The sequence below is a fragment of the Acinonyx jubatus genome, chromosome E4 (genome assembly GCF_027475565.1).
Source record: "Acinonyx jubatus isolate Ajub_Pintada_27869175 chromosome E4, VMU_Ajub_asm_v1.0, whole genome shotgun sequence".
NCBI lineage: Eukaryota > Metazoa > Chordata > Mammalia > Carnivora > Felidae > Acinonyx > Acinonyx jubatus.
This window is the reverse complement of record NC_069395.1, coordinates 55593380-55881737: the sequence shown is the minus strand read 5'-3', so window position 1 is coordinate 55881737 and position 288358 is coordinate 55593380. Positions and strand designations below refer to the sequence as shown.

The following is a 288358-nucleotide window of genomic DNA, read 5'->3' as shown; positions in this document are numbered from 1 at the left end:
GTGACAGTTTCTCAGTCTTTTTTTTTTTTTTTTAATTGAAGTGTAGCTGACACACGATGTTACATCAGTTTCAGTGAGTCTTTCGTTTTTTGTTTGTTTGTTTAATGATCTTGACGGTCCTTGGGAGTACCAGCAAGGGATCCTGTAGAACGTCCTCCCTTCTGAGTTTGTCTGATGTCTTTCCCGTGAATAGACTGAGGGTTATGTGTCTTGGGGAAGACGACAGGGGCAAAGTGCCCTTCTTATCATATTGTATGATGAGTACGTGGTAACCACGTGACATTACTGTGATATGAACCTCCAATCCGGGGTCAATGTCGGATCTGCCAGGTTTCTCCTGTGTCAAGTTACTTTTCCCTTTTCCCTATTCAATTCTGTTCTTTGGAAGTGAATCACTGAGCCTCGATCCTTCTCCGGGTGTGTCTGGGTGGGGAGGGGAGTCAGTCTTCATATCTTGGAGGGGGAGCATCTAGCTACATTATTTGAGATTTTTCTGTAACCAAGATTTGACTCTTCTTCCCCATATTTTTTATTCAATCATTTATCTTACCAATAGGTACTCATCAATAAATATACTCATGTATATTTATTTTATACTTGGGGTTAGAATCCAATACTATTATTTATTTTGGTGATCAAATTGCTCCCACTTTAACCTTTGGGAGCTCCTTTAGGTTGGTGTCTGTGTCCTTTCGACCTGTCCCCATCTGTTTGTTTGTCGAGCGCTTCCTTTTTGGGACTGTGAGATGCTCCAAGCTCATCTTCTGTCTTACCTGCCCCAGCTCTCTAGCGTCTGTCATTTCTCCAAGGAGCCTTGGTTTCTCTTACTCAAAAATGGTATTTAGAAATCAAGGAGATGGTCAGCTTTTAACTCCTTTATTGGTAAGACAAGGAAGATGGGATGCATAAGAGGGACTAACTTACCCAGAATCTGTCACTGAGCTAGTGGCATGCAGGGATTAGAATCTGGGTCCGACCCCTGGTTCGATGGTCTTTACTCCAGTCTTTGTCATACTTCAGTGCCTTCTCAGCGAACTTGTGTCCTCTTTGAAGGTAGGAAGGGCATTTTCTATTCTTGATGAGATCTCTAGGGTGCCTCCTATAGAGTCAAGTACAGAGCAGTCAAGAAATGCACCAATCAACCTTCTGCAGCGTCCCCATTCGGCCTCACTCCTGTCTGCCGAGGTCAGAACCTCAATAGCACTTGCCCTAGACCACTGCCATTGCCACCAATACAGTGGTTTCCTTTTTCTCTAATCCATTCTACTCACTGTTGCAAGATCAAGGACAGAAGGGCAGCATTTTCGTCATCTCTTACCCCACGCCAGTGTATGGAATAAAATTAAGCTTCACAACATTCTAACCCATTCTCTTGTGCATTTCACACAAATCTTGAACAGTCCCCTAAGAACCTCTTTGCAAATATTATTGCACGACATACTGCCCGGAGAAGAGGGTCCCTCCAATACAGCCTTTCTCAGGCTTTCAGCTTTACTATTGACAGTTCTGTCTCTTTCTTTCCCTGACTTTACAGTTTCCTTCCCTGTCCCAGAATAAACCCCTCCTTCTCTCATGGCTTTTAACCAGTGCTCCCGGGTCTGATTTTTCTGGAATAATGCTCCATTGATTATCATCTTTGCGATTTAGGTTTCTAGTCTCTCCTTTTCTACTGGCTCGTTCCATTGAACGTGTTTATAGGCTAAATTCATTCCCATCCTAAAATAATTTTACAAACCTTCCCTTGCCCTTTCTTCTTTACACCATGCTATTTTTTCCCTGCCATTCACTCTCATATTAATCAAGAGAGAAGTCTCCACTCATAGCTTTGACATTTCTACCTACTCTTGGCTGATTGACTTCTCCTACCTGGATCCAGATTCCCCACTCTAACCACATACAGTATTCCTGCACCGTCAAGAATGGTCTCTTTACAGTGTTTGATTATTCCTTCAGTCATGGTCACAGGAGGAAACAGCACATTGGGGACTTTAATTTTAAGGAAGCCAATTTTAGTGAAGCGCAGTAACCCTATGGGGAGGCTAAGGGAGCCAGCAGTGGGTGGTGAGGCAGCCAGGGACTAGGCAGAGCAGGAAGGCAAGGCCTAGAGCCATAAGCGAGAGGAGCGTTATCCGAAACAGACAAATGCTGTAGCAATCTGCTAGGAACTGGGGCCTCAGTAGAGGAAAATCAGCCTCTGCCGAAGCCATTGGTCAGAAGGGAGGGAGAAGAGAAGAAATTCCTTACTTTCCTCTTCTCTCACCTTTTGATGTCCTGTATGTGTCTCCCGTCAGTGAACCCACACCTCGCCCAAACAGAGGGCAAGAAAGCCCAAGTAATGCAGTTTGTAGAGGTCAGTTTTCTAGGGGGTAGAGAGCAGGGCAGAGAAAAGTGGATAAGGGATTTGGGGGTGGAGGAAGCAAAAGGAATAACCAGCACAGTTACATTGGGGAAGATTTTTCTGCTCGCTTCTTCAAAGTTTTTCCACTGAGATCTATAATGCTGTCTCCTGGTTTCTTTCAATGATGCGTTTATTTGAGAGAATAATGTGCACCTGCTATGTCGAGAGCACCGTGCTAGATACTGGAGATCCGGTGGTGAAAAGGCCGGTGTTGTCCCTTCCTTCAGGAATCTTATGTTCTCACCATTCCTTTTCAATCTACTCCACCAGCTCGCTCTTCCCCTTCTCCCTGTCGTGTAATGTTGGCGTTCCTCAAAATCTTCTCCTGGGGTCTCCTCTCTCTCTGGAGTGAGATTCACCCCAGGCTTTTGGTTCTCTTGTGTATGCATGCAAGGAGTTACCAATCTATATTCTAAATTCAGCCCCTTTGGCTTATTAACAAAGAATGCTAGGCCTTTTCTGTACTGGCTGCAACCTTTGTACTCATGTCCTAGCTTTCTCTTACACTCTCTATGCTCCTCCCACCCACGAAGGAATCCCAGTGTTTTTGTTCTGATTTGACTTAATCTATTTTGTTTGCTGACGTATCTCAAGTGCCCATGGTAGCATCTGATACATAATAGGCACCCCAAAAATAGTTATTGAATAGCAACTGAACTGCTTCCGCGAAATCAGATTACTCTCAACTCCCCAAACATACGACCTTGCTTATTTCTATACCTTGGTTCACATAAGCTTTCTTGCCTCATCTCTACCTTTCGTAAGTCAATCTTTCTTCAAGACCCAATTCACATACCATTTCTTCTCTGATCCCCCCTAGATACCACCTGATGAGAATTAACCCTTTCATCTTCTCTACTTCCATTTCCTCTTGTCTATGTTTCGGTTTCGGCACTACTGTTATGCCATACATTTTACTTAGATGTATATATTTCTTTTCTTCCCTACTTTATTGAGGTATACTTGCCACATAAAAATTGTCTATATTGGAGGTGTCCAAGGTGATGTTTTGATATGTATATACATTGTAAAATGATTACACGATCAAGGTAATTAACATAGCCATCACCTTACAGAGTTGTGATTTTTTTTTAATAGCAAGAGCACTTAAGATCACCTCTTAGCAAATTTCAAGCACACAATACAATATTAACTACAGTCCCCACACCGTACATTAGACCTTCAGAATGTATTTATCTTGCATAACTGAAACTTTGAACGCTTTGATCAATAGATGTGTGTATTTCTTATCTCCTCCCCCAACATCACTAAAATTACCTAGGATACTTATTCCTTCTCCATCTTTCCACAAAGCCTGTCGAAAGCGTTTTGTTAAATTTAAGAAGGTAAGAATTAAGCTTTTGCCCAAATATATAAATGAGCCTCTCTCAGTCATTGAAAAGATTTAATATCTGTCTCTATGCATTGTTAATGTGTGTAAAAATTCCAGGGGCCTCCTTTGCAGGAAAAGGAGGGCAGAATGCATCTTTCTTTTGCAAAGAGTCATCAGAAGGTACAGCTGAGGAGCAAATGTCAGGCAGCACCAACAGGAGGTGCAGCTGATCAGACCTCAACTAGAATGGCCTTCTGAATCTTCAACACTGTGATGCCATAAAAGCCTATCTGTGCTCTGAAATTTACATGACCCAGCCCCAGCAAACTCAGTTCTGTTGATGGAAGCCACACTGATCCAGCTCCATATTATTATGAAAACTGACTTTTGCAGGGAAAAAAAAATGATCCGAGAGTAGTTATATACAGAGATCCTCATTAAAGTTCTGATTCATTTAAAAGTAGTACAAGTGATCAGCTCAATCTATCTGGAGATAATTGAGGTTGGTTTGTAATGATTCAACTGGCCCTGTTTTTGACTCTATCACACCCCAAATGTTGGAGATCTACCGTCAGATCAGGCTGGGCTTGGGGAACCCCTTCTGTCTTCTTTCTTTACTTCTCTGCTAACGTGGTAAGGATCATGCTTCCATTTCTCTCTCTGATTTTTGCTCTTGGCTCCTGATCTACAGTGGGTGACCATAAAGGCTAGGACACAAGTGTAGCTATAAGGAACATCCGCAGGCAAATTAACTCCTCTGACTTCTACAGCGTGAAAATCCCCTACCTCCGTCAGCTTGCAATAAGCTAGAAATGAGAACCGTAACCTCCCACGAACAACTGTAAACTTCCAGTTGACAAAATTGGTCGATAAAGAAGCGAAGATAGTGTGATTTAACACTGGCCAGCTGTTTGCCAAGCCCGCTCACTTTTCTTCCTGGGCGGGCAGTTGGAGTACGTTTTCCAGCCTCTACTAAATCTGGGTCTTACGACTGGCTTTTAACCGGTGGATTCTGAGCGGAAGTAATGTATACTATTTCAGTGTCTGGCAATCAAAATTTCCCATGCTTCCACCTCCATGATTTTTTTCCTTGCACAGCTTGACGGAGATGAACATGGAAACTTGGGAACCACATGTGAAAGACAACAGAGCCATAAAACAAAAGGATTCTGGGTCTTTGAATCCCCCTTTTTTGAGACTTTCCACAGTAAGTTTCTATCTCTGCTGGGGTTAGAGAAACGATGTTATCTTAACTAAAAAGAACTAAAGTCAAGGAAGGTGTTAAGATAAAGGAGGGTGGAATGAATGGTGTAGAGACTATACTACAGGGTGATATATATTGAATCTTATTCTGCATTAGTTGACATGGTTGGAGTAGCTGCTCATGCTAAATTCCTCCAGAAAGCAAAACAGCTTACTGGTAATAAAGTATAAATCAATTCTTTATTAATTTGCTTTAGGCTTGATCACTCTTGGCCAGCAACGTAGGAAGGACAATTCAACGGCATAAACACACAGCCGTGAGCCTAAAGCCTAGGCAATGTAATCTAAATACACATCCAGGAAAGAAATGTTCCTCTAAAGAAAACAATTTCCAGAAATACTTTGCGGTCTCCATTAATTTCAATCTTTTTCAATGTGAAAATCAGTTTAACTCCTTAAAATCATTTTGATTCAAACATGTCCATTCCAGGAAAAGTATTTTCTCTTCATTTGCTTAAGTAAATCTTTTTTTTTTTTTTTTTTGGGAAAAGTTATCCCAAAGCTCAAAGCGTTACATTGCCTCAAACTTTAAGTCAAGCCCCTTTCCAGGAGGCAGAAAAATTCTTAAAATTTTCAGATAATAGATTTTTCCAGACTCTATGCAGGAAGGATGTCCAAAATTTATGGTGGATCTGAGTCACATATTGTACACAGCATTCTTTTAGTTGAATTCTTTTTTTCAAAAATGATGCGATTTCATTTTGGACATGATACTCATTTGAGTTATCATTCTTCCCTTCACAAAGACATCTAGAACTCACTATTGCAAAAAACTGGCAGAGAGATATTCTAGTTGCATTATAATATGTGACATAAAAGTGGGAACTTTACCGAGTAGTTTCAGATGAAATCTACTGAAATCAATTTCCTCCATGAGATAAAATGTAAAAATAAATATGGATTATTGGCCAAAATTTTTGATCTCGCCTTCTGGGATAGTGGGTCCATTTGCTGAGTTATGCTGAGTAGCCTGGCATGCACAATACTGGTTTATAATCTTTCCACTGTCAGAATCAGCTCCAGACCACTAGACAAAGCTACTCGCCAAGGCTTTCATGTGAACAATTCCCAAGTGTGCTTTATATAGCATGGCCAAGAAAATGTGGTGACCACTCTCCGGAGGACTGGCCTAATTCCTTCATGAAAGGCCTTCCTTATGATCAAATCATCAAATAGTGATTAGTTTTGAGTAGCTCAAATGTATTTACTAACTTCCTCCTTTATACCTAATTGAAAATACAGACCAATTGGGCAACAAATTGACATTTGTGCCAACGCATGTTGTAATAAAAGGAAGGAAACTGACATGTGCTCACGGAGTACTAGGTGCCATTCTCAATGTTCACCCCTTATGTTAATTAATTTGAACAATAAAGAGAAAATTCTAGGGTCACATGTGTAATGATTTAGGGTTTTAGCTTAGCTTTAGAAAGGATGCTAAAGCAAGTACTTTAATCTTATTCCTTACTAGGGCCGCCAGGATTTCTATAAAAATGTGTAGAAAATTTGGTGCCATGAAAGAACTGTTTTTGCAACAGATATTAATTGGTTCTTCAGGATCATCTGGAATTTGCTGACCAAATACTGCTTCTATATTATTCTTATTATTCTTATTCTTATTCTTATTTATTCTTATCTTATTCTTATTCTTATTCTTATTCTTATTCTTATTCTTATTCATGGTAGTGGTAGTATCACTTACTTTTACTCAGTGCTTTCTGTAACCAGGCACTGGACTAAGTGCATTGCTTTCTTGTTTCATTTATCTCTTTCAACAGCCTTTCGGGGTAGATCTGATTTTTGTTCCCATATACTAAGTTACTTGTCCAAGATTATATAACTTCTAAGTGGGAGGTCTTAAAATCCAATCTAGGCAGCCTTGGGGTATCAACATAGCGTGAGATTCGGTGACTATTTGATCTTCTAGAAAGTATCTTCATACTGGTAAAATCAGAGCTTTGGAAATTCTTTTCACAGTAGGAAATTAAGTAGCTTAGTGATGTCTGGTTGACTTTTATGAAAAATAAATATGGTCAGATGCAAGTAGTCCAGGGAAGTTTGATTCTTTTGCTTTGTTTTATAAAAAACACAAAATAGAATTTCTTTTCTTTCTTTTTTTTTCTTTTCTTTTCTTAAGATATATAGATTTAAAATATTAAATAATTTACAGTTCTAGTAAATTGATGGACAGTATAATCTGTAAATGTATCTAATACAAAAATATAGAAAAGCTCGATAAAATATAGCATATTTCAAATGTTCTTTTGAAGTCATAGCTGAGAATGGACAATCTACAGGTGTCAGAATCAGAGGGAAGACTGAAGACCGTTGGGGGGTCAGGGGGAGAAACAGTAGAATGTGTGTGCATAGAGTGTGTCTCTAATTATACTAGGGACATACTTTTAAGTTTATTTATTTATTTGAGAGAGAGTACGCAAGCACGGGAGGGGCAGAGAGAGAGAATCCCAAGCAGGCTCTGCACTATCAACATGGAGCCCAACATGGGGCTTAATCTCAGGAACCGTGAGATCGTGACATGAGCTGAAATCAGGAGTCAGACACTTAACCGACTGAGCCACCCCAGGCGCCCCAGGACAAAATTTCTATTGGCCTTACAGAGATGGATGCTGATGCCTTGGAACCACATAAAATGGGAGTTAAAACAAAGACCATCTGAACAGATCTAGAATCTAAAAAGGCTTGCATCTTTAATTAAGGGATAGAATGAAAAAAAAGTTATCCTAGATGTACAGACATGGTAAGGAAGCTTACCAGAGAATAGAGTCTCTCCTGATAATTTGTAAATACGTTACTTTCTCTGGCAGGTGGTTGAGATTTGAACTGGTATGACCTACTTGATCTAGAAAACCCTAGTCCTAGAAAATAATAGTAAAATTGGTCTATGGGTGGTGACATTCCCTGGTCACTTGGCAGATGCAAACATAAAAGTTCTCTGGAATTTCATCCACGGGTACAAAGGGTTCTCATAGAAAAGAAAACCTATCCCATGTAAGGATGCATTCCTACTAAAAACTACAAAACAGTTGGGGCGCCTGGGTGGCTCGGTCGGTTGAGCGTCTGACTTTGGCTCAGGTCATGATCTCGTGGTCTGTGGGTTCGAGCCCTGCGTCGGGCTTTGTGCTGACAGCTCGGAGCCTGGAGTCTGCTTCAGATTCTGTGTCTCCCTCTCTCTCTGCCCCTCACCCGCTCATGCTCTGTCTCTCTCTCTGTCAAAAATAAATAAACATTAAAAAAAAATTTAAGAAAAAACTACAAAACAAAGAAACAGTCTGACATGAGCAAAAGTTAGCAACTATGACAAACAGCAAGCTTGGAATCCCTGAAAATTTGAGGTAAGTGGATAATAATATGACTTATAAAATGACTATGCTAAAAGCATGCAAAAATGAGTAAAACTCAAATAAATGAATAAAACATGAAAGAAGCTGACATTTGGAAAAAGTCACGAAAAAATTTTTAAAAGTTATTGAAGTTCAAAACTCGGCAGGCAGTTTAAACAGTAGACAAGGAGTATCTGAAGAGAAATTAGGAACATGAGAAATAATTTTTCCAAAATGTAGCACAGATCGATGATAAATGACACACACACAAAAATATATATATGTAAAAGAAATGGATAGACATAAAGATAGAATGAGAAGGCCTAGCATTTATTTGATTGCAGTGCTGGAGGACCAAGAGAATGGTGGAAAGTAAACATAAAGACAGAGTATTTCAAAATTTTCTAGAATAAATGAACGTAAATAATCCTCACATCTGAGTTTCACAGCTTTCAACAGAGAAATAAAAATAAATCATACCTGCACATGTTGTAATGAATGTGCAGAGCATCAAAGACAAAGACCAAATCTTTGAGGCAAGCAGAGAGCAAAGGCAGATCACCTACAAAGCAACAGTGACAGAGGTGAGAAAAGTCTATCCATGGCAACTCTAGAGGTTGAAAGAAAATGCAGCAAGATTTTTAAAGTGCCTAACTAAAAGTCTATAAAGTAGCTAAATTATTCACAACTAAAAGCAAAATAAAACGTTTTCAGTAAGAAACAGAGGATTTATCATTCAGAGACTATCACTAAAAAAATGTCTAAGACATTGCAGTCATGGCACAGAACTGACAAAGGGGGAGTGGAGTAACTCAGAGATGTGTCCAAGCACTTACGGAGACTTGACATGGATCAGAGGTGGCTGTCCAAAGCAGTGGGGGAAAAGTTAAAGTATTCTGTCAATGGAAGTTATAAAATTGGTTGCCTCTGTATAAAATTAAAACTAAAATAGTATCTCTCTCTCTCTCTATACCTTATATACTTGTATATAAAGTACATATACCTTCTATCATACACAAAAATAGATTCCAAAACGTGATTTTTTTTTTTAATTTTTAAAATTTAACTTAATTTGGGGGTGCCTGGGTGGCTCAGTTTGTTGAGCCTCCGACTCTTGATTTTGGATCAGGTCATGATCCCACTGGATTCAAGCCCTGTGTCAGGCTCTGCTCTGAGCAGGGAGCCGCTTAAGATTCTCTCTCTCTCTCTCTCTCTCTCTCTCTCCCTCTGCCCCTTTGCCCTGCTTGCACGTGCTCTCTCTCTCAAAATAAATAAATATGTATATTAAAAAATTATTTTATTTTATTTTATTTTGAGACAGTGAGAGCATGAGCAGGGAAGAGGGGCAGAGGGAGAGAGAGAGAATCTCAAGCAGGTTCCATGCTCAGCATAGAGCCCAATGTGGGGTTCGATCCCCACCACCCTGGGATCGTGACCTGAGCTGAAATCAAGAGTCGGATGTGCAGGGGCACCTGGGTGGCTCAGTTGGTTAAGGATCTGACCTCGGCCTAGGTTATGACCTCGCTGTTCTCAAATTTGAAACCTGCGTCGGGCTCCGTGCTGACAGCTCAGAGCCTGGAGCCTGTTTCAGATTCTGTGTCTCCCTCTGTCTCTCTGCTTCTCCACCACTTGCGCTCTGTCTCTGTTTCTTTCAAAAATAAAGAAACATTTAAAAATACTAAAAAAAAAAAAGTTGGACGTTCAACCAACTAAGCCACCCAGACACCCCAAAACATGAAATCTTTAAAACTTTTCAGATGAAACTATGGCTTTGATGAGAAAAAAACCCTTACAAAACAAGATTTTAAGAGGGAAAAATCATAAAGGAAAAGATGGATAGACTTAACTACATTAAAATGAAAAGATCAAATGTGATACAGTTGGGGAGAAGTTATTGGCAACGTATATAATGAATTCCGTACTCAGGATAGGCTAGGTGATGATATAACAATAGCTCCAAAATTCCAGTGGCTTAAAACAATAAAGGTTTATCTCTCGGTCATCTTGCCTGTACACTATCAGTCAGCAAGGAATGCTACTCACTGTAGTTACACAGACACCCAGGCCGCAGGAGCACCCGCATCTTGACCGTTGCCAAGAACCATGCCAAAGAGAGAGAGAGAAATTTCTGGAAGTTTATACTGGCAGTTAAATGCTCTAACCTAGAAGTGACCCATACGACTTCTATTTGGAATTCATTTAGCAGAACTAGTTGGATGGTTCCACCCATTTCCAAGGAGGCCAGGAAATTCAATTTTCTGTGTGCCCAGAAAGGAGCAGAACTATTTATCAGTAAGTAGCACTATTGATTATAACAATGATGAAGGATTTGTATGCAGTATATATAAACAGTGAATGTAGATATAAAAGGGAGGATGACTCCTTTTTTTTTTTTATTTTTTAGAAAGAGAGAGAGTGTGTGAATCGGGGACAGGGGCAGAGGAAGAGAGAGGGAAAATCTTAAGCATGCTCCACACTGAGCGTGGAGCCTGACACGGGGCTCGATCCCATGATCCTGGGATCGTGATTTGAGCCAAAATCAAGAGTCGGACACTCAACCGACTGAGCCACCCAGGTGCCCCAGGAAAGATAAAAAAAGAAAAATGAGTGACAAGGATGAACGAACAGTTCACCGGAGAAAGAAACTCAGATGGCCGTTAAACAGATGAAAAAATGCCCAACATGAGTGGGAATGAGAAAAATTCCAAACTACAAAGAAGCAGATAATGTTTAACGCCCACTAGAATGACAAAATGTAATATCTGATAACACCAAGCGATGGCAAATATGTGGAGAACTTGAAATGCCTGCACACAGCTGTGGGACTCTACCAGAGTTCAATGACTCTGTGGAATAATTGCAACATTTAAGCTAAACATGTCAATACTCAGGAAGCCTACTTCTTGAAGTCCATCCTTGAGAAGCTCACACATGTAAGTGCAAGGAGACGTGCACAGGGATGGATGTCTCAGCTCAATTTGTAAATCAACATAGTGAAAACAACCTAACAGTCCTACATTAGGGAAATCTGAGCGATGAAACTCACATGTGCCACCGAATCTAAAAACTCGAGTCCCAATAAGATAGAGTTTTACACTTATGTAGAAGAATTCATTCAGACAAAATTATAAACATGGGAACACATTGGGATATCTATGTGAAACACACGGGGACGGGGACGTATCTATTTATGTGTAAGAACATCTGTTACATACACGTATCTTACACATACAGGAATGATAAGTGTCATGTGTGAAACAATTGTTACTTTGGAAGAAGAAGAAGAGGGAAAGATGAAGGGATTTCGACATCATCTGGAATGGTTTACATTTTTAAAAATAAAAGAATTATCTGAGGCAAATACCGCAAAATATTAACACGTTTTGTATTACCAATAGTGTATAGGTGAATACAGTGTGTTCTGAACCTTCAATGTATTTCTTAAGTGTCTCATAACTAGAAACTAAAAAAAAGAAAAAATAAATACATGCATTTCCAATCAAGGTGGAGATTTAAAGTCACACTGTAAGCTTCTCCTCTACCCCAAAGATTTAGCGACGATAGATTTGTGTATGTATACATTTAAAAGGCACAGCTCTTCTTAAAACAATATAACAATGTCAAAATATATTTATATATTATGTATTTCACATATTTCTATATTATACTTATTTATATATTATATATTTAATTTATATATTATGTATTTATACAACATATATATGTATGCAATATATTATATATTAATATTATCTGTATATTATATAAATTACATATACATAAATATATTTAACAAATGTTAAATAGATTTGCTGAGAGGTAATAAGAAGCCAAACCACAATTAGGGGAGGAAAGCAAGGACTGGGACACCTGGGTGGTTCAGTTGGCTAAGCGTCAGGTCACAATCTCATGGTTTGTGAGTTCAAGTCCCACATCGGGCTCTGTGCTGACAGCTCAGAGCCTGGAGCCTGCTTCGGATTCTGTGTCTCCCTCTCTCTCTGCCCCTCCCCTGCTCATGCTCTCTCTTAAAAATAAACACACGGTACCAAAAAAAAAAAAAATTAATAAAAATAAAAGAAAGAAGGCAAGGGCCTGCCAGACTCTGGGACTAGAAGCAGCTTCCCCCAAATGTGACTCCTGTGAACAAGTGTCCCACACACATCAAAGGATAAGGGCTAGGCTCACCGTGAGAAACAAGAGACTGACTTCCAGCTAAGATCAGCTTACAAACTAAAATTCTAAAGCATGTGAAAAAAACCCTAATATTCAACAGCCAGCGTATTCAGTATTCATGTGATGACTTCATGCTCAACTAAATGGATAGAGCAATCTACAGATGACTTTGAAATAACGTATTTAAGATTCTCAGATACAAAAAAAAGAAGTCATAATCTTGTAAGACAGAACAATTTATCATGAAATAAAGACCAACAGATAGGACTCAAGGGTAGATGGATAGAAAAAAGAAGAAAAGTGAATTTTTGGAATTGAGACTATAATAGAACAAATACCAGAACCATGAGTGAGTCTCTGACATGAAGGCATAAAAGAAAACTAGTAAAAGGGAAGACAGTACTCAGGAGATCCTCTGAATGTAGCACAAGGATGTCAGGAGACAAAATTTGAAAGAGAAGTTAGGATAAATAAAGGATAGATTTAGATGCTTCCTTAAGAAAACTTCTGAAAGTAGATAGTAGAGAAAATCTGGAGAAACTGTATTTAAAGTGATACTTGTTGAGAACTCTTTAGCTTCGATAAAACAGAGGAGTCCCCAGACTTGAAGTGAACACCGAATGCTGCCTAAGAGAAACAGAAATAAATTCACCCCTAGGCACGCTGTCATCAAACTTCAGACCATCAAAAAATAAAAGAATTCTAACAGAGCGGAGGGACAATTTATCTACAGAGATAGGAAAGAAAATCTAACAAGTTTCTCATTTGCAACACTCCCCACCCCAGCCCCAGGCAACCACCTATCTGCCGTCTCTAGTCTGAGCATTTCTCCTAAGTGTATCCAAACTCTATGTGGTCTTTGCTGATTGGCTTCCTTCACTTAGCACAATGTTTTTAAGGTTCATCAACATTGTACCGTGTGTCAACACTTCCTTTGCTTTTATTGCTGAATAATATTCCATCGTATGGATATGCCACATTTTGTTTATCCATTCATTCATTGGGTGATGGACACTTATGGTATTTCCACTCTTTAGCCATCACAAGTCACACTGCTATAGACAATCATGTTCGAGCTTCTGTATGTACATACATTTTCATTTTTCTAGGGTATATACCTAGGGATGAAATTGCTGGGTCAAATGGTAATTAATATTTTGAGGAACTGAACACAATTCTCCCAAGTGGCTGCACCGTTTTACACCCCTTCCATTCCCCTTAGCACACCCTTGCCCAAACCATACTCAGAGGAAGCTTGAGCCCAAGTATCAAGGTCTCAAGTCCCAGCGATTCAGACCTTAAACTGAAAAGCTAGGCCCCCCAGGGTGCTTAGACCTTCAGGCCTGCTGTCAATGGGAGTGTGGAGAACAGAGAACCAATCTGTAAGGACAGCATGGAACGGGGCATTGTGGAGTGGAATCCTGGACCTACCTATTCCCTAGCTCGGGCAAGACATTTGATTCCTCCCTTTGTCCAATGGTAAGAGAGTCATTTACCATTTAGGATTCCACTTATGATTACACGACCTACTTTCAAGGGCTCAATATTATATTTAGCACTTATTCAGTACTCAATAGCTATTTTGGCTCCCTCTGGAGAGGAAGGAGGGAAATTGGAGAGATAGGAAAATGGGGACAAGGAAGAAAGCAATGAAGGGGAAGAGGGAAATAGACAGCAAAGGGAAGCTGGGTGCTCAGGTGGATGACGCCAGGGAGCTGAGCTGAGAGTGAACAAAGAAGATTTGACATCAACACTCTCTTTTAAAAAGTGCATTGTTGGGGCGCCTGGGTGGCTCAGTTGGTTAAGCGTCTGACTTCGGCTCAGGTCACGATCTCACAGTCCGTGAGTTCGAGCCCCGCGTCGGGCTCTGGGCTGATGGCTCAGAGCCTGGAGCCTGCTTCCGATTCTGTGTCTCCCTCTCTCTCTGCCCCTCCCCTGTTCATGCTCTGTCTCTCTCTGTCTCAAAAATAAATAAAAAACATTAAAAAAAAAATTTTTTTTTTTAAAGTGCATTGTCTCCCTCCTGCTTCCGACCCTGCTTCAAATCCGAAGCGTACAACATTGAGTGAGAAAAAGTCAGGGGATGTAAAGAGTAAAAGATATGAGTCAGTGAGCAGGGGAAAATATGAAGAAAGAGGAAGAAAGAAAAGACATAAGTAGGAAAGTGTAGAGGAAAATGAGGGACAATAAATAAAAGAACAGAAACAGCATTAAATATCTTGGTAGTAATTCAGGCTAGCAGGCAAAGGACCACCAACCATCTCGATTAATTTCAAAAGCAAGCAGATCTTAGTCCTATTAGTTTTGACCTTTAAGTTTTGTTGGTTTCGTTCTTTCTTTCTTTCTTTCTTTCTTTTTTTTTTTTTTTTTTTAGTTTTATGAGTAGGCTGAATCATGACAAATGCCTAATTTAAAATTGATTTAACTGCCAATCGCCTCTCCTGTGAGAATCAGCTGCCAACTCAGCTCTAAAATAAAAATACTTGGACTAATCCATTCAGCAAACGAAAAATATATCTCCTTCTTTCTGGTACATTGGAGGCAAAATCAGTGAGTTCTGTTAAAGAGAAAAGAGCGTACAAAGGGAGAAGCCTCTGGTAAGAGATGGCGGGGTTGGGGTGTCCACTGTCAGAGGCACAGAGGGGACTCGAGGTAGCGATTCTTGATTGAAAACAGGGTTCAAGCATTCAGCCAAGTAGGCTTTTTAGGGGTCACATGTCTTTGACACTATTCCACATCAAACATTTTATTTTCAGGACACAGTGACCGGAAAGGTTTCTCATTCCAATCAGTGTAAGAACAACATGGCGTACCCCTGCCCTACTCCCACGCTAGCAACCTCCTGGGAACAACTTACAAGATAAGACATCTTTGCAACAAAGCGCGATCAGCTCTCTCCTTTCGGTCACTTCATTCTTCCCGCTTCAGTCAGGCTCTTCAGAGGAGAGCAAATGCCTTATTAGGAGAGACCTTGACCCCATGCGTAGCAAATACAAAAAGGCAAAGTTATGTTAACAAACTCTGTGAGTCAGTGTTTTCTTCAGCCCCCTCTCTTTGTGCCTAATTGTTGGCAGGCCAGTAAAGCTTAGAGCCCGTGGCATAGGAAGAAAGAGGTTTAGGAAGCCTGTGAGTTTATGCTATCTGGGAGGGACTTCTGGACAGGGAAACATGGATTCCTGGCTCCAAAGGATTTGAATCCCCTGGCTGCTTTGGGAAAGTGTCCTGTTTGTGTTGGGGATGTCCCAGGGCAGGCTTTCTTCACAGAAACTGAGAGCTGTTGCCTTAGGCTTCAGTGCCTTTCCCAGGCTTGTTAAGTGCCATTCACTCAAGCCTTCATTCAGTAGGTATGTCTGAAACACTTCTGATGTGGAGCTGGGGAAAATGTGGGTTAAGGGCAGGCAGCATCCCAGGAGTTGTCCTGGGAGATGAAAAGGTCACTGACTCCGACCTTAAATGGGCAGAATTGTGCTACTGGGGGTGGTAACAGAGATATTAAGTAGACTCAGGAAGTTTGGGGTCTGTGTCCCCTATCTTCCCTTTTGTCATATGACCTTGGGCACCTTTGTAACTTCTCTGAGTTTCAGGTGCGGATAATGGTACTGACCTCACAAGGCTATTATGAGCCTTCAAAAAGATGTTTTACCTAGCATATGATTGCCTCCTTGCTCATTATAACTGTTACGAATGTTTTAAGAGTCTAATGCTAAGGCACAGCCCTTCCTTCCTTCAGATCCATAAATTAAAATAAAGAAACACAGCCATTATCGTAGGAGATCATTCCATATATACCAAATATCTCCAGAGACTCCTGGGGTGATGGAGTAGAGCCCAAGTCACCTTGGCCAAAAGGTCTCAGTCTTTGAGGGCCTAAAAGTGACTTATGTTCATCAAAAACCCCTTTGCCCCCGCTGGATTGCCAAGAGCTTTGTGAATACAGACTGATCCCAAGAGACACTGACGTCCATTATCTGTGAGAGGAGCCCTCTGTCTCCACCCAGCCCGTCCTGCCAAATCCAAGACCTTTCCAGGCTCGCTGAGGGCTGAGCTTTGCCATACCTCAGAGTTGAAAGGAGCTTCGGAGGTCATCGATCTCAGCCTTGCTCTCTCCCATGAGCCAAACCATGCAGCTGAGTAAGACGCTTAGGTCAGCTCATGATATTTCCTCCCCAAGTCTCGTGTTTGTTTCTTGGTTCAGAGTTTCAGGGCCCCAGGCTTTCACGGAATGGGCCAGGTGACTTTTGAAGGGCCAACTGTGAATGATCATTCAGTCAGGGGAAAGCCCCGTGGCTGCATCTGGGGGCTCCCTGCTGTTGGAAGTGGCTGAGCATCTCTGAGTCGGCTCCGGGTTGCCATGAGAGAGTCAAGCATCGACCACCTGGGCGGTACCCACTGCGTTTACCACCCGGGCGGTATTAAGACGTGTGCCTTTGCTTTGCGTGCAGTCTTTGGAGGTGCAGTGCTATGCAGAAGTCCGGGCGGAGTGGTAGCGGGCACAGCAACCAAAAGTCCAATGTGGGGTGACCGGAGGTCAAGGAGTGAGGCCTCCAGACCCTCTCCAAAGTCGGGACGCAGAAGGGTGAAGGGACTTTCCACATACTAACAAGGATAGTAATCATAACCAGCTACCCCCAGAAGTAAAGGGTTAAGCGGTGTTGTTCATTGTCACATGATGCTGGGAAAGAGTTGAGCAGCAACCTCAGGGGTGGGGAGGGGGGAGGAGGCACATCTTGCCTGCACATGTGGCCTCCACCACCAACACTTCAAAGTGCCTCCTCAGACCGACATAACATTCTGACGCCGACTGTAAATGCCCTTGACACGCAGAGTGGAAAATATCAAACACTCCACCAGTCCCCCAAATGCAGTGTCTCTGCACTGGGAAAGGCCTTAATGAGCCGGCAGTGAAGGGGGGAGGTTGGGAGGGAGGACTCCAAGCCAGGGAGAGGGGAAGGGGGTGTAACGGGTGGTTCTGATTTAAGGCTTGTACTGATGCACGCTGGCGGGTGCACTTGGGCTCAGACCACTGCGTATCTAAATGCCCTAGGACCTTGCAGAACAGCCCCGAACATCAATTCCAGGCCTTGCTGAGTCAAGACCCTACTAAGACTGTTTCCCCTTGCACATTCCAGAGCATCTGACTCTTAAGGGAAGAATTTCCCGGCCCACAGAGCTGTGATTTTTCTGCAAAGGAATGTCCACACATTTCCCCTCCACTCTCCTTGGCGATATTTTGTGCTGCCGTCCTCTCCCTGGTACGTTTTCCTTATGAGAAAAGTCAGCAGCTAAAAGGTCTCTTTCAAGGGCACCTGCATTTCTGTGAACAGAGGGTCTTTCCCTGGGGATCTGTGATTATCCCCTCCCAGGAAGCCCTCTGCAAAACAAGTCAGTCAGCCGAAGAGTCCAGACAATGTGGAGGAAAAGGCTGGAGACCTCCTTAATATTTCATCTTCTCTTAGATGTATCGTGGGACGCTTGTGCTGGAATGGTTCATCCATTCATCCTTTAATTCACTCGCGATTTTTGAAACATCGGAGTACATAAAATACGTAAAACGTATTTCCTACCCTTTGAAGGTATCACCGCATCAGAGGGGAAAAAGTAATCACAAATGAGTGCGCAGGGTGCTACCACGGAGACCTGTTACACAGTGAACACAGGGCAGAAAGTGACGATGTCAGCTTTAGGCATTTGGAAGCCTTCCCTGAGGGGACAGGATATAAGCTGGGCTTTGACAAATGGGTGGGATTTCACCAGGCCAAAGAGATAGCCAGTGCAAAAACACGGGAGGGAGCGACTCTTGGTGAACTTGGGGAAGGACAAGTTCAATGTGGTTGGATGCAGGGTGGCAGCCGTGGTGGATTGGCCGGGAAGCTTCAATATTAAGGGCTCTTGGGCCAGGCTGGTGCCTTCCTTACAAGCCTGATGGATTCTATGCAGAGCCCTGATGCTATCACAGCCGCATTGTCAAAGGGCTGATCCAGGGGCGGGGGAAGAGATGAGCTGGAAATGAGGAAGACAGCAGTCTCGCCTGTGTGCGACACGGTCTGTCCGTCTTAAGAGCGTTGTTTGCTCATCAGGGGCGCGTGGGTGGCTCAGTTGGTTGAGCGTTCAGAGGACGCTCCCAGGTCGGCCAAACTCTATTCTTCCCAGGTCTGCTGAGCTCTCTTGGCTCTGCTGCTCCCAACTCCTTGGAGGCTTAGCATTGAAAAGGCCAGTGCTCTCAAGACATTCTTCTCCTGGCTTTTGCCCCTGTGTTAGTCTTTCCAGATCATGCGTTCCAGGAGCGAGAACTTCGGGAAGTCATCAAAACCACTGGTCCATTATAGCGCTACACCCCAGAGGAAATATGGAGGATGAAGTCCTGTCCCCTGGAGAGAGCAAACACATTCTTATATAAACACGGAGCAAATGTGAAACTTTAGCCAGAAAAATAGACTCACTTAAAATATATTCTGTGACTAAGCTTGTATCAAACAGGCCCAAAGGGACTTGTCAGGAGTTTTCTTGCAAATTACATTTACATGGTTTTAGATGGTGTTTGGGTGGTTAAAATTCTTCTAGTATAATAACATGGGAACGTAAGATAAGTGAATAATAAAAAAGGTAACTGAATCTCCTGTGTTAAGTCCTAAAGTTTTTACAGGTATAGTCTTCGGGGAACGAGGAGGATTTACCGCATGAACAGGAAGCGTTCTGGAAAGATAGAGGCAGTGGTCAGTGGTTTCTTGCAAAGCTTTAATTATCACCACTGGAGACAAGAGCCCAGAATGAACTGATTTGCCTCATGAACACATCAGATTTTATATATTTAAAAAACAACTGGTGGGAACCGCTGTAAAAATAGTTATGTCTTGTTTCTACCCTCACAGAAAGACTGGATGGCCAAAGTCATTGCTTTGTTTGCAATATTGGCTCCGATGAACAGTTTTTAGTTAAGACTCTGTAATTTATTACTGGGAACTCGTATAGCCTGGCCTGGCCTGGATGCCCTGGCCGCACCGACACGCTCTTTTGCTCTATCCGTCTGTCTCACCAGCGGCATCTCTCATGGACTGGTTTTCCAGGGGCTTGCGGAACACCAGGCAGTGCACAGTGACCTTTTCCTGCGTCGTGTCACTTTATTTCATCTGACAGTAACGCCACGAGAGAAATCCTACTATTAGCCTTGTTTTGCATGTGAGGAAACCGAAGGCTCCGGGAGATCAAGTTAACCTGGAACTCCCAAGGAGTGGAAATGAGATTTCCATCCAGATCTGACTCGCTATGCTCCGTAGCACACCGCTATCGCTCAGGGAGGCTAAAAGCTGTTACCGGAGTCTGGCGGCAGGGACGGCGAATCAGTGCAGGTTTAACACAATCAGGTGGCCCCGGATGAATGAGGGACAGGCTCACAGGGGTTCCAAAATAGTAACTGCCTTCTCTTTGGGGTGGGCTTCGCTTCTGAGCCTCCGGGGTGCCAGAGGAAGGGGGGCACGGCTCTCCCTGGACCCAGAGTTGAGTCTCCACAAACGGGGCGTGCCGTAGGGCCAAACACAAAAACCAACTCAGCAAGGCCAAGGCCTGAAAGCAATTACGCCGGGCCTAAAACTCAATGGGCTGCAAGTAAAACAGAATTTAATGGTGTGTATTTAATTTCTAAAGCCCCCCTGCTTTTACGACAAGAGCTAGCTTATGTATATACGTTTATATAAATCCTGCGTTTGCGCAAGGGAGTTGTATTACCAAGATGTTATCCCTCCAAGAGGCCACTTCTCTGTGAGTTGGTCACACAGGCAAGCTGTGCTCAAGCACGTGGCACCTTTCTTATTTCACATGGTCCACGCGGACCCACGGAGCTCCTTAAGGCCTAGCTTGCTCCCCGCCAACGAGACTAGGGAAGATCCACTGCCCATTTCGCTCTCCCACCTGCCACTTCTGACCCGAGCGGGAGGAAAATAAATCAGATGCTGGATTTTGGTGCGCATCCAGCCTTGAGAGGATCCCAAGCAAATGTCGTGCTTCTTCCAGTACCTTCGCTAGACGGTACCTCTGGTACTGGTTTCAAAGCCAGCGGGAAATAATGCCCAGTCTGCAAGGAAAGAAAGGTGGCAGGAGATCTTGTTCCTCACACTGTTCCGACAGAGACGCTGAGTCCCGCAGGTCCCTTGAAATGGCGTGACGCTGGTGTTTTAGATTGGAACAGAAGATTGGGACATAAGACGAGATTCTCTGGATGCCTTCGAGGTACCTCCCCGGTCCCTGCACGTGCGTCCCCTGCGCCTATGTCCTCTGCCAGTGAGTGGTCCCACCACACACCCAGGCGCCCACGTTAGGATCTCGGATTCTCCTTGCTGCCTCCTCTCCGCGGAAGCCCTGGTGTTCTCCTCCTCATTGTCTCAGTTCTCGGGCTTCTTCTTTTCACAGCCGTTGTCGACCAGCCAAATCCTCTTTACTAATCTTGTCCCCTCCCATCCATCCTCCACACTGCTGCCACAGCGACTCTTGTAAGCAAGGAATACGAATAATTATCAGCGGGGCACCCGGCTGGCTCAGTCGGTAGAGTGTGCCACTCTTGATCTCAGCGTTGTGAAGTTCAAGCCCCATGTTGGGCGTAGAGGTTGCGTAAAAGTAAAATCTTTGGGCACCTGGGTGGCTCCACGGTTAAGCGGCTGACTTCAGCTCAGGTCATGGTCTCGTGGTCCGTGAGTTCTAGCCCCGAGTCGGGCTCTGTGCTGACAGCTCAGAGCCTGGAACCTGCTTCGGATTCTGGGTCTCCCTCCCTCTCTGCCCCCCTCCACCCCGCTCACACTCTGTCTCTTTCTCTCAAAAATAAGTCAAACATTTTTTAAAAAGTAAAATCTTAAAGAACACCACAAAAATCAAATTTAGAGAAAAGAATTATCATCGTAACATTTTAATTAATTATTTTTAGTTTTTAAAAAAAAAATTTTTTTTTCAACGTTTATTTATTTTTGGGACAGAGAGAGACAGAGCATGAACGGGGGAGGGGCAGAGAGAGAGGGAGACACAGAATCGGAAACAGGCTCCAGGCTCTGGGCCATCAGCCCAGAGCCTGAGGCGGGGCTCGAACTCACGGATCGGGAGATCGTGACCTGGCTGAAGTCGGACGCTTAACCGACTGCGCCACCCAGGCATCCTAGTTTTTTTTTTTTTTTTAATGCTTATTTATTTTTGAGAGAGAGAGAGAGAGAGAGAGCGAGAGAGCATGAACAAGGGAGGGGCAGAGAGAGAGGGAGACACAGAATCCGGAAAAAGGCTCCAGGCTCCGAGCTGTCAGCACAGGGCCCAATGGGGGTGGGGCTCGAACCCACGAACTGTGAGATCATGACCTGAGCCGAAGTCGGACGCTTAACCGACTGAGCCACCGGGGCGCCCTGTCATCACACTTTAATGTGTGCTCACTAGCGCCAGGCACTGTGCTAACAGCTCTGCCTCCATCCTTTTCTTTGCTCTCATAACATTGTGTCCCTGCTCCGAGGTCTTTCCATTACCAACCGGATAAACTTGTAACTCTTTCATCCGGTGTCATGATCCGACCCCCTCCCCACGTGACTCACCTGCTGCCACTGTGACCCCTCTCGCTTGAGCCTACTGGGGCCCCCTAATTGCCTCCCCCACGCTCTTGTATCTTCTTGCTTCCAGCCATGCTGCCCCTTCTTCCACATTACCCCCCCCACACTGTTAACTTCTTGTACCTCACGAACTGGATCACTTTCTTAGACGAGATCGTTTCTCTGTGCCCCTTCGCTTCCTCATAACCAAACCTATGTGCACCTCGGGGAACAGTAAGGTAAGTATCCTACGAGCTAACACATGGCAACGGAACTTTCTTGTTACTATCTCTCAGTGCCTTCAGCAGACTGTGGACTCCATATTCAAACAATGGACGTCAAAACAAATGCTTTAGATCAACCATTCCAAAACCCAGAGCACAACTTTTGTCACCGGTCATCAGTATTGAACTGACCCAGCCTAAGAAGTCTGTATAAAAGAAAACACAGTCCCTCTGCTGACACTGTTCAGCCAGATTCTCTTGAGAGCCAGGATCTTTCAATGGTTTGTCCCTCATTTCTTCCCAGTTTCTAGAACAGAGCCTGGAATATTTTAGACACTGGAATAGTTGTTGGAAATTTTTATTGGTACAAAGAGACAGTTTTATGGCTGCAATCAAACATTTGGATGTGTACACTTCTTCCCGAGGTACAGTTTTCCTCTTCCATGATAATGAGAGCATGAACATTTCTGAAAAGCCATCTGACGATACGTACCAAGAACTCTAAAAGAATTCATCCTCTTTTGGCCGTGGCTGTAAGCCAACTGTCCACTACCCAGTATTTTTCTGCATCTTTACTAACCAAAATCTTTTATTACTGAGATGGAAACGTGTCCAGCTAACCCTCGACATCTCCAAGCCTTCTTCGAAATGAAGTGTGGCCATGTGACCAATTTCTTATCACTAACGAGATGTAAGTAAAATTTTCCACGTGGGGTTTCTGGGGAGCCTTGGAATTGGGGCAGACACTGGCTACATCGCTTTTGGTGTCCTCTCCTTCCCAGAGCCTAAAACTCAGATGGGATGGCTGCCTGGACTCGTTCAACCAGAAAGGATTTATTACAGGGTATTGGAAGCCTACGGAATTTCTAAGAGAGCCAAGGAAGCGAACTTGGGGGTACTAGCCAAGGACAGTCCATCCAGGAGAAATGATATTTGGGGGGCATGCCTCTCTGCCATTGCCTTACTGCTCAGCACTTGACCCCTGTGACAGCACAATGGAGCTCCCCCCGAGAACCCACGCCCCCCCCCCCCCACCATGCTCCCCAGAAGATGCCTTCTTTCTCCACCTGCCACCCTGGCTCATTTCCGTCTCCAAATCTTGCATTGGTTTTCTCCTTGCTGGAACTCAAATCACCTTGGAAACCGGACCTCTAAGGGGGTCTGGAAAATATCGCTCTATTTCCCATTTTACCCAGCCTCTGAAGTACAGGAAGACACATGAAAAGGGGGCTGGAGTGGCTGTTGAGAGAACCCGTATGAAGTAGGTGTCATTCTGTCGGCTCAGTTTCACCTGTGGCTGTTTGTGTCAAGGCTGTCATTGTACACAATTAGCAGGGACATGGTGCCGTGGGATGTGTACTGGGCTGTGTTTCATGTGTGCGATGCTGAGGAAGAAAAATCTATAGAGTGTAGGAAACAGAGGTTACAGATCAATCATTAGCATTTAGGGGATCTCAAAAATAACCGCAAACACCTGCAAACTATAGTCGATTCACTAGCTCTGGGTAATCCCCGCAGCCTCCTGACTGGCTTCAGGCTGTCGCCCCGTCCCTTTCAGCCTCCATCTACATGATGGCTAAAGTAACCCTGTTAAAGCCTAAGGCACATCAGTAACAACAACAACAACAGCAACAAAACTAATGGGGAATTTCGATCCTTCTTTCTCAATCCCCATGCAAGTTGCTTAAACATTCTGGGGACACGTGGGTGGCTCAATCCATTAAGCGTCCAACTTCTGCTTAGGTCGTGATCTCGCGGTTCATGAGTTTGAGCCCCGTATCGGGCTCTGTGCTGTCAGCGCAGAGCCTTCTCCGGATCTTCTGTCTCCTTCTCTCTCTGTCCCTCCCCTGCTCTCTCTCCCTCTCTCAAAAATAAATAAAACATGAAAAAAATAAACCTTCCATTAAACAAAAAATCCCTTAAGGCACGTCAAGGGGCTCTTCCGCTCAAAACTTCCCGATGACACCCCCCATGAGATGAGGAGAAAAGCCACAATCCCTCTGTCAGTCACTCTGCCCCTTTGTTCCCCCAGTGGCCCAGGCCCACGCTCCCTCAGGTCTTGCTCCACTGCTGTCTTCACCTGGCATCCTGTGTGCTCAGGTAGCCGTGTGGCCTCTCCCCAGATGTCATCTTCCTGGCGAGGCCTTCACCAGCTACCCTACTCGGAATCACAGATCGCAATTACCCTTCCGTCAACTTCCCGTCACTCTTCCTCTTTCTTTTCTCCTTGATGCTTCTTTCCGATGTGCCGTATTTTCAACAAAATTTATCTTGTTTATAGACTGTCCTTTCCCACCGCCTAAAGCGTCAGCTTTTTCTTCATGTCTGTCTTCACAGAAACCAGAGTAGTGCCTGGCACATGATAGGAGCTTCAGAAACATTGGTTAACCGACTACATGAATGAATGAACTGATTAAGTGAAGGAATTATCAGATGGATGAAAAAACAAAGGAACTTTCCCATGGAGGGATGGAATGCAACAGGACTTCCAAGGAGACAGAAAAGGGAACTTTCCAAAGCCCCTTTCCTTCCAGGTTCCCTTGGGCTCAGGACAGTTGACGCGCTCTCTGTCAGCCACCCCTCTGTGGAGAAGTCCCGGGGCGGACAGTTGTGGCGGGGAAGGAACCCTGGCCTGGGAGCCTGGCAGCAGGCTCCAGCCCTGCCCCCGCCTCCAGCTTTGGGACTTTGGAAAAACCCTTCCCAGTCATTTGTCCCCTTGATTTTTTTTTTAAAAGTTTATTTATTTATTTTGAGAGAAATAGAAAGACAGAGACAGCGTGGGTGGGGGAGGAGCATAGAGAGGGAGAGAGAGAATCCCAAGCAGGCTCCCACTGTCAGCCCCAAAAGCACCACTGACGAGGGGCTCGAACCCACAAACCACGAGATCATGACCTGAGCCGAAATCAAGAGTCAGAAGCTCGGTTGGTTACACTCGATTTTACCAGCGTCTCCACTTAGGCTGCTGGGCCCTGACTTTCTTCCGTGAGGGGTTGGCAATGAAGGGACAATTCATTGACAAGGCATTTAAACTCTGTGGGTGTAACTCCAAGGGCACAGGAGCTATATTTTCAGCCTCTGAATTTCCTCCAGAAGGGCTTGTAGCAACAGACGTTCCCCCCACCCCGCTCTGTGGAGCAGGTCCATTGGGCTCTGGCCTGTGTCGGCTCATGTTAACACTCAGAGCTCGTGAGGGTGTCTGCACCCGCCTCTGTGGGACCCCGTGTCCCATCTGCCACAGCAATCTTGTGCTTTAGTCTTCAGTTCTACTCTAAATATACAAGCTCTCTCTGAACATTTCACGGGAGTGTCTTGAAGGAATCCAGGGACATTTTTCTTCAACCTGCCTGAAATTTGTTTTGGCAGAAGTTCTGAAGGCTGCTGTCTTGAGAGATCGGGCTTTTGTTAAGTTATAGGTGTAATTTCAGGGAGGTTAAATAACTCGGGCCAAACTTGGAGTGTCCTCCCATCAACTCTGCCCTTGAATCTCTACCCTTCCTGCAAGGTCCTACTCCAGTGCCATCTTGTCCGTGAAGCCTTCCCACATCATCACCCTAAAAGGGGGCTCTCTTCCTCCCAAGGCTGTATGGTGGCAGAACAGGCCAGGGGGATCCAGACAGATAAGGATTTGAACACCGGACTTTGTTCATGGGTCACCCTGACCCAGTTCTCTAAACTCCTTGAGCCTTAGATTCCTCAACTATAAGTGGTGGGAGTAAAAATAATGGCAGCTAACATTTACTGCGTGCTTGCTGCTGGGCACCATGTTTCATACTTTGCATTACCTGTTTTATTCAATCTTCTTAAGACCCCTGTGGGACAAGGCATTTTACTACCTGCTGTCTTTATATATAAGGAAATGGAAGGTCAAGTAGAATGATACTTTATACCTCACTGGGTAAGGAAGATGAAATTTAGGGGTGCCTGGGTGGCTCAGTCGGCTAAAAGGGTCCAACACGTGATTTTGGCTCAGGTCATGATCTCATGGTTCATGAGATGGAGCCCTGTGTGGGGCTATGCACTGATATCATGGGTCCTGATTGAGATTCTCTCTCCCTCTCTCCCAACCCTTCCCCTGCTCATGCATTCTCTGTCTCTCTGTCTCTCTCAATAAATAAAGAAATACTTTAAAAATAAATACTTAAAAAAATACTTAAAATAAAATAAATAAAATTTAATAATTATTTATTTATTATAATAAATAAATAAAATAATATAAATAAATACTTATTTTATATAAAAATACGAACCTTGAATTATTTTAGACTGTATTTGTATACAGGTTCAGGGAATTCTTGAGGACATTGTTACTCTTGTTTTATAGTTGCCACAATCCATATATTTATTTTTTTAAGTATTTATTTTATTTTATTTATTATAATAAATAAATAAATAAATAATTTAATAAATAAAATATAAAATTATACACTGAACCTGTATACAAATACAGTCTAAAATAATTCCTGGCACATAATAGCTATTACTATTATCATTTATCATTAATATTCAAATCTATGTTTCTCTGTAGTTGGAAGTTTCCTGAGGAGTCAAACAGGCCTTTTTTCATCTTTGTACGTGTTTGTGGCCTCATCCTATACCTTGTATGTTACAACATTGCTTCTTAAAGCGCATCCAACAAGCCACCTGCTCTAGAAGGCCCTGAAATCTTGTCAAAGGGAAGGTGCCGGAGCACTTCCCCAAACTGAATGGATCCTGATCTCTGGCAGTGGCCCAGGATTTGTGTCTCAACAAGCTGCTCAGGTGAGTTCCGTGGACACTGAGGTTCAAGGACCACTCTGGTAGGGGCACCAAATGTCTACAAGTGTAATAAACAGATGGGTGGATGATGAAACCAGTTTACGGAAGTGTGCATTTTTAAAAAGTAATGGAAAGGAAAAAAATACCAGTAGTGCTAATAATTTTAGGTTCAGAAGACGCTGGTCTTCCTCTTTGGCATAGGGTTTTGAATCTCAGTGGCTCATTTGGCTTGTCTTTGCCCCGAGTGCTGCTTCAGTCCATTTCTTTGTAGGTGGGGTTAGTCATCTATTTAGGCAGGGAACTCACTGGGCTTTGGGCATTTCCTGAGAATGAGCTGTCTCCAGCGGACTCGTCAACAACATACACTCCTACACACCCTGGGTGCCTGCCCGTTAGTATCGTCCCAAAGCTCTACTGAGATGAGCTAGGTTCATGGAATCCATAAGACATGCAAATAGCTACAAACTTCAAAAAATACTCTAATAGTTTTTCATTGGGATATAAATCTTTTTTGGCCTCAACATTTTACCAAAGAAAAAAGATGTTGAGTCACATGAATCACATACAGAGATATTTTGGATTTCTTTTCATACCGACTAGCTCCCTTTTTTTTAAGAGCATTTCTGGGGGTGCCTGGGTGGCTCGGTCGGTTAAGCGTCCAACTTCGTCTCAGGTCATGAACTCATGGTTCCTGGGTTCGAGCCCCATGTCGGGCTCGGTGCTGACATCTCAGAGTCTGGAGCCTGCTTTGGATTCTCCCTGTCTCTCTGCTCCTGCCCTGCTCATACTCTGTCTCTCTCTTTCTAAAAAATAAATGTAAAACATTAAAAAGAAAAAAAACATTTCTGAAGGCACTGCTAAACAAAAGATGGTTTTTCTTAAAGACTTGTCACACCAACGTTTCAGTAGAAATGCTACCCCTTTAAAACAAAGGGGAGGAAAGACATAATCGTGATGTGGTCAGCCGAGCAATAAATTAAATTCACCTGGTAGAGTTGGTCTTCAAGTCTGAGGAATGTAAAAGAACACGTTTCTAGTGAATGAAGAAAAAAAAATCCGCAGAAAGAGAGAGACCAGTTCTGAAACATGAAAAGAGAGGCTGCAGTTCCAAACCCTGACTCCAGCGTAATGCGCATGTCCGGGTTAAGAGTCATACTCCCTGGGTAATTTCCATACCAAATGTGCAGCTTTTTACAAGCCAAAACAAAAGCTGTCAAGCCCAACAAAGCCTAAACTAGTTTAATCCCTCCCCGCCCCCCCGCAACAGAAAAGGAAGATTATAACAACCTAGAATCGAATCCGGTTTTCATTAAAAGTTACTAAATTTTAAATTTTGGGGGGAGTCGGGTTGTGTCACTAGACACTAAAATGGCTTCTTCTAGGACGTAATAAATTGCAATTTGCCAAAAAGCTCAAAGCCCACAGTTCTATAGGGTTTCTGTGGTCTCAGCTCTAGCACATTTCTTATCCCTCTAGGCGTCAATTTCTTCATCGGTAAAACTAGAAACCGAACCCTGCCTCTTTCCAAGGGGTGAGGGTGGGTGAGGATTCTATGTGATTAGTGTCCGTAAAGTGCCTGGTTTACTAAAATGCCAGTTATTATAATGGCACGCGCTTCAGCTTGGGGACTAAGATTTCTACCTCTATTGGAATGGAGACGTGACGCTTGCGACTTCGATTATAATGAGATGTTACATTGTGTCGCCCTGGCAGGGGAGCTGAAGCCAAAGGAGAAACTGAAGAACGTGGAAGTAAAGCCAGTTAGCTGAACAGCAGGCAGTGTCTGATGTACATGAGCTGGATGAATCTTAAGGGAGAGGGTACTTTTAGACATGCCTCATGTCATCAAGACGTTTCTACACCAATAATAAATCATTGTCATGTACTTAGGCAATAGCACCAAGCGCAACACCAGACCTCTCTGGGCGCTGGTTTTTAGGAATAAAGGCCATCTGTTAGCTGCTTTCCCTCGGAGGAATACCCAACACTGGGTCTGAGTTTTTATGTTTGTGCAGATGACATTGTGATAGTGAGAGAGTGTGCGTACTAATTTCTGCTTTCTGTTTGGCAGAAAGACCCCCGAGAAGATAAAACTGCTTTCATAAAGACACGCGATTGAAAAAGAGCCCTCCACCTCTCCACGCTGAACTTCAAACTCTGTTCAGGAGGGCACACACGCTTCGCCTTGGCTTCGAGGACACGGTAGCCCTACTTCCCTTTGGTTGCATTTGCAAGAGTAATAATTCATAAATTTCAACCAATTCCATGGTTTTTCCTATCTCTGACTCTCTGGATATGGTTCGGGGTATTTTACTTTTCGACTTCGATGTAAATGTGTTGCAGGTGTGAAGTCTCCTGCTGGGCGGGATTAGAAAGCAGTATGGCCATGAAGGTTCTGGGGAACCACGCCTATGGTTTTCCATTACAAGCAGGAGAACCAAGCGGGGACCAAATCTGAGATCTGAGAGAGAAGAGCCTGTGCTCCAGGAAGCTGCCCCAGCATCCGAGAAGGATGCATCGGGGGTAGTTGGGGAAGCTTGGGGATCAGAGAGATGTCTGCCCTGAAAGGAGCCCAGTCCATGGGGAAAGTTTTATGTAAGGAGAATGAGTGGGGGTGGGGGTGGGGTTGACATAATGACTAGTCAGGATGAGAGAGCTGAGCTGGAAGAGTCTTCTGGAAGCTGAGAGGTCATCGACACCATGCTCATTCTTAAAAAAATTTTTTTAAACTTTGTTTTAGAGAGAGAAAGAGCACGAGCAGGGGAGAGAGGCAGACAGAGAGAGAGGGAGAGAGATAGAGATAGAGAGAGAGATAGAGAGAGAGAGAGAGAGAGAGAATCCCAAACAATCTCCATGCTCATTGTGGAACCTGACAAGGGGCTTCATCCCATGACCCTGGGATCATGACCTGAGCTGACATCACGAGTCTGATGCTCAACTGACTGAGCCACCCAGCAAACCCCCACCCCCATGCCATTATTTTAAAACAAACAAAAAGAGAGCTCATAAAGAAATGGTGGCCCTATAACACATGGACAGAAAGTAAATGAAATAAAAGAAAAATAAGCTTTGGGGCTCCAGTTTTAGTCATCAAGTTTCCTTTTCTCAGAAATGATGGATATGTTTCTAGAAAAACATACATTAGGGAAATGATCAGAAATGCTTCTAACAGAAGATGCTCCTCACTGTGTTGCTCCTATTAGTAAAATAACAGAAGCATATTAAACAGTGAACAATGGGAGAATTTTAAGTAGTTTAGCACATATTGATATAATGAAATTTTAGACATCTATTAAATAACAAGTTTCTAAAGAATGTTATATGGCATACAAATATCGTCATGTTGTACAATATTGTATGTAAGTGAAAAAGTAAGACATAAAACTGTGTATACAATTGGCTTTCATTGTGTGAAAGAAACACAGGGTATAAAAAGAAAAAAAAATGGTTGGAAGTAAATACACCATAAAAGAAATGATGATACCCTATCTCGGGGTGATACGCTTATGAAAGATTTTTCTTTGTTTACATTTTTTAAAAAAATACTTGAAAAGACAACAAACACATATTCTTTCAGGAACCTGAGAAGCAGGACTTGAAGAAAGACGATGTGACAGACCCACATAGAAAGATAGCCTTTGGGTGCGGAAACCAATTTTCCTGCTCAAAACTACTTATACGCACTACACCTGGACAATTCCAATTTAGCCTCCTGCAGCACGGCCACCGTGGTCACCTCGATTCAACCTTACAGGAATCCCCCAAGCCCGCACCCCTCAGCTTGCCTCAGGAATGCGCATGTCTGAGCCATTTCCCTCTGGCCATGTGGGGAACATCATTCGCGTATACCCAGAGTTGTAAGCAGTCCAAATCCTGACATTTTCTGTGGGTAAAAAGGAAGGGAAGGAGCTACGTGATGGCATGCATAGAATCACATATCCTCTCTTGTGCCATTACATTTTACCCGCTTTCTGAAGGCCCAAGCCCTTCAACACATTGCTCCTTTCTTCCTCTCAAGAATTTGCCCCAAATCTGATACGTGTAGAAGATATCTCTCTGGCTCCCTTCCTTCAGCGGTCTCCCCTTCAGCATTCGAATATGTGGCAGGACAAGAAAATTGGTTTGCTTTACCACTTTTCTTTTCATTCTCTGCATTAAACTGTCTCTGGTTATTGTTTATCTGGCTCTGAGATGTTCTTCTGCCCGAAAATGAACTTTTGCCCAAACTGCAGATAGGAATATGAATTGGTACAATTTGGGGGATCACAAACAAACACGTATACACTCTTTTTTAGAAAAGGGTTGTTTATTTATTATGAGAGCAAGAGAATGGGGGAGGGGCAGAGAGAAAGAGAGAATCCCGAGCAAGCTCCACACTTGTGGAGCCTGACACAGGGCTCATTCTCACGACCATGAGATCACAACCTGAGCCAGTAGCAAGAGTTGGTCGTTCAACCAACTGAGCCACCCAGGCGCCCCCATATATACTCTTAATCATAAACACATATTCGCATGGGCACATATAGATTTACCTACCATATGTCAAGACTCTTGAGCTCATACTCTTTAACTTCAAAACTTCTGGGAATTTATTTGAACTAATCAGTAATGATTCATGAATAATAGTTTTTATCAGATTATTATTTATCATTGAGGAAAAGCCAGAAAGAACCTACACATTTAAAAATTAGAGATTAGTTAAATGAATAATAGAGTCACAAAATGGTAGACTATGCAATTGTTAACAATAAGAATATTTAGCGCCCTGAAAATACTTATGATGTATTTGTAAGTACAGAAGCCAGAGTAGAGAATATTGTGACCTCAATTTTGTAGAAAGAAAAGACAAGATAAAAAAGAGCAACAAAAAGCCTATACAACAACCTACAACTGTAGTGTCTCTGCTGACATTTCTGTGCCCTTTTACACTTTCCTAATTTTCCAAATGTTACACACAGAACATAGTATTACTTTTATAATCAGACAAAAAGAAGCTATTCAATATTTCTTCCCATTTAAATACTATTGTTCTCACATGAAACTTGGTTTAAGTAACCACGTTGAACATCATCCTTAATGATGTTGAACAATGTTGAACGACGTCCTTGGCGTTTTTTGGGTCAAACTCCAAAGCTCGGAGAAAAGGTAAGGAAACCAACATTTGTTGAGAATATACTATCTGCCAGACATTTTCCCAAGACCTGTTGTTGACTTTAGCCATTCTGACAGGGTTGAAGTGATACCTCATTGTAGTTTTGATTTGCATTTCTGTGGTGATCAGTGATATTGAACATCTTCCCATGTGTCTGTTGGCCATCTGTATGTCATTGGAAAAATGTCTATTCATGTCATCTGCCCATTTTTAATTAGATTATTTGTTTCTTGGGTGTTGAGTTTTATAAGTTCTTTATATATTTCGGATACTAACCTTTATAGGATTTCATCTTTTTGAAGAGAGTTGATAGTTTAGTTTTGACTTATAAAATCCTTTGTCCCTCTTAAAGCTGGGTTTTACAAGGAAAGGAAGACTTGATTGTTTAAAAAAAATTTTTTTTAATGTTTATTTATTTTTGAGGGAGAGAGAGTGTGAGCAGGTGAGGGGCAGAGAGTGGGAGACACAGAATCCGAAGCACAGAGTCTGACGAGGGGCACGAACTCACGAACCACGAGATCATGACCTGAGTCAAAGTCAGGCACTTAATCGACTGAACCACCCAGGCGCCCCAGAAGACCTGGTTTTTATAAATTACTTCCTCTGTCAATTCAAAAACCTGGATTCTTCCCAGCAGTTGAGTTAAAAGGAAGTTTTCATATAGAATTCTTTCTTCTAGTGACCATAGAAGTGGAGTTTAATATTTAGGGACTGTGTACCTCATTTTCTGGGGAGTTTCATTTATTAGGAATGCATCATTAGTCAGCTTATTGGGGAATGTTTCCAAGACAGTGTGGCCGAATAATATCTTACCCCCAGCTGGACGGGAGTAAAACAGTCTTAACAATTATATGGTGGAAAAGTAATGCAAGCTTTATTTAGGCACAACACTTGGGCCTTGACAACTCGCAGAATTAAGGGACCCAGGGAAGGTCTGGAACTTCTGTACGTGAACATGGAGGCCATCATTAGAATTGACACCTGGGTTTGGTATCCAAACGCCGCAAGGAAAGAACGATTACAGACCACAATAGGACAAGATGGATTCTCTCTGCATACCGCTCTTCACCCAACACTTTTATCATTGCCAAGAAGAAAATTATAAATCACTCCTGATCATTCTTCATATGTTCCCCAGATTGTAGTTCATTTTCGTGAGCCTCAACTTACTGCACTTTGCTGGACTGTAAGCCCAGAGTGTGATATTGAAACCAGGCCCGTCTCTTTCAGAGTTCAACGCTGTGTAGTCCAACTCCGTGGCTGTGCCGGGGAGCCAGGTCTGTGCATGGGCCCTTTCACCAAAACTCATCCTCAAAACTCCCTGGATCCTGAAGCAAGATGATATCCTGTGTGACCCCTGCGTGGCTCATGATCAGTTTAGGGGAACCCTCAAGACATCCACTCACCCCTGCCTCGTTCTGCCTACTTCAGAATCCACACACGCTGTGGCTATGTGACAGGGGTATCATAAAGCTGGGTGGGACCAGGAAAATCTGTTGTCCTGACAACCTAAGGATGCTTTTACCTCTTAGCGCAAGTGCGAAAGGGTAATGCAGGTGGCGGAGTAGACATGGACCATTAGCTTCTTTCTTCCGAGGGGAAGCGATCACTAGTCGTGGTCTTTTGTCCACAGTGAACTTGAATGATAGGCGGTAGGAGCCCTTCGAAGAATAAAAGCATTTTTACGCCTGGAGAAGAGAAGAGTGGGAAAAACAGGCAATATTTTAAAAGTCTCTTAAGTTTGAAGTGGAGACACAAGGGAGACAGGATCAAAGAGGTCCTTCTATGACCCTGGTGATGCCTATTATTGGTGATAATTCAAATGCTTGATCGCCTCACTCTATTAAAAGAAGGCTGCGGTTCGGATGTGTCTCCAGAAATTACAGGTATAAAACAAAGTTGGAGAGTTGCAAACGGACCTGACTTTGTAAAAGGCAGCAACAGCACTTGAAATTTAAACAGCAGTCATGGCAATTATTTCACAAAAATAATTTGTCAGGGGAAGCAGAAAGAAATCTAACTGAAAAAGAATAAGGTGCCACATAGTTTTTTTACAAAAAACATTTAAGAATGCCTTTCGGGATATCATAATAAGCATCAGGAATATGATACAGGGACTGGGCATGATAGGCGGAAGCAGGAAAATAAGTAAATAATTATTCAATGGGCCAGCTTCTACGGTGGTGGGGGGGTGGTGAGTAGGGAAGAGCCAACTGATAGTGTTCACAGAGAGACCTCCATGTTCTTGAAACTTCTTGCCGCCCCCAAAAAACCATATCCATATGGGGGTAGATTTCAACCAGGACCTAGTCTTTGTATGACCCTTACTTCAGGCAGGAAGTTCTGAAATGCACCTCCTATCAAACCTTGCACGCTTCACTTCCCGAACTTTCTCCTGTTTATCTTCGTTCCCGGCTGCCAGGGCCAGATAAAGTTTCGCACCGCTGAGCGCAGGTGCCAATCTTGATATAGCATGTATAGATCAAGTATGGGTCATTAAGTCAGAAGTTGCTAATTGTCACTGATGCATTAGCAAACCAACAAAAGCATTTACCAAGCACCCTCTGCATGTAAGGCTTAATACCATAAATATACAAATGAATTTAAGACACTATCAAGGAATCAAGGAAACGATGAGCTCTACGTAGAGCCGACACTGAACATTAGCTCTTGGTAGGTGTTGTTAACTTTTCATGGAGATAAACATAAATGTCAGGAACAGGAAGAACCACCAAGTTCAGTAAAGGGGCACTAAATCACCAGGGACTAGAGCGGTCACTACACCTTCAGGAAATATGGAGATGTGAGGGAGGAAGGGACCTAACAAACACACATTGATTGGTAACATATTATGGGTCTCAGGCTCCTTGCATTTATTCTCTCATTTTTAATCCTGTCACCAATTGTCCGAGGTAGACTCTGTCCTTAAGTGTACGGATGAAAGCATGAAAGCCTGAAGCTGCTTAAAAATTTGCAAAGGTCACAAAACTAGTGCACGGAAGAGACGGATTTTGAACCCACAGCCAGTTGAGTTCATAATCTTATACTCTTCGCTTCACTGGGAAGGATATCTGGATTTGATAGGCTGAGAAGAGGCCAGAGAACAAGTTCCACCCAGTTTGGCCTGTATTTTCAAAATATGTGCCGGCATAGATAGTTGAAGTTAGTTCTGAGGTTGATAGCTCTCTTAGTAAAGTGGTGCAGAGAGAAATACGGCAGCGAAACACATAGAGGTGAATGCCACCATTGGGTTTTCGTTAACATTTGGTTTTACATTCCCCCAGAAGCAGACCCAGAGACAAAGATTCAAATGCAAAGAGTGTATAAGGGCAAGCAGGAGATACTGATGGAAAAGTGCGGGAATAAGGCAAGGAAGAGAATGCACATAATGGGCGGGCATATTAAACCAGAACACCACCATGGATGACTGGAACTTAATCTTGTGGGGTATCATAGTTTTAAAAAATTGTTTTAATGTTTATTTACTTTTGACAGAGAGAGAGAGAGAGAGAGCATGAGCAGGGGAGGGGCAGAGAAAGAGAGAGACATAGAATCCGAAGCAGGCTCCAGTCTCTGAGCTGTCAGCACAGAGCCCGACGCGGGGTTCGAACTCACGGACCTCGAGATCATGACCTGAGCCGAAGTCGGACGCTCAACTGACTGAGCCACCCAGGTGCCCCTCGTGGGGTATCATCTGAAAAACATCACATAACACAAATCTCAGAAGCATCTACCCAAGGAGTCAGAGGGCTGGAGGATTTAGACACGTGTTTTGACCAGTCGCCGGCTAAGAGCTGTGGCAGAGGGGTGGTAGAGTGGGGGTAGTTAATTCCATGGTACTTCTTGTCTACTATGGGCACAAACAGAGCCCCATCTGAGGCTTGGGGGGGAGCCCCAAGGGAAAGTCACGCAAACACAAGAAACTGGCTGTCTTGAGGGACATAGGTAAGGCCCGAGGGATATGAACAGAGCACGGAGAGCACATGCTATAACTATCAGCATCTTTGATGTAGGGTTTGTGATATTCTTTATTAGCCCACCCCTTTTGATGTGTATGATTATGTAGACCATTGTCTCTCAAACTTCAAAGTGCATGAAAATCACTTGAGCGGTTTGTCAACCGAGCAGGTTCTGGGACCTCCCCCATTGAAATTAAGATCCATGGTTCAGATATGGAGTCCAGAAATTTGTGTCATTAGTAAGTATCCTTGGTGATTCTGACAAACATGGTCTGTGGATCACACAGTGAGAAACAGTGCTGGAATCTCCATGCACTACATGGAAAACAGATAAGCAAGGGGGAGGCCATGTGATACAGTGAAAAGAGGTTGGTATTCGGATCAAGATATCCTTGGATATAAATGCTGGTTCCATTACTTAGTGACCTTAGAAGAATAATCTCATCTATTTGTTTCTTTTTACCTCTAGGATGAAGAGAAAAACACCCACCTAGACTGTTTCCTGTGAGAGTTAAATGAGCTAACCTCATTATGAGCTAGCCTCAATATGTGGCTTATGTTAAGGACTCAGCGTTAATTCTCTTTCTTTTGCGTGTTTGTTTCTCAGAAGATTGAAATCTGTTGATGAAGTGATGCCAGTGGCATTTAATAATTAATGCTGTTTGATGAATCATACTTGATGAGGAGAAAACGTGATGATAAAGTAATGCACACTTTGGCTTTAAATTTTCCCCAAACTTTCTCATCGCACCTAAGTTGGGTTACTTGTTGTGTTGGAATGACATCACATAATGAGTACCATGGGGCTAGAAATAGAAGTGTCCACATGCCAAGAAACAGATCAGGTTGTTCTTCCTCCAGACTCTCATCCTTAGACACTGACCTTCCATACTTAGAAACTATTTGGTTGATTGGCTCTTTGTGTTCCTAGAGAAGATATTTTCAATATATGAGGAAAAAAAAGGGAAGGTGCCAAGGGAAAGATTAGGGACAAAATAGACTATGATTTTGAAGAGACCATATGTATTTATTGTCACGATGTCATCATGCCCAAACTGAGTGGCAATGAGGATGCATTTGGGACTGTAACGGTAAGACCACAGCATAACTCGCAAGAGATAAGGATCGGAGCACAAGGCAACATGCTTCGTACTTAATAGGTCCTTGAGTGTTCACTGAATTCAACGACATCATTCATGACAGAGTCACCTTCGTGCTTCTCCGGGTTCTCTAGGGAGTTCACTCCCTGGGCCTCATCTTTCTCTTAGTCACCTAGTTTGGCTTAAACGGTAACCAAATCTGTCTGGCTTCGAGTAAATGGCTTCTTCCTGGTCCTTAGAAATATAAAGGACAGTGTACCAATGCATGAAGATTTGTTAGCTGCTCCGCAGGTCAATTGACTTAATCTCATAAACAAGACATGCCCAGGATAAGAGTGAAGATTTTGAAAGAAAAACTTTCTTATAGATGTGAGTCCTGATATGGACCACAGAGGTCTTTTACCGTAGAGTGCGCCACTGTTCACGAACATGGTGCAAGAACATGTGTTTCTTCAAGCTCAGAAACGTGAGATACGCAGTCCACCATCTTAACATGAGCAGAGGAACTGACGCTGCTGGGCATGCGGCCTACAGCACAAGCCACCCTAGTACACTGCACTCCCAAAGCAGTCACTTGCCCCCTGCTTACACAGGAAAGCTAGAGTGGTCTGTTGGTAGAAGGATGGGATGGAGGGCCGAAGCCTGGTTTTAGTCCGTGTCTGTCCTCCTCTGACTAAGGGACCAAGGTCAAGCCACATCTCTACACTGTCATTTTCTCTAATGTCAGAGGAAGGAGTTGGATTAAATGATGGTTAATCTCTCCTCCTCCCCGGAGGTGATTTTGCGAACGAAAAAAATCAGGGTAACCAGTAATAAGTACACCTGACTCTCATTATTTGCGTTAGGTATGTCCTCCAAGTAGCTGGGAACATTGAATTAGCAAATGGCGATCCACGGACCCCGGGGAAATATAGGGTTAGGTTCCGCCGGGCCTCTGCTCATCATTTTTATCAACTGATCAATAGGTAACCTGGTTTTATGTGTTTTCTATTTAAAGACACGTATATATCGTTGATTTATTAACATTGAGGTCACAGCCAACAGCACCGTTCAAGCACGGTAACCGGTGCTTGAACAAAACTTTTCTAACGTGCGTATCTTGTCCGTAAGGTGCCTCACAGGGTTCTTGTGCTTAGGAGCAGCACACAGCATCTCAGCACTTCATTCGGGGACCAATTTCAAATAGATGAAATCACCAACAAAAAAGTACAAAGTGCTAAAAAAACATGGCATTGAAAAGCCCGTGGAAAGGACACTTATTTCCAGTATAAGAGCTGAAACGGGACGGCACAGCACCGCCTTGTCTGACCTCAGCTGGGACTATGGGCATAAGGCTAGTCAAATTTTTTGCTGCTCTGCACGTGTCTGGAAATGACTACGAAAAGCACCACAGATACATATTTGGAAGTTACAAAGAAATTTTAGTGAGTGTCCAAATTTGTAAACGCAGAATCCATGAATAATGAGAATCAACTGTACGTGAAAAAATAAAAGCAAATTATTTTGTTATTTCATAGTCTCTTGCTTCTAAAAACAGCAGACTTTCTTCAAACCCTTAACTTAAAGCAGTGTCACAATCCCCTGCGTGTTGGGTAAAATTACAAGTCTATCTCCCAGATGGGGCAATGTGGGCGCGAAGCAGCTCTCCAAATGGCCCGAGCAATTCTACCGAGCCAGGATAATTCAGGAGTGTGAAACTAATCCTGCGTTGGGCGCACTGGGGCTGTCCTGTTCCTGCCCAGTGACAGACAGAAGTGATGCTCCCCCTTTCAGTACCTGCTAGCTAAGTCCTGGACTGAGGCTCTGTAGTGCGTGCCTAAAAATTGTTCTGGGACACACCTTCTGGAATTCTAGCAAGCGACTCTAACTACCGCCCTGTCACTTTGGCCTGTAAGAGTTTTACCTGAGGATTAACCGGTCGTTCTTTCACCATAATTTTTTTCTTCTGGAAATGGCATCACTGACATTTTACCCCTCCCCAGTACACAGCCTCAGCTCCCTAGTCTCATACCGAGGACTTTCTGGCCTCACCCAAGAATGATACCATTCGTTTTCCGGAGGGCAAGTATAACTTTCTATGCATCGTTTTATTTTTTATTTATTTTTTTTCAACGTTTATTTATTTTTGGGACAGAGAGAGACAGAGCATGAACGGGGGAGGGGCAGAGAGAGAGGGAGACACAGAATCGGAAACAGGCTCCAGGCTCTGAGCCATCAGCCCAGAGCCTGACGCGGGGCTCGAACTCATGGACCGCGAGATCGTGACCTGGCTGAAGTCGGACGCTTAACCGACTGCGCCACCCAGGCGCCCCCTATGCATCGTTTTAAATGTCTTATTTATTTTTGAGAGAGCACAAGCACAAGCTGAGAGAGAAAGGGGCAGAGGATCTGAAGCGGACTCTGTGCCAACAGCAGCAAGCCCCATGCGGGGCTTGAACTCACGAACCCGCAAGCTCAGGACCTGAGTCCGGACAATCAACTGACTGAGCCACCCGGCTGCCCCCTTCTATTCATTTTTAAAAATTCTGCTCTCTGCCTCACAGTGTGTGTAGCAGTGCCTGGTGCATAGAGCTCGCTGTGAACACACAGGTGAAATGGAATTCTACTCCATGGTGAAAATTTCCCCAACGTTTCCAACCACTTGTAATTGGAGGGAAACAACCCTGTGGAGTCTCTTTGGACCTGCTAAGCACCCCATCTCCCTTAATCTTCAACGGCCCTGCAAAAGTATTCTTTGTCCCACGTTATAAAAGGAGAAACAGGTCCAAATGCATTTATGTAACTTGTCTAAAGTTACAAAGCTAGTAAATGCAGATTTACTATGACCGCAGTTGAAAGCCTGTTTTTCCCTGTGAGCGATGGCTTTGTTTATTTGTATCACTAATGTGTTATATCTCCCCAGCTGAAGCTTCACAGATAATTTCAGTTGAAAAAGAAATTCTGCTGCTGATTGCCGAGGACTTGAGCGGTGGACAAAAAGAACTGTGGGAGATCATAGGGATCGGGCAGTATTCGGGTTAAAAAGAATGGCCACTTACCAGCTCCTCTATGAGATTGACATAAAAGTTTCTCTGCCAAGAAGCAAGAATGTAGTCATGCACTGGGAGAACAATTTGCTGATGTTTATATTTTAAGAAAACGGAGGTTAACGAAAAGAATGTATCACAGGTTGAAGACAAACTACCATCTCAGAAAAGCTGAAACATAATTCACAAAATGGCCTTTATTTCACATTCATCAGCTTTGAACTAACTACACACCTTCTCTATTATCTCACAAGAAGATAAGTAATTGGCCGCCTCTTCTCTCCATTAGAAGCTGCTGGACACTATTGGTCTGTCTGGAATTGAGCAGATAATACCACCTCCATTGTATAGATGATGTTCAAAAAACTAAGTTTTTCTCCAAAAGATTCTTGTGCACCAATTATGGGCTGAACATTGCAACTAGCAGGTAACTCTGGATTTGGTGACTTCTTAAGATCCCTCTCAATCAATAGTCTATTCTTTTCTGTGACTAGTCTAAAGACGATCAGATTCTCCCAAAATTTATGAACCCATCTAAGGTCATTGGAAGAATCTATAAACCCATGAAGGGGAGACTTTTTTCTTTCGTTTGACCTCTGCTAAAACTATATTTCCAGCATTGTTGGGGCTAAGATTCTTCCCTTTAAGATCTACTTGTAACAGCATATTGATTGAGCATTATGAAACCCTTATAAGGGGTTTAGGAGCTCATTTTACCCGTTCCTAGTCCTCTTTGTAACACCCATACTTACATTTAACACCTCCAGTGATGAGGATTGCTCCTCTGCCTGTCCCATTTTAAGAAACTCTTCCTGGTATTTATTTAAAAACTGTCTTCCAGTGACCTTTACCTATAAGTCATAACCCTTTGTTATTGAACCTGGAAGTATAGGTCCAGATAGTTTTGAAAAATGACTCTATGGTATAATCATAAGCCCAGGGCAATACTAGTTTATAAGCATTTCTCTGGTTTCCAATCTGGTTTAGGACGTGTCCCAGACTTTTCATTGTATGATGAGATTTTACTAGAACAGTTGCCTTAGAATAATTTGTGATTAGCTGGGTGGGCTTCCTCCCTCTTTGTTCTTCCAGCTCTACCACGGTCTCATCTAGCCGTGGGTAAGGATGTACTCGCCGTGCACAGGGCTCTTATTCTCATCTGTGGCTAAATCTGAAAGACGACCAGTGATAAATCGTCTCTTCTCCTGATCCTTAGCACCTCCCTTTCAGAAACAGCTTGCTGATGAAATGAAGCCTGCTCAGACACGGGCCCTTGGGTGCTGCTGTCTCCTTCCAGTCTCAGATAGTTCTGGGAACAGTCAACACTCTACTGGTGCACAACTCAGTTGTACCGTGACGGGTGGCTACAAAATACCTGAAACCACCAGGTCACAGTCAGCAGGGGGACTGTGCATGAGAAACATGGTAATTTATAGTTTAGGTACATGTGGAATAAATGAAGGGAATAGAGGCAGAACAGCCCTGTCTGCGAAGCAGGACGAGAGTGGTTTGAACAGTTTAGGTACTGTTGTTTTATCATTTATTGTACAGTGTAAAATCTACAACTGTTTATTTTATTGCGTGACAATGTTCTTTTATTTTGCAATAAAGACTTTTAGCAGCAATACATTTTTTAAAAAAGGAAGCCTGTGTGTAGTTGAAGGATAAGAAGTGAATTTTGATGGCTCAAGAAAGTTAACGATGAACTTGTGCAAAATGTGTCTTACTTAACATTTACCCTCCGCCATGGGGCCTCAGGGGTGTAGCTGACTGCATGGAAACCAGAAGGCCAAGTCTGCTGGAGAGGCATCAGCAGTTACTTCAGAAGGTAGTATATAGTTTATAAAGACTGTGCTCTCTTTACAACCACAGAAAGTCCCCTTCATATCATTCCGAGAGATACAACTTTTCATTTAGATCCAATGTGGCTATTCTATGTCACTTTCACTCTATTTTTTTTTTTTTTTTTTTTTGAGAGAGAGAGAGAGCACAAGCAAGGGAGCGGCAGAGGGAGAGGGAGAGAGAATCTCAATCAGGCTCCATGCCCAGTGAGGAGCCCAACACAGGGCTTGATCTCACGACCCCGAGCTCATGACCTGAGCTGAAATCAAGAGTTGGACACTTAACCGACTGAGCCACCCAGGCACCCCGACTCGTGTTTTATTCCGAGATTTTTTGTTCCTGAGTTCATACTCAAGCAACAGCTGTTAGCATGTGGCATCGTGAACAACAGAAGAAATTCACAGTAAAATGTGGAGTATTGTGCCAGTGTCATCAGATTCTACAAATAAAAAAATTAGCTCATCCCAATTATGCTTCTTTTTCCCTCGGTTCAATGTAATCAAAGCCAACCTTGTAGAAATTCATTCTTTTGACAGTGTAACATTTGACATTATTGTGAATGGCAGAGAGTTAGCTAAAATGTTTGACATTGAAGATAAAATTACGTTTTGACAATGAGTACACAGCACAAATTTTGGTGAACCACAATGTTCTTAATAAATTAAGAAGCTCGTGAAGCAGAGAATTGGATATGATGCACAACATACTTCATAATTACATCCAAATAAGCTGTGATATTCTACCAAATGATATAGAAACTGTAGTGGTCAGGGGTGCCTGGGTCACTCAGTTGGTTAAGTGCCCGACTCTTGGTTTTGGCTCAGGTCTTGATCTCACGGTTCATGAGTTCAAGCCCTGCATCATGCTTGGAGTCTGCATGGGATTCTCTCTCTTCCTCTCTCTCTCTGCCCCTCCTATGCTCTCTCTCTCTCTCTCTCTCTCTCTCTGAAAATAAATAAATAAACTTTAAAAAAGTCTGTTAAAAAAAAAGAAACTGTAGTGGTGAAACTGTAAAACTGTGTTTTTAAGTATACAGAGTAACTAAATTCCATAATTTTTTGACAACGCTGATTTTAAATTTTAAGGAGGTACTGTGGCATGGCAATATGTCTTTTCTTTCTTTGCTATTTGAAATCAGCTTTTAAAAATGAGCTTTTGAAGAACTACTTTGTAAAGTTACCCAAGTGTCCTGCAGTAAAAAAAAATACATATATATGTACATATATATGTAAGATTATTATATATATATTATATATATATAAGATTTCTATAAACTGGAATTGAACTTTTCAAAATAAGTTGGAAATATTTAAGTCAAGTATTTGATGAATGGAACAGAAAAGTTCCATATACAAAGCATTTGAAACTTTGTATATATCGTATTTACTGAACCGCTTTGAATATTTATGTTGAATATATTGAAAACAAACTTGCGAAGAGAAAGGCATTGACATGTATCCCTACAAAAACAAACAAGAAACTGATTGAATTAAATGGTGAGCGTTCAAGTAGTTTACATAATAATTTTTTAGATCTGCAGGCACTAAAAACATTAATGGTAGTCAGCAAGGATTTGCTTCGTGCCAGCTACTGAGCAAAGCACGTCATACGCTTTGTCTTTAATATTCCCAAGTATGAAGGAACAGTAATAGTAAAAAGGAACAGTAATAACAATGTTATTATCCTGGGTTGTTTTTTTTTTTTTTTTGATGTGATTTTTGTTTGCTTTTTGTCTTTGTTTTTAGATGAAGAGTCTGAGCTGAAAAGAAAAAAACCACGTGAATTTATCCCAGATTATGGAGCCGCTGGCAAAGCCAAGGAGCTGACGCATTTCTCTGTGACTCCAGATCTGTGTCACAGCCATAACACCGCAGCGTAGCTTCGCCAGCCAGTAATTGCTCGGTCCTTTGAAACCTATGCTTCACCCCTGACACTGTTACCAAACCTTAGTTTGCATTGTGTGTACTATAAAAAAAAGTACTCAAAGGTTTCCCAGGATTTATTTTCCAAATCCAAAAGTATATGGCCACATTAAACTTTTTATTGATTTGTGTTTAATTAAATGTGCTATCCCCTCCTGGTTAGAATCGCAATTCGCTTTTGGGAAGACAATAAAAGTTTCGTTGTTGTTGTTGTTGTTGTTTTTAACTCTTTCAATTTACAAATGAGGAATCTGGAACCCACAATGCTTCATGACATCCTCAAAGATACAATGCAAGCTGAAGGCAGAGCTGGGTCCAGAAGCCTTGAAGTTTAGCTCTCTCCCCTGGTACATTTCGCGACTTCAGACGGACCTTTCCGCCTCCCCAGGAAAGTTTAGCATGAGTCTGAGTCGTCGCTCATAGCCACAGAGAACCCAACAGTGGTTTTGCAGGTGTGGAAAGATCTTATGGTCTCTGGCTGTTCAGAGACCAGAAAATTGTAGGGAAGTCAAGAATGGCCACTCTAGCAAGAAAGAAACACTCTTGAGAGAGCGCGGACTGGAGGAAAATAGGCACACTGACGTTGCTTATACTTTTATTAAAGTCCATTGTTTCTGAGAGAACGTGGTCATTTGCAGGAAGCAAAGAGTGTAGGTCTGAAAGTCTTCCCTGACTCACTTCCAGAGAAATGAAGAACAGGACCCGTGTGGCTCCCAGCCACCCATGCTAACAAGAGGTCTCCTCAAAGGCCCTTTCCCTGGGTGTTCAGTTGATATCATCAGCCTAAAGTGTCTCCAACTGGAACTGGCTGCTCCCAGAAATCTGTCAGCTGAGTGTTTGGAAGAAACTGAGAAATCCTTGAAAAACATGAAGGGATCAAAAGTACTTATTAAAGTATTTTCAAAAGAGCTCTGGGTTTAATAAGAAGCGAATGAGATCAGATAGAGAGGAATCTGGAGACTGGTTCTGGTGTGGAAAACTCCTTGTGGCAAAGACCAGAAGAAAGGAACATACCAACGGGAACAGAGCTTATTTGGAAGCAGGGTGTTAGTGTGCAAGTAAATTGCTCTGCCCTTGAACCTGGAGGAGTGTGCAGAAGTAAGCAATTACTTAAACAGACACATCTTTCCTGAGAGATCTGATCCAAGGAAAATAGTGAATTACAACAAAAATTGTAAGGAAAAGAGAGGAAACACCCAGTCTTCTCTCTTAACTGAGAGCCTTTTCATGTCTCCAGAAGACTTGCAACCTAGAGTCCGGACTTTATTTATGCATTAGTCAGTTGTTGGCACTCTAACGAGTTTCATTAAAAGAAAGTTCTAGAAAAAAATATGGATTTTCTTCTCTCACCAGCCAGCCAGCCAGCCAACCAGCCAACGAACCAACCAGACAAAACTACCTTCTATACACTTTTAGAGTAAAATGTAATTTAAACGCACGTTATTATGTAGAACAATTGTCCATGGAAAAGAACATCCATTCACTTAATAAACTCCAAATCATTGACTAGGCCAGAAACAGCCAATGCCCAGGGCTACACAAACACTGACGCATCAGAACTAGAGTAGATTTCTTCCATAGAAAATTAGAACCCTGTGAGTCTCAGCTCTCTGCACTCTTAGTGAAATTTGGAAAAAAGGCCAATTTGTAGGGCGATATTTATCTCTAAGGGATTGACCAAACTGATGCCGGCAATCTTCTCTTTTAAATTTCAGGTGTATAATTAATGAATATGGTCAACTATAACACTAAAAATTAAAAATACAGAGAAACACCTAAAACCCGATGTCCCCAGGATATGATGAGAGAGATACTTCATTCACAGCATGTAAGATCTTAAAGCGACATAATCACCTGGGCAAAAATGGCAGTATTTGCAAAAACTTGAATTTAAAAAGTTCATTCTCTTTGACGTAGTCATTCCAGTTTAGAAATGTAATCTAAGGAAACTACATACACACACAGTCTTAGCTACAGAATTCTTCACTGTAGCTTTGTTTTATTTTTATTTATTTTTTAAATGTTTATCTTTATTTTTGAGGCAGAGAAAGACAGAGCATAAGCGGGGGAGGGGCAGAGAGAGAGCGAGACACAGAATCAGAAGCAGGCTCCAGGCTCTGAGTTGTCAGCACAGAGCCCGACATGGGGCTCAAACTTGTCAACTGCAAGATCATGACCTGAGTCGGACGCTCAACCAACTGAGCCACCCAGGTGCCCCTGTAGCTTTGTTTTAAAAAGAAAAATAGGGGCTCCTGGGTGGCTCAGTCGGTTAGGCATCTGACTTCGGCTCAGGTCATGATCTTGAGGTTTGTGAGTTCGAGCCCCACGTCAGTGAGGCTCTGTGCTGACAGCTCAGAGTCTGCAGCCTGTTTCGGATTCTGTGTCTCCCTCTCTCTCTGCCCCTGCCCTGCTCATGCTCTGTCTCTCTGTCTCAAAAATAAAGAAACATTTAAAAAATTAAAAGAAAAAAAAACAAGAAATATAAAATTCAATAAAAGGGGATTGAGTAAGGAAACTATGGTGTATTCATTTGACAGCCATTGTTTGCAGCCATTAAATAACGGAATTTATGTATGTCATGAAATATATAAAAATAAATATATTTATATTTATATCACTAAAAGGTAAGCTAGAAGATAATATCACTGTATCCAAAATTGGTAAACAATATTAAGTATATACATGCATATACTGAAATTTGAATGAAACGTATTTAAGTATTTATGGCAGTTATCTCTGGGTGGTAGAATTACAAGGGCTTTTTAATTGTTTTCCTCTATACTTCTATTTTCTAGATATTTGTATTTATAGCTGATATGTCTGATGCAGTATCCAACCTTCCCTTAAGAGCAAACAGCTGCTCTTTGGACACAGGTGACCTTCTGATTGGTCCAGGGGCAATTCTCTGACCCAACCATATCTCATCCTTGGGTTGGTTGGAGAACCTTGAGATGGCTTCATCTTTGAAAGGTGATGAGAGAAGGAAAAAGGAAGAGAGAGAGAGAGAAGAGAGAGAGAGACAGAGAGAGAGAGAGAGAGAGGGAGAGAGAAATTAGGAGAGATAGTTGGTCCCTAAAGCTGCCTCCATTCTCATTTTTAATTGTTTCCTAATGCCAATCAAAGAAAATATGCACCTTATAATCAACCTCCTTTTCTAAAGATGGCTGATGTGTTTCTTGCAAACAGCTACAAAAACACAACAATACCAGAAAAACGAATCTATCATAATTAAGAGAAAAGTTAAATTGCATTTTGAAATAAATCTGTAGCAGGATAATACGTTTTTATGCTTTGTCAATTATAAAAAGATAACTAGACACACTTTTATATTCTTGGCGTTCTGTCGAGCAAAGTGTCATTTTCTCAGAGAGTTAAAGTTACTTGCTATGTGTGCTTCTCTGTTTTTATAATTCTGAGCAAATGACAATGTTGCTTTCCTTGAAACCTGGATAAGATTTTCCTCGTACATGTAAGTCTTCATCTTAGAGAAGTTCACTCCATATTCCACCTTCAATGCAGTTTTCCTTATTTATTAGTCCTTATTGGTCAGCATACCTTTCTGAGAATACACTTTTAGGAATGTTACTGGTCCTCAGTCCACTGTGTTTTGGAAACTCTGAGAATCCACCTGTCCTGCAAGCAGGGAATAATATATTAGAAGAGATTATTGAGTGGATGGATGGGTGGATGGATGGATGGATGGACAGATGGAAGAGACTGCAATATTAATCAAATGTGTTTTTAATGTCTAGGATATGCTTAGCACTGGGCCAGTCTCTGAGAAGCCATGTCAGTAAGAATCACGAATTCCATCTTTGAGAAGCTTAAAAGAATGTTATGTTGGACTGCAAGTCATTGTTAAGATCCTCCCTAAGAGCAATCTATCTTTATGAGTGGTTCATGCCCCGAAGGCAGGTTGGATCACTCTAAGATATGTGAAGCTCTGGAAAAATTTATCTGTATAAATATAGATAACACCTGGAGTCCCCCAAATTAGTGTGTCAGCCCCATTCTGGAGGCCCGATCTCATGTGCTCCCACCAAAGAAATTCCACACCAGCCAGTGGGAGTGATCCACTTGCCATTTCAGCCTCTTGAGGCCCTGGGATGGCCCCATGGGTGACAAGTCTCAGAGCTTCTCACAGCCCCTGGTTGAACCTACAAACGGGATAGCAGGTTGACTGAGATCTATGTGGGTTTCTATCTGGGCGGGGAAAGTCTTGCCTGGAGCATTGTGGGCTCCACCTGTTCATAGGCAGTAGAAGGGGACTGGAAAATGTTGAGGGAGACGCTTCAAAGCACAGACCTCCATAAGACATGGGGCTTGAGGCAGGAATCCTTGTTTGCCAAGACTAATGGTGGTTCTAAAAGTAGGCATTTCTTTTTTTCCAAATGCCCTTCCCCTGGACTCACTGTTATTCATTTTGTCACAAATGCCCACGGTGTCCAAGGCACTAAACATAATAAGTAATCATCTTGGTAATGGAAAATTCCACCTCCTTACCTAGAGTCTGACAAGCCATCATTGAATTTCCAAACAGCTTACCATCAATGACAGAAGTCTAAATACATACATACTTATAATTACCTTCCAAGGCTCCAAGCGCATTAAGGGAGAGAAATATGAACTCTTGCCCCTATATTCATACTTTAATATTTTCTTCTGTTGCCTGATCATCTGGTTTGTGTGGGTCATGAAGCTGATGAGCTGGATGGCTTTCTCCTTCTAAATGAAGAGCCGTCAACCAAATTAGAAGCACTGAAGTAAAAGCCAAGTAGTAAAGGCCACAGGCAGGAGTTAGAGCTGTTTGGACATGGAGGACAGAAGTGGGACGTGGGGGAAAGTGTGGACTCTTGTGCACCCGTGTCCCAGACACAAAGAGAAACCACCAACAAATGCCGAAAGGGTCCTTTTCCTGAAATACCCGGGGACATGGGGTAACTCAAGCAGTGTAGCTATAGGGCACAGGAGATGAAATGGAGTATATATTCCATTGAAGGGCCATTCTCCTCCTTTGCCGGGGAGCAAAGCAGAACTTTTTTACAGGGAGGATCCATGAGCGGAAGTTCCATCTTGTGACTTAGCCACTTTGCAGGCACCGGCAGATGGTACCCTCTGCACAGGTATCAGTGTCCCCGGAGTAAACACTGGCAGAGACGACAGTTTCAAGGAATTTGCAAGACATTTTGAGGACATCAGCTATTCCTAAGTGGGCTCCAGAGCAGAAAAACACAGCAGGTGCAGCATGGTTACTGTGGCTGACAGACATCAGCTTTTAATTATGCACAAGTTAATATAGTGTTTAATACCGATCAAAAGTCTTCCTCCACTTCCCAGGAAAACGTTTCTTAGAAAAGTGAAAAGAACTTGTTGTGCCTCTTTGAACAGATCGCTCGATCCTTTGGAGACTCATTTTCCTTATCACAGAGAGAGTATGAGGACTAAATACACCCTGAAAGGCTGCTATGTCTTTTGTGTTACTAGTTACGTGTTCATTCTTTTCTGAGGGTCAACAGTTATCACTGTGTTCTTTGGGTACATGTGAGGGTACAGTATCCTAGTTTTTAAAAAATGTGGGCTTCTTTTCTGGATCCTTCTTCTGGTTGCCAGTTACAGTGGTGAGTAACTATGTGCAAATGCACGCTCTCCACTGAAAGTTGTAAAAGGCAGAAAACTCATTTCTTCAGCGCCCTTGAAAAGCTACAAGACACTAATGCATGTCTGTGTGCCAGCAGTTTAGAAATGAAAATCTCCACATTCCTTGTGCCTGGTCTCATTAATTCTCCCCACCCCATTGGTGTTAAGGTTTTATAAATAAGCAAGACAGGATTGATTTGTTCCATTTCAGCAAACTGTAAAAGAAAACAGTCAAGAAATCACTCCCATCATCATCCCCCACTGCCTCCCCAGTGTGTTACTCTCTAAAACTGGGCAAAAGCCTTTCCCAATTAGGTGAAAGATGATTTCATTTCAGTAATCTTTGGAGAAGTTATTTCTGGTTTGTGCAAACATGCCAAAATAATGCAGCAGGCCTCATAAAGAGTCCACCTTGATTTCTCTCTGGCTGTGGGAAAACTCAAGATGCAGGAAGACCTGATTACCATATTATGAGGATTTATGGTGTTTAGCTGCACCTATGTGGATGTAGCCTAGAGGAATAGAAGAAACATGGAGGGAAGAATCAGAACACCTCGGGGTGTTGCGGGGGGTGGGGGGGAGGCGCTTAAAGGTGTCTGGTTCTGGGTTTACAAACGTTTTTAGTAACATCCTGGAAATTCCAGGCAAAGGTTGCCTTTTGGCTACGGATAGGGAGAGGGGCAAGAATCTGCAGCCAGAGCAGATCTACTTTTGCAGATTTCACAGTTGAGGCTTCCATAGATGATCAGTTTCACCCACCAATATAATCTAAAAACCTGTTGTTACATTGGTGGTTTGAATTCTCCCTCCGACTTCTCAGCCGATTCGTTCTGTCACCTCAACAGTTCCAGTGACGGGGGCCCCAAAGCACCGATCTTTGGACAGATGTTCCCTAAATTCCCTTTTAGCTCTATTAATCCATACCAATGTATGAATATAAACAGGAAATGCAATGGTGTGGACATAAATTGAAGCCGTTTGTCTAACATGACTCATCAACTCTACGTAGCTACTCTTCTTCCTATAGCTACTGAGGGCAAAAACAATTTCAAATTTATTTTGTTTTAACATATTTTTTAAAACATGTGAAACTACACCCCCCCCCCCCATCCTGCCTTTTGACACAGGGTGTTGCTTTTTCTCTTCAAGAGGGAAAACATTCACATCAGGATTGATTTAAATTTTTCCCCCTTTTAAATCATAAACAGTCCTGGTACAAGAAACAGTAGCTGTTATTGATTAAAAGTTCATTTGCCTTGCCTGGGCTGATGATTGATACTTGGAGGGGTGGAGGGGTGTTGGATTTTTGGCTGGGAGATTGGAAGTGGGGCAATTTTGTCACATTACCTGTTCTTTATACGAGTGTTAGTGTTGGAGGAAATTTAGGTCTGGGGAAAGAGCTTTTTTTTCTCCCAAAAAGTTGGTCCAACTTTTTGTTTTATTTTGTTTCTTGCTACGCTGTGTTCATCAGCTTTAAGTAGCAGTAGTGCATACGAGCTTGCGAGAGCCTCTCTAAATGGGCTTTTAATGGTCTGTTGAATAAAGCAGCTACCAGTTCAGGAAATGCATGCATTTTATAGGTGCAGATTTTCAAAGCTTCTATTTGTGAGTGCCAGTTGAGAGGTGCCTTTGTATATGTTCTTCACAGACCCAGTACAGCAATAAAGACCACTTCTGGAAGCATTAAAAAACAAGGAATAAATTTTCTTGTCCCACTTATACTTCTAATGTCAAGAATAATAATTTTTGTGGTTAAAGAAAAAAAAGTATCTTTCCTTTAGGAAAGTTATTTGAGCCCATCAGAAAATCATAATTTCATAGGAGCGTGGCAATTGAATTCATTGAATGCATTTGCCTGTGATATTTGTAATCAAGGCATGGGCTTTTCAAGAAAGTAAGAAGTGATTAGCAGTTATAACAGAATTCTTAGTGTTTAGTTTTCTAATTTGTATGTGTTATTAACATTATCTCTCTTTTAGTTTTTAACTGAAGCCAACATACACCATATCCTTGAACTTGTCAGTTAGTAGAACATCTGGAAGTAATAGTGATCTTTGCACAACACCGTTTAATATTGATGTATTAAATTTAAAATAACAGAATATATAATATGACACCAGGTTTTATTAGATAGCAATAAAGGCAACAAGTAGCTGTAACCAAACATTTTTTTTTAATGTGGTGGGAAACCTTAGAATTGAAAGATACTCCATTAAATTTATTTTTCTGAAAAATTGGAAAGACTGTTATTTTTCATATTTAATGGCACAGCACCTTGGCTGAAACTGAAAAAATGGTATTTTGTGTAAGCATAGTTTGAGAACCAGTATCATAAATAGAGATGCATGGAAATTCTGAGGTTTCTAGAGATCTTATATATCACAAGTTGGACTTTTTCAAAGTTGATTTAAAATCCTCAGGACCGTCTAAGTCTGAAACCAAAGGGAAAAAAGCAAATTAAGAAAATGCTGATAAATTTGACTACTGCAAAATGTAGTCCTTTTAGTCTGCTACGTAAAACTAAAATTAAGAATATTTAAAAGGCAAAAAAAACTGGAAAACATATTTGCAGCATATATTATAATGTATTACAAAACTGAAAATCATGCGAGTTTGTACAATTCCGCAAGTGACCAACTAATACTCGGGAAGGTAGAAAACAGTGGTCAGAAAATACTAAACAATTTCCAAAATAAGAAATACATAAAACAATATGCATAGCAAAAATGACCCAACGTTATTATTATCTTTTGACGCTTATTTATTTATATTTGAGAGAGAGAGAGGAAAAGCAGGAGAGGGGCAGAGAGAGAGGGGATGCAAAATCCAAAGCAGGATCCAGGTTCTGTGCTGTCTGCGCAGAGCCCAATGCAGGGCTTGAACCGGAACTGGGTGATCACAACCTTAGCCGAAGTCAGACGCTTAACTCACTGAGCCACCGAGGCGCCTCCAAATTACTCAGTTACTGCTAATCAGAGGAATCCATATTAAAACAATGAAATAACATTTATTTCTATCAATCAGTGGATTTAGAAAAATGGATGCAGTCAGACCCTGCTATGTATGTTAGTATAATTTTTCGAAAAATAATGCAGTAACATCTATCAAAAGCTTTAAATTTTTTTATACTTTTAATATAATCAACATTTCCACTTCCACACATGGGTTACCATCTCCCAGTTTTTCCTTTATGTTAAGGCTTTTGTAGGACAGTCTGTGTATCATTATTTAAAATTGGAAAGATGGAAATAATCTCTAATTCTAAAGGACAGGTTAAGTAAATCACGGGATAACATACTATCATACTATCATAACTAACATATCATACTATCAGGCCTTTAATTATTGTGTTATAAATGTTTCCTTATTGATATTAGTAGGTATTCATCATTTTAATGGGAAAAAAGCAAGTATCAAAGATACAGTACGCCATGATTTTATTTCTGTTAGATTATATGTGCGCAGGAAATGGCTGGAAGTTCATATATCACAGTGTCTATTTGTCATTCTATCTGGGTGGGTGGAATTATGTGTGTTTATTCTGTTTGTGTTTTAGTCTACGCAATTTTTTTTCTATAATGATGATGTGTGTCAGATTGAGGGAGAAAAAAAATGTATTTTCCATCCTGCAGAAGCTATCTAAGGAGACCAAATGACATATCTAGCTTAAGACATGTTATTACCTCCAACAATCGTCTTTCTTTCTCTAAAAATAATCTCTCTTATGGATTCTTCCTCTTTAGAACACTTTTCACCCGTTTTATTCATGGGTCATCTCAGCTGGTGACGACTTTCATATTTCTCCAAGGGAACGTATAGTTTGTTTCTATGCAATAAACTCTTCCAATCACCAGTAATGAAATCAAATCACTCTAAATTAGGGTCTTTGGGAGGGAAAGGCCAAGTCAATGAATAGCTTTGTATGATTTGAATGAATCCCTGAAGAAATAAATCAGACTCTTGGCTTTTATCTTAGTCCCAGCCTTTGGAACAAGAATGTTAACTCAGCCAGCTTAAGGCTTAGGAAAACAAAACAAAACAAAACAAAACAAAACAAAAAAAAAAAAAAAAGAAAGAAAAGAAAATGTTTAGGAAAACCAAAAAAGAAAACAAAACAAAACTTAAAAGTCTCAGTGTCCATAAAAGGATAAAGATACTCATTTGATCCCATTTTTTGAGCATCTACCCAAAAGAGCTTAGTATGGACTAAATATGTTTAAAATGAACATCAGGAACAAACTTAGAAGGGAAAAAAGGAGAAATAATGTCTGGATTTTAGAATTGAGAGACCCGAAGGGGTGAAACGCCAGGGGTTCACAGCTCAGCCCTGCATCTTACAAACTGTGAGAATATAAAGAATCCACTTAATCCTTCTGCAGGGAGGTAATACCAAAGTAAGGATGTTATGATTGTTAAGTGAAATGAAATACATCGTGCAGTAAACAATTAGTAAATAGTAATTTATAGTAAATTATATAGTAATTTATATAGTAAATTAATAGTAAATTATATAGTAAATTATATAGTAAATTAGTTTCCTTCATTCCCAGGAGAAGAGAAGAGGGCAGAGGAGGAGAAAGCAGGAAATCTCCCTCACCTCCAACCCTCATCTCCAGAATTTCAGGCACAGCCCTAGCAGTCTGGTGGGGGAAATAGATATGTGTATATATATATATGTGTGTGTGTGTGTGTGTGTGTGTGTGTGTGTATCTTTGGAGGGAGGAATGGTGGGAACGAGGGGATATTTGAAGACAATTTAAACATCCATCTGAGGATCGGAACAGCAGCAACAACAACAAAATCGATAGTCGTAAAAAACAGTAACAACTGAGATAAGACAGTGTCCCAGGCAGTGGTGGGCCCGGAACACATAGATCACTATTTTTGAGACTCATCAGGTTCTGTCCCTGCCCTGCCTCCTCCTGGATCATGCCGAGGCATCTCAGGTATGCTGCTTAGTGCTTACCCTGGTTTTGCTATTTGCCATTTGTCAGTTGCTACTTGCCAAATGAGAAAACAATTGTTTTCCTCTCTTTACCCAGAACAATGCTATACAAACACAGAACGTGATCTTTAAAAATGCTTTGAGCTTTAGAGAAGGTAACACTTACACCCAAAATATTATTGGTGTTGCTGTTGTCGTGTGCAGCGTGGTTGAAGGTGTTCAACCTTGGAACTTGGTATTCATCTTGGAACTCTGAAGCTGGAGAAAATTCCACCTCGCTTCCAGCCTAAGCGGGAAATAGTCTGGAGGAGAGGTGAAATTTTAGGAGCTCTTGAACCATGGTGAATGTGGAGGAAATTTGATTTAAAAAATAGTTTACGAAGGGCACGGTGGGGGCTGGTGATCGGGAAAATCGGAATGGACATGTGGTATGTACCTCGCACTGAGTGTGGTTTGAGAGAGTTGGTGTGAATTAGGAATATCATGAATGTGAAATACATCCACCACAAGGTCTGCTATTGTGGGTTTGAGTTTGGAATCCTGAAGTGTTTCTTTAGGATCAAAGCTTTGGCAGAGGGAGGTGGGCATGGGGACAGGTTCCAGTCTGGCCAGAAGCAAAAGCTCTACATTTTCCTCAGGAGACATGTAGTCTGAGAAAATACATTTGGTTGCTCTGAGTGTACGTGTTCACATTTATTTTGGAGTCCTTTTTGAAATTTCTGAAGTGAAAATGCCTGTACTCTGAAACAGGGCAATCATGACAGCTGTTAATTCTCTGACTCTCTGTCTCTGTCTCACACACACACACACACACACACACACACACACACACACTAACCAGTATTTACTCTTTGATGTTTTATTAGTGCCACTACTTTTGGGGGCACACAGTGAATTGGAAAGAGTCCTCCTGAGGTCCATTTGAAGCTCTCTGCCCAAACTCTCTGGAGGAAAGGAAGAGCCATGCCCCAGTGAATCTCAGCACATTTTTTTCTACCATAAGTCAGGTTAGTTTTATTTGAGGTCAAAACGGCAATTGAAGTAGGAAATATGCTCCTGGTATTTGGAGAAGGAGAAGGGGATCTGGGCAGACCCAGGCCGCTCTGGCCCGGGTGTCTTACTGTGTCCCAGGGCAGAGGTAGCACTGCCACTCCACTGCGTCACATGAAGAACACCCAATTGGGAAGGACAGCCCTGAGCGTTTGGGCCAGATGTTCACAGCATCTTGCACCTTCCCAGGAAATTGATTTTGGGATAAAGGCGGAGCAGATGACTGGCAAAGGCTCCCGTGATGGAAATTGAAAATGTCAGGGAACAAAAGACATAGGAAATAAGAGTTCCCTTTGGATGTGGCTCTCTTAGCAACATCCTGTTCCCAGCCATGAGCCCACCGCTCGGCCGGAGGGAATGAAATCCCAAAGGGAATTTGGCCCCATTTCCTCTGACCTCTTGAGGTGGCAGTGGAGAAGGATGGCTCCCCATTCCCCATTTCCCAGTCTCCCTTTTCTCCCTCCAAATGGATGACTTTAGGGGGAGCAAAGTCTCTCCTCGCCCACCAAGTGGCATAGAAGCCAATTCTTAGAGTAAGGTATTAGATGTTATTTATATCTGTAGCTCTACTCCCTAGCAATAAGTACTCAATAAATGTTTGTTCATTGTGTGTGTGTGTGTGTGTGGTGACGGTGGGGGGTGGGGGCGCGGTGATGGTTAAGATTTCTGGAGCACCTCCCCTGGGTCAGGGTGCCAGGCCCAGGGACATAGTTTTATGTGAGCTATCTCACTCACCTCTTCTACCGGTTCGACGAAGTAGGTCAGCAGAACTTCTCAGAAAATGGAGGCACGTGGAAATTAATATCATATTTGAGCTGTGAGGGGTTGGTGTTTGAATCGCGAACTGTCCACTCCAAAGAATGATCTCCTTCCATACCGTGGTGATGATTATATCCTCTCAGGCAATGCGTAGGCAGCACCATACTTGCAAGGTGTGAAGTTGGACAACATCCGCTATTGTATCACTGTAGAAAAAGGTTCTCCAAACTCCAATTGTTCCCACATGTTGGCTGATAGACCAAATCGCTTCTAAGTTCTTTTCTGAAGGAATCCCTTGGACTCAAAATCAGGGCAGAGTCATGTTAAAGATTACTGAAATGGAGTCTTTGAATGTACTTCTAGCATTTCCCCTCACTGGATGTGATACTACGTGAATCAGGTTGCCCTTCAGAGCTTCAGTTTGTTCAGCAAACAGGAATATGTCCCATCACCCGTACTCTCACCACAGAGAATGGTCTTAACTCAAGGATTTAATTAGATAGGCTTCGTGAGAGAATTTGAAATCCGCCAGATTGTTAAGGTCAGAGACACTGTCTTTTATCTTTGTAAACCCCAAAACACCTGGGAAAGTGCTCGACAGGTTTGTGAAATGGGTGAACTGGTATAGCTTTACATTCAAATACAAGACTTCCATGTTTCTGGTTCAATTTAGATAGTTGTCATGGCAATCAGCGGTCTCTTCCTTTCCAGTGGCCTAGGGGAGGTGGCGGTAACTTAGAGGGCACTGGTTGTCTGGTGAACCTAAGGAGAGGGTTTGAGATAGTTAGAGTCGAGCCATCTGAAGGTGCACGGCTTCAGCAAAAAACCTAGAACCTAAGACTAACGTGGGTAGCAGGCTGCCCACCTTCAAGGACACATATGTACTTGAACAACAAACATATCAATGATGACCAATGTTGACCGATCACAACCAGATCCTCCGAATGTTACAGAAAGAAGAGTTCTTGAATGATACCAGAGAAGTGGGAGATTTCCTCTGTGGTTATCAACATGTCAAAGACCTGGATTTTGATTTTCTACCATCCTGACTGGAACATATTAAATTAGATTTAAAGAAACAAATGTGTGTGACACTTAATTGCCATGGCATTAGGAATTAAAGTTCATACTTGTTAGAAAGGCCATAACATAACTTTTGACCTAAGAGTTGGTTATGTAGCCCATATAAAATGTGTGTAAGTGACTTACCACCACATGAAGACGCTTCCTAATTAATAAATGTTGGTGTACGAAGCCTTTTGGGAAGCTCTGGTAGAAAACACTCCCATAGATCATTCAGAAGCTTCTTAATTTTTTTTTTATGTTTATTTATTTTTGAGAGAGAGAGAGAGCATGTGTGTGGGAGGGGCAGAGAGAGAGAGAGGAGACAAGAGTCCGAAGCAGGCTCCAGGCTCTGAGCTGTCAGCACAGAGCCCTATGTGGGGATTGAACCCACGACCGTAAGATCATGACATGAGCCCAAGTCGGACACTCAACCGACTGAGCCACCCAGGCACCCCCAGAAGCTCCTTTAAATCCTGTTTATATTCATGTTATTGTTTAGGCTTTATGCATGTAAATTGACCTGAGCCACACAACAACCCCACAAGGTAGATGATAATATTACCATTTTACAGATCATGGAAGACGAGCGACAAAGACAATAATCCAATAATCAACCTTCTATATTTACAAGTGGTCCAGAAAAGCTGTGTGTGTTCCCACGGACTAACAGTTATTGATTCTGAATGCACAGCTCATGTGACAGGTGTCTTGGCAAACAGGAAATGGATGACAGAGCCTTCTAATAACTGTAATTTTAAGAGGCAGATCAAGAAGACATGAGTATTGGATGGGGAGCAGATGGCTTTCATATTTCTTTACTATGTAGTACGCAGTGAAGAGAATGCAGAGTCCACTTGGGTGATGGAAAACCAAAGTTTCCTGGCATGTCTAACACTTACGACTCTCCTCTTCTGCTTAGGGAAAACACAAAACACATCACAAGCACTAATTGAACAAGCACTCTTGAGGTCTGATCATCAAATTATCTTCAAGAGGTTGGAGAGAGAGAGAGAGAGAGTGAGAGAGAGAGAGCATAAAAAAAGAAAGAAAAAAAGTATTAGAACAAAGACCAACAGCAATATTTTGTTCTTTGTTCCCATAGTCTCACCATAGCTGAATCAAGTTGCATGCATATATTAACTCTGAAAGATGTGAAGGATAACCTTCTTGATTCTGACAGCTGGTGTTGCACAGCAACTGGGGTCATGGATTCCACAGCCTTACTGGATATATTGTCAAAATGTTTTGGTTAAGGAGACTAAAAAATCAACAGCTCTGCCTTCAAGCCTTGTCTACCCTAAAATACTTCGCAACAAAATGAAGTAATACATCCATCAAATCATGTGATTTTTCAGTCAGCTTCTCCTGTCCATTCTGCACACTTTTCTTCCTCCCTTGATTGTTGCCACAGCATCAGAACCACCCACCCCTGCAGCTTCATTTAGGGCAGCCTCCACTGGGCCTAGGTATTTTGATTACAACCACAGATTGACTGACCTCCCATCCTCCCATTTTCCTTCCAGGGACGCTTGTGGTTTAAGCTAAATACCATGCCGCTCTAACCACTTAAAACAGAGCCACTGATTAAGACACAGCTATAACAATTGGATGCAAAGCTCCTGTTCTGAGAGTGACCAACATCCTGTGCCCTGACAAACAGCCAGTCCAAACACACTGGAGGCTAAATGGAGCTTTGGTGGAAGAGTGGTTAATTGTGTGTTGGTTCCCATGGACAGAGTCCATGTTTCCATGTGTCATTTCCAGACTATCCAAGAGGAATTATAGGAGAGGCCAGATGAAAGGCTTGGTATGAGTGATAAATAGGGGCGAGAAAAGTGGAGACTAGTTGGGTTAGATGAACTCCTGAGAAGGTTATTCGTGGACATTAAAGCTGGGCATTGTGCCCTACATGGCTTGGATGTAAGCTGTCCTTGCTTGGATGCCTGAAGTCCTATCTTCATAGGTTCAATGTTAGGTTCCAATTCCTCATCACAAAGCTTTATTTGATCTATTTTGGTTTCTATTTGACTACAGATGTTTATTGAGCACCTTCTATGTGCCAGATACTAAATGCCAGAAATAAGAAATGAACAAGACAGATAAGGTCTCTGCCTGGTTTGCATCCCATTGGTGGAAACAGAAAATGGACAAGTAAACAAGGTTACTTGGGATCATAGTAAGTGCTATGAGGAAAAATAAAGGAATTAAACAGGGAGAGATGCAAAAGAGTAACTGGGATACTAGAAATCCCCTTTAAATTAGGTGTTCAAGAAATGCCTTCCATAGTGGAAAGTGGAGGAAATCGTGAGAAGAGACGGAGCCAGTGACAGGAAGATCTGGGGGCGGGAGATCACAGAAAGCATTCGGAGGGAGGGGGGAGAACTACACGAGACAGTCGTAAGGTAGGAACTTAGGGTTTGTGTGTCCTAAAGGAAGCCATGTGACTGAAGCATCCTGAAGAGAGAAGAGAGAAGACCAGAGGAGGTTGGGGAGGCCAAGAGAAGCTACATCATGAAGGACTATAGGCCATGGGAAAGAGTTAAGATTTTACTCCAAACACATTTTGCTTTCTTCACTTCAACTCAGTGGTCCATTCTCCTAAGTTTGCATTGACGGTTTGATCGCTACATTAGGGATATCCAATCCTAATCTTTGGCCAATACCAAATTGAATTTTAAGTATATAGCATTGAACTGTAAGTATATAGATTGGAAACCATTCACTAATGGCTCTTTCCATTAAGCTTTTTATGGCAAGGATCTGTTCTCTCATTTGGCATGTCCCACTCAATAGCTTCTCATAATTTACCATTCTGCTTTGGCAGAAAATAGACATTAATTCGAGAGAATGGCTTTTGGAGATAGATTTTACTTTTGTCAGTTATCGATGATGGAAAAACTATAAAGGATGTCTTTCTGAAAGGGGGCAGGTGATACCTCTCTTAGCCTGTTGTTAGATCTAAACGAACAATTTTATGTGAGAGAAAAAAATTGAGATTCCAACTCAAACTTTCTAAGTTTTAAGTCTAAGTTTACTAAGAAACTGTGTGTTAAGTAAGGCTATGCACCTGCAGTGAAATACTGAGTAAAATCAAAGACTCAAGCCTGGAACTAGTTTTCCCAAAAATGTACACTGAACAGTTTCTGCCACATGATTTTACAGGAGTATCCATAATCTGCCATTTCCCAGGCATCTGGGATCATGAATATTCAGACAGGTAGAGTGCTGAATACTTTATTGAATGATGACATCTGGCACTCCTGGATTAAGTGATGCTTCTAGTCCTAGGAGAAATAACGTAGGTTACTACTAAGCATACTCGTTTTTATATAGAGTTCACTTATTAATGAAAAAATACATTCTCTATCAGTTCAATGAATTTTTTCTAGGCAATAACCTTGTACAGGATGTGCTAAGGTCTAGAGAAATACGAAGTTCCATATTTACAACCTTGTACCTGATATTCACTAGTTGTTTTTTTTTTTTTTTAGGAAGTTTTGTTTTTAAGCCCCAGGTACTATTCAAGATACTGAGTCTACTTGTGTCTCTGAGAAATTTTATGACCTTGTTTGATAAGCTGCAATAAACCTACTTTAATAAAAATCTGAAACTCTAGGATCTAAGTGTTAAATTGGCCCCAAGGAAATTTCTGGAAATGTATGGGGCCATGGTGAACTGTAGACCCCAGCTCAAGACTGTTTGACCAAGGACCCTTGGGGATTATTAATGTGTGTGAAAATCTTTTATACATTTTGTCTTTCCATTTCTAAGGCACAACAACTACAGGCATAGATTGTAGGCAAAGTATATTTACATTTCTTAAATCCGTGTTTCCAATTCCAAACTATGCATTCAGATCCTGTTGGTGGTGGCGAAAGGAATCCCTAGACTTGGACATTCCTTGCTTTAAAGTGTAGGGTATTGTATATTTCCCCAATATTTGTGCCTTACTGCTCCTTTGAGAACACAGATTCTCTGCATTGATGCTTCATTTCTTCACTAGCAACCCCCACATCAGATCTTAATGGTCATGGTGCCCACTATACATAAGTCTTTTCTCTAAAAATATCAAATCGTCCAGAACTGATAGCTTTCATGGAAAGTCCATTACTTTGTTACTTCTGGCAGGCACATGTGTTTTCCTTTGGCTGGCCAGGCTAGTGGTGTTTCCAGCAGCGTGGATAACTGGCGACCCCGTGTAGTTCCTTCTCTTAAGCCTGTCAAAGTCTTGTCTGACACAGGTAAACTGGACATGACTGTATAAACATACCAGGGCATTTGGTGACACCTCTAAACTGTGACACCTTGCCAGAAAGTCTCCCTAGCATGTCAGTGAGTGGTTAAAGCTTTCTGGGTCCAGTACAGTGCTTCACCACAAGATAAGATTTCTGCAAGCAGAACTTTGTCTTCAAGGTTTACATTTTGCTTAAAACTTAAGCTCCAAAAACTTCAGGTCAAATTCCATTGCCATTGATTTTCCCCTTGCCATTCAGGGTTGGACAGTCCCCAAGGGTTCCTTCTGGAACCTTGAGCCCATTACTTTCCAGTTGCGTTTCTGCCCTTTTCACTTCTCAGCTGTAAGTGTGTTTATCCTGACTCATATACTACCTTTCCCTTCCAGAACACGTTTAAATAAAATTGTAAATAGGGATCCAAGTTGCTTTTTCATTTCACATTCCACGGAATTAGTGAGAGGGAGAGTGGCTTTGGCACTCTCCATACTCTTGTATAGAACACCCTCCATACTCTTGTATAGAACTGCCCTCGGGGGAGGACTCATTGGCTTTCCACGTTCTGCTGAAGCTGATGGTCAAAGCATGGGAAAGTTAGACATTTGCCCTGTAAAATAATCCTCCAGTACTTGTTGTGCTGTCCTCTCATTTCTATCAGGATAATCATTCTATTTAAAATACATCTTTGTGGGGAGCCTGCGCGGCTCAGTTGGTTACGCGTCCAACTCTTGATCGCAGCTCAAGTCGTGATCTCATGGTTGGTGAGTTCCGGCCCCACATTGGACTCTGCGCTTACAGCATGCAGCCTGCTTGTAAGTCTCTCTCCCTCTCTCTGCCCCTACCCACTCGTGCTCTCACTCTCACTCTCAAAATAAATAAATAAACGTTAAAAAATTAAAAAAATATATATACTCCGTTGTTTTCCTCCAGAGGAAAACTCTCATAAAGTAACGACCACAGTTTTCACTCAGCACCTTGCCTCTCCTCTTGGTGGACTCTCAATTAGTGTGTGTTGAATTGAATTGAAAACCAGTTACATGAACTGGTTAGGTTTAACCTGGTCTTAGAACACAGCCTGATTAGTTGATAGCTCTTCTCCTTAAATTTTCTATTTTCGGGTACTCTTTGTATTTTTCAAGTCTGAAACTTTTAAACACAAGGGCCTAAAGAATTTCATCCATAGCCACAGTGGCTGAAGTGTTTTAATTCCAAGGTAAAAATATGTACTGCCTCATCTGTAGCCTGCATATAGATTTATGTTTGGATCTTCAAGATAAATTTGCCTTCTAAAAGATCACCTAGGATAATGGAAGAGAAGCTTCCATCTATCTTTACTAAAAATAAAACCTCCGGTCTTAATGGAACACAAGATGTCTCCCTTGCACGAGATATAATGCAGCTGGGGTAGAATTCTCTGATGGGTTTTTAGCGAAAAATGCCCTAGTCTCCTTCTCATTCCCTGAAGCACTGGGTAGCTGCCAACTCATTCAGAATCTGTAGGCATCTGGTAAAGCTCTGGTTTGATTGCCTCGGTCAGGTTGGATAGAAGTAGACCCAGACATTGCTCTTCTAGACATGGCTTCTCTGTTATTGCCTTGAAGTTTATCCACTCTGTAAGCTCAATCACCTTGAAAATTACCCTTAGTTTTCCATCACTCACATTACCTTAGTCAGTTTCTTAGCTACTTGGATTTTGTGTGGAATACTTATCAAATTAAATCACACCGATGGGCCCTGGGATCCATGAACTATAAATACATTTATAGTTAATCATCCGACTAAATTCTTTCCCGAGATGAAAAAAAAATATATATCAAAAAGGCCATCTTCTAGGAGTTTCCAGATTGTAAAAATGCAGATCTTGTCTGCGTTGTGATATGCCTCTAACAGGGATCTGTCTAGCCTCAAGTGGGAGAAAGAGCTTTAGAGAAAAGTGGTAGCCCTTGGTTATCAAAAGGTTAAGTGTGACTTTGGTGCCTTTGGGGGGGGGGGTATTCTTTTTTTTTTTTTTTGTCAGGATTAAGCATAAGCAGAGGTAATTTTGGAGTTAATCAGATTTCAAAGCATGTAGAATTTTTAAGTCTGCATATGTATATACCATAACAATGCTTTATTAATAGATTCTTGATCATACCACTTATTAGTGGAAGTGTCTTCATGGATAAGTGGACAAAGATTGATTTGAATCGATTTGTTTATTCACAAAAAGAGAAAGGCTTCATGTTTTCATATCTTTTATCTGTGAACAACTTTCAGACCCTTAAAATGGTCTATGAACATGTCCAACTCAATACCTTTCAACTTGGAAAACTCAAAAAATATGTGAGAACTTATAAATGATGACAGAGCCCAAGTGAGGGTTTTAAAATAAGTAAATGATGCATAAAATTACAGAATTGTACAAATGTTGTATAAGAAGACATACCATTGCCCAAATACCATCCACCTATACACACTCCTCACAGAATCTCCTGCGGGCTCTCAGAAAGTAGTAAGACAAGCTTTGTGCTGGAGAAACACACAAGAGACACAGGAGGTGATGATGGTCCCAGACACCAGGTGGAAGTCTAAAAGGTAGATGAGCTTCAGAGCTTCAGAACTTTCTTTTAACAGAGGTTCTCAGAATAACAGAAACTTAGATGGCTTTCCTACATCCCCAGGGCTCCCAGTGGATTCTCTTTCACAGCTGCCTGATACTGGTCATGTTGAGCAGGAGCCCCAGCTTTAGAATAACAGAATAGTAGTAGACAGGTGTCACTTAGCCATATGTTATCTCCTGTCTTATTCTTTTATCGTGTGGTGTATTATTATTCCTGTGTTATTGTGGTCACAGCAGCTAGAATATGTGGTTTGTGGGCAAGGATGAGAAAACACCACTTTTAGGGCTAAAAGTGAAATATATTATCTCATGTAACCAAATGCTGAAGCCAGGGGTTTGAATTCTATCAGCCTCCCTCCCCTCCACCTTTTACTCTCTCCTTTTCTGTCTTTGCTTCTTTTCCTGCATGCCAGTCCTGTGCTAGCTCTAAACATGGCTTCTGCAGCTCCCAGGCTCGCATCTCAGCTTTGACATCAGAGCAGAATTGAATCAAATGGTAATTTCTGTATTTGTAGTAAAAACACAACGCCATGTTCAATTCCCCCTAAGAGTGGTTGCATCTTAAAAAACATCAGTCCATAGATTAAATGTCAACACAGAGTTCCTGTATTTTAAAACATGAAAGAGATTTTTTTCAGTTAACTTGTCCAAATAAAATATGAATGTCAGTAATAATATAGGAATCAGGCAAATGAAAACCTCATATACTTCAGGTGAGAATGTAAAGTGTCACAACCACTTGGGGGACCTGGATTTGCAGTTTCTTAAAAAGTTAAACATATATTTATCATAAAATCTCATTTTTTCACCCCTAGGCATTTGTCCAAGAAACATGAAAGCATGTGTTCATAGAAATATAGGTATACCAATAATCCTAGAAATCTTATATGTAACAGTGTAAAACTGGAAAAAGCCCAAATGTTCCTCAACAGGCGGATGGATAAACAAATTGTGGTATAGCCATACAATGGGATACTACTAAGGAATAAAAAGGAATGAACTGTTGATTCATACTACAACATAGATGAATCACAAAATAATTATACTCAGTGAAGGAAATCAGACAGAAGAAAAGTACATATTGTATGATTCTACCTATTTAAAGGGAGAGAAAGCAAACTCATCTATAGTGACAGAAAACAGATCAATGTTTGCCTGGAGGGAGTAGGAGTGTGGAATAAAGAAGAGCAGAAGGGAGAGATTATAATGGAGCTTAAGAAAATATTTGGTAGTGGGGCACCTGAGTACCTCAGTCGGTTGAGCATCCGACTTCGGCTCGGGTCAAGGTCTTGTGGTTGGTGAGTTCAAGCCCCACGTCGGGCTCTGTGCTGGCAGCTCAGAGCCTGGAGCCTGCTTGGGATTCTGTGTGTGTGTGTGTCTCTCTCTGTCCCTCCCCCGCTTGCTCTCTCCCTGTCTCTTTCAAAAATAAGTAAACATTGTAAAAAAAAAAAAAAGGAAATACTTGGTAGTGATGGGCATGTTCGTTATCTTCATTGCAGTGATGGTTTTATGTTGCTTATATTTGAAAATATTTCAGATCATACATTTTAAGTATATACATTTATTGCAGGTCAATTAAACTAAAATAAAGCTGTTAAAATTTTTGTAGAAGTCAACTAAAGTAACACTTCAGGGAAAAAAGTATAGTAATAAAGGCTTACAGTAGAAATGAAGGAAGGCCTCAACTCAACAATCAAGGCTTCCACAATAAGAAACTAGAAATGAATATAACAAATAAAGCGCAAAACAAGCAGAAGAAAGAATATAATTAGGAAAAACATTAATGAAATTGAAAAGATAAACACAATAAAGTTAATAAAAAACCAAAAGCTTGTTGCTTGAAAAGACCAATAAAATTCGTAAACTTCTAGCTAGATTGATCAAGGAAAAAAAAATGGTCAAATGTCTATTAAGGTAATTGAACCAGACATTGTAAACCTTCTCCCAAAACCTTCATGCCCAGATGTCTTTACAATTGAATTCTATCAAGTAGCTATGGAATAAATAATATAACTTCTAGAAAAAAATCTCCAAAAAAAGAAAGGAAGAGGAAGGAACACTTCCTAACTCACTTTTATGGGTCAACATTACCCTGATACCAAAACCAAAAGACATTTCAAAAAAAAAAAAAGGGGGAAACTACAGATCTATATCCCTTGTGAACATTGATGTGAAAATCTTTGACAAAATTTTAACAAGTGGAATTCAGTAATAAAATTAATATGTCATGATCAAAGTAGTTTCTTCTCAGGAATTCAAGGTTTGCTCAACATTCAAAAATTAATAAAGGTAATTCACCATATCAACAAACTAAAAAGAAAAAAAGCATATAATTGTATCTCTCGATGAAGAAAACTCTTCTCAACATTCAACATCTTTCTTTATTGATTAAAAAAATCTCAACAAAGTGGGAATGGAAGAGCATGTCCTTCAAATAATAAGGGGTCTCTAAGGAGAACCTTCAGCTAACATCATGCTTAATGGTAAAAGTATGGTAAATGCTTTTTCCCTAAGACCAATAACAAAACAAAAGTGTCTACTGTCATCACTTGCCCTCAACATTGTACTGTAGATTCTAAAACTACAGGGCTTCTTAACATCGGCACTACTGGCATTTTGGGCCTAATAACCCTTTGTTGGCTCAATATCTTGTACATTGTAGGATGTTTAGCAGCACTCCTTGCCTCTTACCCAAGAGACATCACTAGCATGTTCTCCAGTTTTGTCAACCAGAATGTCTCCAGACATTGCCATATGTCCTCTGAGGTGGGAACAAAATTCATCCCACTTGGAGAATCATAATTCTAGACAAGTGTATATGGAACAGGAAGGAAGGAAGGAAGGAAGGAAGGAAGGAAGGAAGGAGGAAAAAAAGAAAGAAAACAGATTGGAAAGAAAGAAGTAAAACTGTATTTATTAGAAGCCAACACATGATTGTTTATGAAGAAAATACTCAGAAATTGCCAAAAAAGAGGTAAAAGATACTAGTGAATGAGCTTGGTAAAGCTGTGAAATACAAAGTCAATATAAAAAATCAATTTTATTTCTGTATATTAGAAATATATAATTAAAAAGTGATACTTAAAATCATTATTACAATAACATTAAAAGCCTTAAATACTTAAGGATAAATTTAAGAAAATATGTGCAAGATTTGTATATTGGGAGCTACAGAACTAAAAGTTAAAAAGTTAAAAACTAAAGTTAAGGGGTGCCTGGGTGGCTTGGTCGGTTAGGCATCCGACTTCGGCTCAGGTCATGATCTCATGGTCCATGAGTTCGAGCCCTGCGTCGGGCTCTGTGCTGACAGCTCAGAGCCTGGAGCCTGTTTCAGATTCTGTGTCTCCCTCTCTCTCTACCCCTCCCCTGTTCATGCTCTGTCTCTGTCTCAAAAATAAATAAATGTTAAAAAAAAAATTAAAAAAAAAACCCTAAAGTTAAAAGGACCTAAATAAATAGGAGATCTACCATTTTCATGGATCAGAAGACTTGTTAATAAATGTCAATTCTTCCCAAATTGATCTAAAAAATCAACTGCAAACCCAGTCAAAATAGCTTTCTTTTTTTCTTTGGCATAAATTTAAAAGCTAATTCTAACATGTATACAGAAATTCAGAGGACCTAAAATAGCTCCCCAATAAATATTTTATTTTATTTTTTATTTTTTTTTAACGTTTATTTATTTTTGAGACAGAGAGAGACAGAGCATGAACGGGGGAGGGCCAGAGAGAGAGGGAAACACAGAATCTGAAAGAGGCTCCAGGCTCTGAGCTGTCAGCACAGAGCCCCATGCGGGGCTCGAACTCACAGACAGCGAGATCATGATCTGAGCCTAAGTCGGAAGCCCAACCGACCGAGCCACCCAGGCACTGCCCCAATAAATAATTTAAATAGAAAAATCAAGTTGGAGGACTTATACTCCCTGTTTTTAATCCTATAAAGCTATATTAATCAAAATATAATGGTGTTGGCAAAAGGATAGACATATAGATCAATAAGACAGAATTGAGAACCCAGAAAATAGAAACACACACATATTTGTTCAATGTTTTATGATAACGGTGCCAAGGTATTTCAATGGGTAAAGTATATTTTTAATAAAAAAATAGTGCTAGAACAATTAGATATTAACCTTTAAAAAGATGAAACTTGACCCTTACTTTTGCCATACAGAAAGATTAACTCAAAATTGATTGTAGACTTCACGGTACTAAAACTAAGATCCTTTTGGAGGAACATAGAAGCAAATATTTGTGACCTTCAGCTAAATGAAGACATCCTAGATTGGACAAAAAAAATCTGCAAATGATACAAAACAATTGATACAGTGGAGTCCAACAAAACTAACTTTGCTCATTAAAAATAGTATTACAGAAATGAAATGGAAAGCCACAGACTAGGGGGAAATATTGCCAAAACACGTAACTGACAAAGAATCTATGCAAAATAAAAAAGAACATGTACATCTCAGTACCGAAAAGACGGACAACATAAAAATATAAGTAAAACATTTTAAAGCCCATGCACCAGAGTAGATATGTAGATGACAAATAAGCACAGAAAAATGTGCTCAAGATCATCAGGGTAACATAAATAAAACCATAATAAGATATCAACACATACGCATTAGTATGGCAAAAATTTAAAAAACTGACCATACCAAATGTTGGCAAGGATATGTACACAAGCAATTGGTGCTCATATACATTGCCAGATATCCCACGCATTCCACTCTATGTTTTTGCTCAAGAGAAATAAAAACAAAAGTCCACTACAAAACTTGTACTCAAATGTTTACTGCAGTTTATTTATAAGAGCCCCAAACTGGAAACAACTCAGATTTCTATCAACTAGAAATATTTTTAATCAGACCTAATTTTGAAAAACAAACAAACACATTCAGACCTGATTGGAAAGCCTGTAATCACATGTTTTTCTCAACTTTTAGAGTCATAGCCAGATGTCTTCATTGTCAATTAAAAAGTTCTGATTTTTACTAAAACTTAGAAGACACTCTTCTAGGATCCATTAGTACCTCTCTTATAAAGGGAAGAAGAATGAGGCTCCATGAGTTTCATTCTTAGTAACTGCCGTGCACACAGCATAATGCTAAAAGCAACTTTAAGAAGGGCCTCCAGAGCTCTTATGAGCTGCCAATTGGGTATATTACAACCAAGATCAAGAGGAGAATAAGGAACAGTAAAGGAGGCTTAAAAAAAAAAATCTAAGGCCTTCTATGTCAGACCAGACTTCCCAAGGTCCTGGCACCAAGTGCCATTTATGAGGCCATTCAGGGCACTGGAAACGAGAATGTCCTTAGAGGGGACAACCAAAGTCAAAATCCTGTAAGCCATACCCCTTGTGTGGAGACAGTCACTGGAAGATCTGAATGCTCTCGGGGACCTCAATCTGCGAGGGCTCAGATAACCAGTGTCCCTGACAGGAACGAATGGGGCCCCAGCTCTTCATGTTAGCTCCCCTGAACCAACCAAACCCAGAGCCTTTGGTAATTCTGGAAATAGAAGGAACACTGGTTGATTTCCTTCTTGACACTGGAGCCACATTTTCTGTCCTCCTTTGCACTCCCGGCCAACCAACCAAATGCAGCTCAACAATTAGAGGCATCTCCAGAAGACTTGTGACTAAATTTTTCTCTTAGCCACCAGGGTGCATATGGGGAGACATTTTTTTTCCACATTCTTTTTTTTTTGATAATGCCAGAGAGCCCCACTCCCTTGCTACGAAAAGACATTATGACTGAATTAGGGACTATAGAACCACTAGCTCCAGGATGGATAAACAATTGCCTAAATATATAGTAATCTGGACACTGAAGATCAATCTTTCCTTGAAGGAAAATTACGTATGCCTCATGGAGTTGTTCCTATGCAAACTGGATGGCCAAAGGAAGATTCGAGGATTGAGAACCAAAAACTAGTTCAAAAGCTTACTTATTCTAAGCAACAATAGCACAAGATCCAAATAAATATGGAAGAGGGAGGAAAAGCTACAGTTAAATTTAAAAAATAAATGACCAGATAGGTCAGAGACTTTTTGAATGGCTACAATGCATCTTTCCTTCCCATGGTGTGACCACCTCCCTAGGAGGCATTGCATTTGGAATATTAATGCTCGCTGGTCTAATATTCTTTTTGTGTGTCACTCGTAGAAGTTGTTGCATATGCCAGAAAAATAAGAAAATTTTGCTAGCCCAGACATTCCAAATACCCTCCCATTATTTCGGACCTCTGGATCGACCTCTGACCCTGCCCTGACTGGCATACCCCTGTCAAAGCCCCCTTGCAGCAGGAAGCAGTTAAGATCAGTCTTCCTCCCAATTCCTAATGGCAGTTAGGAGTCACGTGTTCAAAGGGAGGCGGGGGAATGTAACAGGAAAAGATGGGATTCAGTAGGCAGAGAGGGAAAGGTTAGGACTTGAGGTCCTAGGTGGGAAAACACACACACACACACACATTTTGGAACAACGCGGGGAGATTCTGACAACAGTGAACCCCTTCAGGGGTAAGATTCCTCTTAAGAAACAAATGTCTGTGCCTTGGTCCCAAATAACCTATAAGTGAAAATGGAATCAACTTAGAAAAGAAGAGGAGGGGTTGTGAGAAGTAAGGGAGATGATATATTTTCAGAAATACATAAAAGCTGTACTGTCTAGTTAACAATAGGTTTACAACCTATTGGAAATATTTACAATCCCCCACCCCCACCCCATGGAGTCCCAAACCCTTAGACACTTCATTCCCTGGTACTTCTTCCCCTCTCCATTTTGTAGGCTTATTTTTTCACGGGCTCTGCAATGAGCATGTGCCAAAGAACTGAAGTCTCTGTGTCACCTCAGGGAATGTACTTTTGTTCCAATCAGACTACTTTTTGGCCTTACGTGGGCCTAGGCGACTTCCAGGTAAGGCTGTAACCTCTGTAATACTCAGCCAATGAGGAATTAGGGGACGGACTTCACGCTAGGAGACAAATTGCCTGCTGTAACTGCCATCAGAAACCTGCTCTTGCAAAGACGTTGATTAAAGCCTTACTTCACTGTGGGGGTGGGGAGAAGCCTCCAAATAAATGCAAACTCCGTTTAGTTTATTTTCATTTTTTTTAATCGAAGTGTAGTTGACATATAATATTAGATTAGTTTCAGGTGTACAACATCACGATTCAACAGTTATATACAGCATGAAATGCTCACCACAATAGTATATTATAGTATTACTGACTGTATTCCTTATGCTGGACTTTTCATCCCCGTGACTTACTGATTTTATAACTGAAAGCTTGTCCTTCTTTTTAAATTTTTTTTTAATGTTCATTTATTTTTGAGACAGAGAGACACAGCATGAGCAGGGAAGGGGCAGAGAGAGAGGGAGACACAGAATGTGAAGCAGGCTCCAGGCTCTGAGCTGTCAGCACAGAGCCCGATGCAGGGCTCGAACTCACGGACCGCGAGGTCATGACCTGAGCCAAAGTCGGACGCTTAACCGACTGAGCCACCCAGGCGCCCTGGAAGCTTGTCCTTCTTAATCGTCTTCACCATTTCGCCCATTCCACCTCCCTTCCCCCTTGACAACCTTACCAGTTTTTTTCTGTATATTAATGAATCTGTTTCTCTATTTTATAACCTTTCTTCCCCATTTTTCTTTCTACATGTCTTGAAAGAAGGGAACCTTTCCAAGGGGACACTCACTCCCTGGGCTCTGCAGAGAAACCCCAGCTTATATGACAAGGTTTGAGTCACCACTACCCCATGTCCTGGCTGGTGCACCACAGTTCAGCAGCATTTTCTGGAATCATTTTGATGAGAAGCCAATTAGAAAAAAAAAAAAAAAAACCATGAGAACCATTTGGGAAGCAAACTTTTCCTTTGATGTGTGTTAGTATGAAAACCCAGTATCTGGCATGGGCAATGTTCAATCTTTGAACACACACACACACACACACACACACACACACATACACACACTTCTCTTAGTACAAAGTTGTCACTTGAGCAAAAATCTTTTATTTTTAGCTCATCCAAAGATGAGAAGCTATTTGGCACAGACTTAATAAAACCTTCATATAAAAGTGCCAGAACTTCCATATAGAGTGTAACTTGAGGAGTTATCTTGATCCTCAGAGAGCCATCCAGCTTTCCAGAAGGAGGCCAGTAAAAAGTGGGGAAGGGTAAGGCTAAATTGAGAATGCTGAAGGGGAAGTCGGTGCTTGTAAATATGCCTTCAAATTTTACTTCAGAGTTCGGTCTTTACATATGTCCAAGATTGGGCTCAAGACTGGGCTGCTGGTGTCACAGTGAAATCTTGAGATCTCTGGAACTCCTTTTTTCAGAAGTAGGTATATTTGGGCTACAAGGAGAGGAAAGCTAGTAATACACGTGAAAAAGTGATAGAGCATATTAACTTAATACACTGTATTCATTAAATCTAATAAAAGCATTGATAATTCAAATCCTTCAATAATCCCGAGTGTTCATTTTATTGGTAAATCCCTACCGTTTTCCATGTAGTCTTTCAGAAGAAAGTGTTGTAAGTTTTTCTTCTTTAAGTTAAAAAGTGTCCAGGGGTGCCTGGGTGGCTCGGTGGGTTAAGCGTCAGAGTTCAGCTCAGGTCATGATCTCCCTGTTGGGGGTTTGAGCCCCATATCGGGCTCTGTGCTGACAGCTCGGATCCTGGGGCCTCCTTCGGATTCTGTCTCCCTCCCTCTCTGCCCCTCCCCCCTCATCCTGTCTCTCTTCTCTCAAAAGTAAATAAACATTAAAAACAATGGTTTTAAAAAGCGTCCAACAGAAGGGAGAAAGGAAAAAAACAGATTTCTGGGAAAAACTGACACACACTTGGAAAACTTACTTATGAACAATTAAGAATTGGATCCATTCCTATGAAAGTGGAACAAAAATATCAACCAATCCACGTGGGCTACTCGGCCTAAAATGTGCTCTAAACAGCAACATGTATTCCCTGTGTTTCCCTTCGTGCCCTACCTGCAGTCTGGAGAGAGACCCATACACTCTACGTTGGAAAAGTCCTTTGCATTCCACACAACCTTCGTTCAAATTCCCTTTGAAGAAGAAAAGTCACAACTGAAGAGCGATCCCGGCCCTAACCTCTCCTCAAAAGGTAAGTGGTCTCCTAGTAGCCTGCAGACCAGCAGGGCCTGATCCAGTCGATACCTTGGTTATTCGGCGTCCCTCGGAGAGGAGAAGATAGTCTGGAAATCAGACCTTGTGTGTTGTTGTAAGACAGAGCCTGAGGCTGAGTATGTCACACAGTACCAAGGACAGAAGGCGCAGTACAAAATGAGCTTGAAGGGGCAATTGGACTTTCAATTGCCTGGTGAGAAATGACTAATTAAAATGAAAAAAAAAAAAAAAAAAGAGGAAAGTGTTCTCAGATTGCATATACAGTAGGCCCCGGAACAAGGTTTGAGCTGGGCAGGCCCACTTATATGCAGACTTATTTTCAATAAATACAGTACAGTACAGGACTGTAAATATATTTTTTCTTGCTTATCTTCTTCATAAGTCTTTTCAGTAGCTTATTTTATTGTAAGGATACAGTATATAATACGTGCACCATACAAAATATGGGTTAATCGACTGTTTATTAGGCTATTAGTACAGTCAAGTTTGGGGGGAGTCAAAAGTTGTATGTGGATTTTTGACTGCATGGGGGGTCAGCAGCCCTAACTGCCTCATTGTTCCAGGGTCAGCTGGGAAGTATACTCACCTACCAGGGAGATTCAATTGCTACTAAGGCCTAATAGGTAATGATGGATAGCCAGGGTGTATCCTTCCTCAGAAGCAGGAATAAACTGAAATGTAGTCTTGTTGAAGCCAAGTTGAGAGATGGCTTACTGTTCCTGCTTCAACAGGCATGTCTCAAATCTCATCATTAGGGGGCAGGAGGCTATGAATATTTTGATTTCTAGCAAGTCTCATATGTGAATTATCCCTCACCTCCTTATCGCCATAAAACTCTGGCTAGCTAGACTTTGGAGCACACACAAAATATACCTTTTAAAATGTGTGCTTTGGGGCGTCTGGGTGGCTCAGTCACATGATGGCCTGACTCTTGATGTCAGCTCAGGTCAGGATCCCACGGTTCGTGAGTTCAAGCCCCACGTCAGGCTCCACGCTGTCACTGTTGGCACTGAGCTTGGGATTCTCTCACTCTCCCTCTCTCTTTGCCCCTCCCCTGCTTGCACTCTCTCTTACTCTCAAAATAAATAAACTTTTAAAAAAATGTGTGTTTTGTTCCAATTTAAATGTGCTTAAATAACACTAACTGATCTTGGTAGAAAAGCTTTGAATTAGAGAAATATCTGAATTAAATTTATTTTAGAAGTGGAGTTTTTATAACTTTTCTATACTTAACATATTTGAAGTTAGGCTAACAATATGTTGCTAAAGTGGCACTCAAGGGACCAATTTAGTGAATGCAGAAAACGATTTTAATTATGCATGCCAAATATTTATATTTAGATTGCAGCTGTAAATTGTTTGGAAGTCTTTTTCACTTAAATAGCTTAAAAATTGTATTTGCAATCTTTATAAAAGCCAAAGATTTATTTAACAAGCTCTTCCTTCTCACCCCATGAAACTTAAACTATGTAAGTTCCTGTCCAATGAGTCATCAATTATAAATGAAGGTATTCTAAAATTTCCTTAAATAACAACTCTAAGGATTATGCTCCGTGTGCTTTAATTAAGTCTTGTACCTTGACTGTGCAAAGCTGAAGCCTACATTAAATATCCTCTGTCACGGTCATTTCCTATAAAAATTTAAAACTTGCCTATCTTCATCATTCCTAGTCCCCTTTCCCACTGCTACTTTTCTCTTTAACATTTATCACTATCTAACATACCATACCGTTTGTTTTTCTTGTTTGTTTATTGTTTGTCTCCCACCCTTGACTATAAGCTCCATGAGGACAGATTCCTTGCTTGTTCACTGCTATATCCCTAACACCTAGTGAGAGGTGCCAGGAACATAATATGTACTCAACAAATCATTAAACAAATGAATAAGTGAGATGTGTCTGAGTTTTGACATCTTTTCATACGGAACTACAGACATTTATTTATTAGGCACATATCAGGTTTACTACTCGCCGTGTTCCACTGAACGACAGGAGAGAATTCTGCCATAAACAAGCCACGTCTTTTCCCTCACCAAGGATGTTGCCTGTGTGAGTAAACAAAAACCCAAGACCATTACAGAAGAGGGGAAAGTGGCTGACCATACCCGAAGGTGGAGATTGTTGAGGAATATTTCCATGTTAACCTTAATATGCGTTAAATCTTAAAGGAAGAGTATGACAGCATTCCACATAGAGGCAATTACAAATTAAAACATCTTTCTCGGGAGACATCACTAGAAATAGTCGGGGGTTATGTAGCTTTTCAAATTTTATTCAATCAACTGCCCCACTACAAGCCTAAAATTTGGTCATCCCACCCTTCATCTTATCCCCTTATTTAGTTAGCTTGATCGTTTCTTCCCCAAACCAGTCCCCCATAATGCAATTAATTACCTTCTCCAGTTAACTGTGAGCATGTATGCATGAGTGTGCACACAGCACACACATTCATGCACAGAATCCAAGGGTTTTTGTGTTAAATTCTATGACATTTTTAACACACCAAAATAGCAGATAGATTTCTCTCTGCAAATCTGAAAGTTTGATTTTTCTTTTTTTTTAAAAACTTTTTTATTACTTTGGAGAAGATGATAAGCTTCCCCCTCGCTCTTTGGTTTCCAATGTGATAAAACTTCCCTAAACTGAAAAGGTACCACACTGCTTTAAATTATAAGAAGAAACCTTGAGGTACCTGGGTGGCTCAGTTGGTTAGGCGTCTGACTTCGGCTCAGGTAATGATCTCACAGTTTGTGAGTTTGAGCCCCATGTCAGGCTCTGTGCTGACAGCTCAGAGCCTGGAGCCTGCTTCCAATTCTGTCTCCCTCTCTCTCTGACCCTCCCCCACTTACACTCTGTCTCTGTCTGTCTCTCTCTCAAGAATAAATAAACATTAAAAAAATTTTTTTTTAAATAATAAGAAGAAACCAGAAAGACAACAGATAGATGACTTTCCTCTAATCTGAATTGTCTTGGAAAAACAAAGGTGATACAAGGAACTTCACAACCAACCTATGCCTGCTGATGGACCCTGTTCGGCTAGCCATGATAATAGGTCCCAGCCTCTGGCCAGGAACTTTGCCTAGCCTATGAAAATCAAAGTCATGGATCTTGTGTGCCTTTCATGAGTATTAAACACTGTGATCATGTTTCATAAAAAACGTTTTGAAGGGAATTTTCTAGGTAACCAGAAAGCAACCATTTATTTGCTAAAAATAAGAACATGGCATAATTTCTAATTCCAGACCAGATTTCACTGGCCCAGATCCTCTCCATAGAGATTTGGAATGATACCAATTCTGTGTTTTCTTGATTGTCGGGACTTCGGGGAGCTTCTCTGCCACGGGTCACTCGAAAAAGATGAAAGAGGAAAATATTTGAGGTTCACACTTTATAATGAAAACTTTTAATGTTTGCTTAAATTGTGGAACTGAGTGAATGATACTATTATCCCTGTCCTACACCAAACAAAAGAACACCCTGTGAGGGCTAAAAATTTGAGCCAATAATCTAGGACTTTTACAAGTGTATATAAGAATAGGAAAAAAAAAAAGGCAGCAGCTATTCACCTTTATTAAAATAATGGAAGAGGGTCACTTGGGTGGCTCAGTTGGTTAGGGGTCCAACTCTTGATCTCAGCTCAGGTCTTGATCTCGGGGTTGTGAGTTCAAGACCCACCCTGGGCTGTGCATTGGGTATGGAGCCTACATTCAAAAAAAATAATGGAAGAATTAATTCTGGCTGAAAATAATAGACTCAAAAATGGACTATCTCAGGCAGATTTCTGTGTTCTGTGAGATTCCCTAAAGTCACAGGAACTGCTGAGTGGTCAATCAATGCCAGTTCCACACCCTCTGAGCTTTCTCAATAAAAGGGAGGAGTAATGTTCCAAGTTATTTTGTGTGCCCTTGGGTCTGAATAAGTTTGGAACTAAGAATAATCTTTATGGATATAATATATCTCAAATGTATGAGTGGCAATCTGTGTTTGTTTGTTTTTTAAATTTTTTAAAAATGTTTTATTTATTTTTGAGACAGAGAGAGACAGAGCATGAGTGGCGGAGGGGCAGAGCGAGAGGGAGACACAGAATCCGAAGCAGCTCCTGGCTCTGAGATGTCAGCACAGAGCCCGACGCGGGGCTCAGGCTCGTTAACCGTGAGATCATGACCTGAGCCGAAGTCGGACGCCCAGCCGACTGAGCCACCCAGGCGCCCGTGTTTGTTTTGTTTTTTAAACTCTGTGTATGCATAACATACACACAAAACCCAAAGGAGTTTTCATTATCTCCTTGTTCATTTCCCCTTAACACTAGGCTGAAATTGATGGCTTACATGAAGCAGTGGGTATCATGGAAGTTGGTGGGACAGATGTCTGTTTCTTCAAACCCTACATCTTGCCTAACACATAGTGAGAAGCTGTTTAGTATGTGATGAGATGCTCTGAGACGATCATATGGGACTGAGGTGCTTCCAAATATGCTAGCAGTTATACAAGTGTGAGAGTTGCAGGGTAGACCATATAAATAATCATTCCACTCTTGCCTGGAGCCAATTGAAGAGTAGTCATTCTATCAGATATCTTGCTTTTGTATCTAGCATCCATTCAACCACCTTTGTTCACAGAATTTCACATGGAATGAGTCTATCAGTAGGGCTTGAGAAAAAGAGCAAGGGAGAGAAAAAGAAATTATCTTTGTTGCTGGATATAAATCTGGAGCCAACTAGACTTGGAGCTATGTGCAAACTTGTCATCTCATGGAGCCTAATAGTGAAGCCACTCCTCAAAAGGTAAAACTGAAAAATGCAGAGCAATGTAGGTCAACTGGCATCTGTCGAGTCCTTGGGGACAGCTGTATCTAAAGCTTGGTTCTACCCCTACTTTTTCGTTTAGGAGAACCAAAAACTTCCCACTATTCCCTCCCCCAACCTTTTTTTTTCTTTTTTTCTTTCTTTCCTTTTTTTTTTTTGGCTTACGCCAAATATAGTTAGGTTTTCCATCATTGCACAAGAAGGAGCTGATACAGATGGAGAATAACTAAATTGTCAAGATCTATTCCAAAATTAAAGTTCCCAATGTTCTGAGGATAATTACATTATAAACTGGGTGTGGTGTGTTTCACAGGCAAAATTGAAATCTGAAATAAAAGTAATCTAAAACATCAATTAAACTGGAGGATACATTTTTTGCATAATTTCTTATTGCCTTTTCCCAATGTACCCCATTTTTCTGAAAGCTTTTTATCTCCTAAAATGCATTTGTTAAGCTTGTTTGCAAATTTATTTATTTAAATTCAAGTTAGTTTACATACAGTGTGGTATTGGTTTCAGGAGTAGAACCTAGTGATTCATCACTCACATATAACACCCCGTGCTCATCCCAACACGTGCTCTCCTTAACACCCATCACCCATTTATCCCACCCACCCCCACCCACCTCCCATCCAGCAACTCTCAGTTTGTTCTCTGTATTTGAGTCTTATACGGTTTAACTCCCTCCCTGTGTTTATCTTATTGTTACTTCCCTTCCCCTATGTTCATCTGTTTTTCTTATATTCCACATAGGAGTGAAATCATATGATATTTGTCTTTCTCTGACTGACTAATTTCGTTTAGCATAATACACTCTAGTTCCATCCACTCTGTTGCACATGGCAAGATTTCATTCTTTTTGGTTGTTGTGCCAAATGACATGTTACATAAAAGGTTAGTGTCCCAAATCTATAGAGAACTTATCAAACTCAACATCCCCCAAAACAAATAATACAGTGAAGAAATGGGCAGGATACATCAATAGATATTTTCCCAAAGAGGATATATTTTTAAAACCCTACAGGTGTTCCACTATTGGCACTATTTTGTAAAATAGATGGATGGATAAATAGGTAGATAGATAGAGATTACGGAGGTGTGAGGTGGTGCTACTGTTTCTGTGATGTTTGTAGCCCTTGGAGAGATGATTTCATATGGTATAAATCTCCTTTTCTTTATAAAACATGGAGTATTGTCTTGAAGCCACTGGACTTGAGGGTATTGCGAATGCTTTCATTCTCATGATGTCTAAATCACATGTTTCTCCTTTCTAGATTATAGTGGCATACTGTAATAGTACAACCTCTTAATAAGAGGTGCTAAGTATCACTTTGGCTGATAGATTGCTTTAGCATTTATGGGTACACTGAAATTTAGAACTACACAGAGAAAATCTGTAGTGGGTGGTGACCTTTCAGGGGTAGTGTTGAAATCTGGTTCATGATTAAAGCAGGGTGTGGTTAAGAAGGTCAGGGATGGAAAAATTCTCTTTTGGCAACTTGGTAGAGATGTGGGGTTAAACTGTTGAGACAACCACAAAAATCTGTTGCCAGAAGAGAAAAATAAAAACTCTAACGGCAGCTTTAAGCTACGCCAGGCTCTGTGTTAAGTGCTTTCTGTGTGATCTCATTCAATTCTAAAAGCGATGTAGATTTCATATTACTCTGCACATGTTACAGATGAGGAAGTGAAAGCAGAGAGGTTAAATAATTTGTCCAAAGTTTCACAGATAACCAGTGGTGAAGGCTAGGTTTGAATGCAGGTCTATCCAACTCCTAGCCTCATGCTCCTACCAACTAAAGGATAGCTCATTCCCACAGGCACTTTGCTGATCTTGAGCAGATCTATAAACCCTTCTCTGCTCCCTCGTGTACACAGGATTTTGTTTTACTCCGATAATTCTCATATCAAAATTTCCTGTTGGAAAGCAACATGCATGAAATATTGACTCACAACCATGGAAAGGTGTTTCATTTTCCCTAGAAATTTCCTTCTCTGTTCCTCAGTCTGGATTACCACAAAAATTTTTTTTGCACCTGCCTTTGAATTAAAGTAAAATAAACACCATTTAGTTTTTTAAAGCATAAAATCTCAGTGTTCTTTCCTAACTCTGTCAAGGAGTTGAATATTTTCAGAGCCTCTAAAATTTAAAGAATACAGAAATAGGATCTGTCCTGGCTTAGCATGCATCTTTAGATGTGTTTTGGAAATCACTGTCTGTTTCTCAAAGTCTGCTGATAAGATCACTATTTAAGAGGAGTAACTTTCTAGAAGAAATTCACCCTCATAGCTACTGTGGGATGGGTTAAATGATGCTTGACCCTGTCTGAGGAATGGCAAATGCACATGTTTGTAAGAGTCTCGTACAGGATACTTGGGGATCTAATTTTATCTCTAACAGACACACATTCTTAATCTAGGCAAATACTGGTTAATATTGAGGTGTCCAGAAAGAAGTCAGCAGCCTGGGCAAATGGAATGAATTTAATTAAGATTTCATATTGATTCGTGTCGATTGATTTCTTTTTCCATTATTGTTTAAATTTTTAAAGCACCTCTAAACACTGGGTTTTTTTTTTTTTTAGATTAAGACTTGAGGATATGGAAGTTTACCACTTCTCAGAATTAAAAAGAAAGTTAACAACCATAGTCATTTTGAGCGAGATAGGCTTACTGTTGCTGACCATTCAGTTATCATGCACGAGTCACTTATCTTTCCATTCACACATGTCCATTTATATTAAAATTTTTTTTTAACATTTATTCATTTTTGAGAGACAGAGAGAGACAGAGTGTGAGCGGGGGAGGAACAGAGAGAGAGGGAGACATAGAATCTGAAGCAGCTCCAGGCTCTGAGCTGTCAGCACAGAGCCCGACGTGGGGCTCCAACTCACAGACTGTGAGATCATGACCTGAGCTGAAATTTGGCGCTCAGCCAACTGAGCCACCCAGGTGCCCCCATTAATGCCCGTTTAGAGCCTAGCAGTAGTTTCCTAAAACTAGTATATGCTTTGAACCTAAGACTTTTGGAAACAAACTTCTCTCAAACATCTAAATACCTAGAACAAAAGTAAGAGGCAGCTTTTAAAGACTTGAAAATAAAGGTAGTTGCAAGGTATTTGAGGAAGGGTAGCTCTGATGTTGGACAAAGTAGAATCAGTTCTAGTAATTCCCAACCAGGTGAATAGCATACAGCCCACTTCTAAGAACATGTGACTGGAGAACATTCCCTAACTGGCCAAAGCTGCCATGCTGGTAGGCAAGAGTACTTCATTTATCATCCAACTATGGTCATATTATGTAAAGCTGTACCAGCCCAGAGGGCTATCACCATGCCCTGCACGAAGGCCATGGGAAATCTGGCATGGTTGCCATGATAATCCTCCTGGCAGAACAATAGAAATCTTATCACTATTGTTAAATAGTGCTGGAGTCTGGGTTGCCTTTATTCCCAGGAGTCGTTTTCACGTTTCTTAGAGAGGCTCCTTTAAAACTTTTAAAAAGAGGTTTAAGGGGTTAGATTTAAGAAGAGAAATAGTTGATGAGGGATTAATCGCATTAGTTTGAGACCATACTCTGACATACTTGATACAAAATCCAGTCTTCAGGAGAAAGATATAGCTGGGAACATAGGGCACAGAGGAGTCAGACCTATCCTGAAAGTGTTTAAACCAAGGGCGAAAGCTTTTAGTCTCATCACTCCATTCCTCTTAAAAAATGAAAAGAGAGAGAGAAAGGGATAGGAAAATGTGATGTACTAAACCCATGTGCCAGGAAGTGACCAGCTTTACGATAATAGATTATTCTATTCTAGGCAGCCTTCTCAGAAACTGAGAACAACAGTATCTGACCCGTGGCAGGCACACAAAACGACTGCCCGGCTCTCTGCAGTGAATCATCCACCATTCACTCAACAAGTAGATGCTTCAGTATTGTTTATTGGTGGATCATTAATTACATTTCCAACAGGATTTTCAAATGAAAAGTCTGGACAGAAGTCATTGATTGAGGCTTCTTTTAGGGAAAGGAACGATGGAAAAAAAATCCAAACAAATAAAGCAGAGAAATTGGAGTTCCCGTTAGATGACCTTAAACATATGGATCCAGAGTTTAGTCAACGCATTTGGGAAAGAAAAAGCAAAAGGAGAATCTGCTGTAGAATTTTGTTTTTTGCAGTCTAGACCTTTTCAGGCACCACAAAAGAGCTTCCTCTTATCCATGCTTGGTGCAAATCAGCATCATATTAATGGACCGAGTTGCCCCCCTTTGGTGTGGATAGCTCTGCAGGACTTGGAAAAGGAGTATAAACAGGAGGGGCTGTGACATGCCAGGAGCTGAGCAGAATCCTTTGTAAATATATATTTACATGCAGAATTTCTGTTGAAGACACAGGGCTATTTGGGATAAAGGAGGAGGAGTTGGGCCTCTACCTCAAACTCAAAACAAGATCTCTTTCAAACTCCAAAAATATTTGGCTCAACATGCTCTTTCTTAAACACTCTGGATTTTGAGATTGGGTCTGCCAGGCCATCAACAACAGTGATTAAGTATCTACTGGGTACAGTTTACTAATGAGTTCAGGATTCTAGGAGGAGTTAGAAAGAAAGCAAATATCTTGTCCTTGTCCCTTGAGAGCTTATGGCCCAATAAAAAAAGGACTACCACATAATTGCTTACAAGAAATGCTACACTAGAGCAGGTTTTCAGCCAAATTGCTAAAAAACATTTCCAAAGCTATTTGGTCAGCATGCATGTTGGCAGAATCTTTCCTTTCAAGGATCCCTCCCTGCCTGCTCTGTGTCTTCCACTGACTCTTACATGGCACAGTCGGGCGCCATGTGCTCCAGGACGCCACCCATAGGACGTACCCATGCACTGGCAGAGCAGGGCCAAAAGCTGATGTGTCCCTTACTGGATATTCATGATATCTTCCTGGCTGGGAGATGTCATTACTGCACCACCATTATAAGGACTTTCTGGCTGGAGGAAGTCAAATGAAGTTGCTATTAACTTCTAACTGAGCCTGGAACCCAATACAGCATTGCTGATAATTGTGCTTTCTAATTATTTGCACATGACCACAGCCATGTCAGTGTGCAGATGGAATAGAAGATTTTCGGCACCAATTTTTTTTTCCTCTCTTGTTTTTAACACCCAATTTGTTTGCTGGTTACTTTAGTCAAGTTAACTTGGACTAAGGAGAATAGAGAAGGCCGTGACTATGCAGAAAAAGAAAACTTGTGACTCACGGCACGTGTCCCAGAATCTTACATTTGGGTGGGACATCATAATTATTTGAACCAGACTCTTCTATCTTCAGTTGGGGTCCACTCCAGACCATTGAAGCTTCTCTCCTTACAATAGATATGCATATATCTTTACACATTTTTGTGTATGTATATATCTGTGTGTGTGTGTGTGTGTGTGTGTGTGTGTGTGTGTGTGTGGTACATGTATATACAATTGGGGTGGACAATTACATTAAATAGTGTGTGCACTCTGAATGTATATACAGTTGTGGTAGATTGTTGGTAGCTCCTAATGAAGGCTGCCTCCCCCTCTTGTATTCATGCTTGTGGATAGGCCCCACCCACATTGATTCTAGGCTCATTGAGGCAAAATCAAGCAGGATGCAGACAGAGGCTTGATAACCACTGGCACTTCGGGACTTATTATCTTGGGATGTTTGCTGTTGGAGCCCTGAGCCACAGTGTAAAGCAGTCTAGTCCGCCAGGGAGACCCCCGGAGAGAGAAAGATGCCTAGTCAGCTCTCTTTGTAGCAGTGATCATGTTGAGGGCTGCCCCCCCGCCCCCGTGTGAGTAAAGAAGTACTCTTAAACAGCTCAGCCCCTGTCTAGCCAAGGCCGGTAAACCCACAGAATCCGAATCAGAAGAACAATAAAATACTGTTGTTTGAAGCTACTAAGTTTGGGTAAGTGGTTCCTTAAACAGTAACAGTTAACTGAAACAAACATGTGTGTCTGTATATGACTTCTAAAGAAATCCTCCAACTTTGCTCTTACATTTTGCTCTTATTTTTTTAATTATAGAATATTTAATAAGTAAGACAAAGTAAAGAAACTTGGCTTGCACATTTTAACGGAATTAACACATAATTGTAAAGCAAACGCTGATGTAAAGACTACAGGGCAAGAAACAGAACACTGCTAGCACCTAGACCCACCTGTATGCTCTTCCCTCCTCTGAACTGCTTCCCACAGGAACCACGGTCTTGATATTTGTGACATCAATTGCCAAGCTTTTCTTTATAGTTGTGCCACCAATGCATACATTCTTAAACATTCCCATTCATTTTGCCTGTGTTGAACTTTCTGTGAATGGAGTCACTCTGCATGCATTCTTTTATGACTTATTTCATTTGCTGGACTTACATTTGTGATTTTCAGCCGTGTTGGTACACGCAGCTATAGTTAATTCATTGCTACTGCTGCATACCAGTCCACTGTGTGAACATAACACAGTGTATTTATCCATTCCGCTCAAGTGAGCATGTGAGTTGTTTCTATGGGCAACTGCTGTTATGGACATGCTGCCGTGAACATCTTGATATTTGCATCCTGGTGTGTGAGTTTCTCTATGGCAGCAATTCTCAAAGGGAGATCCGGGGACCCCCGGGGTCCTCAGGATGCTTACGGGGGTCCTTGAGTATGAAACGATTTTCATGATAATACTGAGACTTTATTTTTCCTTTCCACTCTCAGTCTCTCATGACTGTAGAGTGGAATTTTCCAGAGGCTATATCACGTGCAATATAGTGCCAAACCAAAAGCAGAAGCAGATATGAGAATCCGGCTGTTTTCTAGTAACCCAGACACTACATTCTAAAATGTAAAACAATGTCACTCTTCTCCCTAAGATTTTCTTGGAAATAATTATTTTGACAAAAATAAATGTTTTTAGGTTAGCATTTATTTTTAATGTTATTTTAACGATGTTATTATTTATTATTTATTTATTTATTCTCAAATGTTTATTTTGAGAGAGAGCAGAGGAGGGGCAGAGAGGGAGGGAGAGAGAGAATCCCAACCAGACTCCATGCTGTCAGTGCAAAGCCCAACACGGGGCCCAAACCCGTGAGACCGTGACCTGAGCCGAAACCAAGAGTTGAACGTCTAACCGACTGAGCCACCCAGGTGCCCCACAATGTTGTTATTTGTAAATGAATTAATACATAATTTGCATTTTTCTAAGTTTTAATTTTACAGTATATACCTATAGATAAAACTGACATAAACAAAGCTCTTAATAGTTTTTAAGAGTATAAAAGAGTCCTGAGACCAAAACATTGGACACCACTGCTCTGGGTCATATGGTATAAATATCTTAAAATGTAATAGAAAATGCCAAACTGCTTTCTAAAGATGTGTGTTTTTTCTCCCTCACCAGCAGCATATGAGGGTCTCCACCGCTTCATGTACTTATCAACAATTGGGTTTTGCCAGATTTCTGTTTTCAAATCTGGGAGAGCATCAATGTATCTCATTATAGTTTGGTTGTACGTTTTTTGATTATTAGTAAGATGGTGTCCCTTTTCATAGGTATATTGGCCATTCAGACTTCCTTCTTATAGACTGCATGTTCAAGTCTTTTTTTTTTTTTTTTAAGATTTTATTTTTAAGTAATTTCTCCACACAGCATGGGGCTTGAACTCACAACTCTGAGATCAAGAGTCATACATACCCTCTACCAACTGAGCCAGCCAGGCGCTCCTGCATGGTCAAGTCTTTTGTCCACTTTCTCTATTCAAGTTGTCTTTTTCTTACTGATACATTAAAACTTCGTATACTCTCCACTTTCTTTGCCAATTATACATGCTGCAAGTGTGTGGGAAAAGCACATTATCTATCATCTTCTTGGTCTTTCTATGGTTTTTTGATGAACAGAAACATTTAACTTAACAGAGTCAAATTTACCAATATTTTACTTTATGGTTATCTTAAGAAATTCCTCTCCATCCTGGAGTTATTTTTGTTTATGTTCTTAAAAGCCTTAGAGTTTTTACTTTTAGATTTGGCTTTACCCCAAATTTATTTTTATGTGCGGCCTAATGTAAGAATCCACCTTCATTTATTTCCCACAGGGAAATCTAATTGTCCTACTATCATTTATTGAGAATTTCTTTCCCCCACTAATCTCTCATGCCACCTTTGTCATATATAAGGTGCCAATCTCCGACTGTATCTGTTTCTGAGTCTCTTTGTTCTGTTTCACTGATCTATTTATCTACCCCTGTGCAAAATCACACTGTCCTTTTTTTAATGTTTATTTATTTTCAGAGAGAGAGAAAGGGAGAGAGCAGGGGAGGGGCAGAGAGAGAGGAAGAGAGAGAGAGAGAATCCCAAGCAGGGTCTGTGCTCTCAGAGCCCAGTGTGGGGTTTGATCCCACAAACAATGAGATCATGATCTGAACCAAACTCAAGAGTCAGATGCTTAACTCACTGAGCCGCCCATGTGCCCCAAAACCACACTGCCTTAATTACTGCTGTTATGATAAATCAGGATGTATGGTAAAGCAGGTTCCTCCCACATTCTTATTATTCAGAAATGTCTTCTTGATCCCCCCTTGTATTTTAATCATATACTACTTCCTTCAACCAGCAATCATGCAAAGTGTGGGGAGCAGGGCATTGGGTATAACAGTAGACAAACATCTGTTGGTAACAGATAAGTACAAAAGTGAGCAAGAAGGGCCCATAAAGATTCTGCCCATTTTTAGTCTAATAAATATGTCAATGACTTCTCTTAAGAATAAATGTTACCTATTAATAATGAAAATGAATTGGGGTTGGAAATTCCTTTTTGTTAATCTCACTTGAATCACTGAGCTGAATATGAAATGCTAATAAAGTTTGAGCAAAGGAAGAGACCAAGGTGACCTTCATTTTTGTAAATGTGGTTAGATCCTTTATTGATAGATAGAACCTACAGAGCTATGACAGTAGGACTATTGGGTAATAGTGCTTGCATGAATGAAGGAACTTGTCATTTTCTTGAGTCAGATCCTGCAACTTAAAAAGAACCTCTGAATATACTCTTAAAAAATTTACTCATTAAGATAAAATGGTCAGGCCACTTCCCATTAAAAAAGTAACTTCCCTGGGGCACCTGGGTGGCTCAGTTGGTTAAGCATCCGTCTTCAGCTCAGGTCACAATATCACAGTTCGTGAGTTCGAGCCCCACGTTGGGCTCTGTGCTGACAGCTCAGAGCCTGGAGCCTGCTTCAGATTCTCTCCCTCTCTCTCTGCCCCTCCCCCACTTTCTCTCTGTCTCTCTCCCTCTCAAAAATAAATTAAAAAAATAATTTAAAAATAAAAATTAAACAGCAATTAAAAATTAAAATTAAAAACTTAATTAAAAATTAAAACAAAATGACTTCCCTCACTTTACTTGTCCACCACACCAAGTTGTCATCTTCTTTTACAAATATTCACCTAAGAATCTATTTCCTCACTAACTTCATTCTTTATCATGTGAAATTTGGCTTCCACCCCCTCTATTTCTCCAGCCACTGTTGTCTCAAAGGCTAAAGGTCTCGAAGCTGTCACATTGAAAGCTTTATCCTTGATGATAGAATCCTTTATCACGAATGATAACTGCTGAGTTCAAGCCCCGCGTCGGGCTCTGTGCTGTCAGCTTGGAGGCTGGAGCCTGCTTCAGATTCTGTGTCTCCCTTGCTCTCTCTGCCCCTCCCCTGCTCACTCTCTGTCTCTCTGTCTCAGTCTCTCTGTCTCTCTTACCAAAATAAATAAACATTTAAAAAATTAAAAAAAAAAAAGAATGGTAACTACTGCGGTTCCTGGGTGGCTTAGCCAGTTGAACATCTGACTCCCAATCTCAGTTCAGTTCGTGATCCCAGGGTCCTGGGATTGAGCACCGCATCAGGCTTCACCCTGAACATGGAGTCTGCTTAAGATTCTCCCTCTCTCTCTCTCTCCCTCTTCTCTTCTCCCCCACCTGCACATGCTCTCTCTTTCTAAAAAAAGAAAAAAAAGAATAATAACTACTTATAACTCTATTATCAACCCCCCTTTTTTATGAATATTTTGTCTTTGCTGAGGAACGATGGCTAATAATCACCGAGCATAGCTTAAATGACAACATCTACGTGGGACCTTCCCTGATCACACTCTCTGGGAATGATCTCACTTTCCCTAGAATGCCTATGCATTTGCCTGAGACATACTGTACTAAGCTGTAATACATACTACACTGGTATCCAGAAAAACTCCGTAAGTTAGTCTGTGAAAATTGCCAGCACCAACTAAGATCGGAAAAGTCTACATTATGTCTCCTTACGCAGAGTGATAACGTATGTTAAAGGTTCTGCTAAGTCCCATAGTAAAGAAAGGTAAGTTTAGTCCAGTATTTCTTGGATGCTTTTGGCATGAAAGCCTTTTTACTTGTAATACTGGTAGCATCTCAGAAGACACGAACGATGTGTCAGACATGGTTTAAGAAATGATACTCAACTGTTTATTTGACTCTTATGCTGTGTCGAATTTTAGTTGCTCACATACACACCTTTTCTTCCTCTCTAGAATAGAAATGCCAGCAAAACTGGGACTTTGTCCTGTATACTTTGGTGTTCTCATGAAACCATGCTTCCTTCCCTAGGGCTATGAGAAAAAAGTCCAGATATAGACAAAGCTATCAACTTGTAGTCCTGAACAGTATGGAAAGATTACTATTCTGAATCTGAGGGATTTCATTTGTAAACCATTAAGAATTTCTAGCTTAAGGTCATAGTGAAAAGTTGAAGTATCAAATTTGAGTTGAAACCGAAAATAACGAGAGCCCAAACATGGTATTAAGTTATGTCAAGATGGCTCAAGGAAAGAAAACATGGCATCATCAAGTTACATTCCTTGGGTGTATAGCATGTGGCTATGCAGTAATGTGTCCAGATGAGTGTGCTGTACAAAATGCCCTGTTGATCATGTGTATGAGATTCCCTTGGGAGAGTTTGTTAAAATGCAGGTCCTTGGGCCCTGGACTATTTGGGATGAGGATCCCTGGGTATCCGCAAATTTATTTTAATAAAATTCCTAAATCATTTTATGCACATTGAAGTTTGAGAACAACTGCTCTAAGTGCATAAGATTTGGCATGTTCAAAGGAAACACTTCTCACTTTACATTTCAAGAGAGCAGTTGCCTTAGGAAACAACATATTTATTCCAATGACGTTGCCGTTTCTCAGGCCAAACATTTTTTGTGACTACGCCTTTTGTGTTGCCATAACGGCCTCTAAAACATTCCTTGGTATCTACTCAGTGCTATAAATCTGTACTTTTAAAGAGTGTATTTGAATGTTAGCAACAGTTACAACCATTTAGAAGCATGTGAATGAGGTAAATGACCAAGCAGGGTAATATGATTGGGGTCCTAAACATGATGTGATTATGAGCAAATTAAACTAGTTTTCTTGGATGGCTCTCCTAAGATACGAAGATGAGCAGGTATCAAAAAACCTATGCATATTTTCACAATCACTATATTTATTTGCAATGAAATCGTTAAAATATTGCGTTTGGCTTGTGGAAACAAATGTTCTATTTCCAAACAATCCTGAAAACACATTTACGCATTACTGTTGTACCAGAAACATGTACACATGAACGGTAAGTCAACATGATGCCTCAAATTTCACCTCGTGGATGGCTTTTTAGCACAGATGTTTTCAGATCGACTTTTAAGAGGATGAAATCAAGACAGCTAAAAGCCAGACAGGAAGGGAACCACGAAGGTTGCATTCTCAAATTCTGAATAATGCTTTTACTGCCTATTGCTTGATTAGGTGTAAACCCATTATTTTATTTTATTATTTTAATTTAATTTAATTTAATTTAATTTAATTTAATTTAATTTAATTTTTTTCAATATATGAAGTTTATTGTCAAATTGGTTTCCATACAACACCCAGTGCTCATCCCAAAAGGTGCCCTCCTCAATACCCATCACCCGCCCTCCCCTCCCTCCCACCCCCCATCAACCCTCAGTTTGTTCTCAGTTTTTGAGGGTCTCTTATGCTTTGGCTCTCTTCCACTCTAACCTCTTTTTTTTTTTCCTTTCCCTCCCCCATGGGTTTCTGTTAAGTTTCTCAGGATCCACATAAGAGTAAAACCATATGGTATCTGTCTTTGTCTGTATGGCTTATTTCACTTAGCATCACACTCTCCAGTTCCATCCATGTTGCTACAAAGGGCCATGTTTCATTCTTTCTCATTGCCACGTAGTACTCCATTGTATATATAAACCACAATTTTTTTATCCATTCATCAGTTGATAGACATTTAGGCTCTTTCCATAATTTGGCTATTGTTGAGAGTGCTGCTATAAACATTGGGGTACAAGGGCCCCTATGCATCAGTACTCCTGTATCCCTTGGGTAAATTCCTAGCAGTGCTATTGCTGGGTCATAGGGTAGGTCTATTTTTAATTTTCTGAGGAACCTCCACACTGTTTTCCAGAGTGGCTGCACCAATTTGCATTCCCACCAACAGTGCAGGAGGGTTCCCGTTTCTCCACATCCTCTCTAGCATCTATAGTCTCCTGATTTGTTCATTTTGGCCACTCTGACTGGCGTGAGGTGATATCTGAGTGTGGCTTTGATTTGTATTTCCCTGATGAGGAGCGACGTGGAGCATCTTTTCATGTGCCTGTTGGCCATCCGGATGTCTTCTTTAGAGAAGTGTCTATTCATGTTTTCTGCCCATTTATTCACTGGGTTATTTGTTTTTCAGGTGTGGAGTTTGGTGAGCTCTTTATAGATTTTGGATACTAGCCCTTTGTCCGATACGTCATTTGCAAATATCTTTTCCCATTCCGTTGGTTGCCTTTTAGTTTTGTTGGTTGTTTCCTTTGCTGTGCAGAAGCTTTTTATCTTCATAAGGTCGCAGTAGTTCATTTTTGCTTTTAATTCCCTTGCCTTTGGGGATGTGTCAAGTAAGAAATTGCTACGGCTGAGGTCAGAGAGGTCTTTTCCTGCTTTCTCCTCTAGGTAAACCCATTATTTTAAACACTACTTTTTTGTCCTGATTTCTGTTTTGACCCCAAATTTCTGTTCTGCCTTAGGTGCTTCGTATCTGAGTCCTGTTGCCGCCAATAGGGTTAGATGTTTGAGCAACTCGCCACAGAATCACATTTTCCTGGCCCCAAGGAGAAAATAGCAATGGTCAGTCATCAGCAGATTAGGATACTTTGTTAGATTTATAGATTAAATGTCATTGCACCTTTCAAGGCATTTTGCATTCTTTTTTTTTTTAATTTTTTAAATCTTTATTCACTTTTGAGAGACAGAGAGAGACAGAGCATGAGCTGGGGAGGGGCACAGAGAGAGGGGAGACACAGAATCAGAAGCAGCCTCCAGGCTCTGAGCTGTCAGCACAGAGCCTGACGTGGGGCTTGAACCCACGAACCGTGAGATCCCGACCGGAGCCTAAGTCGGAAGCTCAACCGTTCAACCGACTGAGCCACTCAGGTGCCCCAAGGCATTTTGCATTCTAACCAAGTTTATAAAACAATCACAACAATTAAGATAACAATTAAAATTAAAAACACAGTTACAAAAACAATTAAAAAATCTCAAAACAGTTTACCCCAGCTTAATGTACTTTAAAAAAATCTTACTGAGAATCACTTACGTTTCCTAAGCCCTAGTTTTGTCCTCTGTAAAACTGATTTCAGAGAGTTCTCGGAAGAACTGAATAATACAAGCTTAGCATAGTGTGTAATACACTCAGTTCTCCAATGTGTTAGCTGTTACCACTATTGTCATGTAAACAACTGGCACTGTACTTAGCATATGTGGTTAATAAATGGGAGCTAATTAATATTGTTATTTAAAAAAACTTACTGACGAAATAGGAAGACACATTAATCACAAATTTGACTTAATGACCGTATGTCTCTTGAGTGGAAAACAATTCCAAGATTCCCTTGGGAGAGTTTGTTAAAATGCAGGTCCTTGGGCCCTGCTGCAGATCCATTGGACTATTTGGGATGAGGATCCCTGGGTATCCACAAATGTATTGTAATAAAATTCCTAAATCATTTTATGCACAGTGAAGTTTTATGCACATTGAAGCTTTTTTTTTGAGAGAGAGAGAGTGAGGGGGGCAAGTGAGTGAGGGACAGAGAGAGAGAGAGAGAAGTGGGATTCATGTTGATCTGAAGTGGGGTTTGTGCTCACCGAAAGCAGGGCTAGAGTTCACCCAATGGGACTCAAACTCACCAACCATGCGATCATGACCTGAGCTGAAGTCAGATGCTTAACCACTGAGCCATCCAGGCACTCATATTCTAACTAAATTTTAACTAAATATTATTACTAAAAGCATGGATTCCTATGTTGAGCCTGACTTAAAAAAAATTTTTTTAATGTTTATTTGTTTTTGACAGAGGGAGAGAGACAGAACATGAGCAGGGGAGGGGCAGAGAGAGAGGAAGACACAGAACTTGAAGCAGGCTCCAGGCTCCATGCTGTCAGCACAAAGCCCAAGGCGGGGCTCAAACTCACGAACTGTTAGATCACGACCTGAGCCGAAGTCGGACACTCAACCGACTGAGCCACCCAGGAGCCCCAAGCCTGACTTTCTGATTGAGATTTGGCCATATATGAAAAATGTCAATAAATGTTGAAATTTGCTAAGACTTTAGTCAAAGTACTTTCCCACCAAGGAAAAGACACTCATGGAATTAAACTGAGGCCTTATTTGTTTAAATGTGTGCATAAGCTAAAGACTATTCAATTTATTCATAACTAGTAAAAATAACCTAAGGTGAGGAAAGATGACCTAGGCATCTGATATTCTAAGCTAGGCCTGCTTTTTAAATTCAAAAGTTGAAAGTCAGAAATAGCTTAGTAAACTTCCTATTTCTACTCCCCCCCACCCCCAATATTGTGTGCCCTGCCGCAGTGCTTGGCTTTTACCACAGCAAGGGCGGAGACAAAAACCCTGCCAAAATATCATGAGATAGGTGGCTCTCAGGGGTACTTCTCGTCAAGCAGAAAGTGCCAGAAATCTTGTAGAAAGTCTAATACAAATTTTCTTTTGCAGACTCTAGAGGTTTGCATCTGGATACACATCTGCATTTTCTGGCGGCTGGGCCAAACTGAAACATTCAGTTTATCCATTGCTAATAAACATGTCAGCAGTTTCTTTGCTCTCACATCTGTTGTGAAAAATGTTATCTTTCCTGAAGTGTATTTATTTTGTCTTTAATACCAGCTTTCATGGATTACAAAATAGAGATATGCCTTCACTTAACAAATTCAATAGCATATGCTGGAAAGTGCCCCCTAAGAGTGATGAGATAAATTAAAGATGTATATTCTTTCTTGGGTCCTGAAAAGGAAATGGATGTAAAGAATAGCGACAACTCTCGGGAAGGCCATGCCAATGGAAACAACATGCCTCTTAATCAGGTTCATCTCAAAATCTATTCAAGACGCTCTGCGCATCACAGGAATTCAACAAAAAGTTTTAAAAATCTATTATCAGTTGTTTCATTATGAAGGCTGTCTTCAGTCAGGCTGATGACTTCCTTTCCCAAGGAAACACCTCCATGCTCTTGCTTCTCATTTTACATTGGCCAGAATGCCTGTGCTGCCCACTTTACTAAGACTGGGGCTGCTAGAAGAGCAAATGAGGATTTGTTTATTAAGATGCTTTGGAAAGAAAACCGTAAGCTATTATATAAATGGTCAGTGGTGGCCAATATTTCTTCCCCTGGCTCTTTTTTCATTTTATTTCATAGTCAAAGGTCCACTTTTCAAGGGTACATTTCACCCTCAGCGACTCTATCTCCTTCACCAATATCTTCCCTCACCAATATTCCACCCTCTCAAAATAATTAAGCAAAGGTGATCTCTCACACAGGTGAGGAAGGGCATGTATGTAATTTAAAGAAGCAAGTAGGAAAATCCTGATATCAAGTACATAGTAAATGTGATTAGGGCTGTCAGAGATGTAATTCTGTCTTCCTCAGATTCTTCCTCTGAAATTATGGGTAATGTACACTGAAATCCAAAGCCTTTCCACCCAATTGGCCACTAGCCAATTTCTGCTAAAGTCAAGTGGGGGGACTTTAGCCCCCCACTTAGTCAAGTGGGGGGGACTTGCTAAAGTCAAGTGGGGGGCCACTAGCCAATTTCTGCTAAAGTCAAGTGGAAGTCCCCAACCCCACCATTCTGCCCCTTTAGCTCTCTAAGATAAGCCAGCAAATGATGTACTCATATACAAAGTTCTTTGCTAAGGGTTTGGGTCAATATCTGAAAGAAATGTGTCATTCAAGGACAGTGATTTGTTAAACAAAACAGCAAACATGCAAATAGAATTTAAAAGGCCAAAAGGTTGTTTTCTAAAAGTCAAATCAAATCAGTTCACTTCTGTCAAGGTTAGTCAAGGAAGAAAATAGAAGTCACGAATAAGTAATATTAAGTATAGAAAAGGAGACATGAGCAGAGAAGCATCTCAGTTGAAAATGACAACAAGAAAAAAAAATCATTAAAAGCTAAATGATGATAGGGGCGCCTGGGTGGCTCAGTGGGTTAAGCGTCCGACTTCAGCTCAGGTCATAGCACTGTTTGCGAGGCTCTGTGCTGACAGCTCAGCCTGCTTCAGATTCTGTGTCTCCCTCTCTTTCTGCCCCTCCCCTGCTCACGCTCTGTCTCTCTCTCTCTCTCTCTCTCAAAAATAAACATTAAAAAAAGACATTAAGAATTTTTTAAAAAAATCTAAATGATGATAAATTTGAGAAGTTCGATGAGATGCATGCATTATTAGAAAAATACAACTTAACAAAAGTAACTTAGAAAAAATAAAAATCCTAACTAATCTTTTACTACTAAAGAAATTGAATCCATGGTTAGGAATCTGCCTACAAATAAATCACCAGGCAAAAATATTTTACAAATAAGAGTATCAAATATTCAAGAAACAGGTAATTTCAGTCTTTACACAAAACTTTTTCAGAAAGGAAAAAAAAATAAAGGAAAAAATGCCCAACTCATTTTTTGAAGCAAGTTGCAAGCAAGGCACTCTTGAAACACATGTTAAAAGGACTCATCCTATCAGCTCTCTTATTCTTAATATAAAAGCACTAATAATTAAGTAAGTATGATATTGGTGCTGGAATAAACACAGCACAGTGGAATCAAGTAGAAACCAAGATAAATTCATCCAAATATGGAAACCTAATATGTAACAGAATTGTTATTGCAGATTACTTTGAAAAAAGATGAGACTTTTCAGGAAATGGTACTAGTCTTCTACTAAACAGTGACCAGTAAACAGAAGCTGGTATTTAGTTATTCATAAAAAAACTGCAATAAGATTCCAGTTTTTAAAACATACTTACACAAAATCCATATAGATAAATAGTGAAATTTTATGGGAAGAAAAGACTATATTTATTAACTCAGGTTAGGGAAGCAATTTTTAAAATACAAAAAAAATGCAAATCATTGAAAATAGACTTGGCTACATTAAAATTAGGAATCATTAAAAAATTAAGGTACTCAAAAACACCATTAGAAAACTAAAAAGGCAAGTCACAAAGTGGCAGGAGTTTATAATAAATTATAAACAAAATCATGGAATCTAGAATATGTATAGAACTCCTATAAATAAATGTTAAAAGCACAGATAATCCAATTTTTTAAACTTGTCAAAATACATGAAAAATATATCAGAGGAGGACACAGAAAATGGTCCATATGCTTATTTAAAAATGCTTTTAATTTCATAGATGCAAAAATCCCCAACAAAATATTAACAAATGGAATACATTAACAAATCATTTACCATGATCAAGTGGAATTTATTCCAGGGATACAAAAGTGGTTCAATATTCACAAATCAATGTGATATATCACATTAACAAGAGAAAGGATAAAAATTATATTATCATTTCAATAAATGCAGAAAAAGCACTTGACAAAATACCACATTCATTCATGATAAAAATTCTCAGGTTCATAGGAAAGATACTTCAACATAATAAAATGAAAAACCCACAGCAAACATCATACTCAGCGGTGAAACACTAAGAGATTTTCCCCTAAGAACAGGAACAAGAAAAGGATGTCCACTGTCACCACTATTATTCAACATAGTACTGGAAGTCCTCAACACAGCAGACAACAGAAAGAAATAAAAGGCATCCAACTCAGTGAGGAAGAAGTAAAATTTTCATTATTTGCACAAGACAGGACACTATATAGAGGGAACTCTAAAGACCACCAAGCAAATACTAGATCTGATAAATGAATTCAGAAAAGTTTCAGAATACAAAATTAATATAGAGAAACCTGTTGCACTTCTATGTACCAATAATGAACTAGCAGAAAGAGGAATTAAGAAACATCCCCATTTATAATTGTACCAATAAGAATAAAATACCTAGGAATAAACTTAGCCAAGGAGGTAAAAGGCTTATATTCAGAAAACTATAAAACATTGATGAAAAAAATTGAAGATGACACAAACAAATGGAAAGATACGGGGTGTCTGGGTGGCTCAGTCGGTTTTGCGTCCCACTTCGGCTCAGGTCATGATCTCGCGGTTTGTGAATTCCAGGCCCGCGTCGGGCTCTGTGCTGATAGTTCAGAGCTGGGAGCCTGCTTCAGATTCTGTGTCTCCCTCTCTCTCTGCCTTCCCCTGGTTGTGCTCTGTCTCTCTCTATCTCTCAAAAATGAATAAATGTAAAAAAAAAAAAGGAAAAACAATTCAAATGGAAAGGTACTCCATGCTCATGGATTGGGAGAATCAATTAAATGCCCCTACTACCCAAAGCAATCTACAGATTTAATGAAATCTCTAACAAAATACCAACAGCATTTTTCACAGAACTAGAGCAAATAATCATAAAATTTGTATGGAACCACAAAAGACCCTGAATAGCCAAAGCAATCTTGAAAAATAAGGACAAAACTGGAGATATCACAATCCCATATTTCAAAATATACTACAAAGCTGTAGTAATCAAAACAGCTGTAGTAATCAAAATAGAATTGTACGGGCACAAAAATAGACACACAGATCAATGGAACAGAACAGAGATAGCAGAAATAAATCCACAATTATATGGTCAATTAATCTACAACAAAGGAGGCAAAAATATACAATGGGGAAAGAGCAGTTTCTTTAACAAATGGTGTTGGGAAAATTGGACAGTTACATGCAAAAGAATAGTGGACCACTTTCTTACACCATAAGCTCAAAATGGATTAAACACCTAAATCTGAGATTTGACACCATAAAATTCCTAGAAGAAAACATAGGCAGTAATTTCTTTGACATCAGCTGTAGAAACATTTTTCTAGATATGTCTTCTTTGGCAAGGGACACAAAAGCAAAATTAAACTCTTGGGACTACACCAAAATAAAAAGCTTTGCACAGTGAAGGAAGCAGTCAACAAAACAAAAAGATAACCTACTGAATGGGAGAAGTTATTTGCAAATGGTATCTCTGATAAGGGGTTCATACCCAAAATACATAAAGAAATACAACTCAACACACACACACACAAAACAAATACTCCATTTTAAAATGGGCAGAGAACATGAATGGACATTTTTCCAAAGAAGATACACAGATGGCCAATGACACATGAAAAGATGCTCAACATCACTCACTGTCAAGAGAAATGCAAATCAAAAAGACAATGAGACATCACTTCACATCTGTCAGAAAGGCTAACATCAAAAACACAAGAAACAGCAAGTGTTGGCAAGGATATGGAATAAAAGGAACCCTTGGGCATTGTTGGTGGGAATGCAAGCTGGGGCAGCCACTGTGGAAAACAGTATGGAGGTTCCTCAAAAAATGAAAAATAGAACTACTTTGTGATTCAGGTATCACATTACTGGGTATTTACCCTAAAAATAAAACAAAAAACAAAAAACAAAAAACACTAATTCAAAGGGATACATGTACCTTTATGTTTATAGCAGCATTATTTACAATAGCCAAGATAGAGAAACAACCCAAGTGTTCATTGATTGACGAATGGATAAAGAAGTGATAACGAACTATAGAAATGATCCCTGAAAATATAGTCTTTTGTAGCAACATGGAAGGAACTGCAAAGTGTTATGCTAAGTGAAATAAGTCATACAGAGAAAGACAGATACCATATGTTTTCACTCTTATGTGGATCCTGAGAAACTTAACAGAAGACCATGGGGGAGGGGAAGAGGAAAAAAAAAGTTACAGAGAGGGAAGGAGGCAAACCATAAGAGATTCTTAAAAACTGAGAATAAACTGAGGGTTGATGGGCGGGTGGGAGGGAGGGGAAAGTGGGTGATGAGCATTGAGGAGGGCAACTGTTGGGATGAGCACTGGGTGTTGTATGGAAGCCAATTTGACAATAAATGTAATATTAAAAAAATAATAAAATAAAATAAAAACCTGGTTACTTAGAGAAAATAATATAAATACTTATATTTGACAAATTATTTTTACCCAGAGAATATGAAGAACATTTTTACTACTCAATAATAAGAGTACAAGAATCCCAAGAGGTGGGCAAATGATGTAAACTTATACTTTAAAAAAGGAAAAAAAAAAAGAAGAGTGATATACATATATGCAATGAAATATTATTCAGCCATAAAAAAAGAATGAACTTTTACCATTTGCAACAATATGGATAGAGCTAGAGAGTATAATGCTATCTGAAATAAGTCAGTCAGTGAAAGAAAAATACCATATGATTTCACTCACACATGGAATTTAAGAAACAAAACAAATGGATAAAGGAAAAGAGAGAGAGAGACAAACCAAGAAATCGACTTTTAACTATAGAGAACAAACTGATGGTTACCAGAAGGGAGGTGGCGGGGGGGGGGGATGAGTGAAATAGGTGATGGGGATTAAGGAGCACACTTGTCATGAAGAGCACTGGGTGATGTATGGAATTGTTGAATCACTATATTGTACACCTGAAACTAATATAATACAATATAATAATCATGCTGGAATTAAATTTTTTAAAATAAATAATAAAAAATAACTAGAATTAAAAAAAAACACACAATGACATATCACCTGACACCTATCAAAATCAAAACCACAAGAAATAACAAGTGTTGGCGAGGATGTGGAGAAAAAAGAACACTAGTGCACTGTTGGTGGGAATGCAAGTTGGTGCAGCCACTGTGGAAAAGAGTATGGAGGTTCCCCAAAAAGTGAAAAATTGAATTACCATATGATCCATTAATTCCAGTGCCTGTTATTTACCCAAAGAAAATGAAAATACTAATTCAAAAAGATATATGTGCCCCTATGTTTACTGCAGTATTAGTGACAATAGCCAAAATATGGGGGCAACCCTGGTGTCCATTGACAGATGAATGGATAAAGAAGATGTGGTATAATAAAATCAAGAATGAAAGAGGAGAGATTACAACCAACACAGCAGAAATAAAAACAATAATGAGAATATGATGAGCAATTATACACCAATAAAATGGGCAATCTGGAAGAAATAGACAAATTCCTAGAAACATATAAACTACCAACACTGAAACAGAAAGAAATAGAAAATTTGAACAGAACCATAACCAGTAAAGAAATCAAATCAGTTATCAAAAATCTCCCAAAAAACAAGAGTCCAGGGCCAGATGTCTTTCCAGGAGAATTCTACCGAACATTTAAGGAAGAGTTAACACCTATTCTCATGAAGATGTTCCAAAAAAATAGAAATGAAAGGAAAACTTCCAAACTCTTTCTATGAAGCCAGCATTACCTTGATTCCAAAACCAAAGACCCTACTAAAAAGGAAAACTTATAGACCAATTTCCCTGATGAACATGGCTGCAAAAATCTTCAACAAGATACTGGCCAACTGGATCCAACAATACATTAAAAAAATTATTGACCACGACCAAGTGCAATATATACCTGGGATGCAGAGCTGGTTCAATATTCTCAAAACAATCAATGTGATTCATCACATCAGTAGAAGAAAGCACAAGAACCACATGATCCTCTCAATAGATGCAGAGAAAGCATTTGACAAAATACAGCATCCTTTCTTGATAAAAACCCTCAAGAAAGTAGGCATAGAAGGATCATACCTTGAGATTATAAAAGCCATATTATGAAAGACCCAATGCTAACTAATATCATCCTCAATGGAGAAAAACTGAGAACTTTTTCCCTAAGGTCAGGAACAAGACAGGGATGTCTACTCTCGCCACTGTTATTCAACATAGTATTGGAAGTCTTAGCCTCTGCAATCAATAACACAAAGAAATAAAAGACATCCAAATCGACCAGGAGGAGGTCAAACTTTCACTTTTTGCAGATGACACGACACTCTGTATGGAAAACCCAAAAGATTCCACCAAAAAATTGCTAGAACTGATCCATGAATTCAGCAAAGTCTCAGGATATAAAATCAATGCACAGAAATCAGGTGCATTCCTATACGCCAACAACGAAGCAACAAAGAGAGAAATCAAGGAATTGATCCCATTTACAATTGCAACAGAACCCATAAAATACCTAGGGATAAATCTAACCAAAGAAGTGAAAAATCTATACACTGAAAAATATAGAAAGCTTATGAAATAAATTGAAGAAGACACCAAAAAAGGAAAAATATTCCATGCTCCTGGATAGGAAGAACAAATATTGCTAAAATGTCAACACTACCCAAAGCAATCTACATATTTAATGCGATACCTATCAAAATAACACCAGCATTCTTCACAAAGCTAGAACAAACGATCCTAAAATTTGTATGGAACCAGAAAAGGCCCCAAATAGCCAAAGCAATCTTGAGAAAGAAAGCCAGAGCTGGAGGCATCACAATCCCGGACTTCAAGCTGTATTACAAAGCTGTAATCATCGAGACACTATGGTACTGCCACAAAAACAGACTCTCGGATCAATGGAACAGAATAGAGAACCCAGAAATTGACCCACAAACATATGCCCAACTGATCTTTGACAAAGCAGGAAAGAATCACCAATGGAATAAAGACGGTCTCTTCAGCAAGTGGTGCTGGGAAAACTGGACAGCGACATGCAGAAAAATGAACCTGGACCACTTCCTTACACCATACACAAGAATACACTCAAAACGGACGAAAGACCTAAATGTAAGACAGGAAGCCATGAAAATCCTCGAGGAGAAAGCAGGTAAAAACCTCTTTGACCTTGGCTGTGGCAACTTCTTACTCAACACGTCTCTAGAGGCAAGGGAAACAAAAGCAAAAACGAACTACTGGGACCTCATCAAAATAAGAAGCTTCTGCACAGTGAAGGAAACAATCAGGAAAACTAAAAAGCAACTGACAGAGTGGGAGAAGATATCAGATAAAGGGTTAGTATCCAAAAGCTATAAAGAACTTATCAAACTCAACACCCAAAAAACAGATAATCCAGTGAAGTAATGGGCAAAAGACATGAATGGACGCTTCTCCAAAGAAGACATCCCAATGGCCAACCGACACATGAAAAGATGCTCAACATCACTCATCACCAGGGAAATAAAAACCAAAACCACAATGAGATACCAGCTCACACCTGCCAGAATGGCTAACATTAACAACTCAGGCAACAACAGATGTTGGCGAGGATGCGGAGAAAGAGGATCTCTTTTGCACTGCTGGTGGGAATGCAAACTCGTGCAGCCACCCTGGAAAACACTATGGAGGTTCCTCAAAAATGAAAACTAGAACTACCCTATGACCCAGCAATTGCACTACTAGGTATTTATCCAAGGGATACAGGTGTGCTGTTTTCAAGGGGCACATGCACTCCAATATGTAGAGCAGCACTATCAACAATAGCCAAAGTATGAAAAGCGCCCAAATGTCCATCGATGGATGAATGGATAAAGAAGATGTGGTATATATATATATATATATATATATATATATATATATATATACACAATGGAGTATTACTCAGCAATCAAAAAGAATGAAATCTTGCCATTTGCAACTACGTGGATGGAACTAGAGCATATTATGCTAAGTGAAATTAGTCATTTAGAGAAAGACAATATCATATGACTTCACTCATATGAGGACTTTGAGATACAAAACATATGAACATAAGGGAAGGGGAGCAAAACTAATATAAAAAGAGGGAGGGGGACAAAACATAAGAGATGCTTAAATATGGAGAACAAACAGAGGGTTACTGGAGGGGATGTAGGAGGGGGGATGGGCTAATAGGTAAGGGGCATTAAGGAGTCTACTCCTGAAATCATTATTGCCCTATATGCTAACTAACTTGGGTGTAAATTTAAAAAATAAATTAAATAAAATGGAAAAATAAAAAAAAAGAAGATGTGGTATATATACACAATGAAATATTATTCAGCCACAAAAAAGAATGAAATCTTGCCATTTGTGGCAACATAGATGGATCTAGAGGGTTTAATGCTAAGTGAAATAAGCCAGTCAGAGAAAGGCAAATACCATATGATTTCATTTACATGTGGAATTTAAGAAAGAAATCAAATGAACAAAGGAAAAAAGGAGACAAACAAAAGAAACAGACTCTTTAAATATAGAAAAATATAGAAAACTCTTTAAATATAGAAAACAAACTGGTGGTTGCCAGAAAGGAGGCAGGTGGGTGAATGGGTGAAACAGGTGATGGGAATTAAGAGTACACTTATTGTGAGGAGCGCTGAGTAATTTATAGAATTGTTGAATCATATTGTACACCTGAAACTAATATAGCACTGTATGTTAATTATACTTGAAAAAAAGTTTAAACAAATGCTTGCAATTTCATTACTGACTAGGGAAATGCATATTTCCTAAAACCATAAATGAGATAAAGTTTTACACACACGCACAAATCAGCAGAACAAACAAAAAGTTGGACTAAGCCAAGTATTGGTGAAAATTTAAAACAATAGGAATATTAAATTGATACAAGAATTTTAGGAAATACCATTATTTAGTTACTTTGAAAATACTCATAGACTGTGACCTAGTAATTTTCCTCTTAATTTTATAACCTACAGAAATGTTTTAATAAATAAATGAGGAGATATGCATAAATGTGTTCATAAGAGCAGTGTATGTGATAGCAAGTAACTGAAATAATCCAAATGTCTTTCAATCAATAGTAGAAAGAATGAATAAATGATGGTATAGTTACATAATGGAATTCCTTTAAGCAAAAATTAATTAAGTACCACGTATCGATAAGGATTAATTCAAAAAATAGTAAGCCAGAAAAGCAAGTCACAGAGGCTATATATTTATGAATCCATGTTTGTAACCTTCAATAAAAGCAAAACTAAACACCTTTTAGGGGCATGTGCATAAGTGATAAAATTAGAAAGAAAAACAATGGGATAATAAACATTTTGAAGGGATTAAATAAAAAGGCAGATGCAATCCGAAGGAACCCACAAAAGCTTCAATGATATTGACAATATTCTATTTCTTGAGGTTAATGGTAGGCACACATTAATATTAGTATAATTACTTAAATGCATGCAATGTGTATATTCAAGAGTTATAGGAATGAATTAGGTTAATTGACATATATAATTTTGTGTCTATTTATTGCAAATGTAATAAATACAGAAGGTAAGAGAAGAGAAAATAAATGTCAAGAATTTAAGATGTATTAATAGAAAGAAGACATCAAGCTCAGGGGAACCTAGCCGAGTACTATGCACAGGGACTAGATAAATAAAAAAAACATGCCAATCTAGAGACCAAGGGCAGTAAAGGTGACAAGAAGAAGTCCAAGATTTTTTAGGCTCCTTGGAGAGTAATTTTGATCTGAGGCCAGAAAATGTGCTGGATATGGAGCCAGAACAGAAATACCTAAAGAGAGAGAGCTAAAGAAGACAACTGGCCATAGACCAGGGGTAGAGTGAATGAGTAAGGTAACCAAGCCTTAATTCCAGGAGAAACGGGCATCATTTAAGGAAATTTGGAGCTCTTCCATTGGGAGAGCTGCATCAGAACTCTGTTGCTCTTTAAGAATCCACCACAAATATTCCTATTCATAAGGGATCATATTTTATGTGTATGCAGACGCGGAGTGCATAAAACATGTTCTCAAGATGGCCTTTATAGGGATGAAGTGAATGGAATAAGGCATGTTATGTGAGCTTCTTCCTCCGGAAGTAGGAAGATAATCCTTTGTAACGGTTTCAAGGACAGCAGAGGTGGACTCCCCAAAGAGGGGAAAAAATGACTAAATCACAATGAGAGTGTCTACATTTAGTGTTTATTTTCAGTGAATAGATACAGGACCTTGGGAAGTCACACCCATCACTCTGTGCTCCAATTTCCTCATCTGTAAAGTAACTGGGCCTCTGCTTTCTTTGACATTTTCTAGTTATAACATTGCACAAATGCTAAGATTCATAAACTCAATGATCCAATTCTAACTACGGTTGCTCTGTTCAGACCATTTTCTAGAAGCTAAAAGAGAGAAGTGTCCACAGAGACTTTTACTTCCCCCAACTTTCCATTTCCCAATTTAGCTTGGCAGTATCTGCTCTCTACAGGAAAGCCATGGCTGGCAGCTTGCAGGGCAATCACCTCCTTGCTTTGAAGTCCTGTCTACCTCTATACCATCATGGGACATTAAACACTTCATTCCTAAAATTTATTTGTGGAGTGGGAACACTGGTGGCTCAGCCTGGAGTGGCCCTTCATTTAGAAAGTGCCTTTCAAAGTTAAAGGCAATAGAGGCCTTTTTGGTTTCAGTATAGAATGCTTTAAAGTGAGGATATCACTTTTTCCCCCCTCTTTTACCACATGGAATTTTTGTCTTTATGGCCTTCAAAAATCAATTTTTATCTTAAAAGCAAATATTTCTCCTGCTCTTAAAATGCTAACATTTGAAAACCAATATATACTGGCAAATAATGTGGGAAATAGACATGCAGAACACTTAATGATGATTGAATACATAAAATATTTTTCTTCTGTTGTTATGTGACAGCTGGATGAGTTTCAACTTCCTGCTCACTGCACAGGCTCTAAGCTTCCAATTCTGAGATTTTTCCTTTTCTTCCTCCTCTCTACCTCCCCATCCCCTTCTTGCCTCCTCCTTCCTCTTTGGGAAAACACAAATGGTTTTGATTACATAATAGCTGCAAACTTTATATCTCCCACTTCAATTGTTACACATCATAAACAGAAGAGTGAACTTCAGACTCCATTAAGACAAAGGTTGGTCTGGATTGTTGGGAGGCCTTTCATGTTGGTATGGTTAAAAAAAAGTTTCTGTAGGAAAAATAAATGCACTGGGCCTAGATACTGACCATGCTCTGACTACAAACCACTCAGCCTAAAGGGTGACAAGACCCCAATTCTAGTCAAGGAAAAAGTGAAGCCTGGAGCCCAGGACTAACACAGCCCCTGCAAGATTCAGTCAACCCCCACAGTTTTAATATGTGAGTGCCAATAAATGCCCAAATGTTAAGCAAGGATAGGCAGAGCCCATGTAAAAATACTATGTAGTGTGCACACCCTTTTGATTCCGAATCTCTCTTCTCTAATCTGGAGTTTTCTTTTGCATTTTCTTTTACAAATAAAGCTCTATTGCCATCATAATGCCCAGGTAAATAACTAGAAGCACGAGCAAGGCAGCACATTTTATTCCAACTGCAAATATTCATTGAGCACATACCACATGTGAGGCACAGTTCTAGATTCCTGGGCGCCCTCAATGAACAAAACAGACCAATGTCTACTGAAAGGGAGAAAGTCACTTTTATAAAAAAGCAGTATCAAGAAGTATATTTTACATTCTTTTAGAAGGCGATAAGTATTGTGGAACAGTAGAACAAGAAGGAGGTACATGGGAATACTGGCTGAGGTGGAGGGTTGTGATTTTAAATAGGATGGTCAGTGAGGCTATGTTAAAAAAGGATGCGATCAGATGTGATATTCTGAATCTTGGGAGAAGGGGCACTAATGAAGTTTCCAATTTGGAAAAAAAATGATTCTGGGTAATGACCTGTTCTTCCTGTTTCTTTGGTAAATTATTTATGCTGTTTGGAGATGTGACTTTAAATGATTATACCTTACTTTGCAGTACATTTAATTCATTGTAATACAATAATTTTCATTGAGGCCCTGTTATGTAATAGGCACTGTTTTAAGCACTGGGTTTACATCATTAAGAAGGAAGGCAGGATCTCTGTGCTCTTGGAGTCTCCATTCTAGATAGGAGAGCCAACAAGGATACATAAAAGACCTAGATGATTTCAGATTGCAGTCAGGGTTATGCAGAAATAAATAGGTCAATAGCATATAGGTAGAGAGATAGGGTGGTCAGGACCAGAATCTCTGACTTTGATCTGGGATCTAAATGAGAAGATTATGGTGGACATGTGAAGGGATTTCTCAGCATAAACAACAAGCACAAAATCTCTGAGAAGAGGATGCTTTTGACTTCTTCTAGGAACAGTATGAAGGCCAGTGTGACTAGAGTAAGAAGGAGAGTGGCAAGAGATAATATCAGAAAAGTAGACACTGTCATGAGTGGAACTGTGTTTCTCAAGATGATTTTGAAGTCCTAATCCTCAGTTCCTGGGAATGTGACTTATTTGGAAATAGACTTTATGCAGATGATTTGTTAACATGAGGTCATTGTGGTGGGCCCTAATCCAATATGACCGTGTTCTTATAAAAAAGGTAAATTTGGACATGGAAACTGACACACACACAGAGAACACCATGTGCAGGTGAAGGCAGAAGTTGGCATAATGCATTTACAAGTCAAAGAACGCCAAAGATTGCCAACGAACCACAGAAGTTAGGAGTCATGGAACATATTCTCCCTCATAGCTGCCAGAATGGACCAATCCTGCTGACATTTTAATTTTAGACTTCGAGTTTCCAGAACTGTCCAGTAATAAATTTCTTTTGTTTAAGCCATCCAGTTTGTGGTACTTTTCTACAACTGCCCTAGGAAACTAATACAGACAGGGACAGATGCCCTAGACACTTAGATTTTAGTCAAGGTGCAATGAGAAGACACTAAAAGGCTTTAAGCATGATCAAAAGAACATCTTAAAAAAGATTGTATTGATTCTGCCATTTGGTCATGGCAGTGCAACCAAGGAGAGCTTGATGATCTGCCCAAAAGAAGCACAATCAAACTTTACACAGCCATTAGAGAATGACCATCATATACAGGATAGTTTTCTCAATTTTTCAGCACTGACATTTAGTGTTATTGATCTTTATAAAGCCATTTTTTGGATAAAAGTTTTCAAATGATAATCTGCATATTTTCAAATGCTGAATGAAATCAATTATGTGGTATATAATTTAACCCCTCTTATGATTCAGAAATATACATTTCAGTTCACAAAATACTTATTGTTTTGAATGTGAATCGATGTGTGAGACATTAAGATATAAAAATAAACATGACTGTGCTCTTGATGAATTTATAGTCTGATGGAGAAAACAGATACATGAGAGAATATCAATCTTTGACAGTGAGTAGCAAGGAAGGGTATATAGAGAGCTCTAAAGCAGCATGCTGAAGGATCCAATGATGTTTTTTGGAGGGGATGATGTTTGAGCCAAGCATGGAAAGTAAATAACAAGTGGTCAAATGACCAAAGGAAGGGGATATGCTCAGGAAAAAGGAAGAGTCCAGCAAATCCACATGGTTTCCAGCTAACCATCAGCAGGTGAGCAACCCTAGAAATAACAGTGGTGGTAGAAATGTGAGGACAGAGAGGAACCTGGTCATGGAGGCCCTTGTATGACAGCCAAGGGCCTTCTTATTGTGTAGGCAACAAGGATCCACTGGGGAGATGCAAATAAGGGATAAGATGATCACCTCAGCAGATGTATCATTCAGAGCTCATTAGTTACAAGCAAATTTGAAATTGATCCCAACTGCAAGGAAGTTTGTAGCAGAACTTTAGAGGCTTAGATGATTGAAGGAAAAGGCAAAGAAACAGGTCTTACTACAAGGTACAACACCAATCTCCTGTACATCCTTGGGCAGAAGGGTAATTCCAGAGCAACCACAAGATAGAGATGGCAGGGTGGTAATGGACACCTTCCTCAGGGATGAAATATTTACAGTTTTGTGCCTTGAGAAAAAAGTTGATTTATCAAATAAAACCCATATGTATAAAATGCCAAATAGTTTTGCAGAAATTGTATTATAATAAGAAGAAAAAAGATCATCTCCACACTGATTTCTACTCCAAAGAACTACTTTCAACTTTTTCAGCTATTTTTTTAATCTAAAACATATCTCTGTATTTCTAAGTTAAAAGGAAAAGACTTACACTGCTAATCAAATTTAACAAAAAGAGAGCATATTGTCTGCCACGTGGAGAATGAGTTGAGGGCAGTAGTGGAAATGGACGTAGAGAGATGAGCTGGGACACTATTACTTTAGTACAAAAATGGTTGTGCTTTGTTTCTATGATCTGAATAACTGAAATGTATGCATTAAATTGCCAAAGATGTATGTTATTTATTCTGAATATAACCATAAAAGGAGTATGATGGGATACAATGCTTACTTAACATAAATCAGAGGAATTATCTGTAGCCAAATGTAATGCAGGAAAAGTATGAATATATATATTTGGGGGTTGAAAGAAAACTCTTGTGGGGAAAAATATTGGGGATATATGGGTTTGCTTGTATCTCTATCCTGCTTACCAGCAGAAATATAAGCTCAGTCACATCTCCCATTTACTGACTGAGCCAGCTTCTGAGATTCATAGGAACAATTCTCTTGATTTCAGGCCAGATTTAAAATAATCCACTTTTTTCCTGAGATGGCTTCGATATTAAGCAAACGGATCCCACTATGTCTTTTGCACTTAGTCAGGTTCTTTGCTATCACAATTTTTTCCCCTTCTGTTCTGCCCTGAAGGGAGAGAGAGAAGTTGGTGTTTGGTCTCACAATATGGAGTGGCATGCCCTTCAATCTCCTCCTAGCAGTTTTCTAGGTGAGAGATTTGCCCTCTATATCACCTTTCCTCCTGGGTCTTATTTTGTAACTCTGTCAACCATCCTTATAAGCCTAAATCCCGTCTTATCAGCTCATGTACTTACAGAATGGAGCTCATGTTTCAAAACCTAAAAATAGTCTGAACATACATGGAAGAACTTCAAGTAAAGTTGTAGTGTTAAGAGTCTTGCATAGAAAGAGTCCTATGCCTGAATGCTGAACAATTTCACCCCATCAGCCAGTGTCAACAAGGGGTAACTAGGGCATTTGGAAACTTTCTGCGCTCCATGATGCCTGTGATTGACCACAGCAGTAGGTTTTCAAACTTTGGCGTGCACCAGAAGAACCTCAGGGGGCTTGTTAAATACATGACATTTGTGTTTCTGAGGTCTGAGTTCCATATGATGGGTCATCAAGTTCTTTATGGAAGATAATAACTTAAACATGGTGTTTAGCTTTTTTTATATATACTGAGGTCATAAAATGGTAGGCAGAAACTTGGAAGAGAAGACTGAGAGAAGGAAGAGAGAAAAATTTCCATCAAGGGAACTAGACACCTGTGGCCCATCATGAGATAAGAACCAGAGGAGATGGGAACTCATGTACAAATTTGAATCCAAGGACACTCCCAATCAGGTTATGGATATTCTGTAATTCTGTAGAAATTATAAGAACTCAAGGAGTGGTGGCCTGACTTTTTGGTGGGGGGCTGCTGGGGGTTCCACAACTCTTCCCAGTACCTATTTAACAAGTTTCCCTTTTCTAAAAAGTCTGTTGCAAGAGGTGAGGGTAATGAATGAGAATCACTTGTTCTTTTTGAGAGTCATTGTTGTAGTGAGTCTCTGTGTTTAAAAGATGATGTCAAATCTAGGATATACACTGGAATGGAAAAGGGTTTAGAGTCCATATGGATTGTTCAACTCCCCTCAGCACCTGCTATATTGCTTTTAAATATCATCTGTCTCCAGATCTGCACTTCCTACTGAGGTGGAATCATGGGTATAGTATTTACCCTCCCCTATGGAACAACCAAAAAACCAGGTAAAGCATACAAAACAATGATTTTCAATACAGTGATTACTAGACAACAGAGGACAATGAATCCTGAGAAACAGAAAATGAAAAAGGTGAACCCTACAATTATCTCAGATTTCCACCTTGTAGAAGTTGCCAGACCATAGCACACAGACAGAGAATCCAGATAGAGTCCTGGAGACTCCCTGAGTTGAGGAGAAAGAGCTGAGAGTCCAGGGAGACCAAAGCAGCTCTTGGTCACAAGACAGTGAAACAAACAACACAGAGCTACACAGAGAAAGAACTCCAAAGAAGGTCAAAGTGCCATCCTTGAGTACTCATTGGAATACTGATCAGTGTCTGCATGCAGGAAAACCATTTGAGCCAAGGAAGGAACTACCTGAAAAGTTTAGTGGCAATAGTACCTATCAATCACATAGGGCCAGGAAGAGAATCTGTTCTCATCACTCTAGAAAACTTCATAATTTGCAGTGAATTGGGAAGAGACTTAGAAGAGATTTGCTTCAGTAGCGGGGATAATTAGTCCTACATGAAACACCCTGGTCCTATTTAACAAATCTTAAAAGTGGTACCCTCAAACATCAAACTATTTATAAGTAAATTAACTGCATCCCAAAAGAAAGTTAAGATTATTATGGAAATACAAAAATATCTAATACCCCAAAATATAAAATTCAAAATGTCTGGTCCCTAATCAAAAAATTACCAGGCATAACGAGAAGCAGGAAAATACAATCCATAATGAGAAGAGAAGGCAGTCTATTGAAATTGACACAGAACTGACACAGATATTTGAATTAACTGAAAAGGATATAAAAATGGTTATTGTAGCTGCATTCCATATGTTCAAAAAGTTATGTAGAAACATAAAAGAAAATTTTTAAAAAGCAAATCAAGCTTCTAGTGATGAAAACAGAGTCTGAGATGAAAAATGCACGAATACAATTAACAGCAGATAAGATCTTGCAGAAGGAAAGATAAGTAAACTTGAAAATATAGTAATAGAAACTGTCCAAGATAAAACACACAGAAAAAAAAAAGCATAGATAAAGTAGTATCAGCGAGCTGTGGGACAACTTCAGCCTAATATAGGCATATCTGAAACAAGGATGGGAGGGGACAGAAACAGTTCTGGAAGAAATCATGGCCATTTAAAAGAAAATGGTGAAAACTGTAAACCTGAAGGTCCAAGAAGCTCAATTAATTCCAAGCACAAGAAATGTGAAGAAAACTATACCCATGGAGTCCAGTCATAATCTTTACAGAAAGATTTTTAACTACAAATTCAATGTCTTCATAAGATTTAGAGCTAATCAGATTATCTATTTCTTCCCAAAAGAGCTTTTTGGTAGTTTGTCTCTTTCAAGGAATTGGTCCATTTCATTTAAGTTGTTGATTTGGTGAATTCTATGAAACATTAAAGGAAGAAATAATACCAATTCTGCACAAACTCTTATAGAAAATTGAAGAGGAGAGAATATTTCCCAAATTATTATTTGGTTCCAGTATTTCTTGAATACCAAATCAGAAAAAGACATTATAAGCAAAGGAAATGATAGGCTAATATCATTTATGAACAAAGATTAAAAAAAATTCAAAATATTATTTTATCCAAGTAAATACAGTACTAAAGAAGGGTAATATCATTAACAAGTGGAGTTTGTTTCATGAATGCAAGGTTGGTTTTACACATAAAATCAAACAATGTAATTCATATTAAATTATAGAAAAATCAAACAATCATCTCAGCTGCCGGAAAAGCACTTGACAAAATCCAATTCATTCCTGATCAAAACTCTCAGCACACTAGTAACAGAAGAGAAATCTCTCAATTTAATGAAGAACATCTATGAAGCCCTATAGCTAACATCATCCTTAATGATGAAAGACTAAGTTCGAGAATAAGGCAAAAATTCCTGTTCAATCATGCCTATTCATCATTACACTGGAGGTTCTAGCCAAAAAAATAAGTAAAAGGCATCTAGACAAGAAAGGAAATATAAAACTATATTCACAGATAACATATTCTCTATGTAGACAATCCGACGAAATCTATGAAAAGCTACTAGAATTAATAAGTGAGTTTAGAGATATTTTGGATACAAACCAATATAAAACTCACTATTATTTCTATGTACTATAGAAACAAAAAATCATAAATTGAAATTTAAAAAAATATGCAATTTATAATAGCATAATAAAATATGAAATCCTTAGGGATAAAACTGACAAAAGATTTATGAAACCTGCACACTAAGAATTATAAAACATTGCTGAGAGAAATAAAGGAAGGCTCAAATAAATGAAGAAATACATTGTGTTTGTGGGCAGAGATATTCAATATAGTCAAGATGTCAATTCTTCTCAAATTGGTCTATAGATTCAACAGATTCAGAATCCCAGATTTTTTTTTAAAGGACAAGTTGGTTGTGAAATTCATATGGAATTACAAAGAACATAAAATAACCAATACATCTTTGGAAGAGAAGAATAAAGTCTTTACACCAAAGACTTACTTTACAGCTAGATGAATCATGACAGCATGGTATTGGCATAAAGATAGAAAAATAGATCAATGGAAAAGAATAGAATCCAGAAGTACATCCACATATTTATAGACAAGTGATTTTCTATGAAGATGCCAAGACAATACTGTAGAGAGAGGATACTATTCAACAAGTGCTGCTAGAGCAACTGGATACCCAAATGCCAAGCATGCCTGTGACCCACACAGGCATATGTATAAACTTAAAAAGAATCATAGACCTAAATGTGAATTCAAAAACCATTGAAATCTCTGAAGAAAAAAATTTCTTAGGACACCAAAAGCATGAGCCATCAAAAGAACAACAACAACAAAAAAAACTGATAAACTGTAGCCCATTAAAATTAAATATTTCTACTCTTTGAAAGACAGTGTTAAAAACATGCAAAGACATACCACCAACTAGGAGAAAATATTTGCAAATCATAAGTCTCATAAAAAACTTGTATCTAGAGCCTGTAAAGTACACTTAAAATTAAGTAATGAGAAAACAAACAACCCCATAAAAAAGGAGCAAAAGATTTGGGCAGGTAATTTACCAAAATATACATCCAACATTTAAGTACATGAAGAGATGCTCAACATCATTAGTCATGAAATTCAAATTAACATCGTATCACTACACACCTATTAGAATGGCTAAGACTAAAAAGAGTGAGCATAGCAAGGTTTGGTGAGGATGTGGAGGAACTGGGAACTACCGATGGATATACAAAACATGGAATCATTTCAGATGAGTTTAGAAGCTTGTTAAAAAGTTAAACATATACCTATGATTATCCAGCCATTCTACTCGTTAGTAGAAATGAGAGCATATATTATACAGAGTCTTGTACACAAATATTTAGAGCAGCTTTGTTTGTAATAGTCAAAATTAGGAGACAACCCAAATGTCCATCAGGAGAAAGGACAAACAATATATGTTGTAGCCATACAATGGAATAATACTCAGAAATAAAAAGGAATGAACTTGATAAATGCAACAGTAAGGAGGAATCTCAAAACAACTATGCTGAACGAAAGAACCCAGACAATAAGAAGAATGTGTGCAGTATAATTCTATTTGTATAAAACTCCAGAAAAACTAAACTAACCTGTAGTCATAGAAAAAAAGCCCACTGAGTTGCCAGGGAAAGAGGGAGCAGGGGGAGGAGGGACTATAAAGAGGCATTCACTCCTGTGAATGATTGATATATTTGATTCAACTCTCTTGATTATGTTCATGATTTTGTGCATATATACTTATGTCAAAACCTATCAAATGATGCACTTTAAATATATGCAGCATGTTATACATCAATAATATCTCAATAAAGCTATTAAAAATATCAGCTATCTCTTTCAATTCTGTTTACCTGTCTTTTTCACTGCCTCAAGTGGATCCTTAATTAAACCTTTGCTTTATGTTCACTAATTTCTCTCAGAGACTTACTTTTTGTTAGAAATTCTAAAAAAAGAATGACCCTAGCCTATAAAGGCCTTAGGAATGTTACCAGTGTCACTTAGTTGTTGGTTCAGACTATTTCTATAGCCTAGCTTTTATGTTTTGTAAAGGCTAAGCAAAGAGCTGTTAATCACTACAGAAATTATGGTGGAAGTATAACTTCTAGAACTTCTTTCTAGGAGCATAAGAGTCACCAAATTATACCAACTCTGTGCCTGGAAGACAAGAAGCTTTCTATGTATTACTTTCATTCACTCATTTATTCTTCCAAACAAGAGATAATTATTGAGTTCCTACTATATTCTAGACACTGTGATTACTATTTGAAGGCCTACTACATAATAGGCACTGAGTTGGAATTTGGTCCTTTATAAACATTATTTCATGCAGGTGTTTATTATCGCCAATTTACAGATTAGCAATGTGAGGATCAGAGAGGTTAAATACTTGCTCGATTTTACTTAGGCAGAACACAAAAAAATACTGGAAAAGTGATTTTTGTTTACACAAATATAAAATTTAAAAATTTCTTCCTCTTAGTCATCTACAGGTCTTTTTCTGGCTATCTAGTTTGGGGAAAAAAGAGCATTTATCAATTACATATTCAAATATATACACACACATACACACACATGCACACATACACAGTTTTTGGAAAGCCTTTGCAATATTCTTTCTACTTCTGTGACTTCATTCCCAGGCCTATTCTCATTCATTTTAGACTCTGTAGTTTCAAGGTTGTTCTAGCCTCAAACCTTCTCCTGTGAGGTGAGGAGCCCAAGGATATACAGGAGATTGGTTAGCAAATGTCAATAATGTATTTCAAAAGGATTGGGATACATAAATTGAAAGTTGTTATTCTTCCTGTAATAGAAGAATTGGTTGAAATGTTTAATTTCCTTTAATGAAATGTTTTAGTACCTTTCATTGGTAAAATGGGTTACTGCCAAAGAAATCTAAACAACTAGTGGTTTGGTGTATGGTAATGGCTTCTACAATAACACCTGAACAGCATGAAGTGTAGGTATTTTTCAAAGTAAAGTAGGACTGGAAGCAAAGGGGTCATGCACCTTGTAGTAAGGTGAGACATCAGTTATGCCCCATGGGCTGTTCAAAGGGGCACAGCAGATGTAAAGAAGGGGAAGCTGGAATAGAGCCACATAACACATGCCTTCATTTCATTCATGGAGCAGACGGAGCACAGAGCAGATGGCCCCTTACTTTGATGAATGATCAGAAAGGAGGCCCACGGATGCCATAGAGAAAAGGAACATACAAAAATGCTTTTAGGGACCATGTGTCAAGGAGAATGCCAGATGGGATGGTTAGCTCTCTCTTTTCACCCTCATATCCAAATCCATTAAGAAATCACAATTGGAAAGGATGATCAACAAAGAGACAAACAGTAACAAATGGTTAATGGCACAGGATTAATATTTTCTTCATCAAGCTTCCATTTCAGGCACACAGAACTACATTCTTTCTTTTCCGAGTATTTGTCCCCATTTCTTTTCTCTGAAAAGCCCTGCTCCTTAAACTGAGCCTTTCTATTCTTAAGTACTGTGCTCAAATTCCACATCTCTTTAGTTTTCTCAGCCCATAATGATTGTTCCTTCCTTAATTTCCAAATTACTGTTTGTATCAGCCATTGTTACTTTAATTAATAATAAATTCAGTATATTACTTTTTATATATATAAAGTACCCTCTGGCTATAGGCAACTTGAGCTCTGAAATCATTTTAAAATTCATTGGACTTCTGCCTAGCACAGTGTCTAGAATATAGCAGATACTGTGACCATTTTCCTTGTGCCAATCAGGGTCATTTGTATGTATCTTGTCATATCTTATATTTAAAAATACTACACAGTCTCTGGGCATTGGCAGCAGCATGGTCCAGTGAATGTTCCTGGGGCTGGGCAAGCACCCAGCCATTTCTCAGTGAGACCCTCCCCCAGAGGGTCAAAATGGTTCAAAGCCACAGTCCCCCAGAAGTGAGGGGTTGGGAAACACAGTTGCATCTGAGGTAAAACTCAGGAGGGAAGTGCCACCTGGCCACCTGATAGCTTGGTCATGGACAGTGTAAAGGCAGGCAATGGACAGAAGAGGGAAACAAAGAAGGGGTGCATGATTGCTGGTCAGGGAGACTAGAGTTCCAGGATACTAGAGACTGGGCAGCTGGGTGATGCCATTTTCACCCCTCCTATGCATGCGCATTCACACCTACATGCGCCACAATGATCCACTCCAGTAAGCTAAGCAGTGGCATCTAGTGGAGAATGGAGTCATTACACTAAGCTCCACCCAACTGGGCCAAATTTGTTATTCAGGAACACCACAAGTCACTCCACCTGCATAGTTTACGGACTATAAAGTGCTTCATTGTTTCACTACTAGGGGAAACTGATGTAATTTCAATCGTATTTCAGTCTGTTCACTGGTCCATCTATTCATTTTTTTTCTTTTTTCTTTTCTTATTCTTGAATAAAGAAAGAGAAAAATATTTTTATTTTCCATTTTTATTAAAAACATTTTTAAAATTTTTTCTACTATAGTTTTTACTTTTTTGTAAAATATTCAAATTCTATTTTACTCCCATCATTTCATTTTATTGTATTTCGTTGTATTCATTTTTTCAAATTTTCAAACATTTTCCTTTTTTTGTCTTTTTCTTTCCTTTTGTTTTTTTCTTTGCTTATCTTTCCCTTTTTTCTCTAATCAAGCTCCTTTCAACAACCAGACCAAAACATACCTAGGATCTAGCATCATTTATTTGATTTGTGTGTGTGTTGTTTTTAATTTTTTAATTTTAATTTTAATTTTACCTTATTAATTCCTTTTCTTCCTTCAAAATTACAAAACAAAAAAATTCACTTCAAAAGAAAGAACAGGAAGAAATGCCAGCCAAGGACTTAATCAACATAAATACACGCAAGATGTCTGAACCAGAATTTAGAATCATAGTAATAAGAATACTAGCTGGGGTTGAAAATATATTAGAATACCTTTCTGCATAGATAAAAGAAGTAAAAGCTAATCAGGAAGAAATAAAAAGTGTGATAACTGAGCTGCAATCTCAAATGGATGTCATGGCAGAAAGGATGGATGAAGCAGAGCAGCAAATCAGCTATATAGAGGACAAACTTATGGAGAATAATGAAGCAGAAAAAAAGAGAGAGACTGAGGCAAAAGAGCACGATTTAAGAATTAGAGAAATCACTGACTTAAAAAAGGAACATCAGAATCACAGGGGTCCCAGAAGATGAAGAGAGACAAAAAGGGCTAGAAGTTTTATGTCAGCAAATCACAGCGGAAAACTTACATAACCTGGGGAAAGACACAGACATCAAAATCTAAGAAGCAAAGAGGACTCCCATTAGATTCAACAAAAACCGACCATCAACAAGGCATATCATAGTCACATTCACAAAATACTCAGGCAAGGAGCGAATCATGAAAGCAGCAAGGGAAAAAAGTCCTTAACCTACAAAGGAGGAAAGATCAGGTTTGCAGCAGACCTATCCACGGAAACTTGGCAGGCCAGAAAGGAGTGGCATGTTGCATTCAATGTGTTTTAATGGAAAAATATGCAGCCAAGATTTTTTTTTAATAATTCTTTAACCAACAAGGCTGTCATTCAAAATAGAAGGAGAGATAAAAAGTTTCCCAGACAAACAAAAATTAAAGGAGTTCATGACAACTAAACCAGCCCTACAAGAAATTTTAAGGTGGACTCTCTGGGGGAGAAAAGATGGGGGAAAAAAAGAAAGGAAAAAGAAAAAAAAGACCAAAAGCAACAAAGACTAGAAAGGACCAGAGAACACCACCAGAAATTCCAACTCTAAAGGGAAAATAATGGCAATAAATTCATATCTTTCAGTACTCACTCTAAATGTCAATGAACTCAATACTCCAGTCAAAAGACATAGGGTGACAAAATGGATAAGAAAACAAGATCCATCTCTATGCTGTTTACAAGAGACCCACTTTAGACCTAGAGACACCTTCAGATTGAAAGTAAGGGGATGGAGAACCATCTATTATGCTAATGGTTGATAAAAGAAAGCCAGAGTACCCATACTTATATCAGACAATCTACATTTTAAAATAAATCCTGCAGCAAGAGATGAAGAAGGGCATTATATTAATTAATTATGTTAATTACAACCTAATAATTGTAAACATTTATGCTCCAAATATTGCAGCAAACAAATATATGAATCAATTAATCATAAACATAAAGAAACTCATTGATAATAATACCATAATACTAGGGAACATCAACTCACCACTTAAAGCAAAAGACAGATCCTCTAAACAGAAAATCAACAAGGAAACAATGGCTTTGAATGATACACTGGACCATATGGAATTAACAGAAATATTCACAACATTTCATCCTAAAGCAGAGGAATACTCATTCTACTCCAGTGCATATGGAAACATTCTCCAGAATAGACCACATACTGGGACACAAATCATCCCTCAACAAGGACAAAAAGTTTGAGATCATACCATGTACATATTCAGACCACAAAGTTATGAAACTCGAAATCAACCACAAGAAAAAATGTGGAAAGATAACAAATACTTGAAGACTAAACACCATCCTACTAAAGAATGAATGGGCTAACCAAGAAGTTAAAGAGGAAATTAAAAAGTACATGGAAGCCAATGAAAACAATAACACCACAGCCCAAAACCTGTGGGACGCAGCAATGGCGGTCATAAGAGGGAAGTATATAGCAATCCAGGCCTTCCTAAAGAAGGAAGAAAGGTCTCAAATATACAACCTAAACTTACACCTAAAAGAGCTGGAAAAGAACAGCAAATAAAACCCAAAACCAGCAGATGGCTGGAAATAATAAAGATTAGAGCAGAAATTAATGCTATCGAAACCAAACCAAACCAAAACAAAAACAAAACAAAACAAAACAAAACAAAGCAAAACCAAAAAACCCAACAGTAGAACAGATCAATGAAACCAGAAGTTGGTTCTTTGAAAGAATTAACAAAATTGATAAACACCAAGCCAGTTTGATCAAAAAGAAAAAGACCCAAATAAATAAAATCAAGAATGAAAGAGGAGAGATCACAACCAACATAGCAGAAATAAAAACAATAATAAGAGAATATTATGAGCATTTATATGCCAAAAATGGGCAATCTGGAAGAAATAGACAAATTCCTAGAAACATATAAACTACCAAAACTGAAACAGGAAGAAATAGAAAATTTGAACAGAACCATGACCAGTAACGAAAATTGATTAGTAATCAAAAATCTCCCAAAAAACAAGCCCAGGGCCAGACAGCTTTCCAGGGGAATTCTACCAAACATTTAAGGAAGAGTTAACACCTATTCTCATGAAGATGTTCCAAAACAAACAAACAAACAAACAAACAAAGAAATGGAAGGAAAACTTTCAAACTCTTTCTATAAAGCCAGCACTACTATGATTCCAAAACCAAAGACCCTACTAAAAAGGAAAACTATAGACCAACTTCCCTGATGAATATGGCTCCAAAAATCCTCAACAAGATACTGGCCAACTGGATCCAACAATACATTAAAAAAATTATTGACCACGACCAAGTGCAATATATACCTGGGATGCAGAGCTGGTTCAATATTCTCAAAGCAATCAATGTGATTCATCACATCAGTAGAAGAAAGCACAAGAACCACATGATCCTCTCAATAGATGCAGAGAAAGCATTTGACAAAATACAGCATCCTTTCTTGATAAAAACCCTCAAGAAAGTAGGCATAGAAGGATCATACCTTGAGATTATAAAAGCCATATTATGAAAGACCCAATGCTAATATCATCCTCAATGGAGAAAAACTGAGAACTTTTTCCCTAAGGTCAGGAACAAGACAGGGATGTCTACTCTCGCCACTGTTATTCAACATAGTATTGGAAGTCTTAGCCTCTGCAATCAATAACACAAAGAAATAAAAGGCATCCAAATCGACCAGGAGGAGGTCAAACTTTCACTTTTTGCAGATGACACGACACTCTGTATGGAAAACCCAAAAGATTCCACCAAAAAATTGCTAGAACTGATCCATGAATTCAGCAAAGTCTCAGGATATAAAATCAATGCACAGAAATCAGGTGCATTCCTATACACCAACAACGAAGCAACAAAGAGAGAAATCAAGGAATTGATAGAAAGCTTATGAAATAAATTGAAGAAGACACCAAAAAAGGAAAAATATTCCATGCTCCTGGATAGGAAGAACAAATATTGCTAAAATGTCAACACTACCCAAAGCAATCTACATATTTAATGCGATACCTATCAAAATAACACCAGCATTCTTCACAAAGCTAGAACAAACGATCCTAAAATTTGTATGGAACCAGAAAAGGCCCCAAATAGCCAAAGCAATCTTGAGAAAGAAAGCCAGAGCTGGAGGCATCACAATCCCGGACTTCAAGCTGTATTACAAAGCTGTAATCATCGAGACACTATGGTACTGCCACAAAAACAGACTCTCGGATCAATGGAACAGAATAGAGAACCCAGAAATTGACCCACAAACATATGCCCAACTGATCTTTGACAAAGCAGGAAAGAATCACCAATGGAATAAAGACGGTCTCTTCAGCAAGTGGTGCTGGGAAAACTGGACAGCGACATGCAGAAAAATGAACCTGGACCACTTCCTTACACCATACACAAGAATACACTCAAAACGGACGAAAGACCTAAATGTAAGACAGGAAGCCATGAAAATCCTTGAGGAGAAAGCAGGTAAAAACCTCTTTGACCTTGGCTATGGCAACTTCTTACTCAACACGTCTCTAGAGGCAAGGGAAACAAAAGCAAAAACGAACTACTGGGACCTCATCAAAATAAGAAGCTTCTGCACAGTGAAGGAAACAATCAGGAAAACTAAAAAGCAACTGACAGAGTGGGAGAAGATGTCAGATAAAGGGTTAGTATCCAAAATCTATAAAGAACTTATCAAACTCAACACCCAAAAAACAGATAATCCAGTGAAGTAATGGGCAAAAGACATGAATGGACACTTCTCCAAAGAAGACATCCAATGGCCAACCGACACATGAAAAGATGCTCAACATCACTCATCACCAGGGAAATAAAAACCAAAACCACAATGAGATACCAGCTCACACCTGCCAGAATGGCTAACATTAACAACTCAGGCAACAACAGATGTTGGCGAGGATGCGGAGAAAGAGGATCTCTTTTGCACTGCTGGTGGGAATGCAAACTGGTGCAGCCACCCTGGAAAACACTATGGAGGTTCCTCAAAAATGAAAACTAGAACTACCCTATGACCCAGCAATTGCACTACTAGGTATTTATCCAAGGGATACAGGTGTGCTGTTTTCAAGGGGCACATGCACTCCAATATGTAGAGCAGCACTATCAACAATAGCCAAAGTATGGAAAGCGCCCAAATGTCCATCGATGGATGAATGGATAAAGAAGATGTGGTATATATATATATATATATATATACATACATACAATGGAGTATTACTCAGCAATCAAAAAGAATGAAATCTTGCCATTTGCAACTACGTGGATGGAACTAGAGCATATTATGCTAAGTGAAATTAGTCAGTTAGAGAAAGACAATATCATATGACTTCACTCATATGAAGACTTTAAGATACAAAACAGATGAACATAAGGGAAGGGAAGCAAAACTAATATAAAAAGAGGGAGGGGGACAAAACATAAGAGATGCTTAAATATGGAGAACAAACAGAGGGTTACTGGAGGGGATGTAGGAGGGGGGATGGGCTAATAGGTAAGGGGCATTAAGGAGTCTACTCCCGAAATCATTATTGCCCTATATGCTAACTAACTTGGGTGTAAATTTTAAAAATAAGTAAATTATTGATATTTAAAAAATAAAAATTAAAAGTACTGCACGGCAGTGAAACCATCAATAAAATGAAAAGACAACCTACTAAATGGGAGAAAATATTTGCAAATCCTATATCTAGTAAGGGTCTAATATCCAAAATATTTACACTCAATAGCAAAAGAAAAAATTACAAAATGAGCAGAAGATCTAAATAGACATTTTTCCAAAGAAGACATACAAGTGGTCAACAGGTACATGAAAAGATGCTCAACATCATCATTCATTAGAGAAATGCATAATGCATATCCAAACTACAATGAGATATCACATCACACCCATTAGAATGGCTGTTATGGAAAACACAGTGTTGGTGAGGATGTGGAGAAAAAGGAATCCTCGTGTACTGTCGGTGGGAATGTAAATTGGTGTAGCCACTATGTAAAACAGTATAAACGTCCCTCAAAAATTTACAAATAGAAGTATCATATGACCCAGCAATTCCACTTTGCGGTATTTATCTGAAAAAAACAAAAGCACTAATTTTAATAGATATACAGTCCTCAATGCTCATTGCAACATTGCTTACAATAGTTAAGACATGGAAACACCTAAGTGTCCATTAATGGATGAACGGATGAAGAAGATTTTATTCAGTCATAGAAAAGAAATCTTGATATTTGTAACAACATGGAGGGAACTCAACAGCATTACACTACATAAAATAGAGAAAGACAAATACCATATGATCTCCTTTATATGTGGAACATAAAAAACAAACAAACAAATAAACAACAACAAGCTAACAGATATAGAGAACATATTCTGGTTGCCAGATGTAAGGTGTGAAGAATGGGAGAAATGAATGAAGGTGGTCAAAAGGTTAAAAAAATGGGTACAGGTTTATGATATTGGCAATGTCTATAAAATAGAATTCAATGAGACTACTCATGAAGATGATTGTTTTGATTCTGAAAGATGATCAAGAAAAAGTGCATTATTACATTATGATTCAATTAAAATTTTTTTAACGTTTACTTATTTTTAAGACAGAGAGACAGGGCACGAATGGGGGAGGGGCAGAGAGAGAGGGAAACACAGAATCCGAAGAAGGCTTCAGGCTCTGAGCTGTCAGCACAGAGCCTGACAGGGGTCTCAAACTCACAAACTGTGAGACCATGTCCTGAGAAGAAGTCGGATGCTCAACTGACTGAGCCAACCAGGTGGCCCATGATTCAATTTTTAAAAATACATATATGTGTGTGTGTGCATAAAACAAATATGAAAGTCTACACCCCAAAATATGGTCATTTGTTATCTCTGAATGATAGAACTACAGGGATTTATTTCATGCTTTTCAGTAAGCTATAGGCATTTTATAGAGAAAATATATTACTTTTGTAATCACAGGAACACTTGTGAAACTGGCAAATAAAAAATTTAATCCATAGAAACCCCTAAATCTTTATAAAAAACATCATGGTATTAAACTATTAGACAACAGAAAGCTACTTCATGTTGCAAAGCAAATTTTTAACTCCTGAGAGTACACTGAACTTTGAGAAGCAATGCCCTTGGAGAAAAGTGTCTGCACTATTTGGAGATTGTCACTACATACACAGTAGGTATTCGATGTCCAATCACCACGGCCCCATACAAAGACGAGAATATATTTATACAACCTGATGGGAATAAATAGCTCCAAGAAAGCAAGTGGCAGTTTGGGGCCCTCCTATTATTCTTGATAATGTCCTTTTATTCATTAGGACTTTGTTGGTTGCTAGTGACAGAAACCAACTCTAACTGGCTTGTGCAAAAACCAGAATTCCTTCATTCACAAAGGTCTGGAGCATATCTGAGCAATTCATAGACCTGAAAGAAGACATACAAGAATCAGAGCCTTGGGGTCTTTAGCAAGAGACTCAAAGCCACAAAATTCCTTCTGGCTCTGTATGACAATTGCCTCCACTTGGCTTCATTCAGTCAGGACATCCTCTCCACATATCTGCCAGCAGCCCTAGGTTCCTATCTTCCTGTCTTGGATACCTCAGAAAATATATTATTCCTAGGAAAAAAATTGTGATTGAGCTTTCTTGGATCATGTGCCCACCCTTGATCCAATCACTGAGATAATTGGATGTACACCTGAGCAACCCAACTTTCAACCATGTGGTCAGGGACAAGGTTTGTAATGCAGAGGAGGAACAGAAAGTTTACTTTAAAAAACCCCACAAAAATAACTTCACAGTCTAGTAAGAATGTGGCCTGTATTGTGGAATGATGGGTAAAAGAGTCCACATTTTGAAGGAATTATAAAATTGTTGAAATGAAGGAAGAATTTTTACTTCTATAGGCCTTTATCAAAACACAAGGAATAATGCATCACTCACTAGGATGCCACTTTCATTTTGAAGGCTATCAAATTTTCCATGATTCTGTGAGGCAAGTGAGTTTCAATCTTTTTTGAGCCCCTGGAATTCATGCCTCTTAAGAAAGAAGATGGAGTAATTCTGTTAGTGATGCCTGACAACTGTTGGTTATTAGGATGGCTCCAGAAAGAAAGATATTAATTACCCTGAAGATGCTGGAAGTCCTATGGAACTGACCCATGGGTCACACGAAGAGCATTAAGGAAGCAAGTATCACAAATGCATCATTCCCTTGGAGTTGTCACACAGATTTCATGTCTACTGGCGGAAGTGTAAAAGGTATATAGAAAGCAGTCTTATTTTTCTTTGTTCTCATTCCCTGAGGGATTTTTTTTTGCCACCATCATATTAAAAGATGAGAAAAATTCTAGAGAAAGTGTAAATTGCTTCAAAAATATTAAGATAGTTCTACTGTTTGTAAAATTTCTTTTTGCAAAGATAAAAACCATGCCAGATTTACTAAAGACCATTGTTGAGATTAAAATATTTGTGGTGCGTCATTGAAATTTTTATCTGAAAAATAAACATTTGACCATGTTATTAGCATCTAAGAATATACAAAAGTCATTGAAAAAACAATTAAGAAATTCTGTCTTGCATTCCATTGGAGATTCATTCTGCTTTGGAGATGTACCAGAGCTAAAGCGTAGAGCCCCTCCAATGTCGGTTACCTTGCTTCTTGGCTTTAGATAGAAACCTGTAGCTCAAACAAAAGAATTCTATCTTTAATTATTCTACAAGCAGAAGTTTGTCAGCTGAAATAGAGTCCTAGCTTTTATATACATGCTCAAAGCAAAAACGGGAGGTGGGGAGAAATGGTCTGTTATGGGCTCACTCTTATCTGAATGGATCTCCTAGGAATGGATTACTTTGAGTTCAGCTTTCCCTCTCTGGGGTCTCCTAGAGGCTTTTCTCCCTGACCCCCTTCATTCTCTCAGTACCCAGAGTTTCTCAATATTCAGAATTTTCAACTCTTTTAGTTTCTGAGAAAGTTTAGTGTCTACCTACTACCTGCATCTTTTCCCTTAGGGTCTGTGCATCATGAGGCAGAAGTAGGGTTAAATAACTACCCCATTTGTCAAATAATGATCCACCCTTGAGACTCTCCATTGCTTTAAATCATAGTCTACAATGGGCCACAAGTAAAAGGCTAATTTTTCTTTACTAGTCAAGATGAATGTCTCATTTAAGAAAAGTATCCATGCTAACAGTCTCAAAAATCAGATGTCATGATTCAACACTAGCAATAGAAGGAATAAAAAGGGTTATAATCCTTAGGCTTTGATTTTTAAAAAATCTCCAAATTCCATGGAGTATCCTTCAAATTATTAAAAAATACCTTTTAAGGAAGTCAAACTCAAATGAGCTATTTCTGTACTCCTCATTCCTTTACTGGAAAAAAAAATGTATCTTTCCCATAATGTGAACAAAACTCCCTCTGGAGTTTCCCCCCTCACTTTATTGAAGTATACATGAATCATAATTGCACAACTTAATGAATTTTCTCAGAATAAACATGCCTATGTAATGGGGAACCAGATCAAAAACAAGAAACCATCACAACCCCAAGAAACCCCCTTGTGCTTCATTCCAGTTACTATATCCCCCCACCATCATATGTCTTTTTAGCCTACTTTTGAAACTTATATCACTGTTCAATATATATTCTCCGTGCCTTGCTTCTTTCAGTCAACATAATGTTACATGAGATTCATTCATGTTGATGCATATAACTGTAGTTTGATTGCTGTCATTGCTATTTAGTACTTCATTATATATATAGAACACAATTTACTCATCCATTCTGTATTGATGGACACTTGGTTTATTTATAATTTGGGCTTGAATAGTTCTACTAAGACGTTTTGTACAGGTCTTTTGGTCATCAAATAAATGCACTTCTAGTGGCATAAACCTAAGGGTGGAATTGCCAGGTCGTGAGATATACACATGTCCATTTTAAATACATGGTATCAGTTTCCTAACTTTGCTTTACCAATTTACAAGTCCCACCAGCATTGTATGAGAATTTCATTTTCTTTGTCAATACATTCTGGTGGCTGTATAATGGGCTCATATTGAGGTTTTGATTTGCATTTCCCTGTACGACTATTAATTTTGAGTACCTTTTGATATGTTTATTGACCATTTGAGTCTCTTTTCAACATGGCTGTTCAAACCTTTTGCCCATGTTTAATTAGGTATTCTGTCTTTTTAATTTATAGGTATTTATTATATATCCTGGGTGAGTCTTTTGACAGATACATGTTCTCCATTCTGTGATTTGTCTTTTCATTTTCTTATTTAAAAATAAATTTTAATGTTTTTATTTTTGAGACAGAGAGAGACAGAGCATGAGCAGGGGAGGGGCAGAGAGGTGGAGACACAGAATCTGAAGCAGGCTCCAGGCTCGGAACTGTTAGCACAAAGCCCGATGCAGGGCTCAAACTCACGGAGTGTGAGATCATGACCTGAGCTGAAGTCGGATGCTTAACCGACTGAGCCACCCAGGTGCCCCTGTCTTTTCACTTTCTTGATGGTAACTCTTGATGAACAGAATTTTTCATTTTAGCCATCATCATTGGTTTTTGATCCTGTTCTAAGCTTTAGTTTCTACTTAGGATGATAAAATTTGTAACGAATGAATGCTCCAGATGTATAGTATATATTCAAAACTGCATCTGAGTCTTTAAATGCAAGATCTTCCTGGACTTCCCAAAAGTGACAAAAATCTTCATGCTATGAGTCTCTCCCTGACCTGAAAGCAGGTCAGGCTCTTACAAAGGACAAAGCCAGTTGAGGGTCAAAGAGTCATCTCAAGTTACTAGAGTCACAATGTAACCTCAGATCCAGCCAATGCAAATCTTCACTAAGAATTCAAAATACACATAGGAAGTCTCCAATTTTCCCACAGAAAAGTTTCTTGGGCAGAAAAGGGAGAGGAGGTTTATATCCAACCATACATACTTAGAGGAAAAAACATCCAAAGTTCTAAATCAAGGAGAAACTCTATCTTCTCTCAAGATCAATAATATTCCCAGAAATGCCCCTATTCTACATTCTTGGATTTTAGTTGTTTTTCCCTACTTGGATTGTCTGAGCCAGCCTTAAATTCCACAATAATCCCCATTTTCTACCTAATTTAAATAGTTTTCTCTTCCTTTATCTAAGCATGTGTAGCTAATATAAATTTGGACAAATGCTAGAGATAAAAAACACAAAAACAAGTGCAGTTCATTAGTGGAAGAATGAGATAAAATCATGGGTAAGATTTTTCTCTGTTTCATGAACATTCTGTAATGCCCCCTGGCAAACCCTAGGATATCTTGCCACTTGGTCTGGAAGATTGGTCTATGACAACGAGCCACAGTGCCTTCCCTCAATAAAGCTAAGTCCCTTTCAATGTCCTGAAAAACTGTAAAGAAAGATCGAAGTTAGTGAACAAACCTGTTACAATTTTCCTAAGAAGCAGAGTCTGAGGTAGTGTATAGGAAGTTCATCAGGGAATGCTTTTGGGATCAGCACTTGTGACAGAAGGACAGGAAACAACAGCAGATGGAGATGTTAGACTGCAGTGCTATCACAACAAAGGACTCATCTGAACTCAGCAGCAGCTCTGAAATTGGAAAGTTCCTTCAGTGCTGTCCAACTTGAGACTAGAGCAGGACCTTTATACTCATTGGACAAAGGGCTGCCCTGGAAAAGGAGTATGATTGTGGATGAAGGAATTCCAAGAAAGAACAGACAGATAAAGGTTTTCAGTTAGCAGCATTCTCAGCAGCTAGGAGAAGTCCTTCCCACCTAAAAGGGCACATTGGGAGGTGGAGGATCAGCCACATACCAAAGCATCCATTACAAATATTTTTCACATATATACAAAAAGTTTTCCAAGAAAATTCTTAATATCCCAAATTATGAGGACACATTTCTTTATCACAAAATGGCAAAAAAAAAAAAATTGTCAAGTTGACAACTAGGCATCTTGCCAATTTTCTTAGAACTTGTCTCTTTCTTCTTTGGGTATCTTAATCTTCACAATTTCTCCCAGTTTTCTCTGCAAGCCCCCAAGGGAAGCTTTTACATGTGTGAGGAACAATTAGGCTCATACATCTTGACAGTCTCCTTGTCAAGGCATTCTCTACTTGCCTGTCTGGACAGTCCCCTGCCTTATTGGGCAAAGTATTCATCATCTAAACTGATGAACATTTGAGTCTCAGAGTGCTGGACCCACACTGTAAGATGAGGGACAGAGAGAATTCTTCTATGCTATTCTGGATTACAATTTGTTACTGTGCCCCATAGTAGTTGTGCTTGTGCCCAGAGTCCTTTCAAATCTTTCTGAAAAACAAATCCTATAGCTTTGGCCTATCTGTCTACAAGAAAACTAAACTCCAGTTCATGAAGCCAGATAAGGAAGATATGCCATTCTCCCTGTCACTCTTGCCCACTTTAATTTTGGCTCTTACATCTCTTCTCTCTGCCTCATTATACATACTAATTCATGCAAACATCCTTACAGAGATCACAGATCCATCATCACCACAAGCCTTTGTTATGGCAGCCCTAACAAATACATAGTTTTTAAGTAAAAAAAAAAACTTTTTTAGCATAAAAAACAAAAACCAGTATTTATTTACATTCCATTTACTTTCAAAAGGATGAGGAAGCTGGAGGAAATATAAAGGAAGTAGCCTTGTTCTACTTAATCCATTTGTGTTTTTCATAAAACAACAATGATCTGACTCACAATTACAGTGTAAGGAGAACCAAAAAGTTTACTCAGCTCAATTTTCTATCTCCAGCCAAGACTGAAATTATACTACAGGCAAATGAAAAGCAACTCCACTTATAGGTAAACACCAGCTAATATATATGATATAATAGAACCAGCTTTAGTTAAATCTGTTATAACATCCAAAGAACCTGCAATAAAAGACACAGCCATCATAATATAGGACATTAAGAATCTTTGTACAACAATAAAAACCAGATTTTACACAAGAGAAGTCACAACTATTAAGCTATGAAGTCAACAGCATCACAGTAGCAGTACCCAGTATCTTTCTTACTCAAGTATATACACTATTTTTAAGACTTGGCTATAACAAAGACATCAGAAACTAAAATGTATGCACAATTATTTTATTAACACCATGGGTGACAATAAATAAAAAAATAAAAATACCCATAAATTCTGTAACAATTACAAACACACACATTAACAATACCACCATATATTTGTCTAAACTTTTAACGAATTTGTACACTTTAAAAATAGCACTGAGTTTTTAAAAAATACTGATAATGGCTGCCTTCTGTGTGTGTGTGTGTGTGTGTGTGCGTGCTTGCGTGTATTTCTTTTGTTTTTCAGTCTTTTGATGGAAGGCCAAGGCCTTTATTTTGAATTAGTACCCACTGACTGCAATTTAAACTTTTCTCTCTTGCATTAACCACACCACAAACCACACAAAGTATTATGTATAACTTTTACTTCTGATCTCTTTCAAGTAAAGAGAAAACTTAAAGATACATATAAAGTAACTTGCATGATATATATCTTTGGATTATTTTTAATCCTTTGTATATTTAATGTGTGCCTCTTAAAAGCAGCATGCAGTTGTGTGTGCTTTTAATACAAATCTGATTATTTTAGTCTTTTAAATAGACTATTTAGTCCATTTATATTTAATGCAATTACCGGTACACTTGAGTTTAAACCTACCATTTTATTGTTTTCTTTTTATTGTTATTAGTTATACATGCTTCCATTATTTTTAGTGGTTACTCTGGTACTAGGCTGTGTCAAGACTGATACAAATGAATACTTTTGTTATTTCCCACAAACGCAAGTATTTCTTTCTTTCTTTCCTTTCTTTCCTTCTTCCTTTTTCTTTTCTTTCTTTCTTTCTTTCTTTCTTTCTTTCTTTCTTTCTTTCTTTCTTTCCTTCCTTCCTTCCTTCCTTCCTTCCTTCTTTCTTTTTCTTTCTTTCTTTCTTTCTTTCTTTCTTTCTTTCTTTCTTTCTTTCTTTCTAATCTTTATTTATTTTTGAGGGAGGGAGAAAGAGAGAGAGAGAGAATGCAGGGGAGGGGCAGAAAGAGAGGGAGAGAGAGAATCCCAAGCAGGCTCTGCACTATCAGCATGGCTCAACTGGAGCAGCACTCCATCCTACGAACCATGAGATCATGACCTGAGCCAAACCAAGAGTTGGATGTTTAACTGACTGAACCACTCAGGTGCCCCCAAATGCAAGTACTTTAGAACTTTAACTACTTTGCCTCTGTCCATTCTTTGTGCTTTTAATGTCATGTGTTTTGATTTATATGTATCCCTTAACCTCAGGAGACATCATCATCATCATTATTCTTAAAATTTATTTAAATCTTTCCATTTCTTTTTATTCCATTTTAACTTTATTTCTTCCTGCATTTCCATGCTTCCATCTAGGATCATTTTTCTTCTGCCTGAAGAATTCCCATTAGAATTACCTTTAGTGAACTTCTGCCAATAATGAAGACTCAGTATTTCATTGCTTAGAAATGTCTTTATTTTCTCTTAATTTTGAAAGATAATTTTACCAGGTACAAAACTTGAGGTAGGAAATTCTCTCTCTCAGCTATTTGAATATGGTTTCCACTATACTGCCTTCCATCGTCTCTCCTGAGAAGTTGCTATTGTTTCTTTTTGAAATTGAAATCTTTTATCTGATTGCTTTTAAAAATTCTCTTCTTTTTGGCTTTTAGTTGTTTTATTATGATTTTCCCTGGCGTGCTTCTCTGCATATATTCCTACCTGGCATGCACAGTACTTCTCTAATCTATGGCTTGATGTTTTTCAACAGTTTGGGGAAATTACCAGCCATTATTTCTTCAAATATTGCTTATACTCCACACGCTCTTTCTTCTTATCTAGGACTGAAATTACACATTTGTTAGACTTTCTTACTATGTGCTATATGACTCTTCTAATCTGTATTTTCCTTTGTCTTTCTATATTTTCTCCAGGCTTTTTTTGGTCACTTATCTTCCAATTTATTAATTCTATTTTAAAATGCTATCTATAATCTGCTTTGAAACTCTACCAATTTTTAAACTCTGTTATTGTGGGTTTTATTTTAAGATTTCAATTCAGTTACATTTACAGACTCCAGTTCTCTGCTGAAACTTTTCACCGTGTCCTCCGTTTTCTTGAAAATACTAATCATAGCAATTTAAAAGTCCAGTTCTGATAACTCGAATAAATGGTTTTCCTATAGGTCTTTTTCATTTTTTTTTCTCTGAGTATTGTTTTTTCTCTGCACTTTTACTCATTTGGTCTTGCCTATTGGAATATCTGATTATATTTTATGTAATACTAGATTGTGTATAATATTTTAAAGATAGTATGAAGCTTTTAATGATGTTATTTCCCTGCCTAGAGCATTTACTTTGCTTCTAGTGGAATACGAGCCTAAGCAGATCACTCCACTCTAATCTGGGATTAGACTGACTTTAGGGTGTTAGTCTCTATAGGGGCTGATGCTGTTCATTTTTACTCCAGGTTTGTAGCCCTTTAAGGGTCCCAACTGAAAGCTTGGTTATTTACCAGATCCTTAACACCTTCACAGACTCCAATATCTAATTTTTGTCCCTTCAGTCCCATAAACCTGCAAAAGCTTCCCTCAGTTTCTTAATTTTTTGGCTGCTTCTGAAATGGGAAATATCTTAATGGGAAAACCGCACCAAATATTAGGCTCATGTCTATTATTTGAAGATCTCAAACCCTCAATTTCTAGTCCCAGTGTCATCAAACATTTTTAAGTTCATCCCACTGTTCAAATTATTGTTGAAATGTTGATCAGATACAAACTATTCTGGCATGACTGGAAGTGAAAGTTAACTACTCCTCTAAAGATTATCACCCTAACATGTTATATCTGGATTGAACTGAACACTTTTTTGACAGTGTTTAACTCATGAACACTAAACAATGACAACCTTCAAATTAATACTTAGGAATAACACTTGGGAAATGGTCTTTTTAATATATTATTTATTTTTTTAACATTTATTCATTTTTTGAGAGAGCATGAGTGGGGGAGGGGCAGAGAAAGAGGGAGACACAGAAGCAGAAGCAAGCTTCAGGCTCTGAACTGATAGCACAGAGCCTGATGTGGGGCTCGAACTCACAAACCACGAGATCATGACCTGAGCCGAAGTCAAAGTCAGATGCTTAACTGACTGAGCCACTCAGGCGCCCCTGGAAATGATCTTCTTAAAGGAACATTAAATATATGTGATTTGTTATTCAGACTGCTAATGGACTTTTAAATTTAAGCTCTTCACATAGCCTACTCTTTCAAATAATGCAATGATAAACATCTTTGGATGTACACTTTTGTGTCATGATTTCTTGATTATTTCCTGAGTAGACTTCTGAAGGCATAATTTCTTGGTCAGAGTTGTAGACATTTTAAAGCACTGCCACATTTTTGCCCTATCATCTCCAGAAAAATCTAGCTATTTACATGCTAATAATTAGTCTTAATTTTATGTGTGTATCTTTAACTTTGTGGGTTTTTTTAATTTAAGAAGTATCAGGAAAATATTTGTATCCTGGAAAATATTTTTCTCCACCCATCATCCAGTCATAAAATTTATAAAAGGAATTTTTATTTTATTCTTCACACACGGCAAAAAATCTCTTTGAGCTTGGTTCAAAATATATTAAATTTCATCCATAAAGATCTTTTATTCCTAGCAACATGTTTGAGTTTATATCAAAGAGGGAGTTCCCATGAAATTCATGTTGTAATGCTTCAATAATTGCTGAAGTAGAGCTCTGGTGAGAAAAGTCTAACAAACAGAAGAGTAACTCAAAATTGTGCCCAAGGTGTGACACTTCCAACATATGTGGGTGGCATAAGAGTGTTTCTGCATCTTCTGTTGCCACCCGTTCATAAAACACCATTTGGACATGTTTAATAGAAGCCAGCATATGGTTCAGCTGAGGGAGGGAAAAGGCTCAAAAAGGTCGAGTTCTGTATGTCGGAGTGACAGGACCAAATGCTTTGTGGCTATCTCTTTAAGAAGCTACAGGAATACGGGGTGGCCTAGGGCGCCTCAACCAGGGAGGCTCACTTCAAATTACCAGCCACGTCTATTATGAAGTGTTGAAAAGAGAAAGAAAAACAAATAATAACGTTACAAAATAAAGTTTATTTTATCAAAATTAAAACTGCTTCCTTCTCTCCACTGGAGAGTAACCTTGAGATGGAACAGTCTGAGGATTACATTGCTGTAATCCCTTAGCAGTTAGTTCCACAGCGGGAGGCGCCTGCTACAGACAAAATTATAGGGTTAGGAATGTGCACAGTTCTGTGACCTGATTGGCTGACTATGCCTCAGGGCTTTTGAATCAAATATTTATACATCTAAATGAGAGCAAAGAAAGGAAAATGGTTCATAAAGAGAGTCCCAGGGCATGTATTATTGAAATAACAGATGGAAATATTATATTTTTGAAACATTCTTTCTATAAAGAAGTCTTATGAAGCGTGTTTTGGTAGGATACGCTGAGCCAAAAGCGGAGGAGGGAGACAGAGCGAGGGGAAAAAAAAAAGTTTTATTTTCAAATATTTGGTGTCAGCAGTATACAAAGTTCGTGCTTCCCCAAAAAAGGCATGTCTCAAAAGGCACGCAGCACAATGTGTCTGCAGTTTCTATTTTACATAATGGTACCAGGGGAGGAATAAATACCTCAGAAAACACTTGATTGTCACCGCCTAGTTTGTGTGTCCAGTCGCCTGAGTGTTGGCCCCTGACGTCTTTGCAGATGGCGTATGGCCTCGTCACTGAATTTTTCATGTTTCCTAAAATGATTGAAAGCTAAGCTAAGATCCAAGGCATCCTCTCAGAAAAGCTATTGGCCACCTCATACTTGCTGAAATTTTGGTAACAAATAGGTTAAGATTGCAGATTTTCTGCCACGTGGGCAACGTTGTTGGACCATTTAGTCAGGGTTTACGGAATAAAAATGCAGGCAGGCCGTACAAGGCAAAAAGCAAGCAAGCAGGCAGGCAGGCAGAAGGCCAAATGAAAAATTCATCACACTTGCTTTATTTTCCTCTACAAGGGAGCCTGTACCCGTGACAGGATCAATAGTTCAGATTTATTCTGTTGTCTTTCCAGGAAAAATACCCCACTACTAAGCAATCAATGTGACGTGTTCATGGTCAGTCCAATTTCTCCGCCATTTAGCTCTGACGACATGGTTCAGTTATTTTGCAGGTCTCAGCTATTAATTGGATCTGCTATAAGATGATGTGATTTATTACATGGCAACTGGCAGTTACTCTGGCCAAGGAAAGGAAAAGAATCACAGGAACACAATTATTTTAACCTTGAATCTAGACACGATCTGTATCTACACACACACACACACACACACACACACACACACACACACACAATTAGCCTGGGAGAAGAAGTAATAGTTACGATGCAATAAATAAGGGACGTTCACTCTCACTGAAGTCCAAGCTATTGATATTTGCTGATCAGGTGCTCTAGGTATTAGTAAGAGTTTGAGGATTTAGTTTTTGTATACAGGTTCTGAGCACCAAACAACCATTGGTTGGCAAAGGTTAAAAAACCAATAACCTATGACTTCTGCAAAATCAGAGCGAACAATCAGATGGTCACCTCTGTCGAAAGAAAGAAGCGAGGAAGAGAAAAAGGGACAGCAACTCGCTCCCACCCACCGGTGGGGCCACCTCAGAGCAAAGCAGAAAATGTTTTAGTACTGGCTCCTTGGGTGACAGCATCTGCTCAGGGAGTTGGCTCAGAAGGCCTCAGAAGCTCAGGGCCGTAGCCAGCAGCAGTAAGGACTCTTGGCAGAGCTGCTTCCTGTACCTCTTTTGATCACAGGGCTCAAGCTTGGAGAGGTTTTCACCAGTCTTGTGGTTTCCTGGTCGTGCGTCAGTACATTCTGGCTGAAACACTTCACTTCCTTCAGGCCAGCCCCTCCACCAATGGCTCCCGGCTCCACAGCGCATTCTCTCCAGCTTTGAACTAGACTCCAAGGACACTGCTGGCTGCAGCAAGAATCCTAAACGAGAGGCTTGCAGCCGGGATACCAGCACTGCTCTTCTCGTGACGAGGAAGTAGCAAGGGGGAAAAAATAGATCCAATGGAATCACACCAAAAGTCCACTGAAGCAGTGAGGCACAGAATATCACGCGTGGTTCCCATGCAATCTCTTTTCAAAGGAAGTCTGCAATAGAATTACTTGGGCAACTGGTTAAAATACAGAGATTTCCGATCTAATCTCAGGCCTTCTAAACCAGAATCTCTGGGTGGGGACGGGTAATCTGTTTTTTAAGAAGCTCCTTGTAATTCTGAAGTTTTGTCACTATCTAGTGTAATATGCCGAATTTCATAAATTAGGAAACTTCAGGCCCAGAAAAACGGGGTCACTTTGCTAAGGTAAAACAGGTAACTTGATTCTCACATACTGCTCTTTCCACTGTACCACACTGTTCCCCACTCTTTGTTTTTATGGTTCTGTTTTGGGCTTGGGTGTCAGGCTCCTAACCATGGACTGTTTCCATGTGCTTTGTGGCCCTGAGTATTTCTCCAAAGAGGACTCATTCTGCTTCCACAGGGCCCCTTTCAAATCGCACTACCCTCAATTCAGGTAGTACTGGAAAAATATGTAAGTTCTAAACAACTATCAAAAGAGGTAGTGCTTTTGTTCAAAAATTGAAAAATTTCATTCAGAAGTTTCAGGGATATATACAGAACAAAGTTTCTGCTGCCTGATTTGGGGGAGTGGTGCAGAGTAGGAAGAGTTGAAAGGAAGACCAAAGAATTTCCTAATGAAAATGGTTTATTTCCCTCTGGAACTGAATGGTATCAGAAACATTAAATTTTGCAATGGATCAGAAGCATCATAAGCTGAAAATAGTACCAGGAACAACATAGGTTTTTATCATTCACATGTTACCCACTAGAGTTTAGATTGTGCCGAGAGTCAGGGACTATCTCAGAAAAGTCATAGTTCCATGTGATTAAATACTTAATTGTAAATGCATGGATGATGTTTTATAGAGTGCAAGAATAAAATTGTGTTGCGTAATACAACTTTTGGAATCAGTATATCTGAATCAAAATCCCAGATCTACCACTGACTACCTGTGTGGACTTGAGGAAGTTATTTAATTTTTTTTGAGGCTTAATTTTGTTATCTATAAGATGAAGCCTGACAGGGCTCTTAAGAATATTAAAGCATGGGATGGGGAAGGAATCAGTGATGGGGTGCTGAAGTTATTCAAGAAAATAAAAGGCAAAGCAAAAAAAATGTAATATGAACGAAGATTATCCAAGGGGAAATACATCTAGACTAATAAGACCAAAAGAGTAACAAACTAAAATTATTTGTAGGATAGTTAACCTAAAGTCTCCGGCTGAGTGTTTTTACCAAATCTCAAGTTCTGTGGCCAGAGGAAAAACTCTACCCAACCCCAGGAGTATGTAAAGATTGTTGAGCATGGCTTGAATGTATGCAATGGATAAACTCCATGAAATTAAGGATTTTAGCTGTTTTGTTCACTTCTGTGCCCAGTGTTTAGTTGTAGAATGAATTAATGGATTGGTAGGATCTAATAAGGGCCAAAAGCCTGGACACCTCAACAAGGGAAGAGGCTGATGAATCTGTAGTGAATATTTATCACAGGGTTTGATCCCACAACCCTGGGATCATGATCTGAGCCAAAATCATGAGTCGACACTCAATTGACTGAGCCACCCAGGCATCCCAGAGAAGTTCTAATATTAGTAACAAATTTCTCAATAAATAAGGTATTACTATTATCTCAAATTAGATGACATGTTAAGGTAGCTAGAAGTTTGCCTTAAACACTTCTAAAATATTGCTACAATATAATGGAGACTTGGAGGATAAGTGTTGGAAATAGAGAGCAATTTAATAAATCCTTCTTGTATTGAGTTGAAGCCCAAAGCCATTACAGAAATTAAGAAATTAAGAAAGAAAGAAAGAAAGAAAGAAAGAAAGAAAGAAAGAAAGAAAGAAAGAAAGAAAGAAAAAGAGAGAGAGAGAGGGAGGGAGGGAGGGAGGGAGGGAGGGAAGGAAGGAAGGAAGGAAGGAAGGAAGGAAGGAAGGAAAAGATAAGTAGCAAAAAGAGCACAGGATCAAATATTTAAACCAAAATATAAGTAAGCAGAAACCTGTGGTTATTTTGTAGCTTACTTTCTCTTAAAATACCCTTTGCATAACAAGGTCAAGTTAGTGACTATAAAATGAATCAAACTGTCATAAAGAACAAGCAGAGCTCCTACTTCACAGCTCTCTGCTGTATGTCCAGCGCCTTGGTCAGTGGAAATGATGTGGCATGCTGGGTATGAGCTCAGGCCTGGGTCAGAGAGATGAGGATTTGTCCCTCCCTATTTCTGTGACTTCAAGCAAGCCATTTAGACTGACTGGACCTTGGTTATTTTTGTTTTTCTGCAAAAGAGAGATAAGAATACACATCTCACAAGAGTTTCATAAAGTTTGATCCAGAATCTGGTATGTTCTAAAGGCTCAACAAATGGTAACCGCCATTTTCATGATCATCGTCGTTAATGTTTTTGAGATATTGAAATAACTCAGACGTATCATTTAGAAATGTGCTACATGAGGGGCGCCTGGGTGGCTCAGTCGGTTGAGCGTCTGACTTTGGCTCAGGTCATGATCTCATGGTTTGTGAGTTCGGGCCCCGCATCGGGCTCTGTGCTGACAGCTCAGAGCCTGGAGCCTGCTTCTGATTCTGTGTCTCCCTCTCTCTCTGCCCCCCTGCCCCACACATGCTCTGTTTCTCTCTGCCTCTCAAAAATAAAGAAAACTAATTAAAAAAAAAAATTAAAAAAAAAAAAAGAAATGTGCTACATGATTTGGTGTGGAAAATGGATCCAGGAAATACAGTCATTGCTGGGCCCCCTGGGAGAAAGACCTAAAAGTTCTATTCCCCAGCAGCAGTTAGGATGGCTATATTTAGCTTTTATATATAACCTCACAGTCACAAACTACATGCAAGTTTTACTATACACCAATTAACTTTCTGGTTACACACAATAGATTTTACCTTTTGCTGATGGAGCAACAAAGCAAAGAAAAAGGAAATACTTGGCCTGGGATCCTAAGATGAGCCATAATTATCATAACTCCCCAAATCCCAGCCCTGGGTTCAGCCAAACAAACTAGGGTTTCCATGAGGTTTAACAGTGAGTCAACCCTGGAGATATTTGGGACAATTTTAAAACAATCCAAGTCGACTTCATATTTTTTACATTGTACAAAAGAGTGAACTGAAACAGAGGAACAGGGAATACAAGACAGTGTAGTAAAGGAAGCAAGGAGTCTTTTAGGTTCTGCTGTAAAAACAAAGTAGATTTGATTCATGAGCTATAGGAAGATTATTCTGCCAACAGAGAACCAAAAGAGTGAGGTCAGTTTCAGAGAAAAATGATTAACATGGTCTGTGTGGTTACTAAGGTGGTTGCATGGAGACCTAAATTTTTTTTAAATAAAATAAGAAATATTGAGTCAAATTCTGAGAGGCTGGAGAATAGAGTAGAAAGAACATAGATGTAGCAATAAGGAGACCTGGCTCTGTTCATCTGGAATTTCACTGCTTTATGGAACCACAGAGTTGCTCTAGAGGAGGTATCTAACCTACCCCTACAGAATGCTTAAAAGGACACAATGAAAGTTTTTTCTAAAGAAGTATTTTAAAAACCACCCACATTATCTATCTCCCCACCCCCGCCAACCAAAAAAAAAAAAAAAAACAGAAAAGAAAACCTGGAAAAATGTAACCCTAAATCCCATTCTCTTTTACCCACAAATAAACGTTTATTAACAGTGGTATTAGATACTACAAAATATTCAAAGGCCTATAAAACATGGATTCTACAGTTGGAAAATTCAGTTAGAGGGTAAAACATAAAAGGATATAATTATATACAGATAAATGAAGACATAATTTGATAAATTACTAAAAGATTTCTATAGAAGACTGCTATAGAAATCCATTCAAGTTGATGAGAGGCTGCTGAAAGCTGGAATAATCAAGGGAAGCAAAATAAAAGGAAGTTGGATTTGAGTTCAGACATGAAGGATTTAAACTGTTAAAGTGGAAGTGTGGTTTTATATTATACTGTAGAGTTAGAAATTTACCTTATGGAGATGGGGGAGAATTATCTAAAATTTTTTTACATAGTAATGAATCTTTCGGAAGGATCATCTAGCAAAAGTGGTTAGGAGGGAGATAGTAATAAAGGAGACTCATTAGAAAACATTTGTGATAGTTCAAATGTAATAAAAAAAAGTAATATAGTGATGGTTGTGGGAAATAAAATGAGACAAAGTATGTGAGAGATGTTTTGAGAGATTTCTTGAAAAAAATCTACAAAATCTGACAATTGATTAGGTGGAGAAAGTAAAGATCAGTATAAAAAACTAGGCAAGAGTGACTGTGGTTTTAAGCCTAAATTTAGAAAAACATGGTACCATTTATAGACTGAAGATATCAAAGGGGAATGTTTTGGCAAATCTTGAGAATAAAATATTCAGTAAAATATTCAGTAACAGTGCTCAGGGAGTGGTAATAACTGCAGAAATCAATACTGGCAGTTATGTTCAGAGATGTCATAAGAAATCAGGGGAATCTAGAGGAAATGGGAGACTAGGAACCAAATAATTTAATGCCATATTTGACAAATCCCAATTGTCTGTAAATATACCTACCTTGTGGACAGGGCATCATCTACTGTGACATAAGCAGCATATCAACTTCACATGGCCTTAGAAAAATGAATAGTATAATTCGCTTAGATGTTACCAAAACCCAGGTACCCTAATGTCATTCAGGGTGTATGTGGAATATGTCAACAGAATAACTTTTGTTACAGTACATTCTAAGAATGATGATTTATTGCCCTAATAACTGACAAATACCTTAATAATTATGGTAGGCAGAATAATGGTCCCCCAAAGATGTCTATGTCCTAATCCCTGGAACCTACAATATGTGACCTTACATTGCACAAGAACCTTTGCAGAGGTGATAATGTGAAGAATCTTGACAGGGGGAGATTACTCTGGATTATACCAGGTGGTCTTTTTTTTTTAGTCCTTTTTTAGTAGAAGAGGCATGCAGGAGAGTCAGAGTTAGAAACAGATTTGAAGATGTTGTGTTTCTAAATTTGATGATGGAGAAAGTGGCCATAAGCCAAAGAATGCAGGTAACCTCTAAAAGCTGGAAAGGGCAAAGAAACAGATTCTCCCCTAGAGCCTCTAAAAGGAATGCAGCCCTGTCAACATTCTGATATTAGCCTAGTGAGGGACTAGTGATATTAGTCCTAGTGAGGGACTTGTGAGGGACCTCTGATATTAGTCCTAGTGAGGGACTCTTGCTGAACTTGTGACCTACAGGTGTAAGATAATGAATTTGCATGTTTAAAGTCACTAAGTTAGTGGCAACTTGTTACGGAAGCAATAGGAAATTCATACAATAATATTACACATATATTCTGAGTGATACATGCTCACTGTAGAAAATTTAAAAGATTTTTTTAATGTTTGATATAAACATCAAACTTCCCCAGCCATGACAGAACAACTAGTACCTGCCTTGCCTTCCTGTCATAAACTGCTAGGAAACTTGACAAAATATAAGAAATATAAAAAGCAATACTTTTTCAGACACAGGGCTGTACTCACTACAAGAAATAAGGAAAATAAAATGAGCTCTGCAATCCCTTAGCTTTCTTCCTGAAAACACTTTTGAGACCACATTTGAATTCCAATTTTTTAGAATGGAGAGAGACCTTTCTCAACACCCACAGCATGGAGTAGAGACTCAAGAAAGATTGCACCTTAGTTGCAGGACTAGACTAACTCAAGACTTCCACTAAAGAAGCTTAAAAAAAAAAAAAAGGCTGGGTGCGCCTGGGTGGCTCAGTCAGTTCAGCCTCTGACTCATGATTTTGGCTCAGGTCATGATCTCACCATTCATGAGATCAAGCCTCACGTCAGGCTCTGCACTGAGAGTGCAGTGCCTGCTTGGGATTCTCTCTTTCCCCCTCTCTGTCTGCCCCTCCCCTGCTCATGCTCTCTCTCTTCCTCTCTTTCCCTCTCTCCGATTAAATAAATAAACGTTTTATGTTTAAAGCTTGAAAGAATTAAGCTGAATCACAATCTAAATCTAACTAGCACTCAAAACAAAATGCAACATCCTTTAAAAAAAAGAAAACAAAATGCACAGATTCATCAAAGTAATAGTCACCATGTCCAGCAACCAATCAAAAAAGGACTAGAGAAGCAAAGAGGTTTGGAAATATAACCCGTAAGTCAAAGAAAAATGAATCAATAGAAACAGATGTAGAAATAATGGAGATTGTAGAATTAGCAGACAAGAATATTAAAACAGCTCTTATAAATATAACGGTGAATTTGAATTAAAACATAAGGACAAAAAAAGTAGAACCTGTAAAAGAATCAGATTGAACTGTAGAGATGAAGTTCGTCTCTAGAGTTTCACTCGATGGGAATAACCTCAGATTAGACATTTGATAAGAAAAGATCAGTGAGGAGTGCCCGGGGGGCTCAGGTGGCTGAGTGTGCAATCAGTTCAGGTTGTGATCTTTCAGTCGTGAGATGGATTCCCACATCAGGCTCCACACTCAGGACAGAGCTGCTTAAGATTTTCTCTCTCTCTCTCCTTCTGTCCCTCTCCCCCACTCATGCTTTCTCTCTCTCTAAAAAAAATTTAAAAATTAAGATCAATGAACTTGAAAACCTATCAAGAGAGACTGTTTAGATTCTAGAACACCAGGAAAAAAGGGCTTAAGAAAAAGAGAAGACTTAGTGACTTGTGGGACAACATCATCTCCTTAACATACATATATAAATGGATTCCCATGGAAAAACTATTTGAAGACATAAAAGCAGAAATTTTCCCAAACTTGATAAAAGGTATAACCCATATGTCCAAGAAGCCTACATAGTCAATAAGCAAAAGAAAAACCATAGGAAAGTATATCATTATTAAGCAGTCAGAGAAAAAGCCCCATTACATACAGGGGAATAAATATAAGAATGACTAATGACTTTTCACTAGAAATAAAAAAGCAAGGAGACAATGGAACAGTAACTTTGAAGTGACTAATATAAAATATGTTCATCTAGAATTTGATAGTTGAGAAAAAACAAATTTCAAGCATGGGGGTAAATGAAAACCTTTAAATATAAACAAAAGCTGAGAGAAGTTGTCACTAGCAAACATCTACTAAAAGAAATATTGAAGGATGCACTTCAGGCTAAAGGAAACCAGATGGAAACTTGGATATATATAAAAAAAAACCTTTTTTAAAGCTGGAAATGGCATACATAGATAAATATACAAGATCTTCATTTACTTGCCATTTACTTTGTTTTTTAAAAATCAACTGTTGAGAATAATAACAACGTACTTGAAGACTTATAATATATGTAGCAATACAATCTATGACAATATTAGCATAAAGTGTAGGGCACAGCAAATGGAAGTATATGTACCATGGTAAGGATGTTGTTTTACACATGAAGTAGTATAATGTTATTTAAAGGCAAACCTTAAGAAGTTAAAGACATATGGGCACAGTTTCCATTCAGATCATGGTCTAATGGTTTCAGGAGTTGAAGCCCTGTGTCAGGCTCTGCACTGTCAGTGCAGAGCCTGCTTGGGATTTTCTCTCCCTCTCCCTCTCTCTGCTTCTCCCCCACTGACACTGTCTCTGTCTCTCTCAAAAATGAATAACACAAAAACAAAAAAAGAAGTTAAAGATGTACACTGTAAACCTTTGAGTAATCACTTAAGAGAAAAAAAGAGATATAGCTTGCTGTCTCAGTTAAAAGACAGAAATTACACTGGATAAAAAAACAAGACAGAACTATATACTGCCTAAAATAAATGCATTTTAAATATAAAGACAGAAATAGGCTAAGAATAAAAGAATGGGGAAAGATACACCAGGCAAACACTACCATAAGAAAGGTGATGTGGCTATTCGAATATCAAAGTATATTTCAGAACAAGAAATATTAGCAGAAATTTAAAGACCATTTCATAATGATAAAGGGGTAAGTTCATCAAAAAGATGTATTCCTAAATGTGGATACAGTCAATAACAGAGCTTCAAAAACAAAAACTCATAAACATCAAAGGAGAAATAGAAAAATCCAAAATTATAATAGGATGCAAAAGCACAGCTCTCCCAGCAATAAAACAAGTTGACAGAAAATCAGTCTGTAAGGTTTAAACGCTATCAAACAACTTGAAACCAATTTGACATATACCAACAATGGCAGGATAGACGTTTTTTTCAAGTATAAACGGAACATTTTCCAAGATAGACCACATACTAGGCTATAAGACAAGTCTAGAAAAATTAAAAGGACTGAAGTCATACAGTATATAGCTTCTGATCTCAAGAAAATTAAAAAAGAAATTAATAACAAGATATATGAAAATTCACTATATTTGAAAATTAAACAACATACTTCTCAATAACCAATGAATTAAAGAAGAAAATTAGAAAGCAAGTAAGATAAAATTTCAACTCTATGAAAATGGAAACACAAGCATATCAAAGTTTGTGGGATTCAGCTAAATCAGTGCTTGGAGATAAATTTACAGCTATAATGCCTATCTTGGAAAAAAAGAATGTCTGCCATTGGTAATCTAAGCTTTCATTTTAAGAAGGTAGAAAAAAGATGATACTATTAAGCATAACAGAAATATAAAGAAGGAAATTATAAAGAGCAAAAATCAGTAAAATTGAGAAGATAAATTCAATAGATAAAAATAAATAATAAGTCTAAGGGCTACTTCTTTAAAACATCAATGAAAATTATAAACACTTAGCTAGTTTGATCAAGAAGACAAAGATTTTCACTAATCGTAATAGGAAAAAAAAAGATGAACTTGACTTAATCAACATTTTTTAAAAAATCAACTTCTGCTCTTCTAATGACATCACATGGAAATTAAAATGAAAACCACAAATGGGGGAGGGTGTCTGTAATACATATATCTGGTAATACTATACCAGGTAATATGTAATAGATATATTTGGTGTGTAGCCGAGTTTACATATATAGAAATATTTATCTGTCACTCTTGCAATTATATAAGAAAACAACCCATTTTTCAAAAATGGGTAAAAAAAATTTGAACATACCTTTTGGAAAAGAAAATATAAAAATGGCCAGTTAGGGGAAAAGGTTTTCTACATCATCACTGATCAAGGGAACACAAAGTATTGCTACACATGCATTTAGAATGGCGACAAAATTTAAACTATCAATATCCGCTCTTTTTTATGAATGAAAAGCAATGGATACTCTCATATACTGATGGTGGAGTGTGAAATGGCATACACCCTTTTGGAAAACTGTTCAGCAATTTGTCTGACAGTACACTTACCATTTGACCCAGTGATTTCATTTTTAGATATTTATCAGCAAAAATTGAAAACATATGTCCACAAAAAGTCTTATATATAACTGCTCAAAACAGCTTTATTTATAATGACCCCAAACTAGAAACAACCTAAAGGTCCAGTAAGAGGTAACTGGATAAGCAGATTATGAGTACTACTCCACCAGAAAAATAAAAGGGGAATGAACTACTGACACGAGCAACAACATGAAGTTTCAGTGACATTATGCTGAGTGAAGAAAGCCAGAGACAAGAGTACATCCTCTTCTATTGTACGTACATTTTATTGTACTGCCATATATTCCATTATATGAAACCCAGAATAGGCGAAAGTCATTTATAGTGACAGAAATCAGGTCAGTAGGTGCGTGAGATTTGTTGACAACAAATAGCCACAAGGAACCTTTTTGGGCTGATTTTGTGCATCTTAGCCCGGATGATGGTTACATGGGTTTATATAATTGCCGATGCTTATTAATTTTTCATTTAAATTATGTGCATCTTATTCTATGTAGTTTATATTTCAACAGCATTCATTTTAAAAGAAAAATATATAAAAATCATCTATAAACCTTCCACTCGATTTTTTACAAATGCTTCTAATTTGCCCCCAAATTTTACTCATAGTTAAGATTCTATGCATTGCATGATACCATTTTCTCTACTTCTATCTACCACTTAATAGTCAATTCACCATGTCACTAATTATTATTTGTAGCATTAAATAACTTATTGATCCCCGCTATGTTAGTTTAATAAAACAGTATCTTATGGTTTAGATTTTCATGTTTTCACTTTATAAATAACATTCCAGTGCTCATCTCTGCACATTAATATTGTCCACATTTGCATCATTCTTTTGGGAAAGATTTCTAGAAAAGAAATACTGGGTTAGGTTAAAAGACAAAGGAAGGAGATATTTTAATATGTGGCTCCTATTATTCTGGAATCTGACTTGTAAGAATTATACTTAGAAACTTAGCCATATTAAGAAGCCTAGCCTGAGATTCTTTTGTTTGAAAGATACATTTTAGTTAATTAGCCGCTTAGGAACTAGGGCAAGACCTCAAGGAAGAGTTAACAAAAGAGAGTCGCAAAATGCCCACGGAAGGTTTGTTCTGTTGCTGGTAAACCCTTTGCTTTGTTTTGCTGAGTCCCATTAGGATTCATCTATGAACATCCGTGGCAGGAGCTAGAGGGGACATGAATCGTTCCACTGACTCCTCATGGTTCGCTCTCCTTAGTCCTTCAGCTTTCTTTCAGATGTCTCCTTATCAGAGAGGTCTTCCCTAGCCTCTCTATGTAATTTAATGACCTCCCTGGCATCTACACACACACACACACACACACACACACACACACACACACACTCACACACACACACACACACACACACATTTTCTTCTCAGCCTGATGCATTTTTTCTTAACGGCACTTACCATCATCTGACACCTACCACACACAGAGTAGGGAAAGCAGGGATTTTTGTTTTGTTCATCATCATTATTATTATTATATTATTATATTATTATATTATATTATTATATCATCATTATTATTACCTCGAATGTACCTGTTCACAGGAGGCAAGCGACTGCCTCACCATAGGTCCTCAACTATTTGTTGAATGCAAGCTTGAACGAATTGAGGAACTGTAAGTTGCTGACAGAAAATCCTAGAGGAAAATAAAAATAATACAAGATTGTTGTTGTGTTTGAGGAGAAACCAAACCAAAACAAAGCAAACAACTATTGGGGAAGAATTAAAATGTGTACTGGAAATGTTTGTTAGCCAAGCGTTATATTTAAATTGTTTTGTAAGTTTACGATGAAAACCCAAGACCTGCCTCCCACTCTTGACAAAATCTCTAGTGGATTTAGGGGGCAAATGTGAAATAGGCTGAGTTCTACAGCAAGTCTGACAAGGGAAATGCAGAGTCAAACAGCAAAGCACTTATAAAATAAATTTTTTAAAGGCACTTGTGGATTCTTCAGTTCTTAATCATAGATAAAGTTGTAAAGAATGATTCACCACCTGGGGCACCTGGGTGGCTCAGTCGGTTAAGCTTCTGACTTTGGCTCAAGTCATAATCTCATGGTTCATGGGTTGGAGCCCTGTGTGAAGCTCCACAAGACACAGATTCTGTGCCTCCCTCTCTTTCTCTGCCCTTCCCCCACTTGTGCCCGCTCTCTCTCAAAAATAAATAAACATTAAAAAAAGGATTCATCACTCATGATTATGAGTACATGATTTTTCATTTATACACATTATAGGTATAATTACTATACTTTTCAGAGTCACACAAGAGATATAAGAAGAAAATGAATTTTATCATGGCAGACACTAGAACAATATAAATAACCAAAGCCACTGAAGGTAATTGAATGATAAGTTAAGGTATTAAAATTTATAAACCATTCAAGTACTAAGTCCATAAACTCTTGAAAGGCATATTGGAAATAGCAGGCTAAGCTCATGATTAATGAAGACAATTTGACATGATCATATTTTCTATTTGAAAGTTTTATACTAAAATCAATGTAGTTCCTTCTTTATCCTGACTAGGTAAGACTGAGAACACCATAAAATGAGTATCTTCACAGGAAGGCATTTTCCCATCAGCATAATAACACATTTTACAGATTCCTAGATTACGGTAGTAGTAAAAATTCTAGTTGATTGCTTATTAGTTCAAGGTTTCTGTCCAATGAAATTGATAGTTACTATATCTTCTTTTTTAAATTCTTTTAACAGTTTATTTATTTTTGAGAGAGACAGGGAGAGTGAGCAGGGGAGGGGCAGAGAGAGAGGGAGAGAGAGAATCCCAAGCAGGCTCTGCAAGAGATCATGACCTGAGCAGAAACCAAGAGTCAGATGCTTTTTTTTTTTTTAACATTTATTCATTTTTGACAGTGAGAGAGACAGTGCATAGCAGGGGAGGGGCAGAGAGAGGGAGATACAGAATCCGCAGCAGGCTCCAGGCTCTGAGCTGTCAGCACAGGGCCCGACATGGGGCTCAAACTCACAAACTGCGAGCTCGTGACCTGAGCTGAAGTCGGACGCTTAACCGACTGAGCCACCCAGGTGCCCCTAGATGCTTTTTTAAAAAAATGTTTATTTATTTTTGAGAAAGAGAGAGACAGACTGTGAGCAGGGGAGGAGCAGAGAGAGAGGGAGACACAGAATCTGAAGCAGGCTCCAAGGCTCCAAGCTGTCAGCACAGAGAGCCAGGTGGGGTTTGAACCGATGAACCGTGAGATCATGACCTGAGCTGAAGTTGGATGCTTAACCGACTGAGCCTAGGGTCAGATGCTTAACCGACTGAGCCACCCAGGTGCCCCAGTATCTTCTTGATTCTACGATGCCTTTGACAGTCATATACACTATTAATTTAACAACAACTGTGGACACAAGAATAAGTAAACAAATGTAGTAAATATTCACATTAAATATGAGATGCATTCCAACTATGAGAAAGGTCAATTTAGGGCAAAGTGCATCTTATCATTGTGGAAATACTGTGCTATGAAAATAGAAGATTTGAATTCAGCACGTTCATTGCTTCCTGGTTTTGAAACCCGTATTTTGAAAACTGAATCTTTTTGGCTCAATTGTCTGACTCTAGAAGACCATTCTCTTCTTCCTTGTGAGGCAAAGGAAAGGAGGACTGAGGAGGGGAAGAGTAGGCCAGATGATCTTTGAAGGAACCCTACAGCTCTAAGGTTGTGGTTCTATGTTTCTTGACAATACAATTACTAGAAGGAAGAAGATTCTAATGTGACTAATTCATGCAAACACTTGTGTTGATTTTCATTCTGATCCAAATCTTGATCACACTTCTTACAGAATTTCTACCTTTGTAGCCCCTGATTTTAAGAGGGCCCCTGAAGTTGTTGATTTTAGAGGTCGGTAAGTCATTCTTTCTACATAAAATCTTCGACGACAAGCTCCAATAGCCAAAGTAGACACAGCTTCCAATGAGCAGGACGGCAGCCCCACTTCTAATAAGTTAATCCAATGGTTTTTGTCATGAGCAAAACAAGAAATCATGTTTTTAATCATACTAAAAGGTCTCTGCATCTTGTTAACATCTGGAGTTCAATCACTTCTGTGCTAAAAACTGGGGAATGCTTCAGCAGGGCATAAATCTTGCCCCTCATTGTACATGCGATCCAGATGCTGGAGGAGAATTAACATTCGTTTGTAACACATCTGGTGTCGGCAGCTTTGAGTAAACTCTAATAGAAAGAGTGCGGAACTAACGTGGCATTACACCTTCCCTCGGGCCAGGGGTTCTAGACTGAAGGTAAAAGCCTGCAGGTGTCCCTTGGGGCTTAGCAATAAACTGCACTAATCAGCTCTGGCATTGTGTTAAGTGCAGGGTGTTTTGAATTTTCCACAGAAATTTCACAGCCCAGTAATTCTACATTCCAACTGTCTGCTTTTGACAACTCTTTAGATGTGCCACCATCTTGAAACTCCAAATAAAGGGAAGGCCCAGAATCACTGTCAGGGTTAGGCTATCCCAAAAGATGGGAAAGGGCAGATTGCGACCAGAGCAGTTGTGAACCAGTAACAGGATGCGGCTAACTGTAGGTATCAGAGGTGGCTTCAGTTCTGTCAAGAAAGGCAGTCCCTGGAAGAGTTGAAAGAGCATTGAACTTGAATTGGGACATCTGAGCTTAAGTCCCACCTCAGTATGTGTGCAGAAGTCCAAAATTACCTGGGTCACGGTTTCTCACAAGGATATCTGAGAGCCAAATAAGATGATGGCTTTTTGTAACAAATGGCTCAAGTACTAAATTCTTAGGATAGCATTTTAATTCACTTTGTAGTATAGCTTTCCTTTCCAAACTCCTTTATCCTCCATATACACTTGGTATTTAAATTACCACAAGTATCTTGCTTTTCAAAAGCCTATTGCATTCTTTTGTGCTTTGGAGACTTTATCCAGGCTACCCCTATGGGTTTTCTTTGCCTCAGTTCTTTTGCCGACCTGTGATTTCCCACTAAGCCCTACGTCTTCTTCTCCACACTCACACGTGTCTCTATGATAGCACTTTGTGCGGAACATCATATATTGTCCACTGTTTTTTTTTTTTTTTTGTGCCTATCTCCTTGGCTACACTTTGATCCTGCTTCATGAGAATCTGGGAAAGAAAAGGTGATATCTATTGGAAGTACTTAAATAACTCTGCAGGATACATTTCATTTGTTGCAGATGGCCTCTGATTACATCACACTTCCAGGAGAAAAGTATTTATGATAGTCAAATGATAGGGCATAGAAATGCTACTGGGTAATTGGAGGGTTTATGTTAGGATTTAAAAGAACATCTAGTTAACCATGGAAGTGCTTGTATGATAGCATTGTGCTCTGTTGGGGGCCAGGCTCTGAGGTCAGGGAAGTAGGATGTTTGCCCCACAGGAGCATCTAGAGAAAGATCAGATTCACATTCCCCCATTCACACTCTGCCCGGCTCTTGTGCTCATTGAGGGAAATTGTGGGTGAAGCCTCCCACCCTATTCTAAGTGTTCTTTAAGTTGGTGCAGCATGTATGGTTGAATTTTATGAGTTAAATGTGCATATGACGTGCTTTCACAAATCATATGTTTTGAATTTGATATTTGTAACTATAAGTAGAATGCCAGAAGAAGCTACTTTCTAATTTAGACTTGAAAACTGCCATACCACCAAGTGAATCATATAGCCTAAAAGAGATAAGACATGAACATTGATACACATTTATAATCTCATTACAAGAAAAAATGTGAACTAAAACAGTAAGATTGACAAGAGTACTGATGCCTTAAAGAGACAGATCTCTAGCAGTGATAAGATCCTGAGAACTGCCCTTTGCTTTTGAATAGCATGTATATTTCCCCCAGTACTTTTTTTTAAAATTTTTTTTTCAACGTTTATTTATTTTTGGGACAGAGAGAGACAGAGCATGAACAGGGGAGGGGCAGAGAGAGAGGGAGACACAGAATCAGAAACAGGCTCCAGGCTCTGAGCCATCAGCCCAGAGCCCGACGCGGGGCTCGAACTCACAGACCATGAGATCGTGACCTGGCTGAAGTCGGACGCTTAACCGACTGCGCCACCCAGGCGCCCCCCCACCCAGTACTTTTGTATGTGAGTCATTCATGCATTTGTGTTCTCTGCCCACCTGTAAAGTAATGCTCTAGATCAAGCCTAGGGAAGAAGGAAAACCAAAAAATGATTACATCCATCTAAAAATAGCCAGACAGGAATCATCAGCTGTTCAAAAGAAAAGTTTTCTAAGTATACTTATAAATGCTTATTGTAGAAATACTTAGATTGAACAAGACATCTTCAATTCAGGTTGGATTGATAAGTAATAGAAGACAAAACCATCGATGTGCTGAAGACACACATACACACAGACACGCTGACCGAATTCACAACCGATACGACTTTAAGAAACACTAAAGAACATATTTTAAGCTGAAGGAAAATAAGAACAGTTACAAGTGCAAGAAGCAACCAACAGTTGTGGAAAGGGTAAATATGTACATAAATATAAAAGAATATTAACTGTTTAAAATAACAATAATGATAATTTCTTGTGAGGCTTACGACATGTAGAAGCACAGGACAATAGCAAAACAGTATAGGCAACAATGGAGATATACTGTTTTAAATTTCTTGCATTGTTGAAAAAGCAGTAAGTAGATTTTTTAAGTGAACTCTTTCATCCCCATCATGTGTTTAAACCATCCCCCCACCACCTCCCTTCTGGTAACCATCAATTTGTTCTCTATAGTTAGGAGTCAATTTCTTGGTTTCTCTCTCTCCCTCTCTTTTTTCCTTTGGTCATTTGTCACATTTTTAAATTCTACATATGAGTGAAATCACATGGTATTTGTCTTTCTCTGACTGACTTACATTACTTAGCATTATACTCTCTAGCCCCATCCATATTGTTGCAAATGACAAGATTTCATCCCTTTTAATGGCTGAATAATACTCCAATGTGTGTGTGTGTGTGTGTGTGTGTGAGAGAGAGAGAGAGAGAGAGAGAGAGAGAGAGAGAGAGAGAGTTCTTCTTTATCCATTAATCACTTGATGGCCACTTGGGCTGCTTCCATAATTTGGCTACTGTAAATAATGCTGCTATAAACATAGAAGTGCATGTATCCCTTTGAATTAGTGTTTTGTATTTTGGGAGTAAATATTCAGTAGTGCAATAACTTTGTGAGGAACCTCCATACTATTTTCCAGAGTGGCTGCATCACTTTGCATTCCCACCAACAGTGCACAAAGGTTTCTTTTTCTCCAAATCCTCGCCAACACCTGTTATTTCTTGTGTTTTTTATTTTAGCCATTCTGACAGGTGTGAGGTAATATCTCATTGTAGTTTTGATTTTCATTTCCTCAATGATGAGTGATGTTGAGCATCTTTTGATGTGTCTGGTGGCCATCTGGAGGTCTTCTTTGGAGAAATGTCTGTTCATTTCTTCTAACCATTTTTTAATTGGGTTATTTGTTTCTTGGGTGTTGAGTTGTATCAGTTCCTTATATATTTTGGATATTAACTCCTTATTGGATGTGTGATTTGCAAATATCTTCTTCCATTCTGCAGGTTGACTTTTAGTTTTGTTGATTCTTTTGCTGTGCAGAAGCTTTTTATTTTGATGCAGTTCAATAGTTTATTTTTGCTTTTCTTTCCCTTGCCTGAGGAGGCATATCTAGAAAAAAATACTAGTATGGCTGATGTCAGAGACATTACTGTCTGTGTTCTCTTCTAGGATTTTCACAGCTTCAGGTCTCACATTTAGGTCTTAAATCCATTTCTAACTTATTTCATGTATGGTGTAAGAAAGTGGTCCAGTTTTATTCTCTTACATGTAGCTGACCAGTTTTCCCAAGACCATTTGTTGAAGAGACCGTCATTTTCCCATTGCATATTCTTTCCTCCTTTGTTGAAAATTAATTGACTATGTAACTGTGGGTTTGTTTCTATGTTTTCTATTCTGTTCCATTGATCTATGTGTCTATTTTGTGCCAGTACCATTCTGTGTTAATTACTATCGCTTTATAATATAACTTGGAGTCTGGAATTGTGATGCCTCCACTTTTGCTATTCAAAGACTTTGCTTTTTCAAGATTGCTTTGGCAATTTGGGATCTTTTATGGTTCTATACACATTTTAGGATTGTTTGGTCTACCTCTGTGAAAATGTGCTATTGCTATTTTGATACAAATTGCATTAAATGTGAGGATTGCTTTGGGGAGTACAGACGTTTTAACAATATTGGTTCTTCAACCCATGAGCATGCAATGTCTTTCCATTTCTTCGTGTCATCTTAAATTTCTTTCATCAGTGTTTTATACTTTTTCAGAGTACAGATCTTTCACCTCCTTGGTTAAATTTATTCCTAGGTATTTTATTACTTTTGGTGCAGTTGTAAAAGGGATTGTTTTCTTAATTTCTCTTTTTGTGGCTTATTAGTGTGTAGAAAGGCAACAGATTTGTGTACAATGATTTTATATCTTGCAACTTTACTGAATTCATTTATCAGTTCTAGTAGTTTTCTGGTGGAGTCTTCAGGGTTTTCTATATATAGTACCATGTCATCTGCAAATAATAAAAGTTTTATTTCTTCCTTACCAATTTGGACGCCTTTTATTTCTTTTTGTTGTCTGATTGCTGTGGCTAGGACTTCCAGTACTATGTTGAATAAAAGTGGTCAGAATGGATATCCTTGTCTTGTTCCTAATCTTAGGGGAAAAGCTTTTAGTTTTTCACTGTTTAAGATGATGTTAGCTGTGGGTTTTCATATACAGCCTTTATTACGTTGAGGCATGCTCCCTCTAGACCTACTTTGTTGAAGGTTTTTATCATGAATGGATATCATACTTTGTCAAATGTTTCTTCTCCATCTGTTGAAATGATCATGTTTCTTAAAATCCTTTCTCTTACTGACATGATGTATCACGTTGATTGATATGCAAATACTGGACCACCCTTGCATCTTGGGAAAAAATCCCACTTGCTCCTGGTGAATGATTTTTTAAATGTATTGTTGAATTCACTTTGTTTTTTGTTAAAGATATCTGCATCTATGTTCATCAAAGATATTGGCCTGCAATTCTTTTTTTGTGGTGTCTACCTGACTTTGATACCAGGGTAATACTGGGCTCATAGAATGAATATGGAGGTTTTCCTTCCTTTCCTATTTTTTTTGGAATAGTTTGAGAAGAATAGCTATTAACTCTCCTTTAAATGTTGGGTAGGATTTGCCTGTGAAGCTATCTGGTCCAGGACTTTATTTGTTGGGAGTTTTTCATTTGCTGATTCAATTTCATTGCTGGTAATCGTTCTGTTCAAATATTGTTTCTTCCCAAAGCAGTAAACGATGTATTAAGATAGACCATACTAAGTTGTGCCTTGTAGTTTTCAGGGTAACCACCAAAACAAGGACATTAAAACCTGTAACAAAAGTCTAACAGAGGGATAAAAAGGAGTATTTTTTTAATTGATTTTTATAAAGGAAGGCAGGAAAGGAATAATTTTAAAAAAATAGAAAAAGGGGAAAATAGAAAACAAATAGCAAGGTGGTAGACCAAAAGCTAGGATTTCCAGACTGGACTTTTAAAAAAATACAATTACAGCTGCTTATAAGAAACACACCAGAAACATAAAAATACTCAATGCTTCAAAAAACAGAAAAAAGACCATCCAAGCAAGCGTTAACCAAAAAGGAGTTGGTATGACTATACTGATATCAAAGTAGACTTTAAGGTGAGAAGAATTAAGAGAGATAAAGAGGTATACTTCATAACATTAAAAGGGTCAATTCATCATAAGAACACAGAAACCTGCCTAATCCCCAGCAAGTTTGATTTAAATAAACAAAGAAAAGGGAGATGGAGGGAGAAGGAGAAGGTAGGAATGGGGACGGGGGGAGGGAGGAGTTAGAGCTGGCAGGGGAAGGGACAGACCAGGGGGAGAGGAGAAAGGGGGGAGTGAGAAGGAGGGAGAGGGAGAGAGAGAGAACAAGTGCCCAATATCAAGATAATATGGGGGAAGTCATCACAAGCATTAGGATGAGAAGTATTAGAAATGACTTTGCACCAATAATTTAACAACTTAAATGGACAAATGTCTTAAAAAACATAGCTTAGTAAAGCTTATGATCAGGCAGACGAGAACCTTCTTGGTCATGCTATGCTCAGTCCATCAGAGCTGCATGAGCTGAATGCAGCTTACATTTTTCCTGCCTACAGGCCCACTGGGACCCGCACAGACCCTGCTGTGCCCAGGCTGCCTTGATGTACATTCTGATTCACCTGGGACTGAGAGATTTCCCAAGACACAGGACCTTTAGTACTAAAACCAGGAAAGTCCCAAACAAACCAAGATGATTTCATCAGCCAGTGCCCTCCCTCTGGTGGAAGGGCTTAGCTCAGGAGCTGTCCATGTCTCTCCTGGCATCCTCAAGGGCTGAGCACATCAGTATCTCATAGCACACCTATGACCAGCTCTTAGCACACCCATATCCTGTGGTGCAGCTTTGGGGAAGCTGACATATGATAACACCTTTAGAGAATTTCCCACCTAATTCACATCATGAAATGGCTTAATCATTGTTAATTGTCAGTAGTGATGGTATTCTCTGTATGAACTCAAAATATCAACATCTAACCCCTCACCCATGCATACATGTGTCTTCTATAGGGAACTTTATGTTCATATTCCCAGTTATCTACAGCTACTCTTGCCAAGCTTGCATCCTCTACCTGTTCTAAAAAGTCTTCCTTCAGACAATAATTACTGTTCTTAAATGTGAACACAAACAGCTGTAATCCTATGCACCATCTAATCACTCTTGCATTAAATCAGTTAAGGGAAGATAATGGTGGAAGTCTCATATTCCCCTTTTTCTGCAGGTTGCATTTTTTTAATGAAGGAAAAAAACCCAACAACTCCTACACAGACCTTTCATTTCAGTTTACCCTGTGATCTTTTTCTGCCCTTATTCATTTGATGTTTTCCCTTAGACAAGAAATTCAATAGTTAACTGCAGGGTGATTGCATGAGAAATAATTTGGCAAACATTCATTAAATAAGAGCTTAAAGCATTTGGCCCTCAATTCAATGATAGGTTTCTTCGCATTAAACAAGGGTAGCACAGGAAAGGAGGGCTGGAGACTGGGTTTAATCCTCTGGGCACTAGGTCATTTAAACTTCAAGAGTCAAAAACCAAAAGATATGAACAGTCACCCTCACTGGGGGAATTGTATCTGTTTCTGGACATAAGGCCAGGATTCATTTGAACATAAGCAACACTCACTTGCCTCTTTTGCTTCCCCTACCTATTAAATCCCTTGAGTGATCAGCAAAGCTTGATTTGCTTCGGAGCAGCTGAGGCAAGGTCACACCCTAGTCATCTCTCAATCTCCCAATGCGTAATTCAATATAGGCTCTCAAACTTGGAATTGACTTGAAGTGTTTCAAATAAATCGGGACTCCCTCACTGCTTCTTAGCTGGGGCTCCAGAGATTTAAGCTGTCACCAGCCAAAGGAAGAACCTAGGTGTCACTGAAGACTGTTTCCTTAAGATAAAGGGCCATTTAATTCTGGAAATCACCAAAAGACGACACAGAAATTAAGCAGAAACATTGTCTTGAGCCTGAAAGGAAAAAACCTCTACGCTATTATACCTCATTTTCTGGGTGAACGTTTTTCAGTAAAACAGTGGGAAGAGGCACCAGGGACAGCTGGGTTGTTGGAGACTTCCATACGAATATGAGTTTCTCAAAAATGACACAGATTCTCTTTAATCCAAAAAGGGGGAGACAAAATAAAAATGACCTGTTTACAAAAACATAAATAACTAAAGGTATATAGGGTATCCTCCTACCTTGAGAAAATTAGCTTGTATGGCAATATTTTAAACTGTGGCTGTTTTTTTTTTTTAATGAAAGGCCAAAAACACATAAAAATTCCTCTCTGAATACACATCCCTGGTTAAACAGTAAAATGTTGTTTAAGGAGCCTTTAGATAAATTTATAGATAATGGATTGAATGTAAGTAAAGTCTGGAAAAAGTGGATTATGTGCCACTTTAAATTTCCTTTGGTCTGATGCAAGTACAGTAAAGTTGTGTTCTCTTCACTGGTTAATTTTTGCCTGGTGTACTTTTGTCTCTCAGTTTCAGACTTATGTCATTTGGTTTTATTTTGTAAATTGCCTATCATTAAAAGACTTTTTTCTAATGTTTATTTATGTCCTGAGAGAGAGAGAGAGAGAGAGAGAGAGAGAGGGAGTGCATGAGTGGGGAGAGGCAGAAAGAGAGGAGAGAGAGAGAATCCCAAGCAGTCTCCACATCCAGTGCAGATCCCACCGTGGGGCTCAGTCTCAGGAACTGTGAGATCATGACCTGAACCCAAATCAAGAGTTGGATGCTCAATCAATTGAGTCACCCAGGCACCCCTAGAAGGCTCTTCTTTTTGAACTCATTTCCTTTTTGTATTTATATATTATAGATAAGCTCAGCTTTTTGATGCTAATTTATTTTGTTTCATTAATTATGAAATGTTTCTCTTCCTCCTTTCCTAACTTCCATGGGCTACATCACATTTCTCTTAATTTTTATTATATACTTTATTATTTTGCCCATTGCCCTTTTTTATTTTTCCTTAAATACAGTTTGCTTTAAAAAGGGGAGGAAGAATTAGAATTTGTATTTGTTCCCAAATGAGATCAGTACTCCTAAAAATCCAAAATCCTCCCACGAGAGTAAGAAGTCAGTGTTATCTAGATTTCGATCTATGTTTAAAAAAAGAACAATAATTATGGGCACCTGGGTGGCTCAGTTGGTTAAGCGTCTGACTCCTGATTTTGGCTCAGGTCATGATCTCACAGTTTGTGGACTAAGCCCTGCGACAGACTCTGTGCTGGGCATGAAGCCTGCTTGGGATTCTCTCCCTCTGCTCCCTGTGCCCCTCCTCCTGCTTGTGGGCTCTCTCCCTCTCAAAATAAATAAAGTTTAAAAAAAAGCAATCATTATTGTTAACAAAATATCGGAATGACCAATGCATTTTACTGATGCTTACAGGTGCTTCTTGCATTCTGCTCTTAATGAGAAGACAGAATAGAATAGGAGCTAAGCGAGAACTCAGGCTCTACCATCAGCCTGACTAGATGCAAATCTACACCCCTGGTTTTCTATTTGTGTGACCTTGAGAAAACTGTTTCATTTCTCATCTGTAATATAGGGATAATAATGGCACCTACTTCATCAAGTTTTTTGTGAGGATTGAATTCTATTAGATATTTAAAACACTACAAATAATGCCTGGAACATGGCGATATTCATTAGCGTGGAGTATGTTTTTCTTGCTGGAATATATTTTTCATATTTCTTTCAGCAAAGGTATGATGAAAAAAAATTCTGAGCCTTTACCTGTTTGAAATAACTCTGTTTTGTCCCCATTCTTAAATATTTTTTTGGAATGAGTAATACAAATGACACAAAATTCAACAGGCACAGAAGGATCTGTTGTGAAAAGGAGATATGCATTCTACCTGTTTCTCCACCCAGTCAAGATCCTTAGTTGTCCTTACAGAAATACCCTATGTAACTACAGATCTGTGTATGTATACATGCACACGTGTGAGTCTGTGTATATGCATATGTACACATACATAGTATTGTCATACTTTTTAACACTAAATTACAATGTGCTACCCCTTCTCTTCAAACTTAAAAATGTCATTTCAGAGATAATGGTGTATCTAAACCTTACTCCTTTTAAGGGATCATATTATTCCATTGTATTTGTGTGCCTAACATTGACTTAGCCCCATATTAAACATTTAGATGGTTTAAAAACTCTTGCTGTTATAAACAATACTGAAACAAATATCCTCAGAAATACACACATTTAAGTGTGCTTGTAGGGTAACTTTCTACAAGCAGAGACATGAAGACAAAGCCCTCTATGCATTTATAATTTTGATATTTCTCTCTCTCTCTCAAAATAAATAAATAAAACTTAAAAAAGAAACTATAAATAAAATGGGAATGATAGTTATGTTTTATAATGCATGGAAGTATGTTTCTCAAACATTATCTGACTTACTGGGGTAGGTCTACCAAATCTTTAAAAAATTGAAAATTCCAATGACATATAAACTGTTCCAAGGAATATTTTCTATTGAAGTCACAGAGAAGACATAAATGCTCATTACCACTACTTTCATTTCACATTGTCTTGGAGATATCAGCCAACATAATTCTTTTTTATTATTATTATGATGATGAAATTTATTGTCAAATTGGTTTCCACACAACACCCAGTGCTCATCCCAACCGGTGCCCTCAATACCCATCACCCACCCACCCCTCCCTCTCACCCCCCATAAACCCTCAGTTTGTTCTCAGTTTTTAGGAGTCTCTTATGTTTTGTCAGCCAACATAATTCAATAAGAAAAATAAACTAGGGTGTAAAAAGGAAAGAAAGTAAAATTATCGTCATTTGCAGATGATATGATTATATACCTGGAAAAAACAAAGGGATTAATTTTAAAAAGTGTAACATCAATAAGAGAGCTCTGCAAGGTGACTGGGTAAAAGAAGCTATGTACAATGTCAGCCCATATACATATGAACGATTTCCAGTTAGATTATCTACAGGAGAAAAGATTCCACTTACAAAAGCAAAAACAACAACAAAACCTAGGAATATACTTAAGCAGAAATAAATAAGATCAATATTAAGGAAGTTTAAAACTTCTCTTGAAAATCACAAGACACACTCAGACACACACACACACACACACACACACACACACACACACATGCACATATACACACTTACACATGAAGAAAAGCATAGAATGTGCTTGGAAAGAAATACCCAAAAATATTTAAAGAGTCAAAGCCACCCACGTTAATTCATAAATTTGATACATCTGTTTAGGTGTGGGACTAGACTACATGACTCTAAAGATCACCTAGAAAAATAAACAAATAAAAATAGCCAGAAATTTTCTGAAAAATTAAAGCAAGAGAACTATAACTACCAGATTTTGATACAAATCATAAATCTAATAAAAATTTAAAATTTGCTATTTGCACATGAATAGACAGACAAGCCTATAAAAAAGAAAATCCAGAAATAGATGCAAACATACACAGCTATATATATGTAAAGATCCAAGAAACATTTCAAAATGGCATTGAAAATATGAATTATATAAAAATTTGTGATGGGAAAGCTGGATAGCCACCTGAAAAACATAAATTTGGAATCATAACTCTTACCAGAATAAATTTAAAATTTAAAATTTAAAATTTAAAACCAGAATAAAACTTGAGTGTATGATTTTAACCTTAAAAGTAGCAGAAGAAACCATGAAAAAAAAACTTTATTCCCTTAAGTGAGAAAAGCTTTTGTAAGTACAAACAAAATCCAGAAGCCATACGAAATTGATAAATTTGGCTATATAAAGATTTATTTATAAAACATTTTGTATGGCAAGAATCACAATAATCAAGTCAAGATCAAACAAAAAATTGAGAGAAATCGTTTGCATAAGAAACAAAAAACTAAATTATCTAATATATAAAGAATCTCTACTAATCAATCAGGAAAAAAGCCAAAAACACCAACATTCCATTAGCCTAATGAGCACAGAGTGTGAACAGACAGATCACAGAAAAGAAAAATACAGACAACTCTTAAATACATGACAAAATGCTCAAGGGTTGCTACTTTAAAGCACATTATAATAGCATTTTTTTAAATCTAAAAGATTGGCAAAATTCAGAAAGTATGATACCTCTGTTTTGACTAGAGTTCAGGGAAACAAACACTCATCAAAATGCATCTCTCATCTATGTGCATCGAAATCAATAATACCTGTTTGCAGGGTTATTTTGACCATACTTACCAAGATTACAAATACACAAACCCTTTATCTGGCAATTCTACTTTTAAGGCTCCATCTTACAGATTTACTCACACATGTAATAAAGATTACTCACTGCAACTTTGTATGGAAAAGCAAAATATGATAACCACCAAAATACTCATCAGTTGAGTATTCCTTATGGGGCGCCCCGGTGGCCCAGTCGGTTAAGCGTTCAACTTCAGATCAGGTCATGATCTCACAGTTTGTGGGTTTGAGCCCCGCGCTGGAGCTCTGTGCTGACAGCTCAGAGCCGGAGCTGGAGCCTGCTTCGGATTCTATGTCTCCCTCTCTCTCTGCCCCTCCCCTGCTTGCGCTCTGTCTCTCTTTCTCTCTCTCTCAAAAATAAAATAAAAACATTAAAAAAAAAAGAGTATTCCTTATATGAATTGTAGTATATACATATAATCATATATGATAAATAGTAAATAAAGAAAAAGAAAAGGGGTGCCTGGGTGGTTCAGTCAGTTAAGCTGCCGACTCTTGATTGGCTCAGGTCACTATCTCAGAGTTTGTGAGATTGAGACCCGAGTGGGGCTCTGCGCTGATGGCTCATGGGAGTCTGCTTGGGATTCTCTCCTTCTCTCTTTGCCCTTCCCCTGCTCACGCATACTCTCTCTCTCTCTCTCTCTCTCTCTCTCTCTCTCTCTCTCTCTCAAAATAAAATAAATGAACATTAAAAAAAAAAAAAGAAGGAAAGGAGTTTTATGTACAGATACGGATGATCTCCAAGGTATGTTTTTAAAACGCAAAAAAAGGATATAGAATTTTGAGTGCGATATGCAAACATTTAAGTAAAAGTTAACTGACAGATTGAGAGGAGCATAAAATATGCATCTTAATTCTGGCCGCTACAGTCCACATTTCAGTAGGACCAGACTACTTAGCACTCTCCACATACACCTTTTTGGCTGGAGCCACCAGACTCTTGGTTACATTTTTCCCTGTGTAGAATATCCTTCATCCTTATTTTTGTTTCTCAGAATTCAACCCATCCTTAGATTCTCCTGTAAATTAATCTTTCGCCTCTTTTCTTTCAACATTACCATGTGAACCTGGGTTTTTTCCCTAATAAATGGCAGTAAAATCTATTAAATCTACACAACGCTGGAAGAAGAGAGGGAGGGAAAAGGAACAGCTACTAAATACATGTCTGCCAGACACTTTAATGCCCTACGTCATTTAATTTTATAACAACCATAAAACTGAGGTTTTATTCCAGTTACAAATGCTGAAACTAGCTCGAGGAGATTAAAGAATGTTCCTAATGTCGCACATTAATAATTGGACATGCAGAGGTTTGAACTCAGGTATCTAGGATCCCAAAGGTTTCTCTTTTCCACAATAGAGCCTTATACTTATGGGACTTTTGCCACTTTTCTTGAGGACCTAAACTTTTGAGATCATCTAATTCAACACTCTTGATTTACAAATGAGGAAAAGAAAGCTGGAGAGGTTAAGTGCTTTGCAAACTAGTTTGTTAGTGTCATCGGGGTTGGATAGAAGGTCTATAAAAACACATGTATGTAATTAGGAGTAGGGATGTAAGGTCAACTTGATACTTTACACTTTTATAGCGGAATTTAGAATTAACAGGATAATTGATGGACTTTAAAATTAAAATGTTGTCACATATCATGGGCTGTGAAGGTTCAGGAATGAAAGAATAAACATCTGAGAATGAGTATCCATCTGTGAAAATTAAAGTCTGCCTATGACATTTATAAAAATGCTTTAGTGTAATTAACTCTTTGCCGAGCATCTTTCCTGTGCAAAATGAGTTCTTGACATTCTGATGCAAAGTCCATGTGCCCGACGATAAAATCCTGAGGTCTCCAGTACTTACTCGCCTCCTCCCTCCAATATCTGGCTCCCATCCCACAGCCTCTACCACTCTGGCTCAGGAAGTAGGCAATTTCCTGCCCTAGCCGAGCCGGATATTAAGACCTCTTTGTTCCTTATCTCTGAGAAATAACACCTCTCTGTAATATTCCAAATGGCTGGCTGACTCATGGTCATACCTACCTAAAAGACTCTCGACTATTCTTTAACATTAGCATTGACCGAGGGAGAGCTATTTGCCCACATTCTAACTGCAAATGTTGTGGGGTGATATGGAGCACACTGGATTATTGCAGTGTGTAGACTGTCTGATTTTAGGATAAAGGAGATGTTTAAAAGAACAGTAAGGTTAGAGGATCTTCCTTTCTCCCCCTCCGCTGCCCCCAAATCATTCACAAACAAAACTACAATTTTATGGCAATTTGCATTTATGGAATAATCCTCTCTCATATGAGACATCTTGAGTAAATCCATTCATATCGATATGGACAAAACTGAAACTTCTAGGCTGCGTAACATGGGCGATTTGAGTATTCTCCTTGGAAGCAATACATACAGAGATAACAACTGCTGACAACTTCTTGGTACATCCCAATGTAGAAAGACACGGCGTATCGATCTATACACATAGGCTGTGTTCTCTACTTGCCTGATGGTTAGTAATACCATCTGCACATCCACAGCCTGTCCAGTTTCCAGGCTTCTTCCATTTGGTGGAATGTTCTTAATACAATATTCCTATTCAACACTTCAAAGCCCTTTCAAAACATTTCACTTTTCATGTAATGCATGCCCTACATTCCAGCTTCTTCTTTTTGGAGCTCTGATACCAGGACAAGCTAAAAAAATAGTTCATCGTGATAACCAACCACAGAAAATACAATTCAGAAGTAAAAAGGTGTGGAGGACAATCTACTCTCTCTGTCTTCATTAGCAGGGTTAAAGAAATCAAAAAATGTTTGGAAGCTAAGAAATCTTAAAGATCACTTAGGCTCACTTTATAATTTTATAATTGTGGAAACTAGGCAGGATTTTAAGTAGTGGTATGAAAAAGGTTCCAGGTAAAGGGAACCACATCTGCCTGGGCTACCAGGAGACTCTGACTAGATGGGCCAATCAGGAGGGAACAGGACGTAAGATTAAATAAGAAGGGCTGAACAAATTTACAAGGGATCTTGAAATTTCCATTTCCAAATATCCAATTTGGGGATCATTTTTCTACTTTCTTGGAAATTTAGCCATTGAATCATGTAGCTTAGCTTTGGAAAGGAACACAGGATCTCAGCTTTTATTTCTTTTCTTCATTATATTTAGTTGCATTTCTTGCTTAATTTAAAAATCTTTGCCATCCACTAGACTGTAATCTTTATAGTATCTGGCACAGTAGGCGGGCATATAGTAAGTACTCCCAAATTATGTTGAATAAATGAGGTCATCTGAATTGACCTTCTACCTAGAGATGACATCTTTTTTATAGTTTTCTGAACGGTTGACTCCCTAACTGTGGTCTCTATGAATATCCTGGGTGATGAAGCCTGGCCATCACCAAGGTATCCCATGCCCTTGTCGAGATGCCATTATTGAGAAGAACCAATTTCTTTTGAAAGGAAGGGGACAGACTTTCGATTAGCAGGATATTGTAGGTCAAAGGACATGCATATATTGAACACTTAAGTTTCTGGCAGGCACTAGACCTTAAGTAAGATACAAGGAAATGAAATACATGAAGGCCTTTTAGCACTTCGAAAAAGCCTTATGGAATTAGACATTCCTATTCCCATTTTCCATATAAAATAACTGAGGCTGACCTTTGAGTACTTAACTCCAGACAACATAGCAGTGAAACTGATCTGAAACCAGGTCTGGCTTGGAAGTTCAGACTCTTCGTAACTTGCTACACTGCCTCTACTGTATAAAACAAAATTGTCACCTTCAAATTAGTCACAATACAGCCGGAGAGACAGATTTGTAAACACCCACCGTAATGTCTCTCGCAAGTGGGTAAAATGCACGAAACACCTAAAATGGAAGCTATTAGTTTGGCCTGGATTTTTGGAAATGTCAAGAAGGGTTTCACTAAAGAGATGGCTTCTGACCTGAGCTGTGAAGGTGACTGTCAGGAGGAATCAACCTGACTCATCGGGACGTCTCCCAGAAGAAGGAGTCAAAGAACACAGCACAGATGGAAGATTTTCTCATGGGACATACGATGTTCCAGCCAGGCTGAGGACATACCCAAGTCAATGTGTAATATCTTGGGTGAAGTTTTTATAAGGTTTTGTTTACTTGCTACATAAGTACCCCCCTTAAATCCATCCACTCATGAGCAAACTCGTGAGCGCTTGTGTACATGCCCAGACACACACACACACACACACACACACCCCACCACCATCACCACCATGACCACATACATTCCATAGTCCTGCCTGGACAAACTGTCTCAGTGCCCTTCCTACTAAACTCATTGCTTCTGAGCGTTAATAAACAATGCACTCAGTTTATGTGATAAGAGCACAAACAAAGGAATTTTAAACGGTAGACATGGTTAACTGACTTCAATTTTACAGACATTTGTCTAGCACCAAAATCTAAGATAGGGAGTAAATACAGACGAGGCAGCAGTAGATGAAATTTCCTGAACCTAAGTTCATAATAGAAATTGATGAATGCCTGCTGCAATTTGCCTTTAATGCAGATGAAACCAGTCTCTCATGGAAACAGATACCTTCCTGTATGTTTAGTGTATGTAAAAAAAAAAAAAAAAAGACTGGCTTTAAGGCAGCCACACAGACCAACTCACTCTCTTGCTTAGAGGAGACTAAACCGGGAACTTAAAACTCCAGTTTATTCATCCACAGAACGCTACCCAATACCAATGGGCTAGAGCAAATCAAACTTGCTAGTATTAGGCAACAACAGGTATTCTGAGTAAGCAGTTAATTTGTGGTTATTGCTTAGTTGTTAATAGGTAAGGTGAGAGTGATAACCTTTCAATGAAAGCACTCCTACTCCAGAGCAACGTCCCTGGTCCCTCAATAAACTTGGGAGTCTTTGGCAGCAAAACATTAAATTGTAAGCTTCCTCCACCCAACACAAATCCATACAGCAGCCAATGCAGCACGAAGTGATAGTATATCCAAGATGGGCTGGATGGACACCCATTTCATAGCTCAGCAATGACACTGAGGCAGAGAGCGGCATATGTCAGGGACTTTGGCACATCCTACTACCAGGTTAAGAAAAATATTGAAAAATGATGGTGGGAAGTGATATGAAAAGTGTGTGGAAAGAAGACTAATTTGAGAGTGGACCTGATTTCCTTAGTCTTGAACTTGATATGCCTCAAATTCCCAACACGCCATCGTTTGTACAACTGGATAGTCTTACTGAGGTCATAGAAGATGATGTGGAAGCGATATTAAATCCTTACAATGAGTCCTATGAGAGCAAGTGCTACTGCTGAAGAGAATTCAGAGTTTTCCGATGCAAAGAGCTTTAAATGGGCTCAAAGGAGCCAAATATACTTCTGGAAAAAAGGTCCTAGAAATAGGAAGCACAGCAGTGAACTGTTACAGAAAACGCCGAAAGCCCTGACCTATAATGAAGTGAATTAGGAAGAAAAGAGAAAAGACACATCTTTAGAAAAACTCAGTTTTATCTGGATTCACAGAAAGAAGTAAGAATATTAACCCAGGAAGAGAAGTTGAGGAGGAGACTAAGCCTCGAAACAGGTTGTCATGTGACTTTTCTTAGGCAAAATCACCTTGCAACTTTAAAACTAGAAGGAGTATCAGAGATTATCGACCTCCACCCAATTACTATACAGTTGGGGAAACGGAGGGCCCAGAAGTAGTGACTGACTCAAGGCTGAGCAGCTAGTAACTCATCAACCAGGACTCGAGGTCTTCTTTCACACATCTGTCCCCTGGTTGGGGTCAGAAGGCTCTGAACATAGCAACTAGCCACTGTATAATAAAACGATTCTGTAAGTTCTCTACACTCAGTTTTCTCAACTGCTCTGATTCATGGAATTATTAGAATAAAATGAAGATGTGGAATGTAGCAGTCATTGTAAAAGGCAAATAGCACTCTTCAAAAATGAAGAATTCCAACCAGATGCTATCCCCTGGGAGGTTAGGGATGGGAATTAGCTTTGTATTTTTCCCAGGTTCTAACACACACTACATGAATAACAGTGAAATGAACTGAAATACTTCCATTTTAATAAAGTCAAAATAACTTAAGACTGTGTACAACAGGGAAGCCATCTAGTAGGTCTACTTCTAAGAAGCTGTATTCTATTTTCAAAAGAATAAATATACCCTTTGGAAAAAAGCAGTACTGCTCTGCAACATAGTCTTAGATCTAGCAAGAATTTAGACATATAGAGGTTGTTGGAAAAAATAATTTTGATTACCTTTGCAAATTTCAGAACACAACAAATAATTCCTAATTACTATGAAACTTATTTTCCTTATTCCTTAGTTCCCTATTTCAGTAGGGAAAAACCCTCCTGCAACTAACCTTTCCTCTATTAACAAACAAAATAAATTTAATTTAAAAATTTATACAGGACCACTCAGTTAATAATTCCATGCAATGACATTACTTTAAAATATTATCAGCATTTATGAACCAACTTACTTAAACTTTTCAGTTTAAACTTACAATTCAGTTTAAGCTTAGCATTTGAATTTTCTAAAAATAGAATTGCCCCATTGATAAAACTTGACATTCCATTTACTGCGGAGTTTTAAGTGGAAGAACATGTATCAGATATTTGAATTCATAAAATGTTGGTCTTTAAAAATTCACTGTTTCTTAAACAATGTCCCTGTATTTTCTTAAACATCTTTTTTTAAGTTTTTATTTAGGGGCACCTGGGTGGCTCAGTTGGTTAAGCGTCTGACTTCGGCTTAGGTCATGATCTCACAGGTTGTGAGTTCAAGCCCTGCATCGAGCTTTCTGCTGCCAGCACAGAGCCTGCTTCAGATCCTCTGTCTTCCTCTCTCTCTCTCTGCCCCTACCCCACTTGCTCGCACGCTCTCTCTCTCTCAAATAAAAAAATCCAGTTAGTTAATACAGAGTGTGATGTTAGTTTCAGATGTGTAATACGGAATACTACAGTACTTTGAAACTTCCACACAATACTACCCAGTGCTCATCACAGCAAGTGCACTCCTTAATCCCCATCGCCTATTTTACCCAGCCCCCCATTTCCTCCCCTCTGGTAGCCATCGGTTTGTTCTCTATAGTTAAGAGTCTGTTTCTTGATTTGCCTCTGCCTCTCTCTCTCTCTCTCTCTCTCTCTCTCCTTTCCTTTGCTCATTTGTTTTGTTTCTTAAATTCCACATGAGTGAAATCATATGGCACTAGTCTTTCTCTGGCTTATTTCACTTAGCATAATATTCTCTAGCTCCATCCATGTTGTTGTAAATGTCAAGATTTCATTATTTTTTATGGCTGAATAACATTCCATTGTATATATATACCACATCTTCCTTATCCATTCATCAGTAGGTGGACACTTGGGCTGTTTCCATAATTTGGCTACCATAGATAATGCTGCTATAAACATTGGGGTGCATGTATCCCTTTGACTTAGTATCTTTGTATTATTTGGGTAATTATCTAGTAGTGCAATTGCTCGATTGTAGGGTAGTTCTATTTTTAGTTTTTTGAGGAACCTCCATACTGTTTTCCAGAGTGGCTGCACCGGTTTGCGTTCCCACCAACAGTGCAGGAGGGTTTCCCTTTTCTCCACATCTCACCGACACCTGTTGTTTCTTGTGTTGTTGATTTTAGCCATTGTGACGTGTGAAGTGATATCTCATTGTAGGTTTGATCTGTAGTTCCCTGATAATCTGTGATACTGAACATCTTTTCATAGGTCTGTTGGTCACCTGTATGTATTCTTTGGAAAATGTTCTTAAATATCTTTGCTGTTAAGTAGGGTATCAAATTTCCTATGTTAATATTTATTTATTCTTTTGCATCTTCTCCGGAGGACATTCATCATTCAGCACATAAAAATGATCTCATTTCAGGGGCACCTGGGTGGCTCAGTTGGCTAAGTGTCCGACTTTGGCTCAGGTCATGATCTCACGGTTCATGGGTTCAAGCCCCACATCCAGGACCTGTGCTGACAATTTGGAACCTGGAGCCCGATTCAGATTCTGTGTCTGTCTGTCTCTCTCTCCCTTTCTCTCTCAAAAATAAATAAATAAACATTAAAAAAATGATCTCATTTCAGATACGGCTTAATTTCAATGGGTACATTTTTTGAAATTCAATTAACTTTCTGCCATTACTGTCAGAAAAAATGACCTGAATCGCCTCATGTGATTTTTTACCTCTCAGCTCTGGAGTACAGCAATATTAGTTATCTTCATCATCAGAAAGCTCAGGACTAAATTCTACCAAGTGAACTGGCATTGTTGCTGAGGAAATAAAATACCTAAGAAAAATGAAGTTGGTTCTCAAATTTGGTTTCTCTCACTGAAGCAATTCCAGATAGTGTTTTTTAACGTACACAGCTTTCACTGCCATCAAGACTCTCGGGGTCTTGGGGCCCCTGGGTGGCTCAGTCAGTTAAGTGTTTGACTTTAGCTCAGGTCATGATCTCATGGTTCGTGGGTTCGAGCCCCACATCAGGCTCTGTGCTGACAGCTCAGAGGCTGGAGCTTGCTTCAGATTCTGTGTCTCCCTCTCTCTCTCTGCCCCTTCCCTGCTGGCACTCTGTCTCTCTCTCTCTCAAAAAAAAATTGACATTAAAAAAAATTAAGACTCTCAGGTTCTTAAATTCCTGTCAACATTTTTCAATTTGCAGAGATAGCAAAGTGCCCTCAGAGCACTTTGACCCAGAGACATAGTCGCCATCATCACATCTTGTGACACCAGTCTGGTGTCACCATGAAGTCTGGTTTGTCAAAATGCAGTCTTAGATGGACTTTGCTAACCCATGACAGATAGCAATATTTTAATGTCCATTAACAGCTTCCTGAAGTTTAGAAAAAACATCTTATTTCACTCACATGAGAAGCTCCACAAGACAAAACAAACAAACAAACAAACAAATGACTACAGGATAAAAGAAGACATCCATAGAATTTGGCCTGAGCAAACTATAACTACAGGGACTTGCTTAGCCAATAGTCTCTAGATCAGGGTGAGACAAGGAAACCAGAAGAATGGGAGCATCAATGTGTGAGCTGCATATTGTCCAGGGAGGTATGAGATGCTTATCCAAAGTCCGGACAAGGTAGATCAAGTAAATTAATTGGCTCCAGAAGTAATTCAATGAGGATCCATAGAATGCTGTAAGCAGGATCAAGTATTACTTCTGGAGGCTATATGGAGTGCAGACCATAGGCTTTGGACTCAGACACATCTGGGTTCAAATTCTGCCTACACCACTTCCTAGCTGACATACCTTGCAAAAGTTACTTGACCTCTCTGAATCTCAATTTCTTCATCTGGAAAGTGGGGATAACACTGACCACTACCCTAGCAGGCTGCTACTGGCTTAGGGAGGCACATAAGTGTGAATGCTTAACAGTCTCTGGCTCACAGCAAGAAATTGAAAAAAGAAATTGAGGAGATCAGAGATGTAACCAAAAAATTTTACTAAAGATTATGTAGACTTGGGGCACCTGGGTGGCTCAGTCAGTTAAGCGTCCGGCTTTGGTCAGGTCATGATCTCACAGTTCATGGGTTCAATCCCCGCATCAGGCTCTGTGCTGACAGCTCAGAGCCTGCTTCAGAACCTCTGTCCCCCCACCCTCTCAAAAATAAGTAAACATTAACAAAAAAAAGATTATGTGGACTAAACAGAAAGGAGCAACGTCCTATCAGTGCAAGTGAGAGGGCATGACAAGTTCAGAAGCTCCATTTAAATCTTCTCGTGTTCTAAGTAAAATGCTGATTACTAGTACCATATAGGCCAAATTCAGGACTAGAATAAAAGGTAGATTTCACTAATAATAGGAGATGATTTATTATAGGTAAAGGATACCTAGATATATTTTCATGATATAATTGAGAAGTTTACCACCTAAAGAGGACAAAGAGAGCTAAAAGCACAATAGTTATCAGAATATTACTTGCTAGTAATTACTAATAGTTTGAAGATGTCCCCTAAGAATTCCTTCCTTTGTCCAGATAAGTGAGAAATGACACAATAGCATTCCTCTGATATTGTTGCCCATTTTGTACTAAAACCATTTGTTCAAGAGCTAAAAAACTTGATTACAATTTTGAGGTATACATAAAACAAGTTCATATTTTTATCCTCAAAGAGGCTAAAAACAATCCTGTGCTTCAAAAAAATAGCTTGATATTTGGGGAACATAGCTATTTCCATTTATCAGGGCAGGCTGCTATAATCTTGCATGTCCAGAGAGGGGTAATACAACCGAAGTGTGGAACATACATAGTTGGGATAAAATGTGTTCTATGTTAACATCTTTAGTATCTAAAAACAAGTAAAGAACAACAAAAGAAGATTTTTTAAAAATCTACAGAAAAAGTTTGATATAATCTTTGTGGCTGGTGAAGAAACTCAGAAAACAGAAAACAAATGGATCTATCAATCCCTCCCACCTCCCTTACCCATCTCGGTCTTCCCCTTTAGCAGGCACGGCATAAAATAATTTTCAGAGAAACATGAGATTTTTCTTTATCAAAGAGGGGCAGAGGTTATAAAAAGGTTGAGAAACACCTTTAGAAACCCACCAGCTGGAGAACTATTTAAACATCACTAGGGACAACATACTCTCCCCGTGAGGCATGCTACAGGAAGGAGATGAATTGAAGCCTTTAATCTCCTCTGTGGTAAATGAAGCCCCCCAAATCAGATTATAAACATTGGGATACGAGCTCACGTGGTTCCACCAAAGATTTTATTGCAGTGGCTGTGTCCGACCTTTGCTGTTATGTGTTCTCTTAGGAATATATTTAAGTCAGAGGAACAAGATCCTGGAATGAGGATTCACTTCTTTACACACTGCTAATCCTATACTCCTTTGAAAAGGAAAATGGAAAAATAAATATTACTTTTACAAATGTCAATTCTGAATGGATTTAACATATTGCTTTTGAAAATGACCTTTCATTTGAGTGAGACTTACACTGATAAACACAATTTTTCTGTAAGAACAAAGTCCTTCTTGCTCACACTAAGAGTCTGATTGCCCTCTGCCATGAAGCATTTGACTTCAGTACCTTCCATCCGTTGAGTTCTCTGTTCACCATGTTCTTAACCCTATTTCTTTAATGTGGCTCCTCGTTAAGGTTAGATTTCTGAGTTGAAATAATATTTTACACAAAAGAAAAAAAATCACCTCTTTTTGGGTAGTGATGAGCAGTTAAAGATGATTTGCACAGCTCTGAACAACCATAGTTACAGCAAGTTCTGGTATCGGACCCACTGCTGAATTTCTGAATGTTTCAGGGAAGTTTGTTATTAATGACAGTTCGCGGTTAGAGTACATATTTATAGTGTTAAAATTATCAGCTGATACTTGAGCTTACATTAACAGAACAACAGCAGTGTTCACATTATGAAGTGAATGAGCACACTAGGGATGACCGAATTGTGCCAATGCTAGGTTGTGGGTGACGTCAAGTGGGTTATGACACCTTGGGTCTTGCTCAGGGCCCAGGAGATAATGTAGTTAGAATAAGGCCAAGGGGACAGGAAATAAAGAGCTCAGATTGCAGAGATCCGTGGAGATGGTCTGTAGAGTTGTGTAAGAGAAATGCCTAAGCCGCCCGATAAACGTGTTCCATCTCCCCGCATGAAGGATGCTTAAAGACAGTGTTTACCGGCTGAACCCACAGAGCAGGGCTGCCATGCAGATAAAGAGCTGGACAAGACAGCTGAGCTCATCAGGGAAGGACTGAAATAAGGTTATAAAATCAGTGTTGAAAAACAAAGCTTTTGGATCATCTGTAGCAGCTGGGTCGATCCTCCCCCTCATACCCAGATGGGCAACTCCAAACTCTTTTGCTGTGTGCAGATGTTTTATCCCAGTGGACAGCCTTTGGACTAGACAACAACTGCATAAAGTAGGCTTCACTCCTGGGATGCTTCAGTGGGCAGTGGGTCCCCACCATCAAACTCAGAAGACCTCTTTGAAAACCAACTGTCTAACTGTGGGCAATTTGAAGAAGCCATTGCATTTATAAGACTGACCTCTGGATATTTTTGTGACTTCATTGCCTTGCAAGCCCAAACAGTTCATTATGAGCCAATTTTCTAGTGGATGAACAAAGGAAATAGACATCAAGTATTAGATGCCATTGGTGATTGGATACAGAGGAAGGAAGAAATTATGACATGGAGCTATACCACTAGCACTTCTCTTAAATGGAGGATTAATTTCAAAGGACTCACTATGGCTAGTTTGGTGAAGGAAACAAAATCACAGTAGAATCTCCTAAGGCATTAGAATCTCCTAAGACTCAATTATTTGCTTCAGAATAGTGACTTCAGGGAATCAATCTCGGGCTTAATGATAATTTCTACATTTTCTTTGGAACCTAATGAATCATTTCTGGCATTTGAGTCTCCACATAATACAAAAGGGACCTAACAATTTGGAGATGAGAGAAACAAACATTCTGTATATTGGTTTGCTCTCAATTAACACAGGCTGGATAAATTTGACCGTCTTTTCAGGATTTTGGTGTCAACATCTGTATCACTGATATGACTAAGACTAATATTCCATTTTCTCAATCCCTTATGATGCCTTGATTTCAAAAATGTAAGTTCTATTTAACATCTGAGTATCCATTATACCCAAGAGACAATAATCGCATATAAACATAAGTTAGCCTCAAAAGGGAGTGGAACTAATCACTGGGGTACAGTTTCTTAACAGCAGATACATATTTGTACAAGGATGGAGGCAAAATTTGGTGCTAATTCTGTGCATTTTTTCCTGGTAGCTTTCATCCGACTAAAAATTGGTCGAGATCATTGTTTTACAGTTTGGGTTATAGATTCTATTTCTATACAGCACCAGTTGCCTATCGCTTCTGAGATAAGGGAGCTTAGAGTTTATTATATTCCAGAGAGACAATACTTGATAGGATTTGAAGTCACCTCTGGTGATTTTAGTTTGAAAAACTGTTTCTACTGGAGGAACTGGCTGCAAATCTGCCAGTAGATGAAGCTGACTTATCGCTTGGAAATTCAGGAGAGGGCAAGGGGAAAGTCTTAGAAAAAATTAAGGGTAAAAGAAAATCTTAAAATATTAAACACCAGTTAAAAAAGTGAAAACATGAGTAGCAGAGTATAGTTCTTAACATAAACAATTGAAGCGAATTCAAATTCTAAACACACTTAGGACTAAAAACAGTTTTTAACTACTTTTTGCCAATGCCAAACCTCTTAAGACACTAATTGGCCTATTTTAGGCTGAAGATAGACAGACAGATCATGGATTTCAGATCATCTAAAATTCAAAGTCATAGCCTTATTTTACTAGTAGCTTTTGAATAGAACAGGCAATTTTAGTAGAAGAAATATTTTTGTTTTATTTTGTCTTGTTTTTGAGAGAAAGAGAGAGATACAGAGAGACAGAGAGAGCCCCAGTACTATAAGTTTAAAAATGTGAATGATCTGAAATAGTAGGAGCCAATATAAAATAACAATCATCAGAGGGGTGCCAGGGTGGCTCAGTTGGTAAAGCGTCCAACTCTTGATTTTGGCTCAGGTCATGATCTCACAGTTGGTGGGACCGAGCCCTACATCGGGCTCTGCCTCAACAGCACAAAACCTGCTTGAGATTCTCTCTCTCCCTCTCTCTCTGTCCCTCTCCTACTCACACACACACACACACACACACACACACACACACACACACGCTCTCTTTCTCTCTCTCAAAAAAAAATATTTAAGTAAAAAAAAAAGTCATCAGAGCAATAAAGGGAATTTAATGAAGTGAAGTTTGCCTACCTATTTCCAAGCAAGCCAAAAGCCAGAATTCACTGTTTGAAATACCAAATATATCATTGGGAGCCACCAACATTGGAAAGGAAGGACCATCTTGTTGAATAACATAAGCCTAGACCCCTTTACAGTAGACACTTGGTAAGTATTTGTTACATGAATTGCATATGAAGATTCCAGAAACTCCGCAGTCTTAGACCAACTAGCACTGGCCTCCCTGCCAGCACAAAACCTATAGCGCTTTTAAGAGTTATGTCTCGGTTCTGAGATGAATCCACAGGACAGAGCGCTCTTAGCAATATTAAAAAGGGACTAATTTTTCAGAGCTGAGTACGAAGGACGTGATGACATGGAGAACAGAGGGAACAGAGAGGGAGGACTTTATAAATAAAGTATATACATATGTCACGTTTGTTGGAACACCTAGACCAGCTTATAGCTACAACCAGTATCTGACTGGTAAAGGGAGTAGCAGTGTATTCATTCTTATAAAGACCTGTAGCCGATCCTATCATACATCAGCAAGGCAAGGCTTCCATGATTTAATAAATGCCTAAACATGGATTTTTCTTACATGTATATGCATGCTCGGTAAGGTGCGGCATGCATAAATCAGAATCCAATGCAAAATTCTACTCACAAATGACAGATTTGCAACAGTCTGACCTTAACCTTCAGTTAATAAAAGCACTTTTGTGTTCGAAATACACCTATTCATGATATGCAACTCATTTTATCTTGTTTCCATACGGATGGGACCGGCAAAGGGGGAAACAATGACAAATCTGTCTCGACTGGAAGTGTTCTATCAACCCTCCCTCCTCTCCACTCCATCTCCTGCTCCCTGGCCCCCAGCCGTGGGGCCAAGAGAAGGAGCGGCATTAGGAGGCTAATGGGGGTAACTGCTATTGGCCGCATCTTTGCACTTAGGCCCATGTCCGTCCAGCAGTGGAAACAAAGGTCTGAACCCTGCTAGCCTGCGCTATGCTGCTTCTGTCCCTGGCACTCCTTACCGAGGCGACAGAAGGGCAAAACTGTCCATTTCCATTCCGGTCCTCGATCCCCTCCCCCTGCCGAGCCTGGGATAGGCATTAAGTAAGGCTGCCTTTGCAGAGAGCATTCCCCCCCGCCCCCCCCGAACACGCTCTCACAAGCCCCCTTTGTTCCCTGCCCTCTGCCGCACTATATGCTGCAGCAGCAGCCGTCCAGATGTTCTCTATCACAGCCTGAGCCGTGCCAGCAAACTTTGGCACGCATGAAAGTGCGCTGAGTACTGGCCCTCCAGAAATACCTTATCCCCCCTCTGATTTCTGCAAATATTTTTAAATGTTAATGGGTTCCACTCACCCACAACCTAGGGGGAGGTTACAGAACAGGGCTCTGTGTGTCCAGCAAATTAGCAGCCCGAGGATACTGCGTGGCGCCTGGGTTCTGTCCGCCCTTGGGCGTTGGCTAGGGTTCTCCAACCTTGAACTGCGGAGGCCAGCTTGCCAGCACATAGCTTTCTAGTGACAGAGGTTACATGGGCAGTTGGCAGGAAAGCTACTCCAAGCTACAAAAAAGAAAGGACCCTATCTTACTCTGAAACTTCTGAAAGCAAGAGAGATCCTTTGAGCATCACTGAAATAAGATTTTGAAATGAGTATTTTTCCTCTTACTCATTCTCCAGTTCAATACGTGGGCACAAAACAATCTGATGTGTGCTCTCACTCTGGGTGTCAGGCACTGTCTGAAGTACCTTAATGATAGAAAATGCTACATTTTCTCAGTGCAAATTTTAATAAAATGGAAATTTGGATCTTTTATATATAGGTGGGAAAGTGATATGTATTTGGAAAGAGAAGAATAGACAATATGTTTGTCACAGGAGAGACTTACTCATCTTACTTGCATTGTGACAGCTGTTTTAGGGACCAGCTGGAGGCCTCTAGAAAGCCCTCTATACTCCAAAGATAATTGAAAGCCAAGCTTGAAGAGTCTTTGTTTTTAATCCTGTCCTGATAATCTCGCTGGTCCCTCTGGAGACAAACTGCCTACATGTTATCCACGTCTAGGCCTTGTCTCTCCATGGCTACAGCTCTCTTGCTTATAAAGTCGCACTGGGCGAGGTGGGGAGCCCACAGGTCCTGTCCCTGCCCACGCTGCGGAGTGGAGGGGCCAGCGCTCAGGTCTTCTGTCTCCTGGATGCGAGCTTCAGAGAATCACACAGGGATCCAAAGACTTCAGAATGTGCCAGGTACGCCATCAGTGTTCCTACTTCAAGTAAAGTTTTGTTCTACCACTTTCCAGTGAGGAGGAGTAGAGAATGAGGAGAACTTCAGTTTGATCTGACTGCAGAGCAAATGCAGGGTGACACTCCAGAAAACCCTTGAGAATCCTGAGAAGTAAAATCATTTACCCACACATCAGCCGGGGCCCTGAGAAAGGACACCACACCTCACGGCCCACATTCAAGTGGTTTTCTATTCTGCTGTCTTCGTTAGCATCTTTTAACTCTTCCCACCCAAGAGGAAGGACTCCCCAAGAGGGTAGGACTGTCCTGTGCAACCAAGCAAATGGTTTGAATGTTCATTGCAGGAATTTTCCAAAAGACCCGCCAATTCTTCAATGGGAAGTACTGACCAACAGGCATGCCCTTGGAGTCTTTGAATCCCTTGCCTCAAAATCTTCCCCTTGATCTTTCTACTAATCCCGGACTCTTACCCAATTCCCCACATGGAAAGATCAGATTTAGGCAAAACTTCCAATCCTCAGTACATTCTGACATTACCTTTTCTCCAACCCCTTCTAGACACTGCCAAAGCTCTGTGAAGGGAGGCTTACTCCTGACCACACTGAGCAATAAACTCAGCTCTCTCTTACCAACAGACTACCACTGGGTGATATTTAGGCAGCCAGCTCTGGACACTTTTCTGTTTAACTGTAACCTGAGATGGGACTAACATTTTGAGACTTTGAATTTTATGCTTAAAACTGGGGGGAGGTGGGAGGAATTTTTCAACTATCTATCTTCTTCCTCTCAGAATTATTCTTTTCCATTATTTAAAAGGCTCTGAGAGGGGCGCCTGGGTGGCTCAGTCTGTTAACCGTCCGACTTTGGCTCAGGTCGTGGTCTCGCGGTTTGTGAGTTCAAGCCCCACATCGGGCTCTGTGCTGACAGCTCGGAGCTTGGACCCTGCTTCAGATTCTGTGTTTCCCCCTCTCTCTGCCCCTTCCCCGCTCATGCTGTTTTTCTCTCTCTCTCTCAAAAATAAATAAATAAAATATTTAAAAGGTTCTGAGAAAATTAAAAAACTGAAGAAGAATTTCCATTATGCATTAATTCTAAAATGAAAGTTAAATAATCTTAAGAAGCAAAAGCTTACTTAATGAGCTCAAAATATAGGCAGGGGCCATGTCTTCAATCTCCAAATTTAAGTCACAACAAATTAATTAATTTGGTGCAAACTGAAACACCTCTAAATGTTTACCTCAGTGTCAACTCACTTGGATTTTTCTGATGTGGGAAAACCTAGCATACAGAATTTTATTGTCAGCAGTCCCTGCAAGTGCGGCTTGCTCTGTGTCTATAATGATAAGACTCCAATAAAGGGGCTGTCTGGATAACAGGCAAAAGAGTGTAACCAGGATAAGAGCACCCATTGAAATTTACTAAACTTATTCTCAACCCACAACCAAAGCACAGTTATAAATGCCTGATATAAGATAGATGTCTCACCAAAGAATATGATTACAACTACAAAGACACTAAAATCTCCGGACAAGAAGTGCGCTGAGCCAAAAGAAAGAACTAGAGGGTAATCACTCCCAATGTACAAATGCCTTTGTTTGAATAAGATAAAATTTTAAAAAAAGGAAGTACAAACCCAGTGGAGATTTTAGGTACAACAGTGTTTTGTTTTGTTTTAATTTTTTTTAACGTTTATTTATTTTGAGAGAGAGACAGAGTGAGAGTGGGGGAGGGGCAGAGAGAGAGGGAGACACAGAATCTGAAGCAGATTCCAGGCTCTGAGCTGTCAGCACAGAGCCTGATGTGGGGCTCCAACACATGTACTGTGAGATCATGACCTGAGCTGAGGTCGGACGCTTAACGGACTGAGCCACCCAGGTGCCCCGGTACAACAGTGTTTCTAAAGCTAAGTCAGTAAACTTTAGCGAGGAGCCTGCAAAAACTTTGGCTTTTCTTTAAAAGAGGTCTGCAAGTTTGAGCTTTGAGGACCATTGCTATACATTCTAAATCTTAACTGAAGCCAATATAAAGAAGACAAGACTCCTGGTTCAAGAAGGCAGCTAAATATAATTGTTGATGTGTTCCACCTCCCCCCAATCAGAGAAAGCATAGAAGTCAAAATAAATCCACAGTAAGCCTGCAGTGCCAGAAAGGATATCATCAGTGTCCATGAACAGTGAGAATTTTCTGGCAGATGAAATCAGACTGACTGCAAATTCCAAAACACACACACACACACACACACACACACACACACACACACACACACACACACACCTAATCCCATAAAAATGAAGGAGAGAATCTCCTGAAAATCTGAGTTTACCTAGTTGAATCCTAGATTAAACCCATGAGTCAGAGGGCTAGGAGGAATGGGCCCAGAGTGGGCAGGTAATTACAGGCAGCAGAACAGCTGAGCCTGCCTCCACACACAGAGCCACTTGCTTTGGTGTTGCCCCAAGGGAAAGCACCGATACTGGTCTCCCCGAAAAATGGGAGTCCTGATCCAGGATGGACAGAATGGGCTGTGGGAGAAGTACGTGCCCCCAGCTATCATAAACGCTAGGAGATCTCACAGAAGAAAGTGAGTACCTCGTAATCTCCTGCACCCCAGCCTGCCTACGTCAATACCTCTCCTTTGCACAACCAACAGAGCCGGGGCTCATGTACTCATTAGCAAGGGACAAGGATCATTCCCCAGGCTGATGGAATTTGTTCTAACAAGCAACCGTGATCAGCCTAGCCTGAGGGGTTTTAACTTGTGCCACATGGACTTCTCTGTCTGATCCTGCCTATGGAGCCCTTCTCAGAATGTTTTGAAATGTTTAATATTAAAAAAAAAAAAACTTATAGGATTATAAAGGAAGCCAATTACATTGGAATGAAAGTATCAAAATATTTTTTAAATTATGATATAAAAATATACTCGTTTCTTTATTAAAACATAAAATGAAAAGATCTAGCAAACGCTGCCAAAGTTTTGAAGCAGCGATGATAATAATCCACAACTTACAAACTAATGTGATATAGAAAGTCTGTGATTTCCATCAGGAACAAAGTCACAGATACTGCTAATATTCCTGCAGTTGTTGCCTATATTCATAATTGAAGGAATTGCTAAATTTCATTTTGAAGCCAGTAAAATAATATCATTTTTCCAATCTAAATGCATGAACATCCTGAATTCTATCCAGGGACTCCTTATTGGTCTGTGGTCCCCAAGCTAAAAATCTCTGATGGTAGACCTTCATCTACAAATATGAACAGGCAACCAAATATCAAGTGCATGAGAAGGTCAACCAAATGTTTTAAAAAGCACAACATTCCATAAAAGCATTAATTCCCGAGGAAGAAAAACATAGAGTATTGGAAAGAATCATTAAAAGCCTACAATTAAAAAACTATGGATGGTTTCAAAAGGAAAAGATGCCAAATTAAAAAAAGAAAAAAAAAACCACCTCAAAACAGGATGCAATGAGAAAGAAGCTGAGTTTGTAGAAATTATCAAGATTATTGAAATATGGGCTGAATTGCAGAATGAACGAGACTTTGGATGAACATAGTGAATTGGAGGGTAAACTGAAAGATTCTATTGGAATTCAGTGAAAAGAACAAAGAGATTAAAAGGATGACAGAAAAGATGAGATACGTACGTCTAAAAGCTCTAGTCTAAAACTCCCATCTAGTAGGAGTTCAAGAAAGAGAAAACAAAAAATAGAAAGAAAAAAATCAAATAAATAGCAAAAACAAGAACAGCACAACAAAATTTCTGCCAGATGAACAGTCTCTTCATACTGAAAGAGCCCATAAACAGTAGTGCAAGAATACCATGAAGACACATTCCACTAAAATATACAAGCTCCAACAAGAAGTAGTACATTGTAATAAACTATGAAAAAGAATATAACCAAGCGGAAAAAAAAATTAAAACAGCACCAGACTTCTTATCTGCAATACTAGATGCTAGAAGACAACACAACAATACTTTAAATTAACAAGGGACAATTAGAATTCACATACAAAACTAAACCATCATTTAAAAACTAGGGCATATAAATTAAATTAAAACCAGGGCAAATAATAACATGCGAAGTCTGAGTTGAACACCTACAACCTTTCTGAAAAAATACAAAATAATTTTTTATAACAAACTAAAAACTGAATTCAAGAAAGAAGATAATGTAAGAAAAAAATTGTAAGCAAAAATAAAACCTGCAGATAAGTTCCAATAGCAACTGATAATTGATTAAAGTTAACTCAGTTGCTAAGAAATTATTCCTAAGGAATCAGGAATCAGAAACACAATGATAGGAGAGAATGCAAATACACCCAATCAATCAAAAGGATTCCAAAAAATCTTAAAATGTAAGTTGATAGCATGGTGTTAAAAAAAAAACTGGGTGGCTCAGTTGGTTGAGCTTCCAACTTCGGCCCAGGTCATGATCTCAGAGCTCATGGGTTAGAGCCCTACGTCGGGCTCTGTGCTGACAGCTCAAAGCCTGGAGCCTGCTACGGATTCTGTGTCTCCTTGTCTCTCTGCCCCTCCCCTGCTCATGCTCTGTCTCTCTCTGTCTCATAAAAATAAATAAATGTTAAAAAATTTTCTTAAATATGCTAATGGATGTATGTGCTCTGGAAGATGGAAGATTTTCATAGGTTCTGATTAATTCTAGATGCTAATAGTAAAGTTGAGATCACTGTTATTATAAATATATAAAAATATTTCTAAATTAGCATAATATGAACACCACATATTATTTTCCCCCTTTGCTTTGGGCCTAAAGGGTTTCAGAGACAAAATTGGGATGTAGCTCTAGAAAGTATAAGACTTTGAAACCTGGTTTTTGTGTACTATTCTCATTCTTGATTCCATTTTTCCTATCTTTATGTTCCTTTAATTTAGATTTCCTTACTTCTTTAAAAAATTTATTTGCACATGTGTATATATGTACATATTCACATTTATATGTGTGTATATACATGTTTAAGGTGACATATATGTATCTGGCCTAGATAGAAAAAATATACATTTATAGTTTGATAGATGATTTAATTAACTAAAGGCAAGGGTATAGTTTAGCCACATTACTATTTAATCACCGTCTTATTAATGTAATCCAGAGATCATCCAGCCCAGAACTGTCCTAACCTTAAAATGGTTTTCAAACTGCCTACTCTTTTGAATACCAATGATAGCTTCACTGTACCTCTTAGCCACATGTTGAAAGAACCTTAGGTCAATTAAATTACATAAAAGAAGAACCTTAAACATTCAAAGCTCAGCTAAGTACAGTAATGAATATGCTTCTTTAACACAAAACCAAACCAAACCAATACTTGAGGCATAAGAGTGCATTGATTCTTGTATGGAACCAGAAAAGATCCAAAATAGCTCAAGTAAGGTTGAAAAAGAAAACCAAAGCTGGAGGCATCACAATCCTGGACTTTAAGATGTATTACAAAGCTGTAATCATCAAGATAGTATGATACTGGTACAAAAACAGACACACAGATCAATGGAACAGAACAGAGAACCCAGAGATGGACCCACAAACATATGGCCAACTAATCTTTGACAAAGCAGGAAAGAACATCCAATGGAAAAAAGATAGTCTCTTCAACAAATGGTGTTGAGAAAACTGGACAGCGACATGCAGAATGAACCTGGACCACTTTCTTACACCATACACAAAAATAAATTCAAAATGGATGAAAGACTTAAATGTAAGACAGGAAGCCATCAAAATCCTAGAGGAGAGAACAGGCAACAACCTCTTTGACTTCAGTCGCAGAAACTTCTTACTTGACATGTCTCTGGAGGCAAGGGAAACAAAAGCAAAAATGCACTATTGAGACTTCACCAAGATAAAAAGCTTCTGCACGGTGAAGGAAACAATCAGCAAAACTAAAAGGCAACCGGTGGCATGGGAGAAGATATTTGCAAACGATATATCAGATAAAAGCCTGGTATCCAAGATCTATAAAGAACTTATTAAACTCAACACTCAAAAAACAAATAATCCAGTGAAGAAATGGGCAAAAGACATGAATAGACACTTTTTCAAAGAAGACATCCAAATGGCTAGTTAACAGATACATGAAAAGATGCTCAACATCACTCATCATCAGGGAATTACAAATTAAAACAACAATGAATACCTCACACCTGTCAGAATGGCTAAAATTAACAACTCAGGCAACAACAGATGTTGGTGAGGATGTGGAGAAAGAAGAACTCTTTTGCATTGCTGGTGGGAATGCAAACTGGTACAGCCACTCTGAAGAACAAGATCAAGGTTCCTCAAAGAATTAAAAATAGAACTACCCTATGACCCACCAATTGCACTACTAGGTATTTATCTAAAGGATACAAGAGTGCTGCTTCAAAGGGGTACATGCACCCTCAATGCTTATAGCAACACTATTGACAATAGTCAAAGTCTGGAAAGAGCCCAAATGTCCTTTGACAGATGAATGGATAAAGAAGATGTGGTATATATATATACATAGATATATACATACAATGGAATATTACTCGGTGATAAAAAAAAAGAACGAAATCTTGCCATTTGCAACAACGTGGATGGAACTAGAGGGTATTATGCTAAGCGAAATAAGTCAGTCAGAGAAAGACAAATATATGATTTCACTCATATGTGGAATTTAAGAAATACAACAGATGAACATGGGGAAGGGAAGAAAAATAAGATAAAAACAGAGAGGGAGACAATCCATAAGAGACTCTTAAATACAGAGAACAAACTGAGTGAGGGCTGCTGGCGGGGTGTTGGGTGGGGGGGATGGGCTAAATGGGTAATGGGTATTAAGGAGGGCACTGGTTGGGATGAGCGCTGAGTGTTATATGTAAGTGATGAATCACTAAATTCTATTCCTGCAATCATTATTACACTGTATGTTAACCAACTTGGATTTAAATAAATTTTTTAAAAAAGTGCATTGATTAAAAGCCCAAACCTTTGAGGCAGACTGCCTGGGTTAATCCCAATTACTAGGTGTGGCAAGTTGGTAAGTTATTGAAACTCTTTGTTCTTCAGTTTCCTCATCTGTAAAATGTAGGGAAGTGGGGTGAGTAATAAGAAGGTTGTAAGGATTCAGCAAGATAATGCATGAGAATCTCTTAGAGTAGAGATTACTGGGGTTAACATTAGCTATAATTATTTTAACATTTTCCTGGAAAACATTTTTCCCAGGACCATATTAACATTCTGTAATACATATGATGATTGCTTTGAAAAATCCAGCTCAAAGCTCACTCAGAGCAAAACAGATTCTTTATGAACCACAAGTAACAAATAAAAAGTGACTTCTTCAACTTTTTCTCTTTCCATTCATTTTGTCAGACCACATATCTACTAGCCACTAACGTTTATAACAGGAATTTTCTTAAAATGCTCCATCTGAAAAATGACGAAGTCCTGTTGAAACCTTCCCAGGTGATTTATGCTCATAGTAACCATACTAGTCTATCTTACCCAGTTAAACCAATTTTCCCATTAATTTAGGCTTTTATAACTGATGACTTCCATACTGCATGCTATAGCAAATATTCAGTGGTTTGCTGCAGCAGGCTCGCATCGATTAGTAAAAGGTGATTTACACATCTCTTACCTCCACATTTTATATTTGCACTATTAGGAATCATCAAATCAGAGTGGTTATTGGCTTTTTTTTTTTCCTGGAGAGCATTTGGATAAAGGTCACCAGTTCATCACCGCCTCTTGTCCAAAAGAACCAGCTTTGTAAAGTCCCAGAGTTAAAGAGTACACTCAGGATCTTTTTTTTAAAATTTTTTTTTCAACGTTTATTTATTTTTGGGACAGAGAGAGACAGAGCATGAACGGGGGAGGGGCAGAGAGAGAGGGAGACACAGAATCGGAAACAGGCTCCAGGCTCTGAGCCATCAGCCCAGAGCCCGACGCGGGGCTCGAACTCCCGGACCGCGAGATCGTGACCTGGCTGAAGTCGGACGCTTAACCGACTGAGCCACCCAGGCGCCCCTCAGGATCTTTTACAAGGCAGCTTTTATAATGCAAAGAGCAGGTAGGTATAAGACATCCTGATTTACATATATAAAAGAGATATAGCGTAAAAACAAAAAAAGAAAAAACCGAAGTGTTTCTATCTGGACTATCATATTCATGAATATAACTTTCTATTCTGGTTTAAAAATCTTTTCAGACACAACAGTAACTATTGTGGTAATGATGTAGTTTGATTCCACATACTAAATTAACTTGGAAATATTGATACATGATGTAAGTGCTCTTCGAAATTCAGTCTGTTTTATTCAAAGAAGTTTAAATTCAGAATATTTTATTTTGTTCTGGAAATTTTATAAAGGGATTTTGCCAAAAGCATTAAATATTTGATTCTACTTGTTAAGATTTGCAGGAACTGCTTTAAATTTATTATAAAAAATAACAGCAACAGCAACACATTTTCCCCTTTCATTAAGGTAGTGAAAAAACGAACTTTAAGAGCTTTTCCATAAAAATGCTCTAAAATATTCCATTAAAATTAAAAGGCAACTGCCATTTCACACGTGGTCAGATTTAACTATTCAAAGTTATTTTAGGTATATCAGCCCCCAAAGACCAAAGTACCTGAGAGTCCAGCTGTGTTCAAAGATCTCCAGAACGCAGCCTCCAAAGCTGGATAGGCCTGATACAAAGGGTTGTTAGACCTGAAAAGGAAAGGATAATTCTGGATTCCATATAGTATTTTATCTCCTAAAAGCCCATACTTGATTAGAAGTTTCTTTTTTTTTTTTAAGTTTATCTATTTATTTTCAGAGAGAGGGAAAGCATGAGTGGTGGAGGAGCAGAGAGAGAGAAGAGAGAGAGAGAGAGAGAGAGAGAGAGAGAGAGAGAGAGAGAGAGAGAATCCCATGCAGGCTCCACACTGTCAGCACAGAGCCTGACACAGGGCTCAAACCCACGAACTGTGAGATCATGACCTGAAATAAAGTCAGCCTCAACTGACTGAGCCACCCAGGCGCCCCTTGATTAGAAGTTTCTTAAGGAAATAATCATCCTGCAATGGTCAAGGGGAAATCTAGAATAGAGCAAACTTAGAACAAAAGCCCAATCCAACATTGAGAGCGTGTGACCACACCACCCCCACCCCTGCCTGTGTCAAAATTGATGAATTGGGAATCTTAATAGCAAGCAGTCTTCCAGGGTTGTGAGAAATAATGGCATTTCAGTTGAAATCTTAAGCTCCTGTGATTATAAAAAGTATCTTTAAAATGCTACAGTAATATGAATATTTGCCATTAAATATTATACTCCTCCTGGTATGGTTCTCCTTGCCCAGTTGTGTTTTATAGCAATATTTATGCATTTGAAATATGGTTCAAACATTGGTTTGCCACAGAGATATGTAGTTTCCTGCATGAGTAACTTATTTATGTATTTCTTAGGGTGGTCCATTACACATATGTTTAATTAGCCTGAGAAGCAGATTGTTAAATACTTGTTTAAATGTCCCAAATATCAAGAAATAAGAGTACCCTATATTTTTCAGGAATTTATTATTGACTTTTGCACTTAAACCTTAACAACCTTTCACCAGTATCCTTGTTAGGGTCTCCCAGAACCCCAACAAACTTTGACATAACTTACTTTTACCTTAATACCAGATGCTTATGTCTTTGGAATTTCATTTTTTGGTATAAATGAAAGTTGTCCCAAAAAGTGAACTAATGACTACAAGATAAAAAAAATATGGACACAAATGATACAGGAAGTACATTTAAAGGCCAAGATACTTGTCAGTGTTAACATCTTACTCCCGGAACCGGTGTTAGAAATAGGATTTGGGGGTGAGAGTGTTTTTGTTTAGTTTGTTTAATGTTAAATGAAAAATACAGGTCTCGAGGCCATCCATACTTGGGGTAAAATTCTGACTCGTCCATTTACTCATTTGTTTGACTGAGAACATCACTCCTCTTCAAGTGACTTAGATTTCATCAGATTTCCTTCCAATTCTATCAAAAAATGAGAAAACAAGAATAACGAACACCCTTTTAATGATCTTATTTACACAGATATGGTATTAACACTGAGAAACGCTAGACCAGCAGCAACTTTCAGTTTTGGCCTTGCCTTTTCTCAAAACATCCCCGTTAAGGACCTCTGGGCACTTTGCTCAGAATCACTTCTTATTGTCAAGTATGGCTATACTATTATTTAAAGTGAAGGATTTCCTCAACTTCCCACACACCCACAGTACTTGCTCTGTAGGCCACTGGCTTGCCTTCCACCTGAATCAAGGAAGGGGCAATTTCCAGTTTACTCGCCTGTGCGTTTACTGTGAGCTTAACTCTGTTTGTTGGAAAGCCGCCATTACATTTACGAGAGCCTAAGGGATATTGGGTGACTGTCATCTTTCTCTGGCTCCCTCTCACCACACCAAATGCCCTGGCAAGGTTGCTGCACCTGGACACTGCGTTCCCTGCAGAGCACCTTGTTACCCAAATTATCGAATATTTGGACCGAGTTCAGAGAAGAGTTACTAAAAGGATTAAGTGACTGAGGGGACCAATTTATAAGGAACTCAGAAATGTTTGGTTAAGTGGTAATTACCTTAAGAAGGTGGGGTGGCTCTGACATTAAGTTTGAATTTCAAGCCATACTTGGCCACAAGGCCTCTTTTTAGGCCTCCACATTCAGAAATACTCTGAAGAAGGGGCAGAATCTCCCTCTTGCTCGGCCCTCTGACCACTGCACAGGCTGCTTGGGTGGTATTCACACTCCAGTGCAGTGACTTATACATATAGGCATAGCAGGCAACATTACAAAGCAGAGAGCTCATTTACAAAGGCCAAAGGATGGGGCGCCTGGGTGCCTCAGTCGGTTGAGTGTCTGACCTCTGCTCAGGTCATGATCTCATGGTTCATGGGTTCGAGCCTCAAGTCGGGCTCTGTGCTGACCACATGGCACCTGCTTGGGATTCCCTGTCTCTCTCTCCCTCTCTCTCTGCTCCTCCCTGACTCACACTTTCTAAGTAATAAATAAATAAATTAAAAAAAAAAAAAAAGGCGGCCAAAGGATGCTTAAAGGAAAGTCTTCTCAGGAATCATAAAGAGCAGGCCTAAGCTGTGAAGGGCTGGTCCCTCCATCCCATTTAAGCACTGACTTATCCACACCCCATTGCCAATCTCTGCTTGATGGGTGGTACCATTTAATAAGAGCCGCTGAGCCCAAGTGTGCAAGTCTGTATAAAATACACTGCTTGGAATTCCTTTAAGAATGACAGTTCCCACTTGGCCAAAGAGGAAAACCTAACACCTGTAACAGTTAAGGAGGCTGAAAGAGATAATTACTCATAGCAGCATTCCCCAAAATGTTTTCCAGGTGATCTTACTGTGTGTTACACACATTTAAAAAGAAAAGAGCTAAAAACTGGAATAAATGAGGTCAAACTGTGTGTGTGTGATGTGTGTGTGTTTAAACAGTAATATCTCTCAGAGCCATTTGTATGCTGAAGTCTATTGTGTCCCACTAAGAGGGGTGGTGTATATACTATTTCCCAAATTCAGATTGGGCTTGGAATGCTTTACTTCTTAAGTATGGATTCTTTGTGTTCACAGCCATCTCCACAATGCCTTCTATAATACTGCCTTCAGTAAACAAATAATGAAATGTATGGACCAGCCTAGGCTAGAACATGGGTTCTAAATCTAATCCACTCCTCTTTCTGCCACATTGATATTCTACTTACTCTTCATTTACAAGAATCTTTTCATCTTCTATCAACGAAATGAAATTTGTTAACTAGAAGCAATGACTTGAAGCTACTAAAGGTCAAGCTTAAGGGCCTTCCACTTGCTTGAGGCTTCCAAGTGTGTTACTTATTTTTTTTTTTTAAGGAAGCCCCACAACACTCCATGTCCTGCAAACCCTGCTGCTACCATTGAGGATGAAAATGGCCCAATGGGTTTTCACCAAATGTACAAGTTGTGATTGAGACCGTCTAACTAAAATTACTAATGGCATGACAGACTAAAATGCACTTTGGACTACTCTGGGGTCACCTCTGAGAGAGAGGTATTTGTCTTCCTGTGACGCTAAAATGTACGTCTAAATGAGAACTAAACCTAGATTCATTCTTTCTGTAATCTTCATAATTACATTAACTTCAACCATTCACTTCTTAGCATTCCTGTTAAGACATTTGTCACATCTACTATTTTTTTAACTTGTTTTATTTTTTTAATTTACATCCAAATTAGTTAGCATACAGTGCAACAATGATTTCAAGAGTAGATGCCTTAGTGCCCCTTATCTAATTAGCCCATCCACCCTCCCACAACCCCTCCCATAACCCTGTTTGTTCTCCATAGTTATGAGTCTCTTCTGTTTTGTCCCCCTCCCTGTTTTTATATTATTTTTGTTTCCCTCCCCTTATGTTCATCTGTTTTGTCTCTTAAAGTCCTCATATGAGTGAAGTCATATGATTTTTGTCTTTCTCTAATTTCACTTAGCATAATACCCTCCAGTTCCATCCACGTAGTTGCAAATGGCAAGACTGCATTCTTTTTGGTGACTAATATTCCATTGTATATTATATATACCACATCTTCTTTATCCATTCATCCATCGATGGACATTTGGGCTCTTTCCATACTTTGGCTATTGTTGATAGTGCTGCTATAAACATTGGGGTGCATGTGCCCCTTCGAAACAGCATACCTGTATCCCTTGGATAAATACCTAGTAGTGCAATTGCTGGGTCGTAGGGTAGTTCTATTTTTAGTTTTTTGAGGAACTTCCATACTGTTTTCCAGAGTGGCTGCACCAGCTTGCATTCCCAACATCTACTATTTTTTTAAATAAGTACCTTACCTTAGTCTTCCTTCCACTCTCCCCACCTCTCGATATTTTAAGACAATGAATAACCACTCTGAAATCATCACGTTGTAAATATTGCCACAGCTCAAATTCCTTCTGACGACCATCTGAAGTTTTGCATCAATTTTTCCCATGAGTGGGGACTGACATATTTAAGCTTGAATCTACAGTACTGTAATTTGGTATTCTACTTCAATTCTTTAAAAGCTTCATTTATATTGATTTTGTCTTTTGGAATTTCCTGTAGGCTGCCTCAGATAAAATAATTTCCAGCCTGATCTTCATCTTGTCTGATCTCTGGTTTGACACTACGCCTTCAAAATCACATCTTATTACTTAATCCAAAGCAAACTCTTTATTAAGAATATTCAATCAGTAACATTAACAGACCGGCCTTGGTAATTCATTTTCACCATGACTGATAAACCAATGTTTAAGCTTTGACTATTGATACTCAAAGCTTTGCAAATTTCTTACCGACTATTCATAATTTAACAAGATATGCCAACAACCACACACACAAATCACTATCCAACCACTCTGTCTTAAACCAAATCCAGGCTTTACTCTCTCATTTTTTAAGTAAACTTATAGCACAAATTATAAAACTAAGACTGAGTGTAAAAGCCAAACATTTTACCTTCCTGTGTTTCCTTCCCACATCTTCCTGAGTTGGTGACTATGAAAATATGCTAAGCCCAAAATAGCAGTTGTATTCTGCCAGGTTGGCCTCAGTCATTTCCAAGCCAAAGGGGAATTGACAGACACCCCCTTTACAAGTCTGGTGTTTGTAAATATCCAATGAAATGACTTCATTCAGTCAATTATTTCTGGAGAAAGCTGGCAGAATAACGTAGTAATTAAACTGAGGACTGATGGAAACTGTTAAACAGGAGAGTTATTTTGCACAGCAATTCACGTTAATGCTTTTAATGGATTTTCATTTTTAAAAAATGCTTGAAATACTAGGGCAATTAAAAGGAATTGCCTCTTCACTGAGAAACATGTTTAAAATTCCAGTGACGATAGCATATGGAAAAGAAGGAGAAACTCAGTTTTCCAGTATCATTTTAGAGTCGGTATGATTTAAGTATGATGAATTGTGAAATCAAAACACAACTGTATTCAGATGTAAGTAGAAAAGGTGTCCTAAAGCCAGAACATCATACACTCAAGCCTCAATTGCCTTTGTGCTAGGTATTCACTTCAGAGTGAATATTCTCTCTGCAGTATATGTTTGCCCTGTCCAGTTTCCCTTTGGTTCCTCCAACTGGCCACCAGCATACCTTGATTCATCCAACCAGTCATTCATTTAGGCAACAATATTGAGCCACCACTTGAGGCACTGTTCTAGTTACTTGTTATGTAGCAAAACTACGTTCCCATATACCTCTCCTAACTGCCCAATGATTGTGTACTTGGAGACAGACAAAAATTTTAATACAAAGTAATAAATTGGAATCCAAAAGCTGATGGAAAGAGCTCTGAATACTTCCCAAAGGAAAATGCAAGCTGTTAAATTAGTTACAGCACTTCATTTTTAATTTTAATTCCAGTCCAGTTAACTTATAGCATTGTATTAGTTTCAGGTGTACAATATACTGATTCAACAATTCTATATATTACTCAGTGCTCACTATAAGTGTACTCCTTAATCCCCATCATCTATTTCCCCCAATCCCCCCTCCCCTCTGATAACCATTAATTTGTTCTGTATAGCTAAGAGTCTATTTCTTGGTTTGTCTTTCTTATTTTATTCCTTTGCTCATTTGTTTTGTTTCTTAAATTCCACATAAGTGAAATCATATGGTATTTCTTTCTCTAACTTATTTCGCTTAGCATTATACTCTCTAGCTCCATCCACGTTGTTGAAATGGCAAGATTTCATTCTTTTTTATGGCTGAATGATATTCCATTTTGTGTGTGTGTGTGTGTGTGTGTGTGTGTGTGTGTGTGTGTACTGGAATCTTCTTATCCATTCATACATTGATGGATACTTGGGCTACTTCCATAATTTGGCTATTGTAAATAATGCTGGCATAAACACAGGGGTGCATGGATCCCTCTGAATTAATGTTTTTGTATCTTTTTGGTAAATACCAAGTAGTATGACTACTAGGTTGTAGGGTAGTTCAATTTTTAACTTTGGGGAGAATTTCCATACTGTTTTCCACAGTGGCTACACCGGCTCACATCCCCACCAACAGTGCATGAGGGTTCCTTCTTCTCCACATCCTTGCGAACTCTTGTTTCTTATGTTTTTGATTTTAGCCATTCTGACAGGTGTGAGATGATCTCACTGTAGTTTCGATTTGCATTTCTCTGATGAGTGATGTTGAGCATCTTCTCAAGTGTCTGTTGGCCATCTGGATGTTTTCTTTGGAGAAATATCTGTTCATATCTTCTGCCTATTTTTTAATTGGATTTTTTGTGTTGTGGGAGTATTGAGTTTATTAGTTCTGTATATATTTCAAATAATAACCCTTTATCAAATATGTCATTTGCAAATATCTTTCCCATTCAGTAGGTTGCTTTTCGGTTTTGTTCATTGTTCCCTTCGCTGTGCAAAAGGTTTTTACGTTGATGTAGTCCCAAAAGTTTTTGTTTTTATTTCTGTTGCCTCAGGAGACATGTTACTACAACCAATGTCAAAGGGTAGCACTTCATTTTTAAAAGACTCTAGCACACAAATAACCACCATCTTTACTAGTACCTGACGCCTTAGATGCAAAGTCTAAAAAAAAGGGAAACTTTTAGGTCATCTGTAACAATCTAAAGAATAGACTAAAAGCAGGATGGGCTAAATGGGTAAGGGACATTAAGGAATCTACTCCTGAAATCATTGTTGCACTGTATGCTAACTAATTTGGATGTAAATTTTAAAAATAATAATAATAAACAAAAGAAAAAAAAGAATAGACTAAAAGAAGTTGGCAAAAATCAAGACCAACTTAGAGAAACCAAGCCAGAAAACTACAAGGTAGAGTAAACTGGAAGAGTCAGTAACTAAAAAGTTTTTGTTACACTTCAGAAATATTACTCATTTCTCTTTTGTCAGATCTCGTGATATTTAATTTACTAAAGATTCTTCTGTATGAGGAAGCATACTCCTTTGAAACTACAAATAACATGGGGGTGTGGGGTTAAGGAGTACCAGTCATTCACATTCTACTTATATGAGCTACATAAGAATTTAATGAAATATTCGGCACTGCTATTTTTTTAAAATTTTTTAATGTTTACTTATTTTTAAGAGAGAGAGAGACAGACAGAACACGAGCAGTGGAGGGTCAGAAAGAGAGGGAGACACAGAATCCAAAGCAGCCTCAGGCTCCGACCTGCCAGCAAAGAGCCCGGCGTGGGACTCGAACTCACAAATTGCAAGATCATGACCTGAGCCAAAGTCAGACGATTAACTGATTGAACCGCCCAGGTGCCCCTTGGCACAGTTGTTTGTAAACTGAGGAATGCTATAAAATCAGAATGGCAGGAGAGTTAAGATCATAGATTCTGGAGCCATGGTGCCTGAATTTGAAACCTAGCTCTACTACGAAGCTATGCAAGTTTAAGCAACTAACTTAATCTCGATGTCTCAGTTTTCTCATCTACAAAATGGGAATAACATTTGAAACTATTCCATATGGTTGTTGAAAGATAAAGAACTTAAAACAGTGCTGGGACTCACCCTTTTAACCAAAACAGAGTAACAGGGACTGATTTTATGCTCCCACCTAAAGCTACCAAAAACAAACAAATAGAATATATGAAATAATGATTTTCAAGACACAGTAAGTATATCAGGCAATGAAGGACAGTGATCCCTGAGACATGGGAAACAAATGAAGCAAGTCTGAATGATTGCCCCAATTTATTGCCTTGAGTTCCCAGATCACCGTATAGAAGGAAGGTGAGGGGAGGATCCAGGCAAAGCTTGCAAGACTCCCTAAGTTGAGAAGATGGAATTCAGAGTATGAGGAGAAGAATGGGGCTAGTGTTTGCAAGACAAAGTACCAGAAAGGAGAGAGCTGCAAACAAACAAACAAACAAACAAAACCCCGAAATCATGGGAACCAGCAGAGCATCCCCTCAAGTATTCAGCATGTGCCAGGTGAGGAAACTATGCAAGGTGAGGACAAGAACTGTCCAAAAGCATCAGAGAGCACTCAGTACTCACACAGGACCAGGAATAGTGGCCATTGCCACCAGTCGTACTGGACAATCACACAATTCACAGAACATTTGGTGGAGTAGTCAGAAGACTTTTACCTCAGGAGCAGGAAATAACTAATCTTGACTAAACATTTCTCTGGTCACATTTAATATATTTTAAAAACAATTCTCAAAAAGATAAAACTATTTCCAAGTAGCGACTGCATCTCAAAACAAAGTTCAAAAATATTTATAGGAAGGGGCACCTGGGTAGCTCAGTCAGTTAAACATCTGACTCTTGATTTTGGCTCAGGTCATAATCTCACACTCCTGGGATAGAGCCCGATGTCTGGCTCCTCACTGAGGGTGAAGCCTGCTTGAGATTCTCTCTCCCTCCCTCTCTCTCTGCCCCTCCCCACTCATTCTCTCTCTCTCTCTCAAAAAATAAATAAACATTAAAAAAATATATTTATAGGAAAACAAAAATAGCAAGCAAAATTCACAACAAGGTAAAATTCACAATGTCTTGAACCAAATCAAAGATTACCAGGTATGCATAGAAGCAGGAAAACATGCATCAAATGGGGAAAAATTAATCAACTGAAACTGACCCAGAACTAACACAGATGTTAGAATCATCAATGACATTAATTATAATTAGTAATGACATCATGATTATATTCCACATGTTCAAAAAGTTATGGACAGACACTAAAGATATATATAAAAAAAAAAGGCCCAAAGTGGACATCTACAGATGAAAGCTACAAAGTCTGTGATGAAAAGACACATCAGAAGAGGTTAGTGGAAATTAGACATTAGAGGAGAAAATATTAGTGAATTTGAAGACACAGCAATAGAAATTATACAAAATGAAACAAAAATTTAAAAATGAAAGGAGCATCAGAGAAGTATAGGAAAACATCAAGTGGCTAACAAATTGGGTAATGGAAGCCCCCAAAGAAGAGATTGGGGAGGATGGAAAATATATTTGAAGAAATAATGGCCAGAAAATTTTCAAATTTCATGAAAACTATAAATCTACACATCCAAGAATCTCAAATAACCTCCAGCACAAGAAACATGAAAAAAAGTACACCATGGAACATCATGCTCAAATTGCTCAAAAACAGTGATAAAGTACAAATCTTAAAGGCAGACAGAATGAAAAGATAAATTATATACAAAGAAACAAAGATAATGATAATAGATATTGCATCATAAAGAATACGGCCTAGAAGACATGGAGCAGCATCTGTAAAGTATTAAGAGAAAAAAAAGGCAAACTAGAATTTTATACTCAGTAAAATATCTTACAAAGACAAAAGCAAAATAAAGACTTTTTCATTCAGAAGGGAAATTATACCTGATGGAAATAGGTATAATCTGCACAAAGGACTAGAGACTGTAAGAAATTGTTACTATATTAATAAAAACACAGACTTTCTTATTTATATCTTTGAAAAAGGTAACTGTTGGGGCCCAAGGGTGGCTCAGTCGATTGAGTGTCAAACTTTTGGTTTCAGCTCAGGTCGTGATCTCACGGTTATGAGATCATGCTCCAAGTTGGGCTCTGCACTGAGCTTGGAGCCTGCTTAAGATTCTCTCTCTCTCCCTCTGCACCTCCCCTGCTTACATGCTTGCACATGCACGCATGCTCTCTCTCTCAAAAAAAAAAAGATAAAGATAATTGTTTGAACAAAGATAGCAATAAATTGTGAGGTTTATACCAGGTAAAATTAAGATGTATAAAAACAATAACATAAAGGCCAGGAAAGAAGTAAAGATATACAGTAAAACCTTGGATTGTGAGTAACTTGTTCTGTGAGTATTCTGCAAGATGAGCAAACATTTCTAATAAATTTTAACTTGATAAATGAGTGAAATCTTGCAACAGGAGTAGTAAGTGATGCCAAATGTCACATGACCACAACTGAGCCAATGGTTCTTGAAATTCACTTTGATATACAAGTGCTCTGGATTACAAGCATATTTCTGGAACGAATTATGCTAGCAAGCCAAGGTTTTACTGTACAATTTTCTTATACTATATGTTAAGTGTTATATTACCTGAATGTCAACTGTGATGAATTAAAAATGTACACTATGATGTCAAATGACCACTAAAATAACAAAACAGAGTTACAACTAATAAGTTACCATACGAAATAGACAGAATCTTATAAAAAAAAATCAATACAAAGACGATAGGGAAAGGGAACAATGTCCTAGACAAAGACAGAGCAAAGACTTGAATGTTTTGGTTTAAGGTTCAGCTTAGAGGCGTAAGACCTAAACATAATAATCACATTAAATGTGTCAACACACCAATTAAAAGGCAGAGATTGTTAGATTAGATAGAAAAGCAAGACCCACTAGATGCCACCTAAAATAAAGGTACAAGTAGGTTAATAGTATAAAAAAAATAAGAAAAGGAAAAAGAGATAAACCAAGCTAATATTAATCAAAGAATGCTAGAGTGGTAAATTAATACCAGACTAAGATTTTAGACTAACATTATCAGACAAAAGAAGGGCAGATTTTATAATAATAAGTGGGTCAAATAATCAACAAGACATACAATCCTAAATGTTTATGCACCTAATAGCAAAGCTTCAAGGCACATAAAACAAAACTCACAGAAATGCAAAAAGGACAAATCCACAATTCTAGTAGATTTCAATTACCATCTCTCAATAAATAACTGAATAAATAGAAAACCAATAACGATATAGGAGACATAAAAATTATAATCAACCAAAATTGACTTGATTGGTGCTGACAACGCTCCATCCAACAAGAGTAAAATACATGTTCATTTCATATGCACACAAAACATTTCCCAAGAGAGACTACATTCTGGGCCATAAACAAGTCTCATTAAGTATAAAAGGATTCAAACTACACAAACTACTTCTCTGACCACAATAGAATTAAAAAAAAGAAAAAAAAAACTTCTACACAGCAAACAGTTACCAAAACTTAAAGGCAATCGATGGAATAGAAGATATTTGCAAATGACATATCAGATAAAGGGTTAGTATCCAAAACCTATAAAGAACATATCAAACTCAACACCCCCCCTGCAAAATAATCCAGTGAAGAAATGGGCAAAAGACATGAACAGACACTTTTCCAAAAAAGACACCCAGATGGCTAACATACACACAAAAAGATGCTCAATATCATTCATCATCAAACCAAACCCACAATGAGATACCACCTTACACCTGTCATAATGGCTAAAATTAACAACTCAGACAACAATAGATGGTGGCAAGGATGCAGAGAAAAGGGAACACTTTTGCAATGCTAGTGGGAATGCAAACTGGTACAGCCACTGTGGAGAACAGTACGGAGTTTCCTCAAAAAATTAAAAATAGAGCTACCCTACAACCTAGCAATTTTAGTACTAGGTATTTATCCAAAGGACACAAATATGCTGATTCGAAGGGGTAAATGCACCCCAATGTTTATAGCAGCAATATCGACAATAGCCAAAATATGGAAAAAGCCCAAATGTCCATCGACTGATAAACAGATAAAGAAGATGTGGTATATATATACAATGGAATATTACTCAGTGATCAAAAAGAATGAAATCTTGCTATTTGCAACAATATGGATGGAACTAAAATGTATTGTGCTAAATGAAATAAGTCAGAGAAAGATAAATATATGATTTCGCTCATATGTGGAATTTAAGAAACAATAGATGAACATAGGGGAAGGGAAGAAAAAATAAGATAAAAACAGAGACAGAGATAATCCATTAGAGACTCTTAAATACAGAGAACAAACTTAGGGTTGCTGGAGGGGTGTTGGGGGAGTGGATGGATTAAATGGGTGATGGGCATTAAGGAAGGTACTTGTTGGGATGAGCACTGGGTGTTATATATAAGTGATGAATCACTAAATCTACTCCTGAAACCATTATTACACTATACGTTAACTAACTTGGATTTAAATTAAAAAAAAAACAACAACAACAGAATAAATAAGAGAGGTCTCTAAAAATCTCCAAATAGTTGAAACTAAACAAAAGAATTCCAAATAATAATAAAATAAATGAGTAACTAAAAGATGAAATCAAAAGAAAAACTAAAAAACATTTTGAATTGAATGAAAAGAAAAACATATCAAAATTCATGAGAATCTGCTAAAGCAATGTGTAGGAGAAAATTTATAGTACTGAACATTTATTTAGAAAAGAAGAAAGGTTTTAAATCAATGACCTCAATTTCTATTTCAGGAAAAGAAGAGCAAACGAAACCCAAAGTAAGCATAAAAAATAAAATAATAAAGATTAGAGAAGAAATCAAAAAAGTAGAAAACTAATAAAGAGAAATTCAAAACCAAAAGCTGGTTATTTAAGAAAAATAGAACTGTGGGGCACCTGATGGGCTCAGTCACTTAAGAATCGACTTCAGCTCAGGTCATGATCTCGTGGTTCATGAGTTCGAGCCCCTCACTGGGCTCTGTGCTGACAGCTCAGAGCCTGGAGTCTGCTTTGATTCTGTGTCTCCCTCTCTCTCTGCCCCTCCCCTGCTTATTCGCTCTCTCTCTCAAAAATAAACATTTTAAAAAATTAAAAAAATAGAATTGATAAGCCTCTAAGGAAAGTGATCAAAAAAAAAAAAAAAGAGAGAGACAAGATACAAATTACCAATATTAGGAATTACAGAAATGATCACTACCTAGTCATTAAAAGGATAATAGGTATTGGGGGTCCCCACACCACACTTAGTTTTGATAATTAGCACTAGAAAAAGTCAAAGCACTCAGAAAAACTGTTATACTCACAATTACAGTTTATTACAGTGAACAAATACAGATTAACATCAGTAAAGGCAAAATGCACCTAGTGAAGAGTCCAGAAGAAATCAGGTATAAATTTCCAGTGTCTTCTCCCTGTGTAGTTGTAAGGACCGCACTTAACTCTCCCAGCAACTACCTATGACAACACATACAAAGTACTGCCAACTAGGGAACCTCATCTAAAACTTGTTGTCTAGGGTTCTTATTGGATCAGTCATGCAGGCATGGAACACCCACATGACTGACCTTAGCTACCCAGTCTCCAGTTGCTCCAGAGATCAAACTGATAAAGCATGAGCTAGGAATTCGGGTAAACAAAAACAGGCCATTCACCATAAATCATATTGTTAGCAAAAGCTACATGATGAGCATAAAGGCCCTAGGTATTTAAAGACAATTTTATCACACAGGATATTCCAAGGGTTTAGAGGTTTTCTCCAAGGAGCCAGTCAATGGCCAGTCCTCTGTTTGGAATGTGCAGGGTTTGAGCATCACAAACCCTCTAAATGAACTCTTTACTGCACAATAAGAAAATATTATGAACAATTTTATACCAATACAGTCAATAACATAGAAGAAACAAATATCTTGAAAGAAAAACTATGAAAAGTCACTCAAGAATAAATAATCTGAACAGCCCCTACATCAATCAAAGAAATTCAGTTTGTGCTTACCTCACACGTGGAAATTTCAGATGGCTTCACTGGTAAATTCTACAAAGTAGAATTTATATCAAAGTAATGAAAGTCTTCCAGAAAATCAAAAAGAAAAAGTATTTCTCATTTGGTGAGACCAGCATTAACCTGATCCCTAAACAAGGCAGATACCACACAAAACAATTATACACTAGTATCCTTCATGAACATATGCAAAACTTCTAAACAAAATTTTAGCCAATCAAGTCCAAAAATATACAAACAGCATAATATATTATGTCCAAGTAAAGTTTATCCCAGGATGCAACAGGCCTGTGTAACACAGGCCAATCAATGCAACTCACCATACTAACAATCTAAAAACGAAAAATCCTATTATCACTTCAACAGACCCAGAAAAAGCATGCAAGAAAAACCATTACTGAATTCTGATAAAAGGCTTCAGCAAACTAGGACTAGAAAGGAATTTCATCAGCATGATAAAAGGCATCTAGCAAAAAACCTAAAGGTAACACAATATTTAGTGAAAAACTTTATGCTTTTCCCCTAAGATCAGAAACAAAACAGGGTATCCGATCTCATTTCTTCTATCCAACATTATACTGATGGGTCTTGGCCAGTGCAATATGACAAGAAAACAAATAAATGGCATGCAGATTGGAAAGAAAGAAATAAAATTGTGATTTGCAGACATGATCATCCATGTAGAAAATCCAAAGAAATCTACCTTAAAAGATGCTGCTGTAACTAATAAGTGTGTTTCTCATGATTGATCAACAAACATAAATCAACTTTATTTCTATATAGTAGACACATGCACACAAAATTAAATATCAATTTAAAAGTGCTATTTACAAAGGAGCATGCTATTAACTACTTGGGAATAAATTTGACAGAAGATCTGCAAGATCCATTTACTGAGAACTGCAGAATACTGTTGAAATACTATTTTAAGGCTTTATTAAAAAATAAAAGGGCATATTGATTCTTCTCAACCTAATTTTAGTTTTTTATTTACTAACCAATGAGTCCATGGGTGCAACTAAGCAATAAGTAATAAGTGGGGTTAATGTTATTCACCATCACAGAAATTCATACTAGAAAGGAATCTCAGAATACAGGAAATGTGGGGATGTTTAATCTCAATACTTAACTTGGAAAGGTTTAGTCTTTCAGCATTTATCTGAAGGCTCAGTAGGCATCAAACATTCTGTAACACACTTGGTGAATAGAAGATGCATCCTCTGATCTTATGGAGCTGTTACCTAACAGAGGGAAATAGAAAATAAACAAGTAAACAAACAAATGCAAATTACTTAAGAGTCGTAATTAGTGCTATTAAAGTAATAAACACCACGGGAATAGGAATGCCACTGAAAGTCTAAGTGGACATTCAAGTCAAAACCTGAAGCAGGAAGAATCAGCCAGACAAGGGAAAGATTATTATGGCCATATAGAACAGCCTTTGGGAAGGCCCTGGGTAGGACAGTAGGGGTTTGGGGAGAGCCTGGCATACTCCAAACCTCTAAAGAAAGTCAATTTGGCAGGAATATAGGGACTGTGGAGTAAAGGGAAAGATAAGCCTAATGGTCACTTAGGAGAGGTAGACAGGTGTCAGATTGTGCAGGCCTATGAAGGAACTGGTATTTTATTCAAAGCGCAACAAGAAGCCATTTTATAGTTTTAACCAGGCACACACATTAGATTTTCATTTTTTAAAATATCATCTCTAGTTGCTCTGCTAGAGAATCAATTGGAGGGAATATAGTGGTCTAGGTTATCACAGATGGCTTCCTCTGGCCATAAACAAATAAAACCGGTGAGTAACATATAACATGTTTTTATTTAAAAAAAAATATATATATATGTGTATATATACATGTTTGTATATGTATATATATGTGTATATATACATGTTTGTATATGTATATATATGTATACATATATGTGTGTATATATATACATGTGCGTATATGTATATATATGTATATATGTATACATATACGTACATATATATATATGTATATGTGTATATATATGTATATATATGTATATATATATACAGAGATGTACACATATATATATATATACACACACATATATATATACACACATATATGTGTGTGTATATATATATCCTAGAACTTAAAAGAAAGAAAAAAAGATGTAGAAAGCAAACCCCAGGGGGACTCTACCCGAGTATAAGTGCTGGGTGTTGGGATTCCTATACACATTTGAAGGCAAGATCACTGAAATAAGGGTTCGGAGCCTGGAAAGGATGATCCATGTGAAAACAAAGGATTAAAAAAACTCAGCCTACTGCTCTACAAAAGCAGTAGGAAGCCTGCTGTTAACTATATATGTAGTTACTATACAGAAGAAACATATACATGTATATTTTAAGGGCACCTACAAAAAACTGATACCTGACCCCTGGATCATACAGGGGAAAAGATCCAAATTTATATCACAAGTTGAAAAAATTACTTTAAATTTGACTTAAAGCAACTGAAAGTTCTAGCACCCAGCAAAATCAATCTGCAAAAACAGTCTCTCAATCCAAGATACAGAGGACTTTCATAAAACAAAAAACTTCTTTGAGGCTAAGCTCCCAATTTACATAACATTTGAAGAAAACAGTCACCATGAGGGAAAGCCAAGAGAAACAACAAACAAGAGTTAGAACCATGTAAACTGGAAACTGTAATTTTACAGAGATGTTATTTTTTACTATAATCTCACTCTCATTTTGGTTCTTATTCATGGCTGACACAAACCTCTTGAAGTGCCATAATTTCCACCTCTATTAACGTTATTGAGAATTCTGGAAATTCACCCTCAGCTAAAAAAAAAAAAAAATGTTTATATATAAAAGCTAACAGGGGCCTACAAGGTGCTTTGTTTTTATTAGATGAAACTACATGGCTGATGCTTGTAAATGGGAAACTGAATTAATAACCATTGCTACTGATCCCCACCTGCTAGAAAATCTGTACCTTTCAAGTATGTAGTCTATGTTCCAAAACTTGATCTTTCTCGCCAATCCTTTTGAATGGCACTTTAATTTTTAAATGTGAAGAAAAATGAGTTCACATTTAAAATGAAGGGTTTGTGCACTCTTAAATTTCAGAAATCATTTTTAAGTTTAAAAGTTCAAAGGTTACGAGAGGAATTCCAAATATCCTTCACTTTCTAACTACCTATCTAAACCTGAAATACCGACTCCAACTCTTTTCTTGGTACGGTATTTTATTTTGTCTACTTCATTTGAATTTGCTTAAAAATATTGGCACACTAAAACCAAAATCACACTCGGGATTTTGCAATATAAGCCAAAATAATGCTTTCTTAAAAAAAAAAAAAACGCATTTTTAGTGATGAGAAACATGAAAAATGTAATAACTGATCCCTTTTAAATCGTCCCATTTCTATGTATTCTGACAACGCTTGCATCTTGGCGTTTGAAATCTTGCTTTAAAATGAGAAAACAGAAGCCCAGAGAAGTGCTCAGGATAGAACCAGAACACTGAAATCAGGACTCCAAGCGAGAAAAGCCTAGTATTTCTCCATACCCCAGCGCCGATGCTGTTTTACCATGGTCTCCTCTGAACTTAAAACTGATAAGGAACCATTTTTAAGGGGAAAGACTTAAGCATTCCTTAGATAGGCTACAGGTCTTCGAGAACCATTCACAACACATGGAAACAACCCACAATCAACAGTTAATTGGGAGACAGCTATGCAGAGAAACCCTGCTGAATATGTCTGCTCCCTCCCCATTGTTATATCCCGGCCCTCTGAAATGTTTCTTCACAATTAGAAGCCTAAATCCGAACATTCTCTGGGGTCAGTTCGCAGGACAATTCCGGCGCAGTTTTGAAAAGACCCCCCAGGAGCCCCGACTCGTACCCGGCCAGACCTAGCGGGTAAGGGGTACCGCCCCCGTGACTTCCCTGAGGACCCCGGAGGCAGGTGCGTCCGCCCTTTTCCGCCGCCGACTTGTAGCCACTTCCTAACTGCCTGTTTATCTCCACCCTCATCCGCGTCGCCAGTCCCTCCTTTATCTCTTGAAGCGATTAACCCAACGAGAGCAGGAGACAGGGAGAGAGAGCAGACTCGGCTCGGAAGACAGGAATGTCGGAGCGGCCGAGCTTTCCCTAGGCCGGCTGTCCGGCACCGCCGGAGGCAGCTCCAAGGGAGCAGGACCCCGCAGCAAGCGACGGGGGCCTTGTAGCCAGAGCTCGACGCGCTGATTGGTCGGTCGGCCGCGGCCGGGAAGAACCCGGATGTGACTGGGTAGTCGTGTTGGCAGTCGGGGCTCTGAGGTGTGGGCGTTCTGGGGGCGCTGGCAGCCGAGGCGGATGGCGCGGGGTTGGGCCGGCTTCTCTGAGGAGGAGCTGAGGCGACTGAAGCAAACTAAAGGTAACGGTACGTGCCTGCAGAGGTTTCATCCTTGGGTCTCTAGAGGGGGAAGGGGCGGGGCTGCAGCTTTTGAGGGGGTAGGGGGCGGGAAAGAGGGTAATGGGTTGGTGTTTGGGGAAGGAGCTCTAACGGGAGGAGGGGATTGAGGGGTTCCAGAGGTGGGAGCCACAGCGGGAGGGGCGGGTCCAGGGGACTGGGATCTTTCAGGTAAGAAAGTTGAGGAATCCACTTCAGGAATTTGACTTCCCGTGAAAGGGACGGGACTTGGGAGAGGAAGTGAGCCTACAGCCTCGGCGTCTCTTGTGGGAAGATTGCTGCCTTAAGTCCACGGCTGGAGGGTTGGGGTTGGGGTAAAAGAAGGGGGAGGGGCACACACCAGATTCGAATTGTGATGAATGTATGTATGTAAGTTGACAATGGTTGGGAACAAGGGAGTACAGGGATCTGAATAAAAGCAAAACGACGATGCTTTTCTTAATACATCTGGAGTCTTGCATTCACTTCTGGTTGCCAGATGACTTTTGAAATTGTAACTCTTGAGAGTCAGAAAACCAAGACTTTTTGAAAGGTTAGATGTGAAATTATACCTATTGACTGTTGTAAGCTACAATGTGCCTCCCCCGCTGGCTTTGTAGGGTAGTTATTGGACGGACTTGTACTATTTTGTTTTTTAATGAAGGAATTAAGTTTACTGTTATTTGGTGAGAAACCCTTGGTGATATAAACTATGAATGTAATGTCATGAAATTCTATACGGTGATCCTGGTATTGCACACTCCTTCTGTGAGTTTACATCCCTCTTAGTACCATAATTTATATACTTTGGAAGAAAATTCAGTAAGCCCTGGCATGCTTTTTGTTAGAGTTTGTGATCAAATTGGATGCTGTTCAGGTAAGTCTGCATCTTTAGCATAGATGTAAAAATAAGGCTAACAAGTGGAAAAGGAAGTAAAGTAGGAATACAGGACCAATGTAGATTATACAGATGGAGGAGGTTTTGACTCGTCCAGAGGCCTTTAAAAACTATATCATAAAAGTTATACTGCGGTGTGTAATTAACTATCAAGCTTAATCTCAGTTTTTTGCTCTATGTTTTGAACATCCATTCCCATATTCGTATGTACAGAGTACAAGTATTCCTGTTTCAGGTCTGACCCAAAGTTAGAGGTATCAGCTTCTGTATTTTACATACTAAAGCTACATACATGCTACATACATAGTACATACTATGTAAGTACATCTACATACTAAGATGAACAAGGCATCATCCTTGTATTCAGAGAACTGATAGTCTACTGAGGAGACAAGCTATAATATAAGGTGATAATAGATAGTTTACAAGAGCTTGTTAACAGAGCTAGCAGGAACTTGACTCTGCTGGGGGTTGGGCGGAACTTGGGAACATTTCACAGGCATTATGTGTTAGTAGAGGTGAGTTTGCCAAGGGAAAGAAGACAATATAGACTAAATTGTAACAATAGATTCATTATGTGGAAGTACATTTCTAAATATCTTTACAATTTGGGAGAGAGAGGGGCTGGAAAGACCTTAGCTTCAAGGCCTACAATTTCGTAGTGAGATGTTAAAGCATAGACACCAACCCCTAGTCTATGACCACCATGAGTAAGAGAACACATGTTAGCATCTTTGTACTCTCATAACCACACACAGTGATTGGCATATAGATCTCCTAGCTCTGCCTCTAAATCTTTTTTGCCTTGGATTTCTCATGTGTGAAAGTAGAGGAGTTGGATTTTTCATTTTTAAGACTCCTTCCAGCTGTTCTCCAACCTTAAAAATAGAATTAATCCATGAAGGTAGAGCTGGTTGCCAGCAAAAATAAGGATGACCGTACTCTAGAGAAACCCCATGTGCACATTGGGAAAAATCAAGAATGTTCTTTGCATTCTTATTTATAATACTGAAAAGCTGGGAACAAACCAAGGGTTCATTAATAAAAGTGGATAAATAGGGGTGCCTGGGTGGCCCAGTTGGTTAAGTGTCCAACTTTGGCTCAGGTCATGATCTCACGATTTGTGAGTTCAAGCCCCTGTGGGGCTCTGTGCTGACAGCTCGGAGCCTGGAGACTACTTGTGATTCTGTGTCTCCCTCTCTCTCTGCTCCTCCCCTGTTCATGCTCTCTCTTTCTCTCAAAAATAAATACACGTTAAAAAAAATTTTTTTTAAGTGGATAAATTGTGATACAGCCATTCAGTGGGCCAGTATAGAGCTAGTGGGAATATATGAACTATACCCACATACATTAACATGTATAAATTTCATAAATATAATGTGTGAAAAGAACAAGTTACAAAAATACATACAACCTGATATCATTTGTAGAAGGTCAAAATCGTACAAAGCAGGTATATTCTTCTGGGAATATAGGAAATCAAAATACCCAGTACTAGAAAGGGGGAATATGATCAGGAAGGGGCAAATACGTAGGAAATTTTAAAAGTATTGGTAATAATGAAATCAAGTTGAGACAAGTTATGCTACAGTTAACAAATAGCCCTAAGATATCAATTATTTAAAATAATAAAGATTTATTTTTCTTTATAGCTTCATGTCTAACATAGACTGGCAGGTGACTCTTCCACATAGTCACTCGTCATTGTGTTTTCATGTTGTCATATGGGAGTGCACCATGGCATGAGGAGAAAAAAGTTGAGACTCGAGCATTGGCAATTAAATGCTTCCATCAGTCAATGATAGATGTCATTCATACTTACATTTCATTTAATAAAAGCAAGTAATATGATTTGCAGGGCAGTAAATACAATTATCTTGAGTGTTCCAAAAGAGAGGATAATATGCCTATCTTTAAATAGCAGTTGTGTCTACTCTAGCCATGTTTTATTTTTTTAAATGTGACTTTTTTAATAATCCATACAGGTTGGATGTGTGTGTGTAGCAAATACATGTATTTGATGTGTGATTTATAATAAAAAATAAATTTATTTCATAATAAAAAATTGGAAATAGAAAAACAGTGCAACTACAATGCTGTCAATGTCTAAAGAAAATATTCATGAGTTCTTTATTTATTCTTGATACTAGTTCTTTTCCAGGTATATTATGAATATGTTCTCCAATAAATATCTTCTCCCAGCTTGTAACTTGTCTTTTAACTTTAATCTTATGATGAACAAAGTATTTAATTTTAATATGGTCAAATTTGTACACATGTTCTGTGTCTTCACTTAGTACCCTACCATGAGGTAGTAGTACCCTTCCATAAGATGTTAGTCCTTATATTCAATTAAGCATTTTTAAGAATCATTTTTGTTATAAGCTATATAGATTCAAAACACTGTATAAAGCAATGTGTTTCTAATAAGAGTTTTAAAATGTTGATTTGACATTTGAATCCTTAATCCATTTGGAGAATGTTTTCTTTGTTTTTATATGGTGTGAAGTATGGATCTGATTTTACCTTTTCCATATAGCTGGGTTTTTTTTTCAAGTCGATTTATTGAATGATTCCACCTTTTGCTGTTGATAGGCCATGCTATCTTAGTCATATACCAGTGCTTCATACACGTATGAACCTGTTTCTGGGTTCTTTTGTTCTATTCCATTGGTCAGTTTGTCTATTATGCACCAATACCACACTATTTTAAAGCTTTATAATATTCCTATGGTCTCTATTCTGTTCCATTGGTCTATTTGTCTATTCTTTCACTAATGCCCATGGTCTTGATTACTGTAGTTTTATAGGCAAGTAATGCCAGTTCTCCAGTTTTGTTCTTTAATATTGTGTTAGCTATTCTGAGTCTTTGGCCTCTCCATATAAACTTTAGGATCATTGTGTCAGTATTAGCAAAATAAGACAGGATTGAATCTTCTTTTCATGAATATAGAATATCTCCCCATTTATTTCTTTGATTTCATTATCAGAGTTTGTGGTTTTCTTCACAGATCTTGTACTTTCTTTTCTTAGATTCATTCCTAAGTATTACTTTTTTTTTTTTTTTTTTTTTTTTTTTTAGTGCTAATGCAAATAGTATCATGTTTTTAATTTTAAACTCCACTTGATCATTACTGGTACATAGGAAAACAATTGACTTTTGTATATTAATCTTGAATTCTGCAACCTTGCTATAATGGCTTATTAGTTCCAGGAGTTTTTCTATTAATTGTTTCAGGCCTGATTTGTTTACTGTTTTGTTTATTATTTTATTGTAGCATTTTTAATCTCCTGTGCAGTTTCTGTGAAAAGCAAAAGAATAATTCAACTAGTGAGTGTAACCAGGAAATAAGCTCAATGGCATTTTCTTATGGTGTACATAAAGATCAGTAGTCAAGAATAAGTTCCTGTCTCAAGATAGAGGAGGTTACTTTGTGTTCCTGGCTAAAGTCAACAGTAATAACATTTTACTTGCGATGGCACATCTATGTTTTAAAATATTTTACCTGTCTCATTTAATCCTTACAGTAACTTCATGAGTTAAGTAGAGCAGGTAGATTTTCAACCCATTTGACAGTTGGAAAAACTGGGTTATGGAATAATTAATTGACTTGTCTACGATTATTGAGCTGAACAAAAGCTGTGCCAGAACTGTGACTCCAGAGCTTTTAATTCTCCTTTGGGAGATTTAAATAATAGGCTTGTGTTGCTTCATGGATCAATATGCAGAATTTTAAAAGCCCTATTTGAGTTAATTAATAAGAACTTACCACAATTTCACTTCCCAGGCATTTTATAAACAATACCATTTACAGTTCTTATTAAATATAATTTGAATGTGAGTCAAATTCTCCAGTACTCTGCCTTACAAGGTTAACACTGGTTGGACAAACCAAGAAGTATAATAGGGGTATTATTTATTTTATAGTGCTTTTGTAAAAAAAAATTCTCCCTGTTTTCTCTTCCTCTATTGGTTTGTTCAGGCTGCTGTTAAAATTAGCTTGCATACATTGACTCATGGCTAGCTAACTTTGGGGAAGACAACCTTGCACTGCTCTGGAAGATGAAAGCTAACATTTGAGGGTTAACTAGCATTAGAAATAAGAGACTTCAGTTATACTTTATGTATAATATCTACCTATGTATCAAACTGGTTAAGATCTGTTATTTAAGAAGAGTGCAGCCCATTTGTAACCGCAACCACCATTTTATTTCAGGAGAGCAAATAGAATCATAAGTCAAATTTAAGACCTATTAGAGAATTCATTTGTCTACTTTGCTTGGTCAGATTATTTAATTGCTTAGTCAGTTATCAATTCAAGTTGAAAAAGAAACCTTGCTTTTTATTCCGAGGCTTAACTCAACAGACAAATGGACTTCTTTTAAGCTCAATTTTGAGTTGGGATAGTTTTTGTTAAATATTAAGAGTATGATTATAGAAGAACTGTCAAAAATACTAAGGAAGATGGCTGTTTTTCCCTGGGTTTTTATGGTAGAGAAGGGGGAGAAACCCTGTGGAATTATTATTAATGTTAATGCTTTATTTTCTTAGAGAAATTCTAATTATTTGTTGCTCACACAAAGGAATTCTCCTCTTTTTCACATAGATCCATTTGAACCACAGCGGCGTCTCCCGGTGAAGAAAAGTCGACAACAACTTCAGCGAGAAAAAGCCCTTCAAGAGCAAAGCCAAAAACTTGGACTTCAAGATGGATCAAGCTCAGTACCTCCAGAGCAGCTGCTTTCTGCACCCAAACCAAGATTTAATACTCAAAAACCACACTCTTCTTCCCCTGTTCCTCCTAATCCTCTTACACTCACTTCTCCTGTTGGTGATGGAAAACCACAGGGGATTGAAGGTCAACCAAGGGAACCGGGACTTGAGAATTCCCATGATAATCACAAAAACACTGAGTTCCTACCTCCAAAGCCAGATTGCAAAATGGAAAAAAAGAGAGTGGAATTGTTAGTAAGTCTATATATCCCTGAGATTTTTTTCCATTTTACCTTTTTTTTTCCCCTCCACTGGGCTTTGAAGAAATACAGTTTTAACGTTTTCTCTTTCATATTCTAACCTAGAAACATCATGAATAAACTATTGAAGAATAGCTACCACCTAAATATGTTGTAAGCCAGTCAGTGTTGGGCATTTTATATGTTTTATGCCATGTAGTCTTCATAGCAGCCTTATAATACACGTTCATTATTTTCACTTGACAGATGAGATTTCTTGGACTCAGAAAAGATGCTTTATTCCCAAAGCAAATACATAGCTTAATAAATGGCAGAGTTGAGGTTCACATACAAATCTTTCTGGATCCAAAGTGTCTGCCCTTGACCCTCACTAGAAGCAGTTCTTACATGCATAGTGCTCCCCCTCATCACAGATCGAACCCCTTCTTCAGCTTCACTCCATCTCCACTGGCCTGGAAAAGATTGTTTATGAAAAGATAGGAAGGAATGGTCAAAGAAGAGTGTGTAGGAAATTGAGAGGACTGATAAAACAATTCAGCTACATCATTAGATTTCTTTTTATTCTTTATTTAATGTGTTTATATTAGAAACCACCTCCAGAATTTAGTTTAGAAACAGTTTTGTGGAAATTGCTGTTCTATGTATGACTTCTGAATTCTCAGAATTTTTATCCTATACCTTTTGTTTTGATATCCACTCGTATTTGTTTCCTCCTGATTTATCAGGTTGCCATTTGTTTCTGTTTTCCATTTTCTGAGTCTTTCTATTTCGATGTAACTTACGATTTCTCTGATCCAGGTTCTGTACTATGAGTTTAAAGTGTTTCCTGGCCCACCAGGGGTTTACAACCGAGAAATCATTTTTACAGGAGATCTAAAGCCATGTAAATTATGAGAGCAACATTGAACAAGTGCATTTTTTAAAAAATTTTTTAATGTTTATTTATTTTTTGAGAGAGAGAGAGAGATAGTGTGAGCAGGGGAGAGGCAGAGTCAGAGGGAGACACAGAATCCGAAGCAGGCTCAGGCTCTGAGCTGTCAGCACAGAGCCTGACTTGGGGCTCGAAACCACAAGCTGTGAGATCATGACCTGAGCCTAAGTCAGACGCTTAACTGACTGAGCCACCCCGGCGCCCCAAACAAGTGCATGTATTTAAATGTCTTTAAGTGTAGTTTACCAGCAAAGGCCTGAGATAAGTAGGGGAGGGTGGGTTTAAATTGAGTTGGATAATTTAGATTGAACGTTGTTGGGAAAATAATTTTTTTTTTAGATGCTTGGGAAAATTTTCATAGACATGTAATCTCAGGAACTGTCATTGAAAAGGAGAAATTGGAGGTTGCAAGAAGGGGAAAGGAAAGCTGTATCCTAGAGAATGCTCAGAGATGACATCTCCCTTCTCTGGAAGAGGCAAGAGCTAAGCCAGAGAGTAGTAGAGAATTAGGGAAATGAAGAAGGATGTGGAAGCTGAGAATTCCTACCTAGCGAGTTCCCCCATGCAGTAGAATATCACCCAGGCCTCTGGAGGAGAGATGCCCTTACCAAAACAATGGTTAGAGAAAACCCACATGTCAGGATTGCAGCCCATTTGGGGGAGGGTGCTGGCTGGGCTGGACTACTGCAATAGTCAAAATGAGAGAGGACCAGTGCGTGTACCAAGATGGAGACTCTAGGAAGGGAAAGAAAATGGTAAATTTGGAAGTGATTAGTAGGTCTGGGAATAGAGATTTTTGACACAGTGGCCATAAGAAATGACAATAATAGGAATAAATAGCTTTGTCGTTACTTTGAGTTGACATCAAGTTCTTAAATTTCTGGGAAATTTTAATATAGTTCTTTCAGAATTGGACAGATTGGAGTCCAGTATTCAAGTCTTAGTTCATAGTGTTTCACTCTGTTTAAAAATGTCTCAGAATGGAAAGAAGTGAGCAAATTGAAAAAAAAAATGAAATAAACATTGGTTATTGTCTTAAGGGTGTTAAATGGTAGAGACTTTCATTATAGAAAACTCTAAAAGATATGACATTAGCTACATGCCAATTAATTTTCTCCGTTTTGCATATAATACATAATTACACAACTTTCTTTGTACTCCTAATAAATGACACAGTACTCTGGCTTCCAGTTTGTGGCTTCCTAAATTATATACATATAATGGATTTCAAAGGGCCAATTTATGTAAGACTTCTTGACTTCAAATGATAATCTTTGTTCCTATTAGAACAAAATAATGGGCTGCAGATGGGTTCCTTTTAAGAGGGCTTTTGAAGGAAAATATACATAATGTGGTTGATTAAATTTTATACATAGAGGCCTGAGACTGGTAAGGTGTGGCATGGGGTTTCAGAAACTCATTTTTATACTCTGCTCCCTAGGCAAGAAAAATCTCGTTGGGAAGTCCTCCAAGAAGAACAACGGCTTATGGAAGAGAAAAATAAACGTAAGAAAGCTCTTTTGGCTAAAGCTATTGCAGAAAGGTGAGGCATCTGAACTAGGAGAGGTTGTTTGTAACCTGCAGTCAGTTCTGTCATGTTTTATGTTTATTTTCCCATGTCTGTTCTGATACGTTGGTATTTTCTCTACAACATTCTTTTAAAAATTTTTTTTAAAGTGGGTTCTACGCCCAGTGTGGTACTTGAGCTCACAACCCGGAGGCCGGGAGTCACATGCTCTACCGACTGAGCCAGCCAGGTGCCCCTCTACAGCATTACTTTTAAGGCTCACTAAAATAATTCTCCTTTATAAATGATACAGAAATTCCAGTGTTAATTCATTAAGGAGGACTTTGTAAGCATAGATTATACCAAATTTATTTGGTATAAATAAATTACATTCTAAGGGAGCAGTGAATAGCCATCAGTGTAAGTGCATTAGCAACAAATGCAGGTTTTAATTTTGACGTGGGGAGGCCTTAATCCTGTGACATGTAGAAGAATAAGACTATTCCACATAAATGACTTCCACTCCAGAAGTTTTGTGTTTTCTGTGGACATTTTTCTTAAAGAATTTACCCTGCCCCCACTGATACATGGTATAATTTAACCTTTCATTGATGACTCGGGGTCACCATTGTGAGTACTCTGCCATACTGTGTGCGATTCGATTTTTCTGTCCCTCCTGGCGTCAGTTTGTCAGCAGTTCCTTTTCCTTCACTGCATCATGATGGCCTCCAGCAGCAATGTTCCCGTTTGAGCCACTTTCCACCCCTCACCCACTCTTTCTGCCCTTTTAGTTTGTGCTTTCCAGTGTGCTATTGCCTTAGGAACCCACCCAAACTTAGTCAGTGAAGCAATGATTGAGAATAGTGAGAATTAAATGCAAGCAAGTTTTCTTGGCATTTTCTTCTTAGATCTCCAGAAAAGCCTGGCAAAACTATTATGTATTGAAACTGCCGTGTGTATCAGGGGGAGGGGAAGGGACAAGGATAGAGAGAAAGGCAGGTAGGTAGAAGAGTAATGAAGAATTTTATCTGTCAAAAGGATATATGTATTTGAAAATGATTTCTCCCCCCCTCCAGCTGGTCCCACTTGATTTGCATGAAACAGGAAATGTGCAACTTACTGAACTTAGGTTTCAAGAAAAAACCATGATTATTCAAAGTCAACAGTGATTTTTGAAAATCACTTCAGTAGTCTTCAGTTTAGAAGTGGTTGGAGAGGCTGTTCACTAGGGATTTTACAAAAGGATTTATAGGCTCAGCACTTGTTCTTGATGTGCTTTTGGTTTAAGACGAAATAGTGATACAGGCTGAAATGTGAGAAAACACAACATGGTTAGATTAGTGATAAATGCACCAGTGAAGTCCTTGAAGTAAAAAAATCATACTGTTAATTCTGTGGGCAGAAAACAAGGGGAAATGCATAATGGAGTAAAAATCAGGAGAATGTAAGTTGCAAGATAGTGGTTTTCTGTGGGAGTTTTATTCTCCTGTGAGAATGGGTGTGAAATTCTGAAGTGAGTGAAATCAGATTAAAGGCTTTTGTATCTGTGTATTCTGTTCTTCAGTGTGTACTGTGTTTGGGGTGCTGAGAGGACTGAGCTTAGATGTGCTTTTAAGCTGTAGTCTTGCCTAAAACACAGGAATCAAAGCAATAAAAGTTTGGGGGAATGAGTCCTAAGAAGGTTCAGACTGAATAGACATGAAGAAATGGTGTTTAACGTAAGGGTCCATTCTTTCTGTCCACTAAGTGTTGGACAAATGAAAGTGGCCTGAGCAAGAACTTAAGGCTAGAAATTTGGAAAGTTATTTTAGATGTTCTCTGTAAAGAGAATATAGATAACGTTCTTTTAGTGCTTATTCTCATCCTCGTGGAATGAATATAGACCTATAAGTGAACTATTGGTATTTTGAAAAATCTTACTGTTTCCTTTGTGTATGAAAATGTATGATAATGTTATATGTTAATCCATTTGGAGAATGTTTTGTTTGTTTTTAGATGGTGTGAAGTATGGATCTGATATATACCTGATTTTACCTTTTCCATATAGAACAGAGTTTGTGGTTTTCTTCACAGATCTTGTACTTTCTTTTCTTAGATTCATTCCTAAGTATTACTTTTTTTTTTTTTTTAGTGCTAATGCAAATAGTATCATGTTTTTAATTTTAAACTCCACTTGTTCATTACTGGTACATAGGAAAACAGAAAGCTTAGAATAAGGGAAAATAGCACAAATGCAGTCTTAGAGATATACCAAAATTTTACCAGTGTTTATTATATTTCGATTTGTGTTTTTTTTCTGATTTTTAAAAATTATACATTATAATCCTATCGTATATATAGTATCATATATATAGTTGGTTGCTTTTTTCACTTCTCTTGCGTATGGATACGTGATTTTAAAATGTTTTTATTTTTCTATTCATTTTTCTAGATCTAAAAGAACTCAAGCAGAGACCCTGAAACTAAAGCGGATCCAAAAGGAGTTACAGGCTTTAGATGACATGGTGTCAGCTGACATTGGGATCCTCAGGAACCGGATTGATCAAGCCAGCCTTGAGTATTCATACGCTCGGTGAGTTGAGAGAACTCTGAATCAGGAGTGAAATTTCAGAAGTATTTACTGCTGGCTGGGCCAAGGGCTTTCATGTGTGTCATCACTTAAGCCTCCTAACGGTCCCATCAGGCCATCAGGTGCTCTGTTTATTCCTGTTTTGTACTAAATCCAGTGCCTCTTCCTTCACTCTGGCCTACTCTTGTTCTTATTCCTGTTAGCTCATTTCTTGCATTATTTATTTACGTTTTAGTCTTTTTTGCTAAACCATCAATCATCTGTATAATGCTTGGGACTCTAAGAGTCTTAATGACTTGCCCCCAAATTCTGCTATTTTAACACCAAGTGTGTACTCTATCTGTTAAGAAATTTTGATGATCTGAGATGGTCCTTAGAGATGAGCCTAGTTCTCATGTCAATTTTCACCAAAGAAAGAAGATCCAGCTTTTTTTTTAAAAAGGCTACAAGTATTTTAAAGAAAATACCACTCTGTCTTGAAAGCTTGAAGTTTTTCCTTTTTTTTTTTTCTTTTCGATTGTATTCTGCCTATAATAGTTTGCTATCATGTGTTTCCTTGGTTTCAATCATTGGCATTTTAGAGGAAAAAAATCATCATGGAGTATTTTTAAAATGCATGAACACATGTAAAGAATTACATGAACCTTGCAAGCAGATAAAAGGGCAAAAAATTAAGTCCAATTTCAGGGTTTTCAGTCCTTCCCGCGTTGCTTTAATCATCCCGGTTTGTCTTTTCTCACAAGGGAATGCTGTGTTAATGACTCAGTTTTGCATCTTTCTCTGTAACACTAGAAATCCATCCGAATGCCTCATTAGTCCAGGGTAAACCACAGCAGCAGAATGTTTATAGAACAGTTTAATAAAGCGGAAATGCTTGATTGTGTTTTCAATTCACCGTTTATTAAGAAAGAGGTTTGTGGTGTCCTTGTGATTTTTGTAATTGTTGTTTGACCACATGCTATTAGACTTAATGGGCTGCCTTTATTAATTAACTGCTTAAATTAATGCCATCAGTAGCTGATAACTGGAGGTTCCTATTTCTATTAATAAGGACATTAAGGAGGTAACCAAGATTTTATTAAGATTAAACTCAGCCTAGTTTTTAGCATATGTTATTCTCTGTAACTTAAGTTTACCAGAGGAACATTCCTAGGCCTTTGTAGACCTTAATATGAATAATTCAGATTATTCTAGATACCTCAACCGAAAATCATTTGATTATGTTTTAATTCTGTCCTGGAGGAGACTGGAGAAGGATACATTTGTATATTGAACATTATATAAGAAATGTCATAGTTTTATTCTTCAGAGAACCACAAAGAAAGTGGGTTTACTGGTTAAAAAAGAAAACATCCAATCATATAAAATGTGCTTAATGAAACTTTAGTTTCTGTAGGAAAAAAATTTGACATAAATTTTTATATTTCTTAAACTAAAGATGGCAATTTCTCATGGTACTGATATTGGCATAGTTGTATGTGAATATCCATATTTGATGTGTGAGGCTATTTTTAAAATCCTAAACTCTTGAGGTAAGTCACAGAGAAGCCATAGACCGTTGTGACTGGGACCGGCATCGTACCTTGTTCGTGCATAAGATTAAGATGTTTTCTAAATTTACATCTGCGGTTATTGAGAGATTAGAGATTGGTGATAACAGTATTGTGATTTAGATTTCTGCTGGTAGCCAGTCCCCACGACAGTCCATCTCTGTGGGAGATTTCCTTGACTTCTTTTTTTTTTTTAATAAAAATGATATTGTAGTTTTATAGTACCTGGTACAGTGCTGTGTCCACAAAAGGTTCTTGGATACAGAATAGGCCAGAATTTGCTTTAAAATCGGCTTCCATAGAACAGCATTAGGGTAGACCCCTCCAAGGAGACCAGAGCTTCTGGGAGCCAAACTGAGAGTTATTGCCACTAGTTATATCTGTGACTTCAAGGATGCTGTATGCTGCATAGACCAGCTTGTAAAACAAGAGTGGATGTGTGTAGAGCATCTCTTTGACCCCTAGTGTACCAGGAAGAACTAGGAGCACTGTTTGCCATCTGTGTTTAATAGACACTCCTGTTAACATAGACACATACACGCTCATACACATATGCACGCATATACATAAATGTGTGCAGTCATTTTATGTCTAATTTACAAAAGTAAAAATAATGATTGTGGAAAACAACTTTATTAAAAAGTTTAATAAGAATATAAGCATAGCAGTCCTCTTTTTTTCAAGTAATGTTTGGCCCCCAACATTAAAAGTTGAACAGTTACATCCTTTCACAACATAAGATGCTACAGGTACTTGTAAAATACTGTGTGATCAAGTTTGTTCTGTTGAAATTATTAACTCTATGAGGGTAACCTTGCCTTTTTGTCCTTAGATACATATTTTTCATTCATTGGTTCTGAGTTTGAGAAAATTCACGTAGGATGTGTTTTCTGAAGTCTCATACTCTTGAGATTTCACGCACATGATCAGTTTCACTATCTAGAACCTAGGTTGTCTGTTTCTGCCTTGTATTGTTTCCTAGGGTTGACATAACAAGTTACTACAAACTGTGTGGCTTAAAACAACAGAAATGCATTCTCTTACATTTCTGGAAGCTGGAGGTTTGAAATCCAGGGTGTTGGCAGCGTCAGTCTTCCTTCAGAGACTTGAGGGAAGAATCCATTCCTTGCCTCTTCCAGCTTCTGGTGGCTGTAGGCACTCCTTGGCTTGTGGCTGCACCACTACCTTCTGTGCCTCCGTAGTCACATTGCTTCCTCCTCTCAAAACTTCCTCTGCCTCTTTTTGTTTTAATATTCATTTTTGAGAGAGAGAGAGAGAGAGAGAGAGAGGGACAGAGTGTGAGTGGGGGAGGGGTAGAAGGGGGAGGACACCAAATCTGAAGCAGGCTCCAGGCTCTGAGCTGTCAGCACAGAGCCCGATGCAGGATTCGAACCCACAGACTGTGAGATCATGACTGCAGCTGAAGTTGGATGCTTAACCGACTGAGCCACCCAGGTGCCCCCCTCTGCCTCTTTCTTAAAAGGACACATGTGACTATATTTAGGGTCCCACTGGATAATTCAGAATAAACTCTTTTCAAAATCTTTAACTTAATCACAACTTTTGTCCTGTAAGATAATATTCACAGGTTCTGGGGATTAGGAGGTGAATATCTCTGGGTGGTCATTTTTTAGCCTACCACAACATTCGTCTTTTGCTTTGTCTAATAGCTGCAAAATATCTTCATCTGTCAACTTTATTTTGCCACTGTGGCTAGAAAAACTAATTCTGAACCGTGTTCAATGAAAGCTGAGAACAGATTACAAATATCGTGTTTCTAGTCCTTTTTTATACCTTTTTAAAAGGTGACATAGGGGCCACCAAGGTGGCTCAGCTAAGCATCTGACTTAGGCTCAGGTCATGATCTCACAGTTCTTGCATGGTTCGAGCCCTATGTCTGGCTTTGTGCTGACAGCTTGGAGCCTGGAACCTGCTTCGGATTCTGCCTGTGTCTCTGTCCTCTCTCTCTCAAAAACAAACATTAAAAAAAAGTTAAAGATGATGTAATACTTTGGATAACACAGTAAGGCAGCTAAACAGTGATTTATTTTACTGTAAACAGTGATGATTTATTTCACTGTGGCATCATCTCTTAGGTTATTCCATCATTCTCTGTTTTCTTATTAATCTTTTTTCTGTAGAAATGAGAATAATTGATGAGTAATGAAGAAATAATGCCAGGGTGATAAAATGGCAAAATGTTTCAAGATACAGGAAAAACGGTATCTCAACAATTCCGTAATGTATCTCAGATTTATAAGAGGGTACAATGGGCACATTCAGTAATTACCAAATGTAGTTTTAGTCTATCCTTTAAAATACTAGTAGTTTTTCTGTTTGTTCTCTGGAAGACTTGTAAGAAAGGATAAAAACCTTTATGTGTTGATACTTACAAAGAGGTAGAAGTCAGAAAAGGAACTGAAGACTAAAAGTAGATTGGTGGAACCTAAGGGAATGCCGAGGGTTAATCATTGAATTCTTAAAAAATTTCAGGATCCCCAAACCAAGAGACAGTTTCTAGAATTCTTTAAATAACATTCATTAAATCACTCAGTGTCCGTTTAAAATAACAAAGTAATTCTGTGAATACATTTCCAGTTCAATTTGTCTTCCTGTGTTATGTATAATGCTCTTATTATTCTGTCCCAAAACATGTCATCATATTCTGATTTGGTATTATCCACCTGACCCTCAGGCTCATGGAGCAGTTTGTGAAATTAATCAATATTTTAAACATAAATCACTCTGTACAAGAATATATATGCATGTTTCTGGCCAGAAGAACTTTAAATAAATAAACAAAATGCAAAATCTTCAGTGATTTATCCAGGGTGAAAGATCAATGGAAACCTAGGGACCTATTTGCGAATTTTAATTTCAATTCAGCATTCATGAGCCCGGTCAGTAAATCTTTACTAACTGACTTTGGCTGGCTGAGGGAGACCACAGGCCACAGAAAGGAGGTTGAGTCGGGGTAGGGGACAAGGTATTCATATACCTGTAGAGAATGTTGTCAGAGCTCTTAAGCTTGATGGAAGAACATTCTTAAATAGGATATGTTATAAAGTATGGAAAGCAGGGATTCACATGTCCAGCAGAGTTCCTTTAGAATAATTCTTTTAACATAGAGGGTAATTGAAAAACAGCTAGTTTTGTCATTCTTATATTTACTAGATGATAGTAAAAAAAATGAAATATGATAAATGACCATGATGTAAATAAGAGTTTTCAAGTATAAACACGAGGTCCTTGGACTTTGCCTAATTTTAATTTTAGATACAGTACATGTTTCTAATGATACACGAACAATGCATTTCAATTCTGGTGCTCTGAAGACGTTCTGTTTCTTGAGTGCCTACCAGGCACTGGCCCTTGTTTATACTGTTTCATCCTTAATACTCCTATGAAGTGTCCTATACTATACTCCTATTAGTATCACCATTGTACAAATAAGCCAAAATTCAGTTGAATGTACTGTCAAGGGTCACCATACTGGAATTTTCAGACATTGCGCACATATTCTCCAGCCTCTTCCTTCAGAACCTATCTGTGTTTTGTATTCCGGAAGCTGACCCTGGGGCATACCTGATTAGAACAAAGATGGGCTGCCAACTCCAGAACATTTAATCCATAGACTAAATAGGGTTTCGTGGCATGGCTGGACACTAAGAGCTCTGTTTGAACTGATAACTAGCCAAGGTAAGCCAAGCCAAGTCCTCCTCCTGGAAGTGGAGCTCTGAGAAATTGGAGTGAATTTGATGTGGAGCCACAGCTGGTGGCCATATTGGGCTGTGTGATTGGAAAGCCAAAATGAGAGAATTAAAGAGAATAGCTTTTGATTCTGATGACATGCCTGGGAGATTGCCTCGTGTATCCTACAATAAAACCCACTTTTCACCTGAGCTAGCTTGACTGGGTGTCTGTCCTTTACATCCAAAAAAGGCCTTGACCAGAACAGGTACATACATAGTAAATGGCAAAGGCAGGTTTTGAACCCTGGGTTTTCTCAAATCAAAGCCTTTCAGTTTTTTCATCACGTTTCAAGACAGAATCTTGCGTCAGGAGCAATACCTGTTTTTGTGTTGCTGTAACTGTAGTACCAGAAGGTACTTCTCTCTTTGAGTTGATGTGGGCAATCATAACAGCAAGGCAGCAAGGCTTTCACAACTGTTAGTGGCTTTTATAATTCATTGATAAATGTGGGCCAATCTCTTTTCCTGATGAAACAAAACAAACAATTTGTGTGGAAAAGGCCAAAGACCGTGAACCAATGTATGATAATTTTTCTTTTTGTGTCAAGCTAATACAAAATAAGAGAGATCACAGAGAGAGAGTGAACAGGGGAGGGCCAGAGAGAGGGGGAGGGAGAGAGAACCCCAAGCAGGTTCCACACTGTCAACGCAGAGCCCAACGTGGAGCTCAAACTCACAAACCCTGGGACTGTGACCTGAGCTGAAATCAAGAGTCGGCCACTAACTGACTGAGCCACCCACACGCCCCAGAATTACCTTACTTCTAAGACAGGCATTGCGTATCTGCAGAGTTTTTATGTAAATAGATAAAATACCCTAATCAAAGTCTAACAGTCTGTTGTTGCAAAGTGGAGACAGAACAACTTAACGCAGGGATTCTCACCTGGGGGCAGTTTTGCCCCTTGGGAGACATTTGGTAACATCTGGAGACATTCTTGGCTATTACAAGTAGTGGGTGCTACCAGCAGCTTGTGGGAGAAAGCCAGCGATGCTGCTCTGCGTCCTACAATGTACAGGACAGCTCCCCCACAACAGAGAGTGATATGGTCCAAGGGGTCAGTGCCAGGACTGAGAAACCTTTCCTAAACCCGGCCTGAAGTTTTTCTGTTCTTACTCGATGCTTGCTTCTTGCCTCACCTAGTATCATTTACATTCACCTTGGACCCACTGTCCATATCCTTCTCCACCAAAATATTTCTTCCTTTTCTAACCCATTAATCAAGAGGTACAGATTTTCTGCTTTTCACTTCTCTTACTGCTTTACCTCTCCTACATTTTAACCAGCTGTGTGCTGGAGACAGGCTGCACCGGTTCACCAGGGCCAACGTCATGTATCTCTTCCCAGTTCTGCGTTCAGCTGCGCCACATGGGCAGCCTGAAATTGGCCCTGGTGGTGGTAGTGTTTGTGCGACAGAAATCGACAAACACTGTCCCATCAGGGCTCTCACTGGAGCCCCACTGGAGCTAGTTTGCACTGAGTTAACCTTCAAGCACAGCTTCGGAAAGAGGACATGAGTGCAGAAGAACGTGCTTACGTTGGGAGGGTCCAAGTGTGGATGTTGTGGAAGTTTCAGCAGCGACAGCCTGGCTTGTCTAACATGTAGGACAAGTGTTCACAAAGTATCACTATCCATATCTTCATTACGTCTTTCCAATTCTGGAGCTTAATTATTGTTTCTAGAACCTCCTTTGAATATCTTCTTTAGTGGAAAACCAATGGACCAATCTGTGTACCTGTCCCCACAGGAAGCGCTTTGACAGGGCGGAAGCAGAGTACGTGACGGCAAAGCTGGAGCTACAGCGCAAGACTGAGATCAAAGAGCAACTCACTGAACACCTCTGTACCATCATACAGCAAAATGAGCTCCGCAAGGCCAAGAAGTTGGAGGAGTTGATGCAACAACTGGATGTACAAGCTGATGAGGAGACCCTGGAGCTTGAGGTGGAGGTGGAGAGATTGCTGCGCGAACAAGAAGCCGAAGCAGGGAGACAGATGGTTCATCTGGAGAGGCCACCTCAGCCTTCTGGGGAGAGTGTGACTTTAGGATTTGCCAAAGAGAACAGAAATCATCGAGACCCAGCCGCTTCTCAAAAGGTAGATGAACGGTGTGAAAATTCCAGTAGCAATCCCCTTCTGAATGCAGACCAAAGTCAAGAAGTTAAAATTACTGTAAAGGACATTTCAGCCGCCGTGACCACATGAAGTGCCAGAGTTTGTACCTTGCGGCTGGTAAACGTCTGTTGTGGATTATGCCGTGAACTCTGATAAAACGGTGTTAACTTTGAATCCGTGGTTAGTTTCAGTAGAACATGTTTGACATTCTGAACCCTTGCATTATGATTATTTGATACATAGGCACACGTTCACCTTGATCCAGGGCCAGGTCCTCCTGGTGCACTCTTAATACCAGGTGGAAACAAACCACCTAAACAGACGGAAGAGGCGCTACACGATTGAGAATGTGTTGCACCAGGTAAATCTAGAAGAGTAAGATGGAAAGTGATACTCGACACCTAATCAGACTCCTGTGACTTTTCCTAGGAGAGGTGTTGACGATGAGATACCTGTTTTATGTAGTCCATAAAGACATAAAAATTAGCATGTAAAAGAGACAGAAGGGGGAGAAAACTAACAGAAGTAGCATATTGAATTGTCTATTGGATCATAGTCGAGCTGCAAAACCCAACTTGGAAGCTGCAATTTAACAAAAGGAACCAGACAGCTTCAGTAACATTTTCGTCTTCAGTTCGCCTGTTAAATGGCTTTAACTTACAACCTGAGTTTTGATTAGTTGCTACACACACACACACACACATACAAATATACCATTAGCATGCGTAATTTTACTGTTAATGTATTGTCTTTTCTTTAATCAGCACATTGATTTTAGACAATGAAAACGTTTCTGTAGTGAGGCTAAAATAATACAGAAAATCTATTACTACTTTTGATTATCAAAAAAAAATTGATATATTTTCTTTCTAAAGTTGTCTGTAAATATGTGTTATATACATTGGATATTAATTATCCTGTCATAAAGCATTTAAATTGTCCAAATGGTGATTTTAATAGTCCGTTAATTACTATCACTTCACTAATACTTGACCCCCACATTGTGCTATATGTGAATATATAAATAAATACTGTTGTTTTGTCACAAAATCTGTGAATTTCACAGTAAATTATGATCTATTTATCAGAAATTCCAAAAGTGCAAATACTAAAGTCTTGAAAAAAATCTATTATATAAGAGAATAAAGACAAATGTAATATTGTATTTATAATACTGTCGAAAAAGTTGGGGACATCCTATTTTTAAATGAATTTGAGGTTATTCATGTGGATGAGCTGTGTATTTTTATGTTCTGTAATTTGGGTTGAAATTATAGCCTTCCAGTGCTGACTTCTCTGAACAGAAGCATTTACATAGATAGTTGTGTTTTTATTTATGAATGACATTCATAAAAACTAAAAACATCATTGTCCAATACTCTTATTTTTCTAAGGAATAAACAAGTCTGATACACCCATAACATGGTCTTCTGTTTACTCTTCAAAATGTTCAAGGCTGCCTGGGTGGCTCAGTCAGTTAAGCGTCTGGCTTTAGCTCAAGTCATGATCTCGCAGTCCATGAGTTCAAGACCCACATCTGGCTCTGTGCTGACAGCTCGGAGCCCGGAGCCTGCTTCAGATTCTGTGTCTCCCTGTCTCTCTGCCCCTACCCCACTCATGCTCTATCTCTCAAAAATGAATAAACGTTAAAAAAAATTTTTTTTAATGTTTCCAACAATTTAGTATGTATACTGAAGTGTTACATAGCGGTCCTGTATTCTGTATCTCCATGTGGTAGATACAGCCATCTACTTTTATATAAGCCTCTGTTAAGGATAGTTCATCATTAATGAGGTTCTGTAACATTCGCTTCATACAGGTAGCCGCAATCTAATTCTCTGTCGAAGTATTTATAAGGTATACAGAAAAAGGAGAACCATGAAATAAATGAATTCGAAGGGACCTCACAGGTCATCTGATTTAATTCTCTCGCTTTACGGAAGAGGAATTTGAGAGCCTGAGATTTCACTTATGGCATGTTGGCCAACTGGCTTCTCTTAACTCAAGTGCTAGTAACGTTGCCATTCTAAAACTCTTGGTGTATCTCTTATATGCATCAGGCCATAAAGTTCACTGCATCCCTCCACTTGAAAATTTTGCTTAATAACCCATTCAGGGATTGTGTTCATGCTTGCGAAATGCTTTCAAATATGTCTGTAAAAGGTCCGCCGATACCATTATTTTGAGAAAGTTGCCTTTCTCGGCTTTCCCAGGGTGGTATCCGAGTGCTCAGGTGATGATATAAGTGACAAAGTTATATTGCATCAGTTTTGTACGAGGCAGCTGTATCCCATGTGTGAGAGGAGTTTGAGCAAGAGAAGTGGGGGCTCACTGGTATGAGGACCATATGCACCGGCTTTAGTAGGATAGCCCTGATATCTTTTAAAATCATAAAACACATTCAAAAGACTTTTGATATATGGATTCACAAATCTACAAATAATTGTTACTTTCTGCGAAGGAAATTATTGGTTCAAAATTACAGCCTTGAGTTTATTGGAGCGCTTTGTCTAGCTGCCCCTCCCTGGTCAAACTCTTCTTCTCTTGCTCCTACTTCTCAAACAGTTCAAGCATAAGCTTACCGGGGCTCTTGATGTGATATGCAATTTAGGAGTTAACTACTTGTGGTTCTGTCGCTTGTTCTGTTTAAAAGATAGCCAACCAATGGTGGTACTTTTTACTCATCATCTTTAAAAATTATGCTCAAAAGGGTAAACTTGAATTCCCAAATTTAAGTGTTCGTACACCTTGATGCCCCACTGCTTTCTTTTAAATTTTTATAGGCTTCAGAGAAGCAGAATTTCTTAAAGCACAGTTCCCCTTGCATTTAAAATATAGCGAGTTTTTCTCGCTTTTCAAACCTCTGCATAATTGTACTGAATTACAGCAATTGCAGGTGGTAAATCTTTATAGTCACTGAGAGCACAGCTGGTTTCCAAGTCAGATGATAGAAATCTCTGATTGGAATTTCTAGAACGTATTTTATTGCTGGATTGGCATTTGAATTATAGAGTAAAAACTCAGCTATAAACCTTGCTCATTCTTTGTTTGGATTTAGCAACATAGTACTCTCAAAGAGCTTTAAGTATTCAGCAACTTCCTCTTCGAAGACACTGGCACAAAGCGGACTCAAGTTATTCTGACCCAGGCCATTCCCAGTGACCTTTATAAATGATGTTTTGGGTTTTGTATTTCTAAGAAGCCAAGTCAGCATTTTAAAAGACCCTGATAGATATAACTCAGTCTGCCAGACAAGACCTGGGGCCACTCTGGACCCAGGGTAATTATACCCTCTCTCAACATAGATCTACCCCAGGCCTGACTTGAACTGCTCTCTGGAGGAATGAAGCAGGACACTGTTCTCCAGTCTGCCTTTACCTTCATGTCAGGCTACTTTTGCAAGCTCCTAATCCCAAACAGCTGTCTTGAAAATGCAACATTATCTCTTCATGCAGTTGATCAAACAACTGCATGTAGCTACATGTATGGACAGAGCTGTGTGAGAGGTGTGTGATCTGTGCCTTTTGTCCTTAAGCTCGTGTAGTCTACTTGAAGGACCCGGATTTACATTCAAAGGCTGATAACAAAACATCATGTCTTCTTGAAGGGGGACAAAATGAGTGGTTGGAACACAACAGGGATGCATGCTCCAGAAGTCCACAATTTTTAGAACATTCCTCATTTTAAATATTCCATCCAGTTGTTTTGCAATCTGTGAATGTATCTGGGACCTGCCGTATCTTTCAGCTTGCCTTTAGCAGTGAGGAGTGAGGCACAACTAAGACAACAAAAAGCCTGTGTTAAACAACATGTACAGATTCTGAGTTAAAAAAAAATTGTCACCACCACAACAAGAGTATTAGAAAAAGAGGTTTTTGCATGTTATTGATTTCAAAGAGGGGGCTGCTAGGACTTACCAGTACAAAAAAATCCCAGGTGTTAGAAAAAGTAACTTTACACGCCTTTCTGACAAAGGGTTGATAGCGCCTTGGGACAGTAGCGTGAATGTAAACACTCATGACAGTAACTCAAGGGCTTGCTGAATCAAGGGGCAATAATCACTACCCAAGCCAGAATAAGGTGGCGATGGAACAGCCTCGTGTGGACTCAAGGGTAACTCAACATGGATGCGTGTTCCGAGATCACATATAAGAGGGGTCTTTCCAAGCCAAATGACTCTAGGAGCCTAAAATAGAGCCATAATTAAGCAATAAGACGTGACAGGGAGCACATTTCTCAGTGATTATAGCATGCCTCAAGGGATAAGTCACTAGGCCCAAGGTTCATACGATGAGTGAAATAATAACCCTGCAATGTATAGCATCCCACTGGGAGGGTCGAGGGAGAAGAAGGAAATGAATAATAAGAGTTAGAAGAGTCATCTCATAAGCTGTTATTTCAGTCGTTGGGTTAGACTTCCACGTGCATAGTACACGTGGCTGTTAGTTGTGTCCAGCATCCATCTTGAAGTTCTGTGTGTGCACCAGAGCCTTCACTTACTTGAAGACCCCACAGAATTATCCACCTTCTCATTTTCTTAGCCAAACACAAACCAGGCAATTAAGTCACAAACTTGAAAGCCCACAGGCATATCCATGGAACTGCAGTCTGGTTTAATTATAATGGCAGTTGCCTAGACCTGGCCTTAATAACTGACAAATGGCCGAAGCAGTCACACTGAGTAATTATCAGTATCTTGGCTTACTTACCTCATGTGCATTTCCCTCAGAAACTACCAATAGACGCGGCCCCAGTGTCACACAGGTCCAGAAACATCTCTGGTCTTCTAGCCTGGTCTTTCCCTTCCCTTACTGCCGTGCTGCTGGTGGAAGACAGCGAGAATTCTGGAGCTAGTGGCCAACTGCACCCTATACTGTGGTAGAGGCCGGCCTCTACCCAGGAGAATCCAGATACCCACTAGCCGTAGTGGGGTGAAAATTTTCCAAACTGACAGATGCCCTGAAGAGCAAATCGAGGCAGTTGTCTTACTGCCAGATCCCTCTCCATGTTTCTATGATTCTTATTCATCACTTCAGAAGATGGTTAAAAAATCTTCTGACCCAACCTCTGAGAATGAGATTTTTTGTGGTTCTTTATGTCTCCCGTGGCACAGGCCCTGGACAGAATTCTGGCCAAACAGTGGTTTATCTTAGATAGCCCAGGTGACCAGTTTCTCTCTCTCTCTCTCTCTCTCTCTCTCTCTCTCTCTCTCTCTCTCAAAATCTGCTCTTAAGAAAAGATCTGAAGATAGTGCTACAGACTGAATGTTTGCATCCCTCCAAAATTTGTATGTTGAAACAACCCCCATGTGATAGTTGGGACTTTGGGGTGGTAACTAGGTCATGACGGTAGAGCCCTCACGAATGAGGTTGGTGCCCTTATCAAAGAGACCCCAGAATGTTCCCACGCTCCTTCCTCTATGCGAGGACCCAGCAAGAGGGCAGTCGTCTATGAACCAGGAAACAGGTTCTCACCAGACATCCAATCTGCCAGCACCCTGATCGTGGACTATCCAGCCCCCAGATTGTGAGAAGTAAACCGTTCCTTGTAAATCGCGCAATGCGCACTATTTTGTTACAGCAGCCCAAGCGCACTAAGACAACAGTTGTGTCTTGCGGGCGCTAAGTTAGTAGGTCACCTTTCCCAAGAGAGTGTCCCTTTTTAATATAATGAAATATTTTAAAGCAATGCATTTTAACTTGTGCAATGGAAGCCTTAGCCCCCAGCTGAAGGAATTTCAGGCATCAGAGAGCAGGTGTGAGAATGGGGGTGTATGCCGCTGCCTGGAGAGGGTTGGAGGAAATCCTGCCTCCATGCTCCACTACGTGCGCTGAGAAATGAGTCCCTGGAGCCTTTATTGCCCGTGGCGTAATAATCTCCATTCGAGGGAAATTACCCCAAGCCGTCCTCCCCTGACTTCCTATTGCTAGTGCAACATGCCCTTTAAGACGTGAAACTAAGTCTGCCATTCTGGGCACACAGATCAGTTACTTATGGCTGCATAGTAAACCGTCCCATAATTGAGTGTCCTCAAACAGCAACCACTTTTTTGCGTAAGATTCTGTGGGTTAATAATTTGATCTAGGCTGAGCAACTCGCTAATATCGCTGGAGATCTCTCATGCGGCTGAAGTAATTTGGTGGCTTCCCTGGGGCTACAGGGTCTAAGAGAGCCCCGCTCACGTTCTGGCAGTTGGTGATGCCCGTCCCCTGGGCCTTTTCTCCAGTTAGTTTCTTATTTGCAAGAGGACTAGCTTGAATTTCTGTTCATGGAGGTGCCAGGGTTTCAAGATGGCAAGAGCAGGGGAGGCTTCTTAGGACCCAGATTCTGCAGTCACATACCTCCCTTCTGCTGCATTCCGCTGATCAAAGCGAGTCACAAGGCAAGCCCAGATTCAGGTGGGGGGGGGGGGGGGAGGGAAGTGGACTCCACCTCTTGATGAGAGGAGCAGGAGAGTCACGTCGCGAAGGCACAGTCATCTAGGAACAGGGGGAATCGTGGCGGCCGTCTTCACAGACCGTTGACCACAATTTGCCCCCGCTTGTGATCGTAGTTCACATTTGTTCCACACGCAACTTGCACACACCACCTCCTTCAAAAGTCTCATCCCATAATGGTTTCAGGCATCAATCCAGGATCTCCTCACCTGATCAAGTGTGAATGAGCCTCCTCAGGTAGAGAATCCTAAGATTCTTTCTCAGTGCTGCCAGCGTGGAGCCTGATGTGGGGCCTGAACCCATGAACAGTGAAATCATGACCAGAGCTGAAATCAAGAGTCGGATGCCTAACAACTTGAGCCCCCCGACCTTGCGCCGCCAGCATTGTTCCTCTTAATCTAAAGACCCGTGAGCTAAAATGGAAAGTTCCCCATTCTCACAGCACCTCCACATGCAAATGGGACAGCGTAGCTTCTGTGGACCTTCCCTTTTAAAAAGAAGAAGAGCGGAGACCAAAGGCATTCTGAAATCCAGCCCGGGGCACATTGCCAGGTCTGTTCCTTCTGGGCCTGAGTTCTGATCTCAGGGGATGGCTCCCTAGTTCAGGGTTCTCCACAGTTCTGGGCTCTGTACTCGGAGATAGCTTTCCCTTTCCCTAAGAAATGACCCACATTTGCCACTGAACAGCTTTACCAGTCTGCTTCCCATCCGTATTAACTAGAGGGTCCAGAGACCTCTTTTCATTTTTGGAAAGTCTCAGTCTCTTTTAGTTCAAACTGATGGTGATTTTTGTCCATTTAACTCTCTTAAAACTGTGTTGGTTCTCTTTGACTCTTAGTGGGGTTCACTCATAACTCCAAAGCCACATTTATAATTATTTTTTATGAAAACCTCAGTATATTGACTTTATATCTGTCTTTACATTGTCTTTGTATCTTTGTATCTGACTGAATTTGTCCCCCCCTCCCCCACCACCCCGACAACTTACTTATGTTGAAACCTTAACCTTCAGTGGGACTGTATTTGGAGATAAGGCTTACTTATAAGGAGGTAACTAAGGAGAATTGAGGTCACAAGGGTGGGACCCCGATCCCACAGGATTAGTGTCATAAGAGGCAACAGAGAGCTTGCGACATGCTCCAAATGAAGACACAGCAAGAAGGGAGCCATCTACAAGCCAGGAAGAGAACTCGGGGGCTCCGGGGGCTCAGTCGGTAGAGCATCTAACTCTTGATTTCAGCTCAGGTCATGATCTCACGGTTCATGGGATCAAGCCCCACATTGGACTGTGCACAGACAGTGTGGAGCCTGCTTGGAATTCTCTCTCTCCCCTCCCTCTCTGCCTCTCTCCCGTTCACACGCACACACGTGCACACATGTGCTCCCTCTCTCTCAAAATGAATAAGCATTTAAAAATAAATAAATATATATCATCTAAATCAGGTATGGCTTACAAAAAACTATGCATCTCAAAGGGATAACTCTCATTTTACATAAATCATGCCTCAGAAGACAAGACTTTGCGGAAAAATAGTGACTTAAAACAATTATTTTATTTTCTCACCATTCTGCATCAGCAATTTGGACTAGAATCACATGGGCAGTTAGTTCTTTTGCCATTTTATCCACAGAATAGGAAACAAATAAAATGATTGTTGTTTTAGGAGAAGAATTTGGGGGGTAGTTTTTAATGCAGCAATAGATAATTGATATGGCACAGGAGATTGAATCAGGAGCTCTTGTATTTGTATGAGGCAATGAAATACAAGCTGGCCATAAAGGAGGCCATCCCCCTTAGGGTGATTAGCAGAAACTCTGTCCCATCTAGGGAGGTGTATGCCATATCTAAAAGATGCTTAAACCATCTGACCAGAGCATCCATTTGGGGAAATATTTAGTGCAGAGCGCAGAGAATTGTGGGTCCAGCTCAAATTGCTACCTGAAGGGAGGCTAAGCTACTTTCTCAGAATTGCCCCTACATGTCTCAGGATCTGGTCCTTGGTTGATATCTGTCTAGGTTGGCATTCTCTAAGTTCTATATGGTACCACTCGTCCATCATGCTCAATTCTTATAGATTACATCTTCAACATCCCTGAGACCAGATGGTGGGAGTCCTCCAGGGCTGACCTTCTTTTGGCTACTTCTACACGTCGCTAGGGGCCACAGAAAATACTAGGCTCACCTCTTTTACGACTCTGGGACCATGGAAAACTCTCTGAGGCAACCCACCCCCTTTTGCTCCAGATGTGCCAGAAAGCTTCTCTGGCAATGTGCTGGGTAGAGGGGATCTCTCTGAGGTTTGCCATCTTTTGGATTCTAACTTGGAAATAAGGCACGGGTCTCCTTGTTCTCAGAAGCTGAAAACCCCACATTCATGCCAGGGTTCAGCCTGCTGAGGGGGGCAAGAGTAGAGAGCAAGAACCGCTTTCGGGGAGCCACCAGCATCTAACCCTTTTGCTCTCCTTGTCTTCCAGCCAGGGGAATTTTTATTTTACGTGGGCAGGAAAAAATTGGCTCAAATTGATCAAATATTCTTCCAAATCTTTTTTGTCTGAAGCCTGAAGCTCAGCCTTTTAAACTCAAAAGCCAAGAATTTGTCTCTTTTGTTCTCTGGTTCTGCTGTGACAACCCTCCCTTGAGGCAAGGAATGACTCATGGTCTAGCTGCCTGGATGGGGGAGGGTCAAGGGTAACAGGAAATCACAAGGAAAAACACATTTGTTAATACATCAAAATATGATCCTGCAACACTAGGATTTCTATTCTCTTTCTTATTCTCTGTTAAGTGGAGACAAACCCATCCTTCTCCTTTCTTACAAAGCCTTCTGCATTAGATAGGGTTCTTTGGGATGTAAGTAATAGAAGTCAACTCATTCTTGCCCACCCTCTCTCTGAAAATGAGATGCAGGTGTTGGGAGAGGGGGTGGGGAGGACTGGAGGCAGAGACAGAAATGTAATCACGACTTACGAAGGCACCGAAGTCCTGAATCCCCACCAAAACCATGCCTTCTCTGATTTCTGCTCTTCTTAGCATGTTGGTTTCATTCACTCTACACTTTCTGGCCCCACCATAGGTAGGGTCTAAATTTCAGCTCCTTCTACTACCTAAATTCCAGTGGAAGGGCTACCGATCAGATCATTGTGGCCAATGGTCAAGTACCTGAGGGAAGGCTCGTAGGGAAGGGCAGAATCCCATTTCACAAAAAGGCTGTTGACTACCCACCACCAACGGAGGAGAGGAAAAGTCTTGAAAAAGTGGAGGCTGACCAACAATTCCTTGGATGTGCAGTCTACTGTTTCTTGCATGGAGATGATTTCATCCTTATTAGCCTATCTGGGCAGCTTACCTGTACCTATCATGTAGCACTTACCGTAAGTCCTGTTTATTTTATAGCTATTATGGACATATAGCTATTTGATAATGGATCACCAGCAACTTGTGGGCAAGAACTGAATTTCCCCTCCCACAAGAGTGCCCTGCACATAACAGGCATTCAAAAGTATCCATTGAAGGGTCAAATGAATCAGTGAATGGGAATGAAGGAAAGTTCATTGAATCAATAAGCCCCTCGAGTCAATGGATACTATAAAGGGAGAATAACAGGGCATTTATATGGTAGGTATAATTTTGAAAAAATATCCAGGTAACTTCTGTTATGTACTATAATTTTCTTTAGGCAGGGAAAGAGTTAAGCAGTTTTGCACCATGTTCATGGACTTCTGACATGATATAAAACACTACAATTTTGGCTTTTCCATTTTAGCTGACATAGTTTAAGTTGATGAATATTTTGATTTGTGCCAGTCTCAGGCAGTTTTAAATGCTATCCCTGCAGGAGTCAAGAAGTCCAGTCATAATCATAACAATATGCTTGTCAGTCAAAAGCACCGGAAGATTGTTTAGGTGCAAAGAAAGCATTTTCCCCTGAAAGGAAACAGGGCAATTGAAATCACCTACTTTTCAAGGCATTGAAGTCAAAACTGTTACCAGCTTCATGGTGTGAAAATCCAGGTCTCGGCACCCCCTTGGTCAGACTCCAGTATGTCCTGGGGCTCTCCAGCCAAAAAACAAGTTACAGTCCAAAGTTCAGCAGAAATTAGACTAAAGAGAAAGCACAGCGATCAAGCTTGATTTCCCCATCATCATTTGCAGGTCACGATCTCAGCAGGGAATGTATAATGAGTTCCCTTCCATCCCCTCAGTCAACGCACCTTGGAATAGATTTGCAGAGCCAACGAAATCAGAGAATTCATGCAATTACACAAGGTCTAGGCAGAAGAAAGTGATTTTTTCCCCCTGAACAGACTGAGCAAATAATACTTGATAGAATTGACCTAAAGGTTATACCATAGGAGCTATTTGCATTATAGCAGGCAAAATTAAAACGTTCACATAAAATTGGGTTCATTAGGAAAAGGGAAAAAGCCAGAAACCCGTGTGGGAGAAAGAAAAGAAGAAACGAACAGCCTGGAGAAACGGATTTCAAAATTGGAGGCAGCCCAGAATTATTCAGATCTTTGGGTATGTTGATGTCAGGACCTTCTCTTTTCAGTGTTAGTGTGACCTTAGCAATTGCAGCTGCTCAACAAATTTGCTCAGCAACACGCCCCCCCCCCCCAGGAAAATTAAAAAACAAGTCTGGTACACCCCTTCTAATTTTGTTGCATTAATAGCAGCTTTTATGTGGAAATGAACTGGTTAAATAAAAAGTTACTGTAATAGAAAGAACACCTTTCACCCCCAAAGAATTCCATATACCCCATGCTGATATCAAAAGACTCTCCCCATGGGAAAGAGCAATGTGGAAAGCAGAGGGAACAAAAATCTGGTGTTCAGAGTCCGCTGGGAGCTTCAGACAAATATGAAACAATGACTTCATGTAGTAGATAAATTTCTCACATTCTTCAACCAGTTTTATTGGCTACATACTCATGTATCCAGTTGTACGCACACCAAGCCAGCCCAAAGAAGAATCTGAGTGGCTATTAAAATAATACATCCAGAGTGGAAAGCTAACCATACACTAGCTTTTCTATCCAGTAATTTACCAATGTTTCTCTTAGTTGGTCATTCTTGAAGTCACCTAAAAGCATGCTTGTCCCTTTCACTGACACGGGAATGATACCTTTGCAAAGGTAGACAGCTTTCAGTGGTCATAGAGCAGGAGGGCACATACGGTCATCGCATCCGAGTCTAACCTTCCACATTGTCCACCGTCCTAAGACGCAGCACCGACCTGGCACACCACAGTGTGGCCCAGCCCTGCCTCTGGCTCGGTCTCCCAGTTCGCGCCTAGAAGAATCTTGCTTTTCAGTGAACCGTTAGCACTCATTGTCCCTACCTGGGCTGTGCACACCCACCCATGTGCCTCTGCACCTTCAGGTGCGGTTTCCCTCCCTTCCTTCCATGTCTAAGCTCTGTCTTGTAGCCTTCAGACTGGGTGCCTCCGTGCGACCCTCCTGCGCGGCTCCAGCCTTTGCCGGGTTTCTCTCCTCTGGGTTCCTGTCAATTGGTACTTCGCCTGGTCTACCTTACCCTGTTGTATCTCATGATTTCGTTAGTCTCTGAAGGCCATGCAGGATACTAGAAAGTATATAAGCTTTGGACTCAGATAGACTTGGTTGGAGATTTAAGCTCTTTCCCTAACAAACCGTAGTGATTTAACCTCTCTGAAGTTTCATTTTCTCACGGGTAAACTGGAAGCAATAGTATCCAGCTGACAGAGTTCTTGGTAACATCGAATAAAGTCGTCTGCACAAAACGCTTGGTCGCTTACTCTACAAAGTATATCACAGCTCTCTCTTGTTCCCTGTTTTATCTCTGACACCTAGGAAAGTTCCCAGCACAGAGTAGGTGCTCACTATAATGCTTATCAACTGAGTTAATGAACATGTGTAGTAAACATTGACCTTCTTCTATTTTGTTTTCTCCACTAGTCTGTAATTCTTGGAGGACGGGGATTATGCGTGTCTTTTCATATACTCACTGCTGAGGAGCTTTGATGAGTGTTTTCTCCTAAGTGCTTGGCCTCTCTATTAACTAGATTAACTCTCAATGGCACATAAAGATCCATTTATCATGGTAATGAGCCCATTTGTCTATGAACTTCAGTGCTACTCCCCACTAATGGAAATAATAATAATAATAATAATCTTAGGAAAAAACAAGGGAGCTAGAAGAAGGCATTTGACAAATATGTACATTTATTAACCTCTTCCACCTGCCCAGGATGCTGAGATATACCAGGAGACTAAAAACTAAAAGTCAAGCTACCAACAATAAAGGTATTGAAGAAGGAAAGGAGGATGTAAGGGAAAGAGAGAGGGAGGGAGGGAGGGAGGAGTGGGGGAAGAGAGAGGAAAGGAAAAAAAGAAGAAAAACGGAAGAAGGGGGAAAAAAAAAAGCCGTGAACACATTGTTGTTGCCTCAAGGCTGCATGTTTTATGTTTGTTCCCAGGCCTCTCGTGATCATTCTGGCTCAGGCTGGGAACAACCTCAGAAGAGTTCTAAAATCCCAAAAGGATAGTGGTATTTAAAGTCCAGAAATCTCATAACAGAGTCTCTTCTTCAGAGATCATGCCAAACCACCAAACACCAGCCTCTTCTATCGGAATGAGAAACTAGATCTGAGATCCTAGAAGATCCCTTCTTGATTGTAACCCAAGGACTTCTCTGTAATTTTTATAATCAACTTGGGCTGTGATGTCATACACAGGAGAGACAGTTTGGAGTAGTTAGGACAGGCTTTCCCTTGGCATAATGGAAACCACATGCATCATTATGGATTTCTAATGCTCCATTGAGGTTGGTACACGTTGCTTTGAAGAAAAGGAAGCCATTTCCAACCACATTTCTCCTGATTTATGCACAAGCCTCAGAAGGTCCAGACAGGTTGGAAATGATTTGGTAACTGGAGAAGTGACGGGGTAAGAAAGTATACTTTGTAAAAGACTGCGAACTTGACTCTCACTTGAAATCCTTGCCTTAGGCGGTGTGTGCACTCGAGAGCTTACATCATGTTAGTAGTTCACATCAGATTGAGAGTGAAAGACTACATAGCTCTGTGAATTAGGGCTGGATCGCTTTGGTAAAAAACATTCTCTAAGTTGGCCAAACATAAATCAGTCCTACAAGGCACCTGTGGTTACAAGCAAGTCTAAAGCCCTTCACCACCATTCCCCCATTCTTATTTCTCTTCTATTCATATTTTTTTCCTAACCAGAAAAGTAGAAAGCAATGAAGATTTTACAAAAACGTGTTTGCAATCAGCCCCCAAAGAGAATAGAAGAGTCCAGAATGACATGCATCCAGAGCACAGGACACAGGGTCAGCCCAGAGCAGACAGAATCCGATTGTGGGTTCTAGAGAGATTTTCAACAGTCAGCAAGGAATGAAGTCCAAGGTTTCAGCATCATGTCCAGGAGCTGGCATCTGCTGTCACCTGGCGGATGGTGTGCCACTCTCCTGCCCAGGGGTGGCGTATTTCCGTGACCACACACATGTGCCTCCCCTTTCTCCTCCTCTCACTCTTTGACCTATAAACCTTCCACTTCTAGAGAGTCTCATCACCCATCTTTTCAGGTAACTCTTGTTGATCTGTGGAAAATCTTTACACAGATTTTCTTATTAAACCTTGGGTTTTGCCCTCAGTACATTTCTTCATGATCGTGTTATTCTTTATTGCTACCTTATGAAAAGTTATCTTAGCAAATGCCTTTCTTCGAGTCCCATCAGAGAACATAATAACACAGAAAAAGACACAAGGGTAATTTTTCCCTTTTGCAAATCTTGTAAACTAGTCAAGTAGCCTTGAAACTTTTTGCTCACCGAATCCAGCAGTCTTGGAGAAAGACTGTGTATGCCACTGTTTCTAGTCTTATCTGTTGTTAAAAGTTGTTAATTGTTGGCTCTGGGGCACCTGGGTGTCTCAGTCTGACAGCTAGGCGTCTGACTTTGGCTCAGGTCATGATCTTGTAGGTTTGTGAGTTCGAGCCCCGCTTGGAGCTCTGCACTGACGGTGTGGAGCCTGCTTGGGATTGATTCTCTGTCTCTCCTTCCCTCTCTGTCAACCCCTCCCCCACTTGTGCTGGCTCTCACTCTCTCTCTCTCTCTCTCTCAAAATAAATAAGTAAAGCTAAAAAAATAAATAAATTGTTGGCTCTTACCATGTCCTCTGCCATTTGTAAACATTTTTATGAGTAAACCTTATTTTTATTGTAGGTCATTCATCACAGGTGATTCATTTTGTCACTTGACATATGCTCTTTTAATATTCCATGTCAGCTATTTCTCTAATTAGTTACTGAGTGCTGGGATCTGATGGAAAACAATTATTCTGTTAGTAAGCATCATGTGACCAAGGTATTGCTAACTGCTTCAAATTTCTTGGGTTCCCTTGGGTCTCACCACCAGTCAGAAAACAGATTATGGCTTCATCTTCAGGGACTTAATTTAGTTTGCATGACATATTTTACAAAGTTTTGCCATCTACTGTAGTAAATAAGTGAGAAGTTTCAATTTGTCAGACTCTTGAATTGAAATATTCCACAAATGTCCGTTTGTTTAAAATGATCGCATTTTAAACCAAACTTACAAGAACAAGGCATTCAAGTGCTACGTCTAGCAACACGATGGCCTTTTGTTGTCATGTCCACTCTAGTACGCATGATTAGACACATTTTAAAATGAAGAACAGAGGTTCAGAAAAATTAAATAACCCAGCCAAGATCATAGAGTTCTAGCTCAGGGACTTGGGATTTAAACTCATGTCTGTCTGATTCTAATGCCCCATTACCTCCTCGGTAGATTGTCATGTGAACCAAATAGCGTTTTATAGCTATACAGAACTTCAGAGTTCTACCAGTTAAGATTGACAAAGCAATTACTATTGCCTCTGTTTTATAGCCGAAGACGTAGAGGACCAAGAAGTTCAGTAAGTTATCAAAGACCCTATCCCCTGATTCCTAATACAGTGCTTGTTTCCAAGCACATCCTACTGTCTCCGGAGACTTCCTTCCTGTCTCTACCTTTGCCTCCTCCACCATCCTCTGTGGTGTTTGTTCACTCACAGAGGATGATGAGGACGGGGATCATCACATACCAGAGGAGGAAGATAATGCCCTATTACACACACAAAACCCGTGTGTTTTTTTCTATGAAAAATTATATAATTGCTCCCATTGTACGGTTCTACCTGTGGTCTCTTATTTGCCTGATTAACTGGAATATACTCTTCCGGGTAAAAGAACAAAAAGGAATAAATGTTAGGTCTCAAAATGATATGCTTCAAATAGCTTAGTGCGTAGCCTGAGACCGTCTAGATTTTTCAGGCTAGGAGATAGTTTCAAGAGATTTAATCCAGTGCAGTGATTTCCTTTCATAAATTTCATTCTTTGAACATGCCTTTCTTGAATATCTACCATATGTCAGGGGCTGTGATACTAGAAACACCTCAATGAAACTCAACCGAAGTTTGATCCCTGGGTTGAATGAAAGAAGGTATAGTGACAGGTGGGGAGGGGATGTGTGAGAGGAGAGGCAGTAATGAACAGCGATGAACACTATCCATTTGTAACTTTTGTGTATACATAATAACATATGTGTGAACATATCACAGTTGAATATCTACTAGAATAAAGCAGTAGTAATAGATCTATTGACCATAAGATATTGAACCTTAAATCTCATGTCATGTGTGATAATTTTGACATTTTGTTGCTTTTATTCAGTATTTTTATTTTAAGATTAAAATAATGGTGACCCTTCTAACTACTCAAAGAAAGGGTTAGGAGGAAAAGAAAATCATACAATTCCAAAATAGGAATTTCATGAGCATAGCTGGTATGGACTTTTGAGCTACTGTGGCTGGGTTGTAGGGAATATGTAGGGAAACATTTGTTTCATATAGATCTCCTTGCTGTACAGACACTTAATGCTGTGCAACCGGGTAGGCCCCTCAATTATTCCTGGACTTAGAAATTGTGGGGTGCCTGGGTGGCTCAGTTGGCTAAGCATCCGGCTTTTGGCTTCGGCTCAGGTCATGATCTCACGGTTCATGAGATGGAGCCTTGCATCAGGCTCCGTGCTGACAGCGTGGAGCCTGCTTGGGATTTCTCCCTCTCCCTCTCCCTCTCCTTCTCCCTCTCCCTCTCCTTCTCCCTCTCCCTCTCCCTCTCCCTCTCCCTCTCCCTCTCCCTCTCCCTCTCATCTAAAAAAAGAAATGACATAGATAATTTAAGATTTAAGGGAAGAAGTCGTTTGTTCTGCCTTCATTCTCACTTAATATCAGCTCTCAAGTACAAGTTCATAGCTGTTGTTTTGTTTTTCCCCATAGTCACTTTTTTTTTTAGCTTAATAATCACTAATAATTTCTCAAACATAGTTTGAGAGTATCTGGAAGTTGCCTTTTGTTATAAGTAGAGAGCTTATAATGTGTTCTGGGAGCCCTACCCCAGAACACATTATTTTTTCAAGTGTCTAGTTCTCAATCCCATTTTCCCCAGAGCTATCATTTGAGAAGCATTTAGCTCTGAGTATGTAACATGAAAGTCTTATTTAAGAAGACTTAAATGATGTCGGTGTTCATTTCTAACAGAAAGGGAACATCTCATGGGTTGATAACTGGGCTTTGGATGCAGGAAACACATAATAAGGTCAAGCGAATCATGATACATCCCATTAGCAAATGGCCCTCACCAACTGTCACACTGTGCCCTACAGAAATATGGCAAGGGTACATAGCAAATAGTTATCACAGGGTGGCTAGCTCATGGAGAATGCCGTTAGTCAGTTTTACCCAACAACTGCATTATAAAAGTTGGCTTTGGTCCAGCTTGTATTGCAGAATCTTTCACCCTTCCGTCAATCATCGCCTTTCCCAAATTTCCAAATGGTTCTAAAACTTCTAAGAGGGGCTTCGCAGGTTCTTCTGAACGAGTTCTCAAACCCCCCGTGTACCACCCATCATACTCTCCCCTTCTGTATTCCTCTTTAGTGATCTTCCTATGAAGATTCGTCATCACAGCCACGAGGGCTGGGTTGTCTCCTACCCCAGTGGTCCCTTACTCCCCAGTGGTGCCCAGAGTGTCCTGCTGAATTGCTGCTCTGGGGAAGTAGAGAGACTTCTCTTGCCCTTCTGCCCTCAGAGGCGTGTATCTGTGCCACCCTCTGCTACCCGGATCTTAAAGGGGGACTGTCTAGAACTCCCAGTTCCTCGGAGAGATCTCCTAACTTGTGTACCCCTTTCCTAAGATTCAAACAGTGGTCTGTGAGGGTGGTTGAAAAGCCTAGATTTTCCGAAGACTTCATGCCATGCCCTTGTTTTAGCTCTGGCTCCCTATTGGATCCTGAGGCCAGTGGTAAGGAACTGACAAGGCTTCGCTCGGGGAAGTCAGATGGAGAGAGGAAGAAACAAGGGAGGATAGGAAAGAATAGGAAACCACACGGCACTGGCCAGTGCTTTGGGTACCCAGTCCACAGTGGTACAGAGACGCAGCGGTAGACAGGAGGCAGGCGCAGCAGGAACTTCGGCAGATGGGCTTTAAGAAAGCCATATGTGGAGGGCGCCCGTGGTTATAGGGCTCTATCCAAGTCGGGAGGTCGCGGGCGGAGACGACACTCTGGCCTCCTGGGAGGCAGCTGAGGGGGAGGCCTGGGCGTTCGCAAAGCGGCAGACTGCCCACCCCAGCAGGTGAGCCGGCAAGGCCCGGCTGTGGCAAAGCAAGGCAAGTCAGAGGTGAGGGTCTGGAAAGTGAGAGGCTCCCGGGTAGTCTTGAGAGGTGCTTAGAATGTGCCAGTCCCCCTCCAAGTCCCTCCCCCAACACCTCCATCCTGTTCTTTCCCTAGGGTCCTGCGGGCGTCCCAAGCCCCCCGTCCCGGAACTCCGTCATTCAGTACAAGATTCGGTTGGCTCGGAGGTTTGTGCTACAGAAACACAGTCCATTGAATTTTGACAAAAGTGCCAGGTAGGAATCAGTTATGAGGCCATTGAACATCTCTTTTTAGCAAAGCTAAAGGTGTCAAATGAATTGAGTTTTTAACTGTTTCTCAGGGACCTGTTATATACTTATTTTCAAGGTTGGAAAAAAAAGGTCTGTCTGACGTGTTACCTAATCATCAAGATGGCACAATGAAGACTGCGAATATAAATAACCTAGAAAAACGCATGTCCATCCCTAAGACACCTCAGATTCCTTTAAAGAGAAGCAAAGTGGATGGCTAAATGTAAATCAACTCAAATAAAAACCAATACACCCCGAGGGACGGGATTGTTTAGCTCGCACAGTGGAATGAAAAGTGGGTTTCGTTTGTTTGGGTCTTTTTCATTTGTTTTATTGATATGGTTTTAACTCCTCCACAGTTAGGGCTCAAGTGACTTTCTTCTATTATAAATTGCTGGCGGGCTGGGAAAGATTCAGTTTCATTCCGATGTTTGGAGAAATTGATCTTCCTGTTCCATATTCAAAGATAAAAATATCTCCCAGCTGAAGAGACTGTCAATGCCAGGGCCAGGGCCCTTTCCAGGAATTTCCTTCCGGGACTTGGCCATCCAACTTCCGAAATAACAATTGTTTTTCAGCTTTTCTGAAGTCAAAATATTTACCAACAGGGTTTGGTTTTATGACACCGCCTCTCCCTCTTTGGCCTGCTCTGATAGTTACATCAGACTAGCTGACGCTGAGCAGGGGAGAAGCCCCAAGGAAACCGCAGTCAGTGGGCAAAGAGGGAGGGAAGGAGAGAACGAGCAGGAGTGAGGAGGGAGCCCTGACTATTTGACATGCGTATCGGAATTTCAAAACAGGCCATAAGGCCCAGGATCCGAGCAGAGAGGAAATGTGTATCAGATGCAACACCCACACTTTGATCTCTCTTAGAATGTAATTCCTTCTGGCAAAAACTCTTTCTCCTCCATACCCATTACAGAAACTAACTTGTCGTTGCCAATCAATAAGGATAAAACAATAACGGTAATGTTAACACCTTCCAATGGGCAAACAGCGTTGGGAACGGTGTGCTATCTGGTTTTGGCTGGGTTTCACATTTAAAATGGAATTTGGCAAAATAACTATGGGCCTCTGTCTACCTCCCCACTCTCCCTTCCAAACACGGTGCATCTTAATAAACTGATGTCTGAGGAATTTGGCGGCGTGCTTAGTGATAGCCTCTCAAGTTAAGGTATACGTGGGGTAGAAAAGGCCTTTCTGGAGGATACATCCTGTGTCATTCCCTGATGTATTAACAATTAAACGCCCAGTAATGCTTAGAGCTGGGGTCAAGACGGGATGAGGTGGTGGGGCGGCGGAGATTACATCATTCCAATATGTTTTTTTCTGACAAGAGTGACATCCTTCAAAAGGCAGAAAGTACAACCTAGATCCAAAATGTCAGCACCCCTCAAAAAAGAAAGCGGTTTACAACAGGAAAATATTTTCATCTGTGGACTAACCTCAAGACAATCTAATATCTGTTGGCTCTCCCTTTTGTGGAACTATCCCTTTAGTAAGAGCAGACGGCAAAGCATACATTATGTGTCAGGCACTCCACTAGGGGCTTCACAAATATTATTTCTTTTAGCCTTCATTATAACTGTACCTGGTTCTGTTATTATTCCCAGTTTGGGAACGAGCAAAGTATGGGTTAAGAAGACAAAAATTAAGTATCTTGTCTAGGATCATGCATCCTGTAAGAGACAACTCCAATAACAGCCATGAGAACAGACTCCACCTTTGTCTTCGTGGTGGATACTGCCAGATGACCCTTCCAGGGCCAAGGCCTCTAGTCCCTGGTCCCTCTCCAGGTGGAGTGTTGGCCACTAATGGCTCACTGTAATACTTTCTCCAGGAGTTGCCCTAGGCTAATGAGAATGGCCTTGCCAAAGGAGTGCTCCCTTCCTGGGAGGCAGCCTGCAATCAAGGACTAATAGTTAAGGGGACACAAAGGACTGGCCCCCTTGCCTCAGTTGAGAAAAACCGGGGCCAGAACTCCTCCACCGTCTGAGGTCTATGTTGTGACGCGTCACAACACAACCTCTCTCTGGCAAGTGCTATTTCCTTGACCCCCTTCACCATTGTTGTCCTCAAAAGTACCCTGCAATCAACTTTTGCTTCTCCATCTCAGAGTCTATTTTCTGGAAAGTCTGACCTATGATGCCCTTCTGGAATGCATATTAAAATGAGACAACAACAACAAGAAGTTTAATACCAGGACACAAGAGGAACAAAAAAAAAAAACCAAACAAACCTGCCTCGTCATTTCAATATAGTGATTCTAGTATTCAACATAGGGATATCTAGAAGTGATCCTCTCATTCCAGGTAGAGTTTCATAAATCATAGGATTTTACTCTTTTCAGAATCAACATGAATGTTAAGGAGTCTTTCTCGCCCATCCCACCCCCTTCCAGCTGCATATCACAACTCAAAAAATAAATGAGGCTTAAGTAACAGACTTGGCCATGATCACCCAGCTATTTGGTAGATTAGGACCCCATGCTGAATCCAAGACCTCACTGTATACAACACAGCCAAGGTCGTACTTAACTTCTAATTTGAGTTTTTTAAAATGCTTTTATAGTACATATTATGTGCAAGAAAGTACTTAATTCAGAGATGCTTGGTTCTCTCATCCTGATTTTATTTATTTTTTATTTTTTTATTATATGAAATTTATTGTCAAATTAGTTTCCATACAACACCCAGTGCTCATCTCAAAAGATCTCATCCCAATTTTAGAGTTAATGGTCTATAACTATTATCTTAAAGTAATAAAGCAACTGTTAATATCGTGAAAGCAAACATTATTTATTCTTGCTTCAACTGGATCATAATCGATTCTATTTACTTTATATTTTAACCACAAAGTGACTTTTGTGTAATTCACACAGTTTTAAGGAACGCATTTTCCCTCTCTCTCTCTGCCATCCTTTGCTAATTTGAATTTGAATTTCACTATATTACGTGATGAATTGTTTATTTTCCTTAAAAAGAACAACTTCAAGTGTGCCTTCTAGGGCTCTGAGAGTTCTTTTTTCCTTCAGTTAGCTTAGTTTTCAAATGAGGGTCTTGGAAACAGAAAGAAGTTTCTGTTGCAGAATGGAAACGTTGCCCCTCCATGCTTCTGACCCACTCCCCCCTCCACACGCGCATGGGAGCACACGCACACACACAACCCGCCTCCTCCATCAAGAGTTAAAGGACCGTGGCCTTTAGTTTCATGGGATGGATTAGCATCGCTGGGCTTCGAGCAGGGAGAAAGGACTTTCCAAGCTGTTACACGCTGGACGTGTTGAGAGTGCATGGTTATGTAACACCATATTTTTTAATACAACTGACAGTCTGTCTTGAGATTTAAGTGTTTTTTGACAGTTTTTATGCACCTGTTAATTCAAAGCTCTTAACATATGCCAGTTAAAAAGAGCCAGGCACTAAAACATCTAGCTTTAGAGGCTAAATATGGCTCAGCTGCAATCGCAGGCAGGCAGGCAGGCGGCAGGCAGCCAGGAAGGCTGACGGGAACCATTCCTTCCTCCAAGATGGAAATCAGCTGTAGCCTCCTCTCTGTGACCTGCACAGACTATTTCTAGGCGGGGTGGTTGGAAACACCATTTGGATTCTCGGGGAGCAGTTATCAGAGCCGACTCAGGTCTTCAACACGATTGGTTACCCTGAATAACGTTCTGTTGTGTTTAGTTGGACACCTCATTATACATGTTCAAGTGAGCATCCTTACACCTGGAGTCTGTTTAGTATAGCCCCCCACTCGTCTTCTCCACATCACCCCTCAGTATCCATCTGCCCACGCCCAGCAAAACTGGGGACAAATGCCTGAATTTTTCCGTGGCTAACTTCATGAGTCTGAAGGGCGAAGGCCATGCATTCCCCTGTAACACAAAGAGCAAGCAGTATTTCTGGTGTAAATAAAGATTCTGTCAACCTTAAACAAGGGTGGATAAGGGATAGTCACTTTACCAATAGCCATGCCCCAGTCCCTCAGTGCATATAAAATAACTTTTATACTCAAAGCGCTAAAGCAGCATAGATTGGAAGAAAAATAAGCTTTTGCTTTTATTGTTCTCTGAGACTATGTGGGGCAAGGTGTGGATTTGATACATTTCAAACATCTGGTACATTCCAGGCTTGAGGGTACAGAACAACATTGTGCAATAGAAATATAATGTCTGCTGCAAATGTAAATCTATACATATGGAATTTAACATTTTCTAGTAGACATGCTTTAAAAAGTAAAAAAAAAAGTGAAAATAATTTTAATAAAGTAATTATTCATATCCAAAATATTATCATTTCAACATATACTCAATTAATAAATAATTATGTTATTTTTCAAAAGTATTATTATTATTGCTGTTTTTAGGCATGAGGTCTTTGAAATACAGTGTATATTTTGCATTTACATCTCAGTTTGGATTAGCCACATTTCAGATTATTTTTAATTTTTTTAACATTTATTCATTTTTGAGAGTGAGAGAGACAGAGTGTGAACAAGGGAGGGGCAGAGAGAGAGAGGGAGACACAGAATCTGAAGCAGGCTCCAGGCTCCGAGCTGTCAGCACAGAGCCCAACGTGGGGCTCGAACTCACGATTATGAGATCATGACCTGAGCCGAAGTCGGACCTCAACTGACTGAGCCACCCAAAAGTCCCTCAGATTCTTAATAGCCAGATGCAGCAAGCACAGTCCTAAAATGCTGGTCACGAAAATGTTCCAACAAATGAGGACATAACACTTGGTGACCTTGGGGAATATTTCTAAAAACTGGATAATGGCCAGGGGACCTGTAGAGAATTCAACAGCTTCTTCTCTTGTTTACTCCCTCTTAGGGCACATTTCTTTGCATACAGTTGTTTAAGTGTCCCTCTCAGCTTCACAGTGACAACCATCAGATTCCAATTAAAGATTCATAGAAAAACACAACCATCAAGAAATGGAATGAGTTGCCTAGATGGCAAAGTGAATTTCATGTCATCAGAGTATTTGAGTAGAGTCTAAAAGATGATGTGCGCCGATGCATGTTGAAGTTCCGTACTGTGTTGTCCGGTAGCATGAGGCAGCATAGATAGCAGTCGAGAGCTTAGGATTCAGAGCCAGATAGAACTGGGTTCGCATCTCATCTCACACTATTTGTGTGGTGGCAAACATCTTTACCCGTCTTGAGCTTCCACTCTCCCATTTGCAAACTATGAAAAACGACTTTGTAAACTTGTTATGTGAAATAAATGAAAACATATATCTATAGCTCTCAGCACAACATTCAAAAATAGGATTATGATTATTACAGCATGAGAAAACTGTCTATAGATGCTTGGCACAAAGGCAGATTATAGAGCAGTTTCAGCATTTGGTCATCGTGTCTTCTTTAACTTCTCCAACCGTGGTGGTCTATGATGGCATAACAAGGGCATCAGTTATTAAGGAGAGATGAGTACTGGACCTTAGAATGATTTGTGACAAAATGGCTCCCCTTGAAATTGCTGTTCTGTTTTATTTTTAGGGGAGAAGAAAGAACTAACTAACTTCCATTGAGTGTTGAGGTTATTTCCTCTGTTTTGTTTGTCTGTTTTAACATACCAAGCACTTTCTGTATCTTATCTTAAAAATCCCATGAGGTCGTGTTCACTTTAGGGATGAGGTGTTGAGGATCAGAGAAGTCAGGGGTCACACAGTTAATATTGCATAGTTAATGTGTGAATCCAGACCCATCTGACTTTAAAACTCAAGCTATTTCCAAGGCATGGGAGTGGCCAGATTTGAGTTTCAATTGTTTGAAACTTTCAATCAATAGTAGAAAGTGATAGAAACAATATTTCAATTAATATTAAAATACCAACATTCTGGCTTCTTCTTTGACTGTGGTTAAAATGATTAAAATACATGTGCCTTAGCTACCACTATCTACCCCAGAAAGGGAGTTAGTGCTGTACCTGGGAATCGTTACCATTATCCACATCAGTCTGCTTGGATTTCATCTTTTTCTGTACTACTAAAAGGTTTACCCCTTGGAAGAGCTCACCTCTGATGTAAAAAATGCTAGAAATTGGGACACATAAGGTAGAATAAATATTCCAAGAGATTCCTCTCAAAGGCACAGGGAACTTGCATATTATCATACAAATGGTCTCAGGGCAACCTGAGGTCACCTACACACTTCTCTAGAGTGACTTCTCCAGAGTGTCTATCCTGAAGTTTGGTTGGGGAGGGGGGCGGGGGGTGAGGGGAAGTAAAGTGGCAAGGGAGGACAGAACAAGGCTGATTGAATGCTACTCTTTTAGACAAAATCATTTATAATAAGTCACTGGCAGTGCCTTTTGACGATGTCAGTCACAGAAGAAAAGTTCCTGGCAGGTGTTTGGAGGGTGTTTGCTTCACCAACTCTAGTCTTTGTAGCCTTGCAGAGAGGGGCCACGTAGGAATGTCCACACTGTTTCCTGACTTTCAGTACTGTCACAACCCCCCCCCCCCCACCATGCTTTGATCATGGGACAGAGGGGAATAATCCAGTTCAAACTGCATTTGTATTTCTTATCTAAAAGGTATTCAATTAGGTTTAAACAAACTTCCATGTTTCCCTTAGGTTTTCTCATTGCAGAATGACTGTTTCTACAAATTATATATGTAATTACCCCTTCTGGTCAAAGGTGAGAGGGAAATTAGCATCACAATGGCAAGTTTTCTCTCTGGGTGTAGCCAGCTCCCACAGTTCCACGGGTGATTTGAGTGTGTTAAGCCTCCGTTTACAAGCAGGAGAGCGCAGCAGAGCCCATGAGGACAGCATTAAAAATTTCTAATCATAGACAAGCATTTCAGACATTCATTACCACACGAGCCATCAGTGGATTAGATCTAATAAGCCAAATATGTGCAGACCACAGCCCTGGGGCTGCTTAGACTATTCAAAGTAATACAGAATCAAAATTGGCCCACGTTGCAACCTGCCTCCTTTTGAAACAAGCCAGGGGTCCTCTATTTCCTCAGAAGGGGGTGTTAGGAAATTAGTTGAAAGACAGTGAGCCCAGATATTTGGGGTTTAGTACTCTGTTTGCTCAGAGACCATAGGAAGCGATCTAGTGATTCAGCACAAGAAAACATGCCGAAAAACTATATGAAGTCAGAGGAGGTGGACTTTTTGAGGGGAGATAGGGGTGCCCTCTGTACTATTCTGAACGAAGGAAAATAGCTCATCTTTTTCAGTAAAAAGAAATTACAAACTATTCTTCCAGAAACAAAAATGAAAAACCACACATACACATACACAAACACGAAATTCTGAGATAGATGCCAAGTACTGCTCCAAAACCATGTGAATTTTTTTTTCATGCATTTGTCAGCCTGACTCCAAACCATTTTATTCTTTCCTCATTTCCCCTCTCTGTTCAGTCTGTTTTTAGTTAGTTGCTTCTTGGCATAGCTTCCGTTGGAGCTGAGAGGGCCTGCTCTTTCTTCTCCCCCACCCTTTCTTTTTCTTTTCTTTCCTTTTAAAACTTTTTTTTTTTAGTGTTTTCAGTGTTCTTCTTTGGCGTTCTTTCTTCTGGGCTCTGCAGTGACTCTGCAAAAATTGCTAAGACCAGAGCAAACCTGAGGCGTGCCTCTGGAGCCCACCCCGTCTGCTCCCATCAGGCCTTCACGCCACATGTAAAAAGCAGACTCGAGGAGTAGCCTGGGAACATGTTCACGAATGCAATTTCGTGTTGCCTGTGATCCACTTCTCTGGGAGGGTTTGTACCTCTCCCTACACTTTCCCCTGTGAGCAGACTTGCCCAATGCCGCCATTTTGTGTGGAGAACCTCCTTCAGAGGAATCTTCCCAGCTGCTGCTAAGAGCTAGTTTTTTGAGACCCAGAGAGTAGAGGTTACTATATTCATTTGTTTACAGATTGCTTGGGGAGCTGGAGTGGATTTAGCTTGTGTGATTGTTTCCATCAATGTGCGATCAGACTGGAAAGGACATTTAACATCAAAATACGCTCCTAAGTGTGCTTCAGATCGGGCATGTTAATCAAAAATAAAATAAAAGGCCAATCAATTCCTTTAACAAATTGAGTTAACTTGAACTTGCTTTGTGGTTTAATGTGACAGTAGAATCAGACTTTTTGTTCCTGTTAGACCCTGCCCAAGTTCATGGACATTCTGTGTCTTTGAAAGACTTACCTGTGAAAAATGAAGCCCACTCTGTTTTCAGGTAAAATTTGAAATAAGATTCTTTTTCTTTTACTCTATCAGGAGCACTTCTCAAAAAGACATAGAAACACAGAAGCATTTATCGATGATTTACCTAGGGCTTATGAGCAAAATTTAAATATCCATTGTGTAGAGGACTTTTAAAAATAGTCGTGTTAATTTCAGGAAACAAAACTAAAGGCATTAATATACACACAAGTGCAAAGACCAATGTGGGAGAAAATCACCTGAGGTGTAAGAGAGATGTGAACGGGAATGATTTGGCTTGGCTAACTGCAAGGAAAGGTGGTCAGACCTTCCCCTCTTTAAGTATGTAGCCTGGGGGTTGTCATTTCAACCGCTCCTGCAACTGCTCTGCTGAGTTTTTGAAATATCCCGTATCTACAGATGATAAGAACCCACAGCCAACAGGGAACAGAGCCTGTGGCCATGTCTACATGATGCCAAACACTTGGGTAAAAACTGAAACCATTAGTTCAGTGCCTTGATGATTTTCAGACACTCAGTACTGTAGCCTTATAAAAGGAAACAATTCAGATTTTTTTGGTTTTCATTCTGATACAGTCAATGGCTACAATCAATGGCTAGATAAGTATATGTTTTCTCCACCAAAAAAAAATAGTTTAAAAAAATATATATATATTTGTGTATATATATATGTACACACACACACACACAACATAGGTAATACAAAAAAAATAAATAATAGAGACACACACACACGCACAAAAACAGTTCAGTCACGATGCCATGGTCACCTATGTGTCTCTTTTATACACGAACACATAAACACACACAAGTACATACACACTCAAGCACCAATTAAAAAAAATCCAGTTAGGCCAGATTTCCCTCTCTGTCTTTGGTTATTTGATATGATATTATCTTAATCTTACTCGTCCGTAAGCCTGACAACTCCTACGAGAGTAAACTTTGCAGAAGTATATGATTTCTCTTTGTAAATCTGCAAACCATTTTTCCTTCTATTACTTGAAATATTGTCACTGTGGTTTCAGTTATGTGCAGACAGAGTATATTTTAAAAGCACTGCTCAAGCCCAGAGTGCTCTGGACTTGTCTGTTATTTTAGTGATCGTATGCTTGCTGAAAATATAAGATAATTTATGTGCAAAAAATTTCCAGCTTCAGTTTCTAAAATTTACTTAACATTTTTTCAACAGAAATGAAAACTGTATCTGAAGAGCACAATTAATAACCTTAGATTAAGGGATCTCAGATCAAGATGATAAGAATAAATGTTTCGTGTTTTAGTAGCATAAAATATTTGCCAACAAACTTACCTGAATGTATAGTGATTAGGAGATGGAGAGATGAGGGCGTGCATTCAAGGTGAAGAACTACTTTACAGTCGACTTACTTAAAATGGATTTTTAATGATTTCTAAAATATTTTCTTAAAAAAATGGGAAGAAAATGTTTCAACTATTTGATAAAAGCTGCTTTCAAGAGGCACACAGTATACTACTGACATTTTCCCTGAGCCTGGATTTCTCCAGAAATTCTCCTGGCTATAAGGCATATTCATAAACACCAGACCCGTACAGACATACTTGTCACACCCAATCTTGCTGTCTTCCTAGTTGTTCACTTTACAGAAATATTTCCTCTTCCTAGTTCCTCAATTTTTAAATGCAACTGCCTCTAGGTAATAAGCACATGAAATGATATTCATTTCCAAGATATTAAATGTCATAGCGGAGGTCATTTTAAGATTAGAAAGAATCAGTGTTTTCAAAACAATGCACTTGAATTATCTGTGCAAAGACATACATGCGTTTAAATAAGGTTGTAAATTTGCAGGATTATCTATAAAGTTATAAATTACAGTGTTTGTGAAAACTCTTGACATGGGCACTGAGAAACCATATAATTAAACACAAATTGAAAGCCTTTGAACATGTCCAGATTAGTATAAATGGCTTCACAGACACAGATTTCATGTTTTCATTTTCATGGCAATAAAGCATTTTGTTTATGTACATGCACTTTAAAACCCTACTTAGAAAGCATGGCATATATGGCATTTATGCACATGTTTACCATATATTTAAAGACGGATTTTAATGAGCCATGGCTGGAAATCCATAAAGGTTTGCATGTCAACACTGGATCCATTGTAGAAAATACTTTCCTTTCTCTATTTCATTTCTAAAAATATGAAATGTTTGGAGAGGTTGGAGGATAAGAGGGAAGAAGTGCTCTGAATAAACACATACAGATTCTGAAAGTGGGCTTTCTTTTTTTTCTTTCTTGCTTTCTCTCCTTTCTTTCTTCCTTCTTGTTTCTTCCTATGGAGAACAAGAATCGATCAATCCGTGCGGAGGTGAAATTACACAGAAATTGAGGAATAGGATGTGGCGTCACGGCAGTGATAATATAGAGATGCTATTAGCTCTGTGCTCCTCAAATGCTTCTGGGCCTTTAGAACGCCCTCAGCGTATTTGCTGGGACAGATAAACTTTTGAAAGTCCCTGTTTGTCAGAATATCAAAATTTAGAGCTTTGTGATTTTTTTGAACAAGGAAATGTCAAGTAGTTGCAAACCAAATACTATCACAGAAAACGGACACATAAAAAACAAAAATCAGAAAGGAAGAAAGAAAGGAGTTATAAAATGAGAACAATAATATGGAAATAAAGGGAGAAATAACTTTGGGGAAGGGCAAAGACGATGAAGTTAAAAACAGAATTGAAAGGCTCCGGTAAAAGAGTCCAACATAAGCGTAAAAACAGGGGAGCACAGTGAACATGCAAATATGCGCTTTGCAAACCCCAGTTATGCAGGCTTTTCTACTGCCACACAAAAGTGTGTTTTTCGGGAAAATTGGTTACAGCAGTGACCATGCCTTCTAATAGCCGCAAGTAGAAATAAGGCAGTAAGTGTGGAGGGGCCTCCGCAGAGCTGCGTTCTCTACCTTTCCAATCCCCTGCCCGTCCTGCGCCTGACCATATGGAATCCATCTCATCCAAGGACATAGACGAGAAGAGGGGTTTGAGGAAACCAGGGCTGCTGCTGGCTTTTTAACGGCATGCCACAGGAAAGTTTTATTTCCAATTGATTGGTTACAAATCAGATAAATATCGCTTCTAATGAAAGCAGCTTTGAACTGCTGGAAATGTTATCTATAGGAGTCTGGGGTTTATCAGAAGTCAAATGTAGCTTTAATCACATCAACATGCTAATTACAGGCAAACAATAAAAGCTTTAAGAAATGATTGTGCAGGTTTTATTACTATTGACAGTCACCAAGGTATATTTATTTCGGGAGGTAATTGTCAGAAGACTTTCTCCAGAAAGACTTGTTTGTATAATTAAGCCCGTGTTATGCAAGCTTATCTGCTGATCGGCTCCTGCTAGTTATGGAGCTCCCCCAATGCCTCAGAACACAGAAGCGATTAAAACAGAAAGGCTCAGGGAGAGGGTTTTTCAGTAGTTCATTTGTAAGGGATAAAAAAAAATAAAGGCCTAATGTGCTCTGAAAAAAACAGAATGTACTAGAGTGAGAAATGTGATCAGTCACTAAAAACTAAAGGAATAAAAACAATAAGGGTAATTGAAAACTTTTCACGACCAGTGATGTAAGAACAGGAAAAAATTAGAATGGAGGGTGTATATTTCCATTTGGAGTAGAAGCTGGGGGGCGGGAGGGGGGGGCAGAAATGTTCTCTTTATATACAACATATTCCATGAAATGGGGCCTTCCAACCTAAAAACTATATGGGATGAGAATGAGACAGAATAGAAAATAGCAATAAATGGCTACATAGACCCCAGCACCACTGGATTTATTATTTTACTGTGGAGTTTTTACATAATACCCCAAAGTGCCTAATTGAAAAATAAGAGCCTGAAAGTTTGATAACATCATTTCAAATCTACACAAAAACACATGCTTTTCCATCCAAATAAACAACAAAGGCACACTTACAGTTGCCGCCCTGAGCATTTTTTTTTTTTTAGGCTAGGACACCTGAAATGTATTTTTTTAAAAAATATTTCCATCTTATTTTTAATGACAAACTGCATTGTGACTGGACTAGAGGAAAAAAATAAACCTTTCAAACTATAAACTATTTTTTGTGCCATAAAGAATCATTCAACTCTAAAAAGGAAAAACCCTAATTTAAAAAATATCATTATTATATTGAAAGGTGTTGGACTGGGTTTAATTCTTTCCATTCCCAAATATTGGCCTCCGTTCAGTTTCCATTTCATTCAAAGCAATTAAAAATGTGGCAAATCCTTGATCAATTTTCTTACCCTTAAACAGGGTCAGTTCTGAAGTTGTTGTCACATTTTAATGGGTTCAGAGTCAGTTTATGCAAGAGACAATCAAATGTTTGCTTTTAAAAGCCCTATAAAAAGTAAGAGCTTTTAACCTTTTGAATGCATTAATAAAATGCTAATGACATCATGGCCAAGACCACATTTGGAGGTTCCCCAAAACTCCAAATGACCGTTGTGAAAACAGAATTTTAATCAAATGATCTGTTATTTTAATGGCCACTTACAAAACAGAAGATTTATTGAGAAGCATAAAGTTTGTTTGAAGGCAAAGCTTTTAAGAATTACCTTCTTCTGGGTTTTTCCCCCCCAGTTCCTTGCAACATAATACTACCAAATATTTGTGAATTGTGACTCAAGTCTGCAGAATTATTTCTAGCAGAAAATAAAAAAGAGGCTGGAAAGCAAAAAAGTGGTGCCAATTTGTCTGCCCAGGCTCTGATTATTGGATGCAGAATTTTTTTTTTTTCTTTCAGGGGAGAAGGATTTGGTGGGAATGTTTCTCCCTTCAGGGTGAGATATCTGATATCCATCCTGAGACCAATCATAAGGCTAAACTTTCATGCAAAACTGCACAAGGGGAAAAAATTAAGTCTTTGGGTAAAATTCTCATCTAAATTTGCAGCAGATCTCTCATTTCCGCTGGGCAATTATGGCGCTTTTTGCCATTTCTGATTGCAAGACACGTTGATTTTTTTTTTTTTTAAGTTATTTCTGATAACTGGAGAACCTTAGGTCCCCAACCCCCTCCCCCAACTCTTCTTCCTCTCTTTTGAATCTCTGTTCCTCATTTCTGTCTCTCCTGTCTAGAAGTGCTATCCAGTGACCCCTGGTGCTGATTAAAGTTTCTCGGGTGACCCCTGAATGCATTTTATTACACTGGCTGGTCATAAAACCTGCCTAAACTGCTGGCTTATCCAAACTCCTGCCTCTTCTGTGGAAAGCCCCACAGTCAGCCCAACCTCAGGCAGGGAAAATCCAAACAAGCACACCAAGGAAGGGCAGAGAGAGCTTGACACAGACTTTGTCAATACCAGGGAGCCGCCCAGCAGAGGGGAAGGAACAGCTTAGAAAGAAGACAGACACTCGCAAGGCCTCTGGAGGAAATCCACTCGATTCCAGTGTAGGTGGGCCACAGGGAATGGCAAAGGAAAGAGGGAAACATTAAAACCCTTTGGTGTTTTGTTCTTTTTCTAAAATGATATACAGCACTGAAAGGGCTTACAAGGTGAAAGCAAGACACAAATAGCATAGGTTAGCATAAGGCATCTCTGAAAACATCGTCCTCCTAAAATGAATCCCAGGAAGACATTTATTCAACTTTTGGAAAGGAACATGAATTGGCTAGAAAGCTTTTTTTTTTTATTATTTAAAAAAAAATTTTTTTAATGTTTTATTTTATTTTTGAGACAGAGTATGAACAGGGGAGGAGCAGAGAGAGAGGGAGACACAGAATCCGAAACGGGCTCCAGGCTCTGAGCTGTCAGCACAGAGCCCAACGCGGGGCTCGAACCCACGGACCGTGAGATCATGGCCCGAGCCGAAGTCAGACGCTCAACCAACTGAGCCACCCAGGCACCCTGGCTAGAAAGCTTTTAATATGTATATACCTACTCTAGGTAAAAATAGGTATTATTATATTTACATGGCTTAGGAAGAACTAACTTACACTTAGGCTCAGTTTAGCTGGCGTGTGTGTGTGTGTGTTTTCTGGGCTGCCTGGAGGTGAAGGAAGACAATCTGTAATATCCACAGTCCTGCGTGGTTGGCATTTCTGTGGCAGAGACAAGGCATGGCAATTACTGGTAGGAGAGGCCAGAGTTCTCTCGTGCTAAACCTGAATGTGCACGTGTGTGTGTGTGTGAAATCCAATTTAGCATTTGGAAATAAAAAATGTTTTCAATTCCGTTCCCATTTGCAAAGTCTGAAAATAAATCGGCAAGGTTTGTTCTGATCCTCGAGCCAGAGAAGACAGTCTGGAAATGAGCTGAGAGACGTCCATCTTCAGTTTGTCGAGGAGGAAAGTGAGGTGCCTCACGGGCAACAGGATGAAGACCTGGCCCCTGGCAGTTGTCCAGCTAGCCACAGAGGAGAGCCACAGGGGAGGGCCACAGAGGAGAGCCACAGAGGCAGGAGAAGCACACAGTTTTCCCACTGGTCAGGCCCCCATTTCAGCAACACTCAAGCTGGATTAGGGTCAGAGTCTGTTCGGAGCCCTTGGTGCTCCTCACATCCAAATGACAGACTCCCAAATTGCTGAGCAGTTTTTCCAGTACTGCAGTGGTCCACAGCTTTGGCCATTGTCATACCGGCCAAATCCTTAAGAAGGCAAAATCAGGGGCCTGAAATGAATCATTGATGACTATTTAATGGTATCTGGTGGTTAAAAAGCAATTGGTGACAGTTACTCCTGAAATTACTTCTTTTGCTTAGAAAACTTGCTGCATTCTTCTCCCTCTTGCTAAAATAAAATAATACAAAACAACCATGAGTTCAACTCCACTATGGATCACAAGTGGCCCCTTTTCCCTGTGTATTCTTTTAACGTAAGCCACTAAGCAAGTCAAGCATTCCCTCCAAAACTGTCAGTGGAAGCTGGTGACTTTGTCGATTATCTTTAACAAACTGGTGAGTTATGCTCCGTTTATTTCAGCCTTGACCTGATTTAATTCATTCAGAGATTCTTCATAACGGACGATAAATCTGGTAACCAATGACAGCATTTTTTTTCATACGCAGCCTGCATTGCACAGGGAGCAGGACTTTGATGTGCTGCTGTCCCTGCTGTTGACTTTGCATCCACGGCACATGGTGATTTACAGATGTCAACACTTTACTTCTTACTATAACCATATGAAGTACATTTAGCTATTTCTGGTTTGTAGATGAGGAAACTAGGGCTTAGAGAAGTTAGGTAATGGCCCAAGTTCCCAAGCTAGTAAGTGACAGAGTCAGGAATGCCTCTCGGTTCCAATTCAGTCCTTAACCAGCATCTCTTAACTTTGCCAAGTCCCAAACATAATACCTAGAAAGAAGAGATCTCAAGTACAGCTGGTTGCTTATCCTATCGGTTGAGCATCCGACTTCGGCTCAGGTCATGATCTCGCGGTTCGTGAGTTCAAAGCCCCACATCGGGCTCTCTGCTGTCAGTGCAGAGCCCGCTTCAGAGGTGGGGACAGAGGTGTCCCCCTCTCTCTGCTCCTTCCCTGCTTGTGCTCTCTTAAAATAAATAAAACATTAAAAAAAAAAGACTTCCTGGGTAAACTAGCTTATTCTCCAGTTGATAAATCTATTTCTTACCCTCCTTTTCTTGGTGGAATATAAATTTCTTTTAAATTCTATATATTTTAGTTGATTACATGCTGTATATCTTCTTAAAGCAAATGATATGTTTTTCTTTAAACAGTGGAGAGTTTAGTAGTTTAAAAAAAGAAAAAGTTTGTTCCATGCCTTTAGACAGAGGCTTTAAGATAGGAAAGTAGGTTCCAGAAGTGCCAAGTACTAGATAGGTTTTGGGGTTGAAGCTGAAGCAGGGAAACAAAGGGTAGGTAAGTCAAAAGCAGTTGTCAGCCTTCTAATTTTTGTTATTTCTGATTAAAACTTTGCTATCATTCTTATCTTTTTTCTCTTTTTGTAACGTGTTTTCTTTGACTACTTGCAAGAATTTTCTCTTTATTGATTTTAAGAAATTTTATTCTGATGTTCTTTGGTGTCATGATCCTCATACTTTTGTTCTTGTTTCGGATTCTTTCCATTCCTGGATCTATGGATTTATAGTTTTTATCATATTTGAAATTGTTTTGACCATTATTTCAGCATTATTCAAAATATTTTTTCCGTCTCTCCTCTCTTCTCCTTTGGGTACTAGGATCATGTGTATATTAGGTTGCTTAAAGTTACACCACAAATTACTAAAGCTTTGTTCTTTTCTCAGTATGCTTTTTTCCTCTCTGTTATTAATTGTGGATAGTTTCTATTTCTATGTCTTCAAATTCACTAATCTTTTCCTAGGCAATGTCTAATCTGCACTTAATCCTGCCCAATGTCTTTTTCACTTTTGACATTGTAGTTTTTATTTTCATAAGTTCAGTTTGGTTCTCTTTTATATCTCCCATGTCTCTACTTAAAATATTCAAACTTTCCCTTAACTACTTGAACATACATAATGCAGTTATAATTGTTTCAGTGTCCTTGCCTATTAATTCTATCACGTCTCATTTATGATTTGGGTTTTTTTTAATGTTTTCCATATTATCAATCAAAGTAGTTGCATGCTTGATAACTTTTTTAAGGTTTATTTTTATTTTTATTTTGAGAGAGAGAAAGAGAACATGAGTGAGGGAGGGGCAGAGAGCAAGGGAGAGAGGGAGAATCCCAAGCAGGCTCCACATGGTCAGTGCAGAGAGCCCAATGTGAGATCATGACATGAGCTGAAATCAACAGTTGGATACTTAACTGACTGAGACACCCAGGTGCCCCTGCATGCTTGATAATTTTTGATTGGATGACAGACATTATGCATTTTACATTGGTGGCTAAGGAGGTTTTTGTTTGTTTCATTTGATTGTTTTTATTTCTATAAATACTCTTTTTTTAATGTTCATATTTTGAGAGAGAGAGAGAGAGAGAGCATGAACAGGGGGGGAGTAGAGAGAGAATCCCAAGCAGGCTTCCTGCTGTCAGCGCAGAGCCTGATGGCAGGGTTCAATCCCAGGAACCATGAGATCATGACCTGAGCTGAAATCAAGAGTTGGATGCTTAACCAACTGAGCCACCCAGGCACCCCATTTCTATAAATATTCTTCAGCTTTATTCTGGGACATTGTTAAATTATTTGGAAATGGTTTGATCTTTTGGATCTTGCTTTTAAGTTTTGTTTGACTAGAACATGACAACATTGATTCAGGGACTGATTTTTCCATACCTTGAGACAAAATCCTTCTGAATACTCTAATCAAAGCTCCATGCATTATGAGGCTTTCCTTTCTGACTGGTAGGATTGTTATCTCTGATCTCTTCAGGTGATTTTTCCCCAGTCTTGGGTATTCCATTAACGGCATGTGCTCATCAGTATTTAGCTACATACTTGAGAAGAATCCTTTGCAGATGTCTAGAATTTTCTTTGTGGAGCTCTCTCTTCTCCGGCAAAATCTAGCCATATTGTACTCCCCAGTTCCCTAGCTCTGCTTCCTCAAATTCCTCCACTGCCACTATCCACCTGAATTTCCCTATCTGTGCCCTGGTTGGAAACTTTCTCTGGGCTGTAAGCTGGATACTTGTAGAGCTCCCCTTGTCTCCCATCTTTCAAGAATGATTTTCCTTTGGGGCGCCTGGGTGGCTCAGTTGTTTAAGCGGCTGACTTCAGCTCCCATCATGATCTCGTGGTCTGTGGGTTCAAGCCCTGCATCGGGCTCTGTGCTGACAGCTCAGAGCCTGGAGCCTGCTTTGGATTCTGTCTCCCCCCCCCCCCCCCCCCGCTTGCACTCTGTCTGTCTCTGTCTCTCAAAAATGAATAAATGTTAAAAAAATTTTTTTAAATGAAAAAAAAAAGTGATTTTCCTTCATTGCCTCATCCCTGATGTCTTGAAAAGTAATTTTTCACATATTTTCTTTGGTTACTTAGTTATTTTATGTGGGATGATCCATTTTGATGGGAAATAGAAATCTCCATATCCATGGGCTAAAGCTACGGGTTTCTTTGGCAATGTCGTTCCTTAAAATCTTGATAAGCTTAACATTTAAATGGAGTAGGTTTCTCATCCACTCACACGGTGCTATGTGCCAATAACCATACTCTAAATTTTTTTAGGCATAGTTTTCAGATCTGCTTTAGGTCTTTGCTTTCTTATCTCTACACTTGTCTTTTTCAGCTTAACAGTAGCCAAGTGGAGGCTTTCAGGCTTGAAGGTGAGAAATCAGAATGTGATCACTTTTGCCAACAGGGAGGTTTTATGGAACATTTACCCTTACACTTTTTGTCATTACTATCTCATACTCTTTGAGGTTGATAAAAAAAAATCAGTTTTTCCAACCCTGTATGATCTAAAATTTCTCTTCTCTCTGTAATTCTTTTCATTTCTACTCACAAATTGGCCCGTTTTTTTTCTGAGTTCATCACTTATAATATTTTGACAAAAGCAATTAGCAATAGCCAATATTCATTTCTAATTGTTATGTTTTCTAATCTCTTCTGCTGTGCATGTGGTCTGGCCTAATGCCCAAGTTATCACAAGTGATGGTTTTACGTTTTCTTTTCTTTCTTTTTTTCCCCTTTTCTTCCTTTCTATTTTTGCCACTGAATAACATCCATTTTTCTTTCTTTCCCCTGATGTCAGTTTCCTCACTGCCTGCTTCACACTAATGCAAGGCATATATTTTAGATTTTTTTTAATTTCAGCAATCCCTCTTTTCTCAAAATATTAATCTCTGGATTAGGATAATTAATATAGCTGCCATAAGGGGAAAATGTCAAAATCTGAATGGCTTAGCGAAATGAGTTTAATTTTCTCATACAAAGTTTAATGTGGATTGGCAGTCTTCCTCAAACTTGTAGCTACGCCATCTGGAACATGTGGCCTCCAAGTTTTCCAAGGGAAGGGAAGAGAGAGATGTGGGAGGCACATCATTTAACTGCCTCATTTTTACTCACAATCCATTGGCCAGGACTTGTCACGTGGCCCCAACCTAACTGCAAAGGTGGTTGGGCAATGTTGGGAGGCACAAGGAAGAAATTGGGAGAAACAGAAAAAACACAATTATTAACTAACTCTGCCATACCGCGCTAATAACTTAGCACCGTATCATTTACGTGTCCTCTGGTCACATCCTTCTATGTATAAATGTACATATTCATAGATACCCATACATATAGCATCTTGTCATTGTTTTATAAAAACGGAATCATTTATACTTTTCTTTATCTTTTCTTGTATTCAAAAACACCTACTCAATCTGTCCAAATTAACTTCTAGACCTCTAATTCATTCTTTTTAATGACTCCTTCCATTATATTCCATGGTGTAGTTAAACCATAATTTACTGTTTGTATGCTCAGGTATATTTCCTTTACTATTTTATTTTTGTTTGTATCAACTGTGCTTCAGTAGATATCCAATCACATAAAATCCATTTTTAAAAGTTGATGGTTTTTTTCCCTCTGTGGGAGAGAGTTCCAGGAATGGGATTTACTGGGTTAAAGTGTACATGTCTTGTTAATTTTAACATTTTGCCAGAGTGAGGTCCATAAAGGCTGAAACTATTCACATTTTTACCAGCAATATAGGAGAACCTATGTCTCCATGAACCTGGTATAATTCTGTCAGTTTAGTGAGGAATAAAGAGAATTAGAGAAATATAAATTAATGTAAGAGTATCTTCATATGTTGGTAGGCCATTTGGTTGACTATTCAAATCCTTTGCTGTTAGGATTCTTATCTCATTTTTGTCAATAAGTAAGAGATTTTGGGGGCATCTGAATGGCTTAGTTTAACTCTTGATTTCGGGTCAGGTCATGATCACAGGGTCATGGGATTGAGCCCCAGGTCCGGCTCTGCGCTGAGCATGAAGCCTGCTTGGCATTCTCTCTCTTTCTCCTCTGGCCCTATCCCCCACCCACACTCTCTCTCTGAGATAAAAAAAATAATAAGTTAGAGCCTTTTAATTATCATAGTTGGTAAACTTCTGGTGATCTTCTGAATTGCAAGTATTTTTCCCAAATAAGTTCTATGAATGTTTTGGGATATATTATGTGTAAATATTTAATATTTTAATATATAATAGATGATAGATAATATTTTGTCATTCAAAAAATTTAATTTTTGTATCATCAAAATAATTTTTATGCTGCTGAGTCTCTCCTGTCCCTGGGTTATACTGTTGTATACTAAATTTTCCTGCCCTATTTTATTATTTTTATATACTTAAAGGTTTTAATCCATATGGAATTAATATTTGTATAAAGTTCAGTTTCATTTTTTTCAGATGGGTAACTTTTTGTGCCAGCACTATTTATGAAATACTCCATTATTTTCCCTCTTTTCATATATCAAATCATGTATTTTCCAGGATCCTCTATTCTGTTCTGCTGGTTTCTTTGTTTCTTCCTATGCCTATAACCATATTAATTCAATGTCAACTGTTTTAACAGTATGTTCTGATTGTTAGGCAAGTCTCTATTCACTATTCATCTTTGTCAAAACTTGTTTGGCTATTCACTTAAATGTTTTCTTCACTGTAAACTTAGAAGTTTTTCTATCTGCTTCCCCTAAACTTCTGTAATGTTAAAACTGATATTACATCAAATTTAAGCAATAATTTTTGGCAAGTTGACATTCTTATTATATTTTAATCAAAGAATATGGAAAGATTTCATTTGTGAAAATATATCTTTCAATTGATTCTATGTTTTTTTCATGTATGTTCTATTTCTTTAAAAACATATCTACACCTATTAATAGTTTCTTCTAACTGATTTACTTGCTAGTGGTTACCTCTACAATAATGTTCCATAATAACAGGGTTTGTACCCACACCTATCTTGTTCTTGATTTTATTGAAATGTCTTTAGTGTTTTGTCACTTAGGATAACCTTAGCTGCTGGTAAAGTTTTTCAAAATTGGGAAATACTGCCAAAGTGATGAAATGACTTTTTAACATCTAATAATATAAATAAATTAATATAATTTTACCTTCAGGTTTCTTATTATGGATTATCTTAATAATTATTGAAATATCCCTTCATCCTTGCAATGAACTGTCCCTGTAAAAATAACTGTTTGCTCTTTTCATATAGCACAAGATTATGTTTGCTTATATTTTGAATGGGTTTTTTTTGCATCATTATCTATAGGTGAGATTGGTCTTTACTATTACTCTTTTGTATTTCTAATTATTAGATTTTAATATGAAAGCCATGTATAGGCTTTGAAAAATAATTTGGAGAATGGAATAGTAAAACCAACATTGGAATTATCTATTTTTAAATGGTTAGCTAAAATAGTTATTAATCCAGCTGTTCCTGGTACTGTTTTAATGGTAAATCTTTAATCATTTGATGATCTCTTCTGTGGTAATTGATTGCAGTTTTCCTGGATCATGTTCAGTAATTTTACTTTGCTAAGGAATTATTCTTTTTGACATCTCCAAATTTATTGTTAAAAGTTGTATGAAATACTCATAATTCTTTTTATCTTTTATGAATATATGATATGTTTTTTTAAATTCCTGATCATTATTTATTTATACTTTATCTCTTAAAGTTTTAGCAGTTTTGTGAGAAAATTTTAATCATATTACTACTATTTTTCTTTTTAAAATATCTACTGGGTTTATGTCTTCTCTCATCAGTCTTTTTAATTTGCAGATTAGACCTCTATTTGAACTTGAGGGAAATCTTCTATTTTTTTTTTATTGCTTCTCCTCTTTTTGTGCCTCCTTCTTCCAGAACTTCTATCATTCACACGTAGGGCTCCTGCTGTATCCTTCAATTTCCTGTGTGTGTGTGTGTGTGTGTGCGCGCGCGCGCGCCCGTTTTCCATATTTTTGAGATACGATTTTGTGCTTTGAGCTATTACCTTTACTTGATATTCCAGGCCACTAATTTGAGTCTCAGTGGTAACCAACCATTCCATCATTCTTTTACTGACTTGCCTAGTTCAGAAATTAGGATTTTACATAGAGGAAGTATTCGAGCGCTGCCTGAATCTTTACGAATTGTCATCTGTCCTTCAACACCTGTGTGAAATGTACACTGTATTATGACCTACCGTGTTCTTGCAAACCATTGGACTCTCCTCAACTGATTATTTTTCACGATGAACTCATTGTCTGGTTATTGGAATACAAGTGATTACAGCTCTTGGACTGTAGAAGCAGCCTTCACCAACAAGAGGCTGACTGCTCTGGAGAGACTGTGAAAACCATCCTGCTTCTAGCTATCTTCCTCTCTTCCAGTCCTAGGTATAATGAGAGTTTAAACAATCTGCTTTGCTCCTCCTTGGCTCTTTTTTTTTTTTTTTAATGAGAGAGAGAGAGAGAGAGAGAGAGAGAGAGAGAGAGAGAGAGAGAGAGAATCTTAAGCAGCAGGCTTCACAATGAGCATGGAGCCTGATGCAGGACTTCATCTCACAACCCTGCGATCATGACCTTAACCGAAATCAAGAATCAGATGCACAATCGACTGAGCCACCCAGGAGCCCCTCTCCTTGGCTCTTACAGGCCAGAAGACCAGACACCTTCAAAGGAATAATAACACACTTCTTCCAAGGATCCATGCAGGCTTAGAACTAGGTGCTTTCCAGGATCCATAGTTTCTCAGTCTTTACCTCGGGGATCTCCAGGTTCTCCCAGACACAGAAAAAAAATCCCTGTGTGAGATTTCTCCTCTGGGTGTCCCCTGGAGCTTGGGTTTATTAGCACATGAGAGTATATCTGTCAGCTTTAGGGGTCTGGAGGCTGAAAGCAGAATACACTGATGCCAAACTAAAAGGGAAAACAGAATACTTTCAGGTTGCTACCTTCCTAGAAACTTTCCACTCTTTTCTGTAGAAATCATTGAAATTCGGAGAACAAAGTAACAGATAGGGACTGTGAAAAATGGGGCACACCGTCCAGTTACTGCCAAGTGACAAGGAAGGCCCTGTTGTGACATCTTCTCGTTTTTCTTTGTAAAAAAAATTTTTTTTAATTCTTATTTATTTTTGAAAGAGAGAGAGAGAGCGCAACTGGGGATGGGAGAGAGGCAGAGAGAGGGGGAGACACAGAATCTGAAGCAGGCAGGTTCCAGGCTCTGAGCTGTCAGCACAGAGCCCAATGCGGGGCTCAAACTCTCGAACCATGAGATCATGACCTGAGCCAAAGTCGGACGCTTGACTGACTGAGCCACCCAGATGCCCCAACATCTTCTCATTTGTAAAAGAGAAATCATAAATCCAGAATTTTGTGTATTGTCTTCCCATTTCAAAATATTGATGACTTCTGTGTGTGTGTGTGTGTGTGTGTGTGTGTGTGTGTGTGTGTTTTGTAAATACTTTGTGAAACAAGCCAAATATGTCTTTAGGTTCAATTTAGCCTGCGGGCTCCCAGGTTAGGATTTCTGAAGCAGATGATAGATCTCTGGATGCTAGATGGCCATATCTAACTCGGCAGTTCTGCATCACGAAGGATAACTATCATGCCTTCTTTTTAGGCAAGCTTCTTGCAGGCAGAACCATATCCTCTGCTTTGTATTCCAAGGTTCCAAGTATAGCAGAAGGTAGGCACAGAACACTGAATGTATATTTATGGAACAAAGAAGGACAGTTGTTGGTTCCACCATCAGGAACTAATGGACCATTGGTCTGGCTTTTGTGAATATAAACAGTCCTGCAGTAAAGAAGCAGCTAATGTGGCAATCGAAAATGAAAGAGGGATGAGGCCTGTGTTGTGGAAAACAAACTCCCTGAAATTGCTTTTAGTGGAGGTGAGTGGAACGTAGACTTGGGAGTTGTGCAGAACACCGAATGTTTGCAAAATCTCAGCTGTCCAACTTTTCTGTAGCAAAGAGCTAGCTGAGCAGTGAATACTGATTAAGGAGAAGGACAGGAAGTTTTGTCCCAGCCATGTGGATTTGAAGATTTTAGAGTCTAACAACCACCTAAATGCAAACTCTTGTCCAGTAAGGTAGGGTCTGAGGATGAACTCAGAACTGTAGTTTTGGTTTGTTTTTTCTTTTTCCTTTTTGCCACGCTTCTCTCAAGAGACTTCTGTAGGGAAAGAAAAACAATGGAATCATTGTCAGGAATCTATTATAATGCTGCAAAATTGATTGTCTGAGATGAGGGCTCAAACATGATTTCAAAATTTGAGGGAGAAAGGCCAAAACTCCAGGGTTTGAATTGCAAACCTACTTAACCCCTGATTGGGCTCTGATGGTCTATTCACCATAGTTCTGCCTGTATTAACCTGAGCCCTAGTCCTAATTACAACCTGCCTTTGGTGTTCCTAGACAACATCAAGATGTATGGGATTAATAGAGAGTACCAGGCGCACTGAGTAACATTTGTGACAAAACACCATTTTCCCCCAAAAGCATGGAGAGAGGTCAAAATATTAATGTCTAGACTTTCGAGGCTGCTGATATTATTCTGAAAAAAAAAAGTGTCATTCTGTTGAGTTAGTAGACTTGTCCTGGGCTTACCATTGAACCCATCTCATTTTACTCTCTAATTTTAAACTTCTTTGTTAATTTTCTCTCTCCGAGAGTTTGAAACATGAGTTTCAAAACAGACTTATTAACCTCAGAGACTATTGGATCCACTTATCCATGAGAAGGAATATGGAGTGTATAATAACACTACACACTTATAATCTACCTACTTTCAAAGAAAGGATTTGAGGCATGCTATTCAGAATAAATGAAAGAGATTCAATCAGCCCTTTCTGTCTGGGAATTTGAGAATCTGAGTGTACTCAAAGAATGCCCAACATGGCAGTTTTCTCCAGGACTGTCACATTGCCCTACTTCCAAAGTCTATGACACCCAAGGAGTTCACAGCTGTGCTGTCATCACAGTTTCAGATTTGATACTGGTGATATCGTAAGCACGGAAAATAATTTTTTAGAAATGTCATAGGTGAGTGTTTACGTTACACAAATTGTCCCTAAGAACTGAGCCCCATGGAGTTTGATAGAGTCTACCAACACTGAAGGGATACACAGAAAGGGAATTTACTTTATTAAAGAATCTGCCGTGTCAAATTATGTTAGCCCCGATCTCATTTAGCTTCCTAAGAACCCCATTAACTAAGTGCATTATTATCTTTATTCTATACATGAGCAACTGGAGGTTTGAAGAGGTTAAATACCTTCCCCAAATTCGCACAGCTGGTAAGTGACAAAACGAGGAAGCCGACCTAAGTCTACCTGATTCCAAAGCATGTGCTCTTTCCATTACAATTGGAATGTTTGGAATTCAGACTGAACTCTGTTCGGGCCTGAATTAAAGACCTACCCTGTGGCACCTCTCAGGAATCGAATGAAATAGAAGCTAATGAAAAGAGCTGATTCACCTCCTAACAAAGCATAACACAGCACAGTAGCAAGGGATAGGGTCTCACTACTGGCCATAAAAATTAAGGCAGGAATGAAAACTCTCTCAGCCATCCCTATCATAGATGCCATGAGTTCTAAAAGTCCACTGCGAGTGTCCCATCCTTGTGCCCTTTTTAAAAAAAAAAGAAAAGAAACCACAATTATTTCTCTGAAGAACAGGAAAGGCTTATACAGGAAATAAATTCACACTCAGGTATTTGGTACATTCTCGGGTGTAAATATGTCATCTTATGAGAGGAGAAGAAAAGGTGGTCGAACACAGTTTGGTGTATAGAAGGCGGTGGGGCAGAAAAGAAGGATGTAATCTGGAAATGAGAGAATGTCGTTTTATCTCCTGCTTAGGTCAAATCTTAGACTCAGTACTTGGGGAAAAAAAGGTGAAAATAAGATTCTGGTGTATTTTTCTGTGGGTAATCTAAAAACTTGCAATGGGTCTGAAATTTATAGCCATGTCCTTAATTTGAAGGAAGCCTGCCTGAAGATAATAATTTTTTTATTCTATTCTAGTATTCACTGATGATTTGTATCGTTTTAAAAGTCAAGCACTAGCATCAGGTTTTTTTCTGAATTATTTGCCTTTACAACTTTTATAATCCTTTACAGGAAAGGTACACTGTGAAAACCTAGGAGGTGATTTCTTCCCTGCAGCCTTGTGAATTTGACCTTTGAACTATCATTAAGTTTGAAGCCCAAATTATGGATTTGACCAAGACAGGTACTACACGGCAAATTATGTAAAACCACAGGGGAAAAGAACCCGGTGAGTCGTTCTGTCTCACTGACTTTCCTACTCAACTGAACTTTGGGTGTAACGGAACTAAAAATAGACGGTACCACGGACCGTAAGGGTTAAAAACCAAGAGGCAAATTCTGAGCACTGCCCATAGTTGGCAAAACGCAAAGTTCCAGTTTGCAACAACTTTTTTCAAGGCTTCTAAAGAATTACTCTGCGCTTCAGGAAGCACTGCGGAGCCCTGTCACCACGAGACAAGCCTATGGGGCTGGCAGCCATCTTGTGCAGTGAAAGACGAAGTGCCTGGCCCTGGGCCAAGGAAAGCCAAAGTGATCAATATTACATTCTGAAAGCACCAATGGGCCCTTTGTCCCAGGACTAACGCTTCTGGGAGATGTGCCAGAAGATTCACGTGTGCACATATGTGCACACACAGTAACATGATGATTCAGGAAATCCAGTCATATGGGAAGATCAAAAGCACAGCAGGATATTCCTGTGACTCTGGCATCGGTCAGCAATAGTTCAATGTCCACATCCAAATATGAAGGCAGCTTAAAGAGTCTACAGATGGAAGATAAACAGAAACTTGAAAAAAATGCACCAAGGCAGCTTATTTTTCTCCCGTTGTCCTTCCACCCACCACGAGCAACCCCGGTGCATTGTCAATCACTCCCTCGCGCCACTTTGAAGCATGACTGCATCCCCGAATCCTACAGAGTGGATGCCAGCCTGGCCTGATCTCACCTCTTTAAGCCTTCTGCCCTCCAGCGCGCTCACAAGTGTTTGGAACATATATTGGGGGTGGAAGGGAATCTGATCCCAGACCCAAGTCCAGACGGCTACTAGAACATGTCATGTGTCTGGCACTAAACAGGATCACATTGCCAATTTAAAACCAACCAAATGACCTCAGTTTGCTTGGGAAAGAAAAAAGACCGTGTGGCTGATGAGCGAACAATGAAAAAATATCTGACACACACAAAGATCATTAATCTGAAAATCAAGGCCACATTTGGGGTTGAAAAATTCATATTTAATGGATGGCGTTATCAGAAGGGCCTAATGAGACACCCTTGCTACTGTTGTCCTTACGAATAACTTTTAAGGACACATTGAGCCAGGGAGGAAATAGATACTCAATTAAGAACTTTTTCATACATTTAATATCTGCGTCTCTCATCATGTTCACAATTTTTACAGTCTTTGTTATGAATAGCTTCTCATCACATTTCTGTGAGGGAGAAATCATAATTACAACCTTATGTTATGGGAGAGCAGAAAGAAGTGACTTGGCAAAGGTCATGTGGCAATGCAATGTCCTAGACAGGAAGGGAACCGAAAGATCTGGAAACCATTGTGAATTGTACATTCCAGTGTGCCTGGCAGAAAGCAACGCTCAGGTTGCCCCAGCCAAAGCTTTGAGCTTACTGAGAAACATGAGTGCTTGATGCGGATGTGATGTCACTAAGCAAAAGAAATCAGACTTTAGTAGTAATAACTTGAGCAAAATCTCATTGGAAACAATTTCCAAAATTACTGGTACCATGGTGAGCTTTAGAAAGAAGACAGGGAAAGGATGAACTGCCCTTTAATACTGGGGGCATTTGATTTGGTATTTAAATTGCTACAAAATCTACCCTTACCTAACAACCACCCTTTGCCAAATCGTTACACTAAGTTTTGTGAAGGTGGTATCTCTTTCCTGAGACTCGCCAAGGGGCTGCTTCCCTGTGTTCTAGTGTCATCCACATGGCCTTTGGATAAACTAAAGCTTCAATCCTGAAATGCCACTTAGCAGTAGGAACTAGGTGTTTAAATAGTTTTAGAAATGAAATATGAAGTTCGTAATTTCTGAACAGTGAATGAGCCTTTTCTTCAAATCTTGCTCAAACTGATAGCGTTCTTTTCCGGGCAGAGACTTAAATAAAAAAAAAAAATTTTTTTTAAACAAGCAAAACAAAATCCCAGAAAACAACAACAAAAAGAAACACACACACACTCCCAAATTTCCCCTGTAACGTAGAAGAACGTAAGATTGAAAACTGAAGTGAGAGAAACATAAGGAGCCTTACAGTCAGTATCATTTGGGAAGTAGCTAGAAATCCCTGTTGTCAGGTGCGTAAATCTCCTTAGAAATAAAGTTGATTTAAAAAAAAGTGCACTTTCAGGGTGCCTGGGTGGCTCAGTCTACTAAGCATCCGACTCTTGATTTCAGCTCAGATCATGATCTCGCAGTCATGAGATCGAGCCCTGTGTCTGGGTCTGCGCTGAGTGTGGAGCCTGCTTGAGTCTCTCCCTTCCTCTGCCCCTCCCCTGCTCGCTCGCTGTCTCTCTCTCTCAAACAAAACAAAACAAAACAAGACAAAAAAAAAACAACAAAGCCCCAACAAAACAAAACAACACTGCACTTTCTGTGTGAACTCAATGTGTAAAGTGGAAAAACAAAAGTTTTCTGTAATTAATATTAAAATTCTGATGTATGGAAGTAAACACTTAAATTCTAAGGTACAGGACAAAAATTTCATTGGATAAAGAAAAAGTCTGCTAAAGGAAAATGTGACTCAAATTGGACAATGAACTCATCTTCCTCGACCAGATCTGAACAAGTGGCTTTCCCCAGGTGTTCTGTGCAGAGGAGTTAAATGTCAATATCCCATATAGCTTGTGTTTCTAATATTTTTAAAAAGCTTACTATTAAATATTGCAAACAGTATACTATCTCCAGCTAGTTTACAGATCTTAGCATCTTGCCAGTTTGCTTTAGATGTAATTGTTTATAAAGAAGAGGACGGAGCAGATACACTTGAACCCCACAATGGAATACCGCCCTCCACACGGCACCCTGCAATTCAATTTCTTCTTGTCCCTCCTCAGCAATGACCTGATACTGGTGTGTATTCTTATTGCTGTTTTCATGCTCTACTTGTATGCATCAAACAATATTATATAGTATCGTGTGTACATTTTTAACTTTGCCCAAATGGCATAATGTTTACATTCTTTTCTACTTTTTTTTTTTTTACCTCTCCATAATGTTTTTAACATTTATCCAAGTTGGTATACGTATCTAGTTTAATCATTGTGATCATTAACACTGGGCTGCTTGGGGCGCCTGGGTGGCTCAGTCGGTTGGGCGGCCAACTTCGGCTCAGGTCATGATCTCACGGTCAGTGAGTTCAAGCCCCGCGTCGGGCTCTGTGCTGACAGCTCGGAGCCTGGAGCCTGTTTCAGATTCTGTGTCTCCCTCTCTCTGACCCTCCCCCGTTCATGCTCTGTCTCTCTCTGTCTCAAAAATAAAAAATGTTAAAAAAAAATTAAAAAAAAAACAAAACACTGGGCTGCTTATGTGTGGGTAGGGGTGGGGGCAGGGAGATACCATCTAAGGATAGTCCCCTATTATCATTTTTCATTTGTATTGTACATTTTATTTTTCTATTTTAGTTTGTGTTTCCTTGATCATAATGATGCTGATTTTCTTCCCCTGGGTTGTTTGACTTTTTGAAATTAGTTTGCAGGCGTTCTTAATAGATTCTAGATATCAATTCTTTGACAGTTATGTGCCTTGCAAATAACTTCCCTGTAGTATGCCTCTTCCTGTACATAATGTTTACATATTGATATGCCCCACCTCTCTTCTTTAAGATAGCCCAATCCACCAAGAAGAAATGCAACAATTTCACTTTGCTTTCCTGTCAACTCTATTCTTGTCAATTCCAGTTACAACTTGCGTTTGACCCTTGGCTCCCTATTCTTTCCATGGGCCTCAAATGATTTTTTTGTTTGACATTTGAACTTAGATATTTGATGTTCTATGGCCCCTAAAAATGTTGTCCAGTGCTTAAACTTTGTCATCTCGGCTTTTTTCCTCATTACAGATTTTTCTGGATTTTCTATAACTTGTGTCCCATGTTCTCATGATTGTGGTAAGCTAAATCCTTTGGTCTAGCCCTGAACTTCTTAGTAAATGCTCAGTGTTTATCAAGCTGGTTCGTTTTCTTCAGACACACCACTATCCTAAATCATCTTGTCCACATATTCTTTCATTCTTTATTATCTGTTTCATTCCTTTCCATCCTTCTACCACCATCTAAGCTTCATGAGATCAAGGACTTTGTCTTTTTACAACTGTATTCTCAATATTTGTGGAATGAATGAATGAATCCAGATGTTCTTTTAAAATTTTTTTTAATGTTTATTTTTGAGAGAGAGAGAAGAGACAGAGCATGAGTGGAAGAGGAGCAGAGAGAGAGGGAGACACAGAATCTGAAGCAGGCTCCAGGCTCTGAGCTAACAGCACAGAGCCCGACGTGGGGCTCGAACCCATGGACCGTGAGATCATGACCTGAGCCGAAGACAGACGCTTAACCGACTGAGCCACCCAGGCACCTCTGAATCCAGAAGTTCTTTGCACTCCTTCTGAATCTTGGAAAGCTAATTCTAGCACAAGTCTTTCCAACTAAAGCTCCATACGACTCTTGCACCATAAAATATACCTAGTTGATCTTAACTAATCATTTTTGTTATTATTTGATTCTCTCAACACCTTTAATAAGTATAGCAGTTTTTAAAAACATGGCTGTAGAGTCTTTGGTATTTTTCCCATAATGAGTCTATGTCCCCTCCCCTTGATTTGGCTGAAACTGTGACACACATGACTTCTCAGAATAGGTGATAAAAGGGCATTACATTCCCACCTTGCTGGGACACTTGCTCATGGAATCCTGAACCATCAAGAGGTCCTGCCACCTAGAGGCCTCCCTGCTGGGAGGAAATCCAGGCCATATGGTCATATGTAGGAGTTCCAGCTGACATCCCCAACTGAGTCAGCCTTTGCATTATCCCCGATGAGGTGCCAGACATGTAAGAAGCCTCCGCATGATTCTGTCCCCCTGCCGTTCAAGTCACTCCCAGTCATTGGAGTGTCTCCAGCTGAGGCCACACATACCATGGAACAGAGACAAGCCACGTCCACTGTGCTCTGCCTGAATGTCAAAAGATACCTGGATGAGAGGGATGCCAAATTAATTCTTGAGGTCAACGTTCTGGTATTTAAAGTGGATAGACCAGATAAATAACATCTTAAGATTTCTGACCAAGTTGATGATCATGTGGATTTACCCCAATAAAAACTCCACTGCAATAGATCCACCATCTGAAGAAGAAATACTGCTTCCTATGCTTTTGGGCTATTTTCCTACTTCAGGAGGTATAAAAGAAAAATAAAAAATAGAAGAGCTCAGAAGATCTAGGTCTGCGTCTAAGATTTCTGATTTAAACAAATCATCCTGAAAGAACACCTCATCAAGTTGACTATGACTATGATTTGCCGATGTGACTACGCCTCCAATCCAAAAACACTCTAGAGCTTGTGTATTTTAGGTGCAAGACCTCATTATAATGATAGAAACTCATTTTTTATCGACACCGAAAATTCCCAGAAAAGTTCCGTAATATATACATGGATGAAAGGTCAGGATAAGTGAACCAATATTCGGGTTTTCCTGATACCTGTCTGGCTTTTTCTTCTAAGTCTTCTGTGGGACACCCCTTCCTAATGCTTACTCCAAGCACTATTCTCAATCTTCTGTTTTTCTCAATGCTATTCGCATGAGTGGCTTAATCTACCTCCTCTATGCTGATGACCTTCACTTTTCTACACTTCCGGCTCAGAGTTCTCTTTAAGCCAGATACATAGTCCACTTCTGAGCCTGTTCTCCTAGGGATAGAATCTCCTTTCCCCCAAGGGTGGCTTGCTGCATGGTTACTAGTCAGAGACCAGAGCCTGGCTCTGTGTGTGGACTTGACTAGACCTGAGAGAAGGTGAATGGAGTCTGAGGCATATTTCAAGGCTTAATTCTGGACTTGGACTGGACATCTAGAAAGAGGTTAATTCTCCAATACATTTTAGAGAATCAGCAGGAAAGAAAGCTATCTACAAAGCTGCTTCCTACACATGTCTATATTGATGATCCATAGGTGCCTCAACATTTCCAAAAAGTTGGATTTGCTTTTAGACTGTAAGGTATATGAGAACTTTGTCTAATTCGCTCAGTATTATATATATATCCAGCACTTAACAGAATGCCTCAGGCTTCTATAGGTAGATTGTCAGTATTGATGAACAGAAGAATGAACAGATCAAGAATGAAGTATTCTCAAAACAGTTTCCTTCCCAATTTTCCCTGTTTTCAGAATGGAGTCATCAGATCCTTCCATTTTCCCATGCCAAGGACCTCAGAGTATTCTCAGTAGTCCTCCTCTCCTTGTCCTCCCGTACCCAAATGGTCATCAGTTCTGTCAGTTCTGTTTGCTGAATATCTGCCCTTTCTTCCTATCTCCAAGACCACTGCTGCCCACCTCGTCTTCTGCATGGCTATCAGAGGGGAATTCTAAACAGAAGTGCCACTCTGTCACACTCCTACCCAGCTCTGCCACTGAGCTACATGACCTTGGGCAAGTAATTTAACCATGCTGTGCCTTACAGTGGGATGTGGTGGGGCTTAAGTGAATTATTATGTGTAAACCATTTAGAACCGAGCCTGGGATATGGTTGAGAGTCAATAAATGTTACCTAGTATTTTTGTTATTATAACTCGGTGTTCTTCAGTGAACCTGCACTGCCTGTAGAAAAACAAAAACAAAAGAACATAAAACAACCCCTTTGCCAGGCATGCAAGACCTTTCCCATCTGACTCTGCCCACTGGCCCAGCCTCACTTCCCATCCTTCTCCTCAGTCGGAATTCTAATCATGCCAAATCGCTTTGCTTTCTCTATACATTTCATGCCATCTTTACAATGTGTCATCCCTTTGCAGGCTCCTCCTACCATTAAAGTCTCAGCTTTAACGCTGTGTCCTCTCATCAACCTTGCTAGACAACTCTAGATAAAGTCAAGCCCTTCCCAGAAAGCACCACTTCCCTTTGTGCTTACGCCACTCATAGCTATTTATTACCTTAGCTTACTATTAAATTGTAAGTAGCATTTCTCTATCTTCAGTAAATTGCATACTTCTTTTGGGTAGACATAGTTCTTTTGATCTATTTTTTCCTTTCCCCTAGTGCCAGGGTCTGGCATTTAGTAGATTTTCAATAATTATTCATTGAACAAAGAAATAAAGCACCAGGAATGACCTACAGTATTGATGGGGAGTAACATTTCGAACAAAGGAAAAACGTACCATTGTTATTCATGACTCTCTGCTGAAAGAAACCCCAGTTCTGCACCCTTAGTGAGTTTGGTAGGTCCATAAGCACATCCTTTGAAGAAGAATCCCACAGTTTATGATGTATTTTACCTTCATACATTCCTTCTCTAACACTTTCTTTCTTTATGTAGATCCAGGTTTCTGAGCTCCATCAGTTCCCTTTTTCCTGAAGAATTTCTTTTAATAAGTCTTGCAAGGCAGCTCTCCTGGCAACAGATTCCCTCAACTTTTGTTTATCTCAGAAAAATCTTCATTTCTCTTTCACCTTTGAGGGCTAATTTCATGGGGTAAATAATTCTAGATTCGTAGATCTTTTCTTTCAACACATTAAATATCTACTTTCTCTCTACTTTCTTCTTGGTTGTGTGACTTCCGAGGAGAAGTTTGATGCAATTTCTACCCCTGCCCCTCAGTAGGTAGGGTGGATTCCCCCCCCCACCTTCCTCTGGTTTCTTTCAAAATTTTCTCTTTATCTCTGATTTTCCACAGTTTGTATTATATGCCTTTGTGTAAATTTTTGGTTTTTATCTTCCTTGGTGTTCTCTGAACTTTCCGCATCTATGGTTGATGTCTAATTTTACAAAATGCTTGGTCATCATCACTTCAAATGTGTCTCTCTTCCCTCTGTATGTATGTTATGTGTTTTTTATATATAGTAATATATATAAAATTGGCAACTGCCCCATGGTTCTTGGATATTCTGTTGTCTTTTTCATTCTTTCTCTTTGCATTTAAGTTTTAGAAGCTTCTATAGACGTGTCTTCAAGCTCACTGATTCTTTCCTTGGTTGTGTCTGGTGTATTGAAGAGCCCATCAAAGGCATTCTTCATTCCTGGTGCAACGTTTTCACTTCCTGGTATTTCCTTTTGATTCTTACTTGAAATTCCCACTTCCCTGCCTCCATCACCCATCTGCTCTTGCATCCCGTCCACCTTTTCCATTGCAGCTCTTTCCATAGTGACCGTGGCTGTTTTGAATTTTCAGTCAAACAATTCCAGCATCCTTGCCATGTCTGACCCTGTGGTGCTTGCTCTGTCTCTTCAAACTGTGGTTTTTGGCTTTCAGTATGCTTCGAACATTCTTTTTTTATTGAAAGTTAGACATGATATACAGGGTAAAAGGAACTAAGGTAAACAGGCTTTTTGTGTGAGGTTTTACATTTACCTCACTAGAAGTTAGGTTGTGTTTAGTGTTTGTTGTATCTGTAAGTGTCAGAAGCTAAAATTTCCACAAGGTGCCCTTGTGTTTGTCTCCCCGGCTGACTTTGGGTTTTCCTTCTTAAATAACATCTGACGAAGGCTGTTCTTTCCATTGTATTCCCCACTTATTATACATGAACTTACTGGTATGGTGGCAAGGTGTGGGGAGTGGGGAGGGTCTTGTAGTCCTGTGGTTAGGTCTCTGTCTTTGAGTGAGCCTGTGCCCCTGGGCTGTGACTTTCATAAGTGCTTCTCGGTCAGACCCTCCCCCCACTTAGGCAGGTCAGGAAGACAAGAATGGACTGGGTTGGGAATTTCCCTTCTCCCAGGCCATTCGGTCTCTGATAAAGACCCCACTTAGCTTGGGGGAAAATAGTCTATTTTGAGGGCAAGTCCTGTTGAGAAGTACAGAATACTCTGGGTGAATTTCAAAATGGTCCATTTTCCTCTCTCTCTGCTGAAAACACAAGGAGAATGTTACTGGATCTTCACTGTGAGAACCTGGCAGGACTGCTGGAGGTAAAAGTCTCAGAAGTGTGAGGGGTCCCCTGAGATCAGGCCCCCTGGAGTTTCTAATGTTCAAACTTGCCAGCGACTAAGCCTTCAACGATTTGTCAATTACAGTATAAACTCTCTTATGCTTATGCTGCCACTTGTTCTCACAGAGGTCGTATGCTCCTGGGCTTCTGCTCTGGTAAACTGTGATTCTCTGTATTCACTTGTTACTCCAGTTTGGGGGACAGTGGTTTGCCCTGTGACGTTAATTTTCTGATGTATCTAAAAAGAGTTGTTTTCAGTTCGTTCAGCTTTCTCCCTGTCGTGAGGATGGGAGCCGTGGTTTCCAAGCTCCTTACATGTTGGACCAGAAACCGGAAGTCTAATTTATGATACATAAAATTACAAATACATGCTTGTTACAGTTGGCTAATTGTTTGTTCCTGAGATAACAGTGAGCCCTTATTTATCCATCTGTGCCCAGATGACATTATTTCTGAGAGGTGAAAAAATAATATTCCAGTGTTATCTGTAATTTCATCTTAATTTCAGTTCCACTGCATCAGACGAATACTTTTAGCAACAGTGCTTATATCATATACACTATGATGTCAGAACAGAGATTCGAAAGTCAGCAACTCTTTAACAACTTAAAAATGGTTCGTTGGGGGGCGCCTGGGTGGCTCAGTCGGTTAAGCGTCCAACTTCAGCCCAGGTCATGATCTCACGGTTCGTGAGTTCGAGCCCCACATCGGGCTCTGTGCTGACAGCTTGGAGCCTGCTTCGGATTCTTTGCCTCCCTCTCTCTCTCTGCACCTCCCCAGCTCATGCTCGCTCTCTGTCTCTGTCAAAAATAAACTTAAAAAATTAAAAAAAAATGGTTCGTGGGGCACCTGGGTGGGTCAGTCAGCTAAGCGCTGACTCTTGATCTCGGCTCAGGTCATGATCTCACAGTTCATGAGTTCCAGCCCTATATTGGACTCTACACTGACAGTGCAGAGCCTGCTTGGGATTTTCTTTCCCTCTCTCTACCCTTCCCCTGCTCACTTTCTCTCTCCCTCTCTCTCTCTCTCTCTCTCAAAATAAATAAACTTAAAAAAATTTAACAAGACGGTTCTCATTCTGGTGAGTCAAATGCTATGGAATGACTTTTTCTGGTAGACAATGAAGCAGCTAAGGAATGTGTGGCTTTTGGGGGGACAAGTATGGAATAAATGAGTGATCCTTATAAGGCCAGCATTCTTTGCATACACACACACACACACACACACACACACACACACACACCTCACACCTTTCACAGGGTGACTCCAGTGCAGACTGAGACATGCAAGTCTGAAAAGCAACTGTAATTTCCAAATTACTTCTGTTTTTACCGGAGAATCTGATTCTTTGATAGAATGGAGAGTATTCCGTTGGCCCATCCTTTGCTGATGCTATGACCAGGATGTCAGTGGTATACAAGTTACACATAGAGTCTAGAAAGTGGGGTCTCAGTGAAGCACTGGGGAATTCCGGAGTCACCAGATTCTAAACTGAAGGGACTTAGCACATGCTCAAAAGATGAAAATAACTATTGGTAGGTTTTCAATTAGGTCAGATTTCATTGGTCCTTACCCCAGCGAGACAATAAACAACTTATTGGCTAACTCTGGATATGATCTCTTTCCACGATGTTAGCTTTCATATTAGTCTTGGTTGTCACTTACCGTGGATGACAGTAACTGGGTTGAAAAGCCTGTGCCTTAATTGTGTACCTAGAATAGTATTTTGTGGTATTAACTATTTTTTTCTCTTTCCATTTTCCACCATTTCTTCTCCACATTCAAAGTTGCCCTGTTTTCATCACTTCAGGGGAGATGACACAGAGTAGGGAAGGAACCAAAAATGGACTCAAAGGCATTTTGCCTATCGTTTTTCCAAAAGCCTACACTTTAGGAGAATTGATTGGTTGTGGAGCTTTATGAGGAAGTGGCAAGAAGGAAATTCAAGGGCACAGAACAGCATGGTGCAATGGAAAATGATTTCCACCAAACTGAAAATAATCCTCTCCCCCCCCCCCCCACTGCCAGCTAGGGGATGGAAAGAGAAGACAGAGATTTGTGAGCCCACAGAAAAAGGATCTACATTCTGCTTCTCAGTAGCAGCACAGGGAATGTGCTGATATCTCCCGAGAGGGAATGGCTGGAAGGTGGAAGAACAGCCCATCTCACCAAGAAAGGGGTGCACCCCCCGATATGTAGGGGAGCGGTAGGAATCTGTTGGTACTTTCTGAAAAGGTCATGCAGCCATTTCAGTGGCTATCAGTGAAGCGGAAAGACTGAAAACCAGATGCCCCCCCTCCCACCCAATATCTTCACTCTATATAAAATTTAAGAACAAATATAACACAGGGTGGAGAAGTCCAGGTGCTTATGTTTTCTGCCTTATGGAATGGAATCTGCTTAAGACATGAATTAAATTGATTTATGATGAGGGAGAAGGAAGTAGCAACATTTCTTTCTGACCTGAATTTGTAGCCATATTTACACTTTTATAAGATCCCTATGCTCTTGTTCTTTAAAATAAAGGTACACATCTAGCATGTAGCGAATAGTTTCAGGAAGTTATCTTTCTTTTATGCAAGATTTTTTAAATGTTTACTTTTTGAGAGACAGCGACAGACAGACAGAGCGCAAGTGGGGGAGGGTCAGAGAGACATGGAGACAGAATCTGAAACAGGCTCCAGGCTCTAAGCTGTCAGCACAGAGCCCTTCGCGGGATTCAAACTCACGAACTGTGAGATGATGACCTGAGCCGAAGTCGGATGCTTAACCGGGACTGAGCCACCCAGGCGCCTCTCTCTAACTTTCTTTTAACAGGATTCACCATTGTCAGAAAAGTAATAAATATGGAACACAGAGGGCTTCAGCAAAGTAGACTTTATTTCTGCAAAATCCCCTTTGGATTAAACCCAACCTAAATTAAATCAGTGTAAAGATATAGGAAGGAACTCAAAAGAAACAAGAAAAAAAACCAAACAACCAAATTATAACCAATGAGGAACTCAGAAGGGTCAAACATGCTAATACCAAAAGGTATTGTCATCTCCTAATTATGAACAGTGCCGCAACTTGGCCTTGTTTATGTCATTACTACCACAGTTCCTCCTCCTGTCCAACGTCTCTGCCCCTTCAAATGCTCTTAACCCAAACATTACAGGGGCTATGTGCATCACATAAAAAGTTATTGTAATCACTGCCATTTCAGCTCAGGAATTATTCCAAATTTCTGATCATTCTGAACTCTTTGAGCCCCCTCGCAAATTGGTTATCTAAAATCTCAAATCTCCCCTTGCCTTTGGATTTGGGATTTCTCATCTGTTGGTCACCTGACATCAAACCAACCCTCATTGTGTCTTTGTGTTGCCCCCTCCCAAAGATGTGTTGGAGTCGTATCTCCCAGTAGCTCAGACTCTGACCTGATTTGGAGAGAGAGTCTTTAGAGAAGTGATCCAGTCAAAATGACTGGTGTTGACCATGACTTAGTCCCTACAAAACGGGAAAATTTGGACACAAAGACACAAGTGTATGGTGGGGAGATGATAAGAGACACGGAGGAAGAAGGCTAGCTACAAGCAAGGAGGAGCCTGGAACAGAGCCCTCCTTCCCAGCCCTCGGAAGGACTCAGCCCTGCCGACACCTTCATTTCAGACTTTAGCTTTCAGACCTGTGAGATGACAAATTTCTGTTGTGTAGGCTACACAATTGTGTGGCACTTTATTGAGGCAGCACTAGCAAACTAACGCATTTGTCTTTATCCGATGTCACCTTGGGATGCTGCTTCTGATAACTTCTTCTTTTTTTTTTTTTTTTTTTGCTCAGGCACAGAAATCAGATGCAGGATGCCTCCCATCCCACGAAACACAGCAGCACAACAACATTCCTTAGGCTCCCACTTATCGGGAAAAGTAAACTGAATAGCCACACCTTGGGCTTCAAAAACATTTTGCTTTATGCCTACTTACTACTGATAGTGACAACTAGTCTTTTTCAAAATACATGACGGGCTATTGTATTTACTAGCAACTGTGGTCGAAGATGTTGTTCGCCCATCACCATTATCCACATGAAATCCCGTGTGAGAAACTTGGGAAATTTCGTGCTTCACAATTTGGCAGTATCTATAAAAATGAAAAACGTGATGATAGTCTATGAGCAAGCAATTCCTCGTGACCCTCACGGTGAATACAAGTTTGGAGTGTGTGAAGATCAGGGAAAAGGCCAGTCTTCGTTTTTAGGTGTGTCACGATGTGAATCTTTCAGAAACGGTCCGCTCTTCCCCTTAGTGAACGATCAAGAGCAGAATGGAGTGGAGTGAGAAATATCCCTAAAATGTCAAATATGTTCTGCTCGACCCTTTTGGCTCCGCGGAATTTAGAAGGTTTAGAATGAAGCCTCAGTTGAACGTAGACCTCTCTCACACCAGGTAGCTGTGACCTTTCACTTTGCAGTTCCTCAAACATGAGAGGAACGACGACGCTGAGATAGGACTGAAATGTTCAGTCCCAGACCCCCATCGGGTGTGTGTTTCAAAGGAGTTCTATCGTGTAGCTGAGACAGCACTCACCCCACACATATGACAGTAATGATAGGCTTCTCATAAATTAGTAATAGAAAAACTCAGAGGCCTTATTACACACCCAGAAGAAACAAATAGTGTGCACCTGCTTCTGTAATCCTTACGTAAGTGAGGGAAGAGCTGTGATTTAGACTGTTTTGTGGTTTCTTTGGCCTCTCTTTGCCCCCAAAGAAAACAAATACACACACAGCTGTTATAGCACTTGCTTTCTGCTCCAGAAAAGGGTAAGCATGGAATAGAAATTTTGAGTGCCTGCAGACATTGCCTAATAACTAAAAAGTGACAACACAGCAGGTCTCTCCTGGTTCCCAGTAAGGAGGCAGTAATTCATTATAAAAGCATCTCTGCACCTGCAGTGATGGCTGTTTCATGTTCATTTGTGCAGCAGAAGCTGTCCTTGCATAACTGCGTGAGTCTGAAGCTGAGGAAATAACATCACTACTATAGACCTGGACATGGGAAGCACAAGGATGATCCCAAGACCAAAAGAGGAAGGCATCCCAAGCGTCTCCGGTTCAGAGGTAGTGAGCTGAGATGAGGTCAATGCAGCTTTTAAGAAATTAAATATAAGCCAAAGATTTGAGAATTCTCGACCGTGCCCAATTTCAGTCCTTTCAAAGGGCTGTACAACTGTGATACAGTATGGTACTTGGCTAAGATCGGTGATGTCAATGAATTTAACCTTTATTTTGACTCTTATTTCTTGTTGTTGCTTTTGGTGGTATTGGTCAAAGACTATGGATGCTATTTTAACAAATCCCATTGATTATGGAGAAATGAAATAGCCTTCGAAGATTCCTTTGGAAACCTCTTGTCTTTTTTTCCTACTATGAACTAAATAATCTTGTGGCGGTTTTTAATAAGAATCACTTGACATAAAATGAAAGTTTAAGTCACAGTGCTATGAAGCATTTCAGAGAAATGCATTTATGCATTCATCCAATCAGCTCCAATCGATCATTGAGGGCCAACTATATGTTGTGCTAATCATGGGGAAAATAGAGATGAATGAGAGCCATCTCTAGGGGGAAAAAGACATGTGAACTAATAAAAAGCAATTGAATGATAGATTCTGAGAAGACGGTGAACTGTGATTCAGCACGACACAAAGATATGCATAGTCAACACTACCAGGTTTTCTAAAGAAGTAAAACTTGAACCCAGTCATGAAATATGACCATGTATTCATCAGACTTTCCAGAGAAGGACATGAATGGTCCAGATGGAGGAAACTGAACGTGTGAGGGTAGAGGCTGAAACAGCTCAGTACATTCAGAAAGCTGAAGCTAGTGCCATTTAGAATAAGGGCTGATTCATTTATTAAACAAACTCCTTAAAACAGTGAAGAAGATGTGTTCAGCCCATGCCCGCCCAGATTTTAAAAGTACTATGTAAATAAATATGTAAAATTTTAAAGCACTAATTATAAGTGCTTATAAAGAAAAAAAGTGAAGGCTAAGGTGGAGAATAGAGAGGAGATGAGGAACAGAAAAACTCTTTGAAGTCCAGGAAGTACTCTTGTGAGAGGTGACTTTGGAACTGACACCGGAAGAATGATCAGAAGCTAATCTTAAGCAAAGTAGGTGGGATGACCGTTAGGGATGAGTAAATGGCTTAGGTACTGATATGTTAAATGGAGGGTGGGAGGTAAGGTCAGTCTAGTTCATGAAAGAAAGTGCATGCAATCACTTTACTAAGGTGTTTATCCTCCCGTAGGTAATAAGGAACCACTGGATAATGCCAAAAGAGGCAAATATGATTATATTTGCAATTTAGGAAATCCACTTTCTTGGCAGAGTAGAGGGGTATTGGCCACAAAATAACCAGTGAGGAAATTGCTGCAATGGTCCAGGCAGTAGAGAAAGGATGAAGACAAGTGATATTAAGGAAAGAAAGGAAAAATAAACAAAAAAATAATGAAAAAGAAAAAAGAAAAAAAAAGGAAAGAAAGGAAAACTGACATTACTTAGGCTCCTATAGCTATAGAATGCTTCCTTTCTATTTCCTTTATTCGCCTTTTGTGTTTTGTTTATAATACAAGAAATATATGTAATTTTGGAAGAAATAAACAATCAAACAAAACATGAGACAATTAAAATCACTAAAAGATTCCGGCACTTAAAGATGACTCTTCAATATCTCGTGTGCTTTCTTCTGGTCTCATTTTTATGCAAACAGAGATTTGGTTTATAAATATTTTTGCCTAATTTTCACAAGACTCCTGCATTGTGGAGAGAGGCTTGGGGAAATGATGGAGTAGGAGGACCCTAAGCTCACTTTCTCCCATGGTGCCAACTAGATACCACTCACATCTGAGTAAATAAACCAGACTGCGATCTAAACACTGGCAGAACAAGGGCCACAACTAAAGGTAGAGAAGAAGCCACATGGCAGAGGTTAGGAAGGGCAGACACAGTGCTCGGGAGCTGCCCACAGACAGGAGGGAGCCGCAGGTGCAGAAAGGGGAAAGCACCAGGGAGCCCACATATGGAAAGTGAATCCCCATAACATCTGGCCTGGAAAACCAGAGGGGCTGAGTTTTGTGAGCTTGTATATCCAGCGGGACTTGGAGCCTGGAGCTTTATGAAGTCAGCTGACATGGCACCAGGCAAGCCGAGAGGGTGAGTGATCACTGGCTCCCTCCCATAAAGAGACAACAGCCTGAGGAGAGGCAATGTGCAAGCCATAGTTTACACAATGGGCAGGAAAGCTGTTTATACAGATTTCAGAGCAGGTCGGGATAACCTCTTCAGGAGCAAAGTTGCTGGCAGGTGCCATTTTCCTCCCCCTGTCCCCTCCATCTGGGGGAGGTGGCACTGCACAGACACGAGCTAGTAACCTGCTGGTGCACCCCACCCACGAGCTCCCATCCACTCCAAACCTGCTGGCCTTGACCCTTAGGCTCAGCACAAATTTTGTTAATGCTGTGTACTCCCCACCTCCTTGCTGCCTCCAGGTCATGCCCCTGGTGGCCGTTGCATTTCAGGGGATCTGGCCTAGGACCAGTGGCTCATCGCACACACTGCACACGGCCTGCCCAGCCACCAGGTGCGAAGACACCACACACGCCCCTGCTGCCGATGCTCCTGGCTGCCAACACCAACACCGAGTGCTGTGCCCCCAGCAGCCACCAGGCTGTGGGGGATGTGACCTAGGCTCAGGAAAAATTGTTCTACACCACCACCCTGCCTCCAAGCTCTTTTAATGTCGCACCCCCTCAGAGCTGGCCTGCCTGGGTATCACTTGCAACACAGCAAGCACAGCCACGACGGGCAGAGAGTCAGTGCATATGCCTGAACTGAAAGGAAAAGTGACTCAGGCACAGTAGCGGGACACAAGGAACACACATATGAGACTTTCCTGAAGTGCCAGGTTCTAGTGAGCAAGGGAAACTGCACCCCAGGGCATTACAGGACCTCTTCCTCATAAAGCCACTATTTTCAGGAGCAGACGAGGTAGCTGACTTTCCAAACACACAAAAACAGAGACCTAGACAAAATAAGGAGACAGAGAAATATGTCTCAAATGAAAAAAGAGAACAAGGGGCGCCTGAGTGGCTCAGTCAGTTAAGTGTCCAACTTCGGCTCGGGTCATGATCTCGCAGTTTGTGAGTTCCGAGCCCTGCGTCGGGCTCTGTGCTGACAGCTCGGAGCCCGGAGCCTGTTTCGGATTCTGTGTCTCCTTCTCTCTCTGCCCCTCCCCCACTCGTGCTCTGTCTCTCTGTCTCTCAAAAATGAATAAATGTAAAAAAAAATTAAAAAAAAAGAAAAAACAGGACAAAATCATAGCAGAAGATCTAAGCAAAACAGATATAAGTAATCTGCCTGATACAGAATTTAAAGTAGTGAACATAAAGACATTTGCTGGACTTCAGGAAAAGGTGGAGGATATCAGTGAGACCTTCACAAAAAGAGAAAAAATATCATTTCAGAGATGAAGCATTCAATAAATAAAATTAAAAATACAATAGATGGCATAAAATGTAGGCTACAGGAAGCAGAGACATATTAGCGACATGAAGAATGAGTAATGGAAAGCAACCAAGCTGAACAGGTGAGAGACAAACAAATATTGCATAACGAGATAGACTTAGAGAACTCAATGGCTCCATGAAGGGTAATACATATGTATTATAGGGATCCCAAAATAACAGAGAGAGAATAGGGCAGAAAATGTGTTTGAAGGAAAACTAAAAACTTTCCAAATCTGGGAAGAGAAGCAGAGATCCAGATTCAGGATGCACAGAGATCCCCAAACAAATACAATCCAGTGAGGTCCACACCAAGACACATAGGAATTAAAATGGAAAAAAATAGTGATAAAGAAAGAATTTTTAAGATTGCAAGAGAAAAGGAGCCAATTACATACAAAGGAAACCTCATAAGGCTATCAGCTAATTTTTCAGTAGAAACTTTGCAGGCCAGAAGGGAGTGGCATGATGTACTCAAAGTTCTTAAAGGAAAAAATCTGCAGCCAAGGATAGTCTATCCAGCAAGACTATCATTCAGAATAGAAGGAGAGATAAAGAGTTTCCCAAACAATACTTAAAAGAATTCATGACACTAAATCAGCCTTATAATAAATCTTAAGGAGGACTCTGTGAGTGGAAAACAAAAAGCAGAAGTAAGAGTAAGAAAAATATGGGGCACCTAGGTGTCTCAGTTGGTTAAGCATCCGACTTCAGCTCAGGTCGTGATCTCGCGGTTTGTGGGTCTGAGCCCCACGTTGGGCTCTGTGCTGACAGCTCAGAGCCTGGAGCCTTCTTCGGATTCTGTGTCTCTCCCTCTCTCTGCCCCTCCCATGCTCATGCTCTGTGTCTCTCTGTCCCTCAATAATAAATAAACATTGAAAAAAAAATTTTTTAAGTTTAAAAAAAAAGAGTAAGAAAAATAGGAAGCAGAAAATCAATAACAACAAAAACAAAAAAAAATTAAGTATATCTATAAAAGTCAGTCAAGAGAAGCACAAAATAAAAGGATGTAAACTATGATTCCAAATATCTGAAATGTGGAGGGGAGAGGAGTAAAAAATGAATTCAAAATTAAGTGACCATCAACTTAATATAGACTTCTATATGCAAAAGATGTTATATATAAACTGAATGGTAACCACAAATCAAAAAATTAGTAGATATGCATAAAATAAAAAGTAAGGAATCCAAATATATCACTAAAGAAAATCAGCAAATCATGAAAGAGAGAAAGAGATAAAAGGATCAGAGAAAAACTATAAAAACAACCACAAAGGAAGTAACAAAATGGCAATAAATACATACCTATCAATAATTACTTTGAATGTAAATGGACTAAATCAAAAGACATAAGGTGGAGAGTAGATAAAAAAACAAGGCCCATCTATATGCTGCCTACAAGAGACTCATTTTAGACCTAAAGACACCTGCAGATTGAAAGTGAGGGGATGAAGAAACATTTATCCCACAATGGAATGTAAGAAGAAAGCTGGAATAGCAATACTTACACTGAACAAAATTAACTTTAAGACAAAGGCTTAAAAAAGAGACAAGGACAGTATATAATAATAAAGGGAACAATACAACAAAAAGATATAAAAATTGTAAATATATATGCATACAACATGGAAGCACCCAAATACATAAAACAGTTAATAACAATATAATAACAACAACAACAATAATAGGAGGAGGTTAACACCCCACTTACATCAATGGACAGATCATTTAAGCAGAAAATCAACAAGGAAACAATGGCTTTGAATGACACACTGGGCCAGATTGATTTAACAGATATATTCAGAACATTCCATCATAAAACAGCAGAAAACACATTCTTTCCAGGTGCAGATGGAACATTCTCCACAACAGATCACATATTCAGCCACAAAACAAGCCTTAACAAATTTTTAAACATTGAAGTCATACTGTGCATCTTTTCTGACCACAATGCTATGAAATCAGAAATCACCCATACAAAAAAAAATCTGGAAAGAGCAAAAATACATGGAAGTTAAATAATATGGTACTAAACAATGAATGGGTCAACCAAGAAATCAAAGAGGAAATCCAAAAGTACATGGAAACAAGTGAAAATTAAAACAGAATAGTCCAAAACCTTTGGGACAAAGCAAAGCTGTTGTAAGAGGGAAGTTTATGGCAATACAGGCCTACCTCAAAAAGCAAGAAAAATCTCAAATAAACAGCCTAATCTACACCTAAAGGAGCTAGAAAAAGAACAAAAAAGAAAACCTAAAACCAGAGACAGGAAAGAAATAATAAAGATTAGAGCAGAAATAAATGATATAGAAACTAAAAACAAAGACAAAATAAACAAACAAACTAAAACAATAGAGCAGATTAATGAAACCAGGAGCTTGTTCTTTGAAAAGATCAATAAAATTGATAAACCTTCAGCCAGACTCATCAGAAGAGATGAGAGGGAAAGTACTCAAATAAACAAAATCACCGATAGGAGAAATAACAACCAACACCACAGAAATACAAAGGATTATAAGAGAATATTATGAAAAATTATATGCCAAAAAATTGAACAATCTAGAAGAAATGGATAAATTCCCAGAAATATATAACCTACCAAAACTGAAGAAAGAAGAAATAGAAAATTGGAACAGATTGATCGCCAGTAATGAAATTAAAGCAGTAATCAAAAAAACTCCCAAGAAACAAGAGTCCAAGACCAGATGATTTCATAGTCAAATTCTACCAAGCATTTAAAGAAGAGTTAATGCCTATTCTACTCAAGCTATTCCAAAAAAATAGAAGAGAAAGAAAAACTTCCAAATTCATTTTATGAGACAAGTATCACCTTGATATCAAAACTACATAAAGATACCACACACAAAAAAAAAAAAAGAGAGAGAGAGAGAACTATAGGCCAATATCTCTGATGAACATAGATATGAAAATCCACAACAAAATACTAGCAAACATACTCCAAAAATACATTAAAAAATCATTCACCAGGATCCAGTGGGGTTTATTCCCAGGATATAAGAATGGCTCAGTATTTGCAAATCAATCAACATGATACATCACGTCAACAAGACAAAGAATAAAAACCATTTGATCGGCTCGATAGCTGCAGTAAAAGCATTTGACAAAGTACAACAACCATTCATGATAAAAGCCCTCAACAAAGTAGGTTTAGAGAAAACATACCTTAGCATAATAAAGGCCATATATGAAAAGCCAACAGTGAACATCATACTCCGTGGGAAAAAAACTGAGAACTTTTCCCCTAAGGTCAAAAACAAAACAAGGATGTCCACTTTCACCACTTTCATTCAACACAGTACTGGAAGTCCTAGCCCCAGTAATCAGACAACAAAAATAAATAAAAGGTATCCAAATTGGTAAGGAAGAAGTAAAACTTTCACTATTTGCAGATGACATGATACTATATATTGAAAACCCTAAAGACTCCACCAAAAAAGCTACTAGAACTGATAAATGAATTCAATAAAGTTGCAAGATACAAAATCAATGTGTAGAAATCTGTTGCATTTCTATACACTAATAAGCAACAGAAAGAGAAATTAAGAAAAACATCCCATTTACAATTGAACCAAAGAGATGAAAGACTCTCTCAAAGAGACGAAAGACTTATACTCTGAAAACTATAAAACATTGATGAAAGAAATTAAAGATGACACAAAGAAATGGAAAGACATTCCATGTTCATGGATTGGAAGAATAAGTGTTGGTAAAATGTTGATATTATCCAAAGCAATCTATGCATTTAATGCAATCCCTGTCAAAATACAACAGCATTTTTCACAGAACTAGGATAAAAAAAATCCTAAAATTTA

The 288358-nt window shown here is 39.4% G+C and overlaps 1 protein-coding gene and 1 long non-coding RNA gene across 6 annotated transcripts; one reads left to right on the top strand and one right to left on the bottom strand.

Moving 5' to 3' along the window:
* Positions 1 to 47453: 47453 nt before the first annotated feature.
* LOC113595606 (uncharacterized) lies at positions 47454 to 203759 on the bottom strand. 4 transcript variants are annotated; one of them, XR_008293225.1, is made up of 8 exons: positions 203462 to 203759; positions 202330 to 202394; positions 201748 to 201821; positions 199571 to 200817; positions 185679 to 185758; positions 146637 to 146749; positions 56407 to 57192; positions 47454 to 52108 (listed from the first exon to the last, which is right to left on the bottom strand). It is a non-coding gene; the product is annotated as an uncharacterized LOC113595606 (long non-coding RNA). The 4 variants fall into 4 exon arrangements; XR_008293224.1 differs by lacking the exon at positions 201748 to 201821; XR_008293222.1 differs by lacking the exons at positions 201748 to 201821; positions 202330 to 202394 and having other exon boundaries at positions 47455 to 52108.
* Positions 203760 to 203802: 43 nt separating this feature from the next.
* GORAB (golgin, RAB6 interacting) lies at positions 203803 to 222992 on the top strand. 2 transcript variants are annotated; one of them, XM_015062285.3, is made up of 5 exons: positions 203803 to 203974; positions 209495 to 209852; positions 212234 to 212335; positions 214731 to 214871; positions 221917 to 222992. In XM_015062285.3, the coding sequence occupies exons 1-5, from the start codon at positions 203914 to 203916 to the stop codon at positions 222371 to 222373; spliced, it is 1119 nt and encodes a 372-aa protein (XP_014917771.1). In that variant the 5' UTR covers positions 203803 to 203913; the 3' UTR covers positions 222374 to 222992. The 2 variants fall into 2 exon arrangements, with proteins under 2 accessions (XP_014917771.1, XP_026901973.1); XM_027046172.2 differs by lacking the exon at positions 203803 to 203974 and having other exon boundaries at positions 209714 to 209856.
* The last annotated feature ends 65366 nt before the right edge of the window (positions 222993 to 288358 follow it).

Excerpts from the sequence above, each read along its gene's own strand:
- GORAB (XM_015062285.3), top strand. The coding sequence starts at position 203,914 with ATGGCGCGGGGTTGGGCCGGCTTCTCTGAGGAGGAGCTGAGGCGACTG. Across the intron at positions 203,975-209,494 it reads GCGACTGAAGCAAACTAAAG|ATCCATTTGAACCACAGCGG; the intron begins GTAACGGTACGT and ends TTTTTCACATAG. Across the intron at positions 214,872-221,916 it reads CTTGAGTATTCATACGCTCG|GAAGCGCTTTGACAGGGCGG; the intron begins GTGAGTTGAGAG and ends CTGTCCCCACAG.